The sequence below is a fragment of the Argiope bruennichi genome, chromosome 9 (genome assembly GCF_947563725.1).
Source record: "Argiope bruennichi chromosome 9, qqArgBrue1.1, whole genome shotgun sequence".
Taxonomy (NCBI): Eukaryota; Metazoa; Arthropoda; class Arachnida; order Araneae; family Araneidae; genus Argiope; species Argiope bruennichi.
Window position 1 is genome coordinate 108,408,292 of NC_079159.1, and position 288,358 is coordinate 108,696,649.

General features: G+C 30.8%; 7 protein-coding genes across 7 annotated transcripts; 4 read left to right on the forward strand and 3 right to left on the reverse strand.

Moving 5' to 3' along the window:
* The first annotated feature begins 88,785 nt into the window (after positions 1-88,785).
* Positions 88,786-91,183, forward strand: LOC129983667 (uncharacterized). The gene is made up of 3 exons (XM_056093236.1): positions 88,786-88,925; positions 90,389-90,514; positions 90,911-91,183. The coding sequence occupies exons 1-3, from the start codon at positions 88,874-88,876 to the stop codon at positions 91,144-91,146; spliced, it is 414 nt and encodes a 137-aa protein (XP_055949211.1). The 5' UTR covers positions 88,786-88,873; the 3' UTR covers positions 91,147-91,183.
* Positions 91,184-96,152: 4,969 nt separating this feature from the next.
* LOC129984950 (splicing factor, suppressor of white-apricot homolog) lies at positions 96,153-121,517 on the reverse strand. Its single transcript, XM_056094892.1, has 13 exons — positions 121,271-121,517; positions 119,827-119,978; positions 115,812-115,928; positions 112,946-113,013; positions 111,715-111,925; positions 107,968-108,050; positions 107,740-107,872; positions 107,068-107,244; positions 106,404-106,865; positions 105,327-105,575; positions 103,647-104,010; positions 99,160-99,498; positions 96,153-96,313 (listed from the first exon to the last, which is right to left on the reverse strand). Exons 1-13 carry the CDS (start codon positions 121,450-121,452, stop codon positions 96,244-96,246), a joined length of 2,607 nt encoding a protein of 868 aa, XP_055950867.1. The 5' UTR covers positions 121,453-121,517; the 3' UTR covers positions 96,153-96,243.
* Positions 121,518-122,076: 559 nt separating this feature from the next.
* Positions 122,077-138,202, forward strand: LOC129984951 (crooked neck-like protein 1). The gene is made up of 15 exons (XM_056094893.1): positions 122,077-122,255; positions 125,012-125,101; positions 126,313-126,375; positions 127,408-127,499; positions 129,243-129,326; positions 130,367-130,608; positions 131,728-131,906; positions 132,632-132,793; positions 133,084-133,212; positions 133,799-134,017; positions 134,795-134,941; positions 135,729-135,923; positions 136,439-136,597; positions 137,242-137,334; positions 137,943-138,202. The coding sequence occupies exons 1-15, from the start codon at positions 122,208-122,210 to the stop codon at positions 138,102-138,104; spliced, it is 2,064 nt and encodes a 687-aa protein (XP_055950868.1). The 5' UTR covers positions 122,077-122,207; the 3' UTR covers positions 138,105-138,202.
* Positions 138,203-145,593: 7,391 nt separating this feature from the next.
* LOC129983715 (RAB6-interacting golgin-like) lies at positions 145,594-154,329 on the forward strand. Its single transcript, XM_056093313.1, has 6 exons — positions 145,594-145,881; positions 146,459-146,756; positions 149,159-149,287; positions 149,910-150,050; positions 151,934-152,141; positions 153,309-154,329. Exons 1-6 carry the CDS (start codon positions 145,782-145,784, stop codon positions 153,495-153,497), a joined length of 1,065 nt encoding a protein of 354 aa, XP_055949288.1. The 5' UTR covers positions 145,594-145,781; the 3' UTR covers positions 153,498-154,329.
* Positions 154,330-154,520: 191 nt separating this feature from the next.
* Positions 154,521-182,829, reverse strand: LOC129983711 (exosome RNA helicase MTR4-like). Its single transcript, XM_056093310.1, has 26 exons — positions 182,629-182,829; positions 181,319-181,429; positions 180,877-180,943; positions 177,080-177,255; positions 176,791-176,965; positions 176,461-176,551; positions 174,976-175,100; positions 174,782-174,880; positions 173,925-174,033; positions 172,958-173,089; positions 172,784-172,863; positions 168,367-168,477; positions 168,164-168,265; positions 167,565-167,690; positions 167,324-167,474; positions 167,046-167,218; positions 165,776-165,844; positions 165,169-165,294; positions 164,967-165,077; positions 164,731-164,823; positions 164,517-164,612; positions 164,167-164,330; positions 163,558-163,720; positions 159,371-159,533; positions 158,612-158,716; positions 154,521-155,059 (listed from the first exon to the last, which is right to left on the reverse strand). The coding sequence occupies exons 1-26, from the start codon at positions 182,733-182,735 to the stop codon at positions 155,007-155,009; spliced, it is 3,078 nt and encodes a 1,025-aa protein (XP_055949285.1). The 5' UTR covers positions 182,736-182,829; the 3' UTR covers positions 154,521-155,006.
* Positions 182,830-183,095: 266 nt separating this feature from the next.
* Positions 183,096-194,020, forward strand: LOC129983714 (peptide chain release factor 1-like, mitochondrial). Its single transcript, XM_056093312.1, has 7 exons — positions 183,096-183,549; positions 189,139-189,227; positions 189,404-189,587; positions 191,552-191,715; positions 192,371-192,488; positions 192,576-192,712; positions 193,817-194,020. The coding sequence occupies exons 1-7, from the start codon at positions 183,222-183,224 to the stop codon at positions 194,018-194,020; spliced, it is 1,224 nt and encodes a 407-aa protein (XP_055949287.1). The 5' UTR covers positions 183,096-183,221.
* Positions 194,021-194,044: 24 nt separating this feature from the next.
* Positions 194,045-218,636, reverse strand: LOC129983713 (26S proteasome non-ATPase regulatory subunit 2-like). Its single transcript, XM_056093311.1, has 19 exons — positions 218,417-218,636; positions 216,518-216,574; positions 215,771-215,935; positions 212,159-212,280; positions 211,832-212,050; positions 208,429-208,587; positions 207,999-208,137; positions 207,842-207,902; positions 205,966-206,115; positions 205,650-205,756; positions 205,337-205,464; positions 203,427-203,514; positions 203,162-203,324; positions 201,142-201,243; positions 200,969-201,039; positions 199,355-199,531; positions 196,395-196,563; positions 196,053-196,274; positions 194,045-194,418 (listed from the first exon to the last, which is right to left on the reverse strand). Exons 1-19 carry the CDS (start codon positions 218,510-218,512, stop codon positions 194,114-194,116), a joined length of 2,700 nt encoding a protein of 899 aa, XP_055949286.1. The 5' UTR covers positions 218,513-218,636; the 3' UTR covers positions 194,045-194,113.
* Positions 218,637-288,358: the final 69,722 nt, after the last annotated feature.

Genomic DNA, 288,358 nt, shown 5'->3' on the forward strand with positions numbered 1-288,358 from the left:
GAGGCAATTAAATGAGTAATATGAATAAATTGCTCAAGGTATAAATTTATTCTCAGAAGTATGAAATAATTATGATTTCAAATTACAGTAATTGTAATTTGTCACTTATTTCCTGAAAGCGGTGTGAATTTGCACCAATTTTGTACCATTTAATACATTTCCAATTACTTGAAAATGGAACTTTTTTAAAGATTTCTAATGAAGATTTGTAATATTGATTGATATATACATGGATTTTTTTTTACCGCCACTTCAATATTGCCTAGTTTCTTAAAAACTTGGTACCTATTATATATGAATGTGTGTAAGAATTTGGATCCTTACGATCGAAACGAAATGACAAGACAACTTAGTTGCATTCTGTGTCAATGCCAGGTAGAACTGATCCAATACAGTGGTGGCAATTTTTTGATGGTGCTTTAGGAAACAGAAATATGAATCCGAAATGGCACTGCAGACTCGAGCATTGCAGCCATACCTCCCTAATAACTAATTGACCTTAACTTAGTATTGCGAATTTATTTTATAACTTTCTTGCACATTAAGTAGTATTTTGGTAAGGAACATATATTGTAATACCGCTAAAGGTGTGCCTGGTTAAAGACAATGATGATCAGTTGATGATTCTTGATCTTTTGGTAATGAACTTGGTATTAGTTGGATATTTGAAGATTTTCGGAGATATTTCTATTAAGACTTGAGTTCCGGTGTTTATTCTAGAATATTCATTGTTCTATCAGGGACATATAAAAATAGAGGTTCTCAGATGAGAAGAGAAGTCGATTCGAGAGAAGTCAATAGTCGGCATCATTTCCTGTTTGGATTATTGATTTCCAGCGAGTTCTCTCTCAACACTTCGTGCTTTTGTCGTTTTTAACAGTGATTTTTTGTTTGTATATTGTTGATGTTTTTAAATGCTACTTCTGCATTAAGCTACTGCTATGTTTAGTTACCTTTTTCGTATTTTCTTGCACAATAAAACTTCATTGATAGTTATCATGCTTGTTTTATTTTCCCCCGTACGTCCAAAGAGTGCATTTCCCTTTAACAATAATCTATAACTTAAAAACAAACTCAGACAATTTATACTACAATTACATATGCAATATTATTCTACGCCCTGATAAATTACAAGGCACAATTGGAAACAATACTCACACAAAATAGAAAATAATACATGACGCAAATATAGAGGATACGTCGATATATTAAAAGCAAGAACCATTCGAGAATGTTTTCTCGACAATTCTCTCGTCTATTAACAAATAAATAGGACCTAAAATTATGAAATCCAGGCATGTTTAGATTTTCAGTTTTTATTTTCAGAATTCCGTATTTGAGTGTTTTGTGCTTCGTAGTTTTGTAAAGAAAATATAATATGCATTTTGGATGCCTTTTTGTTGACCAAGGGAAACCCAAAATTGAAACAAGGGGCTGTAATTTTAATAACAAAGTCACATACCAAATTTCATTTCTGTAATTTGTTACATTTTTGAGTTATATATGCATGCTGATGAATGTAGAGATCTATAGACGGTCAATATACCTTCACAGATATTGTCTAAAATTTAACACGAATCTACACCTTAGATGATAAAACCGCATATTAAATTATATCCTACAAGCATTTTACAATACCACATATACTAGCATATATCAAATTTCTTCCACCTAGTTCAAAATGTAATTAATTTAGCATGATTATAGACAAACCAACAGACATAGTTACAGTTAAAAGTGTTTTCTGGCTCAAGGAGGTCTGAAATGTGAAAAAAGGTAGTTTCCTTTTTTTTTTTAACGATTACAATATTTTCTCCTTGTACAATTCATAAACAATAAGCAAACAAAATACAAAAATATGCAAGCCAAATAGAACAAAATAATGCAGACATAGAAAATTCATAGACAAAAGTGAAATACTGCAATGCTGTATTATGAAGGTTTTGGGCTTAATCTTTGACCTAAAAAGAAGTTATTAAATCATTAAGAAAAACATTGTTATTAAAAAAATTACATAAAGAAATTTAATAAAATACTTTACAAATAAAAGAGCAAAGCAATTTTTGAACTAACACACAGACAAGGAACAAGGAAAAAGAACAATATTTTGCTTATATGTACAAATGACAACCTCTTATTCTTGCAATCCTAATAATATATTTGTTTAGAAATTTGAAAACCTTTTCTGATCTTGAGTAGATACCTTTAATTTCTTTGTTGTTATTTGAGTAAAATTCTATCTCAATGCACTTATTATGAACATTAACTAGTTTTCAGGATACATTGCCAAAAAAATATATGATAAGGCTCTGTCTCCCTAGTGAGAATTATTCTGCCTGCTTTCACTTCATATGATTGAAATAAAATGAATCATTGCTGCATAATATAGATTTAATTTAATTCAGACGTAATTTTGGGACTGGTACTTATTTTAAAATAAATAGAAGACACTGTGGCCATGTATGCTCATATGTTCCAAATTTCCTCCCTAAACGATTAGGTCAATTTCAATAATACTTATTCTTTAGGAAAAAAGAAAGAATGCGTTAACCTTTCAAAATTAAAAGTTAAATAATTAAAAGTTAATTACTTATTCATTTAATTAGAAATTAGCTGAAATGCTGCCATTTTTTCTGGGGGAACTTCAGAGCAAATAACTTTACAAAAAATATTTTAATATCAAATTTTTAAAAAAAATCCCTCTTTAATGAAACCAAATTTCCTCCCGAACAATATTTTCTACAATTTTCATCAATTCTTTTAAAATTTAAGGTAAACAATTTTGAAAAGCAGTAACAGCAAAACACAAAACACTGATACATTTCCCCTTCCACTACTTTTTGAAATTTCTGTTTAATATCTTTAGAATTTTTTGTACTGGTTTAATGCAGTAGTTGTTCAATGAATTATTAAAAATGAACTGGTATGTCCTTTGTTTTCAAATTATTAATGGCCAAGATTAAAGCGCAATCAGTCAAATGTTCTGATATAATTACAGGATTATATGTATCATTTTAATATATACAAAGATTTTACGTTAAAAATATTGAACAATTAAGTATTTAAATTCCGAGCGATTCTGACATATCAACTAATAATTCATAAAATAAAAATATTAAATAATATAAAACAACAAATAAAATTTTGTTTCCCAATCTGACTATATTTTCTTCCAAAGTGTACTAATACTGTAAATAATTTAAATGCAGAGCAAAAAAAATCCTTAAATAACATTTATAATATTTAAGTTCATTTTCCTACAGATATGATTAATTTCGAAGTGATAACAATCATGTTATAGTTCATTTATTTTATATTAAAATACTCTTGAAATAAATCAGCTCCTAAAATTAATTATTGATGATAATGCGCGAATATTTTTAAATTTTAAAGATGTTTATTATGACATAAAAGTAAAGGGCACTTTTAAAAATATAAAAAATGGGATTTAAATACCCTCAAATCTTATTTTTAAAATCCCTAAAGGATTTGAAAAAATATTTTTAGTTCAACTATCTTAATTAATTTTGTCCGTAAAGCTAGGATTTGGTTAATTTAAACCCATAATTAATGAATTTAAGATTAAGTTACTCAGAATTGAATAATGACTCACAGGCAAAAACATAAAGCAAAATTGAACTGTTAATAAACGGTTTTAAGTATGTTTACTGACAAAACTACTAAATAAAATTTCTTTTTTATGTTTTCCTTCTTAAAAAAAACTACATATAGATATGTCATTAATATTGCTCAAAGGATGAATGATTTTTATTTGAATAAAAGAACAACTTTTAATTCTTCAAACGAGAAATTTTCACTAAATATTTAAGAAATTAACTGTTATTTACATTACTTTTTCTGTTTTTTCTTTGATATATTTTTAGAATAGAAGTGAATAATTGCTCTGTAGAGAAAATTATGCTATAAAAATCTTCAAGTGTGTACGTACACTTTTTAAAGAAAAAAATCTCATACCGTGAAAAATTAATGATTAAATTCTTTGAAACTGGAATAATGAAACTGCCATTTAAGTTAACATCTGGCAAATAGTGAAAATTATACAAAAAATGTTAAGGAAGTGTATTTCGATATCAGATATCTATTTTTAAATTCAATTTTCGAACAAAATTTTCTTTATGGAAAAAAGAAGTACAAAATTATTCTGCTGTAAGGAAAATGATGGAATGTAAAATGTTAAATCATAAAAATTACTCCACAAATTTTAATAGTCGTTTTCTATGCAAAAACGGAAAATTAAAAGTTAATTTTGATTGAATGGCTTTGAATTTCAGACAGTGCAATTTTCATGTTTTAATATAAAACATCCTATGAGAAATTATTTGGTTTCATGAAAGATGATGGTTTTGAATATTTTTTAACCTTCGCTCTTTTGGAAAATTTAATTTATTTAATATACTTTCAGATATCAAAACAAATAGAAATATTTAAAAAATACCAAAACTGCCTTGTTTAATTGAATAAAAGCATACAATGTTTTGAATAATTACAACTGTTATCTGTTTCAAATAAATTTCCAAACAAATATGTGAGATATTTATTTACATACATCACCTAAGATAATGGGCAAACCCATTTAAAAATTGCATTTGTGAATATTCCCTTTCCAATCTGTCTACATTTGGAGGAAAAATGTATGTAAATATTTGTAAATATATATATTCTCTTTGAAAATGTTTCACTACTTCTAAGTAGGCTTTAAATATCTAAACACTTTCCGAAAATGACTATAACTATATGGCTACTAGAAAAGTCTAAAACAAGAGCATAAAAAAAATTTGACAAGCAACAGAAATAAAATAATTATGAAATTGATAAAAGTATGTATTTCGTTAGTATAATTAAAATGAAACACTTTTATATTCTAAGTTTTTTTTAAACTAACTCATAGTATGTTACTTAAAAACAAACCAAATGATCATCAATTATAGCTTTTTTTTTTCTCTTCAAATAGTTTTCGGTGGTTAACGTCAAAAAATAGCTGAAAAAAGAAACTTCTTTGATGGGGAAATAATGGCTTTTCATTTTTCTTCATCAGATCTATCTTTATTTATCAAATAATTGACAGACCATTTATTTCGTATAGACCAACTATTCCATAACTACTTCATTCTACGGAACAAGAAAAAGAACTTCCAGACATTATTAAATAATTATAAAATATACGATTATCTCAAATAATTAATCTGTTCATAGAAACTTTTTGTTTCTTTTTTTGAATTCATAGTAAAGAAAAAAATATATCCAACAACAAATATATAAACCACTTAGTCCATAAATATTTATCTATTTGTTTTGAAACTTACTATTCTGGGAACTATGTAAGCTATGCACATATACAGACATAAAAGAAATCTGGATTATCTTTGTTTTCCCCCCTTCTTCTTCTACATAATAAATAGTCAAAACCCATTACGGTTTTGAGCAGCGGAAACAAGTATTCTTCGTCGAAATCATTGCAAATATTGTAAAAGCAATCAAAATTTTCTCTGCCAGTGAATTACTGCTGAATTTTCAAATTTTTTCGTCGATTATTTCTACGCATATTACCAAAAACGTCTTCAGATTAAAAATATAATGCTAATATTATTCCCTTGTTTCTTCTTTTTTTAATTTGTTCTTTATTTAAAAAAATTATTTTAATAGGAACCACGATATCTGCTGAAAACTAATGACTAAATGGTAAGACACATGAAAAATTAAAACAAAATTTTAATATGTATTCAATACTGGCGTTTAAAAGAATTGAAAAGACAGTTTAAAAAAAAAGAAAAATATTCTTTCTTCAGTTAAAAAAAGGATTTTTTCTTTTTTATCTGAAAAAAAAAATAAAAACATGTACATTTGTAACAATTCAAAATTTTCTAGAATTTGAACTTTTGTCCTTTAAAGAAAGGATACAAATCGAAGAGCTAAATTTGAAGGATGGAATAATTTTATAATTTGAGAAGGTGTAAAATCTCCTTTTCTGCCTATAACCTGCTTTATATGTCATAATTTGATTATTTAAAACTTTATGTAGATTTGTTTAAAAATTATTTGATTCTAATGAAGACAATAATTAATGACACAGAAATAGACGATTACAAAAAGATTATAAAAGGAATATTTTGAAAATTTGTGATTTCTCCGTAATGTCTGAATGCTCCCGATTGATTTGGATCCTAATTGACATTGCATCCAAGTGAAGCTGTTTCTTTAGTATTAGTCTATGAAAGCCGTGCTTACCGTACATCCATAGAGTTTTCATTAGTGATCCTGGTATCAGAAGCATTTGATTCGGTATTTTAAGTTATATAATTAGTAATAAACCAGTGGGAAAGGTCTCCTCAAAATTGTCTCGCATACTCTCTAATAAAGGCATTCCCCCCCCCCCTCAAAACATTGTGTGCCTTGAGTAAGGCAAAGACGACTTGAAACGCATTGGCGTATATTGCGGTTAATAGTATCTGAAAATCAAATCTGTGTTTTAGGCCAATTTTTCTCAAGCGATTGAAACCACAAAATAGCACAGAACTACAATTGCAGTCAAAAAAATCACACATTAAATTTGACAGAGAGTTTTTGAGTTACAGCATTTACGTATTTCTAAAAGTACAAACCAGCAGACGTTCAACCCCTTGTTGAATGTGATTAAAATTTGACAGGTGTCTACCATTAGATGTTAAATATGTGTGCTGTAACCATCTGGCTCTCTTTGTTCTGTAATCATCATGTTAATTTATGTTTTTAAAACCATACAGACTTTCTCTGATTAAATTTTGCTCCAAATTTGATAAAAATCTACAAATTTGATGTAAAGACCATATACCATATTTCATCCATCTAGATCAAAGTGTTTTCAAATTGTTTTTGTCTCAGACAGACATTTTCTAAAAATGTCTTTTACGGACTCAGAGAGACTTGAAACGGATAATCGTCAAAATCTCAAGTTCGATTCAATATTTTCTCTGTACTTAGTATACAAGAAGACAAAAAGAAATTTATCTGAAAAACCTTCTATCGGCTTTTATGTTTATTTTAAATCATCTGATTACTTTCTTTGCAATTATCGTAATCGTAGATTTAATACATATTCAGTAAATAAAACATGAGCTAGAAAGTGAGAGAAATGGTAAATGTATGCAACGAAATTCAGCAGTTTATTTTGTGTATATTCAAGAAATTCAGGGCACATAACCTATTGCAATATTTTTGGGAAATACTAAAACAAAGAAAACGAAAACTGCTTTCTTTGTTTGTGGTCTGTGACGAGATAAACCAAGTTATACAAATATCAAGCCATCATGTTATCTCTTCCGTAACCTTCATTCCTTGATGTATGATAAATGGATAAAAAAATCCTGCAGATGGAGATCAGGTAGCTGCTGAAAAGAGAAGCAACAAATAAAGACATGGGAGCTGGCCTGGGAAAATAGCAACAAATGTAATGGAAAAATATGATGTATAAAAATGAGTTTGCCCTTTTGCATCTCAAAGGATAATGATTTAACAATAGTTTCTTTAATTAAAAATCTATATTTATCGATTTAAATTTTTTTTCTTCAGTTGAATGTGACTATAAATTATCAAATGTTTAAAGGTCTGATGAAATAGATTTAAATTATTAAATCTTTAAGGCTCGGTTACACAGAATGAGTTATCATTTTCTTTTCTGAGAATAATTTTTATTAGTTTGTGTGTTTTTTAGGATTCTGTTGAAGTAATCTATTGGTTTAGGATTTGATAAAGTAATCTATGAGGGTTTTGTTCTGAATAAGTTGAATTATTAAATACCACTTGATTCATAAAATAAGCAGTTTTTGAAATCAAACTTGATATGATTAAAACCATTTTTAGTTACATTAAATTTGTTTTGAATTAATCACATGAATCACATTAAATTTCTTTCAATCACTTTAATTTTATTCAGAATTAATTGAATTATTAAATACCATTTGATTCATAAAATAAGCAGTTTTTGAAATCAAACTTAAGATGATTAAAACCATTTTTAATCACAATAAATTTGTTTTGAATTAATCACATGAATCACATTAAATTTGTTTTGAATTAATCACATGAATCACATTAAATTTGTTTTGAATTAATCACATGAATCACATTAAATTTCTTTCAATCACTTTAATTTTATTCAGAATTAATTGAATTATTAAATACCATTTGATTCATAAAATAAGCAGTTTTTGAAATCAAACTTAAGATGATTAAAACCATTTTTAATCACAATAAATTTGTTTTGAATTAATCACATGAATCACATTAAATTTGTTTTGAATTAATCACATGAATCACATTAAATTTGTTTCAATCACATTAATTTTATTCAGAATTAGTTGAATTATTAAATACCATTTGATTCATAAAATAAGTAGTTTTTAAAATCAAACTTAATATGATTAAAACCATTTTAATCATATTAAATTTGTTTGTAATTAATCATATGTATCACATTAAATTTGTTTTAATCACATTAATTTTATTCAGGATTAGTTGAATTATTAAATATCACTTGATTCATAAAATAAGTAGTTTTTAAATCAAACTTAATGTGATTAAAACCATTTTTTAAACCTTAATGTGATTAAAACCATTTATTAGCCTCCAAGTTTTACTCTCAAGAATAGAGTGGTAAATATGATGTCTTATTAGGATAAATATCTGAAAATTAAAATAAAAACATCTTTTATTAAAAATCCTCTTCTAAATCCAGTAATCACTACTTACCGAAAAAATAATAGTTAATTTCAATAAATGTCTCAATTTGCACAATTGTTAAAATTTAGACGATTGTTTTAATTGAAATCAAGTTACCTATGAAAAGGAGATACATCTTATTTAACATCCAAAACGACTTCGTACTCTTGTTGGTATTATTTTGGTGCTGCTCTAAAACATCGAAACCATGGCGCAAGGCTTTCAAGTCATTTGATAACAATAACTATCTAGGAAATACAAATATGTTTTTATTTGTAACAAAACAGACATTAATTTCTTGAACTAAAGGGATATAAGGCTTTTGACATGCATAAAAATTAACTGACTTCATCAATCCTACGTGCCAATTATTTCAGAGATACAATTTTAAAAAAAGTCAAGAATGCTCTGTAATAATAAAATCTCGAATTATTATTAACATTTTACTGGATATTTCTAGTTGTTGCGGTTTTCAGGAATATTGCAGTTATTCGAATCGAACAGAAAAATATTCTACAATATGGTAAGTCCAAGAAAACATTAACTCAGGAAAGAAAAAAGAGCGGAAGATGTCTAATTTTATTTGTGTTTTTTTTTCAATCATTTGCGTTCTTTTTTCCAATATAATTATCCTAATAGGATAGTCATTTCCAATAGCAATTCTAATTCCAACAGATTTTCGTTTTCTTTCTTTTCTTTTCATCATAATCGATTCTTTTTCTAGATGCTGCACAATGGATTTGATCAAATTTAATCCGAATATGTGGCCTTCAGATTTCAGATGTGATTAGAGAATTAAAAAAAAGAAGAAGAATGGTTTCAGAATTTAATTTATATACTTCTTACAAGGTCATATCCATTTTTAAACATCTTGCCATATATTTTTTACACGTATTCTTGCATTCTCTTTGACTTCGTAATAAAAATTATACTTCCATGAAAATTACAAAAATAAATCAAAAAATTTATACAATCTTTAAAGATTGCTTTATAATTTTGCCAGAAAAAGTTATTTCAAATTTTATAATTTTATACGAATACTTTTGAAACATTTTTTTTAAAATAATCTCTTTGAGAAAATAGTTCCAACATATACATTCCTGTAGGGAAACTCTTGCTGTCTGAAAAATTAGTGTTTCGCAGTGAGAAATAATAAACAAAGAAATTCACAATTATTTACAAAACTTTTACTATAATTATTTACAAAAAAATTCATACAATAGGTTTCATTCTAATATTTAACTTCAGCTCATTTCACAAATATTCTGCTTTTTATCAAATTAAAAAACAAAAAACTTCCATAAAATTCTCTTTAGAAAAGCTTTAAGAACATAGAACAAAATAAGACAACAGTTTTAAAAGATTAAACAATCTCAACACATGATTCTTCTAAATTTCATTTGTTATCAGCAATGTTATCAGAGCATTTATCGCCTGCCAAAGAAATTTAAATTTTCCCCCCACATTCCATAATTTAAATCTTCCATGAAAGAAACCACCTCCCGTTTGATTAAATTTCACCCTATTTCGCGAAGCAATTTCCTGAACAGAAACCAGCGCACATCGGCAGTGCTTTCGGAAGCGGAACTGTAAATCATTACATCTTCACGAATTTCCCCCAATTTATCAAAGAAATAGAGCAACGCTTGCTAGGGAATCTAAATTCACTTCACTCAATAGTTAGGCAACAATTTAAATTGAGTTATAAGGTGAGAAGGCTTTTTATCTTAAAATTAATTTAAGAAGTTCGTTGTTTTCAATTCAGTGAAATATTTTTCCTTCGATTTACGACTAGAAAGCGGGATGGTTCCACAATAGTAGACTATTCCGCTGTTGTTTTCGATAATAAACCAGTGGGAGTTGTCTTCCCAAAACTTTCTCGCATTCTTTATAATAAAGATATTCTCCCAATGAACTCCTTGCATAGCATTGGCATACAATAATTACGAGATATTAATCATTGGTATGCATTTAGTATTTTCCTGAATCGTATCATTCTTGGCGAGTGTTTTGGCGATTAATCATGGCATGCTGTTAAAAGTAAATCGAATTGGAGTTTTAGACGTGTTTTCCAAACCGATTGAAAGAAAAATTTGACATAAAACTACACTTAAAGTCACAAAATCACGTACAAAATTTTATATATTTAAGTCATTGGATTTTCGATTTATGGTGTTTGCATGTCTCTGGAAATGCAGCCTGACAGACGACCTGGAGGATTTCGCTCAAAATTCAGTAGGATTCTATACCAAAGATGTTATATCCGTGTACCGAATTTTATCTATCAAAGTCTCTTCATTTCTTAGTATCGTACTAACTTATATTAGAACATCCAGACAGACAGATCTACTCAGAACGGATTTGCTCAAAATTCAGTAGGATTCTATACCAAAGATGTTATATCCGTGTACCGAATTTTATCTATCTAAGTCTCTTCATTTCTTAGTATCGTACTAACTTATATTAGAACATCCAGACAGACAGATCTACTCAGAACGGATTTGCTCAAAATTCAGTAGGATTCTATACCAAAGATGTTATATCCGTGTACCGAATTTTATCTACCTAAGTCTCTTCATTTCTTAGTATCGTACTAACTTATATTAGAACATCCAGACAGACAGATCTACTCAGAACGGATTTGCTCAAAATTCAGTAGGATTCTATACCAAAGATGTTATATCCGTGTACCGAATTTTATCTACCTAAGTCTCTTCATTTCTTAGTATCGTACTAACTTATATTAGAACATCCAGACAGACAGATCTACTCAGAACGGATTTGCTCAAAATTCAGTAGGATTCTATACCAAAGATGTTATATCCGTGTACCGAATTTTATCTACCTAAGTCTCTTCATTTCTTAGTATCGTACTAACTTATATTAGAACATCCAGACAGACAGATCTACTCAGAACGGATTTGCTCAAAATTCAGTAGGATTCTATACCAAAGATGTTATATCCGTGTACCGAATTTTATCTATCTAAGTCTCTTCATTTCTTAGTATCGTACTAACTTATATTAGAACATCCAGACAGACAGATCTACTCAGAACGGATTTGCTCAAAATTCAGTAGGATTCTATACCAAAGATGTTATATCCGTGTACCGAATTTTATCTATCTAAGTCTCTTCATTTCTTAGTATCGTACTAACTTATATTAGAACATCCAGACAGACAGATCTACTCAGAACGGATTTGCTCAAAATTCAGTAGGATTCTATACCAAAGATGTTATATCCGTGTACCGAATTTTATCTATCTAAGTCTCTTCATTTCTTAGTATCGTACTAACTTATATTAGAACATCCAGACAGACAGATCTACTCAGAACGGATTTGCTCAAAATTCAGTAGGATTCTATACCAAAGATGTTATATCCGTGTACCGAATTTTATCTATCTAAGTCTCTTCATTTCTTAGTATCGTACTAACTTATATTAGAACATCCAGACAGACAGATCTACTCAGAACGGATTTGCTCAAAATTCAGTAGGATTCTATACCAAAGATGTTATATCCGTGTACCGAATTTTATCTATCTAAGTCTCTTCATTTCTTAGTATCGTACTAACTTATATTAGAACATCCAGACAGACAGATCTACTCAGAACGGATTTGCTCAAAATTCAGTAGGATTCTATACCAAAGATGTTATATCCGTGTACCGAATTTTATCTATCTAAGTCTCTTCATTTCTTAGTATCGTACTAACTTATATTAGAACATCCAGACAGACAGATCTACTCAGAACGGATTTGCTCAAAATTCAGTAGGATTCTATACCAAAGATGTTATATCCGTGTACCGAATTTTATCTATCAAAGTCTCTTCATTTCTTAGTATCGTACTAACTTATATTAGAACATCCAGACAGACAGATCTACTCAGAACGGATTTGCTCAAAATTCAGTAGGATTCTATACCAAAGATGTTATATCCGTGTACCGAATTTTATCTACCTAAGTCTCTTCATTTCTTAGTATCGTACTAACTTATATTAGAACATCCAGACAGACAGATCTACTCAGAACGGATTTGCTCAAAATTCAGTAGGATTCTATACCAAAGATGTTATATCCGTGTACCGAATTTTATCTATCTAAGTCTCTTCATTTCTTAGTATCGTACTAACTTATATTAGAACATCCAGACAGACAGATCTACTCAGAACGGATTTGCTCAAAATTCAGTAGGATTCTATACCAAAGATGTTATATCCGTGTACCGAATTTTATCTATCTAAGTCTCTTCATTTCTTAGTATCGTACTAACTTATATTAGAACATCCAGACAGACAGATCTACTCAGAACGGATTTGCTCAAAATTCAGTAGGATTCTATACCAAAGATGTTATATCCGTGTACCGAATTTTATCTATCAAAGTCTCTTCATTTCTTAGTATCGTACTAACTTATATTAGAACATCCAGACAGACAGATCTACTCAGAACGGATTTGCTCAAAATTTGATAGAAACTTACAAATTTTATTTTAAGACTGTACACCAAATTTCATCCTTCTCGTTCAAAGCGTTTTTGAGTTACGTATGTCATAGACAGACAGACATTTTCAAAAAATGTGTTTCTTCGAATTCAGGGAGGTCTAAAGTGTGAAGATACATCAAAATCTCGAGCTCGAATTTTTTTTGAAGGTCATTATACTTTTTCTTTACTTTGTATATGAGAAAGTTAAGAAGTGGTAAATGATCTTGAACCACCTAAATACATGGGATGCGATAGAAGATACATGGAAGAAGATGTGGAAAAACTTTCTCACCTTTTATTTTCAGGTACCTCGTTTTTTAATCAAAGCATTATCGGATAATGAAAGAAATCGACATTTTCCTATTCGGAAAAGTACAATAATTTCAAGCAATTTCGAGCCTTTTAATTTTTAAGGTAAAACTGTTTTTCGAATCAATAAAAACAACTTGTATTTGCAAATATTGTCATACGAGACATTTTGCATTAGAGAAACCCATTTTTTGAATCAATTTATTCATTTTTAATTGAAATAAGACCTGTTGAATGATTAAATTCTGAGTAGGGCGATTTCACGTAGCATGGAAATTATTATACGATATTATTCTGAACAAAAAAGGCTTTACCTAATGGATATTTTGTAAATTTTTCACTTGGCTCGAAATTACATGCGGAAAATTTAAAAGAGAATTTCCGTAAGGATCTATATTTAAAAAACCTTAAATAAACCAGCCCATAAAATACAAACATAAGCAATGCCGCTAATTTAAGGAAGAAAAAAACAAAAAAATTATTTTAAAAATTCTCAAATAATTTTTGAAAAGTACAAATCCATCTAAAAACAAAAGTAAAGTTCAGAAGAAACTTGAATGTATTTCTCTTGATGAAATAACACGTGCTTGTAAATTTGAATAACATTTATTAGAATGACAATTTTTTTTTTTCTAAAAATATAATTTGCAAGAAATTTTTTAAAATATTATTAGAATGTCGTTTAGAAATATCATTTATTAAAGCAATCAGTATTTTCTATCCATTTCAAGGCTCTTATTCTCATTTAATTCTCTATATATACTGCTGTACTTTAAGTATGAGGAAATATGCATTTTCAATTTCTCTAAGGATACGATTGTAATTGTTTATAAATATACGAACTCAAATTTTGTGCTTGTAAACATAGTGATACGAGAATTTCATAAGTTTTGAAATAAATATCTTCTTAAAATATTTTTATTACTTAAAATGATACCAATACAATTTATCCAGCTAATTTAAACGAAGCTAATTGCGAGCCATTCGTTTGCCCAATTTTGAAAAAAAATTGGAAAACTTAACATACACATTCTGTCTCTTAAACTCTTTTAGAAAGCAATTTAATCCTATTTAATCAAGAAAACAATTGAAATGAAGTAATTAAAAATGCACAGCATTTATTTCTTTTCATACCTCAAATTTTGATTGCTATGTTTACTTGATAGAATCTTGAAGCACATTTTAATCAAACTACGAGACTTTTAAAAGATAAGAGAAATTAATTATTTTAATTTCGCTGAAAGAATTCAATTCTATTTTTGCATCTTTCATTTGCAGTTTAATATATAAACTATGACTGAGTTTATTTTCAGAAGTTGATTTCTGCGTTGTAAAGAACGAAACTAAAACCCTGAAGATAAAATGAGAAAAGATTCATTTCTTATAATGATACCATTTTCATTTTTTCATTCATGGATTGAGACGAAAGATACTCAAGCTCATTTCGATCGTTTACAATTTCAACAAAAGAATAATTTTGCGCCAGTTTACGAAGCCAATAAATTAAGCAGAAAGCAATAAGTAAAAGCGTTTGATTTTAATAAATATTTTAAAAGAAATTGTTTGAGCGCGTATAAATTTGTTTCGAAATGAAATTTGAATAACTTCGTGTTCGTTTTTAAATATTCAAACTGTATTATTTCTCTTTTTTAAATGTTGCAATAACAATAACTAGTTTATTTTTATAAGTACTGAAATAACACTTTATTTACATATAGGCAAAATTATTTGAAAAGTAACTTTTAATTTGTATTTGATTTAATTATAAATGTTCTTTGAAATCCTTTATTCTACTTCAATTTCTCAATCAGGTGTAAGAAGAATGAGATATCCATGCAAGAAGTAGAGTAACGATCGCATCTGAAAATTGAATGTAATGTAAAAAAAAATGGAAATGCATATTATAGTGTTTCCCAGATCTTTTCCAATCCCGATACTTTTGGAGAATCCAGGTTTTTTTCCTAGCTTTCATGTATAAAACTCTGGCAAGTACTTTTATCAAAATAGACTACAATTTTTGTAAAGCACGTGTAAAAATAAATAAAATGCATAAATGTTTGGTTATATAAAACGTATTAAATAAATTTTATTGAATATGATAATTAGTGGAATGAATGAGCCGATTGGTCAGTACACGTTTGCTCAAGTCTTGATATTAAATGGTATTAAATCGATCTTATCTATCTTTTATGATAACAATTGTCCAAAACCTCTCTTTGTAAAAGTTACAAATAAGATTAAATACACCTTGAGCTTTCAGACTTAGAAATGAATATTCCTTTTTTTAACGGAAATCAAAACAGTTAATTCGAAACTGTTAAAATTCAATTCAACAAAATATCATAGCTCAAATAAATTATCTATACCTCCAACAATAAATTGCATTAAATGGATATTCAATCCATGCAAAATTATCTATATTACTATTTTTAAATTACTATTTTTAATATATTTCTGATTTCAGGTCGTAAACTGTGATAAGCGTTTGGCGAAAACACCACGGCATATGAAATTGAATTATCTATTTAAAAAAGATAATGAAAATTGCGTAATATCGCATGCCCCTGCAAGAAGGTCGGAACTCCCCAGTGTACCCTTGCGGACACTTTCGCAAATAACATTTTATTATGAAAAATGAAGGGCGAATTTTAATTATCAACATAGAATGTCATCAGTTCCTCATCAGGGAGTTGATTTACTAAGCTGAAGTAAGATTTATTCATCTTAAGAAAATACTAGTGGGAGTGATCTTACCAGAGCTTCCGCATATACTGAAATAAGTAAATTTGTTTATATTTACCAAACGCCATTGGCCAGAAATTGTTCTGAGAAAGCAGCATATCATTTTTGACATTTTGTTTTGGGGGAGGGCTATTAATCGCTACGATGAAATTATTAGGCAGGAATTAAGAAAATCAAATATGCATTTTGGACGCATTTTTTCAAACCATTTGAAATCAACATTTGATAGAGAACTAATTGATAGTAGTTATAAAATGGCATGCCAATTTAAGTCATTGACTTTCTGAATAATCTCGTTTACGAGCTTTTAACAAATGCGGAGAGACAGATTGTCAACCTTTCGATATATTTGGTTCCAAACTTGAAACATATCTAGACTTTAGATGTTTCATTTGTGTAATAAATTTTATGCGCCCAGCTCACTTAATTTTATATCTATACTATTAGTTTGTATACGGACAGACGAGTGGACAAGTTCCTCAGAATGGATTTCATTCAGAATTTGATAAAAATCTACACATTTGGTATAAAGACTGTACACCAAATTTCATTACAATTACAAGCAGACGGGCAGAGAAATTAATTTCAAAACAATGTTTTTTGGATTCAGGAAATTTTGATATGAAGAAATTCATCAAAATCTCAAATTCGAATTGTTTGACGAGTACAATGCCTTTACTTTGTATTTTTCGTATAGACAATGTAATAATATTATTATAGAGGCAATAGAAACTTTATTTTTCGTATACATAGTATAAAGAAGGTATTGTGATCAACAGAAACAGATTTTGACGAATCTTTACATTTCAAACCTCTCTCAATCCGAAAAACGCAATTTTGGTATTATGTCTATATATCTCTGGGTTGGTCTGTGAACACGAAAACTCAAAACTGTTTAGAGATAGACGGTTGAAATATGTTATATGGAATTACGCCGAAATTTTTGTATTTAATATTAAACTTTGAACAAAATCCAGCCCTAGCTGGCTGTTTGAGTACGAGTGAACTCGATAAGTACAAAATGCGAAGACCTAAATAAATAAACTTTGATAAACAGTTTAACATCTAAGATATAAATTTGTCTCAAATTCTGAGCCAAATCCCTTAGAGAGTTGACCGTCTGTCCTTCTGTACTTTCACATGCATGTAAATGCAATAACTCATAAATGCATGTAAATGCAATAACTCATAAATGCATGTAAATGCAATAACTCATAAATGCATGTAAATGCAATAACTCATAAATGCATGTAAATGCAATAACTCATAAATGCATGTAAATGCAAAAACTCATAAATGCAATAACTTAAATTAATAAAATTCGGTATGTTATCTTGTGACTGAAAAAGAATCACAAGAGTTCTGTATCAATATGTTTGTCCAAAATACATATTCTCGCAATAAATTCAATAAAAGTGCTAGATTCACACCAAAAAATCTTTATTTGGTTCATCATTGCCATGTAAGGTTTTAGTGACTTTATCCAAAATCCCCAATTTTAAGCATAGGAATGTGTGTGTGGGGGGGGGGGAATAAGACCTTTATTGGGAAATATGCATGAATGTTTTAAGGAGATCACTTCAGCTGATTTGTGAAGATAATTTGACAATTGCAATAAAATAATATTTACTTTTTAATGCAAGATTATTTTGAAAGCAATTAAAAGTCAGAAAAGATATACTCGATATAAAATAACAGCAAATAGAAGGGGGGAAATAGAAAATTCTTTTTAATTGCTTTCCAGTACATTTTAACGAACATTTTAATAGATATTTTATTTAACAGGAAGTAATCTCTTCCAGGGATCGAAGAAGAGCTTCTCAGGTGCAGCGATTTTCTGTTCTGAAGACCTTCTGTGACAGAGAGCAATTAGGAGTTCTTTTGACACCGAGTGCCTACGGAAGGGGTGTTGGTTGACAGCTCACGTGATTTCCACTCTTTTTCTTCGTGACTTTTTCTTTGATCTGTAAGCAACAGATGTGCCATAATAAGAGACGAGAGCTGCTTTAATGGGAGAGAAAAATCGGCCAAGGTATTCTCTAAGCTTTAGATACCAAATGCGAGTCCTTCTCATTTAATTGGTGCGTTGTTATCTGAAAATATATCTTGAAAGTGATGGGTTTTCTTTTCCATCTTAACCAAATATATAAATGATATTTTGATCTTTATGTATGTCTGAAAACAAAGAGAAGTCTTCTTTTTGTCTTGTATTTAAGGAATACACGTTTGATGTAAATATTTTATAAAGTATTTGCTATTACATTCATAATTATCAGAATTTTCAAAACAAGCAAAGAATTGTAGGGAAATTTCAGAATTAATAAAGCTTACAAACACAAAAAATTTACAACAAATTCATAAATCTGCGATTTCAAGCAATTTTGAAATGGTACTGAAGAATGTTATAATAATTGGACTATCCGTGCACAATCAATTATTAGGCATTTTCCTTTCTTACACATTTATAGGTAACATTTTTCAAATAAAAATGTTAGCTTTCTTACATGAAAAAAATTGATTTATTGTCTCAAAAAAATGTTTGTGTAATGAAGAGTTTTTTAAAATTTTAAAACAAAAAATAAATAATACAGGCTGATTTAATATTTTAAATTATTTCAGTAATATAGAAAGGACTTGTTATACTTTAAAGTTACTCTAAAAAAATAAATAGAATGTTTTAATAAATCCATTGTAAATTGTAAGAGCAATACATCATATATTGATAAGTATATTTTTTCATTTCTGAAAAAAGCATTTATTTTTAGCTACATTATGGAATAAAAAACTATATATTAACTTCCAGAGTCCGAAATATGTGTTGCAATTAAAAAGTTTTCGGATAATATATTTGTCAATCTGCATAACGTTAGACAATTTAAAATCAGATAACACTATAAAGAATTATGTATTTTCTCAATTTTAAAAATTAAAAATCTTGTTCCGATTCTTGTTACAATATTTTTTTAAAAAATTACGTAAATTACGAAAATACGCTTAAACATATGCAAGAATCCCATCTGTTTGAAAGCTTTCATTTTTAAAAGTGATTCATTTGAATTATAATTACAACCATGATATTAAAAATGATGATATCTTCTATACCCTAACCATTTTCTTTTTTCTCTTATGTGCTGAGTACAAATAGATAATACTACTGTCAACAAAACTGTCCACCTTCTAATTTTGATGGATCATGCTTCAGGAATTCTTGGATGCAAAAAACAGACTTTTAGGATTGTATCTGTTTTCTGTCATTGTGTGTGTAAATACAATAATTCAAAATCGGAATGAGCATAATTGATGGAATGTAGTATGTGGTTTTAATATTAAAGATTTGGGTCAGAATCATCAATGAGAGGAGTGTTTATTAATAGACATTTTGTCTCGGTGAAATCAAAAATGCTACTTTTTATTGCCAAAAATTTAATTGGAATTAATTTGTTTCATATTTGGAATAACTTCGGCGAAAAATCAACAAAAATTCATGATATAAGATAAATCTTGATAATAATCAATAATCATTTGTTAAAGTGATCATGACGTCTTCCATACAAACACTGAAATAATTTTCTCTTTATATATATATATATATATATGTGTGTGTGTGTGTGTGTGCTGGGTACAAATAGACAGTCTATTATCATTAAAAATATCGACCTCCTCTTTTTAATGGATCTCCATGCTTCAGGATATCTTAAATTAAGAAAACACAATTTTAGGATCGTAATTATTTTGCTGTCAGTGTTTCTACTCTGTGTGTGTAAATACAATAATTCAAAATTAGAATGAGCATTTTTGATGGAATAGAGCATGAGGTCTAAATATTAAGAATTAAGTCATAACCGTTAAATGGTCTGCTTATTATTAATTTTTATTCCATACAATACAATAGGAATTAATATGTTTCATACGTGCAATGAAGTCTCCGCAAAGCCAATACAAATACACGACGAAATGAAAATCCTGATAATAATCAATAATCAATTCGAATTTGTCAATTCGAAAGAATATTACTAATTTTTTGGCTAGCTTCTATCGACTACAGAATAAGAAGCCAATTACAAAGAATTGACAAATTACGAAAAACTTCCATTACTTCGGATACCTCCCATAACGCTTCTCAAATGCAATCCCAAGAGGTATTTCAGAAAGAGAGTCATTTGTGGTCTCAAAAGCAAGAAAACGCAGCTTTTCCTAATTGCTTTCGTGTTACTCTAACAGCTTGCAATTAGATTTATTCGGAAATGACGACGAAAAGAGTTTAATGAAGTGGTGAAAACTCTCAGTACTCTGAAATTTCATCAGCACTAACTCACTACCATGATTTGGATTTTTTTTTTTCTTTTTACGTTCGTAATTTCCGGAATTGGCGTCAAAATTTCAAGAGCTAGAAAAGAAAAACTATGGAATTCCATTTTTAAAATGACTAAAAACTTAATTGAAATAGGAATGCATAAAGCATTAATCCAGCACTTTCGTAAATCAAATAATTTGTAGAATTTTCAAGAATGATTAATCTTAATTGCCTATTCAATTTGAATACGGATTTTAAGTAGTTTTTAATTTAATAAGAATTCTTAATTTTCATCTGCTTAGGGTATTTTTTCTTAAAATGATGTTGTTGTTTCCTTCAAATTGATTAATTATGGTCCTTTATGTATATCTACTTTTCTCAAAAAGAAGGCCATTTTAATTTATAACTTAAATGTTTAAGCAACTAATTTAAATATGGATATTCAGCCGAATGTTATCAACGACGCATGAATATGAAATTTCTGGGAATCATTTCAACACTTTTAGCACATATTTTTCATCAATTTGAAAAAAAATAACTTATTCATTACCTGACTAATTGGAAATAGAAACTACTAATGTTTACTCAAATGGTATTCAGTTTAAAATAGCTAATTACTTTATTGAATTATAAGTCTGAAATAAGAAATGGATGAAATGTGTGATTATAAAGATAAAAATCTTAAGATATCAAGCTTTAGGTGCTCAAAATGTTGTTGAATGCAAATATACATATAGCTTTTAGTTCACAAATTTGATTTGACTCGGAAATTTTTAATCATTTTTTACTATTTTATTGAGCTTTGTCACCGATAGATGATTCTATCTTTAAAAAAATGTTTAATTCTTTTTCTCGCTTAAATGAATCAGATTTCATTTTTACATCTCAACTCTTAAATGAATGCAAACGATATTTAAAAGAAACATTTATTCTGAAAGAATTGTAATTCAGTTAAGAATTCTTTATAGCAAAAATGACATTTCTTGGAAAGAAAATGCTGCCTTTTTCATAGTAAGATCAAATAGCTATTATTTTTATAAATTATTTCGTTAAATTGAAATTTCTATTTGAATTCATTTCGTTTGAAGTTTTGTTTGATCAGTTGAAAGAATTTGACATTTAAAGGTGTCTGTGAATCTGTTCTTCTTTGTTATTTTACTATAAGGTAATCTATTTCGTGAAATGTATTGTTTGCTTTCAATTAGAATAATTTTACAGCTAATTTAGTATTTTAAGGACAGCTAGGACAAATTCGATTTTACATCTTAAAATCTCTCGGATAAACGATTCAGACTAAATATTTTTTTAGATTAAGCGCAACCCTTTTATCTTATTTAACTGATTAGTTGCAATGTTTACATTTACATTTAGACTTTTGTTTATTTTATAGTAAAATGCTCAGAAGTTTCTGACTAGTCAATACAGGTTGAAATCGATTGAATTATTTGAGTCAATCAATTCAGCTTTACAATTGATTTAATACTTAACAAATTTAGCTATCACTGAATTCTAGTGCACAAAATTTACTATATATAGAATTCGATTACTTTATCATTATCGATCTAGATAAATAAGATTGATAGAAAAATAAGGTACAGTATAATTAGCTATACTTTTTTTTGTTTATTTTTTAATTCAAAAATATTTGACAATTGGTAGTTTTTTTTTTTAACTATTCTAATTTGTTTTTTATTTTTGTCTAAAATTCTACATGAATGCTTTTAAATATTTAGTTATTAAATATTATAGAAAATAAAAATTCTGTTTTTATCCCTTAATATCAGGAAATATTTCACGATCAAAATATTTCCCGGTTAACTTTTGCAGTGATATTTGAACATAGATATTCAAGGGAAAATATTACCATCAACTCATTATAAAAAGAGTTACACAACTTCTTCCTTTTTTTACTTTGTGAAATAAATGAATAACGAGAGATTTATAAATAATTGACAAAAAATTAAGTTACAGTATTTCTACTTCAGAAGTACACTCCATTGAAGTAGAGTTAAGAAAAATACAGTTTTAAATTGCATATATTGGTATTACTCTAGCCCTTGGGCAATCATACTTTATTCTGTATTGCAGAAATTTCTTATACTGTTGGCGTGAAACATAAAAGCGAAACACGCCGTAAAACAAAAGAATGAATCAAAGAAATAAAATTGGCCATTTCACAAGTCACATAAAAAAATGAAGAAATAATCATGATTCCATCAGGACTAGGAAAGTTTTTTTTAAATTCTTTTTAAAGGTAATTTTTTTTTATCTTTCTAAATGGACAAGAATTCCGGAAAGGCTGTCGCTGACCAGTGTTCTTTATGACGTGTTAATCTTGCTTCGTGACAAATGGTGCTAAATAGCTCAAAGCGAGAAATAAGTATTTTTCGAACTTTATTTTTTCGATTGGGACTTCTACAGGTTATTTCCTTTTATCGAACAAAATATTTTTTTAATCGGTTTTATCGCTTTCATAATCTTCTTAGTATTTCAGTAGAATTTTGTTTTTATCTTCTCGTATACGAAGGTAATACTGTAATGTCAAAAAATTCAAAATCGAAATTCTGAGAAATTTCCATGATTTTCTTATTCCTTACATACAATATGCGGATAATAATGAAAATCTTTTCATACTACCATCAACAATAAAAAAAAACCAAGTGATTAAAATTTGATGAAGCAGTGAATAAGATTTAAAATTCATCGTAACATCGCAATCCATCTCTAAAAATTATGCAAACTTTTTAAAACTGCCAAAATTTAGGGAACATTTAACATATCAAATAAATTAGCATCATATATAAGACAAACCTTTTGAATTTTAAAATGGTGTAAGAAATAATTTCTGGAGTTATTGTAAAAAACACCAAATTTTCTCTTGATTCTTAACTGATTAAAATTCTAATTAAACAATCTTTAAAAGCTCCTACCTTCCAAAGCCTATTTATGCTAAATTTGGTTTCTCTAGATTAAACGTTCTATCTTACAGAGTGCCAAAACACATACACACTTCTCTAGTTGAGATTTCCTCCGATTCACCCGATCTTTTATATGTTCTGACCTCATGACTCTTTTTTCATATCTTATATCAAGATTTGAAGCATGCAAAGACTAAGTATCACCTTATGTATTTCACTTTATTTTACCTATTTTTTCGCATTATAAACAGTTTCATAAATAATAAATTTATCATATTGTTTTCAACTTTCATGTATCTGCATAGTTCAATTCATCAAATAAATGGCCTCAGGCAATGATTTCTGAGTCAGCTTCGTTGAAACACGGATATTTCAAATCATCTTTTAAGAACTTGAATTTTTTTTTTTCTGGGAGGCTCTTGAAACGAATGAAATTGGAAGAAGTCAAAATTTATGTTTGCATTGACTATGAATTACCAGTTCTTCTATTTTTTCTTCTATTTTTCCATGAACTATTTCCAGTTTTGAAGTATGAAATGACGATACATTGCTTTATGTATTTCACACATTTTTACGTATTATTTATAACATTGTCCAGTTTTATTAAGTAATAAAGTCCATCCAGGACTTTATTACTTTTATGTCAGTTTTGTGTCATTCAGCTTATCGACATCTGACACAAAGCAATGATTTCTTAGTCAGCTTCACTGCAAAATAGGCATTTTAATTTAAATTTTTTTGCACAAAAATTATATAAAGAATTAAAAAAATTCTTTAAAACGGCAATATTTTTACCTTAAAATCAAGTTAATGCGTAGCATATAAAAAATGCCCCCACTTTTATGGTCGGTGGATACGTTTTGATTTGGTAGGCGATTCAAAAAAGGCGACGTTTTGATTTGGTATACGATTCAATGGGATGCAATCAATTTTGCTACGGCAGACATATGAAAATGTATATTATATGTTTGGTGCTGTAGTTTAACGGGTTTATTCTACTTTGATACAGTACCACAAGCTCAATAAAAGTAGCTCAGCATTTCACAAAACCTAATAAAATATAGGACCATGCACATTAAATGAGATAAAAAGAATAGTTTAACACAAATTCTATAATTGATTTATTTAGCAGGAACAAATTTATTCAGAAGCTACAATTATACTAGTTTTATCTGGTAACAAGGAAAATTCTAATAATGAAATCGGCGCAAGGAGAAAGTAGTCGACACCTTTATTATCAAAATGACACCATCCACGCAGGAGAAAACATTTTGTATTTTGGAATATTACAAAATGTAATATTCCAAAATACATTTTCCTTTATTGTCGTTCAAAGACATTCTCGTATGACGTTTTGTAAGGAACCATCGCGTCGCCACAACATCGAACGGTCGATGAAGCAGTTTCAGGACACGGACAACTTATACAAGAGATACCCAGATCTAATACCGTACGATTTTTAATGAGATGTTCTTAAAGACAAAGTAATCTTAACTCCACTTCCTCAGGAATTACAGCAGCGGATACTGACATATTGAACTCATTAGCTCATAAGCTTTTGCTGTGTCACTAGAGGAGCACAACACCTATAGAAACTTAGTAACTAGTTCCACGATAAATTTGATTTATTAATCACAGCTTTGGCAAATATACTTTAATTCTGTCCCATTTAATATGAATCACCCTGTATATATCATTGCAATGTTCAACAAGCTCATAGTTGTAAAAGTATTTTAAATTCCTTCTGAAAATTTAATGTGGGTTATAATAATATTTAGCTACGGAGAAGATGCTTAGGCTTGGGAAGACAATACAATAAGTAAAACAATTAATTTTATTTTTATTACATAAAGAAATCAAACACTTCGTTGGACGGATTGATATATTCTAATAAGCAAACAAATGTTTCATCATATCGGATACAGTATTAAATATCTTAGAGAACTTTGATGAAAAATTTGAAAAGAATAAATTGAGATTTTTAGCAGTAAAGTCTGTCATCCCCTAGTGCCAAACAGCGTGCTTTGTTTATAGAGAAGCAAAATGTTCGAGAAAATAAAATGTGAAAGTAAAAATTCATAACGACGTTGATGCAGAATTTAACGAAATAAAAATAATGTTAATGTCTTTACTTTCAACAACGGGAGAAAAAAATGCAATTAAATAAATGTAGAAATATTTAAAACTATATAAATTTCATTGCAATAAACAAAAGTATCGTTTCAAATATTGCATAAGAATATTTCTAATAAACTGCTGAAATTAATAAGAAATGCCGAATTAATTAATCTAAATTAAAACGCTGAATTTGATATAATTAAAAATATTTTTTTTTAATTTTAAATAAATTATATTCTTAATAAATGATCAGATCACTGCAAGAAGTTTTTCTTAACTTTTAATTAGTTAAAATTCTAATTAACAATTCAGAAAAATTGCGCCTCAGTGTACATTCCCACATTCTAAAACATAGCATTACCAAATTTCACAATTCTATGTTCAACGAGATGCTTTGCAATACGCTATCAGACAAGTATTCACTTTTATTATTAATAGAAATGTGTATATATTTCTGAGTTGTAAAATTTTATTTAAAGATATAATTATTAAAATTTGTCTTTGTCATTCTTTAAGCTTTTCCTGTTTTATTACAACGAGATTATCAATTATTATTTTGAATGTTTAACAAATTATAAAAATCAAATTACTTGGAAAATACCGATGAAAATATCGTTCTAAAATATAGCGGTGCAAAACTTGACTTAGTAATTTTTACGTTCAAAAATTTAAATTGATATGCTGTTTAATTAAAACTATCCCATCTTCCATAACAAATCGTAGGCTCTGATTTTACACAACAAGACAGCGCTCAACCAATTGACATCAAGCACATTATCTCCTCGCCATGGCATGATGCATGACTGCGGATTACTTAATTAATTGAAATTCTCCAGAAAGTCGCAACAATGTTTAATTTCCTATTTGTCGCCAACCAGCATGATTTTTCGCCACGTCTTTCAAGTGTCACTTTGAATCTAAAGTTAATTAGTGAATTTTGTAGAGCATTACGGTGAGAATCCTTAAGATCTGGATGAGGAAGTCATGCAATAAAAGGTAGTGAGATAATTAAATCATGATTATTGATTGTTAATTAAATCATGATTATGTGATTGTTGGCATAAACTTTGATCATCGATGCGTAAAATTGCATTATGTTAATATTCTATGAACCCCAACTGCTAATAGTTATAAAAAAAAATTTGTAAAAATATAATAAAAAAAAGAGTTAAGGAAAATTGAGTCGCAATTAATTCGTCCTGAATCATGCAATTTAGCTTATTTTAAACCATTTTAACAGTTTTAATATTTATTACATTGTAAAACTAATACCTTTTCTATAAAATAAAATATACATATATAATTATATTATATGAATTGTATTAATATTCCAGTTCATATAATCTTAATCAGTGCTTTAGCGAATATACAAAGATAACGTTATATACATAATAATATTGTACTATTTTATAAATTACATTGTTCTAACCAACGTTCAAATGATTAAAATATAATAATTCAAAGAGACATTTTAAAACTTTCTTCACAAATAAATTGTTTGCAATTTCGTCTGAAACATAAAAGAATAAAGTTAAATAGAATAGTAGCATGAAAAAGGAATAAATACCGAAAACATGCCGTGGAATAAATGATTTTTTTACCGAATGTGTGTCATAATACCTCGGAATTATCTGGAGGGGGATGAACGAAATTCACTTACTAAACTATTAATTTCAAAAATCTTATATAAAACGTTTATTTTTTAGAAAAAAAATAGACAAGAAGATTTAGAAATAATATATAAAAAAATCTACAGCCTCTCTTTTTTCCACAGATACCATTTTGGATATTCTTTTCCATGTTGTTTGATAATCAGCAAGGACTAAAAACTTGCAGGCTTGGGCTCAAATTTCTTGGATACAGTAGCAATGCTTTTGAACATTCTGAATGATTAATATCCATTTTTAGGTTGTCGACTTGAAAAAAGGCTTGTTTTCGCCTCTAATCCCAAAAGCATCATTTTTATTAACTCAAAAACAAACATTAATCAATGTCTGAAAATAAAATTTAGTGACAACCGCAACATCATTGTAATTTATGCCTTTCGTTCCTTCTCCTGACAAAATGTGCAAAATTGTGAGAAGACAAGAGTATTCAAACACTGAATTTATGGATAACAGTAGCTTTGCTCACATAACTTAATGGAAAAGAACACTCTCAATAAATATCAGATGGCTCACGTACAAAGTCAGCAGCACGCCCTTGGGTGTATTTAGGACAGAGATACAGCTCCGATGCGTCCTGACGTCGTACTAGTCAACAATTTTTTTCGTAGTCTTAAGCATCTTGTTTCTTTTCTGCTGGGTTAATAGCATGTCAACACAATCATAATATTAGCTTCTATTTAATCCAACTAGTACTGCACTTTTTTAGAAATTCGAATTTTGAAAAAGACAAGAGAATTCCAGTTACAGTGATCATTTTTACAAAGAGAATTATAATTAAATAACAGCTTTAAATTCAAATTTATTTTGAGTCTTTTCAAAAAATATTACCCATTTTTTTATCAAACAGACCTTGAAAATGGAATATAATATAATATATTTTCAAAATGAGAAATATCAGAGGAACACAACAGTGCCACTTAATCTTTCTTCAATATAATAGAATCATAGAATTTTCTTACCACATTTTTTTCATCCCAGATCGATCAGTACTGGTTCGTGTGCCATAAAAAGACAATCAATAAATATATCGCCAGATTTTTTTATTATTTCGCCATAAAGCTTTGAATACTACAGACCATTTTTGTTGAAATAGTATGACATATTTACAACCTAACCTTCCAACAGATGCACTTATGTGAGAGATATATTAGAGAAGAATTTCATTTACATCTTTTAATCGCTGGGTGCTATGAAAGTATTATTTTGGTTATTCTTGCATTTCCTTTCTGACACTGTTTATGGACTTTTAAAATCGAACTGTTATTGACTTTTATTTTCTTTTTTCTGAACTGTTTATTGACTTTTTAAAAATCGAGGCATTAATAAAAACTCTTTAACCTTTTTTAGGGCCGCGGGAAGTATGCTTTCCACCAAATTTATCAATCTTTGTATGAAATTATGTAGGTTGGCATAAGTTCTGACAATTTTTTTAGTAAGTCAGAAACTTAGATGCTTCAGTTCTTTATCTCAGACAAAATGATGTGCCTTAATGTGTTGCTTAATTAATTAACCAATTAATTAATTAATCAAATTAAATTTATCTAATAAGCTAAATGAATCCCTTTTCTTATTCTAATTTCAAACCCAAAAATATTTTATCATATTATGACTAGAAAAAAATGGCTCTTTAAAGGGTTAAATATGTTATTTATATTTCAGAAATACATGAGAATTATTAAATAAACTTGGTCACGTTTTTTTTCCTTTCTTGATTTAAAAATAAAATATCTGCAATCAGCAAATACATTATTCAATCGGCAAAGAATTAAAAAAATACGTGAATGAAATATTTATTCTTGTGAAAGAACACGTTGAACAAAAAACATCTACCTTTTCATAAAGCGAACGAAAACTAAAAAGTGATGAAAATAAAAACAAAACCAGGTTTTGTAGAACTAAACAATGTTGTCATCTGATGAAAAAATAAACGCAAAATTGATAAAATGACAAGAACATTAGAATCGCCAAGTTTAGCTATGAGATTTTCCAGAAATTTATATGTTTGTAGCATTCTAAACATATTTGCAACGATGCAACGAATTGTATATGATACTGACTTCTTGTTTATTTCCCTAAATTGTTTTTTATTCCTATACTGTTCCCTTATCTCCATATTATTTTCGCTGTTTTGTATTACAAATGTAAATATTTCAGCCGGAATGTTGGTGATTTCAATTATTTTATTTTCTCGGCATTCAATTCATTCCTTTGGCATTTTATATTGCTTCTGTGTCTTATGATAACATGTTTTCTTTTCTTTTATAAAGAAAAATAGTTTTAAATAATTGCATTTATTAACTTACTGAATTAAAACTAAATTTTAATAATTAATCCTATAAAAATTTATATTTTATAATAGCTTGTCTAGGAAATACGCTTGTCGTTTCATGTTGGTATAAAGGGTACATCCGATGGAAGGTGAAATAATATGTTTTTAACAATAAAAACAAGATCTTCGACTAAATATGACGATTTGGAAGATGTATTAAACATAGATGAAAAAGACGTTAAAGACTTTCTTTTTATTGCCTCTAATCAGATCACTCATTAGTAGGGACATCTAGCGAGATTCAATGAAATTATTTTATTCTAAATTGTGGATCAATTGGAGTTGAAATTTCATAAGGTGGCGTAAAGAGGGGGCTGTATTTAATTGTGGGATGAGGAGCTTTAATATAAACTAAAATATAAAAAATGTGTTGGTGGTTGATTATTTATCCTTTCTGGTATTATCATAATAATTTTCAGTTTAATGCATTATGAATTGTAGAGGAATGCAGTTTATGATAGACAACTTCATAAAAAAATCGCAACAGATTAAATGTAATCTTTTTTTATGCATCAGATGCACTTGTCATAAACTAAATGCTCATATAATTATATCTTTTATGGATTTGGTGAAACAATTTTAATGCACTCTAATTTTCAGTTTAATGCACTCTGTTTTAATATAGGAGTTAAATTATAATAACAATATATAAATTAGATATTGGTATTATAAATTTATTATAATATTAAAAAGGAATTAAAAAGGATATTAAAAAGGAAAGGAATCTGTTATTATAATGTTAAAAAGGAATTTTGAAAACTCTTACATTTGCCTTTCTCCTTTTTTTAAAGCCGTCGCATTCTTTGGACATAAATTTTCAAAACTTATTGCTTCTAATTCAAGGTAACTTAAAACGGAAATACAAAACTCGATGAATCATCAAAATTAATTTTTTCGACGATTGCAGCATTTTCTCATAACATGAAAATGGTATTAGCAATACTCTTTTCTTTGTTTTTTTTTTACTTAATTTTCGAATGCTCAAAATTTGATTTATAAAATCATTTTGAATGCAGCTGTATCCCTTCTCCCATAATGGCGCATGGCACCTTGCCATCAATCACTAAAGTGTTCGATTAAAGAAACCCTCAGGTGTTGACCAGCTAAGTGAGTTGGTTGTTAACCCCCTAGTAGTTAATATGATAAACACCAAATTTGTTTCTTAATAGATATGGTTTTACTGAGTTTTTTATTTATATCCAATTCTGAACTCATTCCAATTTTTTAATATGATAAAATGTACTCAGTAATGCGCTAAAAGCGTTGAATTTATGTTTGAAGATTAATTTCAACGGAAAAAACCAATGCTCGTTTTTATTTTGGCATACATTTGCTCATCTACACTTGGCGAATTTCCAATTGTGGAGGAGTTTCTTATTACAATGTCTTGGCGAATAGACACAAATTAGAATACGGATGATTAATAACAAAATATTTTATTTGAGTAAATATTTGATTATTGGTTAAGTAGAAGAGTAAGTAGTATAGGAAATATACAGATCTTATGAAATTTTTTTTCAAAATGAATATGAAGCAATAACCAGCTGGGGTGGTCACCCCAAAACATTCTCGCGCACTCTCTAATAAACTTGTCAAGTCAGAGAATAACTTACATGGTATTGGCGTACAATAGTTTCAAAAATTAACTTTTGGCGTGAATTCAACTTTTTTATTGAATCTATCGAGTCATCTTTGGCGAATTTTTTTATCCAATCCTTTAATCCTTGCCATGCAGTTAATAATATCAGAAAACTGAATTTGTATTTTGGAAAAGTTTTTCTGAACCGATTGGAACCAAGTTTTGACACAAAACTGCACTTATAGTAACAAAATTCAACACCAAATTTGATATATTTAAGTCAGTGCGTTTTTGAATTATAGCGTTTACATGTTTCTGAAAGAACAGACCAAGAGACAATCAATCAATGCAGGATTTCGCTCAAAATTTGGCAGGCGTCTATACTATAGACGTTAAATTTGTATGCCTAAATCGTATTTATGTAGTTCTCTTCCTTTTGTAGTTATTATTTAACTTATATTCGAACAGCCGGACTTTCACTGAATAGATTTTACACAACATTTTATAGAAATCTGCGAATCATATGCAAACTTTGTTATTGTAAATGTGTATGTGCAAAGTGTAAATGTGTAAATTTATGATAAAAACGTTGCTTTCTTTAGACATTAACTCCAAAGTAGAATTTTACTTCCACTTTTATATTGATGCGTGTACACTTTTCAATCTGAATGCACAGCAAAACAAGGATACTAGTTAAATTATCATAATGGATTTCGTTTAATATTCATAAATTGTTATAAATTCCCCAAATATTCAAACATTCTGAATAACCCCAAAGTTATTCAGAATTCTTGAACCCCGTCCCAAGAAACAAAGAGTAAAAGGGAATAAAGGGTCACTCTGCTATGACTTTCTATTTAGGCCCATGAGTAACAAAGAATTGACAGGTATTTCGGGTCATGACAGTAAAAACTATTATATGAGAGAACTTTTTGCTTTTGAAATCCATGCATTTACAAAAAAAATTAATAAAATTAGTAATGTTTTAAAAAACAGTAGAATATTTTAAGTCTTTTTTCGCCCACAAAATTAAGACTTTGACAAACTAATTTTAATACCTCTATAATGATTAGAAATAAAAATATAAAGTAACCCCTTAATGCTCCTAAATTAGAGTGCTGAACACCTAGATACCTTCATTAACAAATAATTATACCACTCGTCAGACAAGTATTCTAGAAGTTTGGGAAATAGTCTGCAAATAAGACAAAAATTCGCCTTCTAAGTTTCCAAGATAAGGTGTTAAATTGTGCAAGTTTCCCTAATTTCTAGGCGAAATTCTTTTCCATTTAAAAAACTCAAAATGCTTTCATTTCCTTTTTCAAATAAAGTTCAAAGTACTTTTTTATGCAAAACTAATTTAAATTGGTCCATGTTATTTTTTACTTCTGCACTTGAAGAAAAAAATATCTGTTCCTTTCATCTTGTTTCCTCTTATTTGGAAGATATAAGAAATGATATGATTCTTGGAAAATTCAAAGTTATATTATTTAGATAATCCTTTGCTATCATAGAAATCATTAGGTGTCAAATTAGATGTTACAATTATTTAAGGAAAAAATTTAAAGTGAAATTAATTACAAAAGAAAAAAATATTCAGGAAAATAAATAGACAATTAATTTCGCCACGGAATGGAAGGTTTGAACTACCTATTACAGAGCGATTCTATTTCATTCTAGCGCCATCTATTTATAGAAAGTGACTCTATTTTATTCTTTTAGAATTTTAAAGTAACCAGTATAAAAGATCTGAAATATATTTTGAACGATTATTGCAAAGCTATTTTACTGACTAAATCTTGAGGTATTATATAGTTTGCAGTAATAAATTCAAAATGATTTGACATTTCAACTCGCACACAGAAAAAAAAATATTATCGAGTTCTTAACCAAGAGGAAGATTAGATTTAAATTTATTTAAGGAATGACTGTAACTCCCACAAAATTATTTTTACAGAATCAACGTTTTTGAAAAAAAGGAAAATTTGATAGCAATAAATTCAGTTGAATATAAAATTTTGCTAAGCTACTTTTTTGTAGAAATTCCTTGGAAGCATTGTATTGAAATCTTCAATTTTTAGATTATTTTTTAATAACTATATTAAATCTAAGATTTTTTTTCTGTTGTTCAGAACAATGAAATAAAATTATATTATTATTTTAAAAAATTATAAAACCCATGTTTTCGGTTCGTATTTTCTTCTCACATTTTAGTTATGCGAAAAAGTATCAGTATGCTGATACTAAATTCATTCCTTTATATTAATCATATTTTTTTCTTTCTTAAAGTTAACCCTTTTTACCACATTTCGTTTTCCTTTGAACTCAACAGTCGTTATTCAAAAGTTAAATAATAATAATAATAATAATAATATACCTTCTTTAACTACATCAATGCACCAAGTGATAAATATATCCCAAATTAAATAAATATTAATCTAAAAAATGCCATATATCGCTTTATCAATGTTTGGAAAAAATCGCAGAAATGAAATTTTTTATTATGCGGTTTGTTTTAGACAAATCAATTCAACCGTATACCAAAAGTCTGGACATCAACAAAAAGTTCATTTCATATAATTTATATTGGTAATCTACGAACATATTGAATGGCAGCACAATTTATTTCTTATCCCTCAAATGGTAAACCAAACATGAGTTATATCACACTTCATCAGGAATTCTGGATCGTTCAAATGTTTACTAAAAACATCGAATAACTGACTCAATATTTAATTGACTATATCAAATGCATATTCAAGGAATATTACAATTGTTGACGAAACAAGGGGTATTTTCTTCTTGTATAAATCCAAGTCTCATACTCTAAATAATACAGAACAAACCTAACTAAGGAGATATTTTACAATCCAAATATCTCATATCATTTTTAAAACAATCTTATATTGTTAAGCAATTATAATTTTAGTGTATATCGCTTATTTGATGTGCAGTTTATTTTATGAAAATTATTTTCAACAATCTTTCGCTTAATGGATTTAATTCGACATTTGTCAAAGGACCTGTTGGCATTGACTTTTGGATGAGAAAATTGTCATTTTATGCTTCTTTCTCACAAAACATCCGTTTTGAACGCGAATCTAGAGGGCTTCGCATTCGTTTTCAAGAATTAAATATTCGTATAAGGGAAATTTTGGAGAAAAGTTGTTCGTTTAAATATCAACCTCCACATCTCAAATTCCTATCCTTTTCAAACAAGGGATTATTTTAACACGTCAATCTATCAAATGAAATTATTTACTATCATTGAACGAAACTTTTCTATATAGTTTGAAGAGAGTTTTATTTATTAGTTTAGTTTAGTAAGATTGACGTCATACACGAGGTTCATTCGGGTACTGACAAAGTAATTCTGAAGAATCTCAAAGTACAAATAGGACATCTGAATAAACAGCATTTTCTAGAAACTTGTGTATTACTTCGGCAGAAAAAAGATAATGTGCCCCAAATTTTATTTATCATCTCCTGAGTACAGAAAAAAATAAACAACATATTTTTTTTCAAAACTTTAAGTCAATTCCTACTTAGGTCAACAATTTTTTTCAATGTAATTACTTTTTATTAAATAATTACAATTAATATAAATATGTATATACATATGACAGAATTACAATATTAAGAGGCACATTTTTTTTTAATTGTAGTCCTACTTATTTTCTTATATTATTTATATATATCTTATATTATTTATGATCGGGTGTCGCGTCAGTAATCTCAGAGCTTGGCGACCATTTGGCGACATGGTGACGGATTTGGCGACTTTGACATCCAAATAGAAATTACTGGACAAATTTAATTCATTAATTAATATTTGGAAAAGAAACTGTATTAACATCCAGTGTCATCCATTACAAGTTTTAAAAAATGTATTTGAACTTGAGTAGATGAATAAAAAGTATTTTATTAACGATTGAAAATTTAAACAAGATATATATATATATTTATATGGAGAGTGTGAACTGTTAGTAGGAATTGAATAACTTGCTTTAGACAAAATGAAAAGCTATTCGTTTTTATACCTATTAATATGTGAATTTGTTTCCAATTTAAAGAAAACAGTGATTCTTACCCAAAGTGAAAATCAGGGTTGAAATATTTCATATTAGAAAACATTCATATTGAAATATAGAAAAATGACAATGAATTGACTAAAATATATTATTTTTCTGTTAAAAAACATATATCGACCAATTCAGTCATATAGTTTATGTTATAATGGAAGGAAAATAGTGAGCATTGCCATAAAAAAAAATTGGATAAGAAATAATGTATAAAAGTGTTTGATTGAGGTAGGATTGACGGTGGAGTCAAATGCCAAAGTTCATACACAGAATAATATGAAAAAAGAAAATCTTTATCATTGTTATACACCTTACTTTTAAGATCATCATAAAATTCAGGATATAATAAATAAATGGAAGATAACTATCTTCATTTCATCCATATTAAAATTATGAATCAAAAAGAAACAGTGCCTTAAGAGCATCTTTTGTTCGCTTCGATTAAGAAGTTAAGGATTAGAGTTTACTTGCAATGCAGATAAAAAGTCTTGTTCCTGGATTTTCCCACATGTATAAAAAGAAAAAAAATCCTCTGTTCTTTCTTGACTCTAATTTGCAAGAGGTAAAAGAATAAGATAGCTATTACAGTGAAAAGTAATTTGCATTTGAAATGTCCCAACGATTTTTTTTCCATGGAACTACTTTTACTTTTAAATAAAGCAAGTCACTGAAAAAATACGCTTTATGAACTGGAAAATTGGATATTCTTGAAATTTGTTAATGTGATTTCCAAATCCTTTATAGTTCAGAAAAAAGTTAAGGTATCTGGAGGCAGATTAGATATTTATATGTGCTTAGGGAAATGTAAAAAAATTAAGTAAAAAGCATTTTAACACACTAAGTTAAATCTGATGTCAAATTAAAGTAAGTTTGGTTTTTACCTCACAGATCATTATATTTTTTCTTGCTCTTAGAATGAATAAAAGAATTCGGAAAAAGATTTGAATAGCAAATAGGCTTAATGAGATGAAAAATGAAATCCCTTGAATATTTGGGAATGTAACCCTGAAATTTTCATTTATGAAAATAATATTCATTTTTAAATAACCTGTTTGTTTTTTTACAATATAATCTTAGGGACAACGTCAGGTTGGAAATTGAATATTAAATGAAATTAACTTTTCTTTCCAAAAGAAGGCATGATTAATAGTTATAATGTTAGAAACTTAAAATAAGGATTGATATTATTCGAATCTTTGATGATGATGTTGTATACAGACCACGAAGTGCTCATAAAGTATTATTATTCATGATATAGTTATATTTATGTAATTTGATATTATTTTATGTAATTTGATATTATTTATGTGTATTTGATATTATTTCTAAACACTTAGGATGCTCAAATCATTGATAAACAGATTTCATATTAATCAGATCTGATCATATTTAAATCAGATCTTTTGTGCAATATTTAAATGCTTTGTTCATTAAACGGCTGATAACTAATTATTATGCAGCATTTGTAGCTGTCATAATAGATATCTAAGCAATGTTTGGTTATGACGTAGTTAGTTTTTATACCTGAAAAATATATTCAGTCAGATGAAAAATAATCAGTAAATGTTTGTACCTATGTTTCCATTGTTTATTAGGCAATTAGTAGCAAGTCCTATCTACTGGAAGTCATTTTTTTTCAAAACTAATTCGGTGAGTTGTTTGTCAAGATATTAATGATTTAGCGAATAATGTAGAAATGTTATAATATTAACAATTCTAAAAAAAACAGCATCTATATCAGATGTGTCGTCAGTTACATCTCTAAATCAATTTTATTTCACTCTTTAGGATAATTTTTTCGAATTCGAGAACTAGTTAATTGAATTAACATTTTCGAAAATTATCCGGTTGTCTAAATGACTACTTCGATGGTTTCGTTTGCTGTATGTTTTTTTTCTAAATGTTTCATCCACTTTCGTTTAAATACATTCAAAAAAAATCACGAGCTGTCATTATCTTAATTATTTAGTTTAAATTGAATTAAATCACACATTCATGTTTGTTATAAACGAGCAGTTACTAAGTGATTGATGCGATAAGAGAACTAATTGTTAATAATTCTAATCGATCAATGTAAAATTGTTTATTGTTTAAATTCAAATTATAACTTGAATTTAAAATGTTTTAATACTTTCACAAATGAGAAAATAACATTTTAAACTCTTTCATTATCAACAATTAGAATTTTAATTGGTAAAAAAATGTGAAAATTTAAATGAAAAATTACAGTCTTATAAAGTTTTTCATATTAATGTTGGAGATTGGATATTATTCTTGAATTCTTATTTCAGTTAATTCAATTATTTTCGATATATCTTATTTAAGTTTTAAAAATTTTAATATAAAAATGAGAGAATTAATATTTAACTAAATCAATTTAAATAATTTTATTTCAAAATGTCGCTGACAATAGTATTTTTTAATAATAGAATTGAATCAAGCTCTTCCACAAAATAAATATTTTAATGAACTTACACTTTTATTTTACTATCACTTTACTTTATTCTTACTTTTTTTCTTTCATAATTTTATTAATTTTGTTTCCATGACGTTTCATTTTGCTGCCAAGTTTAGATTAAAAAGATTTTGACTAATTAAAAATAATTCCAATGAAATAAAAATAGCAATTTTTTCAGCTGACAATTCTAAAAAAAGGGAAATATATAGTTAAATAGGGGGTTGGGGAATTAAGACTGAAATATCTATATAAGAATATTTTAATTATGTTTTAACATGAAAAAGTACGATGTGATCATTTAAATTTTAATTGCATAATACCTTAAATTAATTGGACTCAAAGCTTAATATTTTACTTATTAATTATTTATAACTTATCATTTTTTATTAGCTTTAATATATTTCTTTAAAAAATGAATAGCAAGCAAAACTTAAAGAAACAATGTATTTTTCACTAAAGCAAATGAATATTTCAATGTAAAATAAAATAAAAGAACATATAAGATTAATTACACGTTCACATTTTAATCCAACATGTTATTTTTAATATGTTACTTTTGAATGCTGCATAATTTACAATTATAATTTCATTCTCCATTCGGTTATAATCATTTCTTTTTTCAAAACAATGCTATAAAAACGAATATTTAAAAATATATAATTACTGATGAAAATATGGCTGGAAACATTTTAAATTAATTTAATTAAATGAAAATGAGATAGATCAACAAAGATATAAAAATGTCATTTCCATTTAACAATAAAAAGAGAAAATTTAATAAAAGTAGATAATGCATCTTTGAGAATTATTTTATGGTATTTCAAATTTCATTAAGGTTTTCTAGTCAGAATGCTTTCAACCTCATACAATTTTTCTTCCAGCGATTAATAATCGTTCATGTTTTATTACTTTATTCCCAAATAGGATTTAATTTTTCACGTCATATTTTTTCTGTGTAATAGAATATGTAAGAAAATTTGAAATCTTTATTTTGAATTATTTATTAAATTTCGTATTAAATAACATTTCGTGCATTACCCAAAAATATCACATATTATTATGGAAATAATACATTAGAAATGCAGCATTTTTAAAAATTTATTTTTAAATAAATATTAAAATTTAAACACTAATTAATTCTTAAAATTCAGATTAGGCATTCAACTGAAAATGACCTTTAAAAACTTAAGCATGAGCTTTGGATTTGTGAATGATTAAGAATTTATTATAATACAATTTTGTAGAAAAAGTGTCAAAACAAATATTAAGTTACAGCAAATAACACTTTTGTACTCACAGCATTACTATTAATTATTTCTGTTACAAAATTAAACGTTTAATTAACATCTAAACATATCTTTTCTTTTTAAATAAATACTTCGTGCGAACATTTAAAAATCGTATTTTATTTTGTCTTTAAGCATAGATTAATTTTCTAAAATAGATGGACATAATTTCTTCCATTAATTACGTTGAATTAAGACTATATTCGTGAGTAAACCAAAAAAAATATTTCTTTATCATATCTTTGACAATAAATAATTTATACTGGATAGATTTAATCTGTAACTTTTTATATATTTAAAATATAGCATTTTCTTTTAACATTTTCATTAATCTGTTGGATTTGCTCCAATTCATTTCATTTCCTTTTCAAAGTATTCAATTTCGTATATACAGAAAAGTTGCATTACTTTATTATCAGATTTTGAATTCACTTATTTTTTCTCATCTCTGCAAGAAATAACCCTAAAATAAAATAAACAACTCTCAAGGTAATTTAATGGAATTTTCGATGCAGCGGTAAGCACCAACCTAATTTTTCTTAATTCATTTCAAGAAATATTCTCATTTCAACAAGAAACCTTTCTTTGAACAGAACTATCGCCTCAAGAACTTTCTGATGGAGAAAGAAATTCTTTTCCAAGAATGACTCCTTGCCTTTTCAAGAAGAATTGAATCTTTTAAAGTGCTATTATAAGAGTTTTATTTACTGCTCTGCTGAAAAGTTGCAGCTGCCTTTCAGGTCTGGTTCTCTTACGGACGTGTAAGATGAATGGAAAAGCGATACATGGTAAAACTTGTAGCGTGATTTACTTTTTTCATTTCTTGACTTTCCTTTGTGAGTTCTCCACAGCAGAAAATCGAAAATATAAAAGGAAGTTAAAGTCTTAGAACACCATAATGAACCTATGTTGGCTCTAAATAGCATTTTCTTTTTTGACTAGAGGCTTTGAAAGTGGAATCATGGGCAATAAATTAAAATTTGTCATTGAATGGTTTTGCATATAATATTTTTTTAAAAAAAATACCTTTTAAAAACAAGTTTCCATTAAAGTTCTAAATGACAAATGTTTTTATCTTAATTTCTGTTTTTTTTTAGTCTTGAATTTATAATTTGTTACAATAAATACTATAAACATTTGAATTCAAATTTTATTTCAAAATCACTATTACGTGACCCTAATAGTATGAAATCAAAATTTGATTAATTCAAATGATTAATAATAGCTAAGTTCTGAAAAGATAAAAAAAAACACGTTTTCGCCGTATATCATGTAAAACAGATGAATAGTGCACAAAATTGATTGCAAAATTGAAATTATGCACCGTTGAAACAAATCAAGTTAAATAAAAATGCATAGAAGCAAAAAGCTTGCATATCTTTTCTCTTCTTTCCCATATTTCCACATACGAATATACCAGGTGTCCCATAAATTTGTAAATACTTTAAAAATTCATAAAAAATGAAAGACTGGGTATATTTGTATGCGGTTTGCAAAACTATTATTCTCAGGAAGGGGGATTTTTTTTTTTTTTGATACAGGAAAAAAATAATTTAAAAATTTGTCAATAGAGGGCATTGCACACAAGCAAATCAGTGGAAATATGCAAATTAAAGTCTTATGAAAGGCAGAGTGAGCGATTGACACATCATTTCTAAAGGTTTGCATGAGGTTTGTATTAAGATGTTGACACTGGTGGATAAAGCACTATTGGTAAAGTTGTTTTATGTCAGCAACGAATCGGCGGCTGAAGCCTTACGAAAGTTTAGGACCCAGAAAAGATTGAAGAAAGGTTCAAGTCCGATCACTCCTGCTGGACTTGTTTCCCTAGTACGCCGTTTCGAAGAAACTGGAAGTTTGTGTCATCGGCCACGCAGTGGTGCACCTCGTTTAACAACAGTCCATACCCACGATGTCTCTTCGCAAATGGACACGCTAAGGGAACAGTCCACAAGTGCAGTCAGTAGCGCACGATAAGTGGTACGAATAACCGGTATACCAAAGACTTCGGTGTATCGTATCCTTCATGGTGTATTGCAATTGTACCCATACAAATTGCAATCGCTACATCAGCTCTTACCAAATGATACAGCTAAGAGATTGGAATTCTCAAATTGGGCTTTGGCGAAAATTGAAGATGATCCGCGATGGCTGCTGAAAATATTGTGGACAAATGAGGCTCATTTTGCTTTGCATGGAGCAGTTAATACCCATAACTGTAGAATATGGGCACATGAGAATCCACATGCTTACACTGAGAAGCCCCTGCATTCACCACGGGTTACTATTTGATGTGGTTTCACTGCATCCGTTATTGTAGGCCCTTTTTTCTTTGAAAAGCCCTGTAAAAAAGCAGGATGGAAGACATGTTCAGTTAATGGAACAAGTTACTTGGAAATGTTACAGAAGGAAGTGATACCGTCTTTATTGGAACACGATGTCCTTGACACAGTGACATTCATGCAAGACGGGGCACCTCATCACATCGACACCGAAGTGAAGCCATTTTTGAGAAGAACTTTTACTGAAGAACGGATAATCAGCCGTCACTTTACACATGAATGGCCCCCACGCTCACCAGATTTAACACCCCTTGATTTTTGGCTATGGGGTTACCTGAAGTCTCGGGTGTACCGCCATAGGCCAACTTCGTTAGTGCAGCTAAATGAAGCCATTCGCCACGAAATCTCATGCATTCATCCGGATATGCTGTATGATGCAGTTACTAGTGTTGTCTTCCGCTTCCAAACTGTTATTTGTGGTGATGGCGAGCACATAGAACAAGTACTGTAGTACTGGTGTGATACGCATGTAAACAATTGCTTGCATGCAAATAAAAGTATTTTTCCCATAGAATTGAATGTTTTGCTTTTGTTTAGCGCCCTCTATCGACAAATTTTTGAACTATTTCTTTGTGTGTGTGTGTGTGTGTGTGTGTGTGTGTGTGTGTGTGTGTGTGTGTGTGTGTGTATGTGTGTGTGTGTGTGTGTGTGTGTGTGTGTGTGTGTGTGTGTGTGTGTGTGTGTGTGTGTGTGTGTGTGTGTGTGTGTGTGTGTGTGTGTGTGTGTGTGTGTGTGTGTGTGTGAAAAAAATCCCCCTTCATGAGAATAACAGTTTCGCAAATCGCATTAAAATATACTCATTCCTTCAATTTTTATGAATTTTTAAAGTTTTTACAAATTTATGGGACACCCGGTATACTAGCTGATGATTTTGAAACATTCGCAGAATTGCTCGACTTCAAGAAAGGCTATAAATGCATATTTTTTATCTTAATTGCTAAGATTTGCACGAAATTTCGCAATAGTTTTAATATAAGATCTCTGGTATGAACTAAAAAAAGTAGTTTTATATAAATACATTAGAGTATTTTTTTTCGTTATTTTTTTCCGTTTATCGAGGGAAAAAAGAAAATTTATTAAAAATGGATAATGTATCATTGGGAATTATTATATAATATTTCAAAATTTCATTAAGGATTTCTAATAAGCCTTACAACATCGAGCAATTTTGATTCAAACAATTAATAATCCTTCACGTTTTAGTTCTTAAATTCATTTCTAAATAGACATGAATAATTATTCGCAAAAACTCAGAATAAATGTTTAATTGAAGATTCATTTTAAAAATTGACTGCTAAGAATTGCATGAAATTTGGCAGAAGCCGTAATATATTTCTGGTAGGAGTAAAAAAATAGTTTTATATTAAATATATTAAAATAATTGTTCCCTTATTTTTTTCTATGTATATTGTTTCTTTCTTTTTTTTTTCATTGAGAAGAAACATCGAGAATGCTCTATATGATAAAAATATTTAAAAAAAACTATGGTGTCACATTTGGTTTTACAAGCCAAAAGTTAGAAAAAAAATAATTTTCAGATCTAAATCAATACAAATCAATACAATTTTGTTCTCTAGACCCTACAATTTAGTTCTGTATTCAATTTTTATGAAATTTTTCACAATCTGAGGATCCGTCTGGCTATATTTTTAATCATATCTTTTAGTGGAATCAGACAGCAGAAATGTAGTTCAGACAACTAAAACTGTTCTTTCACAACAAATAGATGATTTTTTCTGAATCAGTTACTCACATGCAATTCATTCTTCTTGAATAAATAAAACGATTTTATTATTTTATTTTATTTTATAACAATTAAAATCCTATTAAATTTCTTTTTAATGTATAATATTATATACAACCTCATTCGTATTACACAAACACTGAATGACGATTACTTTCGTAGAGCCATAGACATTTATTTTTAAGTTGTATGATATAGCAAAATAAAACTATTTTTTCCATCTTAATTCTATTGCACGAATAGTTTTATACATGTCAACATTTATTAAATGTGTGGAGAAAAATACAATGTAACTCCAAATGCCATTTCGAAGACTTTTCTTAACCTGGTGCACATGAATCAACTATAATTCCACTCAAACGAAACGTAGCAATTTCTGCTGCCTTTAATTCAAATAAAAAGCAGGGGAACTTAAAATACTCCCTTTCATTGTTATAAACTGCATCTTGTGTCATGACGCCTAGCTAAACAGAAAATATTGAGGCCTGAAAAAAAATAGCCTATTTTCTACATAACTAATAATTTAGGAATCTTAGTCCTGATATATAAGAAAGAGTTAATATAACTCTATTTCTTGTTTCCAACTAAAACCTCCAGAATAAATATTTTAAAAAGCAATAAAATAGGTATCTAAGTTTTGGGCTTTGTTTAATTTATTTCTCAGAATATAATGTACGTTTAAAAATATTTTATTACGTTTTTTTTTTTCTTTCTCTGTTGCTGCACTTCGGGGAAAACATTATTGAACCATAAAAGTCTTCACCAAAGCTAGCAATATTTCAGTCGTCGAAGAAAAGACTATTTTATTTGAGATTTAATGGTTCAATAATTGGCGATTTCCAAATTTAAAGTGTTTTATATCTTATCATTCTTTGAGACAAAAAGAAAAATATTAGCAGAGAGTAAAAGAATGCAGTTGAAGAGGTAAAATACCCAATAGTCATATTTTTTTTTAAAAATAGGAGTTCCTTTTGATTCTTCTTAATAATTATCTTAAATAGTTTGATGCACATTTTTCAGTTCATTTTTTATAAAGACAGAATAGGTCTCTTAAATTATTTTTTACGAAAGGTTCAAATTCTTCTTATAATCTTTGTTATGCTTTCATTTTATTTTCTGAATTTATCAGTTCTTTTTTTTAAAAAAAACAAGAATACAAATAATAATTTAGGAATATATTGAAGTTTCAGAGCTTTTGCTTTTCTACATTGTTTGTCATTAGGAGTAATTAAGATTTATTCCAATTTTTTTCCTTCATTTGATTCTCATTATTTCCTTTAAAAAATGGCAGCTCCAAGACAGTCCAAGAATCTATAATGTTCACGGGAGAAAATTCTTTCTCTTTCAAATCTGTCAGCGCAAAAAAGCAAAACAACTTTATCTTTCTTTCTTTGTATCTAGATGTAAAGTGTTAACATTGTTACGAAATTTCCGGGGTTCGTTTGGATAGTGGGAGTTATATGGTGTGGAGAAAGCTCAATCACCAAGCGGCAGTAGAAAATAAAACAACCACGTTTATTTACACGAAGACACACAGGACAGCACAAAGACGACAACTATATACAGCACAGAAGACGATTATCTTCAACCGAGACGTGCAGCATACAACAGCATCATACAAGACTCTACTGCAGACAGTAGCACACAGTTTAGTTCAGCACTAGCTTCACTCCGTCGCTGCTCCGCTTATTTCTGGAAGGCCAGTTCTTTACCGTCGCTTCCGACAACTCTTCGACTCCATTGGTCCACGACGACTAGGCAGCTGCAGGCTGCTCCTTTTATAAGTCTCAGGAGGTGGGGCTAGAAGCCTCTCAACCAATCAGGAACGTTCGAGGCGTTACTCGGTTCCTACTGGACGGATCGGGAGAATTCTCGATGTTTCGGGTATAATCTATTTTGGCGCCAATGTCGCCAAGCTCTGGGACCTCCTATGGAACCAACTATGCTGGGAAGCCGTATCACAGATTCGTAACAATATAATTGTCTTGTTGACAACAGAAAGTAGAGCTCTAAACTCTCACTATATAGGCATGTTTATAGAGAATTCACTAACACCATTGAAAATGCGTATTATCCATAAAGAGTTCCTGAAATTAAGTTGAAGATGAATGCAATGGATTTAAAGCAAAAGAATTATTAAAGAAAAGAATATTGTTTACAAAACTATAAGAGGTTATCTCAATATATCAAAATTCGTCGTTTCTCAGCGGTATTATCACTACAGTAATCTTATTCCTTACTGTATAGAATTAAATATTACACATGTAATAGCAAAGATATAGTAAATAATACAATAATCCAGAATATTTATTAATGCAAGGGAAAAAACTCAAAAAGTTATTCCAAATTTATATAAATCAAAACCCAGTTTCTGAAAGACAGTGAGATAAAACTTTGCTCTGTTTATTTCTTCTGGTAGTATCTTCTGTTTCATTTTAATTCCTTTCTTCCTTTCTGAATGAAAAAAATATGTTAATAACTTATAAAAATTCGCAAGAGAAAATGCTAAAATTAAATTTCATAGACTATAAATTTTCTTAGTTAAAAGATTATGCACAGAAATTTATATTACGAAAATAACAACCTGAATACAAATTATTTTTTAAAAATTCTAACGTTTTGATCAAAATTTCTTTTTAATATGACATCAATAAATAGATACAAAACAGAATTTTAAGCAAAGGAGAAACGTGTCTCACAAAACAATCTGGTACCCAATATCACTGTCACAGCATACGTGGGAGAAGCAAGTCGAAAATAAACATTTGCACGAAAGTAAGTCAACAATTCTTATTAAATCTTTTGGGTTGAGAAGTTTCGAGCAAACGATACTTGCAATGTAGAAAGAATATATGCTTTAAATGAACATTCTACTTTTTTTTTTCTTCTTTTAAAAAAGGAACTTTCTTAAATAAAAATGAAGGAAGATATCTAATCTAAATGCCCTAACGTATGCACATTCTGCAAACAAAACTCTTGAAATGTTCATCTGCCAATGTTCCGCATCGCGCAGAGTCGATAAACAACGCACTCTACGCTGTTTGAATTTATTTTTGCATGTCGATTTAACTCTTATTTTTGCGCTTCTTTGAAATTTCTCTTTCTAAATCTCGCAATCGATACATTTTTTGATAAAAATTTAAGGTTGTTTTTCCAGAAGAATTCGAACATTGACAAATCGGAAAACGGTAGGGTGTATTTTTTTTTTGTTGTTGTTTTTTTCCTTACTTGTAGAAACGTTTTGGCCATGTGAGGTTTATTTTTAAAACATACGTTTTCTTAGTTTCGCCTTTTTATAGTCTTTTCTCCCCATGGATATCTTCGAAAGTTTGTTTTTCCTTTCTAAGGGATTTACTTTTTTTTTCCCCTTCCTCTATCTCAGTTTTTTGCGCGGCTTCAACTCAGCTGAAAGTTGCAATTTATTTCTGAATAACGAATGGATCTCAAAATATGTTTAAAATTTAACCTGATTATTTACTTCGCCTGTAGTTTTTATCGTATAATCACTGCGTTCAGTCAGGTATGAGTTTTACTTTTTAAATAGAATTTCCCCAAAGTTTATAATGCAAATAATATTTACTGAGGATACAAGGTAAAAAATTTAAGTTATGCTTAAGGCATGCTTATTTTATTTGAAGGTAGATTGTAGCAGAGGAAAAACCTGAAGGGATTCCATTTGGAATTCATTGGGACTCAGGTGACATCACAATATTTATAAACAAATCTAGTTTAGTACATAAAAAGAATTATAAGGACTTTCTTGCTGAAAAACTTTTCAGAGAATAAATGTATGATTACTTTTAAAGCGAAAAAATTGAGCTAGCAGGCATAGAGGGAAAAAAGTAGAAATGTTATCCAGGTACATGCGCTTTTCTTTTGTGTTAAAATGAATTGTTTAATTTTATGCAAAAACTCAATTATATTTTCAATTACACTTTATACCAAACTACTCTAAACTATATTGTTACTGAATAAATGGTCCGTCGAGCCGGAGCTGCAACAAAGATTGATACCTGTTGTTGAAAACTTTTAACATAGTTCTTCCTCAGTTATTGGTTGAAAGTTAAATCAACCAGTATGTGAATTAATCTTCAGATCCAACTTTTTGTAAGTAAGTAGACGTAAGAATGTACTTACTAATTCATTCTAAGTATGGTTTTCAGTTTACATGTCTATTTTCTTTTAAAAAATCACATTTTTAAATAATTATTTCAAAATAAAATTTCATAAATATGAAATTTATTATTTCATTTACAAGTTATATAAAAAAAAGTTAGATTTTTTAATTATAAATGCAGCTAAAGATTTCAGATAATCTTTTATCTGAAACACATCTTTGACGATTGATTTGTTTAATTATTTTATTATAGAAATCTATATTTTCAATGCAAAAGAATAATTTCAATTTTAATCAAGGATATTCTAAACATTGACGGGAGAAAGAGACATAAAAAGATTTTTTTAAGTTCTTTTACTTAGTTTTAAAGTTAGTTGCTTATGATTGATTCTTAATAATTACATAAAGTTAATCTTTTTAATATCAGACATTTGCATATTAGTTCAATTTAGAAGATTTTGAAATATTTTCAAATGGGAAAAAATAATCAAAATTTAGGATTGAATTGACGAATCAAAGACGTTTGGTTCTTTCCATCATGACACTGTTTTGATATCAGAAAAATCTATCTCGAAATAGTAAACGTAAACTAGTAACTATTCATTTTACATGATTTCTTTCTTTAATATCTGTATAAATATAGATACTCATATTTCACTTTCAATGTCTGAATTTCTACAATGTAAAGATCTCTTAATGTTTTTAAACTGCAAAATGATTGTTTTCTAACCATTCAATCTAAATATATTCTTTTATTTCATCTTTGTTTAACCATACTGAAGAATATATATTTAAAGATATTTATTCTAATACGAAAAATAACTGCTCTCCAAGAATGCAATCAATTGTATTTTGAATTCTATTTTTTGCTTATTTACTTCCACTGTTCTTTTTCTCAAAATGCAGCTTTTCACAGCATACAGAGTAGCTTTTATTTCACAAACAGCGAGAAGAAATACACCGAGCACATCTGCCATCCACTAGAATTGCCTGCAGTAAATCCATTCAAACAGCATTTTAACGTTTTCTTAAAACCTAAGCGTATTTTAAAAGCCACGTCAAACGGAATTTATTTGAAGTTGTTCACGTTATCGTCTGCATTATCCAACGGCCCTCTTCGCCTAAACCGAAGAGACGGAAAACGCCTCAACTAAAAAGCATCTTGCCACTTTAAAGCTATCTCGAATTCTAATGTCTAAGCTTTCACACAGCTTTTGAAAAACCTTCTAGGATTTCACAGTCTGATTGTGAAGTGAAAAATTCAAAATGAAGGAAATAAAAGCTTTTAAAAAATAGTTCTTTTCGTAAAAAATGAAACAAAGAGAATAACCATGAAAGGCTTCAATTCACATTTTAGTTGAAATTTCAAGCTTTCGAATTTCGATATTACTAATGCTTATATTTACAGGAAATGTTTTTGTCTTGAGTAATGCACTTTACTTTTTATTTTTTATAAAGAAAGACCATCATCATAAATATCTGAATATATATACTATAAATATTCGTTGTTTTACTATAAGCGGAACAAAATATTCGGACAAAATAAGTGGAAGAATTTTTACTGAAACGCGTGCATCAGTAAATGTACACATAAGTCCACATTTTTTATGACATTAGGCGATTAAATAAAAAATGTTTCTACATTATACTGTAACCCTATAGCTTTTTCTATCTTCAAGGTGTTCAGTGAATTCTAAATTTCTTTAATTTAAACAGCATAGTCCTCATTAAAATGTCAATCTCTTTCTCACTCTCTCTCTTTTGTCTTTACTAATAATATAAGTAAGTGTGTGTGTGTGTGTGTGTGTGTGTGTGTGTGTGTGTGTGTGTGTGTGTGTGTGTGTGTGTGTGTGTGTGTGTGTGTGTGTGTGTGTGTTCAGTAACGAGAGAAATAATTCAGTAACGAGAGAAATAATTCATTAATGTAACGTTTAATTATGTGAACTGATTGTCTAAATATAAATAACTCAAGTCATTTGCATATGTATTTGGAAAATTAGGACATGTTAATAAAACGGTCATAAACCAATAACTTTAAAGAATGAACTCTAAAAAATTCTTCAAATTTTCGATACTTCTTTCTGTTGAAGCTTTTTCGTCCATAATGTTTCTAAGCAGGGTTTAATTTACTCTTGTAAATATATACAAAACAATATCATAACTTGGCTTGCAGCATTTTCATTGCTCATACTGTTGCAATAATACATAAGTGGCTGAAAATGTTTTAGGTAATGTGAAAATATCACAGCAAGAAATTCCATCAAGTGATTTTCCAGAACATTTTCTTTCATATTTCAGTACAAGTCTTCCATTTAATTTCTTTTTAACCATACCAATGTTCTTAACTTTAATTTGCATTTAAAGCTGCTTTCATGATTTCCCATTTTTACAAATTCTTTTTTCTCTATACAGATAAAACTTTATCGTATTTTCATTCGAATTTTAAAATTCTCGGATGAGATAAATTATTCAACATTCATTCAACCCGAGAATTGCTGAAATTCGATTAGATAAATGAGCATCCGCTTTCAGAGGTACGAAAAATATTGAGAATTCCTTCTTCGTGAGCTTTCTCATTAGCCATTGTTGATGTAAGTAAGTATCTAAGTATTTTATCTTACGTCGCAGTAATTGTAGGCCGAATTTCAGCAAAACTGCCCTGTTAACAAATAGGTTGCCGATTCATCCAACTCCTTGAGAGCAGATAAGAGTGCTTAATTGATGGGACCCATTAACTGTTGACAATCTTACTCTCTTATTTATTGTTGGTGTATTAGATTTGCTGACTGTTTCACATCAATCGCCTCTGTCAAGTTAACGGCAGAATTTTATCTCTGGAACAACATTTAAACATCATAAATTATGGCATACAATGTGTGGTGTTTTCTGTTTAGATCCAAGACTAAAAGATATCGATTCATAGATATGTATGGAAATAATGTTTTGAAGATTGGATTTTTTTTCTTTTCTCCTCGAAATATATTGTAAATTGAATTTTGCAAGTTTTCTTTTATTTTTCCAAATTGTTTCCCTATAATTGGTTTATTCTTGAGTCCCTTTGATAACTTTTAAATCCATATCCTAACACCAAAGTGTAGTATACATCTATCAATTAAAAAAAAACTTTATAGAATTACAATGCATATGTTTTCTATAACTTTTTTCTAAAATCCATAAAAATTATTAATATGAATATATTTTGTTTCATATTACAAGTTTCTGATTTCTGAAATTTCGTGGCTTTTTAAAACGTCATAGATATTAATGCAAAAAATCAAAGCCTCATAGATATGAATGCAAAAAATCAAAACATCATAGATATGAATGCAAAAAATCAAAACATCATAGATCTGAATGCAAATGATGTTTTGAACTTGGCTTATTTTCATTCCTCTCGAAATGTATTCTAAATTGAATTTCGCGTTGGTTAAATTGGACTCCTTCAGAATCTTCCATGCCTGGACCAATGACTAATCATTAGGTAACAAACCAGAGTTTTCGAATTGCTGTCGCGCTGTTAAGTCATTCTATAACTCTATGGGCACAAAGCCAAAACAGAGATAATCCATTTACGAATTCTCTAAATAACTCAATTAAGATTGTTTCTCAACACCCACAACTCTGTGGTATGTGTGTGTATGCGTATGTGCATATGCGTGAGTGCGTGCGTGCGTGTATATGCGCGTATGTGTGTGTGCGTGAGTGAGTGTTGTGATGTGACTCATAAATAAAGTGTAAACAATTCAAGAAAAACCAGGATTTTTCCTCCCAGAATTTTTATTATAGTAACAATTTATCTAAAATTAATTTAATAACTGACGAACTAATCTAAGTATTGCATTTTCTTTCATCTCATCTCCATTTTGGTGAAATAAATGCCTCCTGACGCATGCGCAAATGTACAGAGGTTTTCATTATTCTCTTTCCTTTCTATATTTCTTTTTCGTATTAGTTCCTCGTTTCCCACGAAGTTTCAACGAACTTGCAAATCAAGGAGTACTTTATATAGCATTGTTTTTCTTCTAACCCTTTTTACTTAAAAAGTGAAAGTACTGTAATCGTTAGAAGATTCGAACTCGAGATTTTATTGAATCTCCGCGTTTTAAATCTTCCACCACTAAAAAAATAACATTGCTTTTGGAATATGTCTGTGAACAAGATAACTCTGAAACGCTTTGAACTAGACTGATGAAATTTAGTATATGTTCTTTACTCCAGATTTGTAGATTTCTATCAATCCATTCAGAAGGTCAGTTCTGATTGCCCAAATATAAGCTAAATCGATTCCTACAAAACGAAGAATTAAAGGGCTAAAATTTGGCACACTAATTTAATATCTACGGTGTATTAAATTTAAACCAAATCTGTAAGAGGTTGGTAGTTTATCGATCTTTGCATTTATAAGTTTAATTGTGTTACTATGATAATACAGAACCGCAATGATTAAGCTATAAGAAATAAAATATTTTTTACTTCAATTGTTGTTCTGTTCTGTGTCAAATTTTGAATTCAATCGGCCGGGAAACATAAGTCGAAAATTCACATTTAGTGTTTTTTTACATGTGTATTAATTTCATACCAGGGATAAATCGCTTAAAAAAACGTCAAAAATAGAATGCTAATAGGCTGTTACACAACTATTATTTGCAAATGGCATTCGGTTAGTTAATAGTACAAAAGTGCATTTGTTAGAGATTATACTAGCAGTTCTTGTAGAAATCACTCCCAATGGCCCAATCTAATTTTAGTGACGCAGACTTGATTGCGTAACATTTTCCTTTCAGTTTCCTTTTTCTCTTAATACTAGTGTAGCGCAGATTTCTATTTTGTTTACTTGACTTAAGAACGGTAAACAGGTTTTTCTAATTTAAGTTAGTATAAATTTTGCTTTAAAATCTGAAATAAACATGCTTTGCCTAATGCACTTCTCAAACAAAGTAAATTTAAAATATATAGCGTTTTGCAACCAGGTGAAAAAAAAATGAATATATTAATAATCTGATGCATTAATGTAGATTTTAGGTTTTCTGAAATCTGTTAGTCAGTAACTATAACGAAATTTTTGTCTGTCAATATTTGAACTGAAGCAAATATATTATCCTCAGAATTCAATAATGTTTTATTCTTCCATTCGATGAAAAATATTTACAAACATGGTGCGTAAATTTATTGATCCTTTAAAATCAAAACCCTTCTCTAGTATCGAGTTAAGTTTCCTTTAGAATAATTCTATAAACATTATTATATAATTTCAATTTTGTAATATTTTGTTTAGTTAAGTCTTGAAATTCCATTTTTTTCTATGCGACTCAAAATAAGAAGCAATTTAATTTTATCAGCAAATAATTCTTTAAAAAAATTTCAGCCTTAATCTTCTATCTGTTTCACGTTTAAATTTTATTATTGTAAATTTCTTAAAATTCTATTCACAATAAATATTCTATTGTAGGAGCATATTCAAGCTGATGTCAGACGGCTAACAATATACTTTGACTGATTCTGAAATATTATCTTGTTTTTACCACAGCTAAGTTTTCTGACTTTTTTATGGATGTAATATAATCTTTTATGTTTTCGAATACATTTTAATTACTTAATAATTTGTAAAGCTCGTTTAGCTTTGTGCTATTTTAGAAATATGTTTATATATATATATATATATATATATATATATATATATATATATATATATATATATATATATATATATATATATATATATATATATATATATAAGTAACTAGAGGTAATGTGTTGTAGTTACGAAGCATTAACTTTCTCAAATTAGTGAAAAAATTAAAAGCTTGATACTTTAGAAAGATTACTTAATTAGTTGTTTGGAATATTTTATGGAAAAAAAAACATTTAAATAGTTTCTTAAAATTTATAATAGCTAGGATTTAGGCATCACATATGATGATGCATCAGATACATGCCCGATTCATTATATTTAAAATTTAAGGAAGTGTGTTTTCCTAGTTGGTCATCTGATTTATTCACACGATACAATAAATTCAAAAATGATATGTGAAAACTAATAATAAATACATTCACAATATTATTATTATTTTATATTTTCTTGAAAAATTTTAAAATACTTTCTAGATGTTGTGAAATACAACATTTTATAGCTCTTATAACATTATACTGGCATTACAATTTATTAGATTTACACTTACAGTATGTATTCGGATTATTGGATGAACCGTTAACATTTTTACATAAGCCTCAATGGTTTCTGTCCCCCAATCATTTAAAGTATATTTTTGGTTCTTTAGTACCAGCTCTTCAAAGTGAAATGAAACTACCACAAATTTATCTGCATAAATCCCTCAATATGTTGAAACAAAAAAAATTCTTGATCTCCTTTTTTTCCTTCTTCTTTACTATCATCATCATTACCATCATTTAAATTATCATATTCTTGGCAATTATCTTCCTCTAATAATGAACCTCAATCAAAAACAACAACATTCAAAGCCTCTAAAATCTCATCTGGAAAATTAAATATTTTAACCGGAAGAAATAAAAACTACAATCAAATAACCAATAAGAAAACAAAAAAGTGTAAAAATGGGAAACATAATCATCAGTTGCAGAATTTCGAAGTAAAAATTATCAAAAACAAGCTTCAAAATCTATGTAAAAGCCAAAACTAATAATTAAACTTGGAACAAACTGCCAGACGTGATTGAATGTCCTTGTGTCATACGTGATACAAAAGCCTTTAACAATTTAATGTGACTCAATATTACATTTAAAATACCTTTAATTGCAGTTTCTAATACAAAACAATAGAAAATATATATTTTAAAATTAAAGTAAAATTTGTACTTAGCAGCCATGTTGTTATATTTCAAAAATGCACTTTGAAATCACAATTGTAGACAAGTAACGACATCTGCTAATTAAAAAATTTTCTTCATTTTTTATTTGATTTTAAAGGTAAGTTGAAAAGAATATATTAAATAGATTCCGCGCAAGACTACTTATTACACAAATATTCTGGCGGTCTTTCATGGAAGATGAAAATCTCGGCCTAGCTCGCCGATAGACCATTCAATTCAAAGATATGGAACGGACAGTGCAAATTTTGTTTCCCCCATAACTTCCTTACGGTTGAAAAGGGAAATATAAATTCGGCGAATTTTTTATTGACTTTGACTTTTTGTGTTAAAGTGTACTGTAATGGTTTAGAAGGACTGAAAATGGTTTTTCAGCATTTCGACTTTTCATTTCCTGATATCTTTGAAAAAAATTGAGCAAAAATGTTTAATAAGCCAGAATGCAAAACAATTCATTTCCCAAAACCTTTATAGAGTAAATAAAAAAAAAGTCTCTGTTATTTATAGGCTTTAAAAAATTGTATATTATCCTTAATCAAAATACTTTTTGAAGGAAATTAAAACAATAAATGCTTGAAATTCATATGTGAGACAATTAACTTTGCAATTTACTACATAGCAATTTCTTACCATAAGAAAAAAAAATATTCATAATTTGCATTATAAATAAAAATTGTTTTCTTTGCGTTCATATGCCAATTAATTGGCAATCAAAATTATGCTAAATTTAAATTCAGCTTCACATCGTGGTATATTCTTTCTATAATCATACCGAATATGTTACTCACTTCTTTGAAGCAATAAAGTTACCTGAGTTTATTCGATTATTAAAATATAAAGATAAAAGGTATATATAAAAATATAACAAATAAAAATTGATTTCACATCCTGATAAGCAAATTAATGCGTTTCTTTGCAAATTCCATTCTCTGTTTCCACTTTTTTTATGCTGATTATATATATGTGTGTGTAAATATTTATATATATATATATATATATATGTGTGTGTGTGTGTGTGTGTGTGTGTGTGTGTGTGTGTGTGTGTGTAAGCTTAAGTTGAAGCAGAATGCAGGATGAATATATTGAAAAGACATTTTACATTTTAAAAATAATTTTGATATCCATTGCGGGAAAGCATAATTATTTACAAGCAGAGACGTGAACAAGGCACGCTCGCACAGCGCTGTACAAAAGCAGAAGTAAGGAAGGGAGGGGACGAAACAAATGATCACTAGTCTTATATAACATGGGATTTCCGGCCACGTGGCGATTGAATACACGTATTGACCTTTGACAAGGGCACCGAAGGGATCATTTTCACTTGATACGTAGACTGATTGCGCAGTAATTTTTACACAGCTTCAGTGGAATTAATTAAACAGAAAGTGGAATTGGATCAAGAAATAAGAGAATGAAATTGCTATGGATTAAATTAAGAGTTTAAAATATCATTGCATGTATATACTCTAAACCACTTGTTTTGTTTAATAACTATAGTAATGCCGTTACTAGTTGCATCATTTTTCTTGCCTGAGCATTACTAGTATATCGAAAATGATATTATTCTTAAAACATAATTAATGCTACAAATAAATAAAAGTGTGAAACGAATTCCACATTCTAGACGAATACCATCACTTGGACCTTTAGAAGAGAACTTGAATAATAAACGAATAAACTCTCGAATTTTTGAAACCTTTATAAGAGACTCTTCAATATTCTTAATTCGCTTGAAAGTTAAATTCTAACTTCAAAATGAAGTCTTTTCAACCATTTCTACAGTTTAGATCTATTCAAAACAGTTCCAAATAAATAAATTGGGTAGCTTTTACAAAGTTCGAAACTACCTTCAAAAAATTTGAATCAATACAGACGCCTTACAGTTATTTTCAGCTTCAAACGAACGCGAAAAGGATCACAATAAATACCCTCTAGCCACTTTAATGAGAAGTTTCGGTATGTGTTGCGCAGTTAACAAGTTCGCACTCATACTCACCAATTCTCAATAAAGCACTTTGGAATTTGCCGATCACAAAATTCCTTTTCAATTCATGGAATCATTACAGAGGATAACGAGCTTGCTAAAAACCTGTTTCTATTCACCATTCAATGTAGTAAATATTTTCAAAGGAAACTAAATATTTTAGGAGGTTATTATTTACACAACATATATGTTTATATTACGATTTTTAAAAAACTCAAACCATGAATAAGGAGATTTCCTATATCAATATATTATTTATTTTACGATATTATAATATTTCATAAGTAATTTGTGTGTAAGTAATAATAAATAATCAAAATAATTTTGAATATACTGAATCTTTTTTTTTTCAAAATTTAAACATAATAATGATGAAACATAAGTAAGACTTCTTTGGAGGTTTCATGCAAATTAATTAAATTATTAATTTTTATTAATTCAAAAATTATATTTCAGTGTTCAGAAAACATTACCTGAGGAAATTATAACCATTAATAAAATACAACCTGAAAATTATATTTCAGTGTTTAGGAAAAGTTACCTGTTGCCATTTCTAGAGAATGAAAACATTATAAATATTTGAAGTCATTTAATTTATAAGCTATGGTGTTGCCATTCGCAATTTTTAACAAGATTATTATATTATTCTATAAAAACTATTTTTGATATATGGACGAAATTGATTTTCTTGCCATTTTTTAAATCATTTTCACAATTTATCAATTTCTCGACTTAAAAATTGTTTATTACTGATATTCACATTTTTTTTATAAAATTAATTAAAAAATAAACTTGCCGATGATAAGAAGGTTTTGTGTGGTGTAATGTTTCGTATAAAAATACATTTTAAATTACAAAAGAAAATTATTTATCAAACAACAAGGTGAAATCTTAATTACAAATCCCAGATCGATGATTTAATAACCATAAAAGCCTATATTCCGGACGCACAATGTTGTCGCCAAAGTACTAATTTAAGGAATAAAAACAAATTAAATAACGGTTACTGTTTGATTTAAGGTGTACGTACACACTTGAAACTTCGAAATTCATTCAAAATATCGAATATTTTTTTATTGCTTTGAAATGTTTTCTGATTCTTTAGCTTTCAAACGATACCAAGATGTTGTCAATATTCGGAATATTTCTCGAGTTATAATTATTTTTCTTGAGGTACTTTCACTAAAAACTTTAGCTTCGGGTTTGTTTGTTTTTTAACTCATTTTATGAAGAATGATATTTTTCCATTACGTTGCATCATTCAAACAATCATAACTCAACAAGAAATGAACCAAATATAATTATTTATACATCAAAATAATCTGTATGAAACAGTGGGTGTTTTGTGCCTCAATCAAAGTTATATTTACTGAAATAAATTTTAATAGCTATTTAAAAGTTAAAATTACAAAAAAAATAATCTAGCTTTTTCTATTTATCATTGATGAAAAAATTGTTTAAAAAAACTATACATTTTTATAACGTGATTGAGGCAGACAACATGAAGACTAATATTAGGCATAATTTTCAACTAGAATTGTGTGCCTGTATAAATTAGAATTTAAGATATCATGTTTCAAAAAATAGGCTAATTAGCTCATTAAATATTATTTAATTCATTAATAATTAGTGTAATATGGTTTTTTCTCACTGAAATGAGTTTAAACATATATTAATGACCTATTGTGAAAAAACTGGATTTTTAAAGTTAAAATTTAAAAAAAAAATCTTCTAGTGTGTACGTACACCTTTAAAATTTAATACTGTATAAATTTATTGCTAAAAAAAAGATTGAGCAAAATTGTTGCTAAATAAGAAAAGAAAATTATTTAAAACCTATAATAATTATATTAATAAAATAGTACTTGCTTTATCAGATAACTGGACACAGAAATCTCCACGTGACTGTCTTGCGTACAATTATATTATTAACTACATGTCATTTTCGAACAATAATTATGAAAGAACCTATTAATGTACTATCTTTAGCGATTAATCGCTAGGATGCGATTGATACACAAGCACTTGATCATTGAATTTGTATTTTGTACACTTTTTTGCAGTCGATTGAAACATTTGTGGAAGTACAATCCGATAAACGGTTAGAATCTTGATATATTTGGTTCAAATTTTGATGCGAATTCTATTAAGGACATATGTTAAATCTGAGCACCAAATTTTATCCATTTAGCTCTCTTTGTTTTGTATTTATAGGATGAACTTACATTCAAACTTCCAGATAAGCAGGCACCCTTCGAATGGATTTCGTTCAAAATCTAATAGATACCTACAAGTTTGGAGTAGAGATCATATATCAAATTTTCTCCGTTTGGCTCAAAATGTTTTTGATAATTTTAACAGACAGACATAGTTCAAAAATGTCATTTTGTAATTCAGGAAGGTTTGAAACTTAAAGATTCGTCAAAATCTCAAGTTCGAATTTTTTTTAACGATTGCAATACTTTCTCTTTTTAAGTATTGTAAAAAGGAGAAGAAGAAAAAACAATAGACACAATATAAAATGATTGTAGGTTTTTTTAAGGCTCCCAGAGAATAAAGAACTAGACATGAACATCATCACAGAATCTCTGTGTTCTCCGAAGAGCCGATTAGATTTGAATTGCCGCAAGCAGCTTGCGAACCGTTCATCTGTTAAAACTTCAATCTCATTTGGAAACCAACTGCTTGTTAATGGTTCTCATATCGTATGCTCTCTAGCGTCTTAAGAAGTAGAGCTGTTTGTGGTTACATTGCAAAAATAAAATTCATCCCAAACTATCTAAGAAGACCAATATTTTCTTTTTGTCATTTCTTATCCCTGTCAGAATTGCATTTCATATCCAGTACTTCCTAAGATAATTTCCGAATTCAAAGATTTTGAGTGTTCGATTTCAAAACAAAACCATTTTCTCCGATATGATTTGTGTTGATGAAGACTCGCCTCACTAAATTCGGCAGGCAGGAAATGACCCATGAATCGGATGTGAAAATAGTTATTTTTCATCGTGAATGAGAATCATAAATACTTCAAAGAAAATAACCGTGTTTTTCATGGGATATTTTTGGAGTATTCCTTAAAATAGCATGTTTTTGTTCTATTGCACTAATGTTTACGCACTATTCCACAAGATAACATCTCATTGATAATTAACCTGTACAATATGAAACAGAAAAATTAAGTTAGTTATTGATAATTAATGAAAGGCAAACTCGAATTCGAAATCTATTTAAAAATTTAATAATGGAATACATGCTTTAAAAAATAAGAAAATTTTTGATCTCATAATATGCATCACAGATTGACTACTCCGACCTGCCAAAAGGCACACAGAAAAGATTGATTGGACCACCACGGCAGCAACATTGTCGTAGAGTCCTAAGGACCATCACCGTTCACGGTACAACCCTTCTCGTGTGAAGTACGTTCCGTCATTAATGGGAGGTGATTAACCCCCACCTTTTTCTGTCCCCACCGAGAGGCAAGAACCAACCACCATACCTGAAGCTTCCCATCCTCATTTTTAAGGTGCCCCATCCAGTGGAAGTTCATATTATTCCAATTTACCACACCAAATTAAATTCTGAAGTTCTCTGAGGACCATGGAAATGATAAACTTCTTAATTATATGTTAGATGACTTGAGTAATTATAATCATAATGTGGCAAGCACGTCAATTTAATTTTCAGGTTCGAGACCCTATTCCACTGAAGAACAATCGTGTGAGCGGGGCTGGTGCATTTCAAATCAATCGGGGCCAAACTCCCTGTCTCTGGTGTGGTGTGGAAGTTTGAAGAGGGGATACCAGCTCAGGTATCATGCTCGTAATCTAACCATGGTTCAAAATTACGCGATCCGTCCCAAATTATCCCTAGCGTTTCTTTAAAAAAACGGGACGTTAGTATAACTAAATTAGAAACGTCAATTTGATTGACTCTATATGCCTTTGATTAACATCTAGTTCTGAAGTATCTTGAGCGCATTTTTGGGATGTTCCTCGTAATTTTAAGCCTTGGAAAAGAGTGATAATGACACTTAAGGCAGTATCCTCTTTTCCAAGTTTTCACGCTACATCAATGGGGGGACGTTTGATCCTCGATAAATGTAATGTGCATTATCACGTATACAAAGTGGGTGTTCCTTGGAATCGAATCCAAGACTCAGTCACAAGATCGTCGCAGATCCGAATTCATTTGTTAACTGATGAAACTAAGCAGTATTAAAAGGAAGTTGCTTCGATATGTCACTGCTCCTTGTTTATACCTAAAAGAAAATGAAAACACTTTCTTTTATAACATATACCTAATAGATAAATAAAATTTCAGGCAATTATGAAAATTATTAACAAAGGCTTACAAAAAAAATAGCCTTACATATTGCAATTAGTATTTTGCATTGAAATCAGTGATTACGTTAAAAAATTATCATAGATGATAATAATAAAAGGGGAAAAGTGTCCGCGTAGTTGGAAATACAAACAATACATCATTCACTTAATGAACTGCGCCATCTATCTCACCCTTCTAATTTTACTGGAGGAAGAAAAAAATGAACTTATCGCAACTAAAAACGAATCTTTCTGATATCATTTCACATCTTTTATGAATATGATATCACATAATCATATTTCATGCGAACAAATTGCCAGGTTTCATGAAAATGGAGCTACTGTTTGTGAACTTTCATAATATCTTGTGCGTGTATAATCTTTATCATAATATAGTCATTTTCCCGATTTTATTTAAAGCACAATTTGTTTGCATGGGGAGAAAGAAAAGTTAATGTTCCATTTTCCAAATAAAACCTTTCCCATTTTTTTCTTCGATTTTTTTTTTTTTTTTTTTTTTTTTTTGTTTCTAAGATAGTAATACAGTAGACTCCCGATTATCCGCGGGCGGGTTATCCGCGGAGCGGATTATCCGTGCCTGCCGCACTTAAGTTTTTTTTTTTTTTTTTTTTACTTCTAAGCAAAGAGAAAATGCTTCCAAAGCAAGAAGCAAACACAAATGACTGATTTCTTCAAAAAGGTGTAGTTTTACAATTATGCTTTTGTAATTACATAATAAATTACAGTATTAAAACAGTACATATGTATTAATTTTTCTGTATATCCTTGACGCCTCTCGTAAGAATAAAGCACTTTTCTGTTTCCATTAACAAAATGCATTTTAGGTTAGTTTTGAGTGATATACTAAAATATTAAGCGTTAGTTAAGCATTTCCTGCTGTTTATTTTACGTTTTATTGTACATAAAAAGATTTTTCAAAGTTGGAATGACTGTTTTCTCTTTTGCTATACGCGTTTTTAGCTTTCTTCAGATTATCCGCGAGTTTTGTAATCCGCGGCGGCCGCGCCACCCAATTCCGCGGATAATCGGGAGTGTACTGTATTACTTCTTTGTGGTCATTTCAACTTGATATATTTATCTTATTAACACACGACTATTTCTTCCTTTGTTAATTGTTTTTACAAAAAATCAAAAAAGTGGAAGCCCGATTACCTCGGATTTAAGAAATGTGGGGATTTTTTACTTCTTTAGTTTAACCCTGAAACATCTAGATTTGAGACGACAGATGTAAATAATAGTAAAAGCGGCAGAAATGAGAAAAAACACTTTCAGCAAGTGGCTTGAAGCACTGCTTCGAATAGTGGGAATTTCTATGGAGGGGTGTAATGATTCAAATGTGGTATACAATGAAGGGGATGCTATCAAAACTGTAAGAAAAGGAAAACAATTGTGTACCCGTAAATTACGTACATATTTTACGGGTTTATTTTGCCGAACTTCTTAGGCTATTTCACCTACTTCTCTCTCTCAAGCTGGCATCTTGAGTAGCGTGTCTGTATTCTGTAGCAACTCAGATTGTGCAGTTTAGAAAATAACTTTTCTCTCGTATAAATATATATTCATAATTTTTACTCCCTCGGGTACAAAGTATATATATAAAAAAAGCACTGCAATCGTAAAAAAGTCATTATTGCTCCTCTATGACTCATATTTCCTTGAATCCATAAACAACACCGCTGAAATTAAGTGTGTTTGTTTGTTTGTGACAATTCAAAACAGAAAGAAGCTAGACGAATGAATTATCTTTACACAAAACTTTTATATCTGCTTCTAATTTTGGTCTGGATCCTTTGGCAGGTTCATTATTTGTCTCTTTATCTATCTATCTGTCTCAATCCTAAAAAAAGATGTGCAAGAATTTTTGCGAAATATTAAGACAAAATCCTAAATCAGTGCTCATTTTGTGGCTAAATCGGTCGAATTGCGGATTTGATGGGAGCATCATAGCCTGCTTGAACTCAAGGTTCTTAACCTCCAAACATAAGACATAACAGGTGAATAGAATAATAACATGGCAATAAGATTACTTAGTAAGTGATTGCGCAAGATATTATGAGGATTAACTTATTAGATAATAATTGACTAAAAATTTGGGGGAAAAATACAAATATAAAAAAGAAGACAAGACAAAGAGAAAATTTACATGAATGAATTTTAGCAAAATCGGTCCAAAGTCAAGTCGGTGATAAAGCTAAGGTGATATTCTAGACATGTAGATGGCGAGGTCGCTTAGCATTCTTTGAAATTAACGGGGTCTTATACTTCAATTTCTTTAAAAGCGATGTTATCACTTTTGTTGATTTTTTTTCAAAGAAGCGTGTTAGAGTTTCTAATGGAAGTCTTGCAATGTTGTGACATTCAGATCTTTTTGTATGCCTTTGTTCTTAACAAACCACGATATGGTACTTATTTGATCAACCGTGCTCAGTCAAAGAAAAAAACTCAAATTTGACTCTCTCCATTATACTATGAAATTAAGCTCTAAATGCGTGTGGTGCAAATTTTCAAGAAAGTCTAGGAGGAAATTTTCTGTCTAAATCGCATCATTTTTATGTACTTACCTTATCTCTGATCATGGTAGTAATCACTATATGATTCATGTTTTTTCAGCTCTTATTCCTAACAAAAATATTCTACTTTCTCACTAAGTCTTAAACGAATGTTGATCATCACTTCCAAAATTTCATGAAGCTGAAGATTTTTGAGTATTAACATTAATGATTTTGAATTTTTCAATCCGAATAGCTCCAGATTTTTCCAGTAGTTAAATAAGTTAAATAGTTATCTGAATCTTGTAACTTATTTAACTTTCTGAAAAAATCCCTAGCTATTTGAACTGAGTATTACAAAATCATTCCACTACCGATTGATAAATAAGTTATATTGCTAAATAAGCTATATCTATACTTATATAAAGCTCAGTGTGTGTGTGTGTGTGTGTGTGTGTGTGTGTGTGTGTGTGTGTGTGTGTGTGGTGTGTTGGCGCTCTACAGGCCAGACCATTTGACCTACAGCTACTAAATTTGGTACATGTATACCTTGGAGATCGGGAATGTGCATCTGGGGTCCCTTTTTTTGAATTTTTAATTAGAATTTTAATTATTAATTAAAAAAACTTTCCCGCCAAAAAATCGTCCATTTTCTCCACCGCCAAATAAGTAAGGCTTCATTTTTTTTCCAACAGTAATGAGGCTAGGGTTAACATTTTTCAGCCAATTATTTCAAACAATTCTGTTTATTTTTTTAATGTTTTATGCATTTAAAATTAAACATTGTTAATTAAGCGATCTTTCAGATTCATTCTGAAGTACTTTTGAATTAAAATAAAACAGAATAAAGGAAATTAAAAATTTTTAATCTGCATAGTTTTACCCCAACTGGCGTAGAAAAACTCACGCATTTGCGTTACCGTAACTGGCGTTGAAAATTCACGCATGCGCATTGTGTTCTGATTGTTGACATGACAACCATTATCAACGGATGATTTAAATTATTTTTAGGTTAGTTGCATGCTATTGTAATTAAATTGTATTTATGTTTGTTATATATTTTTTTTGTATATGCTTATAGTTTTAAGTACATCGTGTTTTAAGTAGTTCTTTTTTTTAACCTGTTTTCAACCGATTATTTTATACGATTTGTTTTATTTTCTTAGTGTTTGATACATTTAAAATTAAACATTGTTAATTAATCGATCTGGTCATGATGAATCTGAGAAAATTTTGTTGACAAATTCTTGAGATATTACATAAATTAAGAAAGATATTCTTTAGTGCTCATAAAGTTTAAATGCTCAGTGACTCAGTTATCAGTAATGATATTATAAAAAATGCTTTGTTTCAGTAAAAAATATTATTATATTAATTGCAGATTAATTCTTTCCACTTTCATTTAAAGCCTAAATTCTACGGGAGCTAACAGAAAATTAGAGAGATATATATTACGCTATGACTGAAGGCCTTTATAATATTATGAGTGAATTATATGACTATCAAAATTTGAATTTTTAAAATATTTTGATGAAGAATTTATTAAAGTAGGAATTGCGTAAAATATTTAATTGTTGAAATTTAAACGAACATTAAGATTGGCGAACCAGCTGGTCGCCAAAGGCGGCTAGTAATTAAATAAGTAAAACAGTTATCTGAATCTTGTAACTTATTTAATTTTCTGAAAAATCCGGAGTTATTTGGATCATTCCGTAGTTGAATGATTTCGTGTTATCCAATCCAAATAATTCCGGATTTTTCCGATAGGTAAATAAGTTACACGACTCAAATAAAAACGGATCCTGCATTCTATACATTTTTCAAAATTTTGGCAATGGGCCACTCTTTTTTTATAGAACAGACAAAAACTTTCTGAATGAATATTGTGGAATAGTTTCGTTATTTCACACTAGAAATTTGAAAACTTAAATATATATATATATATATATATATATCTTCTTTCATAGCTTTGAACGAATCAAACAAATTCTTTGCCAGTTTTGCTGCCAGTCGATTTTTTATTTCCATTTCCTAAATATTTATTGATAACCTTGTTGTGTCAGAAAAAAAATTTCTGTGAGAAATTCAGTTGCATCACAGAAGATTTTTTTTTTAAAAAAAAAGGGCAGTTATAGTAAAAAAGCATTGGCATGGAAAAGAAACTTTCATATAGACTATTCATATAAATAAAAATGATTAATTCGGAATATCTAAGCATTACTTATTTGTTCTGTTATTGAAAAAAATTGAAAAATAAATTCTCTGAAAGGAAGTTTGGATCCATACATTAGGATGTGTTAAAACTACTGAAGTGTAATTCGTACTGAAAGGAAAATTATTTTCATATGTTTCTGTTTTCTGCATTCGTCATGAAAAGAATAAAATGAACAAACTCTTATCGGGAATTATTCTTACGTTAAAATTATTCCACAAAAAAAAAAAGGATTTTTTAAAAATAATTTAATGCAGTAATCCCTAAACTTATTCGACTATCCGCTCTTGACAAATCTAAATGTTTTTTCTCTGATACCCTATGTAAATCTTTAAGTTCTTTCTCATAAAAAATTCAATAGTTTTTGTTTTGCTTTCGGTAAAAATAAATAAAATATTTTATGACTATATAAATTTATTGAAGAAATTTTAATAAATATAACAATATAATGTATATAAAATAAATATATTATTTATATTATTAGGATATTTAATAAATATAACGGATAAGTCCAATCATTATACATTTCCTCAAATCCTGGAATTAAATTAAACTCGTCTATTCTTTTTCATAAAAAATGCTGAATCCTCAACTTCACAAAATAATTAACAAATGAGATTAAACTTTTATTAGCTTTATTACTTATATTATCTTATATTCAATTTTTAAAGGCAATTATTGACTCAGTTCCCTATTAGAAGAAATATTAAGTTTAAATTCCAAAAAAAAAAGAATAAATTTTAATAAAAAATGAAGGAAATGATAAATCCGTCCTAAATAAAGACCGTGATAAATAAAGATTTTATCAAAGGTCACCTTCAAGTACTGATTCAAATCAGAGATTTTTTTTTCTTTGGGAGGTCTGACTTTCGTCCAAGTATTGATCCCCACAGAAAAAAAAAAAAAATCCCTGGATTGAATCCCTGCTTGAAGGTTACTCTCGATAAAGTCTTCATGCCGGATTCATCATTTCCTTCATCTTGTTATTCCATTTTCTTCTCTTTTTTGTAACTTAATATTTATTTCTGATCAGACTAATCTTATTCGTGCTTCAGATATTGCAGCATTGTTGCGCTCTAAATACAATGTATATTGCTTTTAAAAGCTTTTGACTCATTAAATACTTACTTTATAAGTTTGTTTCATAAAATGTTTCTTTAATTTTATGGCTTGTAGTTTCTTACTCAATTCCGTGTTGTTTAAACTCACTTGCAGCGCCAGCCCTTGGCGTGGTGAAAGAGAAAATCCCTCAGTTCGAACTGGGTTCTAGTACGAGCTTTACCAAGAGATATATACTTCTCTACTAAGAAGGAGACAAAATTCTCTTATTTATTATTATTTATATTTACCTCCTATTAAGCGAGGCTGTGATCTAATATTGTAATTTTATAATGCTTTAATAAGTTAGTTAGTATTAATCAAATCATAATTTGATATATTTGTTGAGTTTCACAATAAACTGTTTAAAAAAACTACTTCATTTTAATTGAGATAGAGACGCCGGTTATTGAATTTTCTAATAAATGTTTAAAGGAATTGTCACAAGATTTCCCATTCAAATTACCTTCCTCTGAACCCGTAAATATAGATGACAAAGTAATTTAATTATATCTTGAAATCATACAAAATTATCAGTATTATCATTTTCAAAATAATAATGCTGATAATTTTTACTAATATCTTAACCCCTTCAACAGAAATGACGAGTCCAGCTCTTCATGGACTTTCTGGAGTAAACTTACAATGATGAATTGTTTTCGCTCGCAATTATTAAGGAGTGATGCGTTTGATGAAAAGTTTTATTTGTTCTATATCAATTCTTCTTCTTAAAACTAATAAAAATAAATAATCTACCTGAGTAGTGCTGACTGAAAATAAATTGCAGTACAAAGGATTAATCAAGGTGATACAGGTGATAAACTGTGAATGAATGCACTATAGTGTAATGTTCCTACCTACGAGATGGGTTTAAAAATATGAATAAAATAATTAAATTATACAATATCTTTAACTGAAGAAATTGAGATTTCTCATAACTCCGCAGTGCTAAGTTTTGGCAGGACATTCGTTTTAGCACAATAATTCTTTTCTTCTGGATTGAGAAGTATACTTCGAAAATGATAAAATATCGCTAAAACGGTCATAATGTACTTGTAGCAGATTTTTAGACTCCGTATACACAGGCCTTTTGAATCTGTACATCTGAATCCCATGTATATCCATTGGTTGGATTGGAAATTTAAAGAGGGATGTTGCGGTTCAGGTATCGTCCTCTTCATATGATCATGGATCAAAATTATTTCTGAGTGATCATGCAACTTCAAAACGAGAAATTATCAAAAACAGTTAATTATATTAGAAATAAAATACATATATTCTTAATAAAATAACTATTAGACACTTGTTAGTTTTGTGATATAGTTATTTTTTGGTATATTTTTATTTGTATAATTTTGTGGGCACAAATGTTCAACTTTTTTATTTTTGTTTAAAATGGGATTTTTATTAATAAAACCGAATGTATCATGTCTCATATTATGAAATGAGGAATTTCAAAAGTTCTGTTAATTTCCCTTGCACTTTTTCAGAGACAATAGTTTCATTTTGATTTTGCTTGCCAAAAGCCTTTTCTCTTAATTAAGCGATACTCTTTTGACGATTTATTAGAAGAAAATATGTTGTCGAGAAAACAGATAGCAGCCCTAATTATATCATTTTTACTCTTATATATTTATTCACCTGTTAATATTGTTTTTACGTCGAATGAAGGCTTAAATCAGTCACTTAAATTAGATTTACTCTGTTATTTAAAAATCATAATACTTAAAAACTCTGACAGAATATACAAAGAGCTTTTAATTTTTTTCTGATGAAATAAATAAAGGAAATAAATTTCGAAAAAGTATTATTAATATCAAAAATAAAATAAATAAAACATTTAAATAGCTCTAAACATTAAAATAATAAAACATATAAGCAATGAAATAATAAGCCTTAGGGTAAAAATATATAGAAATAAGCATGTTTATGTGTCAATAATATATGTGTACATAAACATGATGAATCAAAAATGCATTAGTCTAGATTAATGAAATTAGGTATGTTGTTCTTATACAAAGAGTTTGAAGCTGTATAAATTTTGAGCTAAATCTTCTAATTCTGCGAGGCAATTGGGGAGAAAACACTAGAAAACGAAACATCTCCATGTTCATAAATATTATTTCAGCATGCATCTTATCATTCAATTTAAAAGAAAATCTACTTTCATTTGTAGTTATTTTATTTTGCATTTTTGCATTAAGAAATGCATTTATTTATTCGTATGTTATCATGATTAAATTTAAAAAGGAATCTTAAAATATATCGTGGAAATGCGAATAAGTAGATAACCAAATTTCAAAATGGCATAAAACAAAAAATATTTATTTATACTATTTTAGGGAAAATACACTCATGTCCATAAATTAAGGATAATGCAAGTTCAGGAAAAGACAGAGCAAAACAAATGGGACTTATTTGTAAAGCCTATTTATTAAACAAAAAGTAACGAGCAAAAAAGATGCTATATGTTTGATATCATTAATAAAAATTGCGATTTTTTGCTCCCTTTAGCAAATTACAAAAAAAAAAAAAAAACTATTTACAAAAACCAATATTACATGGTTGGTATGATGGTTAATACATAGTATGTCGCCCAGACGATGCAATACAGTCCGCACAACACCTGGGCATGCTGAGTATCAAATTATCGATCTGATCTTGGGGAATACACCACTCATCAGGCAATTCTCTCCGAAGTTCCGGTAGACATGTAGGAGTTGGTTGAGGGGCTGCAACTCGTCGGCCAAGCATGCCGAACACATGCTCTACTGGATTCAAGTTAGGTGAGAATACTGCCCAGTCCATACGGGTGATATCTTACAATCGAAGGCATTCGTTTACGATGTTTGCACGGTGAGGACAGGCATTGTCATCCATAAACACAAACTCTGGCGAATCATGGCGCCCCGAAACAAACTTACATGTTGTTCCAGAATGACGTCCCGATAGATTAGGACTGTCATGGTCCCAATTTGAACATGCAGGTCCTTTCTGGAAGCCAGATAATTCTTCCCCAAACGAGCAATCCTACTATCGGTATACGCACTATGGATGTCATCTGGTGGCTTCCTGCAATTTGCTTATGATTTTTGAAGATGTGTGTAGTCATTTTACGGGTTATATATGTATTTTAGAGTTCGATTTCCGTGTGACTATGAATTATCCTTAATTTATGGACATGAGTGTAAATAAAACTGACATTCCAACATTGGCGGAGATCATACTAGAAACTTTATAAGATTTTACTGGGTGTCAATTGGCAACATTTGATTACTTATCACGTAGACGAAATTCTTTTGTCGTTGTTTAAAAATGGCGTCGTTTTATGGAAATAAACAAGAAAATCAAAGAAAAAAAAACCCTTAATTTCTACATTTAAATATTCGAAAAAAGAACTGTGCCTGGCACTACTTCATTAATCAAGAATATTCCATCCATTTTTGCTCGTTTGAAACGCAAACATCTTTAATGAGCTTCTGATGAAAAAAAAAAAAAAATGACTTCTTTTGAACCTAAAATTACCAGAGTTTCTTTAAAGGTTACTTCAGATATTTTTAATTAACATATAAGCTCCTTTTTCACTTTTTTTTCTTTTGCTGGTGAAAGAAAAAAAGGCATCACTTTTTAAAGCGAAAAAAAGTAAGGCGAACGAAAGAAACTCGCTCGAAACTTGAAGAGACAACAGATTTTTTCTAGGCTAAAAATCAGGTTAAAGAAAAAAAAAGGCTTTCTTTGTCTTTTCTGTGAGATACAATCTATTTTTCTGTAGATTTCTGGAAAGTATTTATTAGTTTTGAATTTTTCATATTGCTGTCAAATGTATAGAAATGTTCTATTCTAAATTCTGAAATATAATGTGAAATAATAAACTCAGTTACTTTAACAGAGACCGATGTGAAATTTATCAATAAAATGTCCCAATAGGCTTTTTTTTTATAAATTCTAATTTTATTCTATCAGATTAACAGCCATTTTTTTCCTATAAAACATGAGGTCAAAAATGAAAAGGAAAGGATATGCGATGGAGCAAGGCTCTGAAACATATCTTCTAAGTGGAGAAAATGATTGAATTACAGAGAATTAAAAAAAAAGAAAATGATTTCAAATTTACAATTCTGATTTAATCGAATACAAAATGGCAATATATTAACAACTTCATTGCAACAACTCGAATTGTGAACCGAAACATTGGTAAATTAAAAATAGTATCAATAAGGAAATTTTTTAGATTACTTAAAATAAATGTTAAAGAACTCGTTGTTTGAAACAACATATTCATAACATCAGAAACTACATTTTCAATAAATCAACTATTATCAAAATCTGTCCCTTCAAGCTAATCAGGGTGTATTTTCTCTTATTAGTTCTCTCTAAAATACCATATATGAAATTCTATGAAGAAACAAGGGCCCTCGATATGGATTTAAATAATAAGGAAAATTCATTTTGCGATCTGTTTACAGTAATCGCTAAGGCTTGTCGAAAATGGAAGCAATCTCCTTCAAAATTCAATGAGTAATTTAGTTTTAGAAATGTTAGTTTGAGTTTCGATGTAATAGTCTTAGAACCTGGCTTGTTCATATATTAAAATCATTCAAACCAGGAAATAGCTTAGATTCCCTACTACTGTTAATTGAATTCCAATTAAGCTTTCAAATTTAGGTTTCGAATTACCATCACATTAACTCAAACGTTAAGTGGGTAAATCGGAGAAACTCAACTATATATTTGACCAATACGGATGGTTGATCAAACTTTATAAATTCTATTCAATTGAAATGAAATATATTAAGTCACCGGATTAGGACATAATCTTAATGTCCAGACATTTCGTTAAATGATGGCTTATGATAAAAGAATTCTGAAGTCATTAATAACTGTGTTGATTTTATAAATATAATCAATTAAGCATGAAGTTAAAATACTTTCTTGAGAAACATTAATGGCTTATGAAGCCGATACTGCTGTTAAACATGCATGTTTTTTCAAGCGAATATTTTCAAATTTAGACTTTGATTTGACTCATTAAACTTTTATACTTAGCTTATACGTGCTTATGACATTTATAAGTATTCCTAATTGGCTAATGTTCAGTAACATGTTCATAAATCTATTCTGATGCTGAAATTGATATTTTAGTTTTTATGAATAATCCTCGTTTTCAGATTTCAAAAGTCACCCAGCGAGATTAGCTTTATTTTCACCAATGAGCAATGTTTTGATGTCTTGCGTCAAGTATCATATAATATGACTTCAGTATTAGTTTCATGTAAAAAAAATTATTCGATGGTTTTGCCTATGTCCCGTAGTTAAAAATATTGCAATAAATCTCTCCTAAAAACAGTAATTTTTTCATCAAATAGATTTTAGGGGAAAAGAATTGCGTCATATATCAATCAAATATCAGGACATCTAAGCTTTCCATTTTACTGGTGATCACTAATTCAATAGGTCGAGTTAATTTTTTTTTTAAATATTTGCAGTAAGGTAATAATTTCTTTTGTGTCTTCATTTAACTCATAACCATTTTATGCTTAGCGTATACGTAGCGTTTAATTAAAATCGCTTCATATAAAGCCAAAACTCCTTATTCGTCAAATTGAAAATAGCATTATAATCTCGTAATCTTATATATATATATATATATATATATGAAATTTTATGATCTCTTTTCCACTGGCTTCCTAATGAGGAAGGGTAATGCTATTTTATTGACATGTGTGCTCTCAATGACAATACATCAATTTAGGATAATCAATTATCTAATTGATTTAATTAAATTTAAGGTTCATATGAATGATACTACCAAGTAGAGAATGTCTGAAAAACTGATTTTAGATTCTTTAAGACTTATAATAATGAATTACAAATTAACTACTTATGTTGGAATTTGATTCAAGATAAGCGGGCCAGAATAGTCCATTGTAACCTTCCAGGAGATGGGGAGGAGGAGGGAAGGAGCATATAAGATATCCGAAACCTTAAAAAAATCTTGAAAAAAAATTTATATCTTCCGAATGAGTGAATTTTAGACCTAAAATTGTACTCTTGTAAATCTTACTCTAAACAACACTCTTTTTCGATGGTTCGCAAATTTTTATTTTTAATTTCGCGGTAATTGCTTGCAAGAATGTCCCCCCGCATCTCGTATTTGGCATCCCCGGGGCATCTCGTATTTGAGGATGAGAAGCTTCCTTTATGGTGGTTGGTTATTGTCATTCGGGTAGGTGCAGAAATGGTGCGGGGTGGGCTACCCCCTGCAAATGACGGGACTTTCCTCCTATGGAATGGGTTGTACCGTGACCGGTGATGCCCTTACTACTCAACCTCAATTCCATCTAATGCTGTCCGGTCATTTAGATTTATCCGTGTGCCTCAGGGTGAGTCAGAGTAGGCAGCTTGTGATGTAGTAGTCTATGTGATGTATCGTTGGCGATTTTATTGCAAAAACATTTCTATGTGGGTGGCACGTTCTTCCACGCAAATGCTTAAAGACTAGAAAGTAAAAAATAATTAAAATAAAAACAAATTCTATACTTAAGTACACTAACAAAACTGTATTTTTAAAATCAAAAATAAAAATAATCAAAAATTAATTAAAATAAATATTTTGCATGCTTATTTCGCATTGACGTTGAAGAAAAGTGCATAGGCACTCAGACGATCATCGGAAACGAGAAAAAATATGTTTCCAGGGAAATTTGATACTATAAAAGCATTTTAACAAAACTCATTTCAAACCTTCACTTCACTTCTTTTAAGAATCTTTAGAATTTCAGGATTTTTTTTTTTTAATTCCCACGCAATTTAAAGACTCAATAACGATATCTAACTGCAGTCCCTCTAATTGATTTTTTTTAATCCACTTCTCTCGGCACTTAGAAAAGATAAACTGTCTTTTTTATATATATAGAAACCATTTAGTTTTTTGCACTCTGCAAACATTGCGTGCTTTACAAAGTTTGGAGAAAATCCATTAAGGGAGCAAATATGAAGAATAAAAGGAAAAAGAGTGAAGGCGAAAGCTCATGTGGAAAATACCGATTCAATGTAAAGAAACAGAGTAAAGAAATATCTAAAAAGAATTAGGCCTGACAACTAATGACTATTACTAAACAAATTATATTTTCATACAAGAAAAGTTGAGAGCTTCTGAAGTTGTGTGAAAAGAAGTTCTTTTAACTAAAAAAAAAAAGGAAAGACAGGATTTAAAAAAAGTAGTAGAGTATTCTGAGAACATCATTGAAAGAGAAAAAGTGAAAAAATCTAGATAAATTGAAACTAAGATAATATTGTTTTAAGAATAAATTTTAAGTGAATTGAAGCTGGTCTGCTAAGAAAAAAAAATGAGCTGGTATGGGCTTATAGCAGTTTAATTATTATGAAAGAACAAATTCCTGCTACTCAGAAATAATTGCATGATTTAAAAGAAAAATGAAATTATTTAGTTATATCTGAGTTATTCGTAAGCTTCGTTAGTAATTTCCGCATCAGCCACGATACAGAGATAACTAACTGTTATTTGAAATGCCTGCAAGAAAGAGACATCACTGTTAGTGAAGACAGAAATACAGATGTTTCATTTTGAATTATGATAATATATCAAGAAATGAAAATGTCTGTTTCATCGCAATACAGGAGCTGCAATGAGATGACTCATTATATATTTTGAATAGAAAATTATTTCCTCAAATTTAAATATAGTCTAGTCCCCGTCAACCACAAATTTCACCACTTTTTTACAAATTGAAGTATTTCCTCCCAGATAGGATCTTCTTAGATTAAAATAGTTCTGAAACAAGCAAGTGACGTCATTCTTCTATGCGAATATATAAAGGATGGCCATAAAATAACTTTCCCTGTTTGGAGGTATCTACAGCTAAAACGAATGAACGAAATGAAACAGTATTTCACATACAGACTGTGTAAAACAAGGGAAAATAAATTGAGTAGAAAAAAAAATTGGTACCAAAAGTTGCCGATAGGAGAAATATTGGCAGCGCCTCTCTTCCGCTTTAATGTTTCTTGTCCGAATGGAGATCGACATGATAGCCTTGGAAAATATTGCGGGTAGATGTATTCCTTTTTATTTTAATGGGTCTGTTGATATCAAGAACAACCGTATTTGGACATGTGAATATTATACAGTCATCCAAAAAATGTCATTGCATTCCCCAAATGTGGCCGTATGGTGCGGTTTCATGGTCAATTTCATAATCCGACAGCACTTTTTGGAGAGTTTCACTCAAACAGGTTCTATTACTTGCCCCATTAATGGCGAAAAACATGGATAAATTCTGCAAATTTTTGTTATTTCGCAGTTGCAGCAAAGACAATGCTATGACTCAAATATTTTTCTACAAAATGAAACACTGCCACATATTCCTCGTCAATTACAGAGCCTTTTACGACAGCATTTCGGTACCGAGAGAGTTAACAGTCCATATTTTCAGACGGAATGCCCGCCCCGTCCTCAGACATCACTTCATGTAACTTTTGGCTGTGGGGTCGCCTGAAATCCGCAGTTTACTCTGGGGGCATGTCTGCATGTCTTAAAACAGAGCAAAAGACTGGCTGTTATGAACATCGAGATTGATAGTTTACATGCAGCAGTAGAGAACGTCATACACCGTATGTAATATTTTGTACACAGAGAAGGTCAGCATATTGAAAATATTGCACATAATTCAGGAGACCCTAATGTTGATGAATAAAAGATTATTTTCTATGAGTTTCATGGATTCGTCAATAACTGTCCTCCCACAGCGCCAATATTTCTCCTATCAATAACTTTTTGTACCAATTTTTTTTTCTGCAGAATTCATTTTCTCATGCTTTCCACAGTTTGTATATAAACTGCAGTTTCGTTTCGTTCATTCGTTTCAGCTGCAGATCCCGCCAAATAGGGAAAGTTGTTTTATGGCCACCCAGCATAATATTCTTAAGTCAGGAGCTTCAACACGAATTAAGATCACTAGATTTAATTTCAAAGCCTTGTATCTCATTTAACATTAAAATACTGTGGTTCCATCGCATTTTTTATTCTTTTTATTGATTGGTAGAATTTAATTACTAGATATTCTAGTATCCAAGACTATCGAAAATAGTTTTGAAATTAGAAAAATAACAAATTATACCAGTAAAAAATATACCATTTAAGTACCAACATTTTGTTGAACTTTTTTACAGTGTTCAATGTTCGAATTAGTTCAGCCACATTACTTCGAGTTTTGAGTTCATGAAACTCCAAAGATTCCAATGGAATCCTTCAATTACTTTATCTTACTGGCTTTCATGTATTAATTCCACTTCACTTTGTAATGAAGAATGCAGTCTTTTTATTTCATAAATCGTTATTAATTTTTTTGAATTTTTATTTTACTTGCTCCATAATTAAGTCAGAAAAATACTTTTAAGCTTGCAGTTAATTGTATATATAAAAAATTTAAACAATTAAAGAAACAAGTATGTTTTCTATTGAGCTTATGTTTCCATCCATATGATATTTCAGCTTCTGAAATTTCAAAAATTCTTAAAAATAACACGAATTCAATGAAGAAAATTTTTAGCACACTTGTTCATTGTAAACAATTTTTCGTTTTTTTTTCTGCGAGTTTTTTTCAATCTTCAACAAATAATCATATTTTTCGATCATCTTTTTCAAAGAAGCTGTGGTGGCCTGGTAGTAGGATCTCGACTTCGGAACCAGAGGATTCTATTCCGAGACTCGATACTACAGAAGAATCACCGTGTAAGCGAGCCTGGTGCACATCGAATCCGTCGGGGCCAAACGTCAACCCGACGTCTTTGTAATGTGAAATTTTAGAAAGTGGCGGCAGCTTAGGTGCCGTCGTCCATGTCATCTGATCGCGGTTCAAAATTACGAGGTAAACTCACAAAATAAGCTTAGTATTGTTTGTTTCTAAACTAAATCTAATCAAGGTGTTAATTTAATTAAATTAAACTTACCTTTCTTATGTACGTCCGAATAATGAATTAAGTTTTGTAACATAGTACTGTGAATTGAGTGTACATTTAATCATCTCCCACTGCATATTTTGTTGCAATATTTGATGCACATTTACAATTTTGGTATCAGGATTACATAGCGAATTTCATTTTTTTAATTGGCTGCGCTTTATAGTTACTGTACGTACATAAACACGGGCAAACAAACAGGTAAACAGTCGATTCACTGACGGATTTGATTCAGAATTCGAATTCTGATGATAAAATTATATGAAGAATTTCATTCTTCTAGCATCTAGTGTTATAGAGATATCATGTTCAAATATACAATAGCGAATAGATATATTTTGCATTCAGAAATTTCCATCTAAAAAAATGTTAAACTTTTGGCTTGCTTTTTTTTTTTTTTTTTTTGCTATAAATATAAAATGATATAAAAAATATAATATAAAAGGATGTATCGCTTGCAAATTTGTGAGGAAGAATATGTTTCCTTTCCAATTCTCAATTTATGAATATTTATAAATTATACCTGAATCAGTTTTAATTTACACAAAAAATTCTTCTAAATTGAATTATTCAAAGAATTTTGTTATTTTAATTAATCGGATATTAATAGGTGTAATTCATAATAAGCATTTAGTACAGTTTTCTATCTTTTTTTAATCTTCAAAAGTCTATTCTGCCATTTTTGAAATTCTTCCCTCTCGCACACAAATCTAATCATTGGATTTTCAACTTTTTCAGCAGTTCCATTCTGGAGCTCATAAAACTCTTACAGGAACTAAAATGCTTAAAGGGAATTCCCCTTTTATGGGTGCAGCTGAAACGTTCCTGGATAGTAAAAAAGATGGTAAGTACATTCCAAATGCAAATCTCTAAATCTGCCACCTACCTCTTTTATTTCCTCTAAATTAGATTCGTGAAAGCTCAGAGAATTTAAATTGATACTTTCTTTTTCTCCTCCTCCCTTGATTGATTCTATTGTGATACACTTTTTTCCTTCTAAATTGTGTTATACTGAAATTCGAACCTTCGAAGTCTTTGTGTACTCGAATGTAGAATTTCCTGTTTAACGCTCTTCAGTGAAAATGCATCTAGCAGGTATTACACAGAACATATAAAAAAATTTATAACAAATCCTATTTTTTTTTTTTTTTTCTGTATTGATTAAGATTTTAGGCAATTTTGGAGAATTTTTGATTTGAATATAACATATATACGAGAGAGAAAAAGTAAAGGCACATTTGAGAAAAATACATTTAATCTAAACTGAAATATGCATTATTTTTCTACATAACCACCCTGTACTTCAATACACTTTTCCCAACGTTTCACAAGTCTTTTTATTCCGTCGGGGAAAAAAGTTTCCGGCTGTATCTGCAACCAATTTTGCACCGCATCAATGACTTCTTCATCTATTCAAATCTTTTTTCCCTTAGAACTTTCTTCAATGGTCCAAACATATGAAAATCGCTTGGAGCCAGGTCTAAACTGTATGGCTGGTGTCCCAACACTTCGAATCCCAACTCTTTTATTATTTCAACTGTTTTGTATGCGCACTTGCAAAATGGAATGCCCTGAACCATGTAAAATATTGACGATTTCGTCTACTTTGATTCTTCTGTTTTCCATTACCATACCTTCAAAGATTTTCAAATTGTCCTCAGTGTTTAACGTCGATGGCCAACTTGATCTTTTGTCATCACATAAAAAAGTTCTTCCCTGTTTGAGGCGCTCTATCGCTTCGTAGATCTTGCTTCGCGATAAACAGCTGTCACCATACTGCGCTTGTATTCCACAAATAATTTCCTCAGGTTTAACACCTCCCGCAAACAAAGAATGAATCACTGGCCTCATTTCTTCTTAAATGCAAACAGACAATGGAGCTGTCATATTTAACAATCCGTTACACTCCGGAATAAGAATGGCATGTTGTATAGAAGCTGACTACACTAATTCAGCGCTGGATATTAGCAATGTTACCAAACCTTGGAAAGAGCAATTGCAAACGTCCCTTTATTTTTTTAATTTTCCTTAGTATATGTTAAATATTAATTTCCTTAAAGATTAATAATAAGGAATTTTTAATTGTCCAATGAAGAAAAAAATTATAACTACGAAAGAACGAATTAAATTTATTAGAAAGCAATTTCATTCGTAAGGAATGAAATTTAAAACTTTGATTTTCAGAAAATCTAAAATGCAAAGAATTAAAAAAGCATTCAAAATCGAATTCTATCAGTTACATGAAATAGAAAAAAAAGTCTATTTATTTTATTATATTTAAGAATAACAAGTATTTTTATAATGAAATTAAAACATTTTAAGATACAGATTCGATTATGTAACTGAAAACTTAAATTTTTAGCCTGTCAAAAATACAACTGGTAGAATCTATGCCTAACCTTATTGTATTAGAATGCTTGGCATGGATACCATGTACCAACAATTTTCAAACAATTACATTACACAATTAAATTTGTTTATTGTAAGCATTAACATTGTGATGTAAACTTCGCTACATTTGATAGCTACAATATATTCTGCAACTGCATTGAAAGGAGAGTTCTCCAGTAAAAATGCTTACGTAATCAAAAATAGTTTTCATAGCTTTTTACTCCATGAATCATTGAGAGAAACAAAGGCAAGTTCGTAGTTGCGAAAGAGATATCAACAAAGATCAATTTGAATCACATCTAGGTATGTTATTACCTCTGCGGTATTAAGCATACGTGGGATTTTCTAGGGAAATTGTAAATGAATAATTGGTGAAACAAAATTACGTCTATTTACAGAATATAATTTACATAAATTGACAAATGAAATTTAAGAAAGTACTTAATATGTTTTACAGTTATATCTGTGACACTGCACAACTCTTTGCTCACCGCGGAATTTTTATGCAATGCAAAGAGTCGTACAAATAATCGATTGATCGATTGATAGTTAAAAAAATTAATCCTCAAGCATGATAAATTCTGTTAGTCAATGATTTTAAAAACATAACTTTATATATATTTGCAGTCATTTTCAATGATGTTAGCTGAACTGCAAAGGAAATATCTTCTCAATCGTGGAAACATTATTTAATAATCAAAATAAAACCAGAGTAAAACTGTAAAAATGATATTTCTTCAAATAAAATTTATTTAAATAGCTGTCAGTATTTGATATTTTTTTTCATTTATTTTTGAATATTTTACGAACGATTTTACACTCATCAGGTCCTGAAGAGGGTGTATTATATATATCCTAATAATTATGAATAAATTTATAAAAATATATAAAAATGTAAAATGTTTATTCTATAAAATTAAAAAAATCAGTGTTCAAAATTAGTACTAATTTTTTTTATAAACATAACATATTTTTTAGTATTATTATTTAATTATATTACACTTTAATATAAATTAGCCGCCTTATGTGATCAGTTGGAATTAATGGTCACTAAGTTCTAAATTAAATGTTTTATGTAACTTAGTCTTTATAGCTGATTCAGCAAAATATTTTTAATACTTATACAACTCATACTATTTTAGAAGTTTTTATGCCGTTCTTAAGCATTTTCTTAATTATCTATCATCTCTCCTTCAATTTCAACTTTAAATTGAAACAGAAATGACTAAGCTTCAAATAATTCAAAAATGTTTTTGCTGTAATCAAACATGTTTTTTTAAACAAAAGTACAAAGTATAAAATCGTTTAGGATTGAAATCTCATGTATACTTCAGAATACTTTTTATAATTTATACATTATCTCAAAGAATTATTAAATAAAATTTCTTTCATTCTACATAAAATTCAGTTTACTGCATTAAAAATAATTTATTAAATATAGCTCATAATACCAAGGATCTGTGTAAAAATTTTAAAGTTTTGCATTAAGTTTGTCAGAACATTTAATGATTCAAATTCCATAATTTTTTTTTATTTACACCATTTTTCCTATTAAATGAATGTGCCTTATTAACAGCTTTAAAATAGCTGTTGGGCCCAAAATAAGGGCTTTCTTGTATATATAAATCAGGCTTGCTTTAAATAATGTAGAATTATTGAACTAATAATATAAATATTTTAAAAGGTCATAGAAAACCTTTATTTGCCGTTATCTTTCCTTAAAATATCATTTTCCATATTTATTTTTCTTTTATATAGACATGTATTAAAAATGACACTTTTCTAGATTTAGTTTGTGATAATCTTTTAATTTGAGTTTTTGACAATGTGATGGCAACACGCTGATAAAAGCTATTTCTTTTAATGCACGCGAAAAATGCTTAAGGAAGTTAATTTTATTTTTATTTTATATGAAATATATTAGAAAATATGCTTAAAATATTTTTTAAAAATTGATTTACAAAATAGAAAAAAATTATTCGTCAAAATAATGGGCATCATTGAAATTAAAATATTTTGATTTTTTAAGTAATGAATAAAATTATTTTTCTTCTTTAATATTTTCAGAAATTATCTCGAAAAAACACCAAAATTTTGATAATTTGTTTTAATTAATTAATGTTTCAAAAAAATTTCTTTGAGATGCACAGTCTCACTTTTCAAAATACATATATGCCAAATTTGGTAGATGTAGATCAATTAGTCTGTAGAGAACAAACATAAACACACAATGTAGTTATTATAAATAGAAATTTTGTTTAAAGAATTTACTAGATCTTTTTGTTTAAAATTAGATTGTCATGAGAAGAATATGACATGTTTTTTTTTTTTTAATTTTATTATAACGCTTAAGAGGAATTAAAATAATCTTTACATTTTTAAAGGGCGTTAGATCAATTGTATTATGAAGTTTAGTAAACTTCATACCATGATTTTTTTTAATAAGGACATTAAATTTATTTTCATTACGAATATTACATGATATGAGGAAGAAATATTTGTAAATGTTGAAAAATAAAGTGTTTAATATTTGAATATGAAGGAAAACAACTGCTCACGTGCATTGCAAACAAATATTGATATGCTCATCTGTAAAAAAAAAAAAAAAAAAAAAAAAAAAAAAAAAAATTAATATAAGAGGAAAAAAATGCAATAATTTCTGTTCTGAGAAACAAGCATCACCTTTTCTAATAATTCATATAAGACTTTCATGTTTTAAAACATCCAGAAGCATCTATGTTATAACAGCTTTAAAACATCTAGAAGCATCTATGTTATATATCACAGCTTTAAAACACCTAGAAGCATCTATGTTATATATCACAGGTTTAAACCATCTATGTTATGTATTATAGAAAACCACAATACAAGTAAACATTGATCCTGTGAAGGCAAAAATCAAGCTTCTTCTGATTGGTATTATTTTCCATACCGTCATACAGATTTCTTTTTCGGCGCATATCTGGAACCTCAACTGCAGATATTTCGAGCCATTCTTTCGAAATGAAGATTCGGTTTTCGAGGCAATCTCCTTCGAAGCCTCCGAAATATATGCTGCAGACATGACCATCGCGGCGAACAATCCGAATGAAGAAGCAGCAATGCAACAGAACTTTGAGATAAGCTTTGGTAATCATCGTTGAGTCATGTAGAATTATAATTACGAAAAAACAATACATCAGAGGAGAGATTATCACCATCAAAAGAAACACCAGAAAAGACAGTTCGTTATCTATGGATGCTATCGTTGATTTGATAGATAAATAAGTAGAGAGAAGCGTTTCAGGATCTTCTGTTGTGATTTTTTCTCCTATGCCTTTTAAACGCAGGCAAAGGTGATCACAAACAATAATGTAATATATTGCAAAAAGGCTGATAGGTAGGGTCTGGCATACGCCATAATAGTAGAAAAGCATTATTGTTAATAGCCCCTTGTAAAAGGGATTTGTAAATGAATAACCAAATGTCAAAGCCGATAATTCAAAGGTTTGTTCTCTCAAAAGAACAGTGAATGCAAATTGTGGTGTATAGAGAATGATAGTAACTGCAGCCCATATATAAAAGAATATATTTCTGGAAATTTGGCTGGTTTTTGTTTTTCTTACAACATCAGTAATTTCTATGCAGCGCTTGAATTTTAAGCATAACGCACATCTATATAAAATGCACGCCATATTTTGGATTAAAAAAACAATGGATTTTTGTATATGATCAAATGAATAAGAGGCAGAAATTATAGTCAGAATTTGTATAAAAAATATAAGCATAAAAATGATAATAGCGAAAAGTTTAGATTTAGTAATGTCTTTTAATGGAAGCATCGGAAAAATAACAGCAAACCGAAACAAAATGAAAATAATTTTCAAGCACGTCTCGCGTTTTAATAATCTTTTCATTACTTAGTGTTATATCAGTCTCTGTTCGTTGATTTACTATGATTTCATTATTAGTACTGCTCAAAAAGAAAAATTCAAACAGACCCAGTTAATGTCAGAATCCAAGATTTATCTCATTGTAATTTTCTCTTGAAATTAGGAAATCATTTATTCTTAAACCCTGTAATTATTGTAAGTACAATTATATAATTATAGTCTATATCCAATCAATTTCCTTTTTTCTATGATATATTTATTGAATATTATTTTAAAAACAAATTTGTCTACAAGTCATAAAATGTTACTAAATTTTCATGGGAATTAGAAATATGCAAATGAATTATATCATTAAATTATACATATTTAGAGAAAGAAAAATCTGTAATCTATGTATTAACAAACTTATATTACGTTCATAGATATGTTTAATTTTGTATACTGACAGAATCAATAATTTTTTTTAAATACACTTATTAACTTTGATTTTGCTTAAATTTTCTATGATACGATTCAAAAACATTCATTAACCTTAATACAAATTAACATTATATTCCTTTGATATTTTTAAAACCTTTGAAATATGAATATTTTGAAGAAAAATATGTCTAGAATTAAAATAGTATGCATTTAGTGCAAAGGGAGTGTACTAGTACTAACTGGGTGTTTTTTTCTTTCATGTGCGTCAGTAAATATGACAAGTTGAATGAACACATTTCGAATGTTTGCACCAAGAAATAAATGAAATGAAAAAATTGAATTTCACCTAATATGTACATATAACGGCAATTCTAGTTGATATTAAGATACGATGATACTGATTGATGATACTGAAGATGATTCAGAAGCTGATAAATAAAACTTCCCACCAGCACTTTTATAATCCATTGTTAAAATCAAAATTTTATAATTTTCCATGAATAAAAATGTAACTCAGGCTCAGCAACAGAAAAGTAGACAAGCAGAAGAGATTTTAAAGACCATCATTCCATAAGATTGAATGTTCCATCAAATTGAGATAGTTAACAAAAAGTATCTTCCAGTTACTTTCGCTTTCCTTAGTATCTTGAAATTTTAATTTCTTTCTGATAATCCTTTGATGAAGATGTAAGTCGTATCACTGAGGATTGATTACTACCGGAAATCTAACAAATGTAACGTAATATTCAACTGACTGAAATAAAATATGATTCGGACGTGAAGACATTGAAAGAAATTTTATTCGAAGAGTTTTGAAGCAGCTTTCTTTATCAATCTTATAATCGATAGAAAACGATTTTTCTCATTTTATTGCCTTAAAATAAAAATCGATTTAAAGATTTTATATTTAAAATATGATGTTATTGATTCGGTTGACTCAGACTTCATAACAACAATAGGAAAACATGTAAAAATATTTTTTTTAAATATTTTATAAAATATTTCTATAGATTTCATATAATATTAGCAAATTCAAATGTGACAGTAAACTTCACAGTACATTGATTCAATAACTTTTTGCTAGTTTTACATTGATACATTTCTAGTAATTTATGTTTACTAACATAAAATTTATATTATGTAAATTTTGTCATAGAAAATGATCTAGAAATGTCCTTTCTGAAACTGAATTATGCAGTTTAAAGCCGATAATCTAACTTGTATCGCCTATAACGGCTTCAACTATATTTATCGATTATCCATTTAGAAGTCAAATATTTTGTAAAGAATTTTCTTTTCCAGAAATGAAAACCATTATATAAATTAATATTAGTTTAAAAAGTTATGTTACTATTCAATCATATACTTGACATACATTTGCCAAATCCCTGTTAAAAAGTGAATGACAAAGAGGCTTTATAATTCTTCGGAGCGAAACGTGTGTGTGTGTGTGTGTGTGTGTGTGTGTGTGTGTGTGTGTGTGTGTGTGTGTGTGTGTGTGTGTGTGTGTGTGTGTGTGTGTGTGTGTGTGTGTGTGTGTGTGTTTCAACAATAGAAACACAAAATATTTTTTTACAAAAGTCATTTTTTGTTAATAGTTGAAGTAAGAAGTAGTTAACAGATTGTAGTTATTTATACAAAATATTTTCCTTTTCAATAATGAACTAACTATTTTGTGAAAGGAACCGTATCGTTATGCATTCTGCTTTCAAAAAAAACTTATATTTTCTTCAGTTTTAATTAATTAACATTTGTAACATGATTTTGCTTTTAAATCTATAGATATTTAAAATAATTAATATAAACGTTAAAGGAGTGTGGATAATATTAAAAAAAAAACTTTAATTGCATAAAAGCTCAAGGTTGGAAACGTTAAAATATGAGCTTGGGATTGTTCATCTGAGTGAAAGGAAATCAATTTCTTATTTTCTCATATACTCTATAATCGTTTCATACTCTGGTATAACTTAATCTCTTCAATCACTTTTCGCCTTTTTCGAAAGAATATCGTGGAAAGGAACGACTTAATTGTTGTTAAGACATGCGAATTGACAAAAATGCATCTAAAGTAGGGTTTAAGAAAAGGGAATTAAATGAATTTCTCAAGACTTTTATCTATTAGTTTGATTGCATATTGACGTGTAGGCGAAGTAATGAATACAGCGCATTTCAGTGATCCACAATTTTATCTACAGATCACTGTATTTCCTCTTTTTTCTTACATGGTAATTGGTATTCCGGCTAGATGTAACGTCACCCATTTTTCCACACATCGTTAAGTGCCTAAGGACCGCCAGATGGGGATCCTCTTCTCCAGTAGAGCCATTGTGTCTGGTCAATTGTTGTATCCAGATAAAGGATCACAGATGTGTTTCGTCGTTTCAAAGAGATCCATCATATATCTTCAAGGAAGAAAAATGTTAAAACTTCCAGATGTTAAACTTTTTTTCCCAGTAAGAGGGGACTCCTCAAATCTTCGAGAAACGATCAATCACCTTGAAACCGTTGCCATTAAGTGCAGAAGTCAAGTGGTAACTGTGAATTGATTATAATTAACATGTGTTCTGGAAAGGTCAGCTACAAAGATGGATCATTAACAGACAGTTCCACGATCGACTGGAGACCATTGAGGAAACATTGCTGAACAGCTATTTGGTTTTAAGGAACTCAAGTTCGCCAATGAGAAAGTCAGAGGTGGAGATCTGACGGAAATAAAATGCGATTTTTTTTTGTTTGGAGAAGAAAGAGAGAGGGGAGAGGAGAGCAGTGAGAGGCATGGAAGGAGAAGTTCGGAGAGACGTCGGTGTTCGAAAAAGCTGTTCCTGATTTTGTGAGATTTAAAATTTGCAATTACAACTTTTCTTCTTTAAATATATATTTTCTTTTATTTAAATATATAACTTCCGAAAACAGTAAAATGGTGATAGCTGTAAAAGTACGATGATTTTCTCTGTAAAAGTACGATAATCTATGGTTATTATCAGTTGAAATTAATAAATAAATCATTTAATTTTTTTTTAAAAATTGTTCCGAATCAATGCATGCATATTGTAGGATATTTTAATCATGACAAACATTGAATAATATTTAGATTGCTTTTCATTGCCAAAAATTGAATCCACAAAAAAAAATCTACAAAATTTCAGTAAAGTTTATTATTGTCTAAATTCACTATAGAGATTAAGAAAATTCCAGAAGATAAATTTTTCTTCAAGCTGCAGGAAAAGAAATAAAGTAGAAAAAAGCAACATAACTTAAGTATTAAAATATACCAATGATTTCAAAGAAAAAAATGTAAGAAAAAATAAGCAAAGCAATTGCAAAGTTTATTTAGTTATTAAAGATTTTTCTAATCTCTGCATTACATTCTTTCTTAAATTTTAAATTAACCATTAGAAGCATTGTATTTTGTCAGTTTTTAAAGCGAATTTTTAATAATAAATACTAAATTTTCAGAATTTGTTTAGTTTGCTTTATGTGAACGTTTTTTTTTTACTTTTTTTTTTTTATATAAAACAAACCGAAAAAATTCGTGAAAGCGCATAAGCTCATCCATAAATGCATAATCCAAGCACAAAATAATGCTTATATCGTATCATTAGTATACAAAATTATTTTTCAGTTTTAAATATATTCTAAAGAAAGAAACAGAATTATGAGAAAAATTATTTTCTTTATAACTTTTCCTTTCCAACTCAATTAATGCAAATCTTGCAGAACAGGAAAGAAAAAATTATGTGCAATTCAAAATAATTACTTTTATTATGAACGTAAAACAATTTCTCTGCTTTATCCGATTTTTTTATGCCTGAGACTTCTAATAATTATCTTTTATTCAAAAATAAAACATTTGCATCGTTTTTATTATATTTTTTGTTTGTCTAAAAACTGACACACTTGGCAGAAAAAAAATGTTACGTTTCATTTAAGAAATATTTACATTAAAGTTTCTTAAACTGAAGTTATTATTTTATAAACAATAAAAAAAATTAGCTGATTATTAAAAAAATTTAAGATTATATTTTTCTTCTTTATTTTGCAAAAATAAATTACTTTTACTAATATCACTTTTTTAATATAGCAGTTTAGAAAAAAGCGGCTACTTATTTGAATAATTACCCGAAATCTTAATTGAAATTTAACTTTTTGGATTATCTACTTTATTCTATTATCAAAGATTATATTATTAAGAGGTGAGCCTTTTGAAAAATCTTAGAGGAAAGAACATTTCTACTTTTTTTCATACGAAATAAAAAGAAAGTATTGTTAAGTATTGAAAAATTCCAAATAACGAATCAAAAATTCCATTTAACGAATCACCTTGAGCTAGAACTAGACATTTTCGGCATCATTTCTATTTGTCAAAAACGTTCTCAGCTAGACGAATGAAATTTGTCATATAGAGTTAGAACAAATTTGTGACTTTCAATCAAATTTTGAATGAAATCCATTCAGAGTAAGTCTGGCTAGCTGTCTCTTTAAATACATTTAAACTCGATAAATACAAAACTTAAAAAGCTAGATAAATAAGAATTTAGTACATGGATTTAACATCTAAAATTTATATCGTTATCAAACTTTGAATTAAATCTATCAAAGGGTTGACTGACTGTGATTTGTATTTAACTTTCGCTTAAACTTTTGCATGTAAACACAATGACTTAAATCAAAGAAATTCGGTATGAGATTTGGTGAGCACATAAAGCCAATATACTGTAAAATACTACTTGTACAGTATATTTAGTAAAAATCATAAATTCATGTCAAACATCTATATTTTGTAACTATAATTCATAAAATTGCCTATCTTATTTGATAAAACTTTGTAATTCAAAGAATATGTCTAGGTGCAATATTTAGGAAAATAAATTCTTATTTCACTTTTTCGGGGTATTTTGACTAAAAAAAATTTCAATTAACTACACTTCAAAAAATTTTAATAAATATTACATTTATAAAAATTCTATAACAATCACGCATAATCATAAGTTCTACTAGATGAGAAATACTGAAAATTTTATCGATATTATATGAATTGTATGACTACATATTGCTATTATACTTGTTAATTATTTAATTTTCTTAAGTTTATTAACAAAAACAATTTTCCAGAATGTCGTTGGTATAAAACATCATTTAAAATTTTAATTTTTATGATGAATAACACAGTCTATCGTCTAGTTAGCTGCCCGCTTCTCAGTAATGTTTGAATATACTTTTAAGCATTCTATAATTTCTGACATGTATTCTTTTTGAGATTAAAAAACTGATAATCATTTAGATTCGTTCAACTGATTATCATACAATTTCTGAAATTTTCAAAGTTATTAATATTAAATATAAAAAAATCTCGAGACAAAATTAATTAAAACCATCTGATAAATATAAAAGCTTTGCAAATATATTAAAGCGTAACAGTTTGGTTTGGAAAGATAAGTAAATATATTTCCCCATAAAAAACAGTATCCTTTTATAGCCAGGAAAAATCGTATTTGTTAGTATGATATTTAATTGCCTATATTTTTAAAGATGGTTCTTCCTTTTTGCTTCATTTCGGAATTTTTCGAGATTTTTAATTCCATTTCGATGTTTCCATTTTCAGAGCTGTAACGCATTTCTTCCATTTGTTTCAATAGACGAAAATATAAAATATCCAAACAATATATACATACAATATCCAAAAGTGTATGAAGAATGTTTGTAATATTTTATCACTCACAAAACTCTACAGAAAAATTCTAAGAATATTTTACAGAATCAAACTTAGAGTGAAGTAATTCGATTAGCATTCTTTAAAAGTGAAAAACAGTTTGAAAGAGATAGTTATGCAAGTATTTGCTAGACTCTTAAATGCTAATTCTGACTGCATTGTTTCGTTCTAGGTAATGACATAATCAAATATCAGGTTTTCGATTCGAAATACATAGAATGGGAGAAGCAGCGTAACCCATTTCAATGTCGTTTGTTCGAATTTATAGGCTTTAAAAAGCGCCCGCTTTTTCATAACAGGAAAGTAATGTTTCAGATCAACAGATTTCTATTAAGATGGATTTCTTTCTACTTATTTCATTTTTTATGGTGTTAACAAATAATGCTGGTAAGTATTGTGTTTTATTGACTTCTAAAAGATAACAAGTCTAACTTTCTATAAGCTCTATTATAATATCACATTGAATGTCAAAGGATAATGTTATATACGGAAATGTAAATGTAAGAACAGTTTTACATTTCATCAAGAACAACTTTAATTGTTTTTATGTTTCGTCAGAATTTAAACCAAACTGAAATGTTCTGTTTTCACAAAATTGGAAGAAAAGAGTTCGGATACGAACTATTTTTCTATTTACCATCATTAAACAAAGAGTGTAAAGTATTTTTTTGTCTGTTTGTTTGTTTTCTGTTCGTTTGACAAATGTATTTTTTTAAATTCGTTTTGTTGTTATTTCTTCTTTTAAAAGCACAGGTCAAAATGGCGGCAATTTTCCACAGGAATATTTCCCTTTATACATTGTTCACCTATTTCAATGCATTTACTTATAATTTTTTTAAAATTATAGTATCTCTTTCACATTTCTTCTACTTTAAATTAAGCCTTATATGTCGAAGATCTGTTTTTAACCAAATGTAAAGGAAGAGTTAAGCACCGAATATTTCATTTAAAGCACTGAATTGAACTCGAATAAATAATTATGCTTTCTATTACATAAACTAGAAATAATTAGCTAATCGCTTTTGGCGACTAGCATGTTCGCCAGATTATGGACTTTTTAGGCTGTTAAATTATTCATATAGAACGCATATATAATTTTTAAAAAATTAACCTTGTTCAACTTAAAAAATTTATCATACAGTTAAAAACTTGAATTCAATTGAATCACTTTCCAACAAATTAAAAAGTATATTTTATTACAAAAAAAAAATGAAAGTAAAAATCCTGCTACAGCATTAATAACGCAAAAACACGTAAATGAATGATTTGATGGATGGATTCAAGCACTGAGTGTTACAAAAGACTAGGAAATGAAGTAATTCAATTTCAAAATAACATCTAAAAACATTGAATTAAAATGTCATTAAAATTAAGGAGGAAATTATACGGAAATGAAATTGATATCATTAAAAAGATACTTTTTTATGATAATATATTTTTATAAGAATTATTTTGAAAGATATGAACATCAGTTTCCGAAATTAAGTCATAGTGATTATCCAATTCGTAAGCGGTTAAATGCTTTTCCTCTCGTTTGCTAAGCTTTTTGTTTGAAGCCTGTTTCTTGATTATTCTTTCCTCTGACTGGATGGACTTTTTGGTAACACAACGAACACTCCCCAGAACATTTCTAATTACATTCTGTAGCTCCATTAATTAACTACGCGAAGCGCTTAATCCAGTGCAGCTGTAAAAATGCATTGGATTAAGTTGTTTGATGAAGCGATATCAAATTCGTGCGATGGTTTATTTACATTTATCTGTTGCCATTCGTCAGTAAGAAATAAGAGCGATTTCTGTGCTCTGTATTTTAACGTTTTAAATGTATAAATATTTATATATATTTTTAGGGATTGAAGCGCATCCTCCTCATCCAGTGAGATGTCCAATTACTGTATGTCCACCAGCATGCAGAGTTCAGATAGTTCCTGGCATACCCTGTCCTGGTTGCTTCTGTCCATCCTTACCACGCCCAGGTACCTTTGAGCGATGTTGATTACCTCATTTATATATTTCCTTATTTCAGCATATTTGTTGTCACACATTTTGCAGCCATTCTATTTGCCTTCTAATAATGCAAAATGTTCTACAATATTATTACGATATCGGTATCGTTCAGTGTAACAATGCTATTCATTCTTTTATTCTATATCGGTGTGAAACTCATAGTAGATATGCAGAAAAAGTAAAGTATTATTGCAGATTATGTAATACAAAGTCTTTCCGTACATAAATGTAAATAGATACTTTAAATTCGTAAATTTATTCTCAGATATATATCTCAAATGCATTTACCAGAGCTATATTTCTTAGCAGATTCCTAATTTTTTGAATTTTTTTTATATACCAATGGATGCATTTTCTTTCCATAGTGCGTCCTGTTCCACCACCACCACCACCTCCTGGACGGTATTTCCCACCTCCACCGCCTCCCCCTCCACTTCCTCCTTATGGAAGACATCCGAGACCACAATTTCCACCTCCACCTAATGGACCATACCACAGACATCCTCCACCACCTCATCCAAGACCACCGCCTCAACCTCCTCATAAAAAATTGTTTATACCACCACCGCCACCTCCTCCTCCACAAAGAAAATATGCATGAGTACTTACCATAATCGATGAAAATGTATAAAAGATGAATGAGCAAATATGTCAAAGAGAAAATATCCTAACTGGAACCGTTTTTATAGAAAAAATAAAAATTTTAATGTATTTTGGTGGGGTTTTTTTTTTTTTTTTGTACGAAGTTTTAATTTCAATAACAAAATACTTACAAATTATTAAAAAAAAAAAAAAAAAGAGGCATGTACCCGTCTAGAAAAGATCTATAAAAATTTGCAACTTTGAATCTCAGCATAAAAGAAATGTTGTAACCTTAAACAAAACTAGTTACCGTTGGGCGCCAAAAACTATTCCTGCTGACGAAAAACAAAACTCTTAAGGAAATAAGCTTAAATGATTTAAATCTTTTTAATGAAATATTAAAAGACATAACACATGAAAAACAATTAATACAAACATTTAAGGAAAAGTACAATTCTCAGTGTAAACATCATGCCTAATCTATGACTCCAGAGTACAGACTGAACTTTTATCGAGCGGCCACTAGGTGACAATCTGGAAATGTTGTCCGGTTACAATGTCTAATTTATAAAAATATCTTTCAAAACATTTGGAACTCATTTTATTAAAAATGTAGCCATCTTTGATGATCAGCTAATTCACTACTATATTAATCGTATTAATTAAGATATGTCAACCAAGTTTAAAACTGACGCCTTTTTCTAAGGTAAGTTTAAAGCACTAAGTGCTACAAAAGACTAGGAAATGAAATAAGAAAAACATCTGCGCACAGGAAGCAAATATTAGTATCTGAATCTAAATTTGACACACACACATACAAAAAAAAAAAAAAAAAAAAAAAAAAAACTTACAGAATAAAAATGTATCAAATGCTTTGTCTCAAATGAAGTCGAAGATTTTGACACTAAGGAAAAAATATCTTATATTTTGACACATATACTTGATCCATTACATAAAAAGACCTTATATTTGACTTTTATATAAAAAAGTGCTAAGCAAAAATAATTCTAAAAATATGACATTTAAGGAACTATATATATTTATTTCGGTTACATTTGTTCCTAATTTTGATTGCAATAATTACAAATATTTAAGTAAGTTATAATAATTAAATGAATAATGTAATCCCTTGAGAAATTTATTTTGCAGCAGGTGGAAAGTTACGCTTAAGGTCGCAAATAAAAAATGAATCCAAAAAAAAACAGACTTTGACAAATCAATAATAAAAAAAATAGACTAAAAATGATATTAATAAAAATGAACAGCAATTTATAGTAAAATATGAACACAATGTTACAATTTATAGTTATGAATTAACTTTTTAACTCCTTTAAAATTAGAGACAGTATATCTAAAGAATAAAATCGATATCATTTAAATGATCATTGTACTTAAGTCAATATGTGAAGACATATTAACATATTACATTTGCTAAAAAAGGAAAAATATTTGATTTAAATATTTGATTAAACAATGAAAAATATTTTATTTTCATTGATTGCACTCATACATATAAAAGAGATAAGTGCAATCATATTTTAAAACGTTATTATTATTTTTTTTTAAATTTTAGAAAATATTGCATGACAGCTTAAAATATTATATTGTTTTGGCAATAAAATGACTATTTTAAAATTTTAATAGTGCAAAAATTAGTATTGAGAGTTTTATTTTTGGAAATTATCGCGAAAAGGCAATAAAAATTTGACGAATTTCTAATTAATAAAAGTTTTAATTAAACTTTCGAGAAATCATCCCTACGACGTTTACTTTCATACTTTCAAAAGTATATTTAAGTTAAAAATTTTACTTTTAGAGCATTAGTAGACAAACAGGTGCAGCCACGTTGGCTTTTATCGAGAGCAGATTTTAGAGAGGTGGGAAATTAATGTTTGAATATGATAGACATATTGTCACTGGTATGAGGAATCTCAAATATTCCTAGACAAAATTTCCACAAACTCTCAAAATTATGTCCACACATTTAATTTGTTCCTTTTGTAGAACGGTAGCATATTCATATTTTTCAGTAAAAAGTCACCTACTCTCTAATTAAATGATGATACTCGACAAGATAAGCGATTCATTTAATCGTCGAAGTTGATCATTTAATCGTTGATTCATTAAGTTGTTCAGCTAGCCATTGAAAACAGGGCATTATATTCGCTCCCGGATATCCAAATTAATATTTATAACAAACAGAATATGCAATACTTATCAAACAATAGATCAAAACTAACGTATAGAACAAACGTCATCAGAATGAAGAGAAAATAATCAGCGTCTTCTAAATGACTAATTATGAATCTATCCTTGTACTACAACAGGGACACATTTTAATGAGTTTTAAAGTAATTTTTACTAAGACGTAGACTTCCAAATTTGAGAGGGATATATATGTTATATTTATAGACAAAGGGTTAAATACATGTTACATAGATAGAAATACTTGGGAAAAAATTTTAATCAATATTTGTATTGTTTATGAAAAATTCAACTTTCTCTAAAAGAATAAAGTCACTGAAAAATGCTTGTAAGTACTTTTTCCACTCGAAAAAAAATAAAAATTCATTCTAAATCATTATTCTACGATTTCAGATAGCTTTATAATGATTCAGGGAAGAGGGAAATTTTTTTTGAGTTATTGCCTTGTATTGCAAATTTTTACCAAAATGTTTCCTAAGCAAAATTTTCAAAAAAAAAAAAAAAAAAAAAAAAAAAAAAGAGTTGGTTTCCTACGCAAAATTTTCAAAAAAAAAAAAAACAGCACTGTTAAGAAAATTTTACAAAAAAGGAGCCCTTCAGTTGTGGTATAACAGTTGCATCATTCAGGAAAGATAGACCATTAAGGTAACAAAATAAAAATGTACAGGACAAAAAATTTTTTTATCTAAATGCATTCTGTAAGTCTATTAAAGCTTATATATAATAAGTCTATTAAAGCTTATATATAATAAGATTTAAAATTTTCAAAGCCAATAAAAATTATCCTAATGGCATTTTCATTTGCATTTCATAAGCATTTTAAATATTGTTTATACTCATAGTTACTGATTACATAATTTGATTAAAAGAATTAAGCCAAAAATATGACAAATTTCACATAAAATAGATAAACGAGTTTGTTTTTCTGATATTTGTCCTAATTCCAAAAATGCCTTTAGTTTATTTACCTTGTCAACCACCCTCTTAAAAAAAAAAAAAAAAAAAAAAAAAAAAAATGCAAGAAACATTATATTATAAAAATTAGATAATATCTTATCCAACTCAAATTCAAAACTGTGTTTATAAGTAAATAAACCATTTTAGTTTATCCATTTTGCAATACTCAATTCTCAACCCTCACCAGAGGGAACTGTCATGAGTACATGAATAAGTCATAGAAAAAGTAATCAAGTTCTTGATTCCTTGGTGTGTGGTTATGTTACCACCTTGGTGTTCCAACAATTGTGTGGTTAAGTTACAACCATCCCAATGACAGAACATACATCCCACCAAAAGGGACAGGGTTGTGACCACTGAAGATGATTAGGACTCCACCATCGGTTTTCGCAATGCTATGACAACAGTCATTCAGATTATTGGAGATATTTAGACAAAGCAGGAGTATTATTCCTTGTGAAAATTTAATTATTACAAATGACTAAGTATATAGACTGTCCAAGAAATATACAAACTAGAAGCCATAAAAAGTCATTTTAAAAATCTACATTACATACAAGTCTTACATACACTTGTTCTAGAACTGTTGTCGTTTCCAAATCATTTCCATATATCTTTTGAAGTCATGCTTAGTTGTCTTGTCATTTGACCATCTTCTTCACATTATCTCACTACACAGCTCCAACCGCACAAATGGTCCATATTTTACATTTCAAAAACAAAAGATATTCCAAAAAAGCCATGCATGATGAGGAAAGTGAATAATCCAATGTCAAGATAAAATTGCAGTCAGAAACTTCCAAAGCCTAACCTCCCTCTCTCCCACCAGAAGCACACATATTGAAAGTTTTTCAAAATCAGTTTATTAGGAATCATTCGGTAATTATCAGAAAACACAGAAGCTGGAAGTGGTTGGCGCTTCCATCAAGCTAAGACCAGTGGTCTTTCTCTCCTAACTGCTTTCAAGGTTAACGCTTCAGTGAGTCCCCTTGCCATTAGAACTAATTTCATTGCCAAATATCTGAAAGCCTCTACCCTTCTTGTGTACAGCCAACTCCTTACCGTCACAGAATGAAGCAGTATCACAAACATCTGAAGGAACTTCGCTCAGAAATTTATTTAACTCATTGCGCTTTCAAGTGGCAGTACTTTCAACTGTTACAAGAATTTAGAAGGCAATGAAAAGTTGAAAATTAACATGAAATGAAAAAGTTATAAGCTACATTGACCAAAAACATTCCACTGCATATGAATACTGAAAAAACTAATTCCAGGATGCACCACAGCATTTAGAATGGATTTCTTTCTGTTATGAAATGGCACTCTATTTCATTCAATACTCTTTTATAAGAAAATAAAGCAAACCAATCCATTTTGGTCTCATCAATTTTCTTTGATAATCAAATTACGTATACATTGCAGAGTTACAGCAAGATATATTAAATCCAGGTCTATGAAAACTTTATAATTTTTAAGAAAAACTAGTATATGATAACGGGAAAAAAAAGAAATTTATATCGGTGATCAAAATATCTTGATCGTATAAAAATCTGTAAATGAATCCAACAAAAATTGTAAACGTGTAATTTAACCACATCTTCAAATATACTCAACAATATTTTTTGATAAATGTATCCCATTTCATGATCAAAAGCAGATTTTTAGTAAATTTTGAATACCAAATATATCTGATTATATATATATATATAATAGTTTTTCAAAAAATAGTTTCAGGGGAAAAATTCTAAAAATTCGTCTTAATTTTAAACTAAATACACAATCTTTAGAATTAAAAAACACATAATTTTTTTACTTAAATTTCAAATAAATCGCATAATGACAAATAAAATATGACCAAATAGATGAAACAATAAAAAATAAAAACTTTATTTACAGTGCAATATTTTACAATCAGTTTCTACAAACCAATGATCATTTATACAAAAATAATTTATCATCTTCTCCTATTCCAATGATTGAAAGATGGTCTGTAGCGTCTTGGTGACCTTGATCTACTTCTGGAGCTAAAAAAATAAAAATAAATAAAATTAATTTATTATTGAGGAAAATAAAGAGATGCTTTGATAATTTTTAATCTAATTTAATACCTACAAATTAAAATTTTGGCGCCAAAACCCAGCACTTCTCACATGTTAAGAAAGATGCAGATTCTGAACATACACAAATTTAAATGAAACTTATATGTGATTTCATTAATACCATTTTCAAATGATTAAAAATGAAAAGAAATTTAATATCTGTATAGATTCCAATCAAAAACTATCAACATTTTCAAAAATTCTGAAATTATTAAAATCATTCCTAAATAAAAACTTTAATATTTAATCAAAATGTATGCCATTATGCATAAAACCATAATCCATCCATAAGACCACAATATAAAGCAACTATCATCTGAAAATACTTCAAATTAAATTTAAATCTTGGGAAGTTAAGATTATCAAGGAAACTAACAATAATTATGCATTCTTATGATAATCCCAGCTTGGTAATAATAAAAAAAATAAAAGTTCTGAATTTTGTTTAAATAATAATTATGTAGATTCCTGACCATTTCTTAAATTTCTAATAAATACAATGAAGATGGTAAAAATCAAATTGAAAAAGAATGAAATTTTAAATTTTATTGCAAACTTGTAAGAAAATTTTATAATAAATTATATGATATACCACATAACTAAATGAAAAAATTAAATATAATAAAACAATAATTTATCAGTAAATGGATGGAAGCTCTATACACTTATATGCATTTTTTTTATCCCTTACATTTCTTATTAGGTAATGTTAAAATCTTGTTTGCAATTAAAATTTATTTTGGCTAAAACAAAGTCGATACTAAAAAAACTATATAAAACTAATTTTATTTCTGAACTGCTTCAAAAAAAATGCCCATGACTTGCATTATTGGTGATTGCAAAAGAATACATTAATAATTTATTTCAGGGTTATACTTCTGTACAATGCATTCAATTAAAAACAAAAGCAGTTTTTTTACTCATAAAAAAATTCAACATATAATATATGATTAGTATTATTTATTTTGCAGTTTTATTACACAGATTCAAAATGTACAATTTTAAAAATAAATTTTACTATTTTGTAATACTGATTATCTTAATTTATTAAAATTATTTGCTGTATAATAATTAATAATGAATAACTTATTACAACTTCTAAACATCAAACATTCTTGTTGCTGTTTTAAATGTAAAAGTGATAGAACTATCCAGAGTATCCTGCTCATGACTATCCGGCCTAGTTTTCTTTTATCGTAATTAAATGAGGAAGGCAAGCTTTGTATCCGCAACATTGCCAAGGCATTGGCAGCAGGCTAAAATGCAGAAACAGTCATCTATTAAGAACTTTTTCTAAAACTAAAAACTGTAAGTTTTGATTCGTATATTAGAGTTACCTTTTCATATCTATGTAATCATTTATCAGTAAAAGATGAAATCAATTTGATTCTATTTTTTTCTGAATTGGGCCTACGATTTTTGTTAATGTTTTGTTTATGTTCCCAGCATTAAAGTCAAGCCTTATAGAATTTATGTTAAAATGTGAATAGTTTATATCCTTTAATTTGCTTTTTCTCAAATAAATTCTTGAAACGTGCAGTGCAGTATAAACATATATAAACTACCAATACAGAGAGAGCCTTCTATTTTAACTTGACATGTTCCCTCTTGGATGTGTTCACATCTTACATGGCTCGAGATAAATGGAGGGCTTAGTACTCAATAAGTGAGAAAATATTTATTATAAAAGTGAATTATGGTATAAAAAAACTGGTATTTATGGGCAAAGAAATGAGTTCATAAAACTCCTGCTTTTTTTTTTTATTATTATTACAGCCCCGTTACCACAAAGCAAGAGCTCCAGCCTATCCTGCTTTTTTGCTATCCAGTCTGCCATATTAGGCTGGATATTCGGGAGTGTACTGCATTGAATTATTCAAAAGACATCGAATTTTTATAGCAGTCCCATTAGCTTCAAAGTAGCCAACATCTGCTGTATTTCAGAATCAGAAAATTACATTTTTGTATCCAAAATCTACAAGTTTAAAATAATTATCAATACCAAAAACCAACTTCCTAAATATCACAGCATTGATTTTGACATTTTTTAAGATATGACAATCTGAAAGTAGACCTCATGATCAGAAAGTAAGTCATAAATGTTTGATTGGCTCAATTACCTCTCATTTTTAAGAGAAATCTCATAAAAACTACTTTACTAGATGCTTTCTACATGCAAAATCCCAACTCTAAACACTGTACCAATTTTTAATTTCATATTAATATTCAGTGTATTTAAATATATCATCAATACTATTCCCATTATGACTCTCCAGTTTTGAGAGACATCACAAAATAAACCTTGGTAGAGTCACCTGTCCAATTTAATTAGATCAATTACACTAATCTATCTCACAACTTTGCAAATATAGCTAACCAAACAGAATATTCTATGTTTATTTCAGAAGTTTAAAACAGCATTTTAGTATATAACAACAGTATGTATTCAATCACTGATGTCTCAAGAGTATGGTAACGTACTAATTATAAGAAATAGAAAACGCTTATTTAGTGTAATATCATGCTGTATTTAAGGTTGTGAAAACGTGGGAGCAATAATTCGAGATATCAAGTAATATTTTATATTACTTGACTTAACTTAATAAATTAAAAACTAAGCTTATGCACACAAGCTGGTTCACCAAAGATAGTTAGTGAAATTGAAAGTATAAACCAAGATTTAATATAAAAGAATTAAAAGAAAATCAATACAATATTTAACATATTAAAAAAACTTATTTTTTTAAAAAAAAAGTATAACAAAATCTTACCGTGCTGAAAGTGCATATGCTGCAGGCAATTGTTTCTCCTTTTTCTTTTCTTGCTTCCGAGAATGTGATCGAGATCGCTTTTTTTCCTTAGAACGACGAGGTGTTTTGGATCTTTTAGATCGGGAATGCTCCCTACTTCTAGAACGAGAAGAATGTTTTCGTTTCTTCTTCTTTTTTTCTGGTTTAGGAACAACAGTTTCTTCCGGTGGTGCTTCGGGTTCTTCACTACTTAATTTCTCCCCTATTACAGAAATTGGTTCTTCTTCACCTGAATGTTCAGACACAGTATCAGAAGAGCACTCTGATTTTAATGTAGATACACCAGTAGATGTTAATAACCTACAGAAAAAGAAAGGGAAAAAATGAATTTATTTTTAAATTTTAAACTTGTAACAATAAAAAGTTAATAAAAACTTTCTAACACAAGATTTAACTGACACCAATATTCATAAATTCATTACATGACAGAAATATTGATGAAGGAAACACTGCTAGGAAAGGTACAAAGTTATGTTGGGAAATAAATTCGCTAATATTAAAAAAAGATAACCATGAAAATAATCCTCTAGAGATAACATGCTATCCCGAACTTCATGACAATAATCCTATAAAAGCAGCAGCCTTCAGCAAAAATATCTCCATTATGAAAATTTGATTTTTAAGACATAATATTTCTGAATTTCATTTTAAATTATATTAATATGATTTGCTCTTAATAACATTTTGACAGAAAATATCCCCTTTTTAAACTTAGATGGAATGTCTTTGTACCTAAATAGCTTTCTAAAAATTAAATGTTGATGTGTTTGAAATTACTTCAATCACTGTGATATATTCATTTAGAGACATGGAGCAGTTTTTAATTGTTTTAATCAACTGATCTTTGCATTGCATTAAAGCTATGAACTTTATACTCTTAACAATATTTCATGTTCACAATCTAAAACTGTAGCAACATATCAAAATTAAAACTTACTAGTATTGTAAACTTCTTTCAATTTATTATGTTCAGGAAGTTTAAACTAGTAATTAAAAAAACCCCCGAAAATTTAAATAAAAACAGATTATCTACAATGAAATAGACAAACAAATGGCAGTATTAATAATAGTGTTTTTAAACAATAATTTCACACAAAATCAAAACATAGTTAAAAATTGATTTGATTTAAAATCAAATGTTTTTACAATTCCTTCTAAAGGAAATTCTGATAAAAACTATAGATTTTTATGATAAAGAAGCTGTAACCTACAATTATGCAGATACAATGTCAATGTAAAATTTTTAAAAGTACATAAAGTAAATATTGTAGGAGCTAATATTGGCTACTATTTTACTATCTTAATTAATTGTAGCTTTATATAAACAAAAAATGCAAAACCACAGAAAAACTATAAAGACAATATTTACAAAATAAAAAAAAATGAAAAAATGAAAAAAAAAGCAATAGTTACGATCAAACAATTTCAAGAAAATTTTTCAAGCAGAAATGAAAATTTGAAATCTACTATAATTCAAAAACAATTTTAAAAAGTGATTCAAAGAGCCAATCATGAGAAAAATTTCTTTTTGCTCAGCTTTATATGTTTGGGTCAATTTAAACAAATCTGTTTTTTAAAAAAATTCCTAACCTTATTTTATTTTTTTAATAGCAGTTATTAGAATTTATGGCTTAAATTTGATTCCTAGAATTGTTGCACTTTCTAACTGCAAGTGTGTTGAATTTAATCAAAATTGTAGTTCTACTAAATAACAAAATATTTATGCACAAAGAAATATTTTCTTGGTGAAAAATTAGATCAAAGCAAATCAAAAATGACACCTTTATGAAGAGGCATATCAGTAATCTAACATTGTATTCATTTTTATATTTAGAATTTTAGATGGAAGCTTGCATTTAATGTCCAGTGCATTGTTTACAAGACAGTCACATTTCATTTCTGAAGTGGATCATATACCATTGCTTTTTTTCTTGTTAACCTAACATCACATAAATAGGACACCGAACACTAATAAGTAAATATACAATAATAAACATATCCAAACTCTTAAACAGTTTTAACTGGCATTACTATCCATTAGCCAGACTCCACAACTAAAACTTTGGCATTCTTTTTTTCCCATGCACCTTTGGTTTATTTTTAAAACAATACAACAAATTTAATATTTTTTATATATATATGGGATATTTTGCCATGTATTAAAAATTTAACATGTATAATATTAACCAATTTTATATTTTTCAAGGCTTGGAAAGTTCAGTACTGCAAACAGTGAAAAACCACAATCCTATATAAAAATACACTCAAGAAAAAGATAAATGTTTCACAAAGCACATTATTGATATTACAGTAGATGCTTAATGTGACCAGTTCAGGAATTAAGAAAAGATAATAATAACCACGTTGAGTAAAAGAAACTATATTTTTAACACATCCCCGGAAAGAAAGGAAAAAAAAAAAAAAAAAAAACTATCTCACGGCTACCTATAATTTTTTCAAAAGTAATAATGAAAAATATTTGTAAAATGTTGCTTATAAATATATTGATTCACTCAAATACTGGTTCATACATTCATTGGAGGATACTCTTCAACACATTCATACCTACATACCCTCCAACCTTGGTTGCCCAGTCTTCAATAGCACTTCTTACTGATATGTTACATATAACGTAATATCAACAAATTACTGAAAAATAGATATTTCCAAAGAAATTTAAGCAAATATTTTTAACATGCTTTTATTATTGACTAAATATATGAGAAATAATCTTTTTTTAAAAAAATCACAAAACACAATTGACACTATTTGCTATTTGTTAGCCATTTACAATTTTGTTTCATTAAAGAGCACGTACTTTTGCTTTTTTTTAAGTCATCATAATTTGGGGGAAGCAAAGATTCGTGAAAATGGCATTGCCAGCATATTTTATAGCTTTCTTTCTGTCTCTCTAAAACTTTCTTACATACTCCTTAATAAAAGTGTTATCACCTTATTTCATTTATATAAGTCATTGTGTTTTTTGAATTATTGTGTTTACATCCATGAGGGGAAAAAAACTACTGACATATCAACAGTATGAATCTAAACTTTAGATACTAAATCTGTGTACAGTATTCTATCTATCTAGTTCTTTCCATTGTATAGTTATTGTGTTCACCTGTAGACAGATAAGACTTTCTCAGAGTGGAATGAAATTTTATTTCACTACATCATAACCATGGAATTTTAAACATAATTTAAAAGTATAAAACTGAAATCTATGCTTTATATTACAATGGCATCCACTATTTTATACTACATATCTACTATTGCAATGCACACAGAAAAATAAATAAGAAGGAATATATGGACAAGATATATACTGTCCGTCTGCCATAAAATGTCTTTCTCCTCCTAAGCATCTGGACATGATAGTTGCTACAAGAATATATTGCTGCAGTATTTGGAAAGAAAAATTCATTCCAAAAATGCAGATTCTGACACAATTTTTAGTTTTACTTTATTCCTGTTGTTTATTAATTTGAGTTGGTAGATGAACTGTCAATCATACATCTTCTCACTATTGTCAGAATTGATAGTGTTTTCCCATTTCCCTAGGTTGCTTTTAAAAATTTTATTCACTGTCTTTCAGATTAAAGTATTTCATTGTTTGTATTTTCCCCCCCTCTTGTTCCTTAAACCTTAAAATGTATTTCAAAGTGCCCTTATAATTCAAGAAAAAAGTAATAGCATTAATATAAAACTGTGAACTTTCTGTGAATCGCAACTTTGCAAATTTAATTCTATTTAAGAAAGCAAGTGGAGAATGATATTAAGTTATAAAACAGTTTAAAAAAGAATTATAGTTACTAATTTTATATTTGGGAAAATATGTATTTTAGAGAAAGTAAATTATTAAATTTTGAGAAAATTAATGCACATTTAATAATGAATATTTTAGTTGATATTAGTATAGAGAAGTTTTTATAAACTTTATGATATAATTGCATTTAATCATATTATTTTCACATTAAACTAGCTGAGTTACCCAGCATCTGCTCAATTTGATATTATTTATCTGGATTTATAACAAATAAAATGAAACTGATATTTCATTCCACGAATGATTTTTTTCAGTATTATGCACTCATTAGGATAGTTTTTTTTTTTCTATTTAATTTATGTTTTTTTTTTTTTTTTTTTTTTGTATAAAATTCTAGGTATTCTAATAATTTTGAGTCTATTAAATTATTTTTTTTAATGTTTTCAAAAATTAAATGTATTAACACCTAAATAGACAATTTGGTGCTAAGCATGTGAATGCAACAAACTTCAATGAACTTCCACCTACTAAAATTGACTCTTCAAACAGTAACTTATTTCTATAGCAACCACGAAAAACATAGACACTTGGTGGGAAGAGATCTCAAGAGAGAAGAATCCTTCGCAACCTCCAAAAAAAGTAGGCAAAAAGATGATGAAATATATCTACAACCAATACTTACACTTTGGATCCATGAAACAGAATGCCGCCATCTGTAGGGGGAGCAATAGTAGAAGTATCAGGTAAACTCCAGAAATCTGAAGGCTTGCTACTTGATGAAGCTTTATCGCTTGCAAGAATGTGGGATACAACAGCTGTAGAATCAGGATTCTTCTTTTTCAGCATTTTCAAAAACAATTCAGCTTTGCGTCTTCTTTCCACCTGTAACTGTTTTTCTTTCCTTTGTTGATCTAGCATCTGCTGTTTCTCCTTTTTGAGTTGCTCTTCTCTTTTTTGCTGTTCGAGTTGCATCTGTTTTTCCTTTCTTTGTTGAGCAAGTCGTTCTCTAGCAGCACTGACTAATTTATCTTTAATACGCTCTTCAGCTACAAAAGAATAAATGCAATTAATAAATGAGTTTAAAACACTTTGTTGATTTATAAACAAATTTTAGATTCCAAAATGTATCCATAATGAATTAAAATCATCATTTTTAAGTACTGCAGTAAAATAAATTTTATTTCACTGCAATTCAATAATTGTTAAATTAATTATTTAGAAAAATGCCAGACTGAATAAATCAAAAAATGTCTATTTTAAGAAGAGTGATAATTAAAGCTGCTATATGCCTATTCGATAATTAAAGCTGATGTATGCTTATTCATAAATACATAAATAAGAATATTTTTTTAACAATTTTTCCAATATATATATATATATATATATATATATATATATATATATATATTTTCATAGACAAAGATTAAAAACTTTTTCTTGACAGTGTATTTTTGCTTAAAAAGGGTGGATTAGTATCAAATTCTCTTTATTATATTTTCAAAGGCATAATATATTATTCTACATTATTATTTTTGAAAGACATTCTAAGCATATAACTTAAAGTACACACTTTCACACAACAAAACTACAATTATTTGAATTAAATAAATCTAGAATCAGATATAGAAAAAAACCAGTATTTATATATTATACTGGCCTCCAGAAATGATCACCAAGCAAATGAAATATATTATCAAGATATTGTATTATATAATACAGCTTGGCAATTTCGGCATAATATTAAGGTCACCAAGAAAGTCCAAGGGTAACACAAAAATAATATGCAAAAACAAAAAAATAAAAAAAACCTCTTTAATTCTTGAAATTAAAATTTAAAAACTTTCAGATTAATTCGAAAAAGAAACTAGAATTTAAATTACATATGAAAGGATTCATTGTATATATAACAAATGTATTTAAAAAGTTACCCATAAGCAATATTTATACAAAAGATATGCATATCCCTATTTTACTGCAAAAAGAAAATAGCTTCCATCAATTGGAAAAATGTGCATCAATGGCAAGGTCTGAAATTTTCTATTCAACATTTTCTCGAAAAAAATCCATTCGGATAATTGGAAATTCGTATAATTGAAATTTAAGGCTCAGATAAGTTTTTTTCAGGATGTAATTTGTAAGAACACAACTTTTTAATTCTTAAATCATAAGAGGAAATCAATTACTTTCTATTTTCAACAAAACGAAATAAAAATGTTTAAATTCAGAGATTAAAACAAATGGTTTATCTTTCAATTGAAAAAGAGTTTTGAAATTTACAATAAGATACCCTCTCCAGGGGGGGGGGATCTCCCCCACTACTTTATAATTAAAATAAAACATTTCAAAAAATTATAAATTTTACCTTGCTTAGCTTCTAAAATTTCACTATTCTGTTTAGGAGTTTTGACCTCTAAATCAGTTGAAGTAGTCTTTGTAATATTTACTTGATTAGAATCATCAACTGATTTTCTTCTTTTAACTGATGTATCTTTTTCTGTTTTGTTCTCTTCAGAGCTTTCATCCTCAGAATCATCCATTAATAGTGGAGTCAATTTTGCCTTTTCATTAGGCGTATCAGTTTCTTTGGATTTTAAGGAAAAACTTATTGGACCTGAAAGAATTTTTAAAAAAAGGAAATTAATTATTAAGAATAAATATTTAGAACAGCTATACCTAAATTAAAATGACAATATTTTAATTTGCAATTTTTAACCAAAGAATATAATCTATATATAAAATTGAATGTTTGTTTATCCTTTGAACCTTGTACAATTTTACATTCACTGAATAGAATCAAAGAAAATTTGAAGCATAAGTTCCTTGGCAGCAAGAATTAGTTGAAAAATTAAAGAAATGCTTTGTCATCCTAAAGGGATTGATATGGAGGGCAGAATCATTTTACATCTTTTCACCACAATCTCAAGACATATTATTATAGAATACAATTTTTACATCATGTTAAAATGTTAAAAATTGGCTTTTCAGTGACCAACTTTATTTCTGTATGATTATTTCTCTAATTTTATCAATTTTTAAAAAGTAATTAAAACAATTTATAACAATACTTTTCATCTGTTGAAATATTAAATTTATAGACATTTAATTATTACATTTTTATTACATTTTATTTTTGTGTAACAGTGAGATAAAAACCTGTCATTTAAACAAAGTTTTTAATATTAATTACTATTTTAATTAGGGTTGAGGGTTTCTAAAGCATTTTAAGAGGTTGAATATAAGAAATCAAAAACTGTATAGTATCAAATTATGAGTATTTTAATTAAATTATGCTTTAATATACAACAGAAAAATGCAGGTGCAGCCATGGGTACAAGTGTGTAGTAATTTATAGAAGCAGATTTCTTTACACTAGCTACTAAATTGAAGGGGAAAAAAATGTTTTAACAATAAGTAAAAATAAGATTAAAATAAACCTCACCTTTTAATGCTTTAGGAGGTTTAGTTTTAGGTTCTTCCTCAGAGCTCTTGTCAATTTTTGGAGAATCTGAGAAATCCATAGAATTAGATGTGTCATCTTTTGGACCTTCTATAGACTTTGACTGGGGTTCCAAGACAGTATTTTGGGAATCTTGAGAATGAAAAGCATCATGTTCGACTTTTGCAGGTACTATAGCAACGTTAGTTGGTTCATTTGGCTTTGTACTTTGTTTAGGTTGTTTGTTGATGGCCTGACCATTTTTATAAAGGACAGGTCCACTCTCTTGTACTATAGGTTTTGGTTGGCATTGATAAGGAATGTTTTGGATTTTACCATCATTAGTAGCATTTTCAGAAACTGGGGAACTCTGAGACTTCACTGTTGTTTTAATAAGGTTTCTTTTGTAGATGTAATAATTATGATATTCATGCCAGGAGTGTAAGAAATCAAATCGTTTATCCTCTGAAAAGGTAAGATAGAAAAGCATAATTTTTATCATCATCAAATAAGCATTGACAATAAATAAACTCAAAAAAAATTTCAACAAAAATTAATAAAACAAAATGGAATTAATGATCAAATAAGAGAAACCTTTATAAATGCCTTCAAATTCGATAGAATCAAAAAAACTATAATTTTCATTTCTAAATTCAGTGAAACTCACTTTTACTCTTAACTATGGTCTCAAAATCTTCTCCATTTTTGCCAACATATTCAGCCATTTTATCTATGATAGGCTGAATATCAGGTGGAGGAGGAATAATCTGTGGAACAAAGGAAGGTTCACTATTTTTAAGCTCGTTATTTTCTTCATCACTTGTTGAAGAAGTATTTTCAGAACCTGTAAGGAAAAAAATTCTGTATTAACCCTTATGTTCATTTTGTATAGTATACCATACATACAACTTTTTACATTTATACATACAACTATATACATTTCTTTTTGCTTTTCTTCAAAAAAGCTATATTGCCACGATAAGGGTTAATTAGGATACATAAGATATTGGAATCAAACAATCTTTAAAATATTCACTAAAAAGCAATTGCATTATAAGTTTACAGAGAAATATTAAAATAAATTATTAAATAATATATAGCATTCCAATGTTTTTTAAGCTAGTATCCTATACTTGGTGACATTACATTAAAAGTCACTAATCTAAAGTTTTCAGCATCATACTCAATATTCTATTTTAGCTTTGCAGATTTGCATGTCACGGTTATCAAGGTCATCTAGCAATTGACTGAAGATTAAAGCAATTGCAATAAAAATGTAACAAGTCAGCCACACTGTACACATCCCATGGCTTATTTAAAATAATATTATCCCATTTACCTTCATTTGAATTCTGTTCCAATTCTGGTGCAGGGGAAGCTGCTTCTTCTTTTCTATGCTGTTGTAAATTTCTGACTAATACTGAATAACTATCATCGTAGCTACGACGGAAATTGATAGTAGGAACCGTGAACTGAAATAAAAGATAACATATAATTTTATTGAATAACAAATATATGTTTATAAGAGTTAAGCATGAACTTAACTATATTGAAAATAAATTCTTACTTTTGGTACAGGCTCTTGTCGTCCTGACATCAGACTAGGATGTAAGTAATGACCATCATCATCTTCATCTTCACTGCGACTGACTGAAAAATTAAAAAGTTTTATAGGTATTTCTTCCATTTATCAACACTATTTCCATTAAGCTACAAAATGACATTGCTACAAAACTATCAAAAGTAGAATTTGACAAATAATTGCTATAAATTATAAATGAGAAGAATTTATTTTCACATTTACTCGTCTATACCTTCAGCAGATAAATTTAAATTACTAGATTATATATATATATATATAAAATAAAATAAAATAAAATGTAAGTTCAATTTTAATTTTTAAAAAAATAAGATGATTATATTAGCATGAGAACACTAACTACAACAAAGAAAACAATTCATTCAGAGTCTATATGTAATAAAATGAATGACTGGCCACTAATGCAGTGCAAATGCAGGGCACAGTCATGGTTTTCCAAACATCTAAAAAAAATAAATTCAAAACATCCAAAAGATAAGAATTTCCAATTTGTTCCTTTCTTATTATTCTATCCCGAAACTGAAAAACATGGCAGCTTTTCAATAACGTATTCAAAGTCCATTAATCAGGAGCACAAAGAATTATCAAGTATCATCAAGAGAAATTTTTTAAATATTTACTATCAAATACATTATATTAATTATTAAATATTTATACATCAACTTACAGAATAACACAAAAAACCGTTATGTTATTATATGATACTTAAAATAAATTTATTACATTTCAACTTGTAAAGAACGGTTTCATGACAAATAGTTAATCTGACTTGATAAATTGGCCCATTTCCTTTTACCTGAATTTTAGTTTCTTTAATTTAATGTCATTTTGAAGATTTGAAAATAGTAACAATATATTCTATAATGATTCTGTCTTAAGATATGTTAGTACTGTGAAATCTCTCCATAATTCTTCACAAGGGCATTTTTCTTCATAATCAGGGAGATTCATTTTACTGAGAATTTTGTACTTTTACAATAAATCGAACCATGTTCAAAATTATAAATGGATTAACCCCCTTTTTTTTTATTTCTGCAAATAATAGTCTGTTATAATTAATAAAATATGTTTATTGACTCTTCTTATAATAAATCAATTTCTTATCATACAATGTTCTATGAATAAATTTGAAAATGCTAAAACATTACCTTCTTCTATACAATTAGGAAAAATTTACGCAATAAATATAAATTTCACTTTTGAAAAAAATCTGCCTGGCCATTTATCATTACCAATTTTTAAATATATTAACTATTAGCTGTACCCAATCATGTGCTGCTCTCATTCAATTTGATTAAATGGAAAAGAATAGAAAGTATATGTTTCAAATATTATTAATTTTACAATGCTTGAAGTTATATAATAATTTTATCATTCCAATGTTTGTGCACATAGAGATTGTCTTATCTGCTGACTCTAGAACACTCAACATATAACTGTCCATGTGAGAAGAATCCTAGTCTAGATTTAAACCACATATTTCTAGAAATTAGCACAGAACTTTGTTGATGGTGACTACAAGCACCACTCTAAATTTTTTTGTATTGCAAGCTCCAACGATTGCAAAACTTTAGTTGACTGATATTTCACAACTGGCATGACGACTATCAATTGCAGTACATGCTATGGCCTCCCTGACATATCAAGTGAATTTAAAAATTCTATAGAATAACTAAGCACTTCATCTGTTTCCATAATAATGTCAATGGATTTGTAAGTGAAGTCCGGTTTGAATGTTAAACTAAATAAAATGGTAAAGCTCATAAATGTCTTTTTCTTGGCCACAAGTATAACTCATTCACTCAGCAATCATGATTCTTGTAACTGATTTGAAAATTGAGAAGCATTTTTTCAACCAATTCTTCGCCACTAAAATGCAAAAGTTATGAAGCAATGAAATTTGTCCCAAGGTCAGATCAACTGGCACCACTCCATTACCAATTTCTGTCAATTCATATGAGAATGTCCCAGCTAATAAATTGTTTTACAGCTGAACATGCATATTTGTTGTTAATTACATGATTTTATGTGGCGTCACAATGTCGAGTATTTCAGGCAAGCAATATTAATGCATTCCCAAATGGTCTAGTGTTTCTACGTAAATCTTGAAAAGAAAGATGAAAAGCACATATTAAATTGTTGCTACTGGCGATAGGCGAAGATCGAACTCGCAACCTTTGGGTTCGTAGCCGAGTAACAAGACCACTAGACAAAAGAAATTTCTCATGTCTCGTAGCTGTTATCTGGCTTATAAAGCGTCACCACATTACTCCCCCTTCAGTGCGTCGGAGGTGAGACGAACAATTTTTGTCCTGTTTTTGCTGTTATTAGTGGTGATATATTGGCTGTAGCGTCTTATCCATTTTTTTTTTTTTTTGGCTGATTACTTATCAGCTGCATTTTTTTTTTTCTTATTGGCCGAATATTTATCAGCTTCATTTTATTTATTGGCCGATTGTTTATCAGCTTTGATTTTATTTATATCTGGTAGAGGGCGCTACAACAGTTGTATGAAGGTTTTTTTTGCGTATCACGTCATCGGGTCACCAATGTTGCTACTGGCGATAGGCGAGGATCGAACTCGCAACCTTTGGGTTCGTAGCCGAGTAACAAGACCACTAGACAAAAGAAATTTCTCATGTCTCGTAGCTGTTATCTGGCTTATAAAGCGTCACCCCAAAATCATCGATTTCACTTGAAGTGATTTTGCTATATAGTCAGATTTGTATATATGCGTGTAGCAATCTTTTTTTTTTCATTCTGCTGAGTTCACAAAATGAACACTATGATAAAATATACAGCTCATTTGCAATAAAATATCTCATAAAATAAATTGAAATTTGTGAAAATCCCATTTAACAATGAAATCAGAAACAGAGTTGGAACTGCAAAATAATTAGTATGGCAGGTGTTGCTTTTATCTCCAACAGATGGTGCTATTTGAAAAAGTGCCATCTATTGAACTTCCTGATCCAAAAAAGTATAAAAAATATTTTTTTTACCTGTTAGAGGAGTGACACAAAAATTATATAAAAGCATAGTAATGTATACAAATCCACCGGCATTTGAATGCAACGTTGTGCCAAAATTTCAAAACTATCAGAAAAAACTTTTGGAGATTATCGATTTTGAACAAATGAACATTTACATTTTTATTTATATAGACAGTATACACGAGAAAAAACATTACTTATATAAAATTAAATAGAACATTAAAGCATTTTTTTTTGAAGCAAATGAAGAATGGTCAAAAGGCTGCTGCCATATTTTCAAACCAATGCCTTATAAAGGATTAGTGCCTTTAAAAAAAACCCTATTGTTTTTTTGTATTTGTACTATTCAACATAAAATATTACAAGAAGAACCACAAAAAATTTAAAACATATTTTTAGATTATTTTCTAAAATAATAAAATCTATTAACTTCTGGTTAAAAAAAATTCATAAGGAATAAAAATTATCTTAACATTTCTAAGATAGAAATAAACGTGGAATTCCAAGGTTATTAGTTTACACACGACAGTTTATATCAGCTTGGCAATTACAACCTTATGATAATAAATTTCATTCTCAAATACAATCACAGCTCTTGGTAATTTACATGACATATACAAATCCCGGTTAGGCTGTAAGAATCATTTTTATTGATTAGTAGAAATCATAAATGAAAGAAAAACACCACTGATTAAATTTTAACAACATGCATATTACTTACCTTTCCTTGCTGGAGCAGGTTTGTAAGTGCCAGACTTTATAACGTTCACAAGATGCTTGTAATATGGATATAAAGGATTATCCAGATGCATAAAAGCAAACTGAGGATTCCCCTGCTGCTTCATTTTTATAATTATTTCCATTTGACCTCCTTGCTCACTTACAAATAGAGCTGTCTTTTCAATGATTGCATGGATTTTCATAGTATATGGCTAAAATATGAAAGAAAAAAGTATATTAAAAAGAAATATATGTAGGTCACATACATAAAAATTCTATTCACTAAAAGAATTAAATCCTTTTTTTTAATCAATAAATTTTTGCATTAAGCCAACTCTTTTTATATAAATTGGCCATGTAATGCATTGTTAACAAATAATGTTAAAGATGTTAAAAGCATGTTTACAAACTAATTAAGTAAATTTCACTTAATGCAGACAAATGTCATAAAAGACATTTTCCTTTCTCTCTTCAATATTGTTTGGTATCGTGAAGCAAAAATGTTGCACCATTTTCATGATTAATCCATCCAAAAGAAAGATGGAAAAAATTTAAAATACTAAATTAAATGAAATATCAAGCAAACAGAATTGAAAGCAAATGAGCTTGGTGAAATCATTACATATTTAAATTCACTAGAATGGTAACTTATAGCAGGAAAATTGTAATTAAAAAAAATTGACTTAAATTTTCCTTTCTATCTTATAAAAACTGACTTTTAAAAAAGAAATAAAGAAGCAACGTGTGACACATTAAAGCAATTTCAATAGAAAAGGAAATAAATGAATATATAAGAACCCCCTCCCAGCAAACAAATGTTATGGAAGTACTTAATATAGCAAAATATTCTTATTGTTATTCATCCCATAAGTTGTTTAACTCCATAAAGTATAGAATTATTTATCCAATCAATAATATATAAGAAACAGTAGCATATTTTGTCTTGTACTGTGTATTTTAATTTTAAAAAATCTTAAATTTAAAAAAAAAAAGGAAAAAGAAGGTTTTTTTTTTTTTTTTTTTTTTTTTTGCTTTGCTATATTTAGCATTCAGTGTTACATTTTATTCTAATGACTTACTAATAGAAAATAAATCAAATCATAAAAATCTTAACAGTAAGAATCCACTGTCATTATAAGACTTTTAATATATTTCTAATGATCAAATATTTTCTTTAGCTATCTGCAAAACAGCTTCTAGTGAAGTAAGAAGTAATAATCATCATCACCTACCACTTCCATTCCTTTTGGTATTGAAAGTCCCTCAGGAACTTGATAGAGTACATCCTCTGGCTCCTCAACTAGAAAATCAAAAATATAAAACATTTATGTCTCTGGAAAACACTTTCCAATATTTTTAGATGTATACAGAAAACAATGAGTATCGGTTTTCTTCAAAGTGACGATGTGTTCCCAACAGGTGGGTCAAACTCATTCATTCTCTTTAGGAAAAAATCTATAAGTAGAAAAAATAAACCCTTATATATTGACTTTGAATTGAAAACATAGGTCATGTAATATAAATACTCTGTTTAAGAATATGCACAATTCAATATGGAGAGCCAAAAATCTAATTTTCAAGATTTCCTCTAGGAGGTCTTTTTTTCAAATTTTTCTTAATATTAAAAAATAATAATTCTTAAGAGAAATATGTTAGGCATATATAATTAGTGAAAAACAATATTCAAAGGAAATCATGATAATAAACTATTTTGATAGTTTAATAACAAAGAGTTATTTATAAAAGCAAGATATATAATGTAGAATTATAACTTTAGTGATGAAATGAAGGAAAGTCAACCATCTAACTCTCCAACCCGCCATGAAGGCACATGGATTTAAACCATAAAACTGAATGACCGGACCGCCGCAACAACAACATTGGCGGGATCTTGAGCTTATGATTGACTTCACATTACTCCAACCAAATAAATAAAGTTTTAAAGTTTTACACTATTATTTATCACTACAAATAAAAGAAAAGCTTTTAAAAAACAATACAATATTGTAAGAGTTCAACAGTGTTCAAATTTTACAGTTTATAATTTTAATGGAGAAAAATTTAAATGCAAATCAATTATTTCAATAGGAATAAGAAAATTTATTTGATGAAATATTTCTGAAATACCATTATTTAAGGATTTCTCTATTAGTCTATAAAATCTAAAGTTTGGGATAAATATTTCATCCAACATAAGTTTCTTAATAAAATAACACAATTAAGTAATTTCTGACCGAAATTTTAGATAAATATTATAGTTACAAAAAAATAAATAAAAAAGTCTTCTTAATTATTTCCTTTTTCATCTAGCCTCATAGTTTTGGTACATGAGCAGTAGAATTGCTTGTATTTTATTACTAAGAAAAAACTGGAAGCTTACCTTACAAGTGGAGAACACTTACACATACCACATGCATTTTATAAAAAAATTGACACATCTTGACAGAAATATAATTCTATATAATGTCATTCAAAATAAAACTCAAAAATGAGAAATAATAAAATAATTAATTTGTATTTAGTAAGCAAAAAAATAAAATTTTGTCTTTAAAAGCTACTTTTACTTTACAAAATAATTAACTGTGTCATTTTTTATCTTAATAAGAATATATTCATTGAATTAATTTATTCAACAAATTTCAGAAAAAAATAAAGTAACATTTTAGTTGTTTTTAATTCACACAAAAGACTTTAAAATGAAATCAAGTATATTTAATATCCATAATTAATCTTTTATTTTCAAACATTACAAACAGCAAAAAAATGCTTATGGTTCTGAACAGACTTATACTGCATACTTATTAAATAAATAGATATATTTTGTAAAAACAGTTCTATGTATACGTCTCAGTTTTCACACTTTAAATAAAGGTTGCTAATATAAGATTAAAAAAAAAAAATTTTAAATAAAAAAAGTAGAGGAGGAATACATGAGAGTATTTTTCATGCAATTTTTCAAAACTTTCTTTAAGACTGAAAGGAGGAGGATTAAGGATTTCCTAAGGATATATCTTAAGTACTGCAATCCCAAATGCACTACTTGATGTCGGAAATGGATTGCATCTATATAATGGTGAAATGCCAAAATTGCATCTTTACAGCATCAGTCTGCAAATTGCATCTTTACAGACTGATGTTTTCTAGTTACCATACCATGATATCTCATGAAAAGAGTTTGTCCATTTTGGGGCTTCATCAACATGTTTAGAAAATAAAAAGTGCAAAAGCATTTGATACTTTATTAATCTTTAAACTCATTCCTGTAAATGTTAGCAAACTGGAATAGTTCATCATGTCATTCAATATTATTCACTTCCATTCATCCATTTAGGATCATCTTCCATTTAACTGCACTTACATACAGGAATTCAGTCATAGAGAAAAACATAAAACTGAAAGACAAAAATCTGAAAACATCCACATTATCAAAGCCGTAATACTGGCATTCAAATCTATAAATGTGTAATCAGTGTGAAAGCTAAAGCAACATAAAATGAGCACAGGTGCCATCTGTCCACCTGACACCTGAAGCCAAACAGCTACCCAACAATAGTGAAAACTACAAAATTTTAATTATTTGAACAGTTAATTACAGATTAAAACTGAAGTCCATTTCAGAATATCAGGTTCTATTGTACTTATACTTATTACACCAAACAAGATTTATAAACTTTTCATACAGTTTTAAATTTACATTGTAATTTTTATAATTTAAATTTTTAAAACTATAATTAAATTTATAAAAAATTTTTTTACTAATAATCAGTTTTTTTAAAACAAAAAATGCTTTAAAAATTTTATTAGCAAATAAAATTGTAATAATAAACTAATAACCAGTAATATCATTGAATTTTAATATTTCATTAAAATAAAAGTTATATCTTGAAAATATATATGATTAAAACCTTTTTTAAAATAAAATTATTTGATACAATTCTTAAGGACCTGAGTAGAAATAATAAATGAAGATACAATAAAGAAAATTAACAACTAATTCAAGGTTTCAGCCAAATATTTTACTAATAGAAAATAATGATAGAAAAATTAAAGTAATAAATAAAATACTCAAAAGTGAAAATAATAATATAATAAATTTACCTTTAACAGCCTCTGGTTCAGCACTTTGTTCAGCCTCAGCACTGTCATAAGAGAATGCTATTTCATGATAAGCTCCATCACCAGCTATAGCTGCACGTAACCGCTTTAACTCCTCCTCTGTAAAAATTATTTAACATATATGAAGATAACAAAGTAATTTCAAAAATCAACATTTATAAGAACAAATAAAAAATATACAATTCAACAATTCAAAAGAATGAATAGTTTTTGAAAAGCAGCAAGTACAGTAGATACAAGAAAAACAAAAGTTCCATATTTATTAAAATATTGCAAACATTAATTATATATATTCATGATAAACCTTAATTTCAAGTTAAAATATATTGTTTCAAAATTAAAATAATATTCTTCTACTAAACACTTATATGAATTTATACCATTATTTTCTCTAATTATTAATGAGAAAATTTAGAACAAACATAAAACTCAAGATATAGTTTTTGCTTATTAAAATGAATTCCTTATGGTAGCAAAGTATTTTTAAAGAATAAAATATCATTATTATTCTATTGTTTTTAAATATCATATGTTTGAAACTTGCAATAAAAATATACTTTTCCTAAAACAATAAAAAATGTTCATATGTATAAAATAAATTAACTGGTTTAATTAAATTCTTTGCTTCTTTATTTTAAACATTTTCTTGCATATTTCATTTATTTCATACAATAAAATTACATAAAGTCATTTATCTAATATATATATAAAAAAATTCAACTCCTTAAAAAATTAAAGAATTTATATTAAAAGATAATTGAACAGTAAAAAATGTACAGTAATGTCTTTAAAAAATATACAATAAAAATTTAAAATGTTTTACTTTAAATTCTTTTTTTAAAAGTTTTAAAATTTAATTAAAATATACCAAATGACATTCTGTAATGCTCAACACATACAAACCAACTTTCCAAGTTCATCTATACAATGTCCTAATTAACAAAACAAGAAATCAGACAAATTTCAAAATTAAAAACATAAAACTGCCAATCAACATAAAAAAATGAACATAAATTTTACAATCAAACTCAGTTAAAGTATGTTGTTTTCAAAGTAATTAAATTATATCTTCAAAAGGCCACAATAATTATATAATGTAATAACAAAAAAAAAAAAGAGCAGTTAAAATTACAATAATGAATTACAAATATATACATATCACACACAATAAATTTATACAATAAAAAAATTAAAGTACTTCAGCATTTTATTAAAATTACAGAATTTTTTTCTTTTTATATAACTACTACCACATGAAAACATTGAATTCTAATATTTAAAAAAAATAATAAAACTAATACCAATATGTGACACTCTTACCAAACCAAAAGCTGTCTTTTGTAGTCCATAGATGTAGCAATTATCTTCCTTTCTTCATCAGATTTCTCCATTCATTTAATTTGATTAATGTCTTCCTTATGAAACAAACTAGACTAATACTACTACTTTAAAAATATGTTCTTTTTTTTAAAACTCATTTCAAGATCTCCCTTCCCTTGCTTCAGCTTCCCCAATATAATTTGCCATGTATCTTGAAAAAGCTTTAATTAAATCAAACATTTTAGTTATATTAATTATTAAATTACATTAAGCCTTCACATAAAGTTAAATAATTCAAATAACAGCTGACAAGATTAATTAGATAATTTATTAAATTTTGTAAGATTAGCTATTACAAACTGCAATCTCTGATAAATTAGATTATTCACTATTTTAAGGAGAAGAAAAACAAGTTTCCATTAAAATTAAAAAGTATCCATAACAGATGCGAAATTAAGTTAGCAAAAACACATATGTGTTTTCTCATGTGATTAACTTATAATTTATTGAAGAAATTCAAGCATATCCTTTACAAAGCAAACAGATTAACATCTGACTAATTTAGAGTAAACTTCATCTTTAAGGAAATTAAAAACACAATTTAAACTGAATTTGACTGTAAAACCACTGGATAAGCAAGAGGTCTTCAACTTCAAGGAAATAAGTATATGCAGGAAAATTAATAGTCAAAATATAGATCCTAATAGATAAAATAGTTAAGATTACTCTATTAAAAGTTAACAAAAGTTACAATTTTGTTATCTTTTTAGAATTATCCTTAAAATTCAAGAAAGGTAGGTTATAAAAATTCTTAGTATCTAAGGAGACAGATGCTTTATAAAGATATTTTTTATTCAATCAATATATATACAAAATAGTAGCAGAGTTTACTAATTTCTCTTTCATCATGCTTTGGTGCACTATTATATCAGATACTGCAAATACAGACATAATCTTCTCTAACTATTAAAAAAAAAGTAGATCTCATGATATTTTATTTTAGATTGTCACATAGACACTGTTAAATATCAAAATGACATCACTGATATTAAATAAAAAATATCACTGCAATTTAGTTTCACAGTTAAGAAATGCTAAATGTAATCACTTTATGATGTATTTTATACATAAGTTTGCAAATTGCAGAACTTGTAACTTACTCTATTCCACGTTTTGAGAAATTATATATGCATATATTGATAGCATATTTATATAACAGGCCAATAGAGCATTAAAAATATCTTGCTAAAATATTAAAAAGGCTTTGTTGAGCAAAATAGTTTCTGATAAATTATATATTAGTTTATATTTATGCATTCCTCAAAATTTAATAAAATTAAGATAAATTTTTAATATTAAAGAGATTTTATTACATAAAATATTCTCAATTTTCACTATTTCAAATCTTTCCAAAATCTTGGTTTAATTTCATGTGAAAAAAAATTAAAATATTGCAAATCTGCCTGATATGAAGTTACTTACATACAAAAATCTAAGGAAAAAAAGTAGGACTATTTCACAAGTTTCAAATTACTTTATGCAAAAAACTAATTATAATAGAGAAATTTTCCTTATGAAAAAAATTATGCACACGCACAACAATTAGCGCACACATGCATGTGTGCAGACTATAAAACTTAATTCTTGAATGAGAGAACATATCACATTTTTTTTTTTTTTACCAGATGCAAGTCTAGTATTAAACTTTACAAATGAGTTTTGCTCAAGATATTTTATGAGTAATCTATAAAATTTCTTGAATACCTCTTAATCATTCTGCCGAAAAACAACAGATTAAAATTCTTTCAAATTAATCCCTTTAGAATAGAATCAAAATAAATTTTTAAAATAATTAAATGTAATGCTTATTTCAAACACAATGAAAGTAAAATTAAATATTTCATCACTTATGACAAAGCAATACAATAATTTTAAGTATCAGCATGTCATTCTTAATATTTTTCATAAAAAAAAAACCTGAAACCTTTGATATGTCACAAAAATGTTGTTCCATTTAATTTTATATTGACAAAGTGTAATGCCCTTTATGTTAGAAACAATCAATTTTTATTTCTCTTTTCCAACTATAAACTGAATATTACAAAAAGTTGTTTAAAGTAACCTAAATAAAATTTTAAAAAAGAAGTAAAGAACATATTTTAAGATTTTTTAAAAAAATTGAAGACCCCTTAAAAACTTTTTTTAATAGTGTCATTTCTTAGATATATATTGGTCACTGAAATAATATATTACATGTCAGAGTGGAATTCCCAGAGATAAGTTACAATATTTCTCCCAAAGTAGGGAAGATCGTTGTCTGTAAAATCAGGCTTCAATGGCTGGTTGCCGAATCTGCACCAGTCAAGGCTGATTCCCTTCAAGTGGCCACACAAATACTATTTCTGTATGAAAAAAACTGAGAAACATTATTGCAAATAGGTGAAGTAAAAAAAAAAAAAACTGATTAAATAACATCTGAAAAATGACTTAACAATGGTTAAAAACCAATTTACAATAAAAAATTACCCCATATATAAAGGAAATATGAGATCAATAGCACTAATACAAAATTAATCAAAAATCTAAAAACACATGAAAATAACTAAGAAAATATAAATATAAAAAATATATAAGTAAAAAATTTAAGTAAAAAAAAAACATATCTACAAACACATACCTTGGTACAATTGTTCTTCAGACATATCTGATCTTAATGATCTATATCTTTCTTCATCACACATTTTTTCTTCTTCAGCAAATGAATCTTCATATTCCTCAGATTTGGATTCATAGTGTTTGAGATCATGAAGATAGCCTCGCACATCATACCTATTTAAATCACAATTTTTAATCAGTTATTGTACCGACAAATCATATTTTAATTATTAAAATTCCTAAAGTAAAATTTAAAATAAGCTGTCCACCAAGTTGTTAGTTGTGTATTAAATGCATGTTCAATGATTAATCATATTTATTGCAACCAGAGATACCACCTGTGTAATGCCTATGTTCGCCACTGATATGCATATGAGCAAACGTTTGCTAATGGCATGAGGTTAATTTACAAGTAACACCAAATTTATTATAGACCACATAAAAATTTTCCTTTTTAATGATTTCTTTTAATATTTTATTATGTCAATAAGGCAAAGCATGATGCTAACATAGTAAATCAATCAATGAAACCTAAGAGATTGTTTAAGAACTGAAGAGACTGTTTAAGGCTGACTTGTTTTCTAGCATTCTAGGGCAATGCAATTAAACGTAAAAGGAAATTTGAAAAGAACTAAGATTTTCAAAACCAACAGATCAAATTTAAAATAAATATATTCATTTAACATATAATTAAATAAAATATCATACTAAATATATATAAATATTTAAATGATAAAGAAACATCCAATAAATACATTAAGCAAAATTAAAATAAATATTAGTTGTTAAAAAAATTAAGAAACTTTTCATTCATTTAAATAATATTAATGAGAGAAATAAATTGAATATTAGAAATACATTTGAATATTAGTTAGCAAATTAATATTAAGCAGGAACTTTTTTAAAATTTATCTTCGAGAAAAACTAATATATCAGAATGCTACAGCAAAAGAAAAATTACAACAGATATGAAAAGACTTTTAAACTATATAAAATTATTTATATTTTATTCATAAATATGATATTGTATTATCATTAAAAGCATTTGACAAAATAAAGAATATCAAAATGTATGGATATAATATATGTTACTAAGCACAATAGCACTGATATTGTGAAGCTCATCAATGTCATGTATTTTTTTTTTCAAATATTATCATTTTAATTCATTAAAATTTCACAAATAATGTTTTTTCTTAAAATATACAATAAAAAATTTACAAAAATATATAATTTGGGTTGATGCTGCCGTTAATATCACAATTACAATTAAAGCTCGCACCTTTAATGATATATCTTTTTACACAAAATAAAATTACAACTTAGCTAAGAATAAGACAATTCTTCCTCAGCTTCTCTTCTACATTCCTCCAAAAGTGTTCTAAAACTTCTATACTTTTTGGAAATAAATGTTACTAGATTAAAATTAAAATTGTACGCCATGATGAAATAATAATGTCACTCACCGGTCGATCATAACAGACTTATCACCCATCCAAGGTATCAAATGCTTTCCTTGGTCAATATAAGTTGCTTTCTCATCATCCCGAAATATTTTACAAGAATACCCGAAAAGAAAAAGCTTTTCATTAGGATCTACAGAGCCTACACCAGAACTACGATTCCAACTCGCACCAGAATCAGCCATTTTTACTCACTATTATTACAATAAATACAATAGTAGTACTAAAAATACTACGTATTATTAGTATTTTTTATTTTTGTTTTAGGATGTAGAAAGTGATGCCACTTTGAATAAAGAAAAAATTTTGATGCAACAAAATTATTGTCAAATCAAATGATCTTCATTTTTGATTTTAAGAAATTTTCTTTTATCATTATTTTCAATTAATAATGTCATCTAAGCCAAGTTATTACAGATACAGTTTTGGTCAAAAATTATAAGAATGCATCTGAATGCTCTTTCATTTTGCGTGTCGACGGTACTGTTCAGAAGAAGTAATGTTGCTTAAACCCACCGAAGGGCTAATTATTCTGCATATAACTTCTATAAACCTATCGCTAATAGATAAAGATTACCTAATGAAGTCTCAGGGAGTTCGAAGAGAAAAAATCGTTTTTCTTCTCTCGTCCTCTCCTCCCCCCCCCCTCCCCCCTTTCTCATATCTTTGAAGTCCGATTTCTCGATGGTAAATTCGAATCCCTGAAGTGAGTGGGACCAATACTTCACTATTAGAAGATATTCTACAATCAAGCAATCAATTCTCAAAAATTCGTGTTCTGAAATTGGCAACAATTTTGAGCTGTGCGATGTGAAGTCGAAGTCATTTTGTTTATATTTTTTGCGAGAAGCATGGAATTGATGCTTGAGAATTTGTTTAAATTTATTTAAGTGGAAAATTTTTTCTGGTATTTAACTGAGACTGGTTTTAATTTGTCATAATGGCTAGTACGCCGCCGAAACCTCAAAAAATTCCAAAAGTAGCGAAGGTGAGCTATTAAAAATCTTTCTGTAAAATGTTTTCTCTTCATTTAAAAATGAATGCAGTGTCATACAATTAAATTGTAAACATTAATATTTTCCTTCTAAAGCTTTATTATATAAATTAAAACATTAAATTATTTATAGAGGCAGTATCATAATTAATATTTTTATAAGCTGTAATGTAACTTTCCTAATTGCTTATTTGAAATACAAACATAAAAGCCTATGCAATTTACTTTTGTTATTGAGATTTATTTGCTTTTTAAAATGTCCTTCATATGTTCTACATTCTCATGATTTCTTTTCAATATTTTGGGAATATAAAGATTAAACTGTCAGTTATGTTGGTATTATTATTGCAAAGTCTTTATTCTTATGACATACATATTTTTTTTTAGTTAGTAAACAGTATCAACAATGAACACAGGCTAGTTACTTGTCATTTGATATTTCCCATTTTTTAACTTCTGTTTTATTATCAGTGTTTTATTTTGTATTTGATTTTTTTTTTTTTTTTTTTTTTTTTTTTTTGCCTATGAATTTTCTATCCTAAATTTGTTTTTGTCTTATTCTATTTTTGTTATGATTTCTCTGATTCTTTTTTTCAGTTGTTTGGCCTTTCTTTCATTTCATATTAATGTGAAACCTCTTTTCTTTTTTTCTTGTTGTTGTTGTTTGCAACTTTTTCATGTGTTATGGTGTGTGTGTTTCCATCTGATTTATTTAAATTTTTTAAACTTTCTTGTATGTTCTGTTTAATATCATTTAAGTATTAACAGTTTCATTCCTGTAAAATGATTTTTGTATAGTTAACTTAAGAATTTAATGATATTTACAACTTATAAATTTCATGTAAATTTTGTTCAGTTTACTTTATTTTGCTATTTCAAACATAGTGTTGTCCATTTCCATGCTGATTTGTTCATTTTCTTCAGACTCAATCTACATTAAAATCAAATGGTTGAGTTACCTGTCTTGAGTGTTTAATGGTTGGAAACTTCTACATACTCAGGCAGAAATTATCAGTCTCTGCATAGAAGATTGGTTTATAAAACTATGACTTTAAATGTTTATATCTTCATTCATTATAATTCCTAATGTAACTAGACAATTTTATATGTATAGGGAATCAGATACAATTTGGTTGTAGCGGCAACCAAAGAGCACCAAGAAAAAATTTCGCCAATTTATAAAAATATACTTAATTGCATTATTATTTATTATGAAAAATTTTGAGTGTGTGAATTATATGCTATATAGTTTGGTGATTGAAATTGCCAGATTGGAAACATTTTTTCTTGGCGCCTTTTGGTCGCTTTTACAACCGACAAGTACCGAGAATCAAATGGGAAGAGTAAAAAATTGCATATAGATAGATATCAGTGACCTTAAAGTAATGTAAACAAAAAAATGCTGCTCAGTTTTTTAACATTCTATGTAATAAATATAGTTACTGCTGTTAAATATTTTTAACAGCCTTCATTTACCCAGTAATTTTATAAATACAGCAGTCCTCAGGTTAAATATCTAAATATTTACTGTAAATATTGCTAAGAGTTTTTCTAATCACCATTGTCTGATTTTTAAAAATTGGTATTCTATTTTTGATATAGATTTAGTTTATATTTAAAAATAGAATTCTATTAAAATATAAATAATTTTGTATAAATAAATTTTTAAACCTTGTACAGGGGAAAAAAAAAATGTATTTCCTTTTTTTTTTTTTTTTTGTCCATTTGAAAAATTAGAAAATATTTTTCTGATTATTATTATTATTTTAAAAGCAAAACATATATGCAATGTATTATATATTATGCAATGCAAATGACAAACTTTATAATGAAGTATATGTTGTCTCATTTAAAAAAAATTAAATATTTATTTTCTAGGTAAAAAATTATTTTAAAATTCCCAAAATAAATTAATTTTAAAAGTTCTATTAATTTGAGTTGGGCTATCTACTAATGTTTAACTTTATTATCTAAATATAGTGTGACTACTTTGTGTCCAAATATCTTTTATTGTAATAAAGGTTATGTATGTTCCAATGTTAATAAATGTTAAATATGTTCCAAATTACAGAGCTTTATTTTGTGTCTTTAATGCATTTTTTTTTTTTTTAATTAAAGAGGTTTTTGTGATGTATTGTTTTTCCCTATGTGGAAATTTGTAAAGTTTGAAATATTATAACTGAAATTGCTTTCTTGACATTTTCTTAAAATTTATTGTCACAGAAATTTATGCAAACCATAGAGTTTTTTGCTATAGAATTAATTTTTTAAATAGTTAGTGAATGTGCTGAATTTTTTTAATAAAGTAATAATTAATATTTTTCTTCTTTTTAAACCTATGTAATTCTTATAGTCACTTGTTTGCTTGTGATTTGGTCATTATAACTTTTTTATAGAATTTTTTCTTGAGGCCATCTTTCATTGGAAATTTTTTTAAAGGTTGATGCCTTTCATATTTTAATGAAAAGGAATAATTTTTTCACAACCCTGCAGTAGACAAATTTAAAATTATGCAATTTTAAAATATTAGAATTTTTGTTCCTTTATCCTGCTTCTCCTCATCTACATCTGCAATATGTAATTTTAAAACATAGTAAATTCTTAAAAGTATAGTAATCAAGCTTCAGAGAATAAAATATATTGGTATTGCAATTTTATTGCAAAGTATTTGTTCTTTACTTTGTTGAAAATATTATTGTTTTCAGGTATGCTTTTATATTATGTAATATATGTTTTATTTGTCTTTTTAGGTGAAAAATAAAACACCTGCTGAAATTCAAATAACTGCTGAGCAGTTGCTGAGAGAAGCCAAGGAAAGAGATTTGGAAATATTACCACCAGTAAGTATATTCCTGTAGATTTTGAAATTATGCTTGTGAATCTATTCATAAATTTTTTTTCTTAAACTAATATATATATATATATATATATATATATATATATATATATATATATATATATATATATATATATATATATCTTCCAAAGCTAGGTTTAAAAATGATTACAATATGGCAATCTTTAAACTATTAATTTTAAGTGAAGAACAGAATTCATTCAGACTATCTCTCTCGATATATATACATATATAATATGACAATAGTGTATGCAGTGCAGAAATCATTCATATTATATATACTATAGAATTTAGAGTCAAATGGAAAAAAAAAACCTGTACGAACATTTCAGATTGTGTCATTGAATGTTTTTAGAGGTGCACTTAATTCAATGCTTTATTAGTTAATGCAGCTGTAAAATATTATTAGAAATGCTCTGCATAGGGCCCACCAAAAACTATTATATCTGAGGAAACAGGAGGTAAAAGAAATTTAAGAAATAGTTCAAAAACAAAGTTTAAGCAAGTGCAAAAACAGGTTTAGCTAGTGCCCGATTGATAATTGCTGGGACTTGCCAATGCTTCCAAAATTATTATGGCACAAAAACATTATCTTAAACTCAAAAAATTACCTTTTTGATAATGTATGTTTCATCTCAATACAATGTTTTTTTTTTTTCTTGGTGTTTTTTTTTTTTTTTGATAATATATAGTAACAATTAATTTTTAATGTTATGTTGAAATTCCAACTAATCCAACAAAGTATTCAAGCATTTGCTTTCCAATGTTAAAATTAAGATTTTAAAAACAATGCTTTATCTGGATATTACTTCTGAAGTAGTAATTCCCTTCCACTTTTATTGTTTAGTATATACTCTTTTTAATTTCCATGTATTATAATTTATTCAGTTAAATTTACTTTTTTTTTTTTTTTTGGTCTTATCAAATAGCAAGGTGAAATTTTTAAAAAGAATATGCATTTCACATAAATATTTGAAATTTAAAAGTGAAGAATCTGGGTGAACAAGCTGGTCATCAAAGGCAGCTAGTATATTGAATCCTTTGAACTTTGGAAGCATGTTTTGAGTAATAGATGAATATTTGCTTTAATATCTGTTCCTTTTATACTTATTTATTGCAGCATACTATATTGATTAATTTGAGCAAGTTAATATATGTCTTTTAATAAGATTACTTTCTCTTATATTTTTATAGCCGCCAAAGCAAAAAATCTCTGATCCAGAAGAACTTGCTGAATATCAATTACGAAAACGAAAAGTAATATTACTTTTTTTTTTATTTTATTTGTATTCTTTAAACTTTTTCTTATATTTTATTTTATTTATTGCTTAATTATGGGAGAAATATCCATATTTTTCATGTACTGCAATAATACTTTTTAATTAAATCTTATTTATCTTTTTAAAGTTATCAGTTTCTTTCCCCCACCTTAACTTGCATATATTTTGTGCCTGTGTATATTTTTAATATTTAAAAATTAGTTTTAATATGATGTAGAGATCAAAATATTTTGTTATTAAAAATACTTCTAATAAATCATATGTTATATAAAAAGATTAAATTTTTGTTATAGCATGTTCTGAATTAATAGTGAAAAGTTAGCCTCTTTTTCTTCAGATCTAGTTCATCTATCAAAATATTGACTTTTTTCTATCTTGAAAGTTGTAATTAAACCTATAACCATCATGAAAAATTAATTAAAAGACTGAATATTGTGAAAATGCTTGTCAGCTGATTTTTTATATTCTTAGTTGGGTTTTTAAAAAATAACAAATTTTCCTAAACAGAATGTATCAGTTAATTAAGAAGTTAAATTATATTTTCTGTTAATTCTTATAAATTAGATATAACTTTTAATTATGTTATTTACTATAAATTTAATATCTTAATCGTGTGGGTTATGCTAAATTTAGTAATATAATCAAATTTAATGTTCTTCATTAATTTTTAATATCAACAATTTATTTCTCATCTAGCTTTTATTTTATCAAATTTATTACTGATGCTGACATTAACGAGCATATTTTAAATTAAGTGCATTTTAATTAATTTATAATGATATTATTCTATTTCTGATATAATGATTTTATTCTATTTTAAAATGATAACAATAAGCCTAACTGATGCCCACTTATATCCATGTAACATATTATTATTGATTGAAAATCCAATATTCAAAAGTTTTAATATCACATATAAGTGAAGTCATAATTGTGATTGATTATTAATACTTATATAGTTTTGAATGACTTCCTTTATCTAAAAGGGTTATTAATTATATTTCTTCAGACCTTTGAAGATAACATTCGCAAAAATAGGAGCTTAATTAGCAACTGGATCAAATATGCTCAGTGGGAAGAAAGCCAGAAAGAAGTTAACAGGTAAGATTGTTGATGCTTTGTAATGTCTTTACTCACAATAATATATCAAAAACCACATTTAAGTTTCTTTTTTAATCACTCAAAATAAGAATAAAAAGAATTATGATTTTTTTTTTCAGCAACTACAATTTCTTTCAAGACTACAGCACAAAACCTTTATTTAGCATTATAGAAAACACAAATTGAAAAAACACTAAGTTCTGAGTTGCATAGATTTCCTGTGCCTCTAAGAATGTAATATTGGCAACTTTATCTTTTTAAATTGCAGCCCAAGTAATTCCTTAGTTTTAGACTACGCTTTTCTTTGACATAACCTGCTTGAAACAGATTCGGAATTATTTTTAGAATGCAAATACGTTGAAATTATTACACACTCACATATATGTGAATTATTTAGAAGGATTGGTCAGTTTGTATGAACACTTTTATTTTGTTTTTATTAGGACTGGCTGCAAAAAGATCTTATTTTGCTTTTACCTTGAGTCTTGTTTAAAATCTTATCTTGCATTTTAGCAAGTTTGATCTCATTTATTAGATGCAACAAATTCTTATTTGCAGTCAGGCTTAAAGATTATTTCCAACTATTAGTCACTATGCATGCATTAAAAAAATTGTGCTCAATTTAAAATTGTATTCTGTAGAAATGCTATTTTTCAATGCTAGTTGAGCATTTCTAGCATTGAAATATAAAGCACCAGATGTCAAGTGTCCAGTGGTAGAAAAATGCAAATTCCTATGAAAATTATCCCTTTGTATATTGTCATGAGAATTAGCTTTTCTTGCTATCTTAAACAAAGCTTTTCTTTAATATTTTATTATATTCATTTTTAGAAACCTATTTTTCCTCGTTATATTTCATATTGAATATTGATTTCCAATATGATTTTTTTTTATATCCAAGCATTAAGGTTATTCTTTAGATATATTTTTCTTTTCAACTTGTTGTGTCATAAAATTATAAATTGTTGTGCAAAATTATCAAAAGCTAAGGCACTTATTAAATATATATATTATTTTTGCCAAAAGGAAATTCATTTTTGTTTACATAATTTTTATTGATTTAATCATATTTCTTATGTAAATACAATTAAATAATATTGCATTTTTCATTAACCTAAACAAAAGAAATACTATAAATATATTTTTGAATTAAAAGTATTTATTTTGAATCAATTTTTCGTGTTAGTAAGAATATCAACAATACTATTATTTGAATTTTACCTATCTCACAATTTTTAAACTGAAATTATCAACTTAATTGGATTGTTGCTGTAATAATAATGAATGTGATTTTTATTGCAAATATTTTCTTCCCTTTTTTTTTTTTTTTTTTTTTTTTTGGAGCTCTTTCAATTCATTTTGTTATTATTTTTTTTTAACCATCATCATCTATTCCTTTAAAAGACAGAATCTGTGAATTATTATTATGTGTATATTCCATTAAATTTATTTAAATTTTCCCTTTCTTGTTGATTTAAATTGATTACTATAGGGTTTTAATCATAATTGGGGAATGGAGGGGATTAAGCAGGGTTTTTTTTTAATACATCTTAAAACTATTTTGAAAAAATGGATTTATGAATATTGCTTAAGCAATAACATCATATGAAGAAATGTAATATGAACATATTCAATTTCATCCTTCTATTAATATGAAATTATTTTGAATCTTTATAAATACAATTTTAAATTAGTTGGACATAAAGAATTTGCATAAATAGTAATTTTTCTCTTTTATTTTAGAGCACGTTCTGTCTACGAAAGAGCTTTGGCTGTGGACCATAGAAATGTTACTCTATGGTTAAAATATGCTGAAATGGAGATGAAGTAAGTTAAAATTTTATAATAAATATTTTTAAAACTCTATCAAATTTTCTGCATCTTATTAATTATTGTTTTAATGTAACTTTTTGTTGTAGATATATTCCTGGTATGCTATTCTTCATCTTTTCAATTATTTAATTTTGATATTTCTTTTAGCATACATCTTTTCCTGCTTCTGATTTATTTCTGATGTGTATGTTTGCATATGAACTTTTTACATTTTTTTTTCCACTCAAATTTCCTTTCCCCCCCCCTTTTTAATGATTTAATATTCTTTTCTACTGTTCCTTAATTTAGTTTTCTCCAGTTTTAGCATAATTATTATATTACATTTTGATGAGTGTTTTTTTAACAAGTATTCTTTTCTCTGGTATTTATTCAGTATTCATGATTTTGAAATTTTTTTAGAAATTTACTAACTTGCCTTTTAAATGAAATAACGAATTTTCATAATTGTTTACTACAAGTTAGCAGTTGACTTTTAAATATATAGTTAATGCCCAATTTATAATAAAAAGCAAAATTTGTGGAGACAGATTAACTTACCGGAATAGATCATTTCTACTTTTTAAGTTAAAATAAACTAAAAGATCATCTATATTTCTTTCAAGAATAATAATTTTTATCTTCACATAAAAGCAGTAGTAGATAATGTTAATTTGGTTAACATATTAACTATCAGTCTTCTATTTTTATGCAAAAGTAATCTCTCTGCATTGTTGATTAATTTAGATGCTGAAAATATTTCGATTTTTAACAGTTATTATTTATAAACAAAAAAAAGTGGTATTTCAATACTTATGTTATACTTTTTTGAATAAAATAGTTTTTGAAACATTTTGTATAATTAGTTTCTGATTGTCAAATTTAACAGTAATTAATGTTGTAATTTTATACATGTTCATGTATTATTTTTTTGTACATAGATATGTTTTATTTTGCACTTTAGCGGCAAGTTATTTCACATACCAAACTGCAAAAGTGCTTCTTTTTTTCTTTTCTTTTTTTTTTTAATCTTTGAAATTTTTCTTTTCTAATTTCAGACACCGTCAAGTGAATCATGCTAGGAATATATTTGATAGAGCTGTTACAATTTTGCCTCGAGTCAATCAGTTTTGGTACAAGTATGTTTATATGGAGCAGTTACTCAGCAAAAGTGCTAGTGCCAGGCAGATTTTTGAGCGGTGGATGGAATGGGAACCAGATGAACAAGCATGGCTGACTTACATAAAATTTGAATTAAAATACCAAGAAATAGAACGTGCCAGACAAATCTATGAGCGATATATCCTTTTACTATATATTTTTTTACTAAATGTTTAGCTTGTGAAGTTTACTGCTATTACATTTGTTAAAGAAGTGATGGCAAAAAAGTAATTTTTTAAATATTTGCTTTTTTAAAAATATTCTAGCATTATAGCATTCAAAACAATTAAATAATAATTAACTGACCTCCATAATAATTTTTTTTCCTATTATTCTATTATATTTTTCATTATGAAGAAATTTCTGTGACAATAAGATGTTTATATTATTGCTTTATTCAAATCTATATAGTTCATTTTGATATTCTTTGAGAATTCAGCTCTGCAATTTATGCTTAAACTAGTGATCATTATTATAGTTTTTTTAAAATAATTTCAGTTAAGTTGTTTTAAAAGTTGTTACTGCAAAACATTAATTTACATTTAAGCATATAAATTAAGCACATTATGTATTCTTATCAGTTTTTAGGATAAATCTTCCCTTATTCTCACTTTTTCATTTTCTCCCACTTCTTAAGAATCATTTCATTTCTTCTATTTTCAAAAAACCATTTCACATTCTTCTGTTCCTTAATTTGCTCTCAATATTGTATTATACTCTTCAGTATTATATTATAAATCTTTGCTTTTCATTCTTTTTTTTTTTTTTTTTAAATTTCTCAGTATCATGTTTTAAAAATAAAAATTAAAAAATAATAACTTTTTGTATTGTTTCTTTTATTTTTGATTTTTTTGGAGTATTTTATAAAAATTCTTAATACTATAGGAATCTTTTCTTAAGAATTCCAAAACTAAATAAAGCTGTCAGTGAACATGTTCTGAAATATGTATAATTTTAAACCTTTTGAAGCAGCATTGATAAAACTGATACCTTCTTATTAAAAAAATAGGATTTTTTTTTTTTTTAACTTATAAAGCATATGTTATGATTCACTTTAGAAATTAGCCTTTAAAAAATAATTTTGGGAGCATGTATGTAACATATGTTATCATACAAGCCTTTCTCAGAATAACCCTCAGAACTCATCATCAGTCTTTATCTTGTATTTAAAAAGTTCTTATAAAATATATAATACATTTAAGCAAATTATCTATTTTTGCATTGGTTGTTTATTTATTTTTCCTTAATTCATGAATACTTGTTCAAGTACACCCTGAAGTAAAAAATTGGATTAGATATGCCAAATTTGAAGAAACAAATGGCTTCATATCTAGAGCTAGAGCAGTGTATGAAAAAGCTGTTGAGTTTTATGGAGATGAATTTATGGATGAAAAACTTTTTGTTGCATTTGCAAAATTTGAAGAGCGTCAGAAAGAAGTAAGGAAGTTTGTTTTTAAATTTTTTCTATTGACATATTTGCTTATTTCACAAATTATTTATTCATTCTCATTTTTTATTGTCTATTAGAATTCAAAGAGAAGTCAATTTCAATAGCATTATTTATTAATCCAAAACAATAGTTCCAAAAATGGTCCTAGTCAGTAGTGTGAGTGTTAAAAGTTGTTCAAAAGCAAGTCTTGAGATATTTTTTTCACCATTCATGCAAAAAAATATTAAAAGGATATTATTATATATTATAACGTATATATTACTTTTTATTGTATGTTTTAGAAAAATTAAAGATTAACTCACTAATCAAAAATTGATATTGCATCTTTTTAATATAGATTTTAGATTGACATCCTGTGTATTTTTAGTTCTGACATTACATTTATAGAGGATGTGATATATATTTTGTTGATTCAAAGTAAAAGAGAGTGAGACTAGTTGGGAGAGAATGGTGCTGTACCATTATTATTGTTTTGATTATAATGAATATGGATGAGTCCTTCAAAAATGTCATTAACTTATATTCATTTAGAGCTGACCCGGGCAAACATTATATCATGTTTTAAGTTCTATGGGATTATTATTTTCTTTGGACTTCCTTACATCTTGCAGACCAGTATTTGCTACTTACTTTTAGGATGTCAGATAACAAAAGGATTATTACTTTATTTTCACCTAATTTTATATAATATTTTCTTTTAACTTTTTTACAGCATGAAAGAGTCAGAGGAATTTACAAGTATGCATTAGATAAGATTCCAAAAGAAAAAGCTCAAGAATTATTCAAAAATTATACAATTCATGAAAAAAAGCATGGAGACAGAGCTGGTATTGAAAATGTCATTGTCAGCAGGAGGAAATATCAATATGAAGAGGTATTATCATTATTTTTTTCTAATAAAAAAAGGATTTATATTTTTTTTTTTTAGTTTTGGGCTCTGTTTTATAAACTGTATGTTAAAAGTTATGATTAAAAAATTTATTAATTAAATATGATACCAAGTCCATAATAATGTTGGTACTTGAAATAACTTTTTGTTATTAAAATTTGCTACTTAAATAATAAAGCTTTTTTCTTTTGATTGTATTCTTTTTATAATGAAATTGAATGACTTTTCGTATTTGTAAGAATTTATACAAACTTACTTTAATAATTACCTTGTAGGAAGTAAAAGCTAATCCTCATAATTATGACAGCTGGTTTGATTACTTACGTCTTATGGAAAGTGAAGGAAACATAGAGGCTACTAGAGAACTATATGAACGAGCTATTGCAAATATTCCACTTACAAAAGTAAGTGCATAGCATTCATCTTCCTTTTTGAGTAATTATCCATCTAAATAAACAATGCTTTTTTGCTTTATCACTCATAAAAATTTTCGTCATATTTTTTAATGTGGTATTGATTGTTTATCAGTAAGGAAAATCGTGCATCTTTTAAACAAAGATTTCAAATAACTATTTAAAAAAATTTAACAGCTGAAATTTGAAACTAATTAAATTAAACTAATAGTGAGTTAAATTTCAAGTTACTATGTTTTTTTATTCACAATGAAAAATAATAGAATTTTTAAAAAGAACAAATCCAAAAAAATTAAAAGAAAATTCCAAGAAAATAGAATCACAAATTCGATACCCCTAATATAATCTTAATATATGTTTAAATATTTTGTTTCATTATAAGTACCTATTAATACTTTTTGAAAATTTGTTTCAATATTTATTAAAAGTATTTTTTTAAAAATATTTAATTGATAGGCTTAATTTTTAAGTAAGGAAATATTTTCATTGATCTTTTTGTATTTATTTCTCAAATATTTTGAGAATGTGATTTTATTGCTGTTTGACTTTTATCATGAGTATTTATTTAATCTTTTAGGAGAAAAGATTTTGGAGACGGTACATATATCTTTGGATAAACTATGCTTTATTTGAAGAACTTCAGGTCAAAGGTGTTGAAGAAGATAAAACAAGAGAAGTGTATCAAGCTTGCTTGAATTTAATACCTCATAAGAAATTCACTTTTGCTAAAATATGGCTTTTAGCTGCCCAATATGAAATTCGCCAAAAGAATTTGACAGCAGCTAGGAAATTGCTTGTAATTATTTATTATATATTATTTATTTATTTACATCATTTATATAAGTTAATTAGATTAAGTCATTATGTCTGGATATTTATTTCCAATAAATTCTTTTTGGATGAAATTTTTCCTATAGTTGTTTTAAAATTTTTGATATTGAATAGATATTAAAAAAAACAAATTTTATTTATTAATTGCTATATGATAAGTATAGCAATGTAACTTATTAATTTATTCAATAATTTAAATTGTAAAAAATGAATCAGTTATTTCAGACAAGGTTTAAGGATGTTTTAAAATTTAATTGTATTTTATATGTTGTATGTTTTTGAATTTTCTTTCAGTTAGTTTCCCTAGTATCTAATAATTTTGATATATTTAAATTTGGATCTCATCATTTTCTAAAATGTGAATTAACAATTATATTTATTGTGTAATCATATCTTTTTGTCCTTCAGTTAAAAAGAAAAACACATAAATAAATGTTTGCTATCATTTTTGCAGTTGATTGTGAAAAACAATTTTGTCACAATGTCAATAATTTCTTCCTTCTTAAATTGAAAAATGATAGATGTAAAACTGATATATATAAAATATTTTTTAAACTAGTTTCTCCAAAAAAACAAAAAACTGCTAGAAATATAATTATGAGTTTCATATGAAATATTCATCTGTTAAACAGATATTTACCAAAACTATATGCACTTATATTTACAAGTTATTTTCATGAAATTTGTGATTTATTTATGTTTTTAAGTTATCTTGTTAATTTTTATTTATGACTTTTCATAGGGTAGAGGTATAGGAATGTGTCCTAAAGATAAATTGTTTCGTGGTTATATTGACCTGGAAATACAATTAAGAGAATTTGACAGATGCCGCATTTTATATCAAAAGTTCTTGGAATTTTCTCCTGAAAATTGTACAACATGGATGAAAGTGAGTAATAATTCCCATGGTTTTTACTATTTACTGATTAATATGTTTTCATATCCAATTATGATGTCTATATTTAATATTTATTTATACTGAAATTTTTCCCACTCTTTGTACTGAGTTTTTGTGACTATTTTTACAAATCATTTTTAATTATGTTAGTTTCTTAATGAAAAATAATTGAATATATATATTTCAAATATAAAGTAGGAATAAAACCAAATGATTTTCACTATTGTTATTTTGTTATATCTTATATTCCCAAAAATTATTGATTTTCTATCCATGCAGATATTCAGCTAATAAAATGTGGTTAAGATATGATTGTGTATATAAGGAATATTTTGTATTTAGTTAATTTCTTTGGTGCTGTATATTGTGTTTTGAATGTCAGACTTTTTAAATATTTCTCTTTCGGACGATGAAGGCAGATTTTATATGATTGATAATATTATACATAAATCTCGTAAAATGCATGAATTAGAGTTTCCCTTTTGATTTGTTCAAGATCTATATTTCTTCTTAAACGAAGTTTTATGTAATAATGAAATCATATGATTTGGTTATGCTGTAATAAATTTGTCAGTATTGCATTAACCAACATATACAACTTGAAGAATATTTTAAGCATTTTTAACTATAAAAATTTTTATTATTTTCTTTTTCTATTAAAGTTATTACCTTTATTGAACACTTGACAAAATTTTTAACTTTAAAATAATCATTGCTAATACCTGAATTTAAGTTGGCATTTGTCTTTTTTTTTTTTTTTTTTTTTTTCCTTCCAAAGTTTGCTGAACTTGAAACTATCCTTGGTGATGTAGAAAGAGCAAGAGCTATCTATGAGGTAGCAATTAAACAACCCAGACTGGATATGCCAGAAGTAATTTGGAAAGCTTATATAGATTTTGAAATTGAAAAAGGAGAATTTGATCGTGCAAGAGAATTGTATGAAAGATTACTTCAAAAAACCCAACATGTTAAGGTTTGTATTTCTATTTTTCTATTTCTTCTATGTTTCTTACCATACAAAAAAAGCGTGATGAATAGAATCTTTAAAAATAGTGATAATTATTTTAGTTAATTATTGAAAGAATTCAAGAATTTCAAACTTATAATTTAACTCTTTTTTAAGAGATGGTCCTTGTCAAATATGTACCCTCTAAGCCTGACTACTGTAAAAAAAAAATTAGGAAAAAAAATGTCATTTTCTCACTGGAAACTATAATTACTAAAGTAAAATTGTGTAATAAATTGTCTAACTGGAAGAACATTTAATTCTCTCTCTCTTTTTTATATTATTTGAAACCACATGGTAAATCCGTCAATATGAAGTTCCTGTTGGATCATTTTTCAACATTTCAACAGTCATTTACTGAAGTTTGGCAAACTGTTTTATGGCAGAGATTTACTGTGCAGCAAAGTATATTCCCATTTAAAAACAGTTGTAAGAAACAAGTATTATATCAGTATAATATTTAGAATACTTTTTTTTTCTAGGTTTGGATTAGTTTTGCTCGGTTTGAGCTGGGCTGTAATGAAGGAAAAGAGGGAATTCTTCAAGCACGGCATGTATATGAAAGGGCCAATAAAAGCTTGAGAAATGCAAGCCAAAAAGAAGAACGAATGATGCTGCTGGAAGCATGGAAAGATTTTGAGGTTTGCATTTTATTGTTATTAATTATACTAAGATAATGAATTTTACAACTCTATATGAGTATACCAGTATGCTGTTTAATTTGATAAAATTGTCTCTCAATATAAAATGTTGCTCAAAAATTAATATTAAATAAAAATTTTGTTAATATGTAATAAAATGTTTAGAATTTTTATATAGAGTATCAATGATTTAAACTATTTTGTAAAATGTTTTATTGAATCTCAGTTTTTAAATAATAACATGAGTCATTGAAAGATTTTTTTAAAAATATCTCAATCTATACTTTATTACTTCAGAATTTGAGCTTTATATTATGCCTCTTTGAATATTTTTGGAAAGGAATCTTTAGTGAAAGAAAAAGAAAAACTATTAGATATTCAATAATTGAATTAAAGTAGTTGTAGAGGTATAAAAAAATAAGAAGATCAACAGGTAGCAAGCACTATTTATTATGAATTCAACTTTCTGAAATAAAATATAAACAGAAAAATCTGAGATGAGAACCATGCATAATATTATATTACATTGTGTAAATTGATAAAAAGGTTTTAGAAATTAAACAGTTTTCAAAATATACTAAGAACATTTTTTAGTACAATCTTAACAATTAATTTTTATTTATTTAAATTGTCTTTATTTGTAGGAACAATGTGGAGATGAACAATCTCAGTTAGAGGTTCAGAAACAAATGCCAAAAAAAGTCAAAAAAAGAAGGAAAATACAGACAGAAGATGGGGTAAGAACATATACAACTCTTAAAATTAAGATTTTAAAATTTCTTTTGTTCAATTAATTCTAATAATTCCAATTCTGTATCATAATGAATATATAAAAATATGTTATATATTTATATTTAATTCAAAGTTTAAAATCCTTTTTTCAAATCACTTATGAAGAATTGAAGCAATAAAAAAATTCCCATTCATTAAACTTTTACTTTACACTTTTTTTTTTTTTTTTTTTTGCTTTTACATTACAAATACTTATATTTATGTTTATTTAGCTTTATTTTTTAAAGCAAAACATTTATTAAAATTCATATCAATCTTCAGGGAATAAATAATAAAAGGATGGAATTTATTATATTACGTACAGTTATATATAAAATAGTATTTAGTGTGTGCTTAAAAAAAAATTGAAATTCAGGTATTTTTATGACTTTTTTTTAATCTGTTATATGATTTTTACCTATTTGTTCTAAATCGTTTGTATGCATAATGCATGAATAGATTCTAATACGTAGTTTTGAGTCTGTTATTCTACCAAAACCACTTAAGTTCTAATCAATGTTTTACTTCCCTGTTTTAAACAAATAATAAATAAAAATTATTTTTCCTTTACCAGACGGATGGAGGATGGGAAGAATACTTCGATTACATTTTTCCATCAGACGAAGTCGCTCAGCCTGTTCTCAAACTTCTGGAAATTGCCAAAAAATGGAAAAAGAATCAAGAAGCTTCTAAAACAAATCACTCAGAAGAAGAAGTTGCAGATTCGGAAAATTGAACTTTTAAAATATTTTTGTTGTGCTTTGTAAATCATTGTAAATAACATATCTCTGGAAAAAAATATTTTTTCAAATAGAAATCATTTTACTATTTTAATTATTTGAATGCTTGTTTCATGATATCAATTATTTATATTAATTTAATTTTCAATCTCATGAAAACATAATCTAACATGTGAAAATAAAACAAATTATAAAAATAAAGTTAACTATTTAAAATTTATTAATTGTTAAAATTATACATATCTCTACTGATAATAAAAATCGTGTTTGTGTGTGTGCACGTGCGCACATGTTGAGCTTGATGCATATATATTTTTGAGCACTGTTTTTGAATGTTTATTAATTTTTAATTAAAATTTTTATTTATTAAAAATTAAGTTTAATTACAGTGTTTTTCGGTGAGAAATTCCGAAACTATTATTGCACTAAAATGGATTTACAGTTTAACAGTTGTATGAATTCTTGTTGAAATTTTTATTTACTTATTTATATTTTTTGCCTAATTTTAGACATTGCTGTTCTAAAATTCAAACCATTTTCATTTTCTCATCAGATATTTAATTGCTTGATTTTCTTCATTATTGAAAGCTAAAGAAGATTCATTCTGTTTAATATGTGCGCAGTTTAATATATGTATTATAAAATAAAAAATAAGTTTCAAAACATGAAGAAACTTAAAATTACCTTAAATTTTACTACTTTATTATCATTATTACTTTAAATTATAAAATTTCTTTTAGCTGCAATAATAACCACAACCTATCCTTCAATATTTCTGCCATGTTACAATCATTGCAAAAGAATTTTTGTCTTTTTTTTTTTTTTTCAAAAGTATGAACTAAAGAATCTTTTTCGAAATTTGACATAACAACAAAATGAACTTTTTAATCATAGAATTAATTATTTTGTCATATTTAAAGACAAGAAATCTGCTAAGTTATAATTGAATAATAAACTAAAAATATTTTTAAAGATAATCGTTTAATCAAAAACTTATTTAAAATTATACCTTTGGTTTATAACAAATTGAATCAATCTTAAAAATGCACAACATAATTTATAATTCATCTTAATAATTTTAATTTGTAGTTACCAAAAATTATCTAAAAGTTCTAAATAAATGACATTTTTTAATGAAAAAAAAATTTACATGAAAGAATAGAAAGCAAAACGAAAAGAAAAATCTTTTATCTAAAATATACTTAATAATTGGGAATAAAAAAAAAATTGGAATTCTCAAACAAAGAGAAAACTGCACTGTTTCTGATCGTTAAAAAAAATCTGTTAATCTGATGTGATATTTGAATATTCTCTTTAAAAATATCTGAAGAAAGATTGTTTAATGAATAAATGTATGTGGAAGAAAAGACAATGAAATAACATATCTGAAATTTGTCAACAAATTCAAATGCAGAATTTTTTTATTTTGCATCAATATGTGTATAGAAAATAATTTTTTAACTGCAAAGTAAGTTTCTTTGAAGAATCCCTTGAGTTCCTTTTTGTTTCAGAAATCTAATTTTTCAGATACAATTTGATTGATAACAACATCTATACAAATTTAACAGACTGCCTTTTCATAAGTACTTTTTATTAATTTATAAATCAGTAATAAGAATAATTATTTTCATTTTTCATTTTCATCATTTTTCCTTTATAAAAATATAAAAAGTTGGAAGCCAATTATTTAAATAAATTATATAGAAATTGTGATATAGACAGAGTGATTATGGAATTTTTTTCTTTACTACTTTCATTTTTTACCTTGAAATTAGCAATCACTGAAACAAAGAATAATATTGATTTTTTTTTATTGTTATTTTCAAATGGCATACGTCCACTTCGTTCTTCTGCTCCTTCAGTATCGAAAAAGAATGCCCAGTATACCGGAAGCATTGGAATTTTTCTACTTTAATCATTGCACAAATGTTAAATTGTCTCCAACAGTAAATCTTTTTTAGAATTTGCTTACCTAAGAACTTGGAAAATTAGAACATTTCAACCAGCAATCGGAATTATTGACTTTTTGCCACTTAACTCTAATTACTTTTTTCTAAATGGATCTTTGATAAAAGATTTTTGTAGGCAAAACAAAAAACAATGGACTTTTTTTTAATAAATAGCTTTTTGTATTATTTGCATTTTAATTGGAAAATGTGAAATTATAAAAGTATTATTCTGGAGTGAATTTATTAAAAAACAAAAAAAAAAAATGTGTTCTTAAATTAGAAAATTGTTTTTCATCTTTTAAATGTAAGGTTAATTTTAAGAACTTTTCTTATAACTATCATGAACTTGAATGCTCTGAGAAAATAAGAAGGGTTTTTTTTTCTCTCAATTTCTTTATGTAGTAGATATGGATATCTTTTCAACATTTTTTTAATGTTTATCCTACATTGCAAGAGATTAATGACAGCAACTGTCACTGTTTTTACTTGACCAGTTTCAGCTTATCACCAGATAAGAAAATATCGGAGGCGGCGTTAGTAGGTGACATTTGACTCCTTGTCAGTAAAGCTCGCCCCACTCTTTCGATCAAAAAATAAGAATTCCGTTAACAAAAGTCTTCACGAATTCGAATGATTGCTGAGAACTGGCAGTTAACGAAAACGAATCATTTTAAGTTAACATATTATAAACTAAGTCTAAGTAACTGTTTAATCTGCCAGAATAATTAGACTTGGCAAAATAACTGACAAGTATATAAGAGGTCGCATTTTGCCAATAATTTTTGGTCGACTGTATAAGAAGTCAATGCGATTTATTTCGACGACATTAATTCCACAGATTTTCAGCCATTTGATTCAAATGTCTTTCATTCAGCTGATAAATTGACTACTTTTGATAATATAAACGGTAGGTAATACGTAAATAAGGCGTCACATTTTGCTGACAATTTTGATTGGCCGACTAAAAACTCAATGCAAAGGACGTTGATGACGTTTCCTCGCAAATTTACAAATATCTGATCCAAATGTCATTCATTCGGTTTATAATTTGCATTACTTTATAGAATATCTCGCAAGATCGCAAATGAATAAGATGTTTCATTTTGCCGACTGTTCTTTTGGCTAAGAATTATGAAAAATTAAGTTTTTATTTTCATCCACTATTTCGATCACTTTTTGGCGGACTTAGTAGGAAAATTGAAGCATACGTGAATAGGGACTAGGATTGTTTTCCCCGATTCAGAATTTCACTGAATAATTCGAAAAAAATCATTTTATTCATCCAATTGTTACATCCTAGGTAATGAATTCGGAAGTTCTTTTGATCTATTATGCTTTTTTCATTATGATCATTTTCTGACTAAAATATAGATAATGCTTCAAATAAATTTAATAAAAAATATGCAACTATTGTCGACACTCTTTTGCGATACGCATGCTAACAGTTGCTTTGCCAAATTCAGTGAATTCACTACAAATTATTGAGGTAAGTAAATTGTGTAATTGTAAATTAGGCTGCCAATATTTAACATTAAAATATTTGTCTTTGGTAATTTATCAGACTGCAATTATTTCACTAATAAAATTTTACCGACACTGGAAATATATGTGTTATAGTACACTAAAACAGCGTTACCAACTGTGCATTAGTTAATTAAATAAATTGGTATCTAAATTTTCTATATTCAGTATTATAACTACACAATCGGGTGTCTTTATCTCTCTCTCTCTCTCTCTGTTTCTCTTCATGACAAAAATGATGTAATTGTAAGTGCATCTAAATTTTCAATAGATTTTGGATAAAAGTGTGTCAATAAAACGATGATTAAAATAGTTAGTCATAGAATATCCATATATGCATTAAGAAAAGCAAATGCATAAAATTGAGAAGCAAAAAAATCACTTTTTGTAAGTTTTAGTATATTAATTAACATTATAGTTTCAAAAGGAAAAAAAGTACATAACGATAACATATGTATTAAGGAATCAATTATCCCAAAGAATTACTTCTTAGTATGTACTTATACTTACAAAAAAAAAAGCAGTATATTTCAAAATTTATGAAAATTTTGGATTTTTATATAAATTACTAAACATGGAAGATAATCAAATTCTTAAAAAGAGTGACTTATTTGTACGAATCAGTCGAAATGATTTATCAAAAGTGCAGATTATATTAATTTCAAACAGTTTGAAGGAAAAGAAAAATGTCACAATGTTTTTGGAAATTCATAAAGCTAACTTTTGAAAAACAATTATCTTGTATTCTTCTCAATTATTAATGTATTTTTTAAAAAAAATAGGGAAAATTCCTATGTACTTACAAATGCAACATTTTTTTTTTTTAAGCCTGGACTTGTTTAATACATTGAATCTATTGATGTGATTAAAAATTTTGCTGTTTTAAAAGTGCACCTTCTTAAACTAAGTGATGGTAATTCATTTATAATATATTGGAAAATAATTAGCCATTTAAATGGCGAAATATTTTATTTAAGATGTTCCAAAAGTAATAATTTTTGTTATCCTAGTTATTAGATCATCTATTTTATTAATTAAATGTTTTTAATAATATTTAAAGAAATATTTTCTAACATTTATTGTTGATTTTCAAAAAAAATTTATTGCTTTATTCATTTTTTTCATGATATAAATATTAAAAATAAATAAATAAAGCATATATTTTCAAAAGTTGCTATAATAAAAAATTCTACAATTTAATAGCTGTTTAAGTTAAAAATATGGTGAAACATGAAACTAAATTGACCAGTTTATTAAAGGAGCTTCACATAATAGGCATTTCCTAGAGCTTCAAAATACCTAAATCCGCCACTGTTTCATTTTTTTTTTTTTTCTTTCTTCCCCTTCATATACATATTTTTTTGAAATTTATTCTCATTTTAAAGAATTAGCATGCTCAGAATTTAAAAAAAAGTGAAATATTAAGATTGTTTGAAACATAATAAATTCGATACAAATTCATGTGACGTTCATCCCCGTACACTGCAAGAATATAAATTTAGAATATATTGTGGATCTTACAATAGAAAAAGAACAGGGGATAAAAACACAGTTTGTTATAAATGTGAAATTATATAGCAAATACAATTAAATCATATAAATTAACTTCATGCTCCATAACCAGACCATCTCTCAAGTAGAATCTCAAGTAATAGAAAACTATTTAGAAAGACCACGATAGAAGTAAGGTAAGAGTTGTGAAGTTAACAGCTTGAGAGCTAGGTCCTTATAATTTCAAATATTCTTACACTTTATCATTATGATTTAAAGTTTCCAGATTTTGAAAGAGAAAATATATATTCGGAAAAATATTGTACAGTATCCTGTGATAGAAAATTTCCTCTTTCTTTAGAGATTTTGTGCGATTTGAAATTACTTAAGAAATACAACGATAAAACTTAAGATACCTTTTACTCAATTTATGAAAACGAAGAAAAATCTGTGGTATGATATGGTAATTAATATTGAGGGTGTAACCTTATGTGAAAATATTAAATTGCATTTTTTTTTTCTTAAACAGAAAACTTATTTTCGCTCTCTTTTCTCTTTATTAGTAACATAGTTTATTTAGAAAAGAGGATTTAGATATTGTTTTCTGTATTTTTATGATATTTCATAACAATTCGGTTCAATTTATATGAATTATCATGTAATTTATGATATTCTTTTCAATTAAAAAATGTATTTTGCCTTATTGGGTTGATATATTATTATCGTATTTCAAACTACTTTTGGAAACATTTAAAAATTAGTCGTTCTTTCATTCATTTGCTATTTTTTCAAACTCATATGCGAAGTGTAAAAAAAAAAAAAAAAAAAAAAAAAGGAAGTATTCTTATCGTCAAAAAATTTGATCACAGGAATTTCCATTTACAAGGTCATGTCTATCCGTCCGTTTGTATATGAGCACGATCACTCAAAAACTTAACGAACTAGATAACTGAAACTGGCAGATGGCTTAAAATAGAACTACAGATGTAGATCAAATATTGGACCCATGCATTTTGAACCCTTTCAACAGGAAAGGCTTCAAAATGCATTCTCGATTAATTTCATTATTCTACAAAACAAAACAAAAAATATTCCTTATGTAAATATACAAAAAAAAAAAAAATTAATTAATGAAGAACATGCTTGCTAGTTTTCCAGCAAGCTTTCTAACCCCCCCCCCACTCTATATTGAAAAAATATGAGAGTTAGAAAATTGGAGTATTTAATATATTGTTACTACCAATCTCACCCTTTGGGGAAAACTAAAAATGCTTGATTTGATATTTTAAAAGAGAAAATATTTTTCTTTTTTTAAAAATACGCATTGAAAAAATAAATTATGGAAGTTGATTTTTCCTACATTATGTAACATTTTAAAATTGAAGATAAATTAATGAAATAATATCGTAAATTAATGTCTATTAATTAACTAGTATAATAAAAATAATTATTGAAATAATAAATTTATTATTAAAATTATGATAGCGAAAGAATAATTTAATTACGTTATATGTTTTAAAAATTCATTTTTGATTAGACAGTATGTTTATTATATGAATCTAAATAACAATGTGAACATTACATTATCAGAAAATAAAACTATCCAAACAAATTGCTTTTCGAGATTGCCAAAACAAAAAAGAATAAGCCTGTTTAGTATTTTTAAAAATAATGAGAGTGGTTTCACCGAAGTTTTCTCTCACACTCTTTAATAAAGGTCTATCTCCCTCCCCACTCCAACACAAAAGTGTAGTCGTTTAATAAGGCTGTGAATGCTATGAGAGCTCAAATTTTTATTTTCTGATTCCCACGCATAAGAGTTATGTATTTCGTACTATAGTAAAGAAAATCGTTTCTTGTATCATGCATGTGTATCATTACTGTATGTCATTTGCTGAAGAATAGTTAAGAAAAGGTTTATCAATTTCCGATCTTTGGCGATTAATCGCTGAGATGTGGTTAACGCACAAATAGTAGAAAACAGAGTACATATTTTGGATGCTTTTTCTCTATCAATTGAAACCAAAATTTAACACATAACAACAATTGTAATCACAAGATTACATAAAAAAATTTCATTTATTTCAAACATTATGTTTTTGAATTATCACGTTTACATTATTCTAACAAAAGTGCACACTGACAGACGATCAATTCCTTGCCGGATTTAGTAATTTAGTTCCATTTTCGATACAGATGTACACTTTAGATGCTAAATTTATGAACTAAATTTTATCCAAATAGTTCTTTTCGTTTTGTTACTGTCTTTTTAACGTGTTAGGACAGCCGGGCAGACATATTTCCTCTGAATGAATTTCGTTCAGAATTTACAGAACTCTCCAAATTAGGTATAAGACACACATTTCATCCATCTAACTCAACGCGTGTTTGAGTTGATTGTGTCCACATATAGACAAACAGAAATCGTTCCAAGAATGTATTTTTCGGATTTAGGGAGGTTTGACACAACCGACTCCTCAATATATATATGCAGTTAATGAGCCATTAAGTTCACTGTAACTTTGTCAATCAAGTTTTCTGCTTCGTGGTTTTGTTTTGTTTGTGTTTTTCAAATATATTGACGTAAATTGATGCAAACTCTGGTGAGACGTTTAAGTGGGCATGTTAAATCAAATACCTTTTTTAATAAGTGTATTTATATAATGTTTCATTAAGAATGTTATTTTCGTGGGTTTCTGAGTCAATTTAATAATGGCTTCAGAAAAATGGGCTGGATTCACTGATGAAGATATTGAACGAATTAAAACAAATCCTACGAATAGAAAAAATAGTCGTATGACGGATAAAGATGGTAATATTAATTGTTTTGTATTTATTGAAAATTCACAATTATAAATTTCTAATTTCTCTTCATTTAAAACATTTTTTTTTGGTAATAAATGCCCTAATATATATTTATATGCCAAATCATTTGTAGAAATTTTCATTATTCTAAAAAAGCTTTTTAAAAAATGCATGGAAATATTAAAAATACAGTATAAATATTATATTATCAGAAAGGTGGTAATATTATTAATGCTTTTTTCAATAAATGATAACTTTTCAAATTTTTACTTAAAGTCATTGCATTAATTAAAAGCAGAATTAGACATGGTTATGACTTGAATCTGACTTCCTGTTTAAATCAATGAATATGTAGTTATTTTATGTAGTTTATATGTAGTTTAGTCATGGCATAAATCTTTCATCAAAAATAAATACTAAATTTTTAGATTGTAATAGGTATTGTGTGAGTAATTGGCAAATCTGTACAAATGTTTGTATTTAAAATGCACATAATTATATATTCCTTTTTACTAAATAGAAATAAAACTGATAATTGACTTCTATTATGGATTACAACATTTAAGTTCGAATATTTTTTTTAGGTATTCCTAGAAAGGATAATTCAGGACCTTTAAAGATCAAAGAAATAGCTGTAAAAACCTTACAACCTAATTTTCCTTCTGAATCATCAAAAGATGAGACATCAGATTCAGATCATGATTTTATCAGGAGACCTCATCGATCGAAGAAAAATTCTAAATTGAAAGAATTTCCATCGCCTGTATTAGCTCCACATAATACTATTGATTGTAATAATATGCCTCATGAAGAGAATAATACAGCTGATATGTCTGATGATTCTTGCAAATCACCTACAGATTCAAGAAATGAAAATTTAGAGTAAGAAAACTTGATTTTTTAGATAAAAGATTTATGTATTTAAATCTCAATAATTATTATTTAATTTAGAGTAAAAAAAAAAACTTGATCTTTTAAATAAAAAAAAATTAATGTAATTAAATCTGGAATAATTATTCTTTCTTATTTTAATTTGCTGATTTTTTAGTATAAAAGTATTGTTTATACTTGTATTTGTAAGAGAAGTATTTGTGTGTGTGTATAGAAATATTTATGTCTGTGGCATCCAAACAAATCTATTGCTCTTATAGCCATAAAATTTATCATAAAAGTAGTTCTAATAGTAACTCGAAATTTCAGATAACTTCATTGACTTATTACTATTTAATTACATTAATAGCAACTCTGAATTTTAAGAATTCATTATTTCAAAGATTTCACATTCAATATTTTATGTTCTTTTGAATGATTTTTTTGCATTATATATTTTCTAATTATTGTTTATACTATATTTCAATTTGAGACCATTTTAGTAGATGCCTTTAATTAAAAATAACTAATGTCATTATGCTGATTCTCATCTTATTATTTCAAGAATCAAGAAAATAGATGAAAAGTGCTAATAACATGATACTGTTAATTTTTGGCTCTATATGGCCCTCCTTTTCAAAAAATTAATTTGTGTTTTGAATTATTTGTTCCAATTTTTATTTATGAATAATATTTTTACCATGAAGAAAAATAAAAATGAAAATAACTTTTTAAACTTTTGACTCTGATTTCATAACTTTATTGTATGTTATAATGTTTTTAATTTCGCTGACATTTATCATATCATTAGCTTTGCTGGTTTATGTATGTTATATTAAATTTATTCTTTATTCACATGTTTAAAACTAATTTAAATATTTAATAATATTTTATGATTCAATTTTGAATATTTTTTGGATTCTATTTTTATTTTACTATCATTGCTTATTAAGTAAAATGTATTTTGAATTGCTTCATTTAACTATGGCTGATAAAAAAAATATGAAGTTCACTTTTATACATAAGTGTTATTTTAAATCTTTATTACATTTTGTTCCAATATTCCAGAAAACTCAGCTGTTTGCTGTTTTGTTTGTTACTTAGTTTGCAAGTTTGGTTTAATTATGTAAATGCTTCTAAAATTACCTATGAGAATGTCTAATGTAGTCCAAAATCTATTAAGCCCTGTTTAATTCACATCCATACATTTAGATTTTTTTCATTCTACTAATAATAAAGGAGAGTGAATGAGAGGAAAGAATATTTATTTTAGATAAAAAGACTACGTGCTTCAAACATTTTTAAAAACATTTAATTAATTAAAGATTAAACAAAATATTTGTATTTCCTTGATAACTTCTAAAATTATTATATAAAATAAAAAATAGTTTTTATTTCATCTACATATTAAAAAAATTCTTTCTATTTGCACCAGTTTAATTGTTATAATTTTATTTCCGATTTTATTAATTTTTAAAAATAGAATTTTAAATATATTTTAGAATGGAACTTTACATTGCTTTAAAGAACCAAAATAATTTTTATTGTTGCTACAAATATTTCACCCTGAATTCCTCTTTCGTAGTTAGTAACAGAATGTAAATATCTGGATTATTTTTCTATTTTGTATAAGCTTAATGCGTCTTTTAGTAATTTTTTTATTTTTTTAAATTCTGTATTAATACAATTAATACTTAACTTTAGAAATAAGCAATGATATATATATTCTTAAATTTGGTCATTTTAAAATTCTTTGTGCACTTGCTTTATCCTGTATTATAATTAGGTGTATAGAAATACATTATTCATCTTTTAGCTTAAAATTTTGTTATCTTATAATGATACATTAAGTTTTGTTATTGAATCAGAGAAATCTTTATTGGATAAACTTTTGGAATATTAGATAAACTATGAAACATATTCTATAGAGCATACAAAATTTCTGTTGTAAGTAAATGTTTTTACTTTATATCCTCACATGTTTTATATTTCAGTTCAACATATTATTAGATTAGTTGGTGTTAAATCATATTTTGTTTAAAATTAAAATTAAAATCTTAGATGGGGTGACAGAAAATTAGGGAGTTACCTTACATAATGAAACCGAACAGTGAAAAATGTTAGATGTCTATCAAAATTTGAAAATATCTTTACAAAAAATATCTATTAAAATCAAGTTATATATAAAAAAAAATTTAGTTGAAATTTTTTGCAACCAATAATCTTGGTAAACCAATAGGTTGTCAAAGACTAGTATTTATTAGTTGAGAAATGGCTAGTATTTATTAGTTGAGAAATGCTTGTTTTTTTATACCTTTAACTTTAATATCTCCATTTCATAGTAACATATAAAGCCAATATTTAATATAAAGTTAGATACACTATTATTCTTTTTTTTTTTTTCAATTATATAGGGACAAGTTTCTTGAAACAGAACCAAACTCTAATATTAGCGAGTTGGAACTATTTGAAATACGACGAAAGAAAGTCGAAGCTGAGAATGCCAGAAGAAGGGCTCTCATAAACAAAGCTATAACAGACAAGTGAGTTTTTTTTCTCTCTTTTTCTTTCCAGTTTATACCTTAATTTTATGAAAAATAATTTAAAAAAGCATCTAGTAAAATATTATAAAAAATTTTAAAAAATTAAGAATTTGTGCTTTAGTTGTAATTGCGTTTATTAGAAATGAAAATATATATTATTTCTAGAAGAGAAGATTTAAATTCCTTTCCAAAGTTAAATGTAATAATAGGAATCCTATCCTTTAACAAAAATTATTGCTAAGCTAAGTAAATTGCTAAGAAACCTGGGAAAATCAGAAATCATATAATAAAACAACTGAGAAATGATATAATGACAGATAAATTTATTTTTACTTTATAAAAATTGGTTTTATTAATGAAGTCAAATGTAAAAACAAATATATATAGTATTAATTCACTAAATTATTGAATGAATGAAATCAAATGTAAAAACATGTATGGCATGAATGCTCTAAATGATTTGAAATAAAACTAACTGGTTAAATTTTTACTACTTGGTAAGCGTTTTTTTAATGCATTAATTTTAATAATTATTATTTATCTCAAGTAAAAAAAAACATGAATTGCATTGACATAAAAATATAATAAAATTCAGAATTATTTATATATATATATATTTTAGAAAAATGCAAACTCAAGCTGAAGCAATGAAATTAGCAAAAATTACTCAGGAGCTGAATCGCTTGGACAGTATTTTAAGTGCAGATGTCTCTATTTTACGTGATTATATAGAGCAAGCTAGTATGGAATTCTCTAAAGCTGAGTGAGTATATATATATATATTTTGTTTATATTGAAAGCATATAAATTTATTCATTAAGCGTAGGATCTCAAAGAATATGCGTAAGTTAGTTTTTCTAATAAAATTTTAGAAAGCATAATGGAAACATATTATTCTGATTTTCTTTCCCATTTCTAAGTTTGCTTTCTTTGAAAAATTTCTTTCAGAAAATTAATTGAAAATAATGCTTAAAATTTTTCATTTAATATTTTGAAATTTTGTAGGATTAATAAATTGATGAGAAAATTGCAAATTTATTTTACAGCTGAAAACTAAAAAAATTAGAGCAATTTTGATTATTACATCTTGTTGCAATACAATAAATTGAATTCATGTTTATAAAAATATTATATAACTTTATTAAAATATTATAAAACTGGATATTATACAAATTAAAATATTAAATAGAATGATTAATCAATTAATATTGCTTTGAAATATTAGTTTGCAAATTTCGAGTGTAATTCAGACTGAAAATTTTACTAGTTTTAATTGAATTATGTTTTGATACAATTCAGCAGCTTTTATAGACTTTTCAAACCACTAAATAATAGAAATATAAATGTTTTAATCGCAAGTGTAATGATTCTAAGGTTTATTAATTTAGAATTTTTTGTTTTAAAGATATTTTATATAACAGTGGGTCTTTCTCCCCTCCCCCCATTTGTTTATTCTTTCAGTTTGCATGCAATCTTATAGTTCTGATCTAAATTACATTGAAAATGGATATCACTGAGAAATTAGAGAATCAGATCTTTTTGATTTCAAATTTTCTCTTGAAACTGATTCGGGTTCAGAAAGTCACCATTAGATGTAAATGTGTGAAATCTTATCTCTGTAATCTTCTATATTCTTTAGTATTCTTAGGCTGAATTTTTCTCCTGTGACAAACATATTTTGCAATTTTTTCATTGTAAAGTGCATTGAAACAAATTTTAATATAAACTCTGAATTGAATAAATAATCAGAAACTTGTAGGTATTACCCAAGCACATACATGAAAAAAGGCAATTGAATATTTTGGATAGCCATTTTCATGTTACTAGGCATCATGAGAAAATCCAAATTTTTTTTTGGTTATAATGGTCATTAGTATTGATACATCAGAAAATTTCTGCCCACTGATCATTTCTTTAATATATATATATATATATATATATAAAGTAATGTTGCAACTTTAACATTTTTTAGATAATGAAACTTACGATCTTGAATTGCATTAATATCTAAAATAATACAAAATATAGCCATTGTTTGAGGACTTGGACTTAAAATTTATGAGTATCATAATTTTTTAAAAATATATTGCTCTAAATGAAAGTTTGCATTACTTTAAAGTCCAATTCATTAGGCCATGTAGAAAATAGAAAACCAACTTTACGAGTAACATTTTTTCTCTTTGTAATTATTTTTAAAATTGCAGCATTGTTATTTTGTTTCAAAATAATTATTTTTAAAGGTAAAAAAAAGCATTTGTCAGTTTTTGCACATAAAGATGAAAAAAATTGAGTTTGGGAAAAAAAAAAAAAACACTTTATTTTATTGAAATAGTATATTGAATTTCATTCTAATTTCTCTAGCTCTTTCTTCCTCCAAGATACAAAACACTTATTTGCTTTTAAAAATTGCTTTAAAATTCATTATAAAGTTAATTGTGTCGAAATTTTCAGAATTTTGTAATTAGATAATGAAATTTTAAAGCTAAAACTACCTAATTTTAGATTGCTAATATTTGTCACATGATATGATAAGATTCAAAAGTAGTTTTTTGTTTTTTTAAGATCGAATTTTATGATTGTGAAAGGAATGATTATTTTATATTTTGTGTTACAAATTCTTCAGGAAAATCAATGATTATATTTTAGAAAGAGATATTTGAAAGCTGAAAAGGAATTCATAGAAGCTAAATTGGATTTGTATGAAAAAATGCAAAGAAAAGAACAATTGACTGAACACCTTTGTGCCATCATTGAACAAAATGAGAACAGGAAAGCGAACAAACTAGTTGAACTCATGAAACAATTGGAAATGGAAGCAATTATTGAAGATTATGATATAAATAATTCTGAACCTGTAAGTTTCCCTTTTTATTGATACTTTTACCAATTAGCATAGAATTTTTGAATTCTCTAGATGCCGTTCTCAAGTTCAGAGCATTTTAAGTAGGTTATAAATGATCTATTGGGTTTATATCCCAATAGATCATTATCTTTAATGTTTATCGTATCTCCATATCTTTAATGTTTGAATGCATAATTATGCATCATGTTTCACTCAGAATTAAAACTAAGCATCTTTCATTAGTTATTATTCATATTTTAGTTAATTTTTTATGATAGAAACAGCTAAGTGAGCATTAGCTTGTTAGGTTTCTCAACTGTTTATTTTCAATTCTTCCCATTCTCTTTTACATCTAGAAAATATATAAGAAAACTAAATCTATTTTTTTAGGGAGAGAAAGTTGAATGCCATTTTTTATTATTGTATAACTATCTTTGATTTGCCCTAAATTATATAATTAAAAGGTTATATTATAATTTATCTTAAGCTAAATCTCAAATTCAGTTTATCATTTTACTTGCTGCTGAGTCTGTATATAATACAGTCTTTAAAGTTCTTCTATGTTGCATAGATGTTTTTAAATTGTCATAAACAATTTATTTAGAATTTTCAACAGGCTACTTTCATTCAGGTTAAAAAACGTTAATACTTGTTTCCCATACTTTTCTGCAATTTATTGACTACATTGAAAAAGGAAAAACAGTATTTAGATATCTATAATGTGAATAAGGAAGTATATAAAAATATTTAATTTACCCCTATTGTATTTAAAAAAAGGAATGTATATAATTATTACTCATGTTTGCATAACTAATTATTTTTCTGTTTCATACAAATCTTTAAATTTACAAATTTTACAAACATGTGTAATAGCAAGATTTATTATTCATTGTTAAGACAGTCAATCTTGCTCAAAAGTAACATATATTATAGATACATATTATGAAACAAAAATTCCCATTCTTTGTCTAAATGAATGTTGGTAATAATCTTTGAAAATTTTACTATCATTGTTACTGAGTGTTATTTGTATTAATTCTCTGTAGCTGTAATTTGCAGTAATTCATGTATTAAAACTGAAAATTATTTTAGATAGTTAAGCACGGAAAAAAAATGTATCAGCTCTTTTAAAAATGCATTTTTTTTAAATAATTATATTTAATACTTTTTCAAAACAAGGTCTTGTCAAAGTTTTGTCTACTAAATGACGAAACATACCATTGCTGTCAGACTTTGAAGCCGTCTCAGAAAACACCTTCCAATGATTCTAAACATGACGAAGAGGCAATGTCTCAAACTCCCGAAGAATTAAATACATCTGTGGATTCAACAAACACTGAAAATTGTTGCACAGATACACTGCCATAAAGAATCTCATAAGTGTGCAGTCATATGATCAAAATTTTTATGCATTTGAAAAAAAAAAATCACTCATGAAATGATAGTTTATTTTAGTACCTGGTGTGTTATCATTGTTGATCAATGAGTGCCTTATATACAACTTATTAATTTATTACTTGTTGTCTTTCTATATAAAATGTTTGCATTTTACAATTTACTGTGTGAATAGCAATATATTTTTTCATAATCTGTGTATATAATAATATTTAACAAATAAGGTATGCAGTGCATTTAATAATCAAATATTTTCTGTGTATTGGAATATATAATAACGATTTAACATAATTTACATCCTGGTCCTGACATTTGCCAATGGTATAAAATAGAAAATGTTATGTACAAGTAATATTCATTCTCTTGTGTAAATGATTTACTGTTATATACACAAATCTTTATAAGTAACAACAACAAAATTCAGATTCTTTTAATTTTTCCTTTGAAGCAACGTATAAAATTAAAAAAAGACTATCTTTGCCATAAATTCAATGATGGCTTATTTATTGAATGTATATTTTTTAATGAATTTTGGAATTATATTTTTCTTTAGTTAGTGAATATATATGTCACAATTTTCTCGTTTATTTTGGAGGGGGGGGGGGAGCTCTTTATAAATAAGAAATATTTCCATAGTCTTGAGTTATTTTATCAATATATATCTATATCCTGTTGCTCTTTTAATCCACCAATTTTGTGATACAAAAATTATATTTCTGTTTTTTGAATTTTACTGTTGTCTATCTTTATTACTTCAAGATTTCTGTGTTTGAAGTATTATTTTGTTATAATAAAAGTATAGTGCTAAGCAATAATGTACGATTCCACTATTCTTCACACACATTCACAAAAATTAATATTTTGTTAAAATTTAACTATCACAATCTTATTAGAAATACACATCAAATTGTAATTCTCTAAGGAAGAATGATATATTATATATATGTAGGAAAGAATAGATCGAGTTAGATAATAATAATAAAAAGGGACCATGGAAAATAAACAAATAAAAGTTTATTTACAAATATGTACATCATGAGAGTACAAACATGCTATTTTAAGAAATAATTGCAAAACAAAACTCTAGTGATATTCATTTGAAGATTACACTTGGTCTATATAACTAAAAGTATATCACAGAGTCAACATGCTTCAACAAGATAAGTGAAGTTATTTTTTGTTTAAAACAAAAATCCATTTTCTTTTTTAATTTTTAGTGTGGCTATAAATGCAATTTTTCTGTTTTCTCAATTCATTAATTCAACAAAAATATATGCAAATCTACATGTTAATGCATTTTAATATTTTCTTTCATCCATTAAAGACTTTATCAACAAAAATCCATTGATCATAAATACAAATGAGCTAAAAATCCTCACAAATGGAATCCTTTTGTATACAAATTTACATTTAATGGAACACTTCTAAAGAGCTCTTGGAAAAAATATACAAATTCTTTGAAAATTTACTCTCAGATTTCCATTAAAGGTAAAGGCTTGCAGCAAATACAATGTCCCGTTTTATGAGTTTAATTCCTTGAAAGAAAAAAAATACATATGTTTATTCAAAGTTCCAGAAAGAAAATATACGAAATAATACTAATGTAAAAAATAAAATATTTAAATTATACAATAAAAGATTTTCCCCCCTTTATTATGATTTAACAAATGATAACATTTGGATGAAATATTTGGTTCCTTTGCATTTGGTTCCTCTTTTTTTTTTTTATAATGTTTAATGCAATTTGTAGCAAATTTACTTTTAATCATTATGTTGAGACTAGCTTTGATTTTCTTATTTTGAATTCTGTGGGAGCCTCTAATGTAGAAATACAATTATCAATTACTGTGGTTACCACCAATTCTCACTACCTGCAAGAATTACTGGTAAATATGTTAGAAATTTCAGCTTTAGAATATGCTGTTATCATCTTGACCAAGAATCTAAAGACAGATTATAAGAAGTTAATATTTTTGGCCATCTAAAATTCATTTCTTCATCAATAATGCATCTAATTTTCTTAATAACATTTTTTTCTTTTTTGAATTGAAAATATGGAACTTTAAGGGGCCTTTTCTTTTGTTCCTATAAATTTAAGCGATAATTCATTATGTAGTATTTTGTTGTCTCCATAAATCTCCATTTTAGAAGTGTTGAATATTTTTTTAATCCACTTACCACACTACTGAATATTCAGCAATTTATTATGACATCATTGTAGAAAAAAAAAACATTATAAAAACATCAGACATGGAAATTGATACTTGAATAAAACTTCAATAAATATAACAAACACACACAAAAAAGCAAGCACTCATTTAAATAATATTTACTTATTATCTATCTATTATGTAAATATTGCATTTTATTCGCTTTGTGATTAGTAGATAGCAAGCCATCTGATCCATGATATTTTAGGTTTGTCTTACCAGTATTGTTTGAAATATTTAATGAAAATTATTATATGTAGGAAATTTTTATATTGCATGTGATGGTGAAATGATGATACACACACTCAAAAAGGAAAAGTAAAGCTTTAATTAACACCAAATGAGTTTAAAACAATATTATTTGTTAATTTTACTTTAAGACACACAGTTTGTGACAACACTTATGAATAGCGTTCCAATTTGTTTATCTTTTTCAAGTAATGGAAATTGTTCTTCTCTCGTCTATTCCTAACCAATACACGTTATCCCTTCATTGTTTTTTTTAAAAAATAATAATGGGGTGTCTAACAATATGAGATGAAAAAAATGTGAGGAAAGATTGAATAAGAATCTAGCAATTTGAAAAGAAAAGTTGATTGTGCTAAGTTGGCACCAAAATGTGAAAAATTGATTCAATATTTAGATATTGGAGCTATAAGCAAATAATGCTCTCACTGTGTACTAAGTTCAATGTACTAATTTGGAAAGAAGCCAATAGGAAAACGTATGTTCTCATTATGGAAGGATTAAGCTTCCAGCATTGAAGGAATGGCCAGTTGAGTTTAAAACCTTGCTAAATCGAATCAACGAACATTGCATATAAGGATTGCAATACCGGGATACCGAATACCGGTATTTTGAACCATTTGTACAATTTCGTAATACCGGTATTCACAAGTTTAAATACCGGTTTTTTGGTATTTACTACAAATTTTTAAAATTGTCTCCACTATATGTTCAGGTATCGCGAACATAGCAAAATAGTATACGATTTTCTTTTTATGTCTCCATAACGGGCGAAATTAATTAGTTAATTAATTGCTTAAATCTAAATTAGCGAAACATGGATTATCCCTGAAAGAAAATATTGTATCCATAACGACTGATGGAGCAACAATTATGAAAAAAGTTGGAAAGTTGATTGGTGCAAATCAGCAGTTGTGCTATGCACATGGAATTCAATTAGGAGTAATAGATGTGTTATACCGAAAAAATAAAGAACAGAAGAATCCAAATACTGTGGATATAGAAATTTCGGATTCCAACTTTGAAAAGAGTAAGAGTGAGAGTGATATTGACAATGAAGATAATGACAATGTAATTGTTAAAGAAGATATTGATAATGAGGATAAAATATTAACCTTTCAAGAATTGCTTCCTATAATTTATAAAGTTCGAAAAATTGTTAAGATATTTAAATATTCCCTTCTAAAAAGGATATATTACTAAAATATATACTAACTGAAAATAAAACAGAATGTAAGTTAATATTAGATTCTCAAACACGTCGGAACAGTTCACTCCTAATGATGGAACGATTTTTGAAACTGGGAAATCCAATCAAAAAAGCAATAAGCAATCGACTTAAATCTGTAAATTAATTTTTCAGATAGTGAATTCGGCTTAATATCCAGAACTATATCAGCTCTACTTCCAATAAAACTGACTATTGAGGCATTATGTCAGAGAGATTTTAATTTATTAACAGCTAATGCAACAATAAATTTCATGTTGCAGTCACTGAAAGAACAGCACACATCTCTATCTGAAGAATTATATATTACATTGAAAAATCTCACAGAAGAAAGGCATACCGAAATAGAAAATGTCTTATGGTATTTACATAATTATAATGATTTTAAAAATGAAAAGGAAAAAGAAGGAAAGAAAATAACCAATTCAAATCTGATTAAGTTTAGAGTAAATTTTCTTTAAATTGTTTACCCACAAACCTATCCACATTCGGTAGAATTCGGTACAGTTATCGAAGATTATGATGTCACTACTATCGATAGTGAAAAGGAATTGTCTCTTGAACAAAAATTAGAATTAGCGATAAATAAAATTTCAACGAACCAAAAATGCAATACAGAAATCAGTTATATCCAAAACCATCCGACGGGAAATCGATTTATTTGAAGATGAGTTATTTAGAGGTAAATACTTGGAAAAAGTATATCGCGCATTGCTAACAGTACCACCAACTACCGTAGATGCCGAAAGAGCGTTTTCGACAGCTGGTAATTTTTACATAAAATTACTTTTCAGGCTTAATGACAGTACAATTGATGCATTATGTTTTTTAAGATCACATTTCAAAAATTTGTAATAGTACCACAGACTGAATAGTGATATTTACACTTTTTTTTGTGATTTAAATAAAAAAGATGTTTTTTACTTTTTTGTGATTATATACTGTTATAATTTATAAGTTACAAATTATTTTTTGTGATATTTACACTCTCTAACAAAACTGGCAAATAAAACAAAGAAACACCTGTGTTTTCTTTTTTTTTTTTTTCCTAAAATTTCTAATACTGGTATGAAAACCGATATCCCGGTATTAAGGTTTAAAAAATACCGAATACCGGTATTGAAATTTTGGTCCGGTATTGCAAACCCTAATTGCATACAATATTGGACAACATCGGGCTTGGCGAGCGACAAATAACCGTGGGGCATAGCTCCCTACAAAATGATACAAAATTCCGATTTTCTTAAATTTCTACTACCAGAATTCTCATACTTTAATACTTTTGCATTGATGCCCATATTTTTGATAAGAAAATGCATCTACTTTTTAATAATACATTAATAAAAGCATATTTTTAAGTAACTTCTTAATATTTATTATGAAATTATTGAATTCAAATTTACCTTCTGAAAATTTGTTTTCCATTTCTGTATTTCCAATAGCTTTAGCTGCTTGACACATTTGTCTCATGAGTTCTTCCAATCTTCTCATACAACGAATGACACTACCTATAATTTTAATTAAAAAATTACAGCATATAATTTAGTAAGTATATGAATATAAAAGTACCACCTGCACCTCCATCATTACCTAACTCACTATTGCGACACATTCATTATCTAGCTGTGAACCTGTATGCATTTATTTGTTTTATATGTATGCAAGAAAAAAGAAATGTGCATAGACTTCTATGCCAAATAATTTTCAAATTCTTATATTTCGCCTCTTAAAGTTTTAAGATTTCTATCTCAATTAATAACTTCTCTAAAGTTTTCAGTTAAATGATATTCTTAATCTTACCATTTGATGCAAATATGAAAAATTGCATTGAGTTCCTACTCTAGAATTTTGCAAAATATACCTAACAATAGGAGAAATATGAAGCTTATAAGTTAATAATAACAAAACTTTTAATATTTTAAATTTGGATAATAAAAATTTTAAGAGAAGACAACCTAAAAGCTTCTTTGTTTTGAGATATTTAATATTTTATGAAAGAACAAATAAAGATGTCATAAATCAATTGCTACTAAAATTATAATTCTAATAATTAACTCAAAGTGCATAAAATAAATCTAAAGATATAATTCATCATTTAAAGTGAACAGAAGTTATGTGTGTTACGTATAAGTTAATGAAAGACCTGATCTTACAAAACTTACCTTCAAAAACATCGGTCATTTTACAGATATGTGCAAAGCTGGCCCCTTTGCTCCAGGAATAAACAACATCCATTAGATGTGGTTTAAAAGAATCCACATACTGTTCAAGGTCTATTTCTAATCTGCATTCTTTACTTATTTTTGCTATCCTACGGGCAGTGTCCTGCATAGAAAACAATTAAAAGATTTAGTGCTTTGATTACTTTCAAAAGCCCTTTTAAAAAATATTCATGAATTGATTGAAGTCTAAAGTTAAAACTGATTATTTCATTTCATTTTATTTTTTAAATCAAAGTTACACAGCAGTCAGTTAATCAAAATGAATAACAGTATATATGATAATCAAATTTCTTTTAAGATAATTGAATGAGGAATTAATTATCTTAAAAGATATTAACACAATTATTAGTATATCATAGTTTGTGTGTTTTTTACATTGAATAAATTTGTATTTTTAAAATAAATGCTATATTTATAAATAAATATATCTTTGCAAGTTTTATAAACAGAAGTGTGAAACTTCATATGTGCTTAGATGAATGCAAGAGTTATTTTAGTAACAAATACACTACACTACAGAGAGCCATATACAAATTCACTTTAAACTTTTGACTGTCCTATTCTTAATGAATTTTTTCAAAAATCAAGGAATAATTAATTTTTAAAGGAATTAGGGAATATGATTACACATTTTAGAGAGAAAAAGGCAAATATTTTCACATTAGTAGTCAAATGCATCATTACTTTCTTCCTTATTACTTCTAGAGATTTAAGTGAAGAGCACTAATGATACCAATTCATGCTTATCTTGCAATTCATAAGCCAACACGGCTCAAATTGGGTTTTTGAGACCACAATGCAAAGACCCTTACTATTAACCACTGGATGGCTAATACTAGATGCCAATTGTATGTAAATTATTGCTGAGTGTTCACTTCACAAACATATTCAACCCTTAAGGCAAAACCAAGTCCTAAATTGGTTAAAATATGAATGCAGATTCTCCCTATTTAAAGACCTTGTAAAAAATCAAGTACTTCCCCAACAGCCTGAGTACAATAAAGTAAAATTCGAGATTTTGGAAAGCTTGCTATCAACCTTCATAGATGCTAAAGTGTTTTCTTGTAAATTACTGCTCTTATTTAATAAAGGTAATTGGAAGTGCACATCTAAATACAATACTTAGATAAATAAAAAAAATCCTTTTTTGGATATGTTGTACATAAAGATAATTACAGATTAATATTGCATATAATTGAATTCAAATAATCAATATAAGAATCTTAAATGAAGGGTGAAATGTATTATGTATAAATACTATTTATTAATTCACAAAAATGTGTAGAAAGTTTCTAAAGACCGAAATGTCAGCTAAATAATCTGAGAATACAAAGTTCTGCCAATACTTGATACTGAAAAGTCATTAATTTATTCTTTTCCTTCACATTCTTTCTTATTTTAGCTACAGACGCTAAAAGGGGGATGTAATATAAACAAAAATAAAAAAGAATAATTTTTTTTTTTTAACCATTTAAATTTTATCCAACATATTTTAGAATTTATGCTTACACAAACATAATATTACATCGAAAATGAGGACACAATTTTGCCATTATCAATGCATAATAAAAGTTTTTATTTTTTGATAATTGCTGAGAATTTTTTGATCATTCTAAGTGAATTGATTTGACATTAGCCATGCTATTGAAGCATAAAAAATCCCATATGTATATCAATTTTCAAATTAAGTAGTTACATCAGCAACTATAATCAATGATTATTTTAACTGATTTCATCTCGGATCTTATGATACAATAAAAACATATTTTAAATATGAGATTAAAAAAGATCTGGTTTTAGTAAATTACTTTAATGTATTCATTTGTATTAAGTTACTTTTTCCAAGCAAAAACACAAACACATTACTAGAAAAAAAAGAGGAAGTTTACTGATAACTAATATATTTATAATGATGTTCATCATATGTATAAACTAAAAGAAATGAATTCACAGATTTTTGATAATCAATACTTAATCAGATTTGACAATGTGACAGATTTTTTCCACAATTAGATGGTACATGAAAAAGCAACTTCCTTAATAAACTATACACATCACATTAAATTCATTTTGATACATGTTAATCTGATATCTCTTTCACTTTTTTTTAAACATTTAAAGTTGACTTACAGTACTTGCTGATAAAAAAATATAGCTTTATATAAATGACAAAACACTTCATTAATGCCAATTATATAAAGGCAATATCAATATAATTCCTGGCAGTATAAGAGTGAAAAGATAAAGACAGATCTTTCTTCTCAGTAAAAATACACAAAATAAGTTAGGAATCAACAGGAATTTACAAGAATTACATTTTTTTCTCTGTTGAATTCAAGAACAATATCAAAAAATTATTTATCTTACATCCATTGTTTCATAATTTCAATGATTTACTAACTTATTAAATTTTCCCCTGCATATTTTAAATATATCTTTTATATTGGTGTGCAAAACTTAATCAACAGGTGCTTTTTTGTCATAACTCCATGAGAAATCGTCTGAGAGACAGCATTTTGTACTTAAACAATGGCAAAAGCATAGTTGCGCAAAAATGAATACAATTCATACAGTATGGAATCAAATGAAAAAAGGTTTTATTGAACTCATAGCACCGCTACACATGATTGTCTGTCCAAGAGGAAGAATAACAAGCACATATTCCTTACTATGGAATATGCACCCCCCTTACTATGATGGTTGCTTTGCACTGTCTCTCCATACTCAGCGCCAGATTATCCAACATTTCTTGGGGTAAGAGTGCCCATTCCTCAATCAGCATCTGTTTCAATTGTTGGGTGTTCCCTGATGGATGTAATCGTGCCACAAAGCATCTCCACAAAGTATCCCACACATGATCTATGGGATTTAAATCAGGAGAGAATGCTGGCCAATCCATTCGAGAGATATCATCACTTTCCAGCAGCTGCTGAACATCAGCCGTCAGGTGTGGCCATGCATTGTCATCCATAAAAATGAAGTCTGGTCCTATCGCACATCAGATCAGACGCACATGGGAAAGGATCCCCTCCTTACGACAGCAATCTCTGGTTACAGAACTTCTGTCGAAAATATGGAGCTCAGTCCACCCGTTCAGCATAATGTCTTCCTGAGGACAACTCCAGGACTACCCTAGCAGTCTCTTTCCATGATGTTACTGGGATTAAACCATATCCTGACTTTTTTTCAAAATCAACTAGCATTGAGAATCACTTGTGGCACTAAAACGATTCTCATTCGTAAAGAGGATACAATTCCATTGATGAGATGCCCAGCTTTTGTGCTCTTTACACCATTCTAAACAGTGCCACCAATGGCCAACTTTCAAAGGGATGCAGTGTTCAAGATGGTGAGCGAATAGACCATCTTTGTGAAAGCATCTGGTCACAGTAAACTGGGACATTTGTCGCCCTGTTGCTGTACACATTTGCTGAGCAGTAGCGCTTGCTGACTGGTATTGGTCACTTTTAGCTTGCAGGATGACATATCAGTCATCCACTACAGTTGTTTTCTTAGGGCGGCCACCACTAACCTTTCTAACAACTATACCTATGGTTTGGAAGGCTTTCCAAGTGCGTGAAACGACACTTTTGTTGATTCCGAACTCTTCAGCTACACTGGTCAAACTGCGCCCTTCCTTTAGCTTTCTGATCATTCTTCCATGTGTGAAGATGCCAGGTGATTTCTTCTAGCCATATTTCAAGAAAAAACTCACTTGCACTTGCAATGAATGTCTTTAATTGCACTTCCGTCCTTCCTTTCCTTGAGCTGCGCAACCCGACTGTACGCATTTTGCGTACACTCACTCTGCTTATGATGTTTTGTTCCTAACATTTGTACACACATCACCATTCTACTGAATTGTGTGTACATTCTAATGATCCCAATAACCCCTTTTCTGCAATTTCATGGCTCCCTGCTTAAAATTTACATTGTTGCTTAAGTTTTGCACACCAATGTATAATAAAAATGTAGTATAGTGAGCAGGAAAAATTATGAAATACTAATTTGTGAAGCATAAAATCAATTTCTTTTTAAAAACTATTTAATGCACTACTTTTTGGGGATTCATACAATAATTTTTTTCCAGATATGTTATTTTCAACAGTATATAAATTAAATTTTACCTGCATTAGACGAAGAGGTCCAGATAACTCCTCAGTCAATTTTGGCATCTCATTTGATTTCTCTTGGAAAACAAAACAACTGAGGAGAGCAGTCGTTTGATGAACATTTAGGTTGTTAAAAGCCCCATTAAATATCATTTCCGTTAATAAGAGTTCATCAGCACTAAAAACAAGAAAATTATTAAAGAATAAAACAGAAAAAGAATGTTGTTTGAAGTTATTTATAGTAATTCAACAAATAATTTGCATACAAAATAATTTTTAAATAGAAATTATATTTAAAAATTCTTTGATTTCATAAATGATTAATTTTAAAACATACAACAAATAGACATAAGTGAAAATGCAATATGAAATTAAATATTGAAAATTATTTCTCAATAACTATTTTAATTTCCTGAATATTAACAAAAAGAAGACAGAAAATAAATGCATAAATAAAATGCTCTTTAGAAAAAAAAATTATTGAAATTAAGGAGAAAATTATTTGGTTTATAAATGAAATTTGAAAATTATAATAATCTTCAAATAAAGTTAAATAAATATTTAAAGAGCATTTTGTGTTTATTTTGACTCAGAATGAAAATAACTAAAACCATTGAAACAAACCTGCTAATTTCACATGCAACACGACCTTTAATCTCTATAACATCAGAAGCAGTACAGTAACCCATTCTTCTCAGAACTCTTTTCCGACATTTCAATTCATCCATTTGCAAAAGGGAACGTGCTTTTTTCAATTCTGCCTTTGCTTCCTTTATCTCACTTTCAATCTATAAAAATAAATGCATCAATAAAAATTGTATCACCAGTATATAAAAAATACTAAAGGTACCTCAAACAATATTGATGTGTTGGGATAATACAAACATATTTTGTAAATAAATTTTAACATGGAAAACATCACAATTCATGTATAATTTTATATACTGGCAAACATAAAATAACTTCAGAAGTACCTGCAATTTTTTCTTATATAGATCAAGTAAGTTGTCTATAGATGGGTCATTATGAAGAGGATGATGATTTAGCCGAGAAGTGAAAGCTTCAATTTTCTAAATGAAAATACAGAAAAGAAAAAAAGAATGCAAATTATAAGTCAAAAGAGTACACATAAAAAGACAAATACTTTACACATACATAAAAAAGACAAAGGATTGAAAAGACAAATACTTTTATAACATCTTTTAATCCTTGCTCCTTTATTTTCATATCTTCAATTGGATCAAGAAGAGGTAAACCATCAGGGAATCGTTCCAAAATAGCCTATAAAATAAACCAGGTTTGGTAAACATATAGAAATATAAAATTTAACAAATTCCTAATTTAAACTTTATGCATATATTAAAAAAGATAAGAGTGCATTGTATATTTTAAATTGGTGGATGAAAAATTATATCAATTGTCACCTGAATAGTTCTCAAAACTTGCATTCTGTTGTCAATAGGTCTTAAATCTTTAGGAGTATGTGCTCGTACTGTGCTTAACTGTTGAATTAAATTCAACTTAATGGGTACAACCTAAAAAAAATAAAGGGTTTTAATAATAATCACAAGAAAATAATTATTAATTACTTAAGTTAAAGAGATAAGTTAATTAAAAGAGGTTTACCTGCATAACACCTTTTTCATTTGGTGCAGGAGGCTTTAAATTAGACGTCACTTTTGTTTCTGAACTTTCTTTAGAAACTTGGAGTAAAACATCAACAACATAAAATACAGATTCTTTATTATTACCCTGAAACAGAATGAGCAAAAGTTAAATAAGTAAGATAATTAGTATAAAATAAAAAGTAAATATGCAATGAAAAATAAATGTTTAATAGAACTGAAGCATTTTTTGATACATATTATGTCTTATTTCAGCCATATCAAAGTTATCATTGCTTTAACGCATCACAAATCTACTAAACATGGTAGATTCTAAGGAAATCAATAGATCAACATCATATACATTAACAAACTGGATTCAAAACCCAGTTAACAAAAGAAATTAATTTTAATTAGTAATCATGCTTATATAGTATATATCCATAAAGGATTCATTCTAGTCCTTAATGATCTAACCAACTGTACTGTTAGTTGATGTAGTTGCTGCTAATATATATATTAATGCATTAAAAATTATGGATACAAGAAATATCAAAAAACCAAAATTTGAATAATTTAATGTTGAATATACAATGAAAAAGTAAATTTAATAAAGGAATGTTGCTTACAGATTGAAGAGTTTTTTTCTGATAATTTATAATCATGCCCCATCCAAAATCATCATCTCCATTTTTAACCTATAAATAAATAAAGAAAAAATATTAAAATGAGTACACTTTTAGTTAAACAAGAAATATAATTACACTAAATAATCTTTTCCCAGATAACAAAGTAATAAATGAAACTTATGCTACACAAGCATAGAAACCTCTAGAATTTAAAAAATATGTTATTGTTGTCGTGTCTATGCATACAGTGCTAGTGCAAAAGATTAGAGTCCTCCAAAAGCCTTGGTGACAAGATCTGTAAGTTCTGGAGCCCGATGGCTATGGAGAATTTCGATTGGGGGTGCTCCAAGTCGTCAAAAATATGTCAGTAGTAGCGAAAAATTTAAATAAACTTTATGTATGCATAATTAAAACAACTATACTCATAGATCTAAGCTAAACATTTTCCTTGATTGCAAAAAGAAATAAATTGCATATTACATTAAGAGATAAATTTTCAAATAGAATACTATAAAATGATATAACAATCAGTATTTTTCATGAGATGCTAATCATTATACCATTTCATGGAATTTTAATTTAATTAGAATTGTCGAATATTATTCCAACACCTGTAGTATGAGATAATGGTTAGATAATATTTTAATATAATCGTACAGCTTCTTCCTATTAGTGATGAGTCATCTAAACAAAATTTCTGTAATACTGATTACTTAATTCCAATGTCTATTTTCTAAATGATATACATATCCAGCACTAATTTTATTTTATAATTATCATGGTCTAATATCAAATCTAAATACAGATAATAAGATAATTCAATCTTTTAAATTATTATGAATAAAAATTTTAATGTGAATAACTGTTTTTCAAATTGCAGTTAACTATATGTGATGATCTTTTATAGTTTTACTGATGAGTAATATTGTATTAACGCAGACATGACATCATCATCATGAGTAATATTGTGATATACTTCAATTCCTGGAAATCAGGAAAACCCGAGAGGTAATTTTATATCTGAACTTACAGATTCAAATACTCAAATAACAATGAATAAGAATTTATTAGTTATAATTAATGAATATATGGCATTATTTTCTGATTAGAATATTCGACATATTTAAATTTCATTTTTTTTCTCCACCACTGCATTTTTTTTCAGAACTTCTCAATGAACATAAATACATATTCAATAAATGCAGAAATAATTTTTGTATTATAAATAGTTTGCAATGTTGTTTAAGTCATAAAAAGTTACGACAAATACCTTCACCAGTCTTCCAGGTTGGAAAAAAGGGACACAATATTCTGGCTGTGTAATATAAGCATGATATTCTTCTGATAGGGAAGCCAAGTGTTTTTTTATTTTATAATATGAATCAACATCATCTTCTCTGTCCAGGTTAATAGAATCATGGGTTTCTTGTAAAGTTTTAATTTCTGGAAAAAAAAAAAAATGATTAGGAATAATAAATTAATCCTCAATTTTTAAAAAAATTTTATTTTTCCTGAAAACCTTAAACAATTTGTTTCATTTATTCTTACTTTCATACAATTGTGGAATTGAAGAATAATTTTGAAATTGGAAGAAAGATCGCTCTAACATATACTCTGGATTGATTTCATCTACTCTCAACAAATTTAGAACCATATTATAAGTCAAATGAAAGGCAGAGTTAATAGGATCCGGAAGCCCCTACAGAAAACAAATAAATGAATAAAAGACACGAAAATATTTCAAATAAGCGCAAATGCAAAGTTTTTATAATATTTATTGACGTAATACCTTCACTATTTCTTTTCCAACAGATGGGCTCATTTTCTCATCTACCATCAATATCACAATACCTCTTTCATCCAGACCTCTTCTACCAGCACGTCCACTCATTTGTATATATTCACCTGATGTAACCTGTAAAATCAATCAATAATAATAAAAATATTCTATAAATAAAGCATAATTTGCATTTTACTGTTTAAATAGATTTAACAATCACACTAGAGTTGTTTTTTGTTTTGGTTATAATAACAATTATAAAGATATTGTATTAATGTGAACATATATTATTCAACTAAAAACAAAACTGGAAGTGTAAAGAATTTATTAAAATAACTACAACTAAAAAATGTATATATATTTCTCCACATTAGTTATTTTACACAGAATTAAAAAAGCCGCAGAATTAAATAATTTCTTATTGTGAAATTCACATGAAAGTGAAATTAAGCTTTCTGTATCATTTAAGTTGATAATAATAAAGTTTAAAAAAAATTTATACATTTTTAATACATATTTCAAAATTTTACAGCCTTTTTTATGATGTAAATTAATAATTATGACCTTTTAATGAAATAAAAGGTTTAAAAACTGAAAAATTTTCTTACCCATCTGAAATCTTTTCCATCAAATTTGCGAGCATTTGTAAATAATACAGTTCTGGCTGGCATATTTAAACCCATAGCAAAAGTCTCTGTAGCAAATAATGCCTAAAAAATAATTATATATTAAATTGGAACTAAACACTTAAATATTAAAATTTAAAAACCTTAAATATTAAAATTTAAAAACCTTAAATAAACAACTTTACCTTAATTAAACCTTCTGAGAAAAGAATTTCTATTGTTTCCTTAAGAATTGGAAGTAGACCAGAATGATGAATACCAATGCCCCGCTTAAGAAGTGGTAATACATGTTCCACCTAAGAATAAATAGATGAAATAAACTTAAGACTCAACATCCTTAATAGGTTTATTTTGTTTGAATTTATTCTAAAAAAAATACTTCAGTAAGATCTTTAAAAGAATAAATCAATGCAAAAATATCATTAAACAATTAAGCAAAAAAGGTATTAACCTTTTAAGCAGATATTAGTTTGATTGAATAATATTAACCTTCTTACTACTAACCCGGCCCGAACTGGACATACAAGCTCTATACTAATGGGAAGGTTTCCTTTCCATGCGAGAAATTCAGGATGTAATACAAGAGCCTCCTTGTGATAACTTGCTTTATAACCTGCACTCCTCATTTGAAATAGGAACGAGCCCATTAGTATAGAACTTTCATGGACGGATCAGGCTGCATTAGTAGAGAAAGGGTTAAGCTATTAAAGTAGATACAATATTTTTTTTTTATAAATAATTAAAAACTTTCAGATCTCATGAATATTTTATTCAGGAATTGAAAAAAAAAACATACAATTAAATAAGAATAATCATTAAAGTTAAACATGAAAAGTGGGTAAAGCCAATCTGACAACGTATCAAATGTTAAACATATTTAAAATTCAATGGAGAGAAGTATTTTATATTAAAAAAAGAGAATGTGTCTATAAAGATGGTTATAAAAACTTATTTTATAATATCACTACTGATTATTTTAATTTCTAAAAGTCTAAATTATGAACAGTGAATTCAAAAGAGGATAAATCTTATTTTTCTGAATAAGTATCTGAATCTTAATAATCTGCAGAATAAATACTCCTACAAAGATGCATGAGCAAACTTTGGAGATGAATAGAGAGAATATAAAAAGTTAATTAAATTGTTAATTGGGGAATCAATTTTTGCTCAACTTATTTCAAAATGAATTAATTCCTTAGCTAAGTATCTTGTTACTTAATACTAAAGAAAAAAATTCAGGAATGAAAATTTTCAATGCATGACAATTTCCACAGTAACGTTCATGAGGAAACGATGTCCCAAAGCCATGTCCTTGAGCCAAAAATAAGAAATAGGCTAGTTGGAAGCGAAAAAATATTTCATAACTGCTCCAACAAGTTTATTTTATATCCATACTTATATAAAGCTCAATGTGCGTGTGTGTGTGTGTTGGTGCTCTACAGGCCAGACCGTTTGACCTACAGCTACCAAATTTGGCACATATATATCTTGGAGATCAGGAATGTGCACTTGGAGTCCCTTTTTTTGAATTTTTAATTAGAATTTTAATTATTAATTAAAAACTAACTTTCCCGCCAAAAAAAATCTCGTTTTCCCCACCGCCAAATCAGTAAGTCTGCATTTTTTTTCCCCCCACACTAATGAGGCTAGGCTTAAGATTTTCCGGAAGATTATTTCAAACGATTCTGTTTACTTTCTTAATGTTTGATGCATTTAAAATTAAACATTGTTAATTAATCGATCTTTAAGATTCATTCTGAAGTACTTTTGAATTAAAATAAAACAGAATAAAGGAAATTAAAAATTTCTAATCTGCATAGTGTTACCCAAACTGGCGTAAAAAAATTCACTCATTTGCGTTACCGTAACTGGCGTTGAAAATTCATGCATGCGCATAGTGTTCTGACTGTTGACAAATATTATCGACGGATGCGGACGTGATTTGAATTATTTTTATTTTAGCTGCATGCTTTTGTAATTAAATTGTATTAATGTCAGTTATATATTTTTTGTATATGCTTATAGTTTTAAGTACATCGTTTTTTAAGTAGTATTTTAAATGATTTGTTTTATTTTCTTAGTGTTTGATGCATTTAAAATTAAACATTGTTAATCAATCGATCTGGTCATGATGAACCTGAGAAAATTTTGTTGACAAATTCTTGAAATATTACATAAATTAAGAAAGATATTCTTTAGTGCCCATAAAGTTTAAACGGTCAGTGACTCTGTTTTCAGTAATCATATTACAAAAAAATACTTTGTTTCAGTAAAAAAATATAATTATATTAATTGCAGATTAATCCTTTCCACTTTAATTTAAAGTATAAATTCTACGGGAGCTAACAGTAAATTAGAGATACATATTACGTTATAACTGAAGGCCTTTATAATATTATGAGTGAATTATATGACTATCAAAATTTGAAGTTTTAAAATATTTTGATGAAGAAACTATTAAAGTAGGAATTGCATAAAATATTTAATTATTAAAATTTTAATGATCATTATGATTGGCGAAACGGCTGGTTGCCAACGGCGGCTAGTACATAATAAAAACATGAGGAAGTTTTCTTCATTTGGGAACAAGACTTCATAAAGTAAAAATTATATATTAACATTAGAAGAAAATATTTAACAATAACAACAAGGACTTATACTAACAATTATGAAGTCCATGGAAGCAACTCTACTAATCAGTAATATGTAATTAACATTACAATAATTTTGAGAATTCAAATGTAAAATATAGTTGATGAACTGCAATATATTCAATATATAAAACAAAGGAAATTAACACATCTTCAATTGATGAAATTACATCTAATCTAATAGTGACAGATTAATCACAAAAGAATAGGCATATTGAGGAAAAATAGCCTCTGAAGAGATAGAATACGGTAAACAAAAATTAGTGTGTTCTATGAATTTCGGATGCAAGTGTGATTTTTATGAAAAATAGAATATAACTCATATGTACAACAAGTCATATAATCAAAAATAGATATTTCTTAATTGTTGAGGAGATTCTTTTTTAATCTCTAAAAAAATTATGCTGACTATATTTCTATTAGACAATATGTTTTATCTGTATATATACATATAATCATTAAAGAAATTTCAAGGGATTCTTGATCATGAGAAAATTTTTTTTTGTCCCCATCATAGCGGAAGTGAAGCATAAAACTAGAAGTCAATAAGAAAAGATTAGTTGAATCCCAAATTTAATGATATGCATTATTGTCAAACTTGCTGATTCAGAACATTTTAATAACAAAATAGCTTTTCTTGCTATTAAATTATAGTTATTTGATCATCCAAATTAACATGATAAGAAGTTCATGAGTCTGAAACAGATAAATGCTTTTAGATAATCAAAAGAGAGCAGAATCTTAAAACAGATTTTATTTGAACTCTGAAATTTGGTTAACAGGAAAATGTTATATCCTCTGTATATTTAAATAAAAGTTCAACAATTATTTTCACAACCAAAAAGAAGATTAAAGAAACCATGTTTTAAAACAAAATGGAGCATGGGTGCATATAGGATATTAATAAGCTTTGAATAAAATTATTTTAACCACTAGAGTGATTTACTGGACGCACTGACCACTTTCTTATTATTTCTGATTCTCTCCCTCTCTCTTTATATTATATATATATATATATATATATATATATATATATATATATATATATATATATATATATATATAATTTTAATTTAATTAATTTCCAAGATTTTATCTTAATTTAGCCCATAGTAACTTTATTCTAAAATATTCTCTTATTTCTTGATCCAATTCCACTGTCTCTACTTAATTGATTCAAGAGAAGGTATGGAAAACTGCTGAATCGGCTAAAAGCCTAACTTTCACACACTCTGCATGAAAAGACAAAATACCGCTGATGAGACAAATTGTTTTTAAAAAGCTCCCTGTGTTTCCCCTACCTCTTCGGCGTGTGTAACGAAAAACCCCATCGAAATCTCATTTTCCCTATCAAAATCTTAAGATTATTTAAGACTGGGGATAAAATGTTCAAGTGCTTTTCCCTCATTCCTTTTCTATGTGCTCATCGCTTGTACATATGCCAGGTGCCCCAAAATGAAATAAAACGATGTCACGAATCTTCACTGTCTTCAAAACTGTACCCTGTTTCACATAAAAAAAGTGATTATATATATATATATATATATATATATATATATGAAACTTTTTTTTGTATGCACTATAAAAACCCAAACTATATATTTTTAAAAAAATTACAATAACATATAATTGCAACAGAAAACTCTCATACTGATAAGCCTGCAATGTATTATAATTTAGATGTTTATGTGAAGTATGCATACTTCATAAATCAACAGTTTTAATGCACTAAAAAATATTATTCTATATTCTATAATTTGAAAAGATCTGATAGTGGTATTCCAGTTCTTGAATAAAATGATTTCTAAAATTATATGCAAAAAATGTACTGTAAAATAGCTCTTCTAACACAGATTACACCTGTGATAATAAGATTATTGCAAAATAATGAAATATTTTTCAAGAGCAATATTAGTAATAAGAAAATGTAAATTATATATTTTTTAAATACCTGAGGCAATTTTTTATCTTCATCTGATAAAACATCCATTGCATTCTTGAACACTTCTTCAACTAGTGGCTTTTCATCATCTATTTATAGAAATATTACAACACATTCATATTTATTTCAATAATTCAATTCCTTTGCATTGTAAAATAAAAAGAATTATGCATGTGAACTTACCAGTATTGAAATCTAATTTTGCCATTTGCATAGCATAAGATTCACATTCCTTTTTACTGAAACTGAATACAATTACAGGAGCAAAATTTCTTTCCATTATCATTTTGACTATTTTATAACAGTTAGAACCATCTGTGAGGAGGCAAAAATATAAAAATTGAAAGATTGATAGGAATAATAATAATAATAATAAAGTAAAATTGACCAGCATTTTATTGATACGGTTTCAAGTAAATACGAAATAAATTTTAAAACAGTACAATTTTTAAAAAAGTACCACATGAATAAATAATTTTTGGTTCAAGAAATAATATAGAGAGCACTTTAAAAATTAAATGACAGTGCAATTATTTTTCAGACTTTGAAAAACACTATAATTCAAAAACAGTTTTTAGAAACAGTTTAAATAAACAAAACAGTTTGTGCATGTGTTAAAACTTTTATAAAATTCTTATTTTAAAAAAAATTGGCTTGGAATACAAAATTATATCATTATAAATAGATAAAAAAAAAGTTCATATTACTTTTTAAATTTTAACTCAATTTTACATCAGAGAAACATAATGTTGCATTGGTTTCATCTGAATACAAAAACAGAATTTTTGTAAATTCAGCAAATTTTCCTCAGTAAATCAGCAATTCCCTCTCCCAATAATAAAGGGTAAATGGTTCTTTATACATTTTAAATCTTAAAAACATTTTCCATAACTCATTCCATTTCAACAACCTTTCATGATATTGTTAACAGATAATTCAATGATATGTAGACTTAATAAATCTATTGCACACATCATATTTTATTTTATTTTTGGCACATTGAATTAATTACAATAATTGTAAATGAATAAACAAACCATTATGAATTATAAATGAATAAACAACACAATGTACTTTATTTCTATTAAATAAACTAACATAAATGACTTATTATAATACAAAACAATTCCATGCAAACAAAATTCTTTACCCTTAAAGCCCCCTTTTCTGCCTTTCATTGCAGAATCCCCCTTTGCAGCACCACCAGCTACCTGAAGTACACTCATAGCAGTGTTAAAATTCTCTTCCCGAAAATTACCCTAATAAAAAAAACAAGCATTTTAGAAATACATTTCTTTAATGAAAAATAATACATCAACAATGCTTCAGATTTTATCCAATAAATTATGACACATTAATAGCTTGAAAATAGCTGTCAAATTTATGCAATGAATTACAAAGCATAATCCAATAATTATATAAATTGTCTTTCAATATAAACTTAATAATAAGTAATTATAAATTAAACTTAAAAATTTATGAATATTTCCAAAAACAATTTAATAGAAGAATAAATCAATTAATATATGTTTAGCTTATTTGTTAATATTAATATATGTAATTAATATAAGCATAATTAAAGACTGCTAAATTAGTATGGTGATCTGATAATAATAAAAAAAATTCTTTTTATGTAAAAATGACATCCTTAAATAATATCCAATTTACTTCAGAAAGTACTTTAATTAAATCAGCTACTTGAAGAAGGAAATATCCCCCCCCCAAAAACCCCTGCCATTTTCACAGATTTAAAATCCTTATGCTTCTCTCATTTATTGTTTTTTAACCAAGTTTTTAAATAAGATTTATTATCAGTTATTTACATAGTAATTTCTATTCATTTTTTACAGCTACTAACTAATATCTATACAATTATATTCTTTGTGCAAGCCTTAATTTGCTGATCCTTGCTCCTTCTTCAAAATGTTGATTCAATTTTGATACGATTAAATTATATTTCAAAATCTCTATTCCTTAAGACCATAAAACAATGATATGCTTATTTACACTTTCATCCACAACCAAGTGCAGACCATCCCCACCAGCAGGAAATATATACTGTTGCAGAGGCACAGGTCTATAATCAGTATAAACAACATGGCAAGGCTGAAAAAGATCCAAACATAAAGTTAAAGCTTGTGTGTAACACAATATTGGCGCTGATAAAAGCAATGAAAATACAACCATGTGTTTATATATACCTGATGATGAAGATGGCAAATCCATTCAGCAAATTGTCTTGCATTGGGAATAGTAGCAGATAGAAACACATAATGCACACTATCAGGTAAAAGTATGATAGTCTCTTCCCATACAACACCTCTTTCTGAAATATGCATTCGCAATAAAATACATGTAACAAACAAATTACCATATTATTTAACTATTTTTAAAAGCAATTATTGAAAAGTTAAAGAGAGTGAGTTTTGGAAAAGTATCACTGATTGCTAAAAAAAATATAACTAGTTCTTTTATAATTTAATTATAAAACTATGCTTGATAACCAGCTAGTTTGCAGAGAATATACACAATGTTTAATTTCAGTTAAAACTTTCTTGCATAATTTTGTGCATAATTCTCCAAATAACGTAATTTTAAGCAACAAATTGAATAGATATACAGTAAAATTATTTTTTGTTGTTATATTTTAAGAGCCTTATACCTATTCAGTTTATTGCACAAATGAACCTTGCTAAAGCAGACAAGCCTAAGCCATAAAAAGCAATACTGTGCAGATAACATAGTTTTTTTTTAACCATATATTGTCTTTTTTGGTTCTAATTGTATACTTTTTCAGTACAATTTTCTTATTTCTAAATAGAAATTTTCTTTCTTAATTTTCAGTAATGAAACATGACACAAGCTTGGAACATAAAAAGCTGAACTTCATAAAATAAAGAATTATGCCAAACACCAGGAAGTAAAATAAGTATAATCAATTGAATAATAAAAAAATGACACAAAAAAGATTAAGATATTAAAATAATATAGAATTATTACATAACAGAAAATGAAGCAATTTCAATAAATGATGAATTGAATTTTGATGAAATTCAATTCAAAAAATGCAAAAATCTTATTTTCATAGAAATGCATCATGTCTGAAGAATGGGAGAAATCAGGCATTAAATATCTGATGAAATAATGAAAAACATTTATTAAAAATCATGTAAAAAATTAAATCGTCAAAATTCAGGGAAAAAAATTACACGAAAATTCAATAGCACCATTAAAACAATATTTTTTAACTACAAATTGGTGTAAAAATCTATTATGTGCAATATTTTTAGAAATTATCATCACTGAAAAAAGTCAAAATTTTACTTAATTTCTTATTAATTAAATACTAGTAAAAAATCATTATGAACAGTACTTTCTGATCTTCTGAAGTATATATGTACTGAATTTGATAATGAGCTCTCTGCCTGTAGAACACCAACACATACACATTCTATTTCATTATTAGTAGAAATTCATATCACACTTTTACATTTTATTATTTCAAATATAACTGGAAATTTTTTTTATCTAAGTTTTAATCAATGATTGTAAGTTGATAAATAATTTATTGTTATCTCATAATTATGCAATTTTTATAAACAATATCATAATAAGATGCACTGTTTAAAATTTATATTAATGTTATATTATGTACAAACTCATAAATATTTATTTCTTTTACTTACCTTTATCTCTCATATAATGAATTTCATCAAAAATTACCCATCCAACTTCTCTCATAACTTCAGAACCCCTATACAACATACTTCTTAAAATCTAAAAACACAGTTTAAAATTTCAATCCACATTTGTAAAGAAAAACAACTTTTCACAAATTTTTAAACTGAAATGAAAAAAATTACACAATAAGTGCAAGTAACAGATGAAAGAGGGAACTGAAAGGTGAAAAAATATAACTGAAAATCAAAACAAAGGACTTATAAATCAGCATTCAATGTACATAACCCCTAAGCTTTATTTGCATTGATAATTGAAGTGTTCGAGAATAAGCTTACCTCTGTGGTCATAATCAAACAACTAGCTGAAGGATTAATTGTAACATCTCCAGTAAGTAAACCTACATCTTTAAATTCTTCATAAAATTCTCTGTATTTTTGATTGCTCAGAGCCTTGATAGGAGTTGTGTAAATGACTCTTTGTTTGTCTCTTAAAGACATAGCTATAGCATACCTAAATATAAATAAATAAATATTAGATTTACTAATAAATGGTTGACCTTGACCAAGCAACCTCAACAATGAATAATATACTGGATTTGAGATAAATGAATAAAAATAAACCTACTCAGCTACTACTGTCTTTCCAGCAGATGTGTGGGCAGAAACAAGCACAGACTGATTGTTTTCCAAACATAGAATAGCTTCTTTTTGAAATGGATCTAAAATGAATGGATATTTACGAGATGGTGGATTTTGACTTTGCCTTAAAGGAATATATTCAGAGCCATGTGGTACAGCAACCTAAAAATAAAATTAACTTTGATCAAGCATTTAAGTATAAGAATCTTTAAAGAAAATATTCAGAAATAAAACATAATATTAATCTAGAATAAATCATTCAACATGGAGTGACGCAATCCCAAAATGCGCAGCAGAAGACAAAATTTAGATTAAGAATTAAATGTTTAGGGATGGAACACATGCATTAAAGAGAAATAAAATAATAATAATAATAAATACTAGGAAAAAAAGGAATTCCCATTATATTAATCACATCATATCAGTTCACAAAGTAGAACAGCATTGCAATGATCATAATCAAAGTCATAGTTCTAATCAATTTTCTAAAACTAAAGGGCTGAAGTTATAAGGTTATGTTATAATTGTACATAATAATTCATTTTAGCCCAACCAACCAATGAAATTGGTTTTATAAAATAAGAAAGTGACGAGTTCTTTAAATGACATTTTTTTAAAAATAGTTTTCATAATGTTAGAGAAAAAAATGTTCAGATTGCTTTTAAAGTTTTTTGCTAAATCCCAGATAAGTAAGAAACACACTACAAACAGGTAGTCAGGAAGTGGGAAAAAAAGACTCTGATAACACATTCAGACATTATATCGAGAAGAATCAAGTAGAGATAATATTCATTCTCAGAGGAGTTCATCAGTAAATATGCACACAAAAATCAAGTTAATAGGAATCACATCTTTATTCTTTTCCTTTATGGCTTAGAAAAGAATTCATTTCTTAGCAATTATTAAAAATTCTTAGCCCACACATTCTGTAGAGTAAGCAGATATCAAAAAGGTAGGTAGGTGGGAAAGAATATTCAGAGTATCTATTGCTTCAAAGGAAATTTTTCTGAGAAATTAGCTAAGGTAACACTTGCTTATGGTGCATGTAGATGAACATGGGAAAGTTACAATTAACACAGAGAAATTCACATTTAAGAGACTTGCAAGGGTTTCCCATGACTCTTCCATGATGTCTTAAATTGTTTTCCAAGCAATTATTTAGTTTTGGTTCCAGTTTCACTCTTAAAACAAGGATTTCCTTTTTTTTCTTTTTTTTTCTGCATTTTTAGCAAGGTAGTTTTTTTAATCAACAACTGCAATTTCTTCAAAGCAAAACTTTCTTATATATATAAAATGTAGAAAATTAACAATTATACAAAAATCCTCTTACAATAATAAATACGAAAATTTCTCTTGGGGAAAAAAAAAAAAAAACTGAACAGAGCATACTGAATTAATGCAACTGAGAACTTTGCAAAAAAATGAACTTTGTTATGTAAATTTTAAAACATAGGGGTATCTGATTTATATTATAAACCAGATTTTAATGGCTTCACCAGTATCAATAATAAAAAACTTAAAACTTTGGGGGCAGCAGAAATAGCAAAAATTTTTTTTTTATCAGACGAAAAATCACAAAGGTGAATTTGCATAGTTTGATAAAATATGTCACACCTATTTTTTTATTTTTATTTTATTTATTTATTTTGCATTTAGTTTTTTACAAGGAGATGGGGTAAATATGTTTTACTGCTCTCAAATAACTATGTGACCAATATTTGTTATTTCCCATTTATATTGAAAGCATAAACCAGATAGTAGTTTTGTAGCCCATTTTCTTCAAATACCTGGAATGCAGACATAACTACGACAGTAATTAGAACAGTTTTTCTCACAATTAACCTCCAAATCTGACACTGCCACAGTATTGTGATGGATGTCCTTTTCTTTGAAATTTCAGAAAATTCTGACAACCTACATTCCACAATAAAATTTCATAATTCTTCAAGAATGTTTGTCAATACATGTGTTTGCAATTATCGAATTCCGAACAAGAGACCAAATTCAAAAGCTCATTAGTAAACATTAGTTCAACAGAAAGCATTACTTTAAATAGTGTCCACCCTCATAGTTGTAATTTATCTACAAAGAAAAGCAACATGGACTTTGGCTTTAATGCATTCAGTAACTCACATATGCTGTTCACAATAGGGAATGCCATAAAACAGGTAAAATTTTAAAAAGGAACAGGAAAAGGCTAATTAAGAAGAACATTCAAATATTTCGAGGAAATTAAGTTAATTTTATTCAAAGAGAAAAGAATGAATAACTAACAACATAATTTTGCATATGTTCGGAAGCAATATAAATATCTATATTGAGGCAATTCTATTTAAATAAATTAAGATTCGAAATTTTTTTTCCAAACATATTAGCTGTTTGAAGAATTAATTTTTTGAAATATTTTTATTTTATTGAGCTACAATATATATATATATATATATATATATGTGTGTGTGTGTGTGTATGTGTGTGTGTAAGCATTATTTTATGCAAAGCAGAATGCAGGTTTGAAGACAGTGAAGAAACTTTCAATTTCATGACATCATTTTATTTCATTTTGAAGAAGCATGCATATGTACAAGCAATGAGCACACAGAGCGACACAGAAAGGAATGAGGAAAAAGCTCTTGGACATTTTATCCCTGGTCTTATATAACAAGAGAAATTGATAGGGAAAATATTTCTTCATAGTGCTAATAAATAATGAGATTTTGATAGGGATTTTCGTTACATGCGTCGATGAGGTAAGGAAAATACAGGGATCTTTTAAAAAAGAATTTGTTTCGTCAGTGGTATTTTGTTACTTCACTCGGAGTGTGGGAAAGTTAGGCTTTTAGCTGATTCAGCAATTTTACAAAGCTACTTTTGAATTAATTAAGAAGAAAAAGTGGAATTGGATCACAAAATAAGAGAATATTTTTAGAATGAAGTTACTATGGGCTAAATTAAGATAAAACTGCAGAAATTAATTAAATTGAAATTAAAGTTTAAAATATCATTACACACACGCACACACACATATATAAATTTTTTTGTATACATTATCATTTATAGAAAAATTTAACCCTTTACATGAAATAAACTAATAATCGCTTAATGAAAATTAAAAGCAACTGATGATGCACAAATTTATGTATTAACTTCTACTGACTGACAAACCTCTGATGGGTGGTGGGATCCCACCTTTTTTAAATTTCAATAATTAATTTAAAAAAATTGCACTATTGAAGAAAGAATTTGTTTTGAATATATTCCTTGAGTAATAAAGATTTCTTTTATCTCAATTATCTATTTAAAAGTCACTTTCTTTTATAACAAATAAAAAAGAATATTATGGTTTGAAAAAACGTTAAATTATTTTCAAGACATTCTAACTAATTTTAAGAATTACTGATATAAAAAAGAAAAATTCAAATATATGTTAAAATACTTTCTGTGCAAGAAAAACAACATCAATTTTATTTTTAAAAAATCTTTAAAAAGGTGGGAGAGAGGCTATCCCCCTCCTTCTTAAAGGTAAAGTGTGGAAAAATTCATTAAGTTCAAAAAATTAAAATAACATCGCAGAATGCATGTAATACTAAACCAAATTCAAACACAAACCATAAGCTTTTGTTTGATATTATAAATGTTTATGAAATGAAGTAATCCAATAAAAAATTTAGCAAAGGAAAAAAATTATAAATAAAATTTAAAATATATTTCTTTTTACTTTATAAAATTACAACTTTTGTATAGTTTGAAGGGTTTTTGTAGAAAGGGAAATAAAATCTAACATACCTCATGAAGACAAGCTTCAACTGTCTCAACAACATGGACTTGAATTCTAGAAGAAAATTCTTCAGGGCTGTAAACGAAAAATTTGTTCAACTCATAACAATTATAATGCAACTTTTTTGCTACTATTTCATTGAATTACAGCAAATTTCTTCAATACCAAAAATTTTAATAAAGAAATTTATATTGAAATGTTGCTTTTTATACACTAAAATTATTTTTAGAAAAAAAATTATGGATTTTAATATAAGACCGATTTCATTGCCTTAAGCTTTTTCTAAGCTTAAACTAAATTTATAAATAAATTATTTTTTAAAAAATATAATTTATAACCATTTATATATATATATATATACAATCATTATATACTATACTATATATACTAAAGTACTAAAAGTCATGAATTAAAGAAAAGAAAAAAGGAAAATATCAAGGAGGAACTCACTTTATATCATCAAGAATGTTTGAAACCTTCAATTTTTTTAATTCTGCAGATTCATCCTCATCATCATATGATCGTTTTCCTTCAGTAATTTCTTTCAAAAAATTGCTAACTCTGAAAATTCAGAGTATTTGTTAATTTATTTAATTCAATACAGAAATTAAAGAAATGACAAAATACATAAAAATGAATCATGATAAATTTTTGCAAAGTTGAAGGTAAACATAGATTCAATTAATTTGCTTAAAATGGCAATATTTATGAAAACATATCACATTAAAATTCTAAAAATTAAACAAAATTGTTTTTTTTTAAATTTAAAATAGGTTTGAAAAATATGTAATTACAAAAAAAAAAAAAAAACGATTATCAAGTATAAAATTATAATTATAGTAAATCACAAAAAAGCATCTTTTTACTTTCTCACATAGGAAACACACAAAGAGATAGATAAAATTTAACCTTGGAATTTTGATAAATTTAATTTAAATTTATCAAGTCAAATAAAAATTTCACAGCTACATAGTTATTATATTAGTTGTATATTTATTATATTGAAAACAATTTGCTTCTTGAACAAACAATGGTTGTGAACATTCTACACAATTATTGAAATTTTGGTAACTATATTAAAAAGTTTATTTTAACCAACTATTCTTCTGCCTACAAATTGTAAGTAAAAAGATGAAAACTCATCATTTTTATTGATAAAGAAACTTAATAGGTACTCAAAATGAGGAGAGGAAACATATAACATGGTCACTAGAAATTTTGTTGCATCTTGTACAATCAACAAACTTATGACAGATAATAATTAGGATCTGAAATTTCATTTGGATCAATTGCCATACAAATCAATTGCCAAAAAACTCAAATTTAATTACCATCTTTGTTATGTAATGATTTATTGATGTTTTCTTTAACAAAATAATCTCATTAGAATACTGTCAGCTGTCCTAATAAGTCAAAAATAAATGTATATACATTTAAGTAAGTTATACAGATAACGTCTACAACTCATTTTTTTTTACAATAGTCAATAACAGAGAGCCAAGATTAAACGGAATCATTTAAGTATTGTACAAACAAGGGATGAAGAGGAAGCAGGTTCTTAACAACAGGTAACAATAATTTATGCATTAGAAAACACGTGTTAGTTGATTTATTACAGCAAATAAATAATTTGCCATCTTATAAAAATGCATAAAAGAATAGATGGATCTTATTATACTTTTATGATATTAATGAGCAATTGTAAAACAAAGAGTAAATTTTAAATGGATAATTAAAAACTCGTAAGCAATCAATCTTACTTCTGTGGATCTTTCTCTTGTTTCACTGAAATACAATCTTTCTGCTTCGGTTTTTTAGAAGAATCATCGAACACACTAAAAAGATCATCAATGTCAATATCACTCATTTTTTAAAGAGTTTGTAACTTAAGAACAGAAACAAGCTTTTAATTTCATTAGTATGAAAATGTATTCACGGGTATTCAAATTTGTGAATTTGATGATTTGATTATATGTGAATAGGTTACAGTGACAGAAGAAAAAATCTATTTAAGTTCATGCTACAATCAGTGTGCTTAAATTTTTAAAATGAAGTCTATATTTTATAGTTTGGTAAAGATCCATAGTCCCTTAAAAATTTAAATGAGTGAGGCGAAGCATATCTAAAACATAATTTTTTTAAAAAAGTATAAATATGATATAGAGATAAAAGCGTATTTATTTAAATGTACTGAAATGAAAAGATGAAATGAGAAAATGTAAACAATCTTAAATACTTTCATCTAATAGTTTTTCATCTTCCGTTGTTGGCAGAAAAAATACTCTTCATCTTCATTTTATTACAGTAATTTTTATTAAGGTGATATTGTTAAGATAAAAAAGACACATTTAATATGATTCAGTGTTTTAATCGGATTTTTTTTCGAAAATTAAAATGTCTAAATATTACTCACAAGCTTAATTGGAGAACTTTCAGCTTTACTTTTCAAAAATTTTCTGAACAGAAGCAAAATGTTCAACAATTAGTCTCTTTTGAAGATATTCGCCTGCAGAAACATTTACAATTTCTCAGTAATTTGTATGTTACATCAGAAAAAAATGAAAATAAGGAAGTATTTGGACATATATTTAATTTAGATGTTTTAGGTCATATAAATAATTTGCTGCAAGAAATAGCAACAACAAAAGAAGAAATAAAAGAACTTGAGATTTTTATATCAGGTAATTTTTTTTATTGTTATTTTACATTTTTTTTTTTTTACCAATAAGTTCCTTACTGTATTTTCATGTTCATCTCTTCTAATAATACAGAGAATGTGTGTATTGGTATTCTTCATGCTAAACTACTTGATTTCTGACTATTAAGTGGTGGGAGTGTATAAATTTTGTTTAAAATTTTAAGTAATTAAAAATTTTTTTGGCATTTTTTCCACAATAACTTCCCCAAAACGTAGTTTACCTAATGTTAAAATATTGTCTTGGTTTTAAAAATATTAAAAATTTTTAAAAAATATTTTTAAGGAAAAAATTGCCACAATATGCTTTATTAGTGCAATGATAATAAAATTGTTTTTATTATTTCCGTAAATATTTAATAATGTCTGTCATCCATTCTTAAATTCAAAAGAAAGGATGTTTATGCATTTATTTCTGTTAATTTTATTCCATGCATTTTTTTCTGAATTCTAAAAGCATCACCTAAGATATTAAATATTGTAGCAAATAAAACTGATGACAAATGATTGAATTTGCAGTCCTTTAATTTTTTTTATCAACATATTTCAATCCAGTTAATATATTGTTGGATGTGTTCATATAAGTGATGTATATTACATCAATTTAACATTACTGCATGAAAAATTAGAGAGTGAAGTTAAAGCACACTGTAAGGTAACGTACATTTAGATGTTAAAAATGCTGATAGTTATGATTTTCAAACAATTTTTAAGACTTGATTAAACTTAACTTAGACGGTTCATGCACACAAAGAACAGATGCGAAGCAGTTAAAATAATCTTAGTTTGAAATTATCTCAATGAATGTAAATTTATGCATAAAAAATTAATTAAGATCAAATGCAACTAATATTCCAGGTGAAACAGTTGGCCACGAAAAGTAGCTAGCAATCAAATATTTGTATAGATTTCCTGAAAATATTGTAAGGTAAAAGACCATGATTGTGACTTCAATTATAAAATGTATTTTCGTAGTAAAATTTATTTTTGATTTAAACTCATGACAAATTTATTAATTAATAAATAACTTGTTCAAGTTATTTCTTTCCTCTCCTGCATTTGCTTAAAAATAGATTTGGAAATTTTTACAAATTAATGCATTTGAAAGTTTTAAACTAAACAAACAAATTTTAATAGTTTGTGTTTTTAAAGTTAAGTGAACTTTAATGTTTAATGATAAAATTTAGTTTCACTTATTTAGATTTGACAGCAAAAAAATGATTTAAAAAAGAAAAGAAATGAGAAATCCAGATTTTTTAAAATGTAATTCTAGGTAGTGAGTATAAGATAGAAAACATAATAATTTGATTGAGTAAAGTGTCAGTAGCAGAAATATTAGTGCAAGTATATATGTCAACATATTACTGTCTGTCCACGACAAGAACACTGCTAGACAATCGTCTGTGTTTACGGCGGCCGTTATCGAAACAGGTTACTGTAGGAAGAGTTCATTTCGCAGAGGTAGAAATTAATTCAAGTTTCTTATGTTGGCACTTTTAGCGTCAAATTGGCGATATTTAGTATTATTGCATTTAATTCTTGAAAACAAATTTAAAAAATAATTCACTAAGCTGAAAATCAATTGCATACTCGGAATATTGAAAATATCTGATATTCCTGTCATATGTATACAAAGAACAAAACAAATCAAATAGAAAAACTGAATAATTATTTGTATGTCTAACGATTGCATAAGAAGAAAAATAATTTAGAAGTAAAATCATGCATGACAAAACATTAATCGTCTTCATTTCATTTGTTTTAAATTTATATAAGTTATTAATATCCAATTCTCCGCATCAAACGTGAGGTAATCTGTCTAATTTAACATAAAAACTATAACATAATTAATCGTCATTATTTCATAATTTTTACAAAATGTTGCTTTTATTCTGTTATAAAGTAAAATGTTCATTGTTAAATATGCTTGAAATGTTTCCAAATTTATATATATTTTTGTTATGTATATACTGTTTCCTGAAACACAAAATTAACGATTACCATACTATCAATTTTCAGATTTTAAAAAGTCAAACTTTGATTTGTAACTTATTTTCAATGTGCACAAGCTTTTTACAGCATAATTAATTTTGCAAAGTTTATATGTAAAAGTATTCTGAATTTGAAGATAATTCGAGTGTTCATTCATGCACGTGCCAGATGTCCCGGACTTAAAGGAACCCAACTAAATAAGCCCAACATTTTTGTATTCCAGATTACCATTTATTTATTTCCCTTGACTTGTAAAAGAAATACAATTATTTCAAAGAAAATTTTTTCTCACGAACTGTTAATTCAAATAATAGAGTGATAAATGAGCTTTTCCTTGTATGTATATCAGTAGTACCTTTCAATGTATATCAGTAGTCATGAGCTCGAAGCAATAAAGGATCGAAATTCCTGCATGCATTTTATCATTTCGGGGTTGAAAATTCTTCACATTTCTATTCAAAGCCCATCAATGCCGTTTGAGAATACTTATCTGCTACCGTTTTATTATCACAATCAGTGCACCTGAGTAGAAAGGAATCTCGATAAATACTTTTTAACTCACATTAACGTGCATAAATTTTTAGATTCTTAGAATCATAGTTAAGAAGGAAAGCTATTGAAACAACAGGGAGGCAAGAAAACAAGCCTGAATAAATGACTATTTTTCTTTATTTTATTTTAAAAAAGTAATGCGCTACCTATAATATAATATTTTCTTCATACCATTATATAGTTGAATAATATTTCGCAATAAAAATTTAATAGAATTACTTCTTAACAATTGCATATATTCATTCAATTCCAGAAAAGAAATTAAATGCTTTTAATCTCTAAATATTTTCAAATAGCATAATAGAATCACTATTTTTAATTTCAAAGTAGTTATTTTTTCTTTTAAAACTATAAATACAATTTCTCATAATTATTATTTAACATTAAGAGCAAAAGGTTAAAAGAACGTTTTTTTATTTTTCCTTCTCAATTTTTTATCTTGACAATGATTGTGATAGGAGATAACTGAATTAATTATACCTTTAGATTTAAGGAAATTATTCAATAATTTCGATGAAAATTAAATACTGAATTGTAAAATATACTTCTTTAACTATCTTCTAACTTTAACTATCTTATAATATACTTCAACTCTATCACTACATATATATACATATGTAATGATATTTTAAACTCTAATTCCAATTTAATTAATTTCCAAGGTATTATCTTAATTTAGCCATAGTAACGTGCTTGTGATTTTAAAGCCTCTTATTTCTTAAAACGAAAAGGCATTTTAAAGGATATCAAAATTTAAGAGACAAAAAAATATTAAATAATGAAATGCAGTTAATAACCAAAGAAAAGATAAATATAAGAGAAGTAAACTAAGCGAATATAAAGATACGTGCAACTGCGACTAAAGCGAGAAGACGAATGAGCAACAGGTTTTCTTTTATCGCTTCACACTGACGCCAAGAAAAAGAATACCCCCCATACTTCTGTCCGATTCCACCCATTCAAAATGGATCGTCCCTACCGAAACCTATTTCTATAACGCCCGCCGTAAACATAGACGATTGTCTAGCAGTGTTCTTGTCGTGGACAGACAGTACTGCATGCTTTATTTTGCAGTAAGTTTGATCTGAAAATTATTTTGGTTTATTACAAAGTCAACTCCTTTGAGATAAAGAAGGTATAATTTTCATGGCATTTACCTCTTTCATCAGTTGAATTTAACCTCTCTAGATAGTTTCAAGTAAATAATAAAATAGCATATTTATTGAAAAAAAGAATTTATGGAATTTTTTTGAAAAATTTGGAGAACTCTCATTCTTTCAAATAAAGTGGTTTCCTGAATTCATTTATGCAAGGAAGAGTTATAATCTGCAGTTTGGAATAATAACCATAATTTATTAATAGAATTTTATTGCATAATTTATTTGACTTGGCTTTCAAATATTATTTCCCCTTTAAATTTCACCAGTGATAACTTGTCACTGAGAAAAGTGCAAAATTACAATTGTTATTTCTCAAGAATTTAATTACATACAAATTTGTACTTCACTTTTTATAATTCAAGGAAATAGATAGAGTAGAAAATAGTCCCTCTTTCTCTTCATCTTTGATGAATTATACTTGCAACATTTCATTGAGTTATATAAGCAAATTACCTTCTAGCAAAAATATTCTGTAATATTTTTTTTCTGAAGTCTTATTTTTATTCCTAATCTAGTATAGATGTTTACTTTGCAGATATTTTTTGAATTTCATCAAGAAATCAAAATTGCTTTTTTTTAGTAATAGTATGCCCAAATGTATGTAGTAGTAATAAAATGCCCAAAATATTTCTAGAATTGGAGAGGAAAAAAATGTATCTCCTGTACTATTTTACAAAAAGTAGCATTAAAGGTTTTTACTTCCTGTCCTGAAGAATGAATGATAAAAATCCAGCATATTATAGAGTTAGTACTTATTAATAAGCCTTCTCTCAGTATGTTTAGATACTATAATTATTTTTTAGAAGTTTTGTGAAGTGTAAATTATGATGAACAATGTCTCTGAATTTATTAAATATCTGAAACCATATAGTCTTATCATCCAAATTTCTGCACTGAATATGCATCACAAATAAGATGAGTGAATAATTGTTTTATCATGTATCATCATTCATTCCTTGAAATCATGGAAATTGTTCATTCTATCTATCCCATACTTATAAAAATGATTAATCAATAGCATTTCTTAAAACATGTCAAGCAAAATGCTTAAATAATCCATATACTGTACCTATAAATTTGTATTTTTGATAACTTGATAGATTGAAAAGACAAGTAAGATTTTTGATAGCATACAGATATTCGAATATAATTTCCTCGTAGCAGCTTGTGGTTTGAGAAACATGCTCATAAGTTTCTATTAATGTCCTTTTTTTAAAAATATAATTTAAATGAATTTAATTAAATGATTGTTGTTTGGTTTCAAAAAGTGAGATTTAGATATATTTTATGGTACCTATAGATTTATTATTTTTATCAAATACTTCAGACTTACTATTGTCTCTTTTCACACTGAATGTCTCCAAAGGATTCAATTTAGATATGAAAAGAAATGCAATTACTTTTTTTAAAAATGAATGATTATAATGTAATTGTTCATCATTTGAAACTTACCTGTTGTTACATTCAAATATGGAAATGGGCTTAGTATAAAAAAGATATAATAATTCTGAAAAATACTTTGTATGGATTAAAAATTTAAATTTATTCATCACTTTGGTTGATGATGTTATTATTATCTATCAAATAATATTCATGGTTATTTCTCTGATGACCACACATAACATAAAGCATATGCATTAAATATATTTATTTATACTATATTTTAATAAAAAAATTATTTATATTTTACTTATTTAAAGGTAACTAAAAGCCAAGCAATTTTTTTAAAAATCATTTTGTCCAACGAATAAAAAAAATTATTATTATTATTATAACTAAACTACAATCTTAAAGAAATCATATTATAAATTTTTAAAATTGAAACTTCATAAACCATATTACAGATATTTCAAGTTAGAAATGTCTTTCAGATTTAAAAGAATTAAAAGATGACTTATACAATGCAGCTGTAACTGAAAAACAGAAATTTGAAGCAAAATTAGAGGAAATGGAGAAACAAGTAAGTGATTGAAAGTGTGATTAAAATAATTATTTGATTGCTTTTAGCTATTACATGAATTAAGCAAAAAGTATTTAATGGCTGTTTTCTATTTTCACTCTTGCATAGTTTTTTCATATAATAATAATTACAAGTCTATAATAATTAATGTAATTTTTTTTTATTTCTGTTTGTAGGTATTACAGTTGATTATTCCATCAGAGATAGTGGATGATAAAGATATAATAATGGAATTAACACCAGGTGTTGGAGGTCAAGAAGCTATGCTTTTTGCTAAAGACATGTTTGATATGTATTGCCATTATGCTAATTGGAAAGGATGGAAAGCTGAAATATTGAGATATGATACTACTGATTTAGGCATGTATTAATTTAAAATTTTAACATGACAGTGTTTATGGATTTGTTTGTGAACTGTAAATTACAACATATATGATTAAATCATGCAAAATGGTTGCAAAAGATATTGCTCTATAGAAAAGATTGTTAGACAAATTTGGCAGGTTGTTAATTGAAAATTAATTCCCAATTAGAAATTAAATGATATGTTAATATGCTTGCCTCAAAAACTTAGAAACATATTATTGTACAGAAATCATTTCTAATTAAATTCTTCAATATATATATATATATATATATATATATATATATATAAAGTTTTTAAGAATCAATTTTTTTTTTTTTTTTTTTTTTTTTAGTATGGACTCATTTAATACTTTACATGTTATGTAAAAATTCAAAAATAATCTGTTGTTAATGACAATTGTAAATAATTAAATACTTTGCTCTTACAAACAAAACTATAGAATTATTTTACAAAAAACATTTGAACAATTTTTAAAAGGTAGTAACTTTTTAAACAATCAGATTTTGCTTTGTCTTTCATTGCTGATATATCAGCTTCAAAGTGATTAAACTATATTTTTATGTATAATCAAGTGAGGAAGAATATTTAGATTAGAAATTTTTATGAAGGTATATTAATAAATATGAGTTATTTACATTGGAACTGAACAATAGAAATGGCAAATGCCAATTCAGCTACTTACAAAATTAATTAATTTAATTTTTGTATATCATTAATAATTACATGTTATAAATTGTCTTAAAATTCAGAAAATCAATTAGATTAGAAATATTATTTAAAAATTTTCATATTATTTTACAAGATTCTGCCCCTTAAATAGAATGGAAGTATATTGAGTTGAAATAGTCCATTAAAACTGATAACTAACTTATTCATTTATATCGCAAAAAGTGAAAAACATTTTATTCTGTCCATGTATTTACAAAAAAAAGGCGGAAAAGAAAATCCTCACTAAAATTTAGATTTAAATTGTTTTTTTAATTTTAGGGATTTTTTTCTTTCTTTTTTATAGGTATGTAGTATTTGTTTTTAAAACCTTGGTCTTGATTAATTGTCTAATCCTTTTTCATTATAGTTCTTAAAAAATGAGTCTAAATATTAGTTAAATTTTTTAAACAAACAAGATTGAAACTTTTGCTTAGTCTTCAAATCGAAATATTTAAGGCAGCATATAAAGGCTTTGTTAATTGAAAACTAAAAAAAAAAAAAAAAAAAAATTACACATGCTTATTTTGTAAAAATAAATAATAATAAAAAAATACAGTTTGTGCACTAAAACCTTTTAACATATTAACAAGCTTTACCATAACTATAAAAAAAATTTACATAATAAAAAGAACAAAATATGTGTCTATTGTAATGAAGCGCCATTACTCAACAAAAGAATGCTATGAATTCATATCATGTAACCAGCAAATTAATAGAATGTTATTAAATAAGGCAATCAAAATTAATTATATTCTTTAAAAAAAATGGTAAGCATTTAAGCAAAATTAAAAATTAGAGAATAATAATAAATTTATGCTTTAATTTTAATGTTGGGATATAAAACATTGCTTACCTAAAAAAGAAAAAGAAAATGATGTAATACATAGATTATTGTTTTTTTTAATTACCACTGTTATTTTTAAGTGGAAAATTTGGACTTTTTAAAGAATATATTAAAAAATTATTAGTATATTATGCCTACAATGTATAGTACTAAAAACAAATTATTATTATGCAGTATACCATAGATAATACCATTATTAATTGTATTGTAGAAGTTAATAAAATGTGTACAAAGAATTTAAATACATTAGATTTAACTATTAAAATTTTTTGATAAAGTTGATTATTCAAGATAGTGTTTCCAAACAATAATTGCATTAACTTCTGTATTAAATCAACAGGGGTTTTCTTTTCTCATTATTCACTAATAATGTAATAAAATGAAACTCAATGTTTAAAATTACAGGTGGTATCAGAAGTGCTCACATCTCAATTAGTGGTGAAAATGCTTTCAAAGTTCTTAAATTTGAAGGTGGTGTCCACAGAGTTCAAAGAGTGCCCAAAACAGAAAAAGCAGGCCGAATTCACACCAGTACTATGACAGTAGCAGTGATACCACAGCCATCTGAGGTAAATTTATGTATGTTGATTTGTATGATTTTAAAGGATTAATATGATTTAATAAGTTATTCTCAATTTATTAAAAACACATTTTGTATACTATTACAAGACTCATCATGCGTTTAGAATACTGTTTTAAAACAAGTAATTTTATATAGCAACAGAAACAAATGCAACTCTGATTATAAATCGTTTCATTTTCCCATGTTCATATTATGTCAAAACTACCTTCAGACCATTTTAACAATAATATATATATTTTGCTTCGTAACTGGCAATATTCTCTACAGTATTTCTTCCCACTGATTATATTATGTTTTCTTAAAAACAAAATGTCTACATACCTACGTATCCTTTTAGTTAAAGAAAAAATATTCTGTTAAATGATATTTATTCTTCCTTGAAATATCTTAATTTTATTTAATGATTGAATAAAATTATTGGAGATATTTTTAAAAATCTGTCCATCTATTTATTATCAGTGATATTATATATATCATCAAGGCTACATTTGGAAGTGGAATTTCTATTGAATTATGTTGGAAAAAAAGATACTGAAATACTATTTTACTATTAGTTTCAAATTTTGGAAACAAATTCAACTTCCTAGTTCTCCTTATTCAAGTTTATAAAATTAAATCTGTTATGTTTATTTATTTTTTAGATTGACATAGTAATTCATCCAAGTGATATAGAATTAGAATTCAAGCGTTCTGGAGGAGCAGGAGGCCAACATGTAAATACAACAGATAGCTGTGTAAGAATATATCATAAACCTTCAGGTATTTTAAAACATATATATTTATATATAAATATATTTAATTATAACTTCTTTCATTTATTCCTGGAAAATAATTTTTATCCTATAGGTATAGTTACTGAAAGTCAAATGGAACGCAACCAACATCGAAACAGAGAACTTGCAATGAAAGCTCTTCGTGCTAAGTTGTATGAAAGAGAATTGCAAGCTATTATAAAAGAAACTACAACCGCTCGTAAAATACAGGTATGTCAAAAACAATTAGTGCCTGTCTAATAATTTAGAGAATTTTTCTGAAAAGTAATAAATTAGATTGAATTAAAATTCATACAAAATTTGAAAAATCATTGAAAAAAAGTAATGCTCGAAAAAATTCTGGTTTGTAGGAATATGTTCAGAGTGTTTGGATTTTTTCCCCCATTAAAAATAATTGATAGTTGGCACTGAGATGGTTTATGGAAATCGGGAAAACTTAATGCAATAATTTAGTACAATATATTTTATTTGTAGCAAAAGATGTTCACCATGACTGCTAATACAAGATATTAAGCAAGTGAAGCATGTAACTATGTCTATTATAGTTGAATGTAGCATGTTAGCATCGTTGCCACCAACGACCCATTGAATGACATCTTTCAATTCTATCAAAATGGTTGGAGAACTCCAGTGGACACGAGACTTAAAGTATCCCTACAACCAAAAATATACTGGAGTAAAAACTGGCAACCATGAGAATAGCCTAATCTTACATTACAGCTTATAATTCAAATTTAGTGAATGTGTCTAGGAGGAACAAGCAACATGAGACGGGGCACCATCCAGTATGAAGATGATAAGTAATGAACATTTTTCCTGCGAAGCAGGTACAAGGTCTTGCAGACACACAAAGATACTTTTCTGTAGTGACGAAACATGTTTTCCAACTGAATACAGAACAACACTCTTCAAACAAGAAAGGGACCAGAATAAAAGGCATAGTGAAACAACACAAGGTGAATGTAGTGGTTTGCTCACGCATTCATGAGGGTTTGATGTCCATTTCCAACGGTGTTTTATAGCTATCCTGATTTGCATAAAATATCTCAGTTTGACTTGTGAGTGCCATCAATCATTCATTTTTTTAATGGGGAAAAAGAATTCAGACCTTTGGAATATATTTCTGAAATCTGCAATTTCTTTTATTTTGAAATGTTGCACGAATTTATGGTACATCCTATATAGTTGTTCAAATTAAAGACATACACATGTTTGTTTAGAAATATGTTTTTATGATCATTTTCCCATCTTCCTAATACAAAATATGCATTTTTTTAGAGGTGAATCATTATTAATTTTACTGTACATTTTTAGATTGGAACTGCAGCAAGGTCTGAAAAAGTCAGAACTTACAACTTTGCTCAAGACAGAATAACAGATCATAGAGCTCATTTAACAGTACACGATGTGCAGTCTTTCTTAAGAGGGGAAGAGGATTTTGACTATTTCTCTAATATGCTACAACAATGGTATAATTTGCAGTCTTTAACGGAAATACTAAATAAATATGAAACGTGACTTTATGATAATAAATAAATAATGTATCAAAAAAGGTCTCTTTTTATTGAACAGAAATGAAATCCAGAAAATGATTTAAATAAAAAGTCCATATTAAGCAGCTGTATAATTTGGATTTTTTCTCAAAATCACAAATCCTTCTAAAATGGGTGTAAGAGGTATATATTCCTCTGTAGCCAGCTCAGCTCTTTCTCCATATGCTAAAAGAACAGGTGTAGTATGTGTTTGGAATCCTGTAATGGTCTTGGGTTTTCCAGCTTGCCCCACGACATCAACTGCTTGCCCAACTCTCACTGGGATAGGCAAAGGTTGGAGATCTTCATCGAAAGTTACCAGCATGCGTGGTTGCATGGCAGCCACCAAATTGTAGAGAACATAGTGTGAATTTTTAAGAATAACTGTAAAAAATAACATTATATATTTATAGTTGTGGTATTAAAGAGGTACATTCTTCATTTTATTCATAATAACGACGATAATCAATACATTTTGATTACCGAAACTTTTTTTTTAACTGTAATTTCATTTAATGAAAGCTTTACTAAAATAAATAGTTATGATGTTTTGAAATTCACCATTCTTTGAGACAAGTGAAGATTTAACTTCACCACAGTAATATTTATAATTTTTCTTTTTTACTGGCATTGACATAATATTTTTGTAACTGATTTCTTTATGCAATATTAGTTTTAATGCAACTCTATAATAGAAAGTTCAACCTAGATGGCTATCTAAAATATGATTCAAAATCATAGAACATAATTTTCTGAAAATTTTAATATCAATAAAAATTTATAAGAATGATAACTAGCATTTCAGATTTTAATTAAATCATAATTTTTTTTAAAATGTCTGAAACATTAAAATTATATCTTATTTATTAAAATGTTTTACCATGAATTCCAATATATTAACTTTCTTTAATTTAGGATGCAACTCATGATCATATGAATCTATATAAAATGAATAAAGAAAATATATACAAGATAAAGCAGCATTTTAATTAATGCAATTAAATATTTTTTGTTTATTCTCTGAAATAAGATAGTATATTCTTTGAAATTAAATTGAATGATATCGATGTAATAAGGACTTTAACTGAATCCAACATATTTAACAAAATGCATGAAACAAGAGCAACGAGAGAAAAGAGAATGGTGTTAAAAACTAATACATTTAGGAACTTGGAAGAAGTGGAATTGCCCACAATTTGTAATGGTCATATATCACATTTCATAAACAACGGAAATGAACTATTTAAAACCTATCTAATGTATTAGTTCATTCATGTTTTGAAAGAAAACATATTTTACATTTGTTCTCAGTTCCAAGAATGATTGTGAATAGGCACACTTAGAATTTTAACATCTTAACAGTCTATTAATTTAAATGAAGAAAATAATCTGATAATATTCCCCCTCCCCTAGATAAATAAAATATTTTTGAAGATATGTATTATTCTTTTCATTCCTTTATACAATTTTTTAAATCCATATTTAGATGTCATAACTTGCTTATTTCTTAGTCAAAAATCTTCTAATGAGATATTATATTTTACTACTGATATTATCAAAACAAACACGGCTAAACAAACTCAAACCAGAAAAAGAATATACATTCTATTATCTAAATATGTGCTTAACTAATATGATCAAAAACTGTTAAAATAATGCGCAATTTAACAATAAATTTAATGATGTTGTCAGATGGGCTACTGGAGATTTTTCTAGGAGTTAAATACATTTGTGAGCCAGTGAAAGAATATACATCAATTGAGGAATGCAACCTATCCCAGGAGTTCAGTCAGACCTCTAACTCAAAGAATAGGCACTCCAAGGTTACTTTGACAACAGAAGACACACATTTCCCTTATATATTAGACTAAGAGGAGTTAAATCTGACCAAAATTTAATCAGACCATATATTAGTAGAAAATGGAAAGGGATCCTTTTAATTACATTTATATTAAAAAATCAAAAGGAGATCATTAAAAAATAAATAATATTTTTAAACAATAAAAACCAATGCTTACTGTTTTTTACATCAAGGAAAGAAACCAATGTTGCCATGAGTCCAGCCACACATACAGGACTTAAAAGTTGTCTATCATGATGATACGGACATAATGTTAGAGTTCCTTTACCAAGATGAGCCAAGCCTTGAGCAAGCCGAACCATAAAAAGATTATTTGGGTCTTTTGCATGATACTGAGCTAGCTGACGAAGCATTGCAGCCAAACGAGCATTATTAGTACCTAAGAATTAAATATATAAATTAAAATTTAAATAATTAATTTTATTATGCAATAAAATAAGTACAGTATAATCAATTAATAAAATATTTACAGAAAATATAGTTTTAAGGAAATACTCACCAGCACCAACTAATCCTAAAGCAAATATAGCATTATATGCAACTTCAGCATCACTGTCATGTGAAAACTTGCTGAGGGTCTCAAGGATGTTTAATTTTGGATTTGAAGCAGATATCAAGGCTAGAGCTAAAGGAACAGATCTCTTGATAACAGGTTCTCCATACCTCAGCTAAAATAGTAAGATAATTTATTTATTTACAATTACATAAGAATTGGTAAGAAAATTATAAAATACAAACTTTTTATGACAAATCATTGTTCAACATAGATAAAGAAATTTATTTTTATTGTACAAGCTTGAATATAAATAAAAATATAATAAAAGAATCATGAAGAATTTTGCATATGTGGAGAATTCAAATATATTTCTTTGAAACAATGAAAGAAACTTAGGTTAACTAAATTAAATTCCTTATTAAAGCATCTTGTGGCAAATACTACATATTATTACCATTAATATACTTTTTAAAATCTCCCTCTTTCCTCTAATTCAATTTTACAAATACAGTAGAATGCTAATATTTGAATTAGATGAGGCCAAACTGACATGGATGATCGTATAAAGTTAACAAATTAAGTAAAGAAAAATATTAGACGTTGGAAATTTTAAAATTTATTTTAATAAACAAAAGTTTTAGATCACTATAAGATTTAATTAAAGATGAAAAATTATGTATGAAGTACCAAATGCAAAACTATGCATTAAAATTACACATGAATAATACAATATATATTTGCCCTATTTTAGAGGTTACAAATAACCTCTTTCAACTGGGAAAAAGGCACATCAAAGTCACCAATTGTGTTAATTTTCCAATTTTTATATTTTTCCTTTTTCTTGCAAAATCGATTTAAATATTTAGAGGTTCAGATAATTGTTCTACTGTACTCTTATATGAAATTCCATATTATATAGGAAGGTTCAACAGATTAATCCATAAAAGTTATAACGTATTATAATGAAAGCTGAAATCAAGAAAGAGATAATATAAAAAACTTTTGGAATATGAAAAGATTGCAATTGAATGCACTGTTGTTACTAAATAATTTATATTCTAAAGCCTAGTTATACTGAAAAATAAACCGTAATCACAATAATTCTTTTGAATACAAATCAATGCTGTATTTAAGCAAAAGGGGAAATTAAATTGGGAATTACGAATAAAAGAATATAATTCATTTGCAAAATGCATTCAAGTTATTCAAAACATTTATAATAGTCAGATAAAAATGTTGTATAAAAAAGCAAAATTTAACACATATCAAGCCTAATTTCATTAAAATTTTAAAAGTAGTCTGATGACTAGAACTTGCAAATTCTTTTTTAAAAATACCATACAAAGTGTTACATTAAAAAGGGGTAGAGAAGAAAGGTGGATCCTTACCATCATTTTAAATAACTCAAAAAAGTTCGTTATTTCTGAACAAAAATTTCGTTATTTCTGAACAGAAATTTTCAAGATAAATGAAAATATTTTATGAATATTGCTATTTATAAAGAAATTTATGAATATACTATTTGTTAGTGTATAACTTCAATTTTAATGCCACAAAAATATTAAGAGGAAAGAAAAAAGATATACTCAGTTTCAATATAATGTATTGCTATTGACAAAGTATAAAAAGAAATTAATTTCTATTACCATAAGTAAATTCAATCAAATCAAAACTCATTTCTCTTACAGCAACTAGCAATGTTATTCAAATACTTCCTTACATGCAATATAAATTAAATTTTTCTAGTGTCATTTTAATATTAAAAAGTCCCCAACATTTTGATATAAAATTTATCAGATGTCTACAGTATCTGATATAAAGGCAGAGTAAAAAATGATATGGATATCTGTAAAAATTGCAATAGTATAGATCAAAAACAGAAACCTAGCACTAGGTAACAGCATACAAGTATTAGTCAGTTAATATTTATGCATCCACCATATTCTTTGATAAATGATATAAGACTTGAAAGTAGTTTGACTGATGTAATGCATTAAAGGTGTAGAAGCAGCATATATGATATGCAAAGAGATCAATATTAAAATTATGAAATACACCAGGAAGACATTATGATGGCAGCTTTAAGAAATGAGAGATGGCATTTTCAAACACTGAATAAAGACAGACTCAAAAAAAAAAAAAAAAATAATAATAATAATTCTGTATCGAGTATGCATGCACACATACACACAAACATAAACACATACAAAAATGAATAGCTATATCAAGGTTGCTACTTCAACTGAAACTAGCAAAGGAGAACTTATAAATTAACAGGAATATAATGTTTAGAAAAAAAAACTGAAGCTCATTTCCATATTCTGGTTCCAAATTAATTTCCTGGGAACTATTTATTTAAGACAAAAATAATTGAAACCATATCGATAGATGTGTCCTTATTTCATAAAACATAATGAAGAATATTTGTAGACAATAAATTCATGCCTATAAATATTCTTCATTTTGCTGTGCATGAATTTTGTTATTATTCAGTGCTGTAAAGAAATATCTACCCAATATTGCATATAAATTTTTTAGTACAAGAGTAAAGTGTCTTAATAAAATTTTTCTCAAGTGTGTCAGGTATTTATGTTATCTTCCAACTGTTCATCAATTATTATTATTTTAATTGTCTTATTAACTGTCATATATCGTTTTCTATGTCTACAAAGATATAAATTATAATTGGATTTTTTTTTTATTACAAGCTTTTTTTAATCCCATATTAATGAGTCTGGCATAATTATTCTCAGAATTTATCTTGTTTTAATACTATTAGAATTTCAAAATTACAAATTGATTAGGTGGCAAAACCACTGAAGTCATACAGTAGCAGATTCTTGCAATATATATGTGTTATAAAGTAATAAAAGTAATTAAAAGGTACCATGAAAAAAAATTCCTAAAGAATCTCAGTTATAGCCAGCAATCAATTAATAAATATCAAAATGAACGCTTCTCACCAAATGCCCAAAAGTTCTGAAAGCCATTTCAGATCCAATTTCTTCTCCCATGGAAATTAATGCAATACCTAGCACTGCTATAGCTTGTTGAGAAGACAAATCTACAGCACTTGACTTCTCTTCCTTTTTATCTTTATCATCTTTTTCTTTGTCCTTTTTTTCGTCTTTTTTGTCATCCTAAAAACACAATCATATTAATCATATAAAAGCTCTTTCACTTCTACAATGTTTTAAATCACCAATCACTCTTATTATTTTTATTTTATAATTTTCAGATTAGAAAAGTTAACTTTTAATTCTTTTTTGCATTTAGTCATATCTTTCAAATCTTAAATTGCTTTATCCATGAATATTTAAAAATATATAAATGTTAATAAGAAACTGGCTAATAGTATTTTTATTAAATATTAAAGCAAAAAAAAAAAAAAAAAAAAAAAAATCAGTAAACAAAAACACAATTTTGCTGCTTAAAGGGTTAATAGTATTTTTAAAAAAATAAATCTGTCAAAAGTTATAAGTATGAATTAGAAAAAATGTAATAAATGCTTCAGGTGACCTAGCTCACCAGAAATATTGGTTATATTTGATTTCAGAGGAATCATTTAGATATATCTTCGTAAAGTATTGACATTAGTACCATCTTATTTTAATTTGTATTTTTAAGTTCCATCCATTGTGCTCATGGACCTTCCTAATTGAGACCAATCCCATGACATCATAGCCATATTAAAAAAGTAAATCTGTAGAGCAACAATTTTATAAATTTTACAGTGCTGTAACATCACTTTTTTTATTGGCCTCATAAACCACATAGACATTAAAAAATACTTCTGTAACTTTCAACAATAAAAGAAAATCAAGTATCAGCTAACAGTTGAAACAACTAAGACTTCAGGCAACAATGTAATCTACTGTTAGAAATTATATAAAAAACCTTTTTTAAAAATTGCAAAATTTATCACAAATTTATCTGATTATTAAATTAGTATAATTGAAAATAATTTTTTTATAAATATATTTTAAAACATTACAACATTCATTTTTCTGTAGTAACAGTTTTAGAAGTTATCGTGGAAAGGAAGCTAAAATTCAGCTTAATTCATAATTCAAATTAAGTTTTAAAAATGCTACAATGTAAGCATTCCCATTTTTAAAGATATATGTGTGCCTGCCAAAATTGAAAGCTAAAGATCAAATTATCTGGCTTGCAGAATGGTAACACACAACACACACATTATTAATAAAGGAGAAATTCCATACTTTGCAGGGGGGGGGGATAAGGAAACTAAAATTATACCACTTTAATAAAGGGTGGATGGAATCCATTTAAAGGTAAATTAAATTTTAAATTATCTCTTTCAAAAACATGACATATCTGCTTTTTTTCATGTGTCATATAATTTATAATAAAATAAATACGATTTAAAAGTCTTATTTAGGCTATTAAGACTATAAACTCCTGGTTATAGTTAAATTTGCTTTAATTATTTATAATATTCTGTTTTTACAAGAGAAATATTAGGAACGTTCAGTTCACTGCACATTAAAAAACAAAAGTAAGAAAGAAAGAAAGAGACAGAGAGCTTTGTATTAATTTTTTTTGAAAATCCTTACCTTATCAGCAACTTCATAATGTTCACTACAAATATGAAGAAGATTTTGTACTTTTAATACATTTCCAGTGCCTGTAAGGAAACAAAGCATTAGCAGATAGAAATAAAAATTAAATTAATTTTGTTATTTTAGGTTCCAAGCTTAACATAAAGTATAATATTACAATAACATACCAGCATAAGCACAAACATCAACCATTGTTTTAGCCATGCTCTTAAAAGGCTCATTGAGAACATCAAGGGCACAAATTACAGCATCAGCACCATCTTGTTTTCCTAGAAATGAATTGAAATAATTTAGAATACCCATTCTTAAATATTTTGACATACTAAGTGATACTAAGAAAAAAAAATCTGACATTTAAATGTATATTCATGAATTTGATAACAAAAACATTCAAAACATGCTGCAACTTATTGCATTATTAACAAAATAAAAGATGCATTTATTAGGATTATTGCTATTAAAAGCTAATAATAAACATAAAAAAACATTTTGAATATTAATTTTTTCACATAAACAAGAAAAGATATTCACTACAATTAAATAATAATAATCTATTATCAAATTACAGCATTATTACAGAAATTGGATTTGTATATATCAAACTTTTTGTAGAAACCATGTATAAAAACTAAACATATTTTATGGACATTTTTTCCCTTAAAAAGTGAATTCACTATAAGGGAAATTAATTTATATAGAGATAAATTTAAAAAATAATTTTAAACAACATTAGAATCATTTTAATTCAATACATTTTTTAAAAGTTAAATCATATTCTCTTTATTTTTATTAGACATAATTTGAAATAGAAAACTATAAAACTGATCTGTAAATATGAGTCAATATAAATGACCACATAAACTAGGCGAGCGTTAAGATGTTAAAAACAATTCATTAAAATCATTTCCTTAAAATTAAGTTTTATACAATCAAATAGATAATTAACATTTTAATTGCATTGAATTTACTGTACTAATTTATTTATTCTTTTATAAAGGATTCATAATATAAGATTGGAAGAATAAATAAAAATCAAGAAATAGTTTTTTTAATAAAATTGAATGAACATTTTGAGTATATTTTGGAAGTATTTTTTTTTTTCACAACTTACAGTAATTTGGAATCTTCTAGAAATTTGTGATAAGACTGTAATCAAGATTTTTTTTTTTTAAATTTATTTCGCACCACCTGCCTTTTAAGACAAGCTGGTTCATTAGGATTAATGACATAAAATTTCAAACAAATAATTTATGCTATTTGCTCTTAACGATTACCTCAGAAAAGTTAAATTTTAAATTTGATAGACATGTATAACATTATTTTAAAAGCCTTACATTATTTAGTTCATTGTGCAATAATCTCTCGAACTTTCTGTCTTCTCATCTAAAATTTGAACTTTTTTTTTGAAAGTGAAGGAGATTACACTTCGATTAATATAAAAGGTTTCTTTCTATAAACACAGAAAGTAAAATTGTTCAGCACTGAAGTTTTATCTCAACAACACAGCATTTGATTGTTAATGACTATAAAAATTCCAATTAATATAAAAACTTTCTTGCTCTGAAAAAAAAATTCAGTACATTAAGAAAGCAATTTTCATGCAATAAGAATTTTATATCTCTAATTATATTAGATTAAAAAGCAGAAAAATTTGAAATAGAATATTTTAAGAAATTTTCATCACTATGAAATTAAAACATGAATTAAAATTATGAAATAAAATCTTAATTGTTAGTACAACAAACTTCAAAGGGTATAATAAAAGTGTACTTTAAATACAAACCAAATTATACGAATCTATTATAGAAAAATAAGCCTTAATTTTATACCTTCAACAGCAACAATGGAAGAAAAATTCAAGTTGAAATATTTATAGCAACAATGAAAATTATTTATTTCAGCATTCAACAGAAAAATAAGTTATAAAATTTATTTAAAAAAAACAAAAAGCCATACAGCAATATCAATGGAAAGATACTTTTTTTAAATTTTAAGATGGTGCAAAATTCATTTTTGTGCTGTAAGTTTTTTTATGAGCTATTGCAGAAAGAAACATCTCTTAATTACTTCAGATTCTAAGAAAATCATCTCAAGGTGCATACTCACAGTTGCTCTACAGATTAAACACACATTCATCTTAATTATTAGTAAAAGTAAATTACGAGACAAGTGGCAACACTTATTTACCTAAATAACAAAGACCTAATGCAAGTGGGAGAAAACGAGAAAATGTATCTTTTAGATCAGCTTCACTTTTTTCATGTAAAACTTGAAGAATAGCAGAGGTGACTGATTCATTACATGAACCAACAGCTATCATGCCACAAGCTAAAGCAGATAAACCAACAACCTAAAAATAAAAATAGTAATTTTTATACAAAATATGAACAGATTTATCAGTTCTGAGATATATTTAATAAAAAAAAAATAATAATAAAAACTGTATGCTTACCTCCATGTTTGATTTTGGGTCACTAATGACAGGAATTAATAGTGACAACACATTATCTCGGTTTGTCCCAGCATATGCAATGCCCATCCTGCATAAAACAGAAAATTAACATGAAATACATTTTACTTCAATGAAAATATCATAATTCTTCTTTCATAAAAATTAAATCTATATTGCAATTCTTATGATGCTGAGGTTTCCTTTTTCAGTAAATTAAGCAATGCGAAGTTTAAATATTGATAATTAATAAACTTCATAGTTAGAAAAATAAAAAATAACAAGTGGAAATTTAAAAATACCAACATGAATATTATAAAAAGTGCAGGCCAATATAAATAAATTAAAACCATTTTTTAAGTAAGTTTTTGTAAACAGTTCAATTTTAATTCACTTGCTCCCTAAAAAGAAAATTACACTGGTCAAAAAAAGTTAAGATACAATATCACAATTAATTCTTTGCTGTACTATTTAAGCATAAGGAAATCCTGCCAATAAAGCATAAGGAAATCCAGCCAAAAGGAGAGAAAGTGATGAACAGGAATAATTGTAATATGATTCAAAATATATTTTTTTTCTTTCTATTAGTATTCTGAAAACATGATTTTTAATTGTAAAAGATTTCATTATATGAAGACACATAGTACAGGATATCTGCACAAAGCATATGTAGAATACAAAATTACAGAACATCACTTTAAATGCTTTTTCATTTAATCTATAAATTTTTATTTTTCATTATTGTAGCATTTTTTCACATTAATATTCATCATATATTTTGTAGTTTCTGATAAGAATAGAAATTTAAAAGCAATTATAACTATATGAATAATATATTACATTTAATAATAATTATTATTAATACATATATAATTATGACAATAATTAATCCATAAGTCATCTTTTTCAGATAAGTCTTGTTTCAGATTAATAATTGAAAAATTAAATCAGAGCATTTTAAGTTAAACAAGATACATTCAATTAAATTGGCATAAAAATTAAAGCATTTAACCTTTAATAAAATTAATAAAAAAGAATTGCATATCATAATATGTCTAAATGTTATTATCAAAAACAACATAATTATAATAAATGTATAATTTTTTAAAAATTCTTTAATCGCAAAAATTAATACATTATCTAATAATATATTGATGACTGATTTTTCTTAAAATTCCATTTATGATAATATAAAATAACATAATAATTACAAATTCAGCAGATTAGTTTTATGAAATTTGAGTCTTTTGTAAATCTTGAATGCATGAAGCAAATACTAAATAAATAGAATTGGCCTTTTTTCTTGTTACAAAATAAAGAATTTATCTTGCATTAATTCTAAACAGAAAAAAATTTGTTAACTAAGTCTGTAAAATTAATAGTTACAATTTTACAAATCATTTATTAGGAAAAATATTCCCATTTTTTCATTGGTTTCTCATATTTTTTAAGTGACTCCTTATAGAGTACCAAGTAAAAATTCTGGTTTGCTGCAAAAACAAAGCCTCACAGCTAAATTTAAAAGTAAGCACTATTAATAAAATATTACAGAAAGAAATTTTTGTTTAAATTTTAGTTTGATTTTTTTGTCAACTGCCGGATATTTTTATTTTTATAGATAATCTTACATTAAACTAAGATGAAAAATAACATTTGATACAAGAAATGCATTATTAGTAGCAAAATGTGAGCCAAATAAAAAAACTGTTGAAAATTTGGCATTGTTTTAGGGGCAATATAGAATTTATCTCTAAAATAAATCAAGTAACTTAAATTTTAATTATAAAAGAAATATATATATAATTTCTAAATTTTTACACTAAAATGTTATATATAAAGATAATTAATGAATAATTCAATCTCTGAAACAACTAAAGTAGCAGGAAGTAGGTTTGCTTTAATAATTAACTTACCCAATAACAGCACCTATCCTCATTGTCATGCTATTATGTTGCACATAATCACCCAAAAGGGCAAGTGCAGGATCACAGTCACTGCGGACACCACAGTTTACAATACCACAAGCTAACAAGCCACCAGCCTGTAAAATAATTTTTAAATGAATTATTAAATATTACTTGACTTAGTGGAAAAATAATCAATTCATTGATGCTAAATATTTATATAATCCATTTTTTTTAAATATTATAAAAATATTTATCAAAACATCTATATTATCCAATCTTATAGTAAATAAATTTCTTAAAAACAGATTTCACGTCATACCTTGATATATTCTTCTGATGAATAAAGATATTTATCTATTTGCCCTAAACCTCCATCAATATCCCAAAGCAATATCAAGCCAAGTGAGGCAGTAGCACTTAGCATACCTGAAAATTATTTATGTATTTAAGATTAAAAAAAATCATAATACAAATAAGACAGTAATTTTTTCTTATAACATGGAAAAATACAAATAAAATATTTCAAGTTAAAAGGATTTTATTTTTAATTCATGCAAAAGAAAATTTTTAAAATAGAAAAAGTAATTTCTAATATCATTTAAGGCTTATTTTAGAGGGAAAACGAAAAAAATTACCTTGCTCTCTATTTTTATACAGCCATTTTTGTCCATCTTCCATTAATAATTTATCCTGACCAAAGGCAGCATTAACTAAACCATTTACAAAACTGGATGCCAAATTCTGTTTTGCTGAGTCCACACTGCCAGTCGGACCGAATGATGGTCCTACAAAATGAAATAAATTAATTTGTTGTATAAATTATTTTTTTATCAGGTTATAAGAGAATATTTCTACAATTGTTTTATAGAATTACACAAACCTAATATATATATATATATATATATATATATATATATATATATATATATATATATATATATATATATATAAGCTTTTTGCTAATATAACACTTTTTTTTTTTTTTAAAGAAGTAGAGAATATCATAATGAATAAAAAAATTTTTATTCCTCATGATGTTACAGTAGGATTTCACTTTTTTATTCATTATCAAAATTTATTTATAAGAGTCACAGCCAGGCCATAGTTGCAGTCTAAAAGTGAAGATAGAAAGCACGAACTAGAGGCTTGTGAGAAAGTATTTTAAATTTATACAGATTTAAACAGAAAATTACTGATTTTCCATTTTGGTTCAAGTATATGTTAAGTGTCATCGTAGGAAAAAAATAAAAGACTGCACAAAGCAGAAGTTAAAGTGAAGTTAGATTTTAAGTCATTAGAAAAATTAATTTTTTTTTTAAAATGTGGATAAATTGAAATTATTACTTGTGCATGTGTGTGTGTAATAATTTTTTCTTCATGATACTATGGAGGATGTCATGATTTTATAGTTATATACACTGCTACAATTTTTGTACAAATATTTATCTATTATGGATTTAATTTACACTTATTATTAGAAATAATGTGTAAAAGTTCAGAAAATGTTAAATTTTTTAATCTGAAAATCATATCTGGTCTTGTCTACAATTTACATTGAAATTAGTTGTATACAGTTCAGAATAAATTCCTTATTCACAATATTTTTTAAACATGTGTATGAATTTATTTCATTTTTATGCTATCATAATTAAGAGTTTATCAAAAATATGGTGCCTACATTCCTACTTTCAATATTATGTTCATACAGCCCAGGAAATGTAGTCTAAACTCTCTAAACATATAAGAAAAGAATTTAAGAGTAAAAATGTTTAATAAATGAAATAAAGAAGCGAAATCAAATGGAATTAAAAAAAATATTTTAAAAAAATGTTATCTATAAAGAGACAAATATAGCATTTTTTTATGAATTTTATTTAATCAATAAATGAAACTGACATAGATCTAATTATTACACTCAGCTTTTATAAAAAATTAATGTATTTTATTATCAATTACAGCTGCAAACAAAAATTTATAAATAAGTAAAGCCTTTGAATGAAGCTATTGAGGAAGCAAAGTAGGGAAATAAAATTAATTACTCTTCTTATCTTTGTTTCTGATAACATGATCTTATATACTAGAATAAACACAAGATTACCCAATAAACATTAATAACCCCCAAACAAAGATTATCAAAGGCAAAAACCCAGCAATTGACATTAATATATATCTGATTACATTAATTTACAGAGAATTAGCAGTTGACATAAAAAAAATATATTCTGAATCTTGGAAACACACAATTAATACAAATATGAAATGAATATAAACATAAAAATATTATATTACAAATTAATTTACTCTGTCATTAATATTAAAAACTGCTGAAAGCAACGAGATCTAAAAAATATTACATGATCTACAGAAAACTGATCTGACTCAGTTGTAATAAAGTTTCTAAATAAACTAATTTCTTTTATGATATTATCTAAAGTGAATAATTTATAACAAATATTTTTAAAAATTTTTTTAATTACAATAAATTACACAGATTTTCAAACAGATACTTACGAGCGTTGTCTAGGTGTGTCTTATAAATGTCATCAGGAGTTTTAGGTTCCAAAATATCAAGCTATGTAAACAGATAGAAAGTATAAAAGTGCACATCCCTTTATAATAATTAAATTACATTGAATGATAATCACAAGTGAAAAAAACACAAGCCTACCTCTCTGGCTAATGCTAGAAAATGATTATTTAAATGAGCATTTGACATAATGTCTACCAATTCGGAATTTTCATCCCCTTCCAATTCCAGATAAATTTGCTGGCGGTTTAACATGAAGGCCATCTGCTTTTGAATTGAGCTGAAAAAAGTAAAAGAGATAATTTTCTTAAAAAGTTTTAAATTAAACAAATTTTGTAAAATAAATAAATAAAAAGAGAAAGAAATTAGAGTTATTTATAGTCTTAATAAACATAATATGATTAAATAATAAAAAAATATCTTTCTGTAAAATAAATACTTCAAAGTCACGATTAAAAAAAAATTGAAATACCAAATTTCTTTAAATAATAAGAGGTCACAGAATAAGAATCAATGCATCTTATTTTTTTTATCTATATTCACATCAAAAAATTCACAGAAAAGAACTTACTTATCAGGACATGACAAAAAGATTTCTTCAATCAAAGCAATATCATTAAGTTGCATAGCTACTCGCAGAGCTTCAGGATAACGCTTGAATTTTCGAAACAGTTGTAGGGCACATTTCAAAAGGTTTGTATTCTCTGGTTCTGATACATAAGGAACACAACTAAAATAATAATAATTAGTTACAAAATATATTCACTAAGTTTTAGGAAAATTTAATCAGAACATTAAAATTTAGCTTATTTTATTTCCTTTATTGTTCTCAAATGATTTTTTATTCTTAAATGAATTTAAAAATTTCTTATTCTGCAGGGCATTAAAATCAAAATCAATTCCCAAATTAAAAATGATCAATGTAGGCAATTTTGTCATTTGTAATTTGAAGTACAAACATATTAATCCTACATCTTGAAATGAGTTCTCTTGACATGAAATAAAAGAATAAATATATATATACCACTTGTTACAAAGTATGCACTTTCATTTATATACATATATATGTGTGTGTATGTTATGTAATAATTATACATAAGAACTGAACGACAAAGAATAAAAATAACAAATAAAAATTAGAACAAATTGCTCTACAGTTTTATACCCTGAGGCAACAAAAGCTTTTTTTTTCACAGAAAACAGCAAAAACAAAAGAAATAAAATATAGAAATCTAAAATTTAACTGGTAAAAATTATTTGTTAATGCTAGAGATATAAAGTTTCCAAGACTAAAATAAATTACAATAAAAAGGAAACATGCTGCAGCTCAAAAATGTGTTAGAAAATAAATAAAGAATATCAATAGATTGTCCAAAACATCTAGATCTGAAGAAAGAACACATACAATCATAATTCCATAAAGATAATATTAGGATATCAGTTGAAAAATGAATAAAACAGTCCATGTTTTATTACTAAAAATTTCCATAAGTTTCTTACAGATGATAATCATGAAATACGAAATCGATTAATAATAATCAGTATGTCTGTAAATTTAAGAATTTTTTCTTATGATTGATAAGTACCCTACAGAGTTCCAACTTAAGGAATTTTCAAGCACCTTATTTTAGAAAATGCAAAGATTATAAAATTATATATTTTAAATATAAAAATGCAAAGAAAAACTTTAAATAAAATATTTTCTATTTCTAGATGTCACAAGCCCACTCACACTATAGATGCAATAAAATTCATTAAAAATGATTAATCACACAAAAATCTCTAACAATAATTTTGACTAATGTTTGGCTGAGAGAAAATGCAAGAGATAGAAACAAATGATCAAGAAACTGTAATTTATATTTACACAAATAAACTGGAAACAGTGTGGCATTAATTATTATTGCATGTAAGTGATTTTTTTTTTCCCATCTGTGTATTAGATTCAAATTCTGTTTATAGATATAAAAATGCATGGTGTTAACTGAAAACCTGAAATTTGTCAACTTTCCGGCATTTTATACAGTTTTGTGTAAGGAGGTTAGTTGTAAGTTGCAATATACATATTACACAATGGATTTAAAATTTTCAACCAGAATCTTTGTTTAACATGATTCTTATAATGAGCCTTATAACAGCAGTATAGTCAATGCCCTGCCGAATGGGTAACAAGAAATTGTGATCACATCCTCTATTTTAACTAGTAAATTATTGGTTTAAGATAAGTTAGTTGCTCTTAAGTCTCACTTTTTTTATTAATTGCAATATTGGTTTTAAGTCACCAAAAATGACATCATAAGAAATTGCAATTATTGCAAGTTTTGTTCTAATTATGCATGACAATGAAATATTAAAATAAGTTGAATATATTCCAAATTGTGAGATTTATATTGCTTTGTGTCTGATTCTCAGAATCAAGATTTTCTGCTTTAAATAATAACATGCACCCTCAAATTTCAGAATTCTCCCTAAGGATTCACCCCTGAAAGAGTAATAAAGGCTAAATAAATAATAAATAATTCCTAACTCCTTTAACGATAAAAAACAATGGAAGATGAATATGAAGGTATAATTAATAAGACATAAAAATGGAAAAGGCTTATAAAAAAAAACCTTGAAAGAAAAGATAAAGGGAAATAGGGCGAAGAGGATTTGAACTTAATATAAAAATCCTGAAAAAGAAGAATGGCTTTTGTTGCAGCTTGTAGGGATACATACAATAACTCTGATAATATATATTATAACAAATGATATTGATATATTGTAAAGAAACAATGCTCCGTTCCACAGCATACCAGGGAGAAATACTGAGCATTGAAATATTTAGAATACACCAAGTGCATTTACATGGTAGTTCTGCAGCAAAATCTCATTTTGAACAAGGAACACTACAGATCCAAAATCAAGACCTTATAAACAGGCCATTGCAGCCTTCAATTCTGATGAAAAATAATTGGTCCAACGCTTAATTTGCAAAATACAAGTATAAAAAGTGTGCATCAGAGAGAAGTTTATTCATTTGCTTGCATTAACTGCAATTCTGTATAGGTTGACTTTTACATTCATTGAATCTTTAATTTAATGTAAACCACTTGATATGCTTTGTTAGCACTGACTAGTGATAATAATTATCAAATGCTTTATGTACAATGCTTATTTAATAAAACGATGATAAAGAGAAAATAATTTTATATACTGCTATGCTTATTGTTGCAACTTGTTCCATGTCTAATTATAATTTGCCCCAAAATTGCATGTTGTAACAGCTGAGAAGTTTTAAAAAATATTCTGATGCTAAAATCAATAAAAATGTGGATTTTTTAATGCATAATTTAAATGAATAGTTAAGCAATAAAAATGTAGTTATAATTAATCAAGGAATTGCAAATGCACATTACAAAATATAAACTGTTTTCTACAAATTGTCTCAACTTGGTCCATTCTGCTCTATGTATGTTCAGATTCGATCGAATTTAAGAATCGTCCATTAACACATGGTATGTAAAAAAGAAAACATGCTTTAGGAACAATAAAGTTATTTAAACATATAAATGTTTGCATGAATTTAATAATAATATGAGTCTCTCTCTCTCTCTCTATATATATATAGAGAGAGAGGGTGGGGGGTGGGGAGTATATAAAAAGCATATAATGTAATAAAAATATCGTAATAAGTACCAAAAAAAAATCCTTTCTTCTTAGAAGAAAAAAATTATTCTTTACCAAACTGAAATTAAAATGTATTAAAAACTATTTTTATTATAACTTTTCAACTTCCAGCAGAATTTTCTTTGTATAACAAGTTATTATTAACAAGAATAAGAAATAATCATTGTTTATGGTACTTCTAAAATATTTTCCAACTCTGAATAACTGAAAAAAATTATAAATATAACTCTTATTAAATAAACCTTTTTTAATCTAATAAAAGCTTTCAAATAATTAAAATACAAAGCTGATAAAATATAGTATACCTAGTTAAATATAAAGCAACTCGTGGGAAAGCATCTTCATCAACATAATCTATTAACATATCAAGATGTTCAATTTCCATTGCAAGATCACAAGCATCTGCCTCAGCATTATGAGCCATGTGATAAGGAATAATCTGAGAAGCAAGTTTTTCCAACTGTTTTTGGTATACAATATTATCACATCGGCCCCATTCTGCAGCTATTTCTCCAGACAAATGCCTATATATACAGAAGACAAATATATATTCAGAATCTAACAGTTCTTTTATAAATTCACAAACAAAATTGAATTTGCACTGATAAGAAGCAAAAATCGTAACTTATTACCTCACATATTCATGTCCCCAAGAGCCTATATCCTCCTGAGATCCTGCAAGCCGATATTTTAGGCATTCCCTTTTATCACTCATAGTCATGGCCAATATAGAGCAGATATCAGCAGCATAATTCTATTATAAAAAGAAGAAATTAGATTATGATAGAAACTAAAAAAAGTATTGGCTATATTTTTAATCATACAGCCAGTTGAAATGAAAACAATATGGATCCAATGAGCTATGATATTGTTTTATTTATATGAAATCAGGAATTTTTTTCATGACAAGAAAGATTAGCTTACATCATTTTTTCATGCTATGTTACTGAAAAATTATATTACACAATTCCAGACACTCATTACACAATTTTCAAAAATTTACCCCATTTCCCCAAATCATCATAAAATTTCGTGCCAGTGAACTAGTTATATAGATAGGGAAAAATAGCACTCACATATATCTAATACTTTTTAACTCCTTTTGGATAATTTTTTTCAAAAAAAGTTTATAGAATTTTTTAGAATTGCTCTAGAAGCTCTCTTATTCGAACTATGAAGAAGTGTCACATTATAGCATTTTTTCATGCACTTTATTGTAGTATCTATCTTTAAATAGATTACACAAAAATGTGACAAATTGTATTTTTTTCTTTTTTTTTTAAATTGCATGTTTTAAAATTTTTGAATTTGTTCCAAAAACAGTTAGTATTGTAAATCACCTGTCAAAATATCAATTTGAGATAATAATGGGTTAACTGTTGAAGTAATTTAAAACAAAAACTTGTTTTTTCCATGAATACTCTGCATTTAGCAAAATAACACAAAAATGCTAATTTTGTGTAAAAATAAATATGGAAACTAACATGAAGAAAAATTTAATACTGTCTAAAACAATTAAAATATGCAGTCTTGTAATCTGCTGGCAATAGTTATTAGCTTATACTTTTAAGCTTAACTTTAGATTTTTGATAACTAATATCAAAAACTTTCACACAGGAATTTTTATTTTTTTTTAAATGAATTTGCAGCACAATGCAAAAAGAGTATTTGCTTTAAAAAAATTTTTTTTTGATACAAGTGCCAAACAATTATATTAAAACATTTTTATCAATTTTTAACAAAAAGTGAAATAGAAACCTAATTCCGAAACATAAAGTGAAGAAACTGCTGTGATGAGAGAATAATAAAAGGTATGGCGGAAATCAGAAGGCACAGATAAAATGTTTAAATATTATTATAGAAACAAATATTTTTAATAAAGTGATTGTTTCGCATAAAAATATCAATTTGCATTTTTCAAAAGTATTTGGTTGCCTTTGGAATATATAAATCATTAGTGAATTAGCAAAATGCAAATTTACAAATATGTATCATTATTATTTATATGTTTTTAAAAATTTTGTTTGTCTGAACAATAGAAATGTTTTAAAATTTTGTACAATAAAAATGCTTTAAAATTTTCTATATAAATCAATTTTAATTTGCTTAGATCAGATTTGAATATCCAAGATTCAAAATGTTGAAAATGTTATTTATTATATACTAGAACTGACTGTCAACTTGTGAGTAATTAATTCATCACTGAGTATTAATTTTTTGTATACACACAACAAATTAATTTATTTTAAATTGTTGAGAGAAATAGTTTTACAACAATTCAGGAGCAGATCTCATTACTTAAGCTTGATGTCATGTTTGGGCCTATTTTATTTAATACTCTTTTGAACTGTTAATGAAAAAGATGGTATCAAAATACTTTATAGGTATTTAATGACTTTATTAATTAGATGCTAGGTTATTACTGTAAAAAAAAAACTTTTCTTTATTAATATTTTTTTTTCAAATTGTATCAATATATCATTCTGGAAATGTTATCACTTAATTGCACTTAAGCCTGCAGTGTATATTATTAATTTAACTTGAAAGGATAAAATTAAATTCCTGCAAGGATTTGTTTTTCTGCTAATAAAGTAATTTATTATGATAAAAGGCATACAGATAGTTTTGCAATTCCCAAAATCTGAAGAAAATAACTAGAAATTCAATGAAAACTATTTTATTTATATGAAAATATTTCAGCAGATGAGCAATTCATTCTTTTCGAGACTGATTAAAAGTATATATAAATGATCTAACAGTATCAATAAATCATTGAAATATGAAATTAAAATCATTGGTTCTAAGGATACAGATTTATATTAAAAAACAGTCCACAACAAAAATGAAAAAAAAAATAAAAATATTCTAATATGCATGACCTAGCATATAACTTAAAGAGTACAATAGTACACATCATAACTCAAATTAAATCAATGCTTTCTAACATGAAATATCACTATGCTTGTCAAAATTTAGAAGAAAGAAAAAAAAATTGAAACAATTTCTAGAATCAAATGGCAAATAAAGGATACATAGCTGAAACATTTACTATATAGATGATACACTGTTGAGAAATACATTATTAAAAAAAAGTTCATTTTTCGTTTAACTTATGTGTACTCTTGTTTAACTTATTATTATATACAGAATTAAAAAGAAAGGAAATTGCTTTCATAAGAATATATTTTATAGTCGTAATTCAGACAGTTTAGCTTGCAATGAATATATTCTCAATGAATATATGTCAATAGTAAATATCAAATGGATTATAAACAAAAATGGCTAAAAGAAGGTATTTTTAGAAGAATAAAAGAAGTTGAGCTATTTCATATATTCAGACAAGATAATATCACCCAAGAAATGAAGAACTATGTGGCATAATTGAAAGTCTCCAAGATAAAAAACAATGTATCATTGAATTTCTTCATCAATTTGCACCTGGGTAATATGCAAGCATAATTCATATTGTGTCCATCAAATAATGAAAATAAATCAAACCCATTGTTCAAGAATTATATATACATTGAAAAAAACCCAACCATATCTGGGAGGCACAATATAGCATATATTTGTCAAAACAGAACATACAACAGAGGTAATTCATTTTTTTTTTTTTTTTTTTTAATTTGAGATGCAAAAGTTTTATATTTAGATATTTATTGCATTACTTTTCAAAGATTTCAAGTTTATTCCGTTAAAACAATTTTTATTCATTTCTAAACATAATACTTTTCAAGAAAGAAACAAAGATGAACATAGATTCCTAAAATTATGTCTGCATCACATCAACCCAAATTTTACATTTACATCAGTAAATGAAAACAGAACAGCATAGTTAGTATGCTCCAGCAACTTTATCAATATAATAAAAGCTATAAATGCATATCTTAAGCTAAGTTCAATGAAAGTATGTTGCATGATATGAAATTATGCAAAATAAAAAGTTTAATAAAAATTCAGTTTAATAATTATTAATAAAAAATACCTTTAAATCAATTATTCTATTCTTCTCTACAAAGAATTGTTCATTCTCAATTTTCCTAAGCAGTTTCATGCATGTACCAGCAGGAGTTTATTTTGTCAAAAAACGGGGTAAGAGGAAAGGAACATTTAACAAAAGGGTGAACTGAGTTATTCATGGAAATGGGAGGCATGGCAATCTCATCTTTCTATGCACCACTGTTTAGAAAAATGCCAGAGTCAAAAAATGCTAGTTTTAGGATTCTGAAATGAACAGTACCTACCTTTGCCTCACCATCAGGATACTTTTGATATATCTGCTTTAAAGTGTCAAAATGAGGGCGAAGGAATTTCAATGGCTTTGGTACAGATGTCATAGATGTTGTAGAAGCTCTGATTTTTACACGTAGTTGATTCAAGGTGGGTAAATAAAGTTCTTGATTATCTTCCTAAAATGATACAAGAAATATTTAGTAAAGATTACATTCTAATTTACAAAGAAGATTACATCAAGTTAGCATATTAAATATGAAACATAAATGACTTCCATGTAATTAACTCCAAACAAGTGAAAAACTTTTTTTTTTCCATTCATATAATGAAGTAAAGATTTTAGGATAGAAGTGAATATTAACTTAAGTCATAAAAGCCAATAATTACAATGGGGAAATGAGACAATAGTTTCAAAAATATAATCAAAATTATCAACTATCATAACTGATAAATATAAGTATGCAGAATATAAATGAGCCAACCAACCAAACACTTCCACTCTATTTAATATTATAACAAGTATAGAATGCATATAATATACATCACAAGCAATTATAAAACTCATTTTTTTATCTGCTTATTTTTAATTAATTATATTAATTTACAGAATTTCATGAAAAAATCTCTCTTAATTTTCCTCTTCTTAACAATTTATGGAAAATAGTCATTACCAATTATTGCAATAACACAAATTGGAATGCAACCAACTAAAAACAAATATTACAAAAATACATTTGCATGATTTTAATAATACTTACAGTGAGAACTTGAATGTAGGTATTAAGTTCATCTTGCAAAGCTTTATCTTCATCAGACTGAAAATATATGATAGTTAAAAATCAAGAAATATCTTATGAAATTTCATAATTTACTATGATCTACTTGGTAAAATTTAAAATATATGAATATGATAAATAAAAATACATAAATAAAATACTAATATTTCCTTACAAAGAAAAAAAGAATTGATCTATAAATATTTGTAATCATTTTATTAAAAAAATAAAATATAAAAATTTAATTAAATTCTAATTGGAAATATAAGGTAGGAAAATTATAAACAAATGAATAATTATATAAAGATTCATCTAAAGGAAAAGAAATGGGATAATAATAGTAGTAAATGAAAATGCAGAACGTACAATTCCAAATTAAAAACAAAACATGGAAGTTAACAAGGCAGTAAATAGGCGATGCAGCATTATATACCTACATTAAAACATAACAATTTTTTTTAAATACACAACTTATACTCTTTAAAGGGGAAGGGCATGAAGGAATTTTATTTTATTAAACTTTTTCAATAACATAGTATTGGAAATAAACATTATTTCACATATATATAAGTTGTACATATTAAGTAATATTTTAGATTCAAAATGATAATAGTTACATTTAAACTACTATGGAAATAAATATTACTAATATTTGTATTGCTTATAGAATTATTAATTAAGAAAATTCATTTATATAGCAACAAATAATTTGCCACCATAAACATGTAATAATATCTAATTAATTTTTGCTCTTAATAATTTATTAATCTAATTATCTTTAATTTCTAAATTGCATGGGATATTATTTTTCCCACAGAACTAACATATCATGTTTATATTTCTAATTTGCATACTTAAAAATACAGTAGTTATTGAGAAGAGAAATCTTAGATAAATTATGATCAAATCAAAGTCTAGCTTAGCTTTTGAAAAACTTAATAAACAATCATAAAATAATAATACAAATCCCACATAATTAATTTAAGTAGTTAATACAACAGCGATATCAAGTTTGAAAACAAAGAAGCTGAAGTAATAGCATAAAGAAATATATAAACTGTTATTTGAAGCCTAGCAAAAGATATAAAATAAAAAAAAATTGCTCAGTCACAATTAATCAAAAAACTTTTCAAGCAAAAATTTAAACTACACAGATAATGTAATGTTGATATATAAATTAACTTTACATTAAAAAAAATTAATAATAAAAACAACATTCAAAAATTTTAATTTGGAGATATATACTTAAGCACTATTTTTCCTTGACAATATAAAATGCACTATTTTAATTGAATTTCTAGTGCTACACAGGGACATCCGCATTTCATCAAATATAGTTTTTCATTATATCTTTAAACTAATATATTTTAACACCATAGTTTTGGACTGAGTGAACTTTGATAGAATACCAACAATACTGATAAAGTTATTGAGAAAACTTTTTTTATCACTTTAATAATTAATGATACAGAAATCCGATACCGAGTATGACAACATTTGGGATTAATATAATAATTTTAATCCGCTCAAGGCAACATGAATCATTGCAAATTAAGATTTTATTACAAAAATTCTAAACTGAGACAAGCTGTTAATAAGAAATAAGTTTTAATAATTTGTTCATCATGATCAGTTTATAAGATTACCAAAATTTGCACTTTATTTCAATATCTTCGCAATCCCTTGTTTAGTGAAAGTAATTCGCACATTCTGACGTTGCAAATTTGATATGTAGGCAGTATAAAAGAAAGAAAAGCAGAAATCGTAAAAACAAAAACGAAAATATAACAAACTAAATTCCCATCGTAAATTTCTCGCATACATAATATGAATATTAAAAGTAAACATAAATCTTATTGTCAAAATTCAGTATATTCATACCAAATCGGGCTCTTTCTCTTCTTCGACTTTCTTTTCTTTTGGCTTGTCTTTAGTATCCTTAGGATCATCAGCTGGTACAGCTATACGTTCCTTCATGTTAAATATATGATCTTTATTTGTTCTGCAAAAAAATTAATTTAAAGGCAAGTTATTTAACGTAAACTTTCGAAATAGTTTATGTACTTTACACAAGCCGAAAGGTTTGCTTAGAGTTTAGTTGTATCTGAAAGTGACAAAGCGAAAACACAAAATTCCTGAATAACTCAGGATTGTAAGTATGTCATACTTGAGTCATATGAAAACTATTCCGGTGCTAGGAACAAAAACTTTGAAAATACGGAATCTGTTTTGAAGAAATATAAGGGAAATACACAAGTCACTAATTTTAAATTATGATATTAAGGAAAGATTCATACACCATTGGGATTTTTTAGTTTTTATGAAAGAATAATACAAAGAAATTAAAATGGAATGAAATTAAATTCAGAACTAAAAAAGCCCATTTTCTCCAACATAAAACGACAATGACACAATGATTAATACAAAATGACGAATGCAACTTCACATATTAATGCCACTATGCGCATTTTTAGATTCTACATTTTATAGCAAAAAAAAAAAAAAAAAAACTGCTTGATTATCAAATTCGGAATTTATTTATTCCTTGAGCCCCCAGTATTCCTTATAGAAATATTTTATAATAATTGCATTCTAGTAAGAATACCAGAAAATACCAAGTGCTGTTGCTGTTTCAAAACATCTTAAAAAATGTGACAATATTTCAGGATAACACGTAACTTAAGTTATTGTCATTGAAAAAATCCGTTGAAGGCAATTATTCACCATGAATTCAGAATATTTTACCATACTGTGCAATACAGTAAAAAACAAAACGATATTATAAATTCTATATTTATCATGTGGTGAAAAGCTTATAAGCCAGATAACAGCTACGAAACAGGAGTAATTACTTTTGTCTTGTGGTCTTGTTACTAGTCTGCGAACCACAAGGTCCCAGGTTCTTTTCTAGCTCATAACAATCCACCAACAATCAACACACATCAATACCAATTTATACCGATTTACATTAATGAAGGTCGAAATTATTATATCGTTTGTATTGTATTGTACAACATGACAAGCTGCCATCTCTTGACGACAAAAATAAGTTTATTTTTAGGAAGAATATTTTTTTTTCAAAAAATTTCTTCCTTCCCTTGAGAATATATAAACGTTAAGTATTTTTAGAAAATATTATTAAAAAATGGCATTGACTTTTATTTAAATAAAAATATTACAAATAGACGTCTTGCAATACATGGAAATCTATATTAGAAAACGCCCATGTCCCAAATCTTTCTATTATTAAGTTTACAAATTATTAAATCCTCTGAAAAAACTTCTGTTTAGACAAACTGAGAAAAGATAAGATAACTCACCCGCTTTTTACACGGCAATATTTCATCATTCAATTTATATTGAAATTTCTTTGTTTAAAAAATAAGTCAAACTCAAAAAAATGTAATTGGTTCCAAAAAATAATTTTTTACGCAGTTATAAGTGTATATTAAGCAATCACTTTTGTACAAATTTCCATAATATACTTCTTCAGCAAATACATGATTCCGATGTTAAAATTTTTTTGTATATGTGTATATGTATGTGTAAAAGTTTGAATCTAATTAATTTCCAAAGTTTAACTTCATTTCTCCCACATTAACTAAATTCTGGGGTGTTCTCTTGTTTCCTGATCCAATTCCACTTTTTTTTTAAATTTAAATATTTGTATGAATATGTATATGTAAGAGTTTAAATCCTATTTAATTTAGAAAGATTTAACTTGATTTTGCCCATATTAACTTAATCCTATCGAGTTCACTTATTTAATGACCCAATTCGATATTTTATATTTAATTATATATATGTATAAGTATATGTAAAAATTATGTGTATGTAATAAAATTTTACAATATTGTATAATTTATATTTATTTACAGTACAGTACAAACATACAATTTGTACAGAACAGTGCAAGTATTTTTTAAAAACTTATTTTATTTTTATTTTAATGTGATAAATAGTTTTATAAATAGTTTTGTAGTTATTCGTGCCAAGTGTCCCAATACTTTTTCGAGTGACTTTAAATGTGCATGTAAATATTTAAATAAAAAAGAAGAGAAGGAATTGGATCAGGAAATAAGAGAAACGTCTAGAATTATGTTAATATGGACCATTTCGAGATAAACATTGGAAATTAATTAGGATTTGAAATTATAATTTGATCTAGCTTTTCAATTATAATTCAAAGGCAAATAGAAGTAAAAAAATTATTGGGACACTTTTGAAATGAGAAATTCAAAAAACATATAACACATTAATAGAATTGAATTTACTGCCACCTTTTTAAACTGCAATTTTAAGCAAAAAAAAAAAAAAAAAAAAAAAAAAAAAAAAAAAAAATCTTAACAGAAAAGATCTTTTACAGAAAAAAACAGCTAGGAACAAATATATATCGGCGGATGTGCGAAATATTGTTGTTACTTATGGCGCCAATGAGAAGTCCGCTGCTCGAAGACAGCCGATTTAAGCCTAATGGGGAGCGCCTCTTGTTTTTATCGTAGAGCCAACTTGAGCCAAGAGTACGACTTGACTACTCACGCATCACTCATCCGCTTGCACAACCCCTTCTTACAGGAGGGCACATTCACACATCTCACAGATAGAACAAGGAGAACAACCATGCCCAAACCGGAACTCGAACCCGGGAAGCCCATATCACGGGGAAGATGCGCTACCCCTATGCCAGTACGCCGTCGCGAAATATTGTAATAAGGCATTGGAAAAATGGAAAATCAGTTTGCTGTATAGGGTATATCTTGAAACTGAATAAGTCAACTATTTTTGATATTATTTACAGGTTCAAGAAAAAAAAAAAAAAAAAAAAAAACAAGATTGAAAAAAAAAAAAAAAGATCAGGGAGTCCAAAGACATTTAAAAGTAAAGACAGGTAGATGGTGAAATAAGTTTACTTTAATCTAAAACTAGGGCACTAAAAATAACTCTGCAATGTAAAATTAAGTTCATAAAATCTGGAAATCTTGAAATGTTTAAAAAAAACGTAAATAACATGGCAGAGTACCTCAAAGATAGCCCTACATCAGCATTTCTGGAATCTCTAACAGAATTTAAACTTTTATTTCATTTTTTTTTTTTTTTTTACTTTTCAAGGATTTTAAATAAAGGATTGAAAATTTTAAATCCTGGAAAAAATATCACAACTTGAAATTAAAAAAAAAAAATTCGTTCTCAATGTAACAATATAAAAAATTTAATAAAATAAAAAAAATAATTAAGGGAAAACGAATTTTAAAAAGGATGGTGGAAAATCGAACATGTGTAAACTGGTTAGCAGCATGACACTCAGACCACAAGGCAACACAGGATTAGCCCGAAGGCTCAATTTAAAGCCTCATGTCTAGTCTTTTGAGTTGTCTGTCTGGTGCTTTAATGCAGGAATTCTATAATAGTACGAATCCATGCATGGAAGCGCTATGTATATCACGAGTGCGTGTGTGTATGTCCGGAATCTCAGACAGAATTTATATTTTTATTTCGTTAGTTTCTTTTCTTTGGGGAGATTTTTAAATGAGAGGCTGATTTTTTTAAAAAAAATCTTGAAAAAATATCATAATTTGAAAGGGGAAAAAACAAAAAAAAAAAAAATTTGCCCTCAACGTAATAATATGAAATCTCTTAATAAAATGAAAAAAATAAATAAATAAAAGGAAAACGATTCTCAAGAGCAGGCGGGGGATCGAACCTGCGCAAACTGTTTAGGAGTTTGCCACTCGGACCACAAGGCAACATAAGAGTCAGCCGAGGACGCAAATTAAAGCCACATGTCTAGTCTTTTGTGTATATTCTAACATGGTGCGAATCCCAGCATGAAATCACTATGTCTATCAGAACGTGTACGTGTATTAATTTCTTTCCTTGAGGCGAAATTTTTAAATAAAGGGCTGAAATCTTTTTAAATTCTAGAAAAAAATATCACAACTAGAAAAGAAAAGAAAAACAATTTGCTCACTGCGTAATAACTTAAAAATCTTTCAAAATATTTAACAAATAATAATAAAGTGAAAACGAATTTAAGGAGTAGGCGAGAAATCTAACTTGCGTAAACTGGTTGGCAGCACGACACTCGAACACAAGGCTATGTCTACTATTTTGCGTGTATTCTAACAAAGTGTGAATCCCTGCATGAAAGTACAGTGTATATCACAACGATTATGTCTGCGCATGCCCGTAATCTCTACTAGAATTTATATTTTTATTTCATTAATTTCTGTAGTTTCAGGGAATTTTTAAATAAAAGGCTGAAATCTTATAAAATTCTTGAAAAACTATCACAGTTAGAAAAGAAAAAAACAAATCATTTGCTCTGTACGTAATAATATAATTTTTTTAAAAAAATCAGTGAAAAAATAAAAGGAAGTGGATAACGGATGTCAAGGATGACACTCGGACCACAAGGCTACACACGAGTGGGCCAAAGACTCAATTTAAAGCCACATGTATTGTCTTTTGTGTATATTCTTTAAAAGTACGAATAGCTGCATGAAAGCACTGTGTTTATCACAACGATTAAGTCTGCGCATGTCCGTAACCTCTACTAGAATTCATATTTTTATTTCATTAATTTCTTTACATTGGGAGGAAGTTTAAATAAAAGACCTAAATCTTTTTAAATTTTTGAAAAAATATCACAACTTGAATAGAAAAAATATATATATAATTTGTTCTTAATTTAATAATATAAATTTTTTTACAAAAAAAAAAAAAAAAAAAGCGAAAACTGATCACGAGGGCAGGTGGGGGATAGATCCTGCACAAATTGGTTAGCAGCTTGACACTCGGAACACAAAACTCCATATGAGTCGTCTGAAGGCTCAATTTAAAGCTACATGCCTATTCTTTTATGTATATTCTATCGTGGTGCGAATCCCTGCATAAATGCAGTGCGTAAATCAGAACGAGCATACTGCGCATGTCCGGAATCTCATACAGAATTTAGACTTTTATTTCATTAATTTCTTTACTTTCGGGGGATTTTTAAATAAAAGGCTAAAATCTTTTAAAATTCTTGAAAAAATATCGCAACTTGAAAAGAAAAAATAATAATATGCTCTCAACGTAATAATATGAAATATCTTAATAATAATAATAATAATAAAAGAAGGGGAAAACGGATCTCAAGACTAGGTGGGAGATCCAACCTGCACAAACTGGTTAGCAGGTTGACACTCGGAGCACAAGGGAACATACGAGCCGGCCAGAGACGCAATTTAAAGCCACATGTCTAGTCTTTTTTGTATATTCTAACATAGTGCGTTCTATATTCTAACACTATATTCTATATTCTAGCACTATATAACATTCCATACACGAAAACACTGTGTATTAGGGTTTAACGAAAAAAATCAATTTTTGATTTTTAATTTGTAATATTGCGGAAAAGTTGCCTTTTGGTGTAAATAAAATAAATTATAAATATGAAAAGTATTGGAGTATGTCTTGAGGTACCGCAAGGACATTAAAATTTCAAAATATTGAAATTTTTGCTACATTTTAAAGTTTTGATACGGAAAAATCACTTTTGATTTTTAATTTGTAACATGAGAATAAGTTACCTATTAGTATAGATAAAATAAAAAAATATATAAAAAATATTGGAATATATCTTGAGGTGCCGCAAGGACGATAAAGTTTCATAAAAACACACTTTTTGCAATTTTCTAAGGATTTTCGCGTGCTTCGATTATGAAATATAAAGCTTTAAATAGGCGTTGTCATATGAATAGAAATATAAAAACAGTTTTATTATTGCACTGCCATGGCATTGAGTGCTCACCGGAGTGGTTGTTATTGAGCTAAGGCCGAGATTTGTCTGCGTCCGGTGATAAGGACAAAGCTGGTTTCAGATCAGTAGCTTTGCCGAGTTCAGTTGAGTGGGCGTCTCCCCTCCGTCTATTGCGCAACTGATTAACGTAACTGGTTTGTAAGTTTGTGCGCATTTGGGCTTTGCTGTGAGTAAAGATGGCTCAGTCTAAATTAGTAAAGGCAAGACAGATGTCGAAACGTTCTATGTTTGAGAAATTTAGTGATTTGCTTGAACTTACGATTCTGTTATGAAGTGCAACTGTTATATTAGGCATGACCTCAAAATAGTTTCAGAGAAGGATCCTTCTGTAAGTGAAATATGTGACACTTTAGCTCTCATAATAGAACAAATATGGCCAAGAGCTTCTATTCCCATTGTTTCTAGTAAAAGAATTTCAAAAATGATAAAAGCTTATCATGCTAAATACAGGATTTTATTAAAGTCTAAAAGCAGAAAATGTTCATATAAGTTTGATTCCAACCTCACAAAATTTAGAGAACAAGCTAGACAATTATTTAATATTGCTGACTTGTATAAAAGAAAAAAAAGTGCCAGCTATGGAATAAATGGTTCTAAACGATCAACGCTCTAACAGGAAAATGGTTATAGGTAATATTGATATTGCTACCACAAGCACTTTGAGGAGGAAAGAAGCAAGAAAGAGTAAAGAACTACAGAGAATAACTTTAATCAAGAACGGGCAAAAATACTTATGTATCAGAAATGGTTGCTAGCAATAATAGCAACGCTGAAGAACAACGGTATTCTTTACAAAAAGAGGCAAACGAATTAGGTTTTTCAAATTGACAAGAAGAGATAAAACTACCAGGTTCCTGTGTTGTTTAATATTAAGTTTTAAACCTTTAATATTAAGTTATTGTTCTGAACCTCTTTCTAACCTTATCTCATATTCACGCTATCTATCGATCTCAAGAACGTTATAGACCAGATTATTCAAAGAAATGGGTACTTTGCTGCTTCAGAAAATATCCTTTTGTCCATGCTAAGTAGTGAATGTAAAATTCAAAGAGAACTTGGTTTTGTTTTAATGTTTAATTTTATTTGTCTTTCTTTCGTTTTTAATGAAACCTCTACTTTCTTGAATGAGGCTAAAAAATATACTTTATGATTTGTATAAAGGAGAAATTGGGTTTTCCGCTCATCTAATGGATTTTTTTAATAGTAATCTTCCAAAACTTTATTAGAGAGTCTGCGAGAAAGTTGTTACATCAGAGAAAGCCTTGCAGGGAACTGGTGTACAACAGTAACGAAGTATTAACTTGTAGTCTGAATTTAGCAGTTTTACAGAATCTATAGTGTGATCCTTGACAAGTTTTTTGGCGATTAATTCCTGGCACAGTATTTGAAAATCGAATTTGGTGTTTCAAACGCGTTTTCCCCAATCAATTAAAACCAAAATTTGACAAACAATTAGAATTGTAGTTACAAAATCACATATTAAAAGTATAAACAAACAGTTTTTCAGGTCCTTATTGGATTTGGCTCAAAGTTTGATAAATGTGATACTATAGATGTTAAATCTGTGTACCTAAATTTTACCCTCTTACTCTCTTTGTTTTGTAATTATCTTTTTAACTTATATTCGAACAGCCTGTTAGACCGGTTTCTTCTGAATGAGTTTACCTAAAATTTGATAGAAATCTATAAATTCGGCGTAAAGACCATATACCACATTTCATCCGTCTACCTCAAAACGTTTTTGAGTTATGTTTGTCCCAGAAAGAAACACATATTCCAAAAAATGTGTTTTATAAAGTCCGGGAGATTTAACACGTGGTGATTCGTCAAAACCTCAAATCCGAATTTTTTGACGAATTTATATATAATTATATATATTTATATATAATTTTTATACTTTCCCTATGATTCGTATACGAGAAATTAATAAGAACACAAAACTGCGAAAAGAGTTTCTGGAATATTCATACTAATTAATAACTCATCTCTTTGCCAGAAACCTTTTGTAGTTTTTTTTATGAAACTTTGATATTTTTAAATGAAGTTTCGCAGTTGAATTTTATAATTGACAGAATGGAAGATGGAATCCACAAAATCGACCTTCAACTTCTTGTAGGCGAACTTCAACATTATTTAAACCGCGCATGTGACTCAAAGTTAAGTTTTTAGTTAAATAATTCGAATGCTGCTTTTAACTCTGGATTTGAATCGAATCACTTTTCCGTAGCATCTCACAGGAATGTGACATACGACTTTCGGAAACCTGGGACATTTTCTTTGAAGAGTAAGTGTACTTTCAACCAATTTCTAACCTTCAAAAAGAAGTTTAAACGTTTTTCCATCGCTAATTGTTGCGTGTTTTATGATTGGAATTTTCTTTTATTTCCCAAAATAAATCTAATTTATCATGAATAACTGCATTCATAATTATTTCTATTGACATCATTTCAGGTCATTGCAGATTGTCTGGAGCTGTCAGAATCCAATCAAATATTGTATTTTAGGGACATGGGAGTATTCCTTATTTTCATCAAAAATTAAAATCTAAATCAACTTGATGATTAAATAAATTTTAACGAGAACGCCCAATGCAAATGTAGTATAAATTGTCTTAGTGCTTATTTTTAGTCTTTTCGCAAAGGTTTATTCTAATAAAATGGGGCAATCATTTACCAACTCTTCACCGGAACAGAGCTTTCAACATAATTTTGCAACTTGGCAATTTGATTTTGAAGGGATAAACTCGATTACATATCGAGTTTTTTTTCACTGCTTCTGCTGCCTGAATTCTGCAATTTAAGAAGGATTTAAGAACCTTGGAAAAAAGGAAACATCTATTTTTTTAATTTTTGTTCCCAGAGTAGCATGATTTCTGGTGCCAATCTGTACTTCATTATATAAATTTGAATAAGATTCCATTTTTCAATTTCAATCATTAAATTTTGAAGTGTAGAAATACATTCCTTTATTGTATCTAGTAAATATTTGACATCTATGGCAATATCTAGGGACATATTGGGAAAATAAAAGTTTCCTTTGCCCATTCATTCGCCAATACTCTAGAAGTTTCAAAACGATCTGTTAAAATATCCTAAATTCTATTTTAGTTACTTTCGGATATATCGAAATGTTTGATTAATCAAAAGACCTTCACCAGAAACTTAAAGCTTAAAAAAATACTGTATTTGTACATCAGTTACCATTTTCTTTTGATGAATCATTGAATTCAACAGGTAAGTAAAAGACATCAATTTTTATGTTGATTATTAAATACTATCATTTGAATGCGATGCATTCTAATTTCACAAGCTGGTTCCTTTTGAACGAAAAATTATTGCCAAAGTGACAGATTCATTTTAGTGGAAGTGAAACCTAGCTGCATGTCATGTCTACTTTCATTTCAGTATAAATGCTGAAATACAATTCTTCTGCAATCGTCTTTCAGATACAGTATGTTATCTGAAACTGGTAGAAGGTGTTCATGGTAAATTTTAAAGTTTTCTAAATATTAGGCCCAAAGTATTGATCAATTCATGCAATATGCAAGAATCTTTAAAGCATATGATTGTTCAAGCAATACTTCAAATAAATGAAGTTCATTTCAAATTAATTTTAGACGATTCTGGGTTTAAATGTGGCTAAGAAGGAGATCAGATGTAGGTGAAATGAGTTAAAAGAAATATTTTATTTAAATTATGTACACAACAAATCAATACGATTTACATTAAAGGATATTCTTTATTTAACATCGAAGTCAGACTCTGCAATCCACAAGGTGATCATATCCTTCATGGAGACGGGACCAAGGATCCCTCGGTGTTAAACGAGAGTATGGCTACCTTTTTAATTTCACTCTGCCATCATTCCACTTTTTTGATAATTTTTCTTTCTTCAATGACTGACAAGCGAGAATATAATGAGAAGCTGCAGCAGGTCTGTTTCATTCTTGCTTCTCCAGAGAAAAAATATACCATATTCCGGCACTACGTGAAAAGAAAAAGAAAAGCGTTACACAGTATTACACAGAGTACCAATCCGACGGCTCGCAAAATAATTCATTCAATCTGAAAGGCATCATGATACAAAGAAGAAATGTCAACGTATGCCCAGCCAACAGTGACAGTTCCCGAGCACTGACACCTCGTTCGATCTATGCATCGACATCTCTCGCCAGAAACATAACGTACAATGTTAAATAAAAGAAACAACAAGGGGAGAGATGTCGACCCATGCCGAGCACGCAGTGTTCGTTACCGAGCACAGACACCTCGTTCGATCTATGCATCGACATCTCTCTCCAGAAACATACATAAAATACAATGTTAAATAAAGGAAACAAAAAGGGGAGAGATGTCGACACATGCCGAGCGTGCAGTGCCAGTTCAAGAGCACGGACACCTCGTTCGATCTATGCATCGACATCTCTCTCCAGAAACATACATAAAATACAAGGTTAAATAAAGGAAACAAAAAGGGGAGAGATGCCGACCCATGCCGAGCGCGCAGTGTCTGTTCCCGAGCACGGACACCTCGTTCGATCTATGCATCGACATCTCTCACCAGAAACATACACATGCAATGTTTAAAAAAGGAAACAAGAAAAACTGTCGGATGTATTCCCAGCGTGCTGTGCCCTTTACCACACACGAACACCTCTGCCAATCTACCATCTGAAACATACAAAAATACAGTGATAAACAAAGGAATCAACAAGGGGAGAGATTTCGACCCATGCCGAGCGCGCAGTGCCAGTTCCCGAGCACGGACACCTCGTTCGATCTAAGCATCGACATCTCTCTCCAGAAACATACACAAAATACAATGTTAAATAAAGGAAACAAAAAGGGGAGAGATGTCGACCCATGCCGAGCGCGCAGTGTCCGTTCCCGAGCACGGACACCTCGTTCGATCTATGCATCGACATCTCTCTCCAGAAACATACATAAAATACAATGTTAAATAAAGGAAACAAAAAGGGGAGAGATGTCGACCCATGCCGAGCGCGCAGTGTCCGTTCCCGAGCACGGACACCTCGTTCGATCTATGCGTCGACATCTTTCACGAGAAACATACATAAAATGCAATGTTAACAAAAGAAACAAGAAAAATTGTCGGATGTATTCTCAGCGTGCTGTGCCCTTTACCACACACGAACACCTCTGTCAATCTACCATCTGAAACATACAAAAATACAATGATAAACAAAGGAATCAACAAGGGGAGAGATTTCGACCCATGCCGAGCGCGCAGTGTCCGTTCCCGAGCACGGACACCTCGTTCGATCTATGCATCGACATCTCTCACCAGAAACATACATAAAATACAATGTTAAAAAAAAGAAACAAGAAAAATTGTCGGATGTATTCCCAGCGTGCTGTGGCCTTTACCACACACGAACACCTCTGCCAATCTACCATCTGAAACATACAAATATACAATGATAAACAAAGGAATCAACAAGGGGAGAGATTTCGACCCATGCCGAGCTCGCAGTGCCAGTTCCCGAGCACGGACACCTCGTTCGATCTATGCATCGACATCTCTCTCCAGAAACAAACATGAAATTCAATGTTAAATAAAGGAAACAAAAAGGGGAGAGATGTCGACCCATGCCGAACGCGCAGTGTCCGTTCCCGAGCACGGACACCTCGTTCGATCTATGCATCGACATCTCTCACCAGAAACAAACATGAAATACAATGTTAAATAAAGGAAACAAAAAGGGGAGAGATGTCGACCCATGCCGAGCGCGCCGTGTCCGTTCCCGAGCACGGACACCTCGTTCGATCTATGCATCGACATCTCTCACCAGAAACATACATAAAATACAATGTTAAAAAAAAGAAACAAGAAAAATTGTCGGATGTATTCCCAGCGTGCTGTGCCCTTTACCACACACGAACACCTCTGCCAATCTACCATATGAAACATACAAAAATACAATGATAAACAAAGGAATCAACAAGGGGAGAGATTCCGACCCATGCCGAGCGCGCAGTGCCAGTTCCCGAGCACGGACACCTCGTTCGATCTATGCATCGACATCTCTCTCCAGAAACATACATAAAATACAATGTTAAATAAAGGAAACAAAAAGGGGAGAGATGTCGACCCATGCCGAGCGCGCAGTGTCCGTTCCCGAGCACGGACACCTCGTTCGATCTATGCATCGACATCTCTCACCAGAAACATACATAAAATACAATGTTAAAAAAAAGAAACAAGAAAAATTGTCGGATGTATTCCCAGCGTGCTGTGGCCTTTACCACACACGAACACCTCTGCCAATCTACCATCTGAAACATACAAAAATACAATGATAAACAAAGGAATCAACAAGTGGAGAGATTTCGACCCATTCCGAGCTCGCAGTGCCAGTTCCCGAGCACGGACACCTCGTTCGATCTATGCATCGACATCTCTCACCAGAAACAAACATGAAATACAATGTTAAATAAAGGAAACAAAAAGGGGAGAGATGTCGACCCATGCCGAGCGCGCAGTGTCCGTTCCCGAGCACGGACACCTCGTTCGATCTATGCATCGACATCTCTCTCCAGAAACATACATAAAATACAATGTTAAATAAAGGAAACAAAAAGGGGAGAGATGTCGACCCATGCCGAGCGCGCAGTGTCCGTTCCCGAGCACGGACACTTCGTTCGATCTATGCGTCGACATCTCTCACCAGAAACATACATAAAATACAATGTTAACAAAAGAAACAAGAAAAATTGTCGGATGTATTCCCAGCGTGCTGTGCCCTTTACCACACACGAACACCTCTGCCAATCTACCATCTGAAACATACAAAAATACAATGATAAACAAAGGAATCAACAAGGGGAGAGATTTCGACCCATGCCGAGCGCGCAGTGCCAGTTCCCGAGCACGGACACCTCGTTCGATCTATGCATCGACATCTCTCTCCAGAAACATACATGAAATACAATGTTAAATAAAGGAAACAAAAAGGGGAGAGATGTCGACCCATGCCGAGCGCGCAGTGTCCGTTCCCGAGCACGGACACCTCGTTCGATCTATGCATCGACATCTCTCACCAGAAACATACATAAAATACAATGTTAAAAAAAGAAACAAGAAAAATTGTCGGATGTATTCCCAGCGTGCTGTGCCCTTTACCACACCCGAACACCTCTGCCATTCTACCATCTGAAACATACAAAAATACAATGATAAACAAAGGAATCAACAAGGGGAGAGATTTCGACCCATGCCGAGCGCGCAGTGCCAGTTCCCGAGCACGGACACCTCGTTCGATCTATGCATCGACATCTCTCTCCAGAAACATACATGAAATACAATGTTAAATAAAGGAAACAAAAAGGGGAGAGATGTCGACCCATGCCGAGCGCGCAGTGTCCGTTTCCGAGCACGGACACCTCGTTCGATCTATGCATCGACATCTCTCACCAGAAACATACATAAAATACAATGTTAAAAAAAGAAACAAGAAAAATTTTCGGATGTATTCCCAGCGTGCTGTGCCCTTTACCACACACGAACACCTCTGCCAATCTAGCATCTGAAACATACAAAAATACAATGATAAACAAAGGAATCAACAAGGGGAGAGATTTCGACCCATGCCGAGCGCGCAGTGCCAGTTCCCGAGCACGGACACCTCGTTCGATCTATGCATCGACATCTCTCACCAGAAACAAACATGAAATACAATGTTAAATAAAGGAAACAAAAAGGGGAGAGATGTCGACCCATGCCGAGCGCGCAGTGCCAGTTCCCGAGCACGGACACCTCGTTCGATCTATGCATCGACATCTCTCACCAGAAACATACATAAAATACAATGTTAAAAAAAAGAAACAAGAAAAATTGTCGGATGTATTCCCAGCGTGCTGTGGCCTTTACCACACACGAACACCTCTGCCAATCTACCATCTGAAACATACAAAAATACAATGATAAACAAAGGAATCAACAAGGGGAGAGATTTCGACCCATGCCGAGCTCGCAGTGCCAGTTCCCGAGCACGGACACCTCGTTCGATCTATGCATCGACATCTCTCACCAGAAACAAACATGAAATACAATGTTAAATAAAGGAAACAAAAAGGGGAGAGATGTCGACCCATGCCGAGCGCGCAGTGTCCGTTCCCGAGCACGGACACCTCGTTCGATCTATGCATCGACATCTCTCACCAGAAACAAACATGAAATACAATGTTAAATAAAGGAAACAAAAAGGGGAGAGATGTCGACCCATGCCGAGCGCGCAGTGTCCGTTCCCGAGCACGGACACCTCGTTCGATCTATGCATCGACATCTCTCACCAGAAACATACATAAAATACTATGTTAAAAAAAAGAAACAAGAAAAATTGTCGGATGAATTCCCAGCGTGCTGTGCCCTTTACCACACACGAACACCTCTGCCAATCTACCATATGAAACATACAAAAATACAATGATAAACAAAGGAATCAACAAGGGGAGAGATTCCGACCCATGCCGAGCGCGCAGTGCCAGTTCCCGAGCACGGACACCTCGTTCGATCTATGCATCGACATCTCTCTCCAGAAACATACATGAAATACAATGTTAAATAAAGGAAACAAAAAGGGGAGAGATGTCGACCCATGCCGAGCGCGCAGTGTCCGTTCCCGAGCACGGACACCTCGTTCGATCTATGCATCGACATCTCTCACCAGAAACATACATAAAATACAATGTTAACAAAAGAAACAAGAAAAATTGTCGGATGTATTCCCAGCGTGCTGTGCCCTTTACCACACACGAACACCTCTGCCATTCTACCATCTGAAACATACAAAAATACAATGATAAACAAAGGAATCAACAAGGGGAGAGATTTCGACCCATGCCGAGCTCGCAGTGCCAGTTCCCGAGCACGGACACCTCGTTCGATCTATGCATCGACATCTCTCACCAGAAAAAAACATGAAATACAATGTTAAATAAAGGAAACAAAAAGGGGAGAGATGTCGACCCATGCCGAGCGCGCAGTGTCCGTTCCCGAGCACGGACACCTCGTTCGATCTATGCATCGACATGTCTCACCAGAAACAAACATGAAATACAATGTTAAATAAAGGAAACAAAAAGGGGAGAGATGTCGACCCATGCCGAGCGCGCAGTGTCCGTTCCCGAGCACGGACACCTCGTTCGATCTATGCATCGACAACTCTCTCCAGAAACATACATAAAATACAATGTTAAATAAAGGAAACAAAAAGGGGAGAGATGTCGACCCATGCCGAGCGCGCAGTGTCCGTTCCCGAGCACGGACACCTCGTTCGATCTATGCATCGACATCTCTCTCCAGAAACATACATAAAATACAATGTTAAATAAAGGAAACAAAAAGGGGAGAGATGTCGACCCATGCCGAACGCGCAGTGTCCGTTCCCGAGCACGGACACCTCGTTCGATCTATGCATCGACATCTCTCTCCAGAAACATACATAAAATACAATGTTAAATAAAGGAAACAAAAAGTGGAGAGATGTCGACCCATGCCGAGCGCGCAGTGTCCGTTCCCGAGCACGGACACCTCGTTCGATCTATGCATCGACATCTCTCTCCAGAAACATACATAAAATACAATGTTAAATAAAGGAAACAAAAAGGGGAGAGATGTCGACCCATGCCGAGCGCGCAGTGTCCGTTCCCGAGCACAGACACCTCGTTCGATCTATGCATCGACATCTCTCACCAGAAACATACATAAAATACAATGTTAAAAAAAAGAAACAAGAAAAATTTTCGGATGTATTCCCAGCGTGCTGTGCCCTTTACCACACACGAACACCTCTGCCAATCTACCATATGAAACATACAAAAATACAATGATAAACAAAGGAATCAACAAGGGGAGAGATTCCGACCCATGCCGAGCGCGCAGTGCCAGTTCCCGAGCACGGACACCTCGTTCGATCTATGCATCGACATCTCTCTCCAGAAACATACATAAAATACAATGTTAAATAAAGGAAACAAAAAGGGGAGAGATGTCGACCCATGCCGAGCGCGCAGTGTCCGTTCCCGAGCACGGACACTTCGTTCGATCTATGCGTCGACATCTCTCACCAGAAACATACATAAAATACAATGTTAACAAAAGAAACAAGAAAAATTGTCGGATGTATTCCCAGCGTGCTGTGCCCTTTACCACACACGAACACCTCTGCCAATCTACCATCTGAAACATACAAAAATACAATGATAAACAAAGGAATAAACAAGGGGAGAGATGTCGACCCATGCCGAGCGCGCAGTGTCCGTTCCCGAGCACGGACACCTCGTTCGATCTATGCATCGACATCTCTCACCAGAAACAAACATGAAATACAATGTTAAATAAAGGAAACAAAAAGGGGAGAGATGTCGACCCATGCCGAGCGCGCAGTGTCCGTTCCCGAGCACGGACACCTCGTTCGATCTATGCATCGACATCTCTCACCAGAAACATACATAAAATACAATGTTAAAAAAAAGAAACAAGAAAAATTGTCGGATGTATTCCCAGCGTGCTGTGCCCTTTACCACACACGAACACCTCTGCCAATCTACCATATGAAACATAGAAAAATACAATGATAAACAAAGGAATCAACAAGGGGAGAGATTCCGACCCATGCCGAGCGCGCAGTGTCCGTTCCCGAGCACGGACACTTCGTTCGATCTATGCATCGAAATCTCTCACCAGAAACATACATAAAATACAATGTTAAAAAAAGAAACAAGAAAAATTGTCGGATGTATTCCCAGCGTGCTGTGCCCTTTACCACACACGAACACCTCTGCCAATCTACCATCTGAAACATACAAAAATACAATGATAAACAAAGGAATCAACAAGGGGAGAGATGTCGACCCATGCCAAGCGCGCAGTGTCCGTTCCCGAGCACGGACACCTCGTTCGATCTATGCATCGACATCTCTCACCAGAAACATACATAAAATACAATGTTAAAAAAAAGAAACAAGAAAAATTGTCGGATGTATTCCCAGCGTGCTGTGCCCTTTACCACACACGAACACCTCTGCCAATCTACCATCTGAAACATACAAAAATACAATGATAAACAAAGGAATCAATAAGTAGAAAATTTCGACCCATGCCGAGCGCGCAGTGCCAGTTCCCGAGCACGGACACCTCGTTCGATCTATGCATCGACATCTCTCTCCAGAAACATACATGAAATACAATGTTAAATAAAGGAAACAAAAAGGGGAGAGATGTCGACCCATGCCGAGCGCGCAGTGTCCGTTCCCGAGCACGGACAGCTCGTTCGATCTATGCATCGACATCTCTCACCAGAAACATACATAAAATACAATGTTAAAAAAAGAAACAAGAAAAATTGTCGGATGTATTCCCAGCGTGCTGTGCCCTTTACCACACACGAACACCTCTGCCATTCTACCATCTGAAACATACAAAAATACAATGATAAACAAAGGAATCAACAAGGGGAGAGATTTCGACCCATGCCGAGCGCGCAGTGCCAGTTCCCGAGCACGGACACCTCGTTCGATCTATGCATCGACATCTCTCACCAGAAACATACATAAAATACAATGTTAAAAAAAAGAAACAAGAAAAATTGTCGGATGTATTCCCAGCGTGCTGTGCCCTTTACCACACACGAACACCTCTGCCAATCTACCATCTGAAACATACAAAAATACAATGATAAACAAAGGAATCAACAAGGGGAGAGATGTCGACCCATGCCGAGCGCGCAGTGTCCGTTCCCGAGAACGGACACCTCGTTCGTTCTATGCATCGACATCTCTCACCAGAAACATACATAAAATACAATGTTAAAAAAAAGAAACAAGAAAAATTGTCGGATGTATTCCCAGCGTGCTGTGGCCTTTACCACACACGAACACCTCTGCCAATCTACCATCTGAAACATACAAAAAAACAATGATAAACAAAGGAATCAACAAGGGGAGAGATTTCGACCCATGCCGAGCGCGCAGTGCCAGTTCCCGAGCACGGACACCTCGTTCGATCTATGCATCGACATCTCTCACTAGAAACATACATAAAATACAATGTTAAAAAAAAGAAACAAGAAAAATTGTCGGATGTATTCCCAGCGTGCTCTGCCCTTTACCACACACGAACACCTCTGCCAATCTACCATCTGAAACATACAAAAATACAATGATAAACAAAGGAATCAATAAGGGGAAAATTTCGACCCATGCCGAGCGCGCAGTGCCAGTTCCCGAGCACGGACACCTCGTTCGATCTATGCATCGACATCTCTCTCCAGAAACATACATGAAATACAATGTTAAATAAAGGAAACAAAAAGGGGAGAGATGTCGACCCATGCCGAGCGCGCAGTGTTCGTTCCCGAGCACGGACAGCTCGTTCGGTCTATGCATCGACATCTCTCACCAGAAACATACATAAAATACAATGTTAAAAAAAAGAAACAAGAAAAATTGTCGGATGTATTCCCAGCGTGCTGTGCCCTTTACCACACACGAACACCTCTGCCAATCTACCATCTGAAACATACAAAAATACAATGATAAACAAAGGAATCAACAAGGGGAGAGATTTCGACCCATGCCGAGCGCGCAGTGCCAGTTCCCGAGCACGGACACCTCGTTCGATCTATGCATCGACATCTCTCACCAGAAACATACATAAAATACAATGTTAAAAAAAAGAAACAAGAAAAATTGTCGGATGTATTCCCAGCGTGCTGTGGCTATTACCACACACGAACACCTCTGCCAATCTACCATCTGAAACATACAAAAATACAATTATAAACAAAGGAATCAACAAGGGGAGAGATTTCGACCCATGCCGAGCTCGCAGTGCCAGTTCCCGAGCACGGACACCTCGTTCGATCTATGCATCGACATGTCTCACCAGAAACAAACATGAAATACAATGTTAAATAAAGGATACAAAAAGGGGAGAGATGTCGACCCATGCCGAGCGCGCAGTGTCCGTTCCCGAGCACGGACACCTCGTTCGATCTATGCATCGACATCTCTCTCCAGAAACATACATAAAATACAATGTTAAATAAAGGAAACAAAAAGTGGAGAGATGTCGACCCATGCCGAGCGCGCAGTGTCCGTTCCCGAGCACGGACACCTCGTTCGATCTATGCATCGACATCTCTCTCCAGAAACATACATAAAATACAATATTAAATAAAGGAAACAAAAAGGGGAGAGATGTCGACCCATGCCGAGCGCGCAGTGCCAGTTCCCGAGCACGGACACCTCGTTCGATCTATGCATCGACATCTCTCACCAGAAACAAACATGAAATTCAATGTTAAATAAAGGAAACAAAAAGGGGAGAGATGTCGACCCATGCCGAGCGCGCAGTGTCCGTTCCCTAGCACGGACACCTCGTTCGATCTATGCATCGACATCTCTCACCAGAAACAAACATGAAATACAATGTTAAATAAAGGAAACAAAAAGGGGAGAGATGTCGACCCATGCCGAGCGCGCAGTGTCCGTTCCCGAGCACAGACACCTCGTTCGATCTATGCATCGACATCTCTCACCAGAAACATACATAAAATACAATGTTAAAAAAAAGTAACAAGAAAAATTTTCGGATGTATTCCCAGCGTGCTGTGCCCTTTACCACACACGAACACCTCTGCCAATCTACCATATGAAACATACAAAAATACAATGATAAACAAAGGAATCAACAAGGGGAGAGATTCCGACCCATGCCGAGCGCGCAGTGCCAGTTCCCGAGCACGGACACCTCGTTCGATCTATGCATCGACATCTCTCTCCAGAAACATACATAAAATACAATGTTAAATAAAGGAAACAAAAAGGGGAGAGATGTCGACCCATGCCGAGCGCGCAGTGTCCGTTCCCGAGCACGGACACTTCGTTCGATCTATGCGTCGACATCTCTCACCAGAAACATACATAAAATACAATGTTAACAAAAGAAACAAGAAAAATTGTCGGATGTATTCCCAGCGTGCTGTGCCCTTTACCACACACGAACACCTCTGCCAATCTACCATCTGAAACATACAAAAATACAATGATAAACAAAGGAATAAACAAGGGGAGAGATGTCGACCCATGCCGAGCGCGCAGTGTCCGTTCCCGAGCACGGACACCTCGTTCGATCTATGCATCGACATCTCTCACCAGAAACAAACATGAAATACAATGTTAAATAAAGGAAACAAAAAGGGGAGAGATGTCGACCCATGCCGAGCGCGCAGTGTCCGTTCCCGAGCACGGACACCTCGTTCGATCTATGCATCGACATCTCTCACCAGAAACATACATAAAATACAATGTTAAAAAAAAGAAACAAGAAAAATTGTCGGATGTATTCCCAGCGTGCTGTGCCCTTTACCACACACGAACACCTCTGCCAATCTACCATATGAAACATAGAAAAATACAATGATAAACAAAGGAATCAACAAGGGGAGAGATTCCGACCCATGCCGAGCGCGCAGTGTCCGTTCCCGAGCACGGACACTTCGTTCGATCTATGCATCGAAATCTCTCACCAGAAACATACATAAAATACAATGTTAAAAAAAGAAACAAGAAAAATTGTCGGATGTATTCCCAGCGTGCTGTGCCCTTTACCACACACGAACACCTCTGCCAATCTACCATCTGAAACATACAAAAATACAATGATAAACAAAGGAATCAACAAGGGGAGAGATGTCGACCCATGCCAAGCGCGCAGTGTCCGTTCCCGAGCACGGACACCTCGTTCGATCTATGCATCGACATCTCTCACCAGAAACATACATAAAATACAATGTTAAAAAAAAGAAACAAGAAAAATTGTCGGATGTATTCCCAGCGTGCTGTGCCCTTTACCACACACGAACACCTCTGCCAATCTACCATCTGAAACATACAAAAATACAATGATAAACAAAGGAATCAATAAGTAGAAAATTTCGACCCATGCCGAGCGCGCAGTGCCAGTTCCCGAGCACGGACACCTCGTTCGATCTATGCATCGACATCTCTCTCCAGAAACATACATGAAATACAATGTTAAATAAAGGAAACAAAAAGGGGAGAGATGTCGACCCATGCCGAGCGCGCAGTGTCCGTTCCCGAGCACGGACAGCTCGTTCGATCTATGCATCGACATCTCTCACCAGAAACATACATAAAATACAATGTTAAAAAAAGAAACAAGAAAAATTGTCGGATGTATTCCCAGCGTGCTGTGCCCTTTACCACACACGAACACCTCTGCCATTCTACCATCTGAAACATACAAAAATACAATGATAAACAAAGGAATCAACAAGGGGAGAGATTTCGACCCATGCCGAGCGCGCAGTGCCAGTTCCCGAGCACGGACACCTCGTTCGATCTATGCATCGACATCTCTCACCAGAAACATACATAAAATACAATGTTAAAAAAAAGAAACAAGAAAAATTGTCGGATGTATTCCCAGCGTGCTGTGCCCTTTACCACACACGAACACCTCTGCCAATCTACCAACTGAAACATACAAAAATACAATGATAAACAAAGGAATCAACAAGGGGAGAGATGTCGACCCATGCCGAGCGCGCAGTGTCCGTTCCCGAGAACGGACACCTCGTTCGTTCTATGCATCGACATCTCTCACCAGAAACATACATAAAATACAATGTTAAAAAAAAGAAACAAGAAAAATTGTCGGATGTATTCCCAGCGTGCTGTGGCCTTTACCACAAACGAACACCTCTGCCAATCTACCATCTGAAACATACAAAAAAACAATGATAAACAAAGGAATCAACAAGGGGAGAGATTTCGACCCATGCCGAGCGCGCAGTGCCAGTTCCCGAGCACGGACACCTCGTTCGATCTATGCATCGACATCTCTCACCAGAAACATACATAAAATACAATGTTAAAAAAAAGAAACAAGAAAAATTGTCGGATGTATTCCCAGCGTGCTGTGCCCTTTACCACACACGAACACCTCTGCCAATCTACCATCTGAAACATACAAAAATACAATGATAAACAAAGGAATCAATAAGGGGAAAATTTCGACCCATGCCGAGCGCGCAGTGCCAGTTCCCGAGCACGGACACCTCGTTCGATCTATGCATCGACATCTCTCTCCAGAAACATACATGAAATACAATGTTAAATAAAGGAAACAAAAAGGGGAGAGATGTCGACCCATGCCGAGCGCGCAGTGTCCGTTCCCGAGCACGGACAGCTCGTTCGATCTATGCATCGACATCTCTCACCAGAAACATACATAAAATACAATGTTAAAAAAAAGAAACAAGAAAAATTGTCGGATGTATTCCCAGCGTGCTGTGCCCTTTACCACACACGAACACCTCTGCCAATCTACCATCTGAAACATACAAAAATACAATGATAAACAAAGGAATCAACAAGGGGAGAGATTTCGACCCATGCCGAGCGCGCAGTGCCAGTTCCCGAGCACGGACACCTCGTTCGATCTATGCATCGACATCTCTCACCAGAAACATACATAAAATACAATGTTAAAAAAAAGAAACAAGAAAAATTGTCGGATGTATTCCCAGCGTGCTGTGGCTATTACCACACACGAACACCTCTGCCAATCTACCATCTGAAACATACAAAAATACAATTATAAACAAAGGAATCAACAAGGGGAGAGATTTCGACCCATGCAGAGCTCGCAGTGCCAGTTCCCGAGCACGGACACCTCGTTCGATCTATGCATCGACATGTCTCACCAGAAACAAACATGAAATACAATGTTAAATAAAGGATACAAAAAGGGGAGAGATGTCGACCCATGCCGAGCGCGCAGTGTCCGTTCCCGAGCACGGACACCTCGTTCGATCTATGCATCGACATCTCTCACCAGAAACATACATAAAATACAATGTTAAAAAAAAGAAACAAGAAAAAATGTCTGATGTATTTCCAGCGTGCTGTGCCCTTTACCACACACGAACACCTCTGCCAATCTACCATCTGAAACATACAAAAATACAATGATAAACAAAGGAATTAACAAGGGGAGAGATTCAGACCCATGCCGAGAGCGCAGTGCCAGTTCCCGAGCACGGACACCTCCTTCGATCTATGCATTGACATCTCTCTCCAGAAGCATACATAAAATACAATGTTAAATAAAGGAAACAAAAAGGGGAGAGATGTCGACCCATGCCGAGCGCGCAGTTTCCGCTCCCGAGCACGGACACCTCGTTCGATCTATGCATCGACATCTCTCTCCAGAAACATACATAAAATACAATGTTAAATAAAGGAAACAAAAAGGGGAGAGATGTCGACCCATGCCGAACGCGCAGTGTAAGTTCCCGAGCACGGACACCTCGTTCGATCTATGCATCGACATCTCTCTCCAGAAACATACATAAAATACAATGTTAAATAAAGGAAACAAAAAGGGGAGAGATGTCGACCCATGCCGAACGCGCAGTGTCCGTTCCCGAGCACGGACACCTCGTTCGATCTATGCATCGACATCTCTCTCCAGAAACATACATAAAATACAATGTTAAATAAAGGAATCAATAAGGGGAGAGATTTCGACCCATGCCAAGCGCGCAGTGCCAGTTCCCGAGCACGGACACCTCGTTCGATCTATGCATCGACATCTCTCTCCAGAAACATACATAAAATACAATGTTAAATAAAGGAAACAAAAAGGGGAGAGATGTCGACCCATGCCGAGCGCGCAGTGTCCGTTCCCGAGCACGGACACCTCGTTCGTTCTATGCATCGACATCTCTCACCAGAAACATACATAAAATACAATGTTAAAAAAAAGAAACAAGAAAAATTGTCAGATGTATTCCCAGCGTGCTGTGGCCTTTACCACACACGAACACCTCTGCCAATCTACCATCTGAAACATACAAAAAAACAATGATAAACAAAGGAATCAACAAGGGGAGAGATTTCGACCCATGCCGAGCGCGCAGTGCCAGTTCCCGAGCACGGACACCTCGTTCGATCTATGCATCGACATCTCTCACCAGAAACATACATAAAATACAATGTTAAAAAAAAGAAACAAGAAAAATTGTCGGATGTATTCCCAGCGTGCTGTGCCCTTTACCACACACGAACACCTCTGCCAATCTACCATCTGAAACATACAAAAATACAATGATAAACAAAGGAATCAACAAGGGGAGAGATTTCGACCCATGCCGAGCGCGCAGTGCCAGTTCCCGAGCACGGACACCTCGTTCGATCTATGCATCGACATCTCTCACCAGAAACATACATAAAATACAATGTTAAAAAAAAGAAACAAGAAAAATTGTCGGATGTATTCCCAGCGTGCTGTGGCTATTACCACACACGAACACCTCTGCCAATCTACCATCTGAAACATACAAAAATACAATGATAAACAAAGGAATTAACAAGGGGAGAGATTTCGACCCATGCCGAGAGCGCAGTGCCAGTTCCCGAGCACGGACACCTCGTTCGATCTATGCATCGACATCTCTCTCCAGAAGCATACATAAAATACAATGTTAAATAAAGGAAACAAAAAGGGGAGAGATGTCGACCCATGCCGAGCGCGCAGTGTCCGGTCCCGAGCACGGACACCTCGTTCGATCTATGCATCGACATCTCTCTCCAGAAACATACATAAAATACAATGTTAAATAAAGGAAACAAAAAGGGGAGAGATGTCGACCCATGCCGAACGCGCAGTGTCCGTTCCCGAGCACGGACACCTCGTTCGATCTATGCATCGACATCTCTCTCCAAAAACATACATAAAATACAATGTTAAATAAAGGAATCAATAAGGGGAGAAATTTCGACCCATGCCGAGCGCGCAGTGCCAGTTCCCGAGCACGGACACCTCGTTCGATCTATGCATCGACATCTCTCTCCAGAAACATACATAAAATACAATGTTAAAAAAAAGAAACAAGAAAAAATGTCGGATGTATTTCCAGCGTGCTGTGCCCTTTACCACACACGAACACCTCTGCCAATCTACCATCTGAAACATACAAAAATACAATGATAAACAAAGGAATTAACAAGGGGAGAGATTTCGACCCATGCCGAGAGCGCAGTGCCAGTTCCCGAGCACGGACACCTCCTTCGATCTATGCATCGACATCTCTCTCCAGAAGCATACATAAAATACAATGTTAAATAAAGGAAACAAAAAGGGGTGAGATGTCGACCCATGCCGAGCGCGCAATGTCCGGTCCCGAGCACGGACACCTCGTTCGATCTATGCATCGACATCTCTCTCCAGAAACATACATAAAATACAATGTTAAATAAAGGAAACAAAAAGGGGAGAGATGTCGACCCATGCCGAACGCGCAGTGTCCGTTCCCGAGCACGGACACCTCGTTCGATCTATGCATCGACATCTCTCTCCAGAAACATACATAAAATACAATGTTAAATAAAGGAATCAATAAGGGGAGAGATTTCGACCCATGCCGAGCGCGCAGTGCCAGTTCCCGAGCACGGACACCTCGTTCGATCTATGCATCGACATCTCTCTCCAGAAACATACATGAAATACAATGTTAAATAAAGGAAACAAAAAGGGGAGAGATGTCGACCCATGCCGAGCGCGCAGTGTCCGTTCCCGAGCACGGACACCTCGTTCGATCTATGCATCGACATCTCTCACCAGAAACATACATAAAATACAATGTTAAAAAAAAGAAACAAGAAAAAATGTCGGATGTATTTCCAGCGTGCTGTGCCCTTTACCACACACGAACACCTCTGCCAATCTACCATCTGAAACATACAAAAATACAATGATAAACAAAGGAATTAACAAGGGGAGAGATTTCGACCCATGCCGAGAGCGCAGTGCCAGTTCCCGAGCACGGACACCTCCTTCGATCTATGCATCGACATCTCTCTCCAGAAGCATACATAAAATACAATGTTAAATAAAGGAAACAAAAAGGGGTGAGATGTCGACCCATGCCGAGCGCGCAATGTCCGGTCCCGAGCACGGACACCTCGTTCGATCTATGCATCGACATCTCTCTCCAGAAACATACATAAAATACAATGTTAAATAAAGGAAACAAAAAGGGGAGAGATGTCGACCCATGCCGAACGCGCAGTGTCCGTTCCCGAGCACGGACACCTCGTTCGATCTATGCATCGACATCTCTCTCCAGAAACATACATAAAATACAATGTTAAATATAGGAATCAATAAGGGGAGAGATTTCGACCCATGCCGAGCGCGCAGTGCCAGTTCCCGAGCACGGACACCTCGTTCGATCTATGCATCGACATCTCTCTCCAGAAACATACATGAAATACAATGTTAAATAAAGGAAACAAAAAGGGGAGAGATGTCGACCCATGCCGAGCGCGCAGTGCCAGTTCCCGAGCACGGACACCTCGTTCGATCTATGCATCGACATCACTCACCAGAAACATACATAAAATACAATGTTAAAAAAAAGAAACAAGAAAAATTGTCGGATGTATTCCCAGCGTGCTGTGCCCTTTACCACACACGAACCACCTTTGCCAATCTACCATTTGAAACATACAAAAATACAATGATAAACAAAGGAATCAACAAGGGGAGAGATGTCGACCCATGCCGAGCGCGCAGTGCCAGTTCCCGAGCACGGACACCTCGTTCGATCTATGCATCGACATCTCTCACCAGAAACATACATAAAATACAATGTTAAAAAAAAGAAACAAGAAAAATTGTCGGATGTATTCCCAGCGTGCTGTGGCCTTTACCACACACGAACACCTCTGCCAATCTACCATCTGAAACATACAAAAATACAATTATAAACAAAGGAATCAACAAGGGGAGAGATTTCGACTTATGCCGAGCTCGCAGTGCCAGTTCCCGAGCACGGACACCTCGTTCGATCTATGCATCAACATGTCTCACCAGAAACAAACATGAAATACAATGTTAAATAAAGGATACAAAAAGGGGAGAGATGTCGACCCATGCCGAGCGCGCAGTGTCCGTTCCCGAGCACGGACACCTCGTTCGATCTATGCATCGACATGTCTCACCAGAAACAAACATGAAATACAATGTTAAATAAAGGATACAAAAAGGGGAGAGATGTCGACCCATGCCGAGCGCGCAGTGTCCGTTCCCGAGCACGGACACCTCGTTCGATCTATGCATCGACATCTCTCACCAGAAACATACATAAAATACAATGTTAAAAAAAAGAAACAAGAAAAATTGTCGGATGTATTCCCAGCGTGCTGTGGCCTTTACCACACACGAACACCTCTGCCAATCTACCATCTGAAACATACAAAAATACAATTATAAACAAAGGAATCAACAAGGGGAGAGATTTCGACTTATGCCGAGCTCGCAGTGCCAGTTCCCGAGCACGGACACCTCGTTCGATCTATGCATCAACATGTCTCACCAGAAACAAACATGAAATACAATGTTAAATAAAGGATACAAAAAGGGGAGAGATGTCGACCCATGCCGAGCGCGCAGTGTCCGTTCCCGAGCACGGACACCTCGTTCGATCTATGCATCGACATCTCTCACCAGAAACATACATAAAATACAATGTTAAAAAAAAGAAACAAGAAAAATTGTCGGATGTATTCCCAGCGTGCTGTGCCCTTTACCACACACGAACACCTCTGCCAATCTACCATCTGAAACATACAAAAATACAATGATAAACAAAGGAATCAACAAGGGGAGAGATTTCGACCCATGGCGAGCGCGCAGTGCCAGTTCCCGAGCACGGACACCTCGTTCGATCTATGCATCGACATCTCTCACCAGAAACATACATAAAATACAATGTTAAAAAAAAGAAACAAGAAAAATTGTCGGATGTATTCCCAGCGTGCCGTGCCCTTTACCACACACGAACACCTCTGCCAATCTACCATCTGAAACATACAAAAATACAATGATAAACAAAGGAATCAACAAGGGGAGAGATGTCGACCCATGCCGAGCGCGCAGTGTCCGTTCCCGAGCACGGACACCTCGTTCGATCTATGCATCGACATCTCTCTCCAGAAACATACATGAAATACAATGTTAAATAAAGGAAACAAAAAGGGGAGAGATGTCGACCCATGCCGAGAGCGCAGTGTCCGTTCCCGAGCACGGACACCTCGTTCGATCTATGCATCGACATCTCTCACCAGAAACATACATAAAATACAATGTTAAAAAAAAGAAACAAGAAAAAATGTCGGATGTATTTCCAGCGTGCTGTGCCCTTTACCACACACGAACACCTCTGCCAATCTACCATCTGAAACATACAAAAATACAATGATAAACAAAGGAATTAACAAGGGGAGAGATTTCGACCCATGCCGAGAGCGCAGTGCCAGTTCCCGAGCACGGACACCTCCTTCGATCTATGCATCGACATCTCTCTCCAGAAGCATACATAAAATACAATGTTAAATAAAGGAAACAAAAAGGGGTGAGATGTCGACCCATGCCGAGCGCGCAATGTCCGGTCCCGAGCACGGACACCTCGTTCGATCTATGCATCGACATCTCTCTCCAGAAACATACATAAAATACAATGTTAAATAAAGGAAACAAAAAGGGGAGAGATGTCGACCCATGCCGAACGCGCAGTGTCCGTTCCCGAGCACGGACACCTCGTTCGATCTATGCATCGACATCTCTCTCCAGAAACATACATAAAATACAATGTTAAATAAAGGAATCAATAAGGGGAGAGATTTCGACCCATGCCGAGCGCGCAGTGCCAGTTCCCGAGCACGGACACCTCGTTCGATCTATGCATCGACATCTCTCTCCAGAAACATACATGAAATACAATGTTAAATAAAGGAAACAAAAAGGGGAGAGATGTCGACCCATGCCGAGCGCGCAGTGTCCGTTCCCGAGCACGGACACCTCGTTCGATCTATGCATCGACATCTCTCACCAGAAACATACATATAATACAATGTTAAAAAAAAGAAACAAGAAAAAATGTCGGATGTATTTCCAGCGTGCTGTGCCCTTTACCACACACGAACACCTCTGCCAATCTACCATCTGAAACATACAAAAATACAATGATAAACAAAGGAATTAACAAGGGGAGAGATTTCGACCCATGCCGAGAGCGCAGTGCCAGTTCCCGAGCACGGACACCTCCTTCGATCTATGCATCGACATCTCTCTCCAGAAGCATACATAAAATACAATGTTAAATAAAGGAAACAAAAAGGGGTGAGATGTCGACCCATGCCGAGCGCGCAATGTCCGGTCCCGAGCACGGACACCTCGTTCGATCTATGCATCGACATCTCTCTCCAGAAACATACATAAAATACAATGTTAAATAAAGGAATCATTAAGGGGAGAGATTTCGACCCATGCCGAGCGCGCAGTGCCAGTTCCCGAGCACGGACACCTCGTTCGATCTATGCATCGACATCTCTCTCCAGAAACATACATGAAATACAATGTTAAATAAAGGAAACAAAAAGGGGAGAGATGTCGACCCATGCCGAGCGCGCAGTGTCCGTTCCCGAGCACGGACACCTCGTTCGATCTATGCATCGACATCTCTCACCAGAAACATACATAAAATACAATGTTAAAAAAAGAAACAAGAAAAATTGTCGGATGTATTCCCAGCGTGCTGTGCCCTTTACCACTCACGAACACCTCTGCCATTCTACCATCTGAAACATACAAAAATACAATGATAAACAAAGGAATCAACAAGGGGAGAGATTTCGACCCATGCCGAGCGCGCAGTGCCAGTTCCCGAGCACGGACACCTCGTTCGATCTATGCATCGACATCTCTCACCAGAAACATACATAAAATACAATGTTAAAAAAAAGAAACAAGAAAAATTGTCGGATGTATTCCCAGCGTGCCGTGCCCTTTACCACACACGAACACCTCTGCTAATCTACCATCTGAAACATACAAAAATACAATGATAAACAAAGGAATCAACAAGGGGAGAGATGTCGACCCATGCCGAGCGCGCAGTGTCTGTTCCCGAGCACGGACACCTCGTTCGATCTATGCATCGACATCTCTCTCCAGAAACATACATAAAATACAATGTTAAATAAAGGAAACAAAAAGGGGAGAGATGTCGACCCATGCCGAGAGCGCAGTGTCCGTTCCCGAGCACGGACACCTCGTTCGATCTATGCATCGACATCTCTCACCAGAAACATACATAAAATACAATGTTAAAAAAAAGAAACAAGAAAAAATGTCTGATGTATTTCCAGCGTGCTGTGCCCTTTACCACACACGAACACCTCTGCCAATCTACCATCTGAAACATACAAAAATACAATTATAAACAAAGGAATCAACAAGGGGAGAGATTTCGACTTATGCCGAGCTCGCAGTGCCAGTTCCCGAGCACGGACACCTCGTTCGATCTATGCATCGACATGTCTCACCAGAAACAAACATGAAATACAATGTTAAATAAAGGATACAAAAAGGGGAGAGATGTCGACCCATGCCGAGCGCGCAGTGTCCGTTCCCGAGCACGGACACCTCGTTCGATCTATGCATCGACATCTCTCACCAGAAACATACATAAAATACAATGTTAAAAAAAAGAAACAAGAAAAATTGTCGGATGTATTCCCAGCGTGCCGTGCCCTTTACCACACACGAACACCTCTGCCAATCTACCATCTGAAACATACAAAAATACAATGATAAACAAAGGAATCAACAAGGGGAGAGATGTCGACCCATGCCGAGCGCGCAGTGTCCGTTCCCGAGCACGGACACCTCGTTCGATCTATGCATCGACATCTCTCTCCAGAAACATACATGAAATACAATGTTAAATAAAGGAAACAAAAAGGGGAGAGATGTCGACCCATGCCGAGCGCGCAGTGTCCGTTCCCGAGCACGGACACCTCGTTCGATCTATGCATCGACATCTCTCACCAGAAACATACATAAAATACAATGTTAAAAAAAGAAACAAGAAAAATTGTCGGATGTATTCCCAGCGTGCTGTGCCCTTTACCACTCACGAACACCTCTGCCATTCTACCATCTGAAACATACAAAAATACAATGATAAACAAAGGAATCAACAAGGGGAGAGATTTCGACCCATGCCGAGCGCGCAGTGCCAGTTCCCGAGCACGGACACCTCGTTCGATCTATGCATCGACATCTCTCACCAGAAACATACATAAAATACAATGTTAAAAAAAAGAAACAAGAAAAATTGTCGGATGTATTCCCAGCGTGCCGTGCCCTTTACCACACACGAACACCTCTGCTAATCTACCATCTGAAACATACAAAAATACAATGATAAACAAAGGAATCAACAAGGGGAGAGATGTCGACCCATGCCGAGCGCGCAGTGTCTGTTCCCGAGCACGGACACCTCGTTCGATCTATGCATCGACATCTCTCTCCAGAAACATACATAAAATACAATGTTAAATAAAGGAAACAAAAAGGGGAGAGATGTCGACCCATGCCGAGAGCGCAGTGTCCGTTCCCGAGCACGGACACCTCGTTCGATCTATGCATCGACATCTCTCACCAGAAACATACATAAAATACAATGTTAAAAAAAAGAAACAAGAAAAAATGTCTGATGTATTTCCAGCGTGCTGTGCCCTTTACCACACACGAACACCTCTGCCAATCTACCATCTGAAACATACAAAAATACAATGATAAACAAAGGAATTAACAAGGGGAGAGATTTCGACCCATGCCGAGAGCGCAGTGCCAGTTCCCGAGCACGGACACCTCCTTCGATTTATGCATCGACATCTCTCTCCAGAAGCATACATAAAATACAATGTTAAATAAAGGAAACAAAAAGGGGAGAGATGTCGACCCATGCCGAACGCGCAGTGTAAGTTCCCGAGCACGGACACCTCGTTCGATCTATGCATCGACATCTCTCTCCAGAAACATACATAAAATACAATGTTAAATAAAGGAAACAAAAAGGGGAGAGATGTCGACCCATGCCGAACGCGCAGTGTCCGTTCCCGAGCACGGACACCTCGTTCGATCTATGCATCGACATCTCTCTCCAAAAACATACATAAAATACAATGTTAAATAAAGGAATCAATAAGGGGAGAGATTTCGACCCATGCCGAGCGCGCAGTGCCAGTTCCCGAGCACGGACACCTCGTTCGATCTATGCATCGACATGTCTCACCAGAAACAAACATGAAATACAATGTTAAATAAAGGAAACAAAAAGGGGAGAGATGTCGACCCATGCCGAGCGCGCAGTGTCCGTTCCCGAGCACGGACACCTCGTTCGATCTATGCATCGACATCTCTCACCAGAAACATACATAAAATACAATGTTAAAAAAAAGAAACAAGAAAAAATAGTCGGATGTATTTCCAGCGTGCTGTGCCCTTTACCACACACGAACACCTCTGCCAATCTACCATCTGAAACATACAAAAATACAATGATAAACAAAGGAATTAACAAGGGGAGAGATTTCGACCCATGCCGAGAGCGCAGTGCCAGTTCCCGAGCACGGACACCTCCTTCGATCTATGCATCGACATCTCTCTCCAGAAGCATACATAAAATACAATGTTAAATAAAGGAAACAAAAAGGGGTGAGATGTCGACCCATGCCGAGCGCGCAATGTCCGGTCCCGAGCACGGACACCTCTTTCTATCTATGCATCGACATCTCTCTCCAGAAACATACATAAAATACAATGTTAAATAAAGGAAACAAAAAGGGGAGAGATGTCGACCCATGCCGAACGCGCAGTGTCCGTTCCCGAGCACGGACACCTCGTTCGATCTATGCATCGACATCTCTCTCCAGAAACATACATAAAATACAATGTTAAATATAGGAATCAATAAGGGGAGAGATTTCGACCCATGCCGAGCGCGCAGTGCCAGTTCCCGAGCACGGACACCTCGTTCGATCTATGCATCGACATCTCTCACCAGAAACATACATAAAATACAATGTTAAAAAAAAGAAACAAGAAAAATTGTGGGATGTATTCCCAGCGTGCTGTGCCCTTTACCACACACGAACCACCTTTGCCAATCTACCATCTGAAACATACAAAAATACAATGATAAACAAAGGAATCAACAAGGGGAGAGATGTCGACCCATGCCGAGCGCGCAGTGCCAGTTCCCGAGCACGGACACCTCGTTCGATCTATGCATCGACATCTCTCACCAGAAACATACATAAAATACAATGTTAAAAAAAAGAAACAAGAAAAATTGTGGGATGTATTCCCAGCGTGCTGTGGCCTTTACCACACACGAACACCTCTGCCAATCTACCATCTGAAACATACAAAAATACAATTATAAACAAAGGAATCAACAAGGGGAGAGATTTCGACTTATGCCGAGCTCGCAGTGCCAGTTCCCGAGCACGGACACCTCGTTCGATCTATGCATCGACATGTCTCACCAGAAACAAACATGAAATACAATGTTAAATAAAGGATACAAAAAGGGGAGAGATGTCGACCCATGCCGAGCGCGCAGTGTCCGTTCCCGAGCACGGACACCTCGTTCGATCTATGCATCGACATCTCTCACCAGAAACATACATAAAATACAATGTTAAAAAAAAGAAACAAGAAAAATTGTCGGATGTATGCTCAGCGTGCTGTGCCCTTTACCACACACGAACACCTCTGCCAATCTACCATCTGAAACATACAAAAATACAATGATAAACAAAGGAATCAACAAGGGGAGAGATGTCGACCCATGCCGAGCGCGCAGTGCCAGTTCCCGAGCACGGACACCTCGTTCGATCTATGCATCGACATCTCTCACCAGAAACATACATAAAATACAATGTTAAAAAAAAGAAACAAGAAAAATTGTCGGATGTATTCCCAGCGTGCCGTGCCCTTTACCACACACGAACACCTCTGCCAATCTACCATCTGAAACATACAAAAATACAATGATAAACAAAGGAATCAACAAGGGGAGAGATGTCGACCCATGCCGAGCGCGCAGTGTCCGTTCCCGAGCACGGACACCTCGTTCGATCTATGCATCGACATGTCTCACCAGAAACAAACATGAAATACAATGTTAAATAAAGGATACAAAAAGGGGAGAGATGTCGACCCATGCCGAGCGCGCAGTGTCCGTTCCCGAGCACGGACACCTCGTTCGATCTATGCATCGACATCTCTCACCAGAAACATACATAAAATACAATGTTAAAAAAAAGAAACAAGAAAAATTGTCGGATGTATTCCCAGCGTGCCGTGCCCTTTACCACACACGAACACCTCTGCCAATCTACCATCTGAAACATACAAAAATACAATGATAAACAAAGGAATCAACAAGGGGAGAGATGTCGACCCATGCCGAGCGCGCAGTGTCCGTTCCCGAGCACGGACACCTCGTTCGATCTATGCATCGACATCTCTCTCCAGAAACATACATGAAATACAATGTTAAATAAAGGAAACAGAAAGGGGAGAGATGTCGACCCATGCCGAGCGCGCAGTGTCCGGTCCCGAGCACGGACACCTCGTTCGATCTATGCATCGACATCTCTCTCCAGAAGCATACATAAAATACAATGTTAAATAAAGGAAACAAAAAGTGGAGAGATGTCGACCCATGCCGATCGCGCAGTGTCCGTTCCCGAGCACGGACACCTCGTTCGATCTATGCATCGACATCTCTCTCCAGAAACATACATAAAATACAATCTTAAATAAATTAAACAAAAAGGGGAGAGATGTCGACCCATGCCGAGCGCGCAGTGCCAGTTCCCGAGCACGGACACCTCGTTCGATCTATGCATCGACATCTCTCTCCAGAAACATACATAAAATACAATGTTAAATAAAGGAAACAAAAAGGGGAGAGATGTCGGCCCATGCCGAGCGCGCAGTGTCCGTTCCCGAACACGGACACCTCGTTCGATCTATGCATCGACATCTCTCACCAGAAACATACATAAAATACAATGTTAAAAAAAAGAAACAAGAAAAATTGTCGGATGTATTCCCAGCGTGCTGTGGCCTTTACCACACACGAACACCTCTGCCAATCTACCATCTGAAACATACAAAAATACAATTATAAACAAAGGAATCAACAAGGGGAGAGATTTCGACCCATGCCGAGCTCGCAGTGCCAGTTCCCGAGCACGGACACCTCGTTCGATCTATGCATCGACATGTCTCACCAGAAACAAGCATGAAATACAATGTTAAATAAAGGATACAAAAAGGGGAGAGATGTCGACCCATGCCGAGCGCGCAGTGTCCGTTCCCGAGCACGGACACCTCGTTCGATCTATGCATCGACATCTCTCACCAGAAACATACATAAAATACAATGTTAAAAAAAAGAAACAAGAAAAAATGTCGGATGTATTTCCAGCGTGCTGTGCCCTTTACCACACACGAACACCTCTGCCAATCTACCATCTGAAACATACAAAAATACAATGATAAACAAAGGAATTAACAAGGGGAGAGATTTCGACCCATACCGAGAGCGCAGTGCCAGTTCCCGAGCCGGACTCCTCGTTCGATCTATGCATCGACATCTCTCTCCAGAAGCATACATAAAATACAATGTTAAATAAAGGAAACAAAAAGGGGAGAGATGTCGACCCATGCCGAGCGCGCAGTGTCCGGTCCCGAGCACGGACACCTCGTTCGATCTATGCATCGACATCTCTCTCCAGAAACATACATAAAATACAATGTTAAATAAAGGAAACAAAAAGGGGAGAGATGTCGACCCATGCCGAGCGCGCAGTGCCAGTTCCCGAGCACGGACACCTCGTTCGATCTATGCATCGACATCTCTCTCCAGAAACATACATGAAATACAATGTTAAATAAAGGAAACAAAAAGGGGAGAGATGTCGACCCATGCCGAGAGCGCAGTGTCCGTTCCCGAGCACGGACACCTCGTTCGATCTATGCATCGACATCTCTCACCAGAAACATACATAAAATACAATGTTAAAAAAAAGAAACAAGAAAAATTGTCGGATGTATTCCCAGCGTGCCGTGCCCTTTACCACACACGAACACCTCTGCCAATCTACCATCTGAAACATACAAAAATACAATGATAAACAAAGGAATCAACAAGGGGAGAGATGTCGACCCATGCCGAGCGCGCAGTGTCTGTTCCCGAGCAAGGACACCTCGTTCGATCTATGCATCGACATCTCTCTCCAGAAACATACATAAAATACAATGTTAAATAAAGGAAACAAAAAGGGGAGAGATGTCGACCCATGCCGAGCGCGCAGTGTCCGTTCCCGAGCACGGACACCTCGTTCGATCTATGCATCGACATCTCTCACCAGAAACATACATAAAATACAATGTTAAAAAAAAGAAACAAGAAAAATTGTCGGATGTATTCCCAGCGTGCTGTGGCCTTTACCACACACGAACACCTCTGCCAATCTACCATCTGAAACATACAAAAATACAATTATAAACAAAGGAATCAACAAGGGGAGAGATTTCGACCCATGCCGAGCTCGCAGTGCCAGTTCCCGAGCACGGACACCTCGTTCGATCTATGCATCGACATGTCTCACCAGAAACAAACATGAAATACAATGTTAAATAAAGGATACAAAAAGGGGAGAGATGTCGACCCATGCCGAGCGCGCAGTGTCCGTTCCCGAGCACGGACACCTCGTTCGATCTATGCATCGACATCTCTCACCAGAAACATACATAAAATACAATGTTAAAAAAAAGAAACAAGAAAAAATGTCGGATGTATTTCCAGCGTGCTGTGCCCTTTACCACACACGAACACCTCTGCCAATCTACCATCTGAAACATACAAAAATACAATGATAAACAAAGGAATTAACAAGGGGAGAGATTTCGACCCATGCCGAGAGCGCAGTGCCAGTTCCCGAGCACGGACACCTCGTTCGATCTATGCATCGACATCTCTCTCCAGAAGCATACATAAAATACAATGTTAAATAAAGGAAACAAAAAGGGGAGAGATGTCGACCCATGCCGAGCGCGCAGTGTCCGGTCCCGAGCACGGACACCTCGTTCGATCTATGCATCGACATCTCTCTCCAGAAACATACATAAAATACAATGTTAAATAAAGGAAACAAAAAGGGGAGAGATGTCGACCCATGCCGAGCGCGCAGTGTCCGTTCCCGAGCACGGACACCTCGTTCGATCTATGCATCGACATCTCTCACCAGAAACATACATAAAATACAATGTTAAAAAAAGAAACAAGAAAAATTGTCGGATGTATTCCCAGCGTGCTGTGCCCTTTACCACACACGAACACCTCTGCCATTCTACCATCTGAAACATACAAAAATACAATGATAAACAAAGGAATCAACAAGGGGAGAGATTTCGACCCATGCCGAGCGCGCAGTGCCAGTTCCCGAGCACGGACACCTCGTTCGATCTATGCATCGACATCTCTCACCAGAAACATACATAAAATACAATGTTAAATAAAGGAAACAAAAAGGGGAGAGATGTCGACCCATGCCGAGCGCGCAGTGTCCGTTCCCGAGCACGGACACCTCGTTCGATCTATGCATCGACATCTCTCACCAGAAACATACATAAAATACAATGTTAAAAAAAAGAAACAAGAAAAAATGTCGGATGTATTTCCAGCGTGCTGTGCCCTTTACCACACACGAACACCTCTGCCAATCTACCATCTGAAACATACAAAAATACAATGATAAACAAAGGAATTAACAAGGGGAGAGATTTCGACCCATGCCGAGCGCGCAGTGTCCGGTCCCGAGCACGGACACCTCGTTCGATCTATGCATCGACATCTCTCTCCAGAAACATACATAAAATACAATGTTAAATAAAGGAAACAAAAAGGGGAGAGATGTCGACCCATGCCGAACGCGCAGTGTCCGTTCCCGAGCACGGACACCTCTTTCGATCTATGCATCGACATCTCTCTCCAGAAACATACATAAAATACAATGTTAAATAAAGGAATCAATAAGGGGAGAGATTTCGACCCATGCCGAGCGCGCAGTGCCAGTTCCCGAGCACGGACACCTCGTTCGATCTATGCATCGACATCTCTCTCCAGAAACATACATAAAATACAATGTTAAATAAAGGAATCAATAAGGGGAGAGATTTCGACCCATGCCGAGCGCGCAGTGCCAGTTCCCGAGCACGGACACCTCGTTCGATCTATGCATCGACATCTCTCTCCAGAAACATACATGAAATACAATGTTAAATAAAGGAAACAAAAAGGGGAGAGATGTCGACCCATGCCGAGCGCGCAGTGTCCGTTCCCGAGCACGGACACCTCGTTCGATCTATGCATCGACATCTCTCACCAGAAACATACATAAAATACAATGTTCAAAAAAAGAAACAAGAAAAATTGTCGGATGTATTCCCAGCGTGCTGTGCCCTTTACCACACACGAACACCTCTGCCATTCTACCATCTGAAACATACAAAAATACAATGATAAACAAAGGAATCTACAAGGGGAGAGATGTCGACCCATGCCGAGCGCGCAGTGCCAGTTCCCGAGCACGGACACCTCGTTCGATCTATGCATCGACATCTCTCACCAGAAACATACATAAAATACAATGTTAAAAAAAAGAAACAAGAAAAATTGTGGGATGTATTCCCAGCGTGCTGTGCCCTTTACCACACACGAACACCTTTGCCAATCTACCATCTGAAAAATACAAAAATACAATGATAAACAAAGGAATCAACAAGGGGAGAGATGTCGACCCATGCCGAGCGCGCAGTGTCCGTTCCCGAGCACGGACACCTCGTTCGTTCTATGCATCGACATCTCTCACCAGAAACATACATAAAATACAATGTTTAAAAAAAGAAACAAGAAAAATTGTCGGATGTATTCCCAGCGTGCTGTGCCCTTTACCACACACGAACACCTCTGCCATTCTACCATCTGAAACATACAAAAATACAATGATAAACAAAGGAATCAACAAGGGGAGAGATGTCGACCCATGCCGAGCGCGCAGTGTCTGTTCCCGAGCACGGACACCTCGTTCGATCTATGCATCGACATCTCTCTCCAGAAACATACATAAAATACAATGTTAAATAAAGGAAACAAAAAGGGGAGAGATGTCGACCCATGCCGAGCGCGCAGTGTCCGTTCCCGAGCACGGACACCTCGTTCGATCTATGCATCGACATCTCTCACCAGAAACATACATAAAATACAATGTTAAAAAAAAGAAACAAGAAAAAATGTCTGATGTATTTCCAGCGTGCTGTGCCCTTTACCACACACGAACAACTCTGCCAATCTACCATCTGAAACATACAAAAATACAATGATAAACAAAGGAATTAACAAGGGGAGAGATTTCGACCCATGCCGAGAGCGCAGTGCCAGTTCCCGAGCACGGACACCTCCTTCGATCTATGCATCGACATCTCTCTCCAGAAGCATACATAAAATACAATGTTAAATAAAGGAGACAAAAAGGGGAGAGATGTCGACCCATGCCGAGCGCGCAGTGTCCGGTCCCGAGCACGGACACCTCATTCGATCTATGCATCGACATCTCTCTCCAGAAACATACATAAAATACAATGTTAAATAAAGGAAACAAAAAGGGGAGAGATGTCGACCCATGCCGAACGCGCAGTGTAAGTTCACGAGCACGGACACCTCGTTCGATCTATGCATCGACATCTCTCTCCAGAAACATACATAAAATACAATGTTAAATAAAGGAAACAAAAAGGGGAGAGATGTCGACCTGTTGCAACTCCATTTATTTATACTTGAACTTTCCCTGATCACGAACGTGGCTTCAAACTATGACGCAAGGATTAAAGCGATGTCATGTGCGCCGGTCGCGGATTGGTTCTTAATTACATCACAAAATGATGTCATATGTAGAATTATAGTATAAATGCACCTCTCTCTGTAAAACTGTACGTCTTTTTGTGTATGTCTCTGTGCTGTGCTGTTAATAAAGATGTTTATTCCAATAACCGTCGTAAAGATTTCTTTGCAGAACCTGAGTTTGTAAAATCTGGCGTCCGCGACAGGACGTGTTATTGGAAATAGAATTTGATAAATAGAATTAGTTATGGATCTTAAAGCACAAAAGGCGCAGAGACGAGTACTAAGGACTGCATTTACCTTAGTCGCAAATAAGATAGAAAATGAGCTTAAGAATGATGTAGTAGATTTAGGAAAGATTTCGTTGCTACAAGTGCAATTGAAAGATAAATATTTAAGATTAGAAGCTGTGCAAGAAGCAGTGTCTGGAGCTTTGCTACAGTTAGAAGATGATGGAAGAGAGTTCGAGGCTGATTTCACTGAGGCAGAAGGCTACCGTGAAAGGTATTTAGAATACTACTCTCTCATCGATAAGAAGTTGAAAGAGACTGTTATTTCTGAAGTACCAGACACACCAAGAAAGTTCAAGTTACCCAAGCTCGAACTGAGGAAATTTGATGGAGACCCAAAGGAGTTCCTTTCGTTTTGGAGCCAGTTCCAAAAAATTCACGACGACCAGGACATCCCTGACGAAGACAAGATGCAGTATCTTGTGGCTTCTGTCGAACCCAAGTCAAAGGCGGAGAGACTCATTCTTAGTTTTCCGGCTACTGCAGCGAATTATCCTAAGGCAGTGGCGCAATTGAAAGAGCGGTTTGGAAGAGAAGATCTGCTCGTCCAAATTTATGTTCGGGATCTTCTGACAATGGTTATGAAGAATGCTGTGTCCAGTAGAGCGAAAACAGACCTTTCAAGACTATATGACGAGTTGGAGGGAAAGCTGAGAGCCCTGGAGAGCCTAGGACGAACAAAGGAAAAGTTCGGCGATTTCCTAGCCCCCCTGGTTGAGAGCTGCCTGCCCGAAGAAGTGCTTAAGACGTGGGAACGCAACAGAAATCACCACGAATTATGCGACAACACCGCCGAAAAGAACACTCGCTCCTTAGAGAATCTCATGACTTTTCTCCGTCAAGAGGTGCAGGGTGAAGAGATGGTTGTGTTAGCAAGAACAGGATTTGCAGCGAATCAAATTACCCGTAAAAAAGAATATGTTCCTGCCCCTCTAAACGAGATTAGTGGAGATATGGCTACTACCGCAGCCCTGGTAAGCTTAAAATCCACTGACAATAAAGTTGTCTGTATTTTTTGTGATAAACCCCATCCAAGCCATAAATGTTTTTCAGCAAAGAAAATATCTCTTAATGAAAAGTTAAAAATATTGTCTAAAAAGGGAGCCTGCTATTCATGTTTAACTAAATCAAATCATATCAGTAGGCAGTGTGACTTAAAATCTAAACTGAAGTGTAATTTCTGCTCTTTATCTCATTATGATATTATGTGTAGTAAAAAACCTGATAAATCTCCAAGTGTTAAAAATTCTCCTTCCACTATTACTCTTTCTAATCAATGTAGCAGAAATCGAACAGTTTATTTGCAGACTCTCTGCGTAATTGCGCGAGGTCAAGGTCGAGAAAAACGCGTAAGAATTCTTTTAGATTCAGCTAGCCAGTATTCTCACGTGAGTGAAATTAATTGTGAACCTAAGGATGTTATTTTGGAAAAAAGGAAGTCTGAATTAGTTAATGTAAATATTTCTGAGGAAGTGGTCCCGTGGTATGCTGTACGATTTTCCAAATACAATTCAATAGTTCGTTTAATGGGTTGGATTTTAAGATTCATCAATAATTCTAGGGTTCCTGTTGAGGAAAGGAAACTTTCCAAACTATCGTCGGACGATATAGAAAAAGCTGAAAGGGTGTTAATTCGGTTAGTGCAAGGTAAAATGTTTCCTAATTTGAAGTCGATACCCATTGTAAATGTCTTTAAAGACAATGAGGGAATCCTTAGAGTTAAAACTAAAATAACCGAGAGAAAAGATGATCCAAATTTTATTGCTCCTATTTTGATGCCTAGTAAATGCCTTTTAACCACAAGATTAATTGAATATTATCATTTAAAAAACTGTCACGCTGGGGTTCAAATTCTTACGTCTATACTGCGTGAAAAATTCTGGATAGTGAAAACGCGAAAAACGGTTAGGGAAGTAGTTATGAAGTGTGTGCCTTGTCGTCGATATAGCTCAAACTCTCCTATGAGTGATCCGGTGAGTCTGCCTGCAGATCGTGTTAAAGATGCTAACGCGTTCGACATCACAGGTATTGATTTGGCAGGACCTCTTTTTACTAGAGATGGAGGTAAGGTGTGGATAGTACTTTATACCTGTGCCATTTATCGGGCGATACATCTAGAGCTAGTAAGTTCATTGTCCACTGAGTGTTTCATGCTTTCTTTAAGACGGTTTATAGCACGTCGTACTAGACCAGAAACTATATATACAGATAACGGAACTAATTTTGTTGGCACCAATAGTGAATTGAAAAATCTAGATTGGGATGGGATAATGCGAGAGACCGACATTAAACCTATTAAATGGAAGTTCAATCCTCCAACTGCCGCTTGGTGGGGAGGATGGTGGGAGAGATTAGTACGAGTAATTAAAGAATTATTGAAGCGTACTTTAGGTAAGGCAATTTTAAAATATGAAGAACTTTTAACTGTTCTGTGTGATTGTGAAGCGGTGGTGAATTCTCGTCCATTAACCTATATTTCGGAAGATCCGAATGATTTAATACCATTAACGCCAAGTTTGTTTTTAAACGGGAAATCTTCATATGATACCATAGATTTAGATTTAAGTGAATTCTCTAAGTTTCAGAAAAGAATAAGGTATCGTAGAAAACTGATCCATGATTTTAGATCACGTTTCAGGAAAGAATATCTTGGTCAACTACGTCAAAAACGCCCAGGAAAGTCTGGTCATGATTTCAAAGTTGGTGAAGTCGTGATGATTGAAGAACCATCCAAAAAGCGCGTGTATTGGCCTTTAGGAAAAGTAATAAGTCTGCTTCCAGGTAGGGATGGTAAAGTCCGTACCTTGAAATTAAAACTTAAGAACTCTGAACTGATTCGTCCAATTCAAAGAGTTTATCCACTCGAAGTACCGTTTATAAATAATGAAATTGTAAAAATTGATGGCGTTCCGACATCTAGTGTTAAAGAAAATGAATTAACCAGTAATGCAGTCATAAGAAATAGAATCACTAAATCAGGTAGATTAGTTAAAATACCTGAAAGACTTGGATTATTTAATGAGGTTTTACATGCTTTTGAGTGATAGCAATACACTCAAAAGGGTGGGAGAATGTTGCAACTCCATTTATTTATACTTGAACTTTCCCTGATCACGAACGTGGCTTCAAACTATGACGCAAGGATTAAAGCGAAGTCATGTGCGCCGGTCGCGGATTGGTTCTTAATTGCATCACAAAATGATGTCATATGTAGAATTATAGTATAAATGCACCTCTCTCTGTAAAACTGTACGTCTTTTTGTGTATGTCTCTGTGCTGTGCTGTTAATAAAGATGTTTATTCCAATAACCGTCGTAAAGATTTCTTTGCAGAACCTGAGTTTGTAAAACGACCCATGCCGAACGCGCAGTGTCCGTTCCCGAGCACGGACACCTCGTTCGATCTATGCATCGACATCTCTCTCCAGAAACATACATAAAATACAATGTTAAATAAAGGAATCAATAAGGGGAGAGATTTCGACCCATGCCGAGCGCGCAGTGCCAGTTCCCGAGCACGGACACCTCGTTCGATCTATGCATCGACATCTCTCTCCAGAAACATACATGAAATACAATGTTAAATAAAGGAAACAAAAAGGGGAGAGATGTCGACCCATGCCGAGCGCGCAGTGTCCGTTCCCGAGCACGGACACCTCGTTCGATCTATGCATCGACATCTCTCACCAGAAACATACATAAAATACAATGTTCAAAAAAAGAAACAAGAAAAATTGTCGGATGTATTCCCAGCGTGCTGTGCCCTTTACCACACACGAACACCTCTGCCATTCTACCATCTGAAACATACAAAAATACAATGATAAACAAAGGAATCAACAAGGGGAGAGATGTCGACCCATGCCGAGCGCGCAGTGTCCGTTCCCGAGCACGGACACCTCGTTCGTTCTATGCATCGACATCTCTCACCAGAAACATACATAAAATACAATGTTAAAAAAAAGAAACAAGAAAAATTGTCGGATGTATTCCCAGCGTGCTGTGGCCTTTACCACACACGAACACCTCTGCCAATCTACCATCTGAAACATACAAAAAACAATGATAAACAAAGGAATCAACAAGGGGAGAGATTTCGACCCATGCCGAGCGCGCAGTGCCAGTTCCCGAGCACGGACACCTCGTTCGATCTATGCATCGACATGTCTCACCAGAAACAAACATGAAATACAATGTTAAATAAAGGATACAAAAAGGGGAGAGATGTCGACCCATGCCGAGCGCGCAGTGTCCGTTCCCGAGCACGGACACCTCGTTCGATCTATGCATCGACATCTCTCACCAGAAACATACATAAAATACAATGTTAAAAAAAAGAAACAAGAAAAATTGTCGGATGTATTCCCAGCGTGCCGTGCCCTTTACCACACACGAACACCTCTGCCAATCTACCATCTGAAACATACAAAATTACAATGATAAACAAAGGAATCAACAAGGGGAGAGATGTCGACCCATGCCGAGCGCGCAGTGTCCGTTCCCGAGCACGGACACCTCGTTCGATCTATGCATCGACATCTCCCTCCAGAAACATACATAAAATACAATGTTAAATAAAGGAAACAAAAAGGGGAGAGATGTCGACCCATGCCGAGCGCGCAGTGTCCGTTCCCGAGCACGGACACCTCGTTCGATCTATGCATCGACATCTCTCCCCAGAAGCATACATAAAATACAATGTTAAATAAAGGAAACAAAAAGGGGAGAGATGTCGACCCATGCCGAGCGCGCAGTGTCCGGTCCCGAGCACGGACACCTCGTTCGATCTATGCATCGACATCTCTCTCCAGAAACATACATAAAATACAATGTTAAATAAAGGAAACAAAAAGGGGAGAGATGTCGACCCATGCCGAGCGCGCAGTGTCCGTTCCCGAGCACGGACACCTCGTTCGATCTATGCATCGACATCTCTCACCAGAAACATACATAAAATACAATGTTAAAAGAAACAAGAAAAATTGTCGGATGTATTCCCAGCGTGCTGTGCCCTTTACCACACACGAACACCTCTGCCAAACTACCATCTGAAACATACAAAAAAAGAATGATAAACAAATGAATCAACAAGGGGAGAGATTTCGACCCATGCCGAGCGCGCAGTGCCAGTTCCCGAGCACGGACACCTCGTTCGATCTATGCATCGACATCTCTCTCCAGAAGCATACATAAAATACAATGTTAAATAAAGGAAACAAAAAGTGGAGAGATGTCGACCCATGCCGATCGCGCAGTGTCCGTTCCCGAGCACGGACACCTCGTTCGATCTATGCATCGACATCTCTCTCCAGAAACATACATAATATACAATCATAAATAAATTAAACAAAAAGGGGAGAGATGTCGACCCATGCCGAGCGCGCAGTGAAAGTTCCCGAGCACGGACACCTCGTTCGATCTATGCATCGACATCTCTCTCCAGAAACATACATAAAATACAATGTTAAATAAAGGAAACAAAAAGGGGAGAGATGTCGACCCATGCCGAGCGCGCAGTGTCCGTTCCCGAACACGGACACCTCGTTCGATCTATGCATCGACATCTCTCACCAGAAACATACATAAAATACAATGTTAAAAAAAAGAAACAAGAAAAATTGTTGGATGTATTCCCAGCGTGCTGAGCCCTTTACCACACACGAACACCTCTGCAAAACTACCATCTGAAACATACAAAAATACAATGATAAACAAAGGAATCAACAAGGGGAGAGATTTCGACCCATGCCGAGCGCGCAGTGAAAGTTCCCGAGCACGGACACCTCGTTCGATCTATGCATCGACATCTCTCTCCAGAAGCATACATAAAATACAATGTTAAATAAAGGAAACAAAAAGGTTAGAGATGTCGACCCATGCCGAACGCGCAGTGTCCGTTCCCGAGCACGGACACCTCGTTCGATCTATGCATCGACATCTCTCTCCAGAAACATACATAAAATACAATGTTAAATAAAGGAAACAAAAAGGGGAGAGATGTCGACCCATGCCGAACGCGCAGTGTCCGTTCCCGAGCACGGACACCTCGTTCGATCTATGCATCGACATCTCTCACCAGAAACATACATAAAATACAATGTTAAAAAAAAGAAACAAGAAAAATTGTCGGATGTATTCCCAGCGTGCTGTGCCCTTTACGACACACGAACACCTCTGCCAAACTACCATCTGAAACATACAAAAATACAATGATAAACAAAGGAATCAACAAGGGCAGAGATGTCGACCCATGCCGAACGCGCAGTGTCCGTTCCCGATCACGGACACCTCGTTCGATCTATGCATCGACATCTCTCTCCAGAAACATACATAAAATACAATGTTAAATAAAGGAAACAAAAAGGGGAGAGATGTCGACCCATGCCGAGCGCGCAGTGCCAGTTCCCGAGCACGGACACCTCGTTCGATCTATGCATCGACATCTCTCTCCAGAAACATACATAAAATACAATGTTAAATAAAGGAAACAAAAAGGGGAGAGATGTCGACCCATGCCGAGCGCGCAGTGTCCGTTCCCGAGCACGGACACCTCGTTCGATCTATGCATCGACATCTCTCACCAGAAACATACATAAAATACAATGTTAAAAAAAAGAAACAAGAAAAATTGTTGGATGTATTCCCAGCGTGCTGTGCCCTTTACCACACACGAACACCTCTGCAAAACTACCATCTGAAACATACAAAAATACAATGATAAACAAAGGAATCAACAAGGGGAAAGATTTCGACCCATGCCGAGCGCGCAGTGAAAGTTCCCGAGCACGGACACCTCGTTCGATCTATGCATCGACATCTCTCTCCAGACGCATACATAAAATACAATGTTATATAAAGGAAACAAAAAGGTTAGAGATGTCGACCCATGCCGAACGCGCAGTGTCCGTTCCCGAGCACGGACACCTCGTTCGATCTATGCATCGACATCTCTCTCCAGAAACATACATAAAATACAATGTTAAATAAAGGAAACAAAAAGGGGAGAGATGTCGACCCATGCCGAACGCGCAGTGTCCGATCCCGATCACGGACACCTCGTTCGATCTATGCATCGACATCTCTCTCCAGAAACATACATAAAATACAATGTTAAATAAAGGAAACAAAAAGGGGAGAGATGTCGACCCATGCCGAGCGCGCAGTGTCCGTTCCCGAGCACGGACACCTCGTTCGATCTATGCATCGACATCTCTCACCAGAAACATACATAAAATACAATGTTAAAAGAAACAAGAAAAATTGTCGGATGTATTCCCAGCGTGCTGTGCCCTTTACTACACACGAACACCTCTGCCAAACTACCATCTGAAACATACAAAAATACAATGATAAACAAAGGAATCAACAAGGGGAGAGATTTCGACCCATGCAGAGCGCGCAGTGCCAGTTCCCGAGCACGGACATCTCGTTCGATCTATGCATCGACATCTCTCTCCAGAAACATACATAAAATACAATGTTAAATAAAGGAAACAAAAAGGGGAGAGATGTCGACCCATGCCGAGCGCGCAGTGTCCGTTCCCGAGCACGGACACCTCGTTCGATCTATGCATCGACTTCTCTCACCAGAAACATACATAAAATACAAAGTTAAAAAAAGAAACAAGAAAAATTGTTGGATGTATTCCCAGCGTGCTGTGCCCTTTACCACACAAGAACACCTCTGCCAATCTACCATCTGAAACATACAAAAATACAATGATAAACAAAGGAATCAACAAGGGGAGAGATTTCGACCCATGCCGAGCGCGCAGTGCCAGTTCCCGAGCACGGACACCTCGTTCCATCTATGCATCGACATCTCTCTCCAGAAACATACATAAAATACAATGTTAAATAAAGGAAAAAAAAAGAGAGATGTCGACCCATTCCGAACGCGCAGTGTCCGTTCCCGAGCACGGACACCTCGTTCGATCTATGCATCGACATCTCTCTCCAGAAACATACATAAAATACAATGTTAAATAAAGGAAACAAAAAGGGGAGAGATGTCGACCCATGCCGAGCGCGCAGTGTCCGTTCCCGAGCACGGACACCTCGTTCGATCTATGCATCGACATCTCTCACCAGAAACATACATAAAATACAATGTTAAAAAAAAGAAACAAGAAAAATTGTCGGATGTATTCCCAGCGTGCTGTGCCCTTTACCACACACGAACACCTCTGCCAATCTACCTTCTGAAACATACAAAAATACAATGATAAACAAAGGAATCAACAAGGGGAGAGATTCTCACCCATGCCGAGCGCGCAGTGCCAGTTCCCGAGCACGGACACCTCGTTCGATCTATGCATCGACATCTCTCTCCAGAAACATACATAAAATACAATGTTAAAGGAAACAAAAAGGGGAGAGATGTCGACCCATGCCGAGCACGCAGTGTCCGTTCCCGAGCACGGACACCTCGTTCGATCTATGCATCGACATCTCTCTCCAGAAACATACATAAAATACAATGTTAAATAAAGGAAACAAAAAGGGGAGAGATGTGGACCCATGCCGAGCGCGCAGTGCCAGTTCCCGAGCACGGACACCTCGTTCGATCTATGCATCGACATCTCTCTCCAGAAACATACATAAAATACAATGTTAAATAAAGGAAACAAAAAGGGGAGAGATGTCGACCAGTGCCGAGCGCGCAGTGTCCGTTCCCGAGCACGGACACCTCGTTCGATCTATGCATCGACATCTCTCTCCAGAAACATACATAAAATACAATGTTAAATAAAGGAAACAAAAAGGGGAGAGATGTCGACCCATGCCGAGCGCGCAGTGCCAGTTCCCGAGCACGGACACCTCGTTCGATCTATGCATCGACATCTCTCTCCAGAAACATACATAAAATACAATGTTAAATAAAGGAAACAAAAAGGGGAGAGATGTTGACCCATGCCGAGCGCGCAGTGTCCGTTCCCGAGCACGGACACCTCGTTCGATCTATGCATCGACATCTCTCACCAGAAACATACATAAAATACAATGTTAAAAAAAAGAAACAAGAAAAATTGTCGGATGTATTCCCAGCGTGCTGTGCCCTTTACCACACACGAACACCTCTGCCAATCTACCATCTGAAACATACAAAAATACAATGATAAACAAAGGAATCAACAAGGGGAGAGATTTCGACCCATGCCGAGCGCGCAGTGCCAGTTCACGAGCACGTACACCTCGTTCGATCTATGCATCGACATCTCTCTCCAGAAACATACATAAAATACAATGTTAAATAAAGGAAATAAAAAGGGGAGAGATGTCGACCCATGCCGAGCGCGCAGTGCCAGTTCCCGAGCACGGACACCTCGTTCGATCTATGCATCGACATCTCTCTCCAGAAACATACATAAAATACAATGTTAAAGGAAACAAAAAGGGGAGAGATGTCGACCCATGCCGAGCGCGCAGTGTCCGTTCCCGAGCACGGACACCTCCTTAAATCTATGCATCGACATCTCTCTCCAGAAACATACATAAAATACAATGTTAAATAAAGGAAACAAAAAGGGGAGAGATGTCGACCCATGCCGAGCGCGCAGTGCCAGTTCCCGAGCACGGACACCTCGTTCGATCTATGCATCAACATCTCTCTATAGAAACATACATAAAATACAATGTTAAATAAAGGAAACAAAAAGGGGAGAGATGTCGACCCATGCCGAGCGCGCAGTGTCCGTTCCCGAGCGCGGACACCTCGTTCGATCTATGCATCGACATCTCTCACCAGAAACATACATAAAATACAATGTTAAAAAAAAGAAACAAGAAAAATTGTCGGATGTATTCCCAGCGTGCTGTGCCCTTTACCACACACGAACACCTCTGCCAATCTACCATCTGAAACATACAAAAATACAATGATAAACAAAGGAATCAACAAGGGGAGAGATTTCGACCCATGCCGAGCGGGCAGTGCCAGTTCCCGAGCACGGACACCTCGTTCGATCTATGCATCGACATCTCTCTCCAGAAACATACATAAAATACAATGTTAAAGGAAACAAAAAGGAGAGAGATGTCGACCCATGCCGAGCGCGCAGTGTCCGTTCCCGAGCACGGACACCTCGTTCGATCTATGCATCGACATCTCTCTCCAGAAACATACATAAAATACAATGTTAAATAAAGGAAACAAAAAGGGGAGAGATGTCGACCCATGCCGAGCGCGCAGTGTCAGTTCCCGAGCACGGACACCTCGTTCGATCTATGCATCGACATCTCTCTCCAGAAACATACATAAAATACAATGTTAAAAAAAAGAAACAAGAAAAATTGTCGGATGTATTCCCAGCGTCCTGTGCCCTTTACCACACACGAACACCTCTGCCAATCTACCATCTGAAACATACAAAAATACAATGATAAACAAAGGAATCAACAAGGGGAGAGATTTCGACCCATGCCGAGCGCGCAGTGCCAGTTCCCGAGCACGGACACCTCGTTCGATCTATGCATCGACATCTCTCTCCAGAAACATACATAAAATACAATGTTAAATAAAGAAAACAAAAAGGGGAGAGATGTCGACCCATGCCGAGCGCGCAGTGTCCGTTCCCGAGCACGGACACCTCGTTCGATCTATGCATCGACATCTCTCTCCAGAAACATACATAAAATACAATGTTAAAAAAAAGAAACAAGAAAAATTGTCGGATGTATTCCCAGCGTGCTGTGCCCTTTACCACACACGAACACCTCTGCCAATCTACCATCTGAAACATACAAAAATACAATGATAAACAAAGGAATCAACAAGGGGAGAGATTTCGACCCATGCCGAGCGGGCAGTGCCAGTTCCCGAGCACGGACACCTCGTTCGATCTATGCATCGACATCTCTCTCCAGAAACATACATAAAATACAATGTTAAAGGAAACAAAAAGGAGAGAGATGTCGACCCATGCCGAGCGCGCAGTGTCCGTTCCCGAGCACGGACACCTCGTTCGATCTATGCATCGACATCTCTCTCCAGAAACATACATAAAATACAATGTTAAATAAAGGAAACAAAAAGGGGAGAGATGTCGACCCATGCCGAGCGCGCAGTGCCAGTTCCCGAGCACGGACACCTCGTTCGATCTATGCATCGACATCTCTCTCCAGAAACATACATAAAATACAATGTTAAAAAAAAGAAACAAGAAAAATTGTCGGATGTATTCCCAGCGTGCTGTGCCCTTTACCACACACGAACATCTCTGCCAATCTACCATCTGAAACATACAAAAATACAATGTTAAATAAAGGAAATAAAAAGGGGAGAGATGTCGACCCATGCCGAGCGCGCAGTGCCAGTTCCCGAGCACGGACACCTCGTTCGATCTATGCATCGACATCTCTCTCCAGAAACATACATAAAATACAATGTTAAAGGAAACAAAAAGGGGAGAGATGTCGACCCATGCCGAGCGCGCAGTGTCCGTTCCCGAGCACGGACACCTCCTTAAATCTATGCATCGACATCTCTCTCCAGAAACATACATAAAATACAATGTTAAATAAAGGAAACAAAAAGGGGAGAGATGTCGACCCATGCCGAGCGCGCAGTGCCAGTTCCCGAGCACGGACACCTCGTTCGATCTATGCATCAACATCTCTCTATAGAAACATACATAAAATACAATGTTAAATAAAGGAAACAAAAAGGGGAGAGATGTCGACCCATGCCGAGCGCGCAGTGTCCGTTCCCGAGCGCGGACACCTCGTTCGATCTATGCATCGACATCTCTCACCAGAAACATACATAAAATACAATGTTAAAAAAAAGAAACAAGAAAAATTGTCGGATGTATTCCCAGCGTGCTGTGCCCTTTACCACACACGAACACCTCTGCCAATCTACCATCTGAAACATACAAAAATACAATGATAAACAAAGGAATCAACAAGGGGAGAGATTTCGACCCATGCCGAGCGGGCAGTGCCAGTTCCCGAGCACGGACACCTCGTTCGATCTATGCATCGACATCTCTCTCCAGAAACATACATAAAATACAATGTTAAAGGAAACAAAAAGGAGAGAGATGTCGACCCATGCCGAGCGCGCAGTGTCCGTTCCCGAGCACGGACACCTCGTTCGATCTATGCATCGACATCTCTCTCCAGAAACATACATAAAATACAATGTTAAATAAAGGAAACAAAAAGGGGAGAGATGTCGACCCATGCCGAGCGCGCAGTGCCAGTTCCCGAGCACGGACACCTCGTTCGATCTATGCATCGACATCTCTCTCCAGAAACATACATAAAATACAATGTTAAAAAAAAGAAACAAGAAAAATTGTCGGATGTATTCCCAGCGTCCTGTGCCCTTTACCACACACGAACACCTCTGCCAATCTACCATCTGAAACATACAAAAATACAATGATAAACAAAGGAATCAACAAGGGGAGAGATTTCGACCCATGCCGAGCGCGCAGTGCCAGTTCCCGAGCACGGACACCTCGTTCGATCTATGCATCGACATCTCTCTCCAGAAACATACATAATATACAATGTTAAATAAAGAAAACAAAAAGGGGAGAGATGTCGACCCATGCCGAGCGCGCAGTGTCCGTTCCCGAGCACGGACACCTCGTTCGATCTATGCATCGACATCTCTCTCCAGAAACATACATAAAATACAATGTTAAAAAAAAGAAACAAGAAAAATTGTCGGATGTATTCCCAGCGTGCTGTGCCCTTTACCACACACGAACATCTCTGCCAATCTACCATCTGAAACATACAAAAATACAATGATAAACAAAGGAATCAACAAGGGGAGAGATTTCGACCCATGCCGAGCGCGCAGTGTCCGTTGCCGAGCACGGACACCTCGTTCGATCTATGCATCGACATCTCTCTCCAGAAATATACATAAAATACAATGTTAAAGGAAACAAAAAGGGGAGAGATGTCGACCCATGCCGAGCGCGCAGTGTCCGTTCCCGAGCACGGACACCTCGTTCGATCTATGCATCGACATCTCTCTCCAGAAACATACATAAAATACAATGTTAAATAAAGGAAACAAAAAGGGGAGAGATGTCGACCCATGCCGAGCGCGCAGTGCCAGTTCCCGAGCACGGACACCTCGTTCGATCTATGCATCAACATCTCTCTATAGAAACATACATAAAATACAATGTTAAATAAAGGAAACAAAAAGGGGAGAGATGTCGACCCATGCCGAGATCGCAGTGTCCGTTCCCGAGCGCGGACACCTCGTTCGATCTATGCATCGACATCTCTCACCAGAAACATACATAAAATACAATGTTAAAAAAAAGAAACAAGAAAAATTGTCGGATGTATTCCCAGCGTGCTGTGCCCTTTACCACACAGGAACACCTCTGCCAATCTACCATCTGAAACATACAAAAATACAATGATAAACAAAGGAATCAACAAGGGGAGAGATTTCGACCCATGCCGAGCGGGCAGTGCCAGTTCCCGAGCACGGACACCTCGTTCGATCTATGCATCGACATCTCTCTCCAGAAACATACATAAAATACAATGTTAAAGGAAACCAAAAGGTGAGAGATGTCGACCCATGCCGAGCGCGCAGTGTCCGTTCCCGAGCACGGACACCTCGTTCGATCTATGCATCGACATCTCTCTCCAGAAACATACATAAAATACAATGTTAAATAAAGGAAACAAAAAGGGGAGAGATGTCGACCCATGCCGAGCGCGCAGTGCCAGTTCCCGAGCACGGACACCTCGTTCGATCTATGCATCGACATCTCTCTCCAGAAACATACATAAAATACAATGTTAAAAAAAAGAAACAAGAAAAATTGTCGGATGTATTCCCAGCGTCCTGTGCCCTTTACCACACACGAACACCTCTGCCAATCTACCATCTGAAACATACAAAAATACAATGATAAACAAAGGAATCAACAAGGGGAGAGATTTCGACCCATGCCGAGCGCGCAGTGCCAGTTCCCGAGCACGGACACCTCGTTCGATCTATGCATCGACATCTCTCTCCAGAAACATACATAAAATACAATGTTAAATAAAGAAAACAAAAAGGGGAGAGATGTCGACCCATGCCGAGCGCGCAGTGTCCGTTCCCGAGCACGGACACCTCGTTCGATCTATGCATCGACATCTCTCTCCAGAAACATACATAAAATACAATGTTAAAAAAAAGAAACAAGAAAAATTGTCGGATGTATTCCCAGCGTGCTGTGCCCTTTACCACACACGAACATCTCTGCCAATCTACCATCTGAAACATACAAAAATACAATGATAAACAAAGGAATCAACAAGGGGAGAGATTTCGACCCATGCCGAGCGCGCAGTGTCCGTTGCCGAGCACGGACACCTCGTTCGATCTATGCATCGACATCTCTCTCCAGAAATATACATAAAATACAATGTTAAAGGAAACAAAAAGGGGAGAGATGTCGACCCATGCCGAGCGCGCAGTGTCCGTTCCCGAGCACGGACACCTCGTTCGATCTATGCATCGACATCTCTCTCCAGAAACATACATAAAATACAATGTTAAATAAAGGAAACAAAAAGGGGAGAGATGTCGACCCATGCCGAGCGCGCAGTGTCCGTTCCCGAGCACGGACACCTCGTTCGATCTATGCATCGACATCTCTCTCCAGAAATATACATAAAATACAATGTTAAAGGAAACAAAAAGGGGAGAGATGTCGACCCATGCCGAGCGCGCAGTGTCCGTTCCCGAGCACGGACACCTCGTTCGATCTATGCATCGACATCTCTCACCAGAAACATACATAAAATACAATGTTAAAAAAAAGAAACTAGAAAAATTGTCGGATGTATTCCCAGCGTGCTGTGCCCTTTACCACACACGAACACCTCTGCCAATCTACCATCTGAAACATACAAAAATACAATGATAAACAAAGGAATCAACAAGGGGAGAGATTTCGACCCATGCCGAGCGCGCAGTGCCAGTTCCCGAGCACGGACACCTCGTTCGATCTATGCATCGACATCTCTCTCCAGAAACATACATAAAATACAATGTTAAAGGAAACAAAAAGGGGAGAGATGTCGACCCATGCCGAGCGCGCAGTGCCAGTTCCCGAGCACGGACACCTCGTTCGATCTATGCATCGACATCTCTCTCCAGAAACATACATAAAATACAATGTTAAATAAAGGAAACAAAAAGGGGAGAGATGTCGACCCATGCTGAGCGCGCAGTGCCAGTTCCCGAGCACGGACACCTCGTTCGATCTATGCATCGACATCTCTCTCCAGAAACATACATAAAATACAATGTTAAAAAAAAGAAACAAGAAAAATTGTCGGATGTATTCCCAGCGTGCTGTGCCCTTTACCACACACGAACACCTCTGCCAATCTACCATCTGAAACATACAAAAATACAATGATAAACAAAGGAATCAACAAGGGGAGAGATTTCGACCCATGCCGAGCGCGCAGTGCCAGTTCCCGAGCACGGACACCTCGTTCGATCTATGCATCGACATCTCTCTCCAGAAACATACATAAAATACAATGTTAAATAAAGGAAACAAAAAGGGGAGAGATGTCGACCCATGCCGAGCGCGCAGTGCCAGTTCCCGAGCACGGACACCTCGTTCGATCTATGCATCGACATCTCTCTCCAGAAACATACATAAAATACAATGTTAAATAAAGGAAACAAAAAGGGGAGAGATGTCGACCCATGCCGAGCGCGCAGTGTCCGTTCCCGAGCACGGACACCTCGTTCGATCTATGCATCGACATCTCTCACCAGAAACATACATAAAATACAATGTTAAAAAAAAGAAACAAGAAAAATTGTCGGATGTATTCCCAGCGTGCTGTGCCCTTTACCACACACGAACACCTCTGCCAATCTACCATCTGAAACATACAAAAATACAATGATAAACAAAGGAATCAACAAGGGGAGAGATTTCGACCCATGCCGAGCGCGCAGTGCCAGTTCCCGAGCACGGACACCTCGTTCGATCTATGCATCGACTTCTCTCTCCAGAAACATACATAAAATACAATGTTAAATAAAGGAAACAAAAAGGGGAGAGATGTCGACCCATGCCGAGCGCGCAGTGCCAGTTCCCGAGCACGGACACCTCGTTCGATCTATGCATCGACATGTCTCACCAGAAACATACATAAAATACAATGTTAAAGGAAACAAAAAGGGGAGAGATGTCGACCCATGCCGAGCGCGCAGTGCCAGTTCCCGAGCACGGACACCTCGTTCGATCTATGCATCGACATCTCTCTCCAGAAACATACATAAAATACAATGTTAAATAAAGGAAACAAAAAGGGGAGAGATGTCGACCCATGCCGAGCGCGCAGTGTCCGTTCCCGAGCACGGACACCTCGTTCGATCTATGCATCGACATCTCTCACCAGAAACATACATAAAATACAATGTTAAAAGAAACAAGAAAAATTGTCGGATGTATTCCCAGCGTGCTTTGCCTTTTACCACACACGAACACCTCTGCCAACCTACCATCTGAAACATACAAAAATACAATGATAAACAAAGGAATCAACAAGGGGAGAGATTTCGACCCATGCCGAGCGCGCAGTGCCAGTTCCCGAGCACGGACACCTCGTTCGATCTATGCATCGACATCTCTCTCCAGAAACATACATAAAATACAATGTTAAAGGAAACAAAAAGGGGAGAGATGTCGACCCATGCCGAGCACGCAGTGTCCGTTCCCGAGCACGGACACCTCGTTCGATCTATGCATCGACATCTCTCTCCAGAAACATACATAAAATACAATGTTAAATAAAGGAAACAAAAAGGGGAGAGATGTCGACCCATGCCGAGCGCGCAGTGCCAGTTCCCGAGCACGGACACCTCGTTCGATCTATGCATCGACATCTCTCTCCAGAAACATACATAAAATACAATGTTAAATAAAGGAAACAAAAAGGGGAGAGATGTCGACCCATGCCGAGCGCGCAGTGTCCGTTCCCGAGCACGGACACCTCGTTCGATCTATGCATCGACATCTCTCTCCAGAAACATACATAAAATACAATGTTAAATAAAGGAAACAAAAAGGGGAGAGATGTCGACCCATGCCGAGCGCGCAGTGTCCGTTCCCGAGCACGGACACCTCGTTCGATCTATGCATCGACATCTCTCACCAGAAACATACATAAAATACAATGTTAAAAGAAACAAGAAAAATTGTCGGATGTATTCCCAGCGTGCTTTGCCTTTTACCACACACGAACACCTCTGCCAACCTACCATCTGAAACATACAAAAATACAATGATAAACAAAGGAATCAACAAGGGGAGAGATTTCGACCCATGCCGAGCGCTCAGTGCCAGTTCCCGAGCACGGACACCTCGTTCGATCTATGCATCGACATCTCTCTCCAGAAACATACATAAAATACAATGTTAAAGGAAACAAAAAGGGGAGAGATGTCGACCCATGCCGAGCACGCAGTGTCCGTTCCCGAGCACGGACACCTCGTTCGATCTATGCATCGACATCTCTCTCCAGAAACATACATAAAATACAATGTTAAATAAAGGAAACAAAAAGGGGAGAGATGTGGACCCATGCCGAGCGCGCAGTGCCAGTTCCCGAGCTCGGACACCTCGTTCGATCTATGCATCGACATCTCTCTCCAGAAACATACATAAAATACAATGTTAAATAAAGGAAACAAAAAGGGGAGAGATGTCGACCCATGCCGAGCGCGCAGTGTCCGTTCCCGAGCACGGACAACTCGTTCGATCTATGCATCGACATCTCTCTCCAGAAACATACATAAAATACAATGTTAAATAAAGGAAACAAAAAGGGGAGAGATGTCGACCCATGCCGAGCGCGCAGTGCCAGTTCCCGAGCACGGACACCTCGTTTGATCTATGCATCGACATCTCTCTCCAGAAACTTACATAAAATACAATGTTAAATAAAGGAAACAAAAAGGGGAGAGATGTCGACCCATGCCGAGCGCGCAGTGTCCGTTCCCGAGCACGGACACCTCGTTCGATCTATGCATCGACATCTCTCACCAGAAACATACATAAAATACAATGTTAAAGAAAAAGAAACAAGAAAAATTGTCGGATGTATTCCCAGCGTGCTGTGCCCTTTACCACACACGAACACCTCTGCCAATCTACCATCTGAAACATACAAAAATACAATGATAAACAAAGGAATCAACAAGGGGAGAGATTTCGACCCATGCCGAGCGCGCAGTGCCAGTTCACGAGCACGGACACCTCGTTCGATCTATGCATCGACATCTCTCTCCAGAAACATACATAAAATACAATGTTAAATAAAGGAAACAAAAAGGGGAGAGATGTCGACCCATGCCGAGCGCGCAGTGCCAGTTCCCGAGCACGGACACCTCGTTCAATCTATGCATCGACATCTCTCTCCAGAAACATACATAAAATACAATGTTAAAGGAAACAAAAAGGGGAGAGATGTCGACCCATGCCGAGCGCGCAGTGTCCGTTTCCGAGCACGGACACCTCCTTCGATCTATGCATCGACATCTCTCTTCAGAAACATACATAAAATACAATGTTAAATAAAGGAAACAAAAAGGGGAGAGATGTCGACCCATGCCGAGCGCGCAGTGCCAGTTCCCGAGCACGGACACCTCGTTCGATCTATGCATCAACATCTCTCTATAGAAACATACATAAAATACAATGTTAAATAAAGGAAACAAAAAGGGGAGAGATGTCGACCCATGCCGAGCGCGCAGTGTCCGTTCCCGAGCACGGACACCTCGTTCGATCTATGCATCGACATCTCTCACCAGAAACATACATAAAATACAATGTTAAAAAAAAGAAACAAGAAAAATTGTCGGATGTATTCCCAGCGTGCTGTGCCCTTTACCACACACGAACACCTCTGCCAATCTACCATCTGAAACATACAAAAATACAATGATAAACAAAGGAATCAACAAGGGGAGAGATTTCGACCCATGCCGAGCGGGCAGTGCCAGTACCCGAGCACGGACACCTCGTTCGATCTATGCATCGACATCTCTCTCCAGAAACATACATAAAATACAATGTTAAAGGAAACAAAAAGGGGAGAGATGTCGACCCATGCCGAGCGCGCAGTGTCCGTTCCCGAACACGGACACCTCGTTCGATCTATGCATCGACATCTCTCTCCAGAAACATACATAAAATACAATGTTAAATAAAGGAAACAAAAAGGGGAGAGATGTCGACCCATGCCGAGCGCGCAGTGCCAGTTCCCGAGCACGGACACCTCGTTCGATCTATGCATCGACATCTCTCTCCAGAAACATACATAAAATACAATGTTAAATAAAGGAAACAAAAAGGGGAGAGACGTCGACCCATGCCGAGCGCGCAGTGTCCGTTCCCGAGCACGGACACCTCGTTCGATCTATGCATCGACATCTCTCACCAGAAACATACATAAAATACAATGTTAAAAAAAAGAAACAAGAAAAATTGTCGGATGTATTCCCAGCGTGCTGTGCCCTTTACCACACACGAACACCTCTGCCAATCTACCATCTGAAACATACAAAAATACAATGATAAACAAAGGAATCAACAAGGGGAGAGATTTCGACCCATGCCGAGCGCGCAGTGCCAGTTCCCGAGCACGGACACCTCGTTCGATCTATGCATCGACATCTCTCTCCAGAAACATACATAAAATACAATGTTAAATAAAGGAAACAAAAAGGGGAGAGATGTCGACCCATGCCGAGCGCGCAGTGCCAGTTCCAGAGCACGGACACCTCGTTCGATCTATGCATCGACATCTCTCTCCAGAAACATACATAAAATACAATGTTAAATAAAGGAAACAAAAAGGGGAGAGATGTCGACCCATGCCGAGCGCGCAGTGTCCGTTCCCGAGCGCGGACACCTCGTTCGATCTATGCATCGACATCTCTCACCAGAAACATACATAAAATACAATGTTAAAAAAAAGAAACAAGAAAAATTGTCGGATGTATTCCCAGCGTGCTATGCCCTTTACCACACACGAACACCTCTGCCAATCAACCATCTGAAACATACAAAAATACAATGATAAACAAAGGAATCAACAAGGGGAGAGATTTCGACCCATGCCGAGCGCGCAGTGCCAGTTCCCGAGCACGGACACCTCGTTCGATCTATGCATCGACATCTCTCTCCAGAAACATACATAAAATACAATGTTAAATAAAGGAAACAAAAAGGGGAGAGATGTCGACCCATGCCGAGCGCGCAGTGTCCGTTCCCGAGCACGGACACCTCGTTCGATCTATGCATCGACATCTCTCACCAGAAACATACATAAAATACAATGTTAAAAAAAAGAAACAAGAAAAATTGTCGGATGTATTCCCAGCGTGCTGTGCCCTTTACCACACACGAACACCTCTGCCAATCTACCATCTGAAACATACAAAAATACAATGATAAACAAAGGAATCAACAAGGGGAGAGATTTCGACCCATGCCGAGCGCGCAGTGCCAGTTCCCGAGCACGGACACCTCGTTCGATCTATGCATCGACATCTCTCTCCAGAAACATACATAAAATACAATGTTAAATAAAGGAAACAAAAAGGGGAGAGATGTCGACCCATGCCGAGCGCGCAGTGCCAGTTCCCGAGCACGGACACCTCGTTCGATCTATGCATCGACATCTCTCTCCAGAAACATACATAAAATACAATGTTAAATAAAGGAAACAAAAAGGGGAGAGATGTCGACCCATGCCGAGCGCGCAGTGTCCGTTCCCGAGCACGGACACCTCGTTCGATCTATGCATCGACATCTCTCACCAGAAACATACATAAAATACAATGTTAAAAAAAAGAAACAAGACAAATTGTCGGATGTATTCCCAGCGTGCTATGCCCTTTACCACACACGAACACCTCTGCCAATCAACCATCTGAAACATACAAAAATACAATGATAAACAAAGGAATCAACAAGGGGAGAGATTTCGACCCATGCCGAGCGCGCAGTGCCAGTTCCCGAGCACGGACACCTCGTTCGATCTATGCATCGACATCTCTCTCCAGAAACATACATAAAATACAATGTTAAATAAAGGAAACAAAAAGGGGAGAGATGTCGACCCATGCCGAGCGCGCAGTGTCCGTTCCCGAGCACGGACACCTCGTTCGATCTATGCATCGACATCTCTCACCAGAAACATACATAAAATACAATGTTAAAAAAAAGAAACAAGAAAAATTGTCGGATGTATTCCCAGCGTGCTGTGCCCTTTACCACACACGAACACCTCTGCCAATCTACCATCTGAAACATACAAAAATACAATGATAAACAAAGGAATCAACAAGGGGAGAGATTTCGACCCATGCCGAGCGCGCAGTGCCAGTTCCCGAGCACGGACACCTCGTTCGATCTATGCATCGACATCTCTCTCCAGAAACATACATAAAATACAATGTTAAATAAAGGAAACAAAAAGGGGAGAGATGTCGACCCATGCCGAGCGCGCAGTGTCCGTTCCCGAGCACGGACACCTCGTTCGATCTATGCATCGACATCTCTCACCAGAAACATACATAAAATACAATGTTAAAAGAAACAAGAAAAATTGTCGGATGTATTCCCAGCGTGCTTTGCCTTTTACCACACACGAACACCTCTGCCAACCTACCATCTGAAACATACAAAAATACAATGATAAACAAAGGAATCAACAAGGGGAGAGATTTCGACCCATGCCGAGCGCGCAGTGCCAGTTCCCGAGCACGGACACCTCGTTCGATCTATGCATCGACATCTCTCTCCAGAAACATACATAAAATACAATGTTAAATAAAGGAAACAAAAAGGGGAGAGATGTCGACCCATGCCGAGCGCGCAGTGTCCGTTCCCGAGCACGGACACCTCGTTCGATCTATGCATCGACATCTCTCTCCAGAAGCATACATAAAATACAATGTTAAATAAAGGAAACAAAAAGTGGAGAGATGTCGACCCATGCCGATCGCGCAGTGTCCGTTCCCGAGCACGGACACCTCGTTCGATCTATGCATCGACATCTCTCACCAGAAACATACATAAAATACAATGTTAAAAAAAAGAAACAAGAAAAATTGTCGGATGTATTCCCAGCGTGCTGTGCCCTTTACCACACACGAACACCTCTGCCAATCTACCATCTGAAACATACAAAAATACAATGATAAACAAAGGAATCAACAAGGGGAGAGATTTCGACCCATGCCGAGCGCGCAGTGCCAGTTCCCGAGCACGGACACCTCGTTCGATCTATGCATCGACATCTCTCTCCAGAAACATACATAAAATACAATGTTAAATAAAGGAAACAAAAAGGGGAGAGATGTCGACCCATGCCGAGCGCGCAGTGCCAGTTCCCGAGCACGGACACCTCGTTCGATCTATGCATCGACATCTCTCTCCAGAAACATACATAAAATACAATGTTAAATAAAGGAAACAAAAAGGGGAGAGATGTCGACCCATGCCGAGCGCGCAGTGTCCGTTCCCGAGCACGGACACCTCGTTCGATCTATGCATCGACATCTCTCACCAGAAACATACATAAAATACAATGTTAAAAAAAAGAAACAAGAAAAATTGTCGGATGTATTCCCAGCGTGCTGTGCCCTTTACCACACACGAACACCTCTGCCAATCTACCATCTGAAACATACAAAAATACAATGATAAACAAAGGAATCAACAAGGGGAGAGATTTCGACCCATGCCGAGCGCGCAGTGCCAGTTCCCGAGCACGGACACCTCGTTCGATCTATGCATCGACATCTCTCTCCAGAAACATACATAAAATACAATGTTAAATAAAGGAAACAAAAAGGGGAGAGATGTCGACCCATGCCGAGCGCGCAGTGCCAGTTCCAGAGCACGGACACCTCGTTCGATCTATGCATCGACATCTCTCTCCAGAAACATACATAAAATACAATGTTAAATAAAGGAAACAAAAAGGGGAGAGATGTCGACCCATGCCGAGCGCGCAGTGTCCGTTCCCGAGCACGGACACCTCGTTCGATCTATGCATCGACATCTCTCTCCAGAAACATACATAAAATACAATGTTAAATAAAGGAAACAAAAAGGGGAGAGATGTCGACCCATGCCGAGCGCGCAGTGCCAGTTCCAGAGCACGGACACCTCGTTCGATCTATGCATCGACATCTCTCTCCAGAAACATACATAAAATACAATGTTAAATAAAGGAAACAAAAAGGGGAGAGATGTCGACCCATGCCGAGCGCGCAGTGTCCGTTCCCGAGCGCGGACACCTCGTTCGATCTATGCATCGACATCTCTCACCAGAAACATACATAAAATACAATGTTAAAAAAAAGAAACAAGAAAAATTGTCGGATGTATTCCCAGCGTGCTGTGCCCTTTACCACACACGAACACCTCTGCCAATCTACCATCTGAAACATACAAAAATACAATGATAAACAAAGGAATCAACAAGGGGAGAGATTTCGACCCATGCCGAGCGCGCAGTGCCAGTTCCCGAGCACGGACACCTCGTTCGATCTATGCATCGACATCTCTCTCCATAAACATACATAAAATACAATGTTAAATAAAGGAAACAAAAAGGGGAGAGATGTCGACCCATGCCGAGCGCGCAGTGTCCGTTCCCGAGCACAGACACCTCGTTCGATCTATGCATCGACATCTCTCACCAGAAACATACATAAAATACAATGTTAAAAGAAACAAGAAAAATTGTCGGATGTATTCCCAGCGTGCTTTGCCTTTTACCACACACGAACACCTCTGCCAACCTACCATCTGAAACATACAAAAATACAATGATAAACAAAGGAATCAACAAGGGGAGAGATTTCGACCCATGCCGAGCGCGCAGTGCCAGTTCCCGAGCACGGACACCTCGTTCGATCTATGCATCGACACCTCTCTCCAGAAACATACATAAAATACAATGTTAAATAAAGGAAACAAAAAGGGGAGAGATGTCGACCCATGCCGAGCGCGCAGTGTCCGTTCCCGAGCACGGACACCTCGTTCGATCTATGCATCGACATCTCTCTCCAGAAGCATACATAAAATACAATGTTAAATAAAGGAAACAAAAAGTGGAGAGATGTCGACCCATGCCGATCGCGCAGTGTCCGTTCCCGAGCACGGACACCTCGTTCGATCTATGCATCGACATCTCTAACCAGAAACATACATAAAATACAATGTTAAAAAAAAGAAACAAGAAAAATTGTCGGATGTATTCCCAGCGTGCTGTGCCCTTTACCACACACGAACACCTCTGCCAATCTACCATCTGAAACATACAAAAATACAATGATAAACAAAGGAATCAACAAGGGGAGAGATTTCGACACATGCCGAGCGCGCAGTGCCAGTTCCCGAGCACGGACACCTCGTTCGATCTATGCATCGACATCTCTCTCCAGAAACATACATAAAATACAATGTTAAATAAAGGAAACAAAAAGGGGAGAGATGTCGACCCATGCCGAGCGCGCAGTGCCAGTTCCCGAGCACGGACACCTCGTTCGATCTATGCATCGACATCTCTCTCCAGAAACATACATAAAATACAATGTTAAATAAAGGAAACAAAAAGGGGAGAGATGTCGACCCATGCCGAGCGCGCAGTGTCCGTTCCCGAGCACGGACACCTCGTTCGATCTATGCATCGACATCTCTCACCAGAAACATACATAAAATACAATGTTAAAAAAAAGAAACAAGAAAAATTGTCGGATGTATTCCCAGCGTGCTGTGCCCTTTACCACACACGAACACCTCTGCCAATCTACCATCTGAAACATACAAAAATACAATGATAAACAAAGGAATCAACAAGGGGAGAGATTTCGACCCATGCCGAGCGCGCAGTGCCAGTTCCCGAGCACGGACACCTCGTTCGATCTATGCATCGACATCTCTCTCCAGAAACATACATAAAATACAATGTTAAATAAAGGAAACAAAAAGGGGAGAGATGTCGACCCATGCCGAGCGCGCAGTGCCAGTTCCAGAGCACGGACACCTCGTTCGATCTATGCATCGACATCTCTCTCCAGAAACATACATAAAATACAATGTTAAATAAAGGAAACAAAAAGGGGAGAGATGTCGACCCATGCCGAGCGCGCAGTGTCCGTTCCCGAGCACGGACACCTCGTTCGATCTATGCATCGACATCTCTCACCAGAAACATACATAAAATACAATGTTAAAAAAAAGAAACAAGAAAAATTGTCGGATGTATTCCCAGCGTGCTATGCCCTTTACCACACACGAACACCTCTGCCAATCAACCATCTGAAACATACAAAAATACAATGATAAACAAAGGAATCAACAAGGGGAGAGATTTCGACCCATGCCGAGCGCGCAGTGCCAGTTCCCGAGCACGGACACCTCGTTCGATCTATGCATCGACATCTCTCTCCAGAAACATACATAAAATACAATGTTAAATAAAGGAAACAAAAAGGGGAGAGATGTCGACCCATGCCGAGCGCGCAGTGTCCGTTCCCGAGCACGGACACCTCGTTCGATCTATGCATCGACATCTCTCACCAGAAACATACATAAAATACAATGTTAAAAAAAAGAAACAAGAAAAATTGTCGGATGTATTCCCAGCGTGCTGTGCCCTTTACCACACACGAACACCTCTGCCAATCTACCATCTGAAACATACAAAAATACAATGATAAACAAAGGAATCAACAAGGGGAGAGATTTCGACCCATGCCGAGCGCGCAGTGCCAGTTCCCGAGCACGGACACCTCGTTCGATCTATGCATCGACATCTCTCTCCAGAAACATACATAAAATACAATGTTAAATAAAGGAAACAAAAAGGGGAGAGATGTCGACCCATGCCGAGCGCGCAGTGCCAGTTCCCGAGCACGGACACCTCGTTCGATCTATGCATCGACATCTCTCTCCAGAAACATACATAAAATACAATGTTAAATAAAGGAAACAAAGAGGGGAGAGATGTCGACCCATGCCGAGCGCGCAGTGTCCGTTCCCGAGCACGGACACCTCGTTCGATCTATGCATCGACATCTCTCACCAGAAACATACATAAAATACAATGTTAAAAAAAAGAAACAAGAAAAATTGTCGGATGTATTCCCAGCGTGCTATGCCCTTTACCACACACGAACACCTCTGCCAATCAACCATCTGAAACATACAAAAATACAATGATAAACAAAGGAATCAACAAGGGGAGAGATTTCGACCCATGCCGAGCGCGCAGTGCCAGTTCCCGAGCACGGACACCTCGTTCGATCTATGCATCGACATCTCTCTCCAGAAACATACATAAAATACAATGTTAAATAAAGGAAACAAAAAGGGGAGAGATGTCGACCCATGCCGAGCGCGCAGTGTCCGTTCCCGAGCACGGACACCTCGTTCGATCTATGCATCGACATCTCTCACCAGAAACATACATAAAATACAATGTTAAAAAAAAGAAACAAGAAAAATTGTCGGATGTATTCCCAGCGTGCTGTGCCCTTTACCACACACGAACACCTCTGCCAATCTACCATCTGAAACATACAAAAATACAATGATAAACAAAGGAATCAACAAGGGGAGAGATTTCGACCCATGCCGAGCGCGCAGTGCCAGTTCCCGAGCACGGACACCTCGTTCGATCTATGCATCGACATCTCTCTCCAGAAACATACATAAAATACAATGTTAAATAAAGGAAACAAAAAGGGGAGAGATGTCGACCCATGCCGAGCGCGCAGTGTCCGTTCCCGAGCACGGACACCTCGTTCGATCTATGCATCGACATCTCTCACCAGAAACATACATAAAATACAATGTTAAAAGAAACAAGAAAAATTGTCGGATGTATTCCCAGCGTGCTTTGCCTTTTACCACACACGAACACCTCGTCCAACCTACCATCTGAAACATACAAAAATACAATGATAAACAAAGGAATCAACAAGGGGAGAGATTTCGACCCATGCCGAGCGCGCAGTGCCAGTTCCCGAGCACGGACACCTCGTTCGATCTATGCATCGACATCTCTCTCCAGAAACATACATAAAATACAATGTTAAATAAAGGAAACAAAAAGGGGAGAGATGTCGACCCATGCCGAGCGCGCAGTGTCCGTTCCCGAGCACGGACACCTCGTTCGATCTATGCATCGACATCTCTCACCAGAAACATACATAAAATATAATGTTAAATAAAGGAATCGACAAGTGTAATGAATCAAAGATGGAGACCCAATTTTTTTTTTGTGTGTGTGTGTGTGTGTTTCCGATCTACCCGAATTTCTTAGCTGTTTTCTTTCTTTTGCTTTCCTTTTTTCTTCCCCATATCGTTACCTCTGCGTTAGGCGATGGATGCCATCACGAGAAGCTGTTGCCGTTCTGTTTTCTTTCTATTTCTCATAGACACCAAATAACTCTTTTCTGAGCGTTCCTAAAAATCTGGGATATTTCGAATCCTTGTGAATCAATCGGCTGGTATATCCTAATCATTGCCTGAAGTGATCCAATGAACGGTCTCTTCTTGCGCTTAGCGTTAATGTTGTTCATTGTTCCCGGAAGATGTAAACGGATTTCTCAGCACGTAATTTATCTTTTCACAACTAACATCTGCTGTTAATAATACTCCTGTATCAGCTACAGTTAAATACCTCTTAATTATAACAACAAAACAATGTGACTGGCTTGCAGTTCTTGCGTTTAAAGTCTCGGGGAAAGTCTCTTGCCCCACCTCAACATTTCTCAATCCATTCCAATTTTTAAGCAAGTGATTCAACAAAAAATTATTCCACCATCACCAATAGTGAGCAAACATTCATCTGAACTCCTGCAAAAATTTATCAAAATAAATCATCATAAGGATCAATTGCATGAAATATGTCTCCAATTTATCACAATATATCTTTATCAGAAATGACATTAACTTCTCTGTAAAATCGAATGCAAAAAGTAATCGAGAGAATAATATATATAAACTGGTGAAAAAATGAATGATAGAAAGTTAAAGAACTGAAGCCAACAAAATGTGTTCCCCTATTTGAGATTAAAAGAGACCAAACTATCGTAAATGCTTGTGCAAAGCAATCCCCTCCTGGAAAAAATGTTTTTAAAGATTCTTTAAAGACAAATATTGATTATTCTTCAATTTCATCCTCTGTCTTTTGCTTCAAGCGGTTTTTCTTTGTCCTTATTTTTACTTTCTGGTATACGTAGTTCTATATACAGTATAATAATCGTCAAATAATTCGAAATTTGAGATTTTGACGAATCTCCACGTTTTCGATGTTCCCAATTTTAAAAAACGTCTTTACGGATAATGTCTGTCTGCCTGTGACAAAGAACTCAAAAATGGTTTGAACTTGAGGGTTGAAATTTGGTATGTGGTTTTTACACAAAGTTTTCAGTAAAATCTGTTTAGAGGAAGTCCGCTTGTTTGTCTATACAAATATCAATTAACGCGATAACTACAAAACGAAGAGAGCTAGACAAAAACATTATATATAGAGAGCTTATATAAGCTTTATAATGGATACATCTATCAAATTTTCAGTCAAATCCAATTACGAATTGTCTATCTATCTGTACTTTTAGAAATATTTAAACGCGTCAATTCAAAAAATGCAATGACTTCAATATATCAAATTTGGTATGGGAATTCGAAATAAAAGTGCACTTTTATGTTTTATTTTTGTTTGCGTAGTTTAAAAAAAACATTTCTAATTTGTGTTTTAGACTTGTGGATATTATTAATGCATGCCCGAGATTAATCGCCAAATAATTCGACAAGTATCACACAATAGTTTCAGTATAAATGCTAAATGCACGCCAAAAGCTGATATTTCGAAACTATTGTACGCCTGTGCCATGTAAGACATTCTCTGGCATGACAAATTTATTACAGTTTATGAGATAAAATTTTGGGAAAATCATTTCCGTTGGTTTCTCTTTGGTTCTTTTAAGAAATGGCTACATTTGTTTCCTGTAACTGTAGAGAATTTACGAGCAAGTCTTCAAGTCAAGTCTAAGAGTCCTCATTAATTAATCTCAGCCAACCTGTATTGCACGCCAACAGACGTATTTTAAAACATAAAAATATACGTAATAACCAATTTTTCAGCAAGCAATGCACCATATAAAAGATAGAGCTTCTGCTACGCTGCAATTCCAACAGCAACTAATATCTCGACTCATTTAATACAAATAATAATAGACGTCTTTAATTCTCAATATTAACCATCAAGTAGTAGCTATCTGCATTCAGATTCATTTCCAATCTCTACTTGCCTCCAACTAAACCATTAGCCAAACAAATGTTAATATTTTGATTTGCGAATTTCCTTTTCCGTTTGTAATGCTACTTTGGATCACCAACAGCCATAGTAATTTATGTGCTAATTGCGATTCAAACACCCGTGATCAGAAAATCAAACAACTTCTTGTCGATCATAACGTATGGTTTTTAAATATGAACGAATAAAACATTTTTAATGCGAACTTCTTATTCAGCTGATTTTGCAACTTGCTTCGCTAACCTTTTTTTTTCTTTTCCTAAATTTAACGGTTCTCATTATCTATATTATAAGGATAATCTTCATTTAATTCTAATAAAAAGTATACACAGTACCACTGAATCTTTCCATCCTTCTATAAATGATTTAAACTCAGAAAACTGACAAAAATTAATCTGTCTATCAAAAATTAATTCTCTTTTATTTAAATCTGGAATTATCGAAGAAGCATTAAATCATGGTCACATTATAATTCAAGCAGTGAATAAATCTATT

Bases quoted from the DNA above. Each gene is read 5' to 3' on its own strand.
- LOC129983667 (XM_056093236.1), top strand. From the start codon at position 88,874: ATGGATTTCTTTCTACTTATTTCATTTTTTATGGTGTTAACAAATAAT. The intron at 88,926-90,388 runs GTAAGTATTGTG...ATATATTTTTAG, and splicing joins GGTGTTAACAAATAATGCTG to GGATTGAAGCGCATCCTCCT. The intron at 90,515-90,910 runs GTACCTTTGAGC...TTCTTTCCATAG, and splicing joins TCCATCCTTACCACGCCCAG to TGCGTCCTGTTCCACCACCA.
- LOC129984950 (XM_056094892.1), bottom strand. From the start codon at position 121,452: ATGGCTGATTCTGGTGCGAGTTGGAATCGTAGTTCTGGTGTAGGCTCT. The intron at 104,011-105,326 runs GTAAAATTTATA...ATTCTTTTGTAG, and splicing joins AATTTTAGAAGCTAAGCAAG to CTGAAGAGCGTATTAAAGAT. The intron at 96,314-99,159 runs GTAAGATTTTGT...TTATTTTTTTAG, and splicing joins GCATATGCACTTTCAGCACG to CTCCAGAAGTAGATCAAGGT.
- LOC129984951 (XM_056094893.1), top strand. From the start codon at position 122,208: ATGGCTAGTACGCCGCCGAAACCTCAAAAAATTCCAAAAGTAGCGAAG. The intron at 127,500-129,242 runs GTAAGATTGTTG...CTTTTATTTTAG, and splicing joins AGCCAGAAAGAAGTTAACAG to AGCACGTTCTGTCTACGAAA. The intron at 134,942-135,728 runs GTGAGTAATAAT...TTCCTTCCAAAG, and splicing joins ATTGTACAACATGGATGAAA to TTTGCTGAACTTGAAACTAT.
- LOC129983715 (XM_056093313.1), top strand. From the start codon at position 145,782: ATGGCTTCAGAAAAATGGGCTGGATTCACTGATGAAGATATTGAACGA. The intron at 146,757-149,158 runs GTAAGAAAACTT...TCAATTATATAG, and splicing joins TCAAGAAATGAAAATTTAGA to GGACAAGTTTCTTGAAACAG. The intron at 152,142-153,308 runs GTAAGTTTCCCT...TTTCAAAACAAG, and splicing joins ATATAAATAATTCTGAACCT to GTCTTGTCAAAGTTTTGTCT.
- LOC129983711 (XM_056093310.1), bottom strand. From the start codon at position 182,735: ATGAGTGATATTGACATTGATGATCTTTTTAGTGTGTTCGATGATTCT. The intron at 167,691-168,163 runs GTAAGAAAATTT...TTGATTTTACAG, and splicing joins ATGGAAAAGATTTCAGATGG to GTTACATCAGGTGAATATAT. The intron at 165,078-165,168 runs GTAAACCTCTTT...TATTTTTTTTAG, and splicing joins ATGAAAAAGGTGTTATGCAG to GTTGTACCCATTAAGTTGAA.
- LOC129983714 (XM_056093312.1), top strand. From the start codon at position 183,222: ATGATTCAGTGTTTTAATCGGATTTTTTTTCGAAAATTAAAATGTCTA. The intron at 189,228-189,403 runs GTAAGTGATTGA...TTCTGTTTGTAG, and splicing joins TAGAGGAAATGGAGAAACAA to GTATTACAGTTGATTATTCC. The intron at 192,713-193,816 runs GTATGTCAAAAA...GTACATTTTTAG, and splicing joins CAACCGCTCGTAAAATACAG to ATTGGAACTGCAGCAAGGTC.
- LOC129983713 (XM_056093311.1), bottom strand. From the start codon at position 218,512: ATGAAGGAACGTATAGCTGTACCAGCTGATGATCCTAAGGATACTAAA. The intron at 205,465-205,649 runs GTATGACGTGAA...ATTATTTTACAG, and splicing joins CATCAGAAGAATATATCAAG to GCTGGTGGCTTGTTAGCTTG. The intron at 199,532-200,968 runs GTAAGGATTTTC...TTGTGTTTTTAG, and splicing joins ATTATGAAGTTGCTGATAAG to GATGACAAAAAAGACGAAAA.